The following is a 288,358-nucleotide window of genomic DNA, read 5'->3' as shown; positions in this document are numbered from 1 at the left end:
GACTAATTTGGTGGAAACAAATGCAGTTAAGGTGAGATTTGCAGGAACGGCTTAATCGCGTGTGGAGTCTTAGGTAGCTAAAACGACATGAATGGTTGATGAAGGGGTTGTAGTTCACATCTGAACACTGAGATAAAGGATCCCCAGGGCTGGTATGCAGGCCCAAGGCACGTGCTTATCAGCAGGGAGATGGAACCAGGTGGGCAGAGTCATGAACACAGAGGAAAGTCTAGCTAAAACTCAGAGGCCCAGCTTCCTTTGCTGCACTTAATGGACTGTTTCAGCAAGAGAGAGATAATCCCAGACCCACATCATACAACATCTACAGTGTTTGTATGGAAAGTTAAGTGTATATTTAAGTAGGATATTGTATATTCGAACTGTATACACTTTATTGTTAGGGTTCCTTTAAACATTTTCATTTCTCAATTAACCTTTTGGTCTAGTTCCCAGAAAAAGGTCTCTTGTAGGCACTGAATGACAGTCATTTGAAACAGGAGGACATAGCTGGTCATTGTACTCATTCTGCTCTGAGCTGAGGTCCACAGCAGGCCTGAGTGGAGGCCAAGAATAGGGCCCTTGGCCACGTGGGCTTTGGAGGAAAGGGGAAAAGAATATAGGAATAGGGGTGCTATTTTCCTATCCAATGACACTAAGCAGGAGAGCAGTCAGAACAAAGTTGTTTGTAGAAAGACTGCAGCAGCTGGTGGGGAAGACAGAAGAAGTGCTTGGCACACACAGATGGGACAGATGACCATAAATGTACAGACATGGTGAGCCCACTACCCAAAGGAGAAACCCGTCACAAGGATCCAGCCAGGACTAAGCCATCGAGTGCCTTCTTTGTGAATATAGAGATCAAAAGAAGCCATGTAGAGAAAAGCTGAGATTTGTTGGATCAGGATGGTGGCATAGAGCAAGAAGAGAGTGTCTTACTGTACATGATCTGACAAGGTGATTTCACAATAGCTCCCGTTTTTGCATCTTTTTGATCTTTCTTCATTCTTTACTTTTTTTTTTTAAGATTTAAAAAAAAAATCTAAAAAAGAAAAAAAATCTGGCATGCACATGCTTTGGGAATCACAGAGGGAGTGAATCTTCCAGGAGACTCTCCGCCGAGAGTGTACACTGACCAGGGGTTCTGTCCTATGACCCATGATATCATGACTTAAACTGAAACCAAGAGCTGGACTCTTAACCAACTGAGCCGCCCAGGTGTCCCATCTTTCTTCCTTCTTTAAAGAGCAACTGGTATGGAATCTCTTTTCAGTAAGTAATATCCCTTATAGCATGGTGTTCAAAGGGCTCCTGGATGGCAGGGTTGGTTAAGCATGAGACTCTTGATTTTGGCTCAGGTCGTGATCTCAGAATCAAGAGATCGAGGCCCATGTGAGGCTCGTGCTCAGTGCCAAGTCTGCTGGAGATTCTCTCCTTCTCCCTCTGTTCCTCCCCTCACGCATGCACATTCTCTCTTTCTAAATAAAATCTTAAAAAAAAAAAAAAAAGAATGGTGCTCAAATCAGGCTCTTTAGATTTAAAGTGCCCTTTAAATTGCAAGTCTGGTTTTTGGACTTAATGTATCTTTCAACCCTTACATCCTGGACATTGGGATTGGGAGGCAAAGCTCTTTTCCTTCACTTTGGTGGTACTTTGATGGGGAAGGTAGCTTTCCAGGATAGAGCCTCACTGGAGAGAGTCCAAGCTCTTCTCCAGAGCACAGGCTGGGGTGAGGCTACTCAGCCGCAGCTCCTAAGCAAACTGCCTATGGGATCTTGCTGACAGGGTTTCACACATAGTGGGAGCAGGAAGGAGCTAAAATTCAGGAAGATGGATTCAGGGACAAGATTCCAACTGGGGAAAGAAGCAGAGCCTGGTCACCACCCTGGAACTCGGGCCATGCTGGGGCACAAGTGAGGGTGACAAGCTTCTCTGGTGCCTTGCTGGTGGGAGACTAGGTCTGGGTGAGCACACATGAGAGCAGGGACCTTGGCCAGAGTTTGAGCCCAGAGGTTACACTGCATCCAGCAGCACCCTGGTCAGGCTCTGCCCAGGAAGATATGTCCCAAAGCCATCAGCAGTCCGTTCCTCCAACTGGCTTGCTTACAGAAGTGGTAGCAAATCTCACAGAATAGAAACACAAGTCTAGAGAGAGAGAGAGAGAGAGATAAACAAGCAAGGAGGAAGCAGTGTAAAATTGCCAACAGAAATGCTTTTTTGCCCACTTCACTGGCTTAGAGTTTATTCGTTTGTAACCCAAAAGTCAGGAGCATTTTGACATATAAATGAATCTTGAACAGTTCCCATGCGTTGCTTCTTAGCAATTGTTAATGAGATTCCTGCTCTGCAGGAATTATGTAAAATGTAGGGCTTCTCCTTTGCAATGTTTGTTTCAGTCTGAGACTCTAGGGATCTGCCAGGGCACAAATGCAGGAATTGCCTTCCTAATAGGTGATCTCAGGGCAGCATTTCTGTCTGCCCTCCTTAGCTGTGCTTGGCAAGAATTTATATGGCTTTTTCCACATTTCCCTCCCCAGAATGAGGTTCCATAGATCTGGTCATTCAAATGAATAAGCATCTCCGCTTTCTGTGAACTATCTCTCCCCAAACCAAGAAGTTTTATGATAAGAGGGATTAAACAAGGAGAGGGAAGGGTCAGATTTCTTAATGTGAGTTTATTTTGACCTGGTTTGGGTGAAATACCAAAAACATCTAGAGGAAATGATGAAGACTATTTGCTTTATCTGATATTTGGATTTTTTTTTTTTTTAACTTATTTGAGAGAGAGAAAGAGAGAACAGAGGGAGAGGGAGAAGCAGATTCCCTGCTGATCAAGGAGCCAGAAGCGGGGCACGATCCCAGGATCCCAGGACCATGACCTGAGTTGAAAGCAGACACTTAAATGACTGAGCCACCCAGACGCCCCTCTTTATCTGATTTTTATAGGCTTATTTTTAGAAGGGAACATTTCTTCTGTAACTCTATACATAATTCTTTGAAAGCAGATGAGAAATCCAAGAGTATAAAAGACATGTTTTAACCAATTCTTTTTCTATGGCTTGAGGAACCAAAAGGAAAACTGGGACCTAGCATCCCAGAACCATAATCCTGGAATGGAATTTGAACTCAGTGGCCTTTCTAAACTGGAGATTCTCTGTTGTATGGACAGATGGCCTGCCATCAAGTTGGACTCTATTCTAGAACAGCATTCTGTAGGAGGTGACCTGCCTTTGGGTCTGTGACTTCTGCATCCGTGTCTCCAAGCACCAGATAAGCATAACTACCTGCTCACCAGAAACCCTGCCTGAATGTACCACAGGCTTCTCAAGCCCTGCAGGCAGAACTCACTGTGACCCCACATTTGTACTCTTGACTCTCTCCTCCACACCACGCATCGCATTCGGTCACCAAGTGCCATCGATGTGGAGCAGTTTCTTTCTTTCTTTCTTTTTTAAAAGATTATTTATTTATTTATTTGACAGACAGAGATCACAAGTAGGCAGAGAGGCAGGCAGAGAGAGAGAGGGGGAAGCCGCCTCCCTGCAGAGCAGAGAGCCCGATGCGGAAATCGATCCCAGGACCCTGAGATCGTGACCTGAGCCAAAGGCAGAGGCGTAACCCATTGAGCCACCCAGGCGCCCCAAGCTGTTTATTTCTTTACATTTCCAGCCTCAAAACAAGAGAAGAACCATTTTGTGAGGAAGGCATTGAAGGGAAAGGGTTGTATTCTCTGAATCTGGTCTGGACTTGCCCTTCAGTTTGTTGGTACGTAGTCTCATCTCTCATCTTCTCATCTCCAACCCACCCTCATCACCTCTTCAAGTAAATACCCCATTTGTCTTGTCTTGGGCTCTCCGTCTTCTTATTTCATTATATTTGGACTGGGTCCTTCCCTACAGAAAATCTCCACAGATGGGCACGCTGATAATCCTCTTTGCTTTGGTTTGCTGCATAACATCATCCCCCATCTCATATCCTCATGAGCACACTTCCCCACCCCTGTCCCTAGTTAGGGTCATGTCAAGGCACCTGGCCCCAGGGATCTGTTTCACAGATTGTCACTTCTCCCTTTCCTTTTCTCTCAGATCATCACTGCAAGTTCACTGGTGCACACTGGGTGTTCTCAGTAAAAGTTGAGGAATAAAAAAATGAATGAGCAAATATGTGAATGGAAGATAAGCCAAGGAGAAAAATTTCAATTTTAGATAACAATCCATTCTTCAATCCAGCCTTGCGTTCAGGTGATTGCTTTTGCCTACAATAACCAGAAAGTCGTTGTTTGCAGACAATAAAAACCTTACTTTAAAAAAATTTTAAGTTATGTTTGTGGAGGACATGGGGAAGCTGTAGGCTCTCAAACATTCATCCACTTATCTACAGACTAACCGGGAAGGCTTCGAGGTTATTCCACAGGTAGAGTCCACATGTGCTTAAAGGTTTATCGGTAACTAAGGAGCTGGGAGTATTCAGCTCATCCCAGTCTCTCAAGAAGGCCAAAGAAAAGTGTGATTCTTAGGATAGCAGAATCCTGGCCTCAAACCCCACCCTAACACCAGCTCACCTGCTGATGGGAAGCTAGAAAATAAAGGAGGGAGACAACTGTTTGGCATTTTCCTACCTTGCTTTGCTTCTGATCCTTCCTGGTACTGCTTCTTTCCCCCTTACCCTTTTCATATCTAGAATTATGAATGCTGCTCTGAGACACTGGGCTTGGTCATAGGTGTCTATGTTAAACTACACTTATTTTCTTATGGCTCGAGACTATTATGGTGGGGAAGCTATCAAACAGGTCTTAAGGACATGGGCCCAGGTGTGAACTGTGTTGAAGTTGCAAGGCTGCCGCTCTTTATCTGATTGACCTTGGGCTGTTTATTTAAAATGGAGATACCGGGGTGCCTGGGTGGCTCAGTGGTTTGGGCCGCTGCCTTCGGCTCAGGTCATGATCTCGGGGTCCTGGGATCGAGTCCTGCATCGGGCTCTCTGCTCGGCGGGGAGCCTGCTTCCCTCTCACTCTCTCTGCCTGCCTCTCTGCCTACTTATGATCTCTCTCTGTCAGATAAATAAATAAAATCTTTAAAATGGAGATACCTCCGGCTCCTCATCTGCTCCTTAGCTGTTGTAAACTTCGTGCCAGACACTAAGTCTCAGAATTGTCATTGAAAAAAGATGATAATAATATTGAAACCGCAGGGTTGTTGAATGCAGACCATGAAATTCTGTGTGCAAAGTGCTAAGTACCTGGTTTGTATTAAGAGCTCAATGAATAATAGTCATTTTTATTATTCTTTTATGCCAGGAATATGGGAAACAGCTGCTCAGTCTCTAAAAAAATCTAAATTTGCTTGAAAACAGGTTTTTGAACCTTTGACCTAAAAAGCTACAATGCCTCTTCCTTCACTATGTCCAGGGGACTGTAAGCTCCCTGACATGTGCCTTATATATGCTTAAGTCACAGATGACTGTAATGCCACCTGCCACAGGGTTGCCCGAATCCAATGAGATTTTGCCAAAGTAAATGGTAAATGCGTTGAAGTATAGAATGTCAGTGAGTCTGTGTCCATTTCTCTAGAGACAGTGTATACTTCACAAACACTTGGTATCACATAAATGAGCATCCTTGGGTCATTTAAAATTGTGTCTGTCATATTATATCTTAATAAGCCGTCCTGGGGCACCTGGGTGGCTCAGTGTGTTAAAGCCTCTGCCTTTGGCTCAGGTCATGATCCCGGGGTCCTGGGATTGAGCCCCACATCGGGCTCTCTGCTCCGCGGGGAGCCTGCTTCCTCCTCTCTCTCTGCCTGCCTCTCTGCCTAGTTGTGATTTCTCTCTGTCAAATAAAAAACAAAACAAAACTAATTTAATAAGCCGTCCTTTAAATGCCTAACTCTGCTTTAGATACCATAATAGAAAACAGTGAATATGATCTCAACATGGATTTTAGCAAACTTCTTTTGGGAAAAGTCTTAGGTGGTGGAATCACCAACATTTCCCCTGTCCCAAATACCTTCACTGAGTTGCAGTTATGGTGTATTGCTTGATAATGGCTTTGTTTTGTTTTGCTTTGTTTTGTTTTGTGAGTGTGTGTGTGTGTTTAAAGAGATAGTCATGTTCCCCAGTGATACCCACATGAAGTTCCAGATTTGAGGCCAGTGAAGACTCAGCCGTTGACCACGAGCAGGACTTTCCAGTTGTCATGTCTTTATTTACGTGGCAGGAAGCCCAGAGCCAGATTTGGTTCAATTATGGCAACCATTACAAAGCCATTACACTAACCTTATGGAGAATCTCTTTCTCTCTCCTTGATTATCTATTTCTCTTTGAGTAATTTTCTTAGATATGTCTTTGTTTTGATCTTCCTCAGTGTATTCAAAGAGGCCAAGCATACGCGTTAAAATAATTTAACCAAGGGACTTCCTCTGAGCAGCTTGGGGTCTACCCTACTGCACGGCACCGTGGCCCTGGGAAGGCACTGGACACTGGGGTTGTCACTCTGCAATGCATTCAGCCTTTCTTAGGATCAAAACTCACTCTGCTTCCAGGGCCCAATTCCCTACCATGTCAAGTCTCATTTTGTGAGGTGGAACCACTTTGAGACCAACTTCTCACTTTGGACCAGTCCCTGGGAAATAAGGTCATTAACGTGACAAGGTTCTATATTAAATGCTCTATTACAAACAACCTGCAACAGGGACACCTGGGTGGCTCATTCGGTTGACCATAGGCCTTCGGCTCAAGGTCATGATCCCAAGGTCTTCTGACTGAGTCCTGCAGTGAGCTCCCCGCTCAGCGGGGAGCCTGCTTCCCCCTCTGCCTGCCGCCCCCCTGCTTGTGCACTCACGCGCTCTCTCTCTGGCAAATAAATAAATAAAATCTTAAAAAAAAAAAAGAAAAACCACACACACAGGCACAACCTGCAACAAGCAGAGCAAAAAAAAAAAAAAAGTCCGAAGTAATGAGTTAGTTATGATACCATCTCTTCCTTTATTCCTAATAATCTCAACAAATTGCTAAATCCTTAGAAACCCTCACTATAGTTGCCAACCCAGGACAGAAAAGGGAAAACTTGCAGTTGGGAAAACGTGTCCCCAGTTGAAGGCTAATGTAAAACAGAATTTTAAAGCTCCTATCATTTCAACAGTCCTAAACTAATAAAGAGTTCTAACTTGCAATCGTGTATCCCTCTAGGGGGCTGCAGGTTTCAGACGCTATTCTTATGCAGAATTAAGTCTCCTCCTGATATTCTCCCTGCTCCCCTCTTCAGGTATGTGTTACCTGGGAGCCTGGAGGCACATTAACTGTCCCCAAACAGATGGGGTTTGCCTTTATGTGTTCCTCTCCACTTGGGCAGGAAAAGAACAGCTGCACAGAGCAATTTTGTATAAAAGATTTCCTAAACACAGCCACAGCCTTTCGTCTGCTTTTCAGCAGGGAGCTAGAACCTGGAAGCAGCAGCCTTCTAGCCCATTAAGGACTAAAGAGCTTCTATGAGAGTCCTTATCTAGTTGGTGGCACAGATAGGCTAATTAGCAATCATTACCATCTGGAACACTTTACACCATCCATTTCCTAGTTGGCTTTCAGGAGCCTCCTGTATGAAGGGGGGGGGGGGGGGCAGGCTGACTATTGTAATGTTCATTGCCCCAAACTTCAGCATCTCAGTGAAATACAAATGCTTATTTCTTATTCAAGTCACAAGTCCCTGTGGAGTGGGATCTGGGGGTGTGTGATGGGCCTGGGGTGGTGGGATCCCCAGACTCCTTCCAATCTTCTACCTGCTTCTAGGTCCTTGATGTCCTCTCCATATGGTTGGAGACTGGGCACCAAAAGAAAGCATGAAAGACTGTGAGGGAAGCTTTTTCGGGTCAAGCTTATAGGGGCACTCTTTCTTCTGTCCAAGTTCTTGGTCGTGTGGCACATCCAAGTGCAGGTGAGGCTGAGATGGGCAGTCTGGCTCACTGCCCGGGAGGGAAAGGAACTGGGGCTCGGGAATCACACAGTAATCTCTCACTTACATTTTGTTGCCCCTAATTTTCCGTCTTTGTGATATTAGCATTTTGGGGGGAATAGATTATTTGCATGGGATTTACCCCAGTAAGTAGCAATATGCTCAGATTGGAGCTTGGATTCTATGTTATCCATGTTTCCAAAGTCTCCTGCGATCTTCATCATCAGTCACCGCTTGTGACCCACCTAACGTTTTATTTGTTTTTCTAAATCAGTTTGCAACCAGACTCCAAGTGTCTTCATCAGAGGAACCTCTCCCTTGCCTCTAGGGGCCAAGGAGGTAAGGCAACAGGATGTTGGGGGTAGATGGAAGAGAAAGTGAATGGTGGAGGATGCTAGGAACAGAGAGAGCTTGTACCTTGTGTTGTCCAGGAGTTGAGCTGCCGACTGCCGCCAAGAAGGACTACAGCGCAAGGATTCTAAGTGTCTACTTGCTTAAGAATCACAGATACCCAGATTCTTAGGTAAAATGCCCTTGTTTGTAAATGTTGGCCACTAACTGAACTATCTTTAAACCTCAGGGCAGACCACACAAAATGTACCCAAGGGCCCGACTCAGCTGGTAGGCTGCCATTGTGTTTTAACTTTTCGGCCTTTGTGAGTAAGGGTAGGGTTTCAGAAGAAGTCAGAGCGGTGGATCCCAACCCTTTCCCAGAGGACGGCGAAGGGTGCCTTCTGCTTGTTCAAAGGCCTGGTATTAGGAGCTTAAGGGCATTGGTCTCTGCTAAGGTCCTTAAGACTCAGAATGCTGCGTGTTGATCATCCTTGGTAGTACTTTGCAAATTTTACTAATACCAGATGTATGTGAAAAAGTCAAATTCTTTACGGACAAGAGGAGATGGTGGATCAAAATTTGACCCCAGAGAACCGATATGTGTGTATATGTGAGGGGCGCGTTAGTGTGTGTTTGTGTGGTATATGTGTGTGTGAGCACGTGGTATGTGTGCTGTGGGTGTGTATTGGGGGTATGTGGTGTGTGTGTGGTATGGTGTGTGTGTGTGCCAGCACGTGTGTGTGGTGGGTGTGTTGTAATATGTATGGAGGTATATGGTGTGGGCACTATGGTATATGTGTGTTGCATGCGAGTGGCGTGTGTGTGTTGTGTTCTGTGTGTGGTGTGATGTATGTGTATTGTGTATGTATGGTGTAGTGTATGTGTATGCATTGTGTATTTGTGTGTTGTGTATGTGGTGTATGCGTGTGTGTATGTGTGAGTGTATATGGCATGTGTGGTGCGGTGTGTGTATTTGTGGTACGTGTGTGTCCGTGCTCACGTATCAATGGAAGTTGGTCTGTACTTAAAGTGGCACACCCTTAGACAAATTAGAACACTTGGTAGGAATATTTTTAGTGTGGTTTTTTTTTAAGTCCTTTTTAAGGGATGGTGAAGGATGGAAGGGGAGGAGGTTGGGGAAAGAAAGGAGCATGGTCAACAATACCGAGAAAACTATGACTGAGGAAGTCACTTGGGAGGCCACGAAAAGATGAATAGGAGAAGGAACGAATTGGGAAGGGCAGACATCCAGCGTGAGAAATTCCCAGCAGTGATCCTGGCAGGCCTGCGACAAAAGCAGTTCCCACTGCTCTAGGCAGCAAAGCCAAACCCCAACATCCTTCTTTAGGGAAAAATTAAGTCAGGAATCCCACACGGAGCAGAGGTTGGAGCAGATAACTTTAATGATCCCTGCACACTGAGAGTCCAGGACCACCAGGGTAGAATTTGCAAAGAGACTTACAGCATAAATCAAGTCCCAATTTAAAAGGACATAGGGACGCCTGGCTGGCCCAGTCAGTGAAGCCTGCAACCCTTGATCTTGGGGTCCTGAGTTCAAGCCCCACGTTGAGGGGGGGTAGATTGTACTTAAAATTGGAAGAATATTTCAAAAGTACATAGAAAAATATTAGAACAGATACGCAGACCCTTAAGAGGAAGGATGTGAATTAAAAGAGGGATACCAGGCAGGAATTCATAGGAATTTGAGATTAAGGAACCCCAAATGCTGTAACATCATAAAAGGAAAAGAAAAAAAGTGTGTATGTATGTGTGTGTTGTGCACATATGTGAGGGAGGCAGATTGCTTCTAGAAGCCCATGCTATATATAACAAGACTTCACTGTAGGTCTGACCTTTGTGCACTTTGTAGTCATATCTCTCTCTTCTTGCTCAGGAACCACATCTGTTATCCCCATATATTGTCCAGAGCTCGGGTTTCTAGCCTCGGACACTGAATATGCATTCAGGAACAGGTGCAATATGATTTGAACAACTTTGCTTCAAGTTATTTTGTTTTTATTCTCCCTAGCACTTTCTTTAAACATCATTTATCCTAAATAGAAATTTTACACGTATATACCATCGAGAGGTTTTATTCTATAAATTTCTTCCCCACAATATACACCTGCGATGTTAGGAACCTTTCCTTTTCTTCCTTCCTTAATTAACATACAGCATTGTATTCGTTTCAGGTGTAAAATATAATGAAACTCCCTTCCTGAGAGACTTGTATGCCCTTAATAAAACTCTGTGTACTGGGGACGCCTGTGTGGCTTAGTCGGCTAAGTGTTGGACTCTTGATTTTGGCTCAGGTCATGATCTCAGGGTTGTGAGCTGAAGCCCTGCATGGGACTCTGGGCTGGTCATGGAGGCTGCTTAAGATTCTCTCTTTCCCAGGGCGCCTGGGTGGCTCAGTGGTTTAAAGCCTCTGCCTTCAGCTCAGGTCATGATCCCAGGGTCTTGGGATCGAGCCCCACATCGGGCTCTCTGTTTCGCGGGAAGCCTGCTTTCTCCTCTCTCTCTGCCTGCTTGTGATCTCTGTCTGTCAAATAAATAAAATTAAAAAAAAAAAAGATTCTCTCTCTCCCTCTGCCCTTCTCCACTGGCTCATGTTCACACATGCACTTTCATGCTCTCTCTAAAAAAAAAATTTAAACAAAACAAACTGTATTTTGTAACTATATGCTTTACAGAGTAAACTTTTGAGAAAGTGTTTTCAATTAATTGAAACTTATTTTTTAATAATGCTTAATTTTTTTTTTAAAGATTTTATTTATTTATTTGACAGAGAGAGAGAGAGCACAAGCAGGCAGAGAGGTAGGCTGAGAGAGAGGAAGAAGCAGGCTCCCCGCGGAGCAGAGAGCCGGATGTGGGGCTCGATCCCAGGATCCTGAGATCATGACCTGAGCTGAAGGCAGAGGCTTTATCCACTGAGCCACCCAGGTGCCCCAATAATGCTTAATTTTTAAAATATATTATGAAACAACATAGGCCTGGCCCATAGTAACGTGAACCATCAATAATTAAAATGTAAGTCATTGGTGGTGGTTATTTAGTTAATATGATTTTAATTAACTAAATTTTCTTTTCTGTAAAGAGCTATTTGAAATTCCTCTATATTTGTGGAGTCCTTGGAAATCCCTTAAGTTTCATTAGATAATGATGCAGATTTCTGGTAAATAGAGAAGAACCTGACAATTCAGAGATATTTGCCCTAAAACCCTCTGCAGGTGAATTTGATTAATTTGATTAATTTGATTTGTTTGAGACTGAATCCTAGTGACTTTTCCTTTTTTTTTTTTTCCCAGAAGTTCTATTGTTTTATTCAAGGTGCTAGATGAAACCCAAAAAATGAAAGATAAACCAAAAATTGAGGTAAATCTTATATGCCAAACTTGGTTAAGGCAAGTGGCCTCTTCTGAAAGAAACAGACGAATACAAAATGCCAAAGAATTGAGCTGAAACAGCATTCACTCCCTTGGGCCCATTAACTCAATTGACAAGAACTGTGAACGCTTGGCCCAGAGGGCGGGTTTCTGCCTATGGCTCCGAACGTTCCAAGGGGACCATGAAAACAACCCGGGCAGGGACTCTCCTGAAACCCCCGCTGGCCCCAACACATCTGTATTTCTTTTTAGTTGCCTTTTAGGATCAAGACGCCAAAAGAGAAAGCCAGGAACTGCATCTTCTCCCAGATCAAACCACTCTCAAAAACCACAAGAAAAGAACAGTAGAGCCCTATCAAAAAGAGTGAGGGGGGGACAAAAACAAGAGTGAGTGCAACAAAGGGAACCACCATACAAAGGACTGGCAAAACCCCCACTGAAAACACCCACGCTGACCAGACTCCGCCATGTTTTCTCCAGAGCAGGCACTGCCTGCGCTCACCTCGGCCCCCCGTCGTATTTCCAACCCACATGGGGAAGCAGGAGCACAGACGGATAAAAGGACGAGGGAGTCATCCCCATGGATTAGGGAGTTGAGGCAAGTTTGGTGAATTGACTTGGGGTCAGGAGAAAACACACCTCTGTGACATTTCCCACTTCACAGGAAATTCCTCCTATGTAAGAATTCTCCCTAAAATCTAACACTGGGAAAAAAATGTAGAGTACTTGCCAAGAATGAGAAGACCTGAGATTTTATCATTTTTCTTCCCTAAGGTATTTGATTCAGGAATGCCCGAACTGCACTTGGTGTTGGTTTCTGGCTTATGTTTAACTGGTGGGTGCGTCCAGCAAGGAATGTCTGCTAATCGTGTTTAGCCCGATATAATCTGGCAGCTTCAAATGTTGACACTATTTTGGAGCTATGAACTCCAAATAAATAAGTAAATACAGATTTCATATACATTGCAGCAGTTTTTACAATAACTGTTTTCACTATTGCTTAAATTAATATTCAATAACATAATGGCATCATAATGGCCGTGTAGGGTGCTTATTAGCTGAATTTAGCAAAATGTTGATAGATCCATAATGTCAGTCTATGTATATTTTTGAGATTGTTTGAAAACCGGATATAGTTGACCCTTGAACAACACAGGTTTGAACTGTGTGGGTCCACTTATACATGGATTTTTTTTTCGATAAATACATTATAGTACTATAAATGCATTTTTTAGATGCTTAGGATTTTCTTAATAACATTTTCTTTTCTCCAGCTTACTTCATCATAAGAATACAGTAGATAATACATACAACATGCAAAATAGGTGTTAATCAACTGTTTGTGTTCTCAGTAAGGCTTCCGGTCGACAGTAGGTTATTAGTAGTTAAGTTTGGGGGGGGGGGATCAGAAAGGACTCGTGGATTTTCTACTGCGTGAGGGGTCCGAGTCTCTAACCCCCATGCTGTGCAAGGGTCAACTGTAATTTAGAATTGGGGCTAAACAGTGCTTCTTGGTGTTATAGGCATTTCCAAAGCTCTTGCAAATGGACCTCGCTTTGTGGTTCTAGGACAGCCTGGTCACTCATTCACTTTTAACCAAGTCACCCAATTTTAGCCTGGAAATGTTCTGATCTTGAGCAGGGTTTTTGCTGGGAGGGAGAAGACATACCAGTGCCTGGCAGGCCAACCCTGTCCAGGGTTGTGGGTGTCCTGGACAGCTCTCTCTCAGTCTGCTGAGGCGGAAAATATATGGCTAAGGTACAAGGAAGATGCAGGGGGCATCAAAGAAATTTTGCCTGAGATCCCGTTTATTCATTCACTCATCTGTTCCCTTATTCCTTCATTCATGATGTGTTCACTGATGTCTTTTGTATGTCCATCTTCTTCTCAGAGCTGAAGGCACAAATCTGAAGAGTAAGGGGGAGAAAAAGATATAGAAAGGAAGAGGAGGAGGAAGAAAAAGTGGAGAGTAATAGGAATAAGGATGAAAGGACAGCAGAGAAATAATATTGAGCACTTATTACATGCTAAGTACTATGCTGAGTGCACTATCTACTGACTTCTGGAGACATTATCTCATTGAATCTTCCCAACTTCTTGAAGCAAATGTTACTTATTCTCACTTTTGAGATGAAAACACCAAGGTTCACTCAAGGTAAGAGATAACCCCAGGTGAAATGACTAGTACGTGGCTGACTTTGTTCTAGAACCCAAGATACTCTGATTCGAGAGGCAACAGAGTCTTACAGTAAAGAGCATGGAGGTCTCTGGAAACAAAGGCCAGAGTTGGGATTCTGGATCTGCCCGTCACTGGCTTTGTGACTTAGGGAAAGTTAATCTGCTTCTGCCCCATTCTCCTCTAGGGTTCTGATGAAGACTAAATGCATTAGCATAGGTAACATGCTCAGCTTAACACTTGGCACAAACACGCCCTACAAAGTGTTTTTATTATCCCAGAGCCCATGCTCCTAACTATCCCTTTCCTTCCTTACAGAGTTTGGAGTCTAGCAGAGAATCAAGATAGATAAAAGGACCATTCTTTTTACAGTGTGTTAAGAGATCAGACAGGAGAAATGCAGGGTGCTGATGGAACATGCTGGTGGTTTTGAATCTGGACTTGGAGTTTCAGGGAATGCTTCTTAGAACAAGTGGCATCGACTTGGAAAGACCTGAAGGGGGAGGAGGCATGAACCAGTTGAGGGTTTCAGAGAGTTGGGACCTGTGCTTAGGGAAGGCTAATCGTTTCAGAGAAACAGAAGTCAAAAAAATTAATTCAGGGAAATATTGCAAATCTTTAATACATTTTCCTGACCATTGAAGCAGGAAATAGCACACTCGACAAATACAGTATAAATAATATTTATACAAATTTGCTAATTATTGAATCTGGAATTAGTCTTTCAAATATCAAGAATTTTAAAAGTACTTTTCATAACTGGTGGTTGATCTCAGACACCATTAATATCTTGTATACCGGCAGACACAGAAATATCAACTGTCTCATTCTTTTCCTGTTGCCTACTCATCCTTTTGTGTCCTTCCCTGTCTCTGTCCTCTCTTCTCCGCCTCCCCCACCCAACGTTCCTCCAGTGACAGTATTCAATGTTAAGTTTAAGTGCTTCCTATAAACCTCTTTGTCATCTCACTATGTCCAGCAGTCTCAGTGATGTCCCGCTGGGGAGGAAAGACAGCTTAAGTAGCAGAAAACAAGAAGAAAGAAGGCACCTTCAGGAAACCATGTAACTGTTTTGTTTTCCTCTAGCATGTTCTGATGCTTGTAAGACTTAGCACTGCCGTCTGCTCACATGAGGGAGGCTGCTCGTTGCCCTCATTATTTTTTCTTACCTTCTATAAAAACGTCTCGATAATCAAAATGTAGTGTTCTCATCCAAAACAAAATTAATAATAATATGATTTCAATCAAGAGTATGATGAGCTCCAGCGTGATCCTCGATGTAAGGAAGCAGGCATGTGAGCCCTGTTGTTTCTTTACCTCTCAGCAAGACAGGGCATTGTACTTAATCACTTAATTCAGTTACGCAATCCACACAAACGCAGAGGGAAAAAGGTACTGCTTTTGCTAGCACTGGCAATAAATTTCCAGCTGCTTTAAGAAGAAAAGCATAGCATCCCCTTCCCTGCAGTGGAGAAAGCAAATGTTAAACATACGCATGATAAAATTTCAACCCCAACAAAGATATTAACATTTCACTGTTTTTTCAGTTAAAAAAAAAAAAAAAGGACATGTGCTTTTAAAACATCCCTCAAGGAAAGAGCATTCCTTACGAATGCTGCCTTTTTGTCAAGTTTTATTTTGCCAGTTCACAGGTGCTCCTGCTTCACTCTTTGTGGCCAAGGCGGCAAAGCCAGAGGTGTAGTGTCATATTCACGGGGGCGGTCCTGCTGCCTGTGAGGCCTTCCACGTGTGCTGCTGGAGGTCCTCAGAGTCATTGTTTCTAACTCTCTGTAACTGCAAAGAAAGCAAGCTTTCTTTGCAAAGTGTCCAGGCAGGATCCTTGTATCTTTTTCTTGACCTTTCGATGCTTTTGCTCATTAGAAAACAGACTCCTCTGAATCCCCTTTCTTTTACTGGAAACTAATAATACACTTATAAAATCACACGATACATTTGTGAGCTGTATTTATAAGCTGTATGTGCCCTCTCAGACCAATTTTTTTTCCCATAAGAAAACTTAGAAATGTCTTATAATATAAATATGAAAATGCTCCAAGCCATAATATATCATTTTAACCATATTGTCACTTGTAAGGCAAATTATGTTCTTGGCATTTCTATCCTATGAATTTATATAAGTGCAGGCAGTAAGGACAAAACCAGGATAACTGAGGAGGGTACATAATTGGCTGATCCTTCTCTGCTCTGAACGTCTATAGAACTGCTGTCCCCGCACTTCATGGGTGGCATGTCACAGCCAATCCACAGGAGCCCTGAAAGCCACAGATGGCCCAGTGCGAGAAACTCTGCTGCAGGATGTGTGTTTGGGAGCAAACAATCAGTGTCACTGAGATACCCATTATTATAGGGGCACCTTGGGCATCTGCCTTCAGTTCAGGTCATGATCCTGGGGTCTAGGGATTGAACCCCACTTCTGGCTCCCTGCTCAGCGGGGAGCCCGCCTCTCCCTCTGCCCTTCCCCCTGCTCATGTTTTTTCTCTCTCTCAAATAAATAAATGATATCTTTCTAAAAAGGGATACCCATTATTGTATTTTGCAATCCACAGTGCTGCCCTTGTAGAGTATGCTGATCCTACACACAATGGCCTTCAATTTTCTGTTCATGATGCCTACTTTGCAGCTTCGAAGCTTCCTCTTGAACTACTGTAATGTCAACATCACTACTTTGTACTATTTTCAGCCTGACTTTTAAGAGTCTTTTTGAATTGAGATTCCTAATCTATTGTAGACTTCTCAGAGAAGGGCTGGTGTGCTGAGGATTTGTGGTTTTTGATTGTTCACAATTTTTGATGTTCACAAGCTTTTTTCCTTTTTTTCCTGATTCTCAAAGGTGATCTGGATAGTTGAGGTTTTCAGATAAATGAGGGATTTTCTGTACAAGGCTATAGTGTTTGAAATCAAAACTTTGTGCCTGAGAATAAGGAATTCTGAATGTGAAGATATGTTTCCTATTAAAATAATCTGGCTGTCTATATTTTAGGCATACCAAGGTTAAAATTAATTCTAATTCTTCTTTGACATGAATTTGACGAAAATCAAATGCTCTTACTATGAAAACATATCCCATATATAGTTTTCTTTTCACTTGATGCCAAGTGATTATTAACTTATTTCTCAAATCTTTTACAGATCTCATGTTACAAGAATATGGCTATGGAAATATACAGCTCTTTATTTTTCAATACATATGAACCTGATTTTAGCTAAAAGCAAAGCACATATTTCAAGCAAATGAACAAAACATTGAAGCATGTGAACAAAAGAACACTTAAATTATCACAGTTATTCAATCAGTTTGTGATTATGGCAAAACATTTCCAGTATAAAACATTTGTTGAACACATGCTTGGCAGTCTTCCAAAATAGTTTCATGGACAAATCAAGAGGGCAAGAACTCAAAGTGTTTTTCTCATTTTTAATACTAACTTTCTGCTAAGGCTACAACATAGAAATAATACAGTCATAAAAATATCAAGTACTAATTAGCTATTTGTCATTTGGTCTTTTTTTTTTTTAAGATTTTATTTATTTGACGAGAGAGATCACAAGTAGGCAGGTGTTGGGGGGGCAGGAAGCAGGCTTCCTGCTGAGCAGAGAGCCCAATGTGGGACTCGATCGCAGGACCCCAAGATCATGACCTGAGCTGAAGGCAGAGGCCTTAACTCACTGAGCCACCCAGGTGCCCTGTCATTTGGTCTATTACATTTAATGCAAATTTTCAAACTTTTATTAGAAACACCCAAAATCAAAATCTGCTGAAAATATTTCTGGGCAAACTGGTACAGGAATGTCTCTGAGACATATACCCACTCTACACTGAAGGTGATTTCTTCATTAAATCTCTGGATGTTACTTTCTGGCTAATTGGGTACAATTGAAACCAAATGAAGAACTAAATCAATTAGTCAGATAGTGCTTTTCTGAAATAAAGCCAATCTTCTTACCCTCCCCCCCATTTCAATTATTATATATTCTCCTGGAGAAAAAAAACAAGCAATACAAGTTGTCTTCTATGGATTAAAATTTTGATAAAATCCCTATTACAAAATAATCAGCTAACTTTAACGTATGAAGAAAGTAAACTTTGTTCCTAGTGAGTAATTAATGAATTTTTAGTTTGCTTCCAGGATTTATTATTCTAAAGAAAAAAGTAGTACATTCTTACAGTAGTGAACATTCTTATTGCAAATCTAACTATTTATGTTATGGAAATGCTGAAAAAATTCCTTTTATGTGTTGAAAACCATTGGACATACCCAAGCAATGGAAAATGGAACTGACAGAATTGACCATTTTAAGCAATTAGTTTTATTTGCTATTATATTTAAGCAACTATTTTATTTTTATTATAAAGTCATATATATGATTTTAAGCAACTATTGCATGGATCTGGGTTACCTCTTCCAGAGTAGAAAACATATATTTTTACTACAAGAAACAGAGCATATAATGTTTCAGATTTCCTTCTGAAAGCACATTTTTGTTTATACAGATAAAGTTTTCCCCTCATGTATGGTATTATATTGATCTTGGAGAGAAGAAAAAAGATGCATTTCCTCTGGCATGGTTCAGCCGAATAATGATGGCTTTGACTGTGTTTGTCTCCTAAGAAAGGACAGTCTTTTTTTTTTATTTTATTTATTTATTTGACAGACAGAGATCACAAGTAGGCAGAGAGGCAGGCAGAGGGAGAGAAGGTGAAGCAGGCTCCCCCCTGAGCAGAGAGCCTGACGTGGGGCATGATCCCAGGACCCTGGGATCAGGACCTGAGACAAAGGCAGTGTCTTTAACCCACTGAGCCACCCAGGAGCCCTGAGAAAGGACATTCTTATATTTTAAGGAATTATGCTTGAAGCAGTAATGTTATTGTCAGATAGAACTTTACCAGTAATCTCACAAAGAAAGGTTATTGGTGGCGGGGGTCTTCTTATTAGGTAAAATAATCAAACATTTGGATTGCTTGCTTTTACTTGCTTTAAAAATCGTCAACAAAAATGTGGAGAAAACATTTCTAAGATCATCGAGTGGTTTTAAAGACTAGAATGAAGGCTTTATGCTAAAGGAGTAAGTAGACACAATTACGCTGATTTGTTTTAAGAAGCTCCAAAGGGGAAAGGAAGAGATTACTCTGAGAATGATGTACAGAAGCCAAGAATCATTTAGAGCTTCCAGAAAATGGGGACAAAATCAATAGGCAAAGGAGTCTTTGTTTATAATGAAATTTAAAATTCAGAAGTAAAAGTCAGTAAGTCTCTAAAGTTCCCTGAAGAATTGCTCAGTGACTGAGTGAGTGAGAGAGAGAACTTTGGGGAGACAGGGGAGGAAGGAGGGGGGAAGATCATGTGATAAATATCTGCCAGTTTCAACGAAAGAGGAAGCCATGAGTAATTCTTTCAAGTAAGTAGACTTTATCATGAGAGACATTCATGAATTTTATATCAGGATTTTTCAAGGTTTCTCCCCTTTCTTCAAGTCAGCTGGGTATTGACTAATGATCAATGGATATCCATGGCTTTCAGTTTAGCGTAGCTCTCTCTTATTACACAAGAGACTTGCACAGAAATGTAATCATATTGATCATCCCTTTTTTTTAAAAAAAAGATTTTATTTATTTATTTGACAGAGAGATTGAAATTAGGCAGAGCAGCAGGCAGAGGGAGAGAGAGAAGCAGGCTACCCACCGAGCAGGGAGCCCAGTGCAGGCTGGATCCCAGGACCCTAGGATCATGACCTGAGCGGACCGGACGGCAGATGCTCAATGACTGAGCCACCCAGGTGCTCCTATCAATCATCACTTTTAAGCTCATTACTGGATGGTAGGATTAAGACAGACTTTGAAAATCACCCAGAGCTTCCATTTCTCGAAATGGCCAGCTAGATGACTTAGATCAACCCTCCTGGGGAAAACAATGGAAATGAAGGTAGTTTTCATGATTGGGATGTTACACACAAGACCTCTGGGATTCTGGCTATGCTCTCTCTCTTTTTTTTTTTTTTTTTGGTTTTTTTTTTTTCCATTTTATTTTTTTTTTTCCATTTTATTTATTTTTTCAGCGTAACAGTATTCATTCTTTTTGCACAACACCCAGTGCTCCATGCAAAACGTGCCCTCCCCATTACCCACCACCTGTTCCCCCAACCTCCCACCCCTGACCCTTCAAAACCCTCAGGTTGTTTTTCAGAGTCCATAGTCTCTTATGGTTCGCCTCCCTTCCAAATTTTTTTTTTTTTAATAAACATATAATGTATTTTTATCCCCAGGGGTACAGGTCTGTGAATCACCAGGTTTACACACTTCACAGCACTCACGATAGCACTTACCCTCCCCAATGTCCATAGTCCCCTCCCCCTCTCCCAATCCCACCTCCCCCCAGCAACCCCCAGTTTGTTTTGTGAGATTAAGAGTCATTTATGGTTTGTCTCCCTCCCAATCCCATCTTGTTTCATTTATTCTTCTCCTATTCACCTAACCCCCCATGTTGCTTCTCCATGTCCTCATATCAGGGAGATCATATGATAGTTGTCTTTCTCCGATTGACTTATTTCACTAAGCATGATACGCTCTAGTTCCATCCACGTCGTCGCAAATGGCAAGATTTCATTTCTTTTGATGGCTGCATAGTATTCCATTGTGTATATATACCACCTCTTCTTTATCCATTCATCTGTTGATGGACATCTAGGTTCTTTCCATAGTTTGGCTATTGTAGACATTGCTGCTATAAACATTCGGGTACACGTGCCCCTTCGGATCACTATGTTTGTATCTTTAGGGTAAATACCCAGTAGTGCAATTGCTGGGTCATAGGGTAGTTCTATTTTCAACCTTTTGAGGAACCTCCATGCTGTTTTCCAGAGTGGTTGCACCAGCTTGCATTCCCACCAACAGTGGAGGAGGGTTCCCCTTTCTCCACATCCTCGCCAGCATCTGTCATTTCCTGACTTGTTAATTTTAGCCATTCTGACTGGTGTGAGGTGATATCTCATTGTGGTTTTGATTTGTATTTCCCTGATGCCGAGTGACGTGGAGCACTTTTTCATGTGTCTGTTGGCCATCTGGATGTCTTCTTTGCAGAAATGTCTGTTCATGTCCTCTGCCCATTTCTTGATTGGATTGTTTGTTCTTTGGGTGTTGAGTTTGCTAAGTTCCTTATAGATTTTGGACACTAGCCCTTTATCTGATATGTCGTTTGCAAATATCTTCTCCCATTCTGTCAGTTGTCTTTTGGTTTTGTTAACTGTTTCCTTTGCTGTGCAAAAGCTTTTGATCTTGATGAAATCCCAATAGTTCATTTTTGCCCTTGCTTCCCTTGCCTTTGCCGTTGTTCCTAGGAAGATGTTGCTACGGCTGAGGTCGAAGAGGTTGCTGCCTGCATTCTCCTCAAGGATTTTGATGGATTTCTTTCTCACATTGAGGTCCTTCATCCATTTGGAGAATGCTCTCTCTCTTGATCTCAAGTTTCCTAGGTAATAATGCTATCTCTTAATTTGGGTGATATTTATTTGTTTTTGGTCTGTTCTGTATATAAGTTATATGCCACAATAAAAGTACTTTTAAAATTCCCTAATTCAGCTTTCAACCTTCAGGCAGGTAGATTTTGCACAATGAAAATACATTTTCTTTCTCCATGAATAGAAATACTGTTTCCTTTACGATCCAAACAAGACTTTCTCAAATCCTACTTTCTAGGAGTCATCTTATATGACACATTGAAAGCTACAGGACCAAAGCCAAAAATATTGAAAATATTTCCAAAGAAATTTTTGCCTAGAGCATTAAAGTTTATGAGGTGGCCAATTAGAATCGATTAGAATAGAATAGTCTCTAATGTTTCTACTACAACTATTTTGTTCTAGCAAAGAATTCTTATTCTTCTCATACAAATGTTCTAAAGTTTGTATTAGGAAGTCCTACTTTCTGAAATTTCCCATAAATCAAAAAGGAATGATGTGGGTTTTAAAAATTGCAATCAAAAGTTCAATTCTTTGCATTTACCCACAAGATATGTAAAGTAGAATTTTTTTTAATTTTTATTTTTATAAAGGTTTTATTTATTTATTTTAGGGAGAGAGCGACAGCACTGTGGGAGGGGCAGAAGGAGAGGGAGAGAGAGAATCTCAAGCAGACTCCAGGCTGAACATGGAGCCCAATGTGGGGCTCTATCCCAGAACACTAAGATCATGACCTGAGCTGACACCAAGAGTTGGTTGCTCAACCAACTGTGTCACCAGGTGGCCCTAAAGTGAGAACTCCCTTTTTTCTTTTTAAGATTTATTTCTCTATTTTAGATATAGAGAGAGAGGGAGAGCTGTGGGAGGAGGAGAGGGAGAGGGACAAGTAGACTGTGTTGAGCACAGAGCCCAATGTGGGGTTCAATCTCAGGACCCTGAGATCATGACCTGAGCCAAAATCAAGCGGACATTTTTTTTTAAAGATTTTATTTATTTATCTGACAGACAGAGATCCCAAGTAGGCAGAGAGGCAGGCAGAGAGAGAGGAGGAAGCAGGCGCCCTGCTGAGCAGAGAGCCCGATGCGGGGCTTGATCCCAGGATGCTGAGATCATGACCTCAGCCGAAGGCAGAGGCTTTAACCCACTGAGCCACCCAGGCGCCCCTTAAGCGGACATTTAACCAACTGTGCCACCCAGACACCCCTAAAGTAGGAACTCTTAACCTCATTGTGGAATATTATTGTTATCAGAATAATTTCATCAACCATAGCCAAATTTTACTGAACACTTACTATGTGAGATAATATGTTAAGTATTCATGAACATTATCTCATTCAATATCTATTCAAATCCTCTGAGACAAGTAGTGTAATTCATTCCATTTTTTAGACTAGAAAACTAAGAACCATCAAATTTAAGTATCTTGTCCAATATAAGAGAGCTATTAAGTAGTAGAGCTAAGATTTTTTTTTTTTAAGATTTTATTTATTTGACAGAGCAAGACACAGCAAGAGAGGGAACACAAGCAGGGGAATGGGAGAGAAGCAGACTTCCCGCTGAGCAGGGAGCCCGATGTGGGGCTCAATCCCAGGATACTGGGACCATGACCTGAGGCAAAGGCAGACACTTAACAACTAAGCCACCCAGGTACCCCGAGCTAAGATTTAATATCAGATTATAATCACTGTTCTATGCCCTACAGAAGTTGTAAGGAAATTGATATAGAATCATTAGAGAATATATTAGATAGATCCTTAATAAATATTTTTGAGGTTTGTTTTTCCCCAAAAGATAAAGTTGGTGAATAAATTGAAGTCTGATGAGCGATTTTCACTTTCCTGCTTTTCTTATATCACTGCATTCTCTGAGTCCCTATTTTTCTTGAAGACTTGGTTATTCCTATCATTTTCCTTCCCATGGTTTTGATATTATCTGATTGAACAGCCTTTCCTGGAATAAAATTAATATTTCATCTCCAAGTGAAATTGGAAATGACCACTTTAAAGAAATGAGAAGTAGATTATAGTAAAGTTGTCTGATAACTCTATCTTCCTAGCTGCTATGGGATATCATGTCATATTTGATTCCAGCCAGACTAAGTTGTTCAGTCTCTGTCTAGTCTTTAATTCAGCAGTACATAAGCCTGAATTTAGTCAACAGTAGTTTATGTGGAGAATATGTGGTAGTGATACTGGCCTATAAAAATTAACCAATAGAGGAGATAAAGTCAACTTTGGTTAAGCTGAAGTTTTGAGATTATTTACAAAGTTTATTTTGTTTATTCTGGGGTTGACAGGATTCATTTAAATTGCTCAATGTGATTAATTAAGTGGAGAAGGGGTTTAATGCCTTTATATCTTTAAGGTCAAGCATGGCCCGAATCTCTGCAGGTGATACTGTTTTGGCCAGGGTGTATGTGTGTGATGGTAGTGGGTGGGGACTGGGGATTGTTCCAGATGCTTCCGTTTAGCCTTGATGACCATAATAGCTCTTAATCCACAAGTTAAGGAATAAATGTAAGGTTCTTACCATCTATCAAATATGTGTTATCATTACCAACTAATATTTATCGAATACCAAAATTTCAATTAAATTATTAGGGTCTGGGGAAATTGCCACTGGCTATATCTATGGACTAACCTACTATAGACTAACTTACTTGTTACCTGACTCCCTTAAACTCACTTTAACAAAGACCATGGTGAATCTCAGGGTCAGCTCAGACCCTGTGTCCAACAGTCTTTGAAATATTTGGCATTCTTCTTGCAACATGTGTCGTTACTTGAGTAAATAACCACATGTCTTTCTTGGGGAAAAGCTAGGAGATGTTTCATATGCTTGTATTATTGCAAGGTCTTTTCTCCTGGAGCCCCAAGCTCTCTTTAGTCAATGAACTGTGGGTATAAACCTGGCTCAGGTCTGGAAACTAGGGGAGCCATCATGACTTCCAGTTTGGTGTCTGCTTTCAGTCTCTTGATCAGACATCTGTGGTTTCTTTGAATTGTACAGATTAAGGCATAATCTTGTTTCATTTTATCTATCACACCCCAAAGGGTGTCGTGTTCTATTAAATCACCTCCACAACTCTGTATATGTCACAACCTTGTTGTTTATGATAATGGCACCCACTCTCTTCTGACACTGAAGCAGCCCCACCCAGCCTCTTTTATGTCAAGATTCTATCATCCCTGTTGCTATCTGGGAGTGCAGTTCTGCACCAGCACTTTCTGTCATCACCCTTGCATAGAGAAGACCACCACCTCCGACCTTCTTTGTGATGCTCATCCCTTATCCCTTTGGTGTATAGAATGTCCTCTGGGCCCTCCCTTGGGGCATAGCCATATATGGGGGGTTTTTCAGTCCTTTCATAGCAGTTCTCTTTAGAATGTCCATTTCTCAATGCCTTTTGGTCCCTTCTTCCATAGTCTGCTGCGACAGATTTCCAGTTCACTTAATGTGGGTACGTCTTTCACCCTAGCAGCAAATCTCCAAATAAACTCCCTTACTTTATGTTCTTTATCTAACTAACTTTATGTTCTACCTCTCATCAAGTCCCCGCGGGACACAGAGCCACTCAAATTCTCTTGGTTCCAAAGGTCTTTGTTAGCAACACGCTGAGGTTCCAAAGGTCTTTGTTAGCAACACGCTGCGGCTTCTTTCGAGTACAATTATTTTCCTCTCTTAGCAGGTGCAACACTTCCCCAGGGAGGTGGTATGGTAATTAACTCTGTTTAGGTCACTGGTGTCCAGGGAGGAAAATGGGTTTAGGCACGGCAGCGTTTTCTGTCTTGCAGGGCGGACGGAGGCCTCTGTATCCTCTTCGGATGAAAGGGAGGGCACTCGTCTTTATCAGAGAAGAGACAGGATAAGGATTCGATCTGCTCTGGAGGTCTGATAGTTTTCTAATTAGGGCCTCAAACTAATCCTCCGTTTTTTTCTGTGCTCCAACTTCAGGACATGAGAATTTCTTTATATGCTTCCAAGGAGTCCTGATGGCTTTCACACTTAGTTTAATTGATGACTAATCACTGTGGTGGGTAGAATAATGTGCCTCCTAAGGTGTCCATGTTCTAATCCCTGGATCCTGTTGAAAAAAGACTTTAGAGATGTTGAGATATTGAGGATTTTGAAATGAGAGATTAGCCTGGATTATCCAGGCTGGTCCCATGTAATCCCATGAGTCCCATAAGAGGGACGGAGGGAGGCAGAGTCAGAGAAGGAAATTGGATGACGAGAGCAGAGGTTGGAGTGGTACTATTTATAGGTCAGTTAAAATGTGCAAGTCAAATCAATGTATAGTGTGAGTCCACTGTGTATATGGAAACGAGATCAGAGAAAAACACATTTTTTTAATTTTTAATTTTATTTTTTTAAAGATTTTATTTATTCATTTGACACAGAGAGAGATAGAGATCACAAGTAGGCTGAGAGGCAGACAGAGAGAGAGGAGGAAGCAGGCTCCCTGCTGAGCAGAGAGCCCAACACAGGGCTCGATCCCAGGACCCTGAGATCATAACCCGAGCTGAAGGCAGAGGCTTAACCTACTGAGCCACCCAGGTGCCTGAAAAACACATTTTTTAAAAAGCTGTTGACTCTGGATACTGAGACTATGGGTAACTTCATTTTTTTATAGCATTTTTTAGTGATTTCCAAATTTTCTGTAATAAACATGCATTTTTTTTTTAAAAAAGCATTTTTTCTGACTATAGAAGCAATACATGACCATTGTGGAGAAATTGGAAAATGCAAATAAGTATATGGAAAAAAGTAAAGATCATATCTCCGCCCCATCACCTAGAGAATATAACTGTTAACATTTGGGTATTTTTTTTTCCATTTTTTCTGAGCACTCAAATATGAATGTGTGTGCGACTTGACACTTGACAATACTGGCTGTTTAGTCAAGTATCCTGCTTGTTTTCTTTTTCTTTATTTTTTCCTTCCTTTCTTCCTTCCTTCCTTCCTTCCTTCCCTCCTTCTCCTCCTCCCTCTTCTCCTCCTCTTCCTCCTCTTCTCCTTCCTCCTCCTCCTCCTCCTTCTTCTTCCTCTTCCTCTTCTTCTTCTTGCTTAACATTATATGGTAAGGTTTTTCCTTATCCTCAATTTTAAAATACCATTTGTAATGAAGGCAGGATGTTACCATGCATTTCCCTACTAGACAGTAATATTATTTCCAGTTTTTTGATATTGCCAATAATGATGTGATGAATAAAGTTGTATGTAAAGATTTAGCTGCATATCAGATTTTTTCCCAAGAAGTGCGACTGGGTTACTTTGATAATGAGAAAAAAAATACGTTACACTAAAATGTATTAAATTCATGATCAAGTGAAAAGTATCTGGAAATTATTAGGTACTGACCAAAGGTTTTTGGAAGTAAGCCATCTTTCCCTATACCAGACATCTTAGGCTAGGACTCAGCCTGTCTGTGTTTCATGAAGGAAGCCAACAGATGGCTGGTACAGGTGGCTGTCAAAGCCATCTTCCTTTTGCTAGGAGCAGACGGGTGGTGGGCTGAGAAAGTCTTTCCTGGTGGCATTGAATAGTAATACATGCAATGGTTAGTTCTAACATTGATAGATACCCAGGGGAATACTGCTTTTTCCCTTCTGTTAGAGGAGGTATTCTGCTTTCCCTAGAGGGGTAGATTGGCACAGGAGATAAAGCATCCTTGATGTAACCTCAAAATGGAGCAGCAGCCAATAGGGTGAGTGAGGCTGAGTTGTTCCAGTCACTGGGCTGACCCTAAAGGAAATGATCAGGGGTCACACACACCCGAGGGCTTATAATCCCTACCTCAGCACACTGGATAAACTACCCATGAGAAGAATTTCTTTCAGACTATGATTGATGCTGTGCTTTCATTCACACCATTTTCTAAATTATACGGAGAAAATTATTGGCTGGGACTGAGAGAGAACATTACTGTGGGAAATAGTTAGCCAAGAGGTAGAAACTGTCTAAAACCTCTCCCTGGAAATACCTTGACATTTATCTCAAATTTACTTCATCCTCTGTGTATAGATATACTTCACATTTGGGAAAAGAGTTCAAACAGCAGGCAGAAAAACGCTAAAAAAGAAATAGTGACGGATTTTTATTCGGAATACAAAAAAAAATCCAAACCATTGTAAGGAATGGTTTAGAAAGATTTCAGATTAGCTTTAGACTTTCTCTGCAATAAGAAAGAAAGCTACAGAAAAGTGTTTTCGCTAGTGAAGGGGGGAAATAAGATAATTTCTTAAAACCTCTGAAATAAGACAGGAACAAATTTCTGTGCCTAAGTATTTTCTGTAAATGAATTTGTATTTGGGTGATTTTCTTTAATAAGCAGTAGCAAAAAACTGTACACAGGCATAACTTGTTTTATTGCACCTCACTTTGGAGCATTTTTACAAATGGAGGGTTTGTGGCGACTCTGAACAAGTCTATTGGTGCCATTTTCCCAACGGCCTTCGCGTACTCTGTATCTCTGTCTGACATTTTGGTAATTCCCATAGTATTTCAAAGTTTTTCACCATTATTATATTTGTTATGGTGATCTGTGATCTGTGACATTTGATGTTTCCATTTTAATTGCGTTTGGGGTACCACAAACCGTACCCACAGAAGATGGTGAACACAATCAGTAAACAATGTGTGTTTATTCCCCAAACATTCCCCTTCTCTCCCACTCCTCAGGCCTCTCTATCCCCTGAAACACAACAATATTGAAATTAGGTCAATGAATATTGAAATTAGGTCAATAACCTTACAACAGCCTTTAAGTGTTCAAAAGAAAGGAAGAGTCACATGTCTGGCTTTAAATCAAAACCTAGGAACGATTAGGTTTAGTAAAGGCATGTCAAAAGACAAGACATGCTGCGAGCGGGACCTCTTGCACCAAACAGACAAGTTGTGAATGCAGAGGAAAAGGTCTTGAAGGAAATTTGAAGTGTTACTCTAGTGAACACACAAACAAATGATAAGAACGTGAAACAGTCTTATTGCTGATAATGGAGAAAGTTTTAGTAGTCTAGATTAGAAGATCAGACCAGCCACAACATTCCATTAAGCCAAAGCCTAATCCAGAGCAAGGCTCTAACGCTCTTTAATTCTGTGAAGGTTGAAGGAGATGAGGAAGCTGCAGGAGAAAAGTTTGAAGCCAGCAGAGGTTGGTTCGGGAGATTTAAGGAAAGAAACCATTTATATTACTTAAAAGTGCATGGTGAAGCATCAAGTGCTGATGGCGAAGCTGTAGCAAGTGACCCAGAAGCTCTAGTTAAGGTCATTGCTGAAGGTGACTCCACCAGACAATAGATTTTCATTGTAGGTGAAATCACCTTCTATTGGAGGAAGATGCCATTAAGGACATTCATGGCTGGAGAGGAGAAGTCAGTGCCTGACTTTGAAGTTTCAAAAGACTGACTGACTCATTTGTTAGAGGGTAAGGAAGCTGGTGATTTTAAGTTGAAGCCAATGCTCATTTACCATTCTGAAAATCCTAGGGCCCATAGGAATCATGTTAAACTACTCTGCCTGTACTCTGTAAAGGGAGTGATAAGGTCTGGATAATAGCATATCTGTTTATGACATAGTTTACTAAATATTTTAAGGCCCCTATTGAAACCTGCCACTCACTGACAATGCACCTGGTCACCCAAGAGCTCTAATGGAGATGTCCAACAAGATTAATGTTGTTTTCATTCCTGTTAACAAAATATCCATTCTGTGGTCCATGGATCAAAGAGTCATTTTGACTTTTGAGTTTTATTATTTAAGCAATACATTTCATAAGGCCATAGCTGCTCTAGATTGTGATTGCTCTGATGGATCTGGGGAAAGTCCATTAAAAACCTTCTGGAAAGGGTTCACCACTCTAGATAACATTAAGAACACACATAATTCATGGGAAGAGGTCAAAATATCAACATTAACAGGAGTCTGGAAAAAGTTGATTCCAACCTTCATGGATGACTTTGAGGGATTCAAGATTTCCGTGAAGGAAGTAACTGCAGACGTGGAAACAGCAAGAGAACTAGAATTGAAGTAAATCCTGAAGACATGACTGAATTGCTGCAAGTTCATAACATTTTCATGGATGAGGAGTTGCTTCTTACGGACGAATAAAGAAAGTGGTTTCTTGAGCTGGAATCTATTACTGATGAAGATGCTGTGAAGATTGCTGAAATGACAACAAAGAATGTAGAACATTACATCATTTTTAAGACATAATGTTATTGCACACTTAATAGACTATAGTATAGTATAAATGTAACTTTTATATGCACTGGGAAACCAAAAATTCATTTGACTTGCTTTTTTGTAATACTGCTTTATTGCAGTGATCCGGAACTGAACCCACAATATCGCCAAGGTACGCCTATAAAATAAGTGTTTCTTGTTGATACAAACTTCTTTTTTCTACAGAACCAGCAACACTAAACTTTAGCACTAGACCACGTTATCAATTACAATAACAGTCATGATAGATCTTGTAAAGAATGGCTTTTCCTTGAGGATAGTGACACATATGCCAAGTCTTTGCAGTTTTTCTCTGCACAGCTAAATTAAGAGACTCTACCATCAATCATGTTGAATTTGTTGAAATGCTTTTTATGTCGAGTTGGTACATCACTAGTCTATTATAGTTACTGTCAGGCTTCTCATTTTTTTTTTAAAAGAACCAGATGTTCCCAGAAGAAAGCAGAGTAACATTTGATGTGAAAGGAATGAGTTTATTAGGTTGGTTGTGATAAATATAACACATTTGAAAGATACAAAACTTGGTAGAGGGAGAAGGCTAAAAAATATCTTCAGAAGGAGGAAAATGAGTTATAAAGAATGAACACCAAAAAAGAAGGAAAACTGTTTGCATTAATATTCTGTGGAGGAATATTATTTAGTCTTAAAAAGGAAGGAAATCCTAAAACTTGGATGAACCTTGAAGACATTATACTAAGTGAAGTAAGCCAGTCATGAAAAGACAAATATGGTATGATTCCCCTTATTTGAGGAACCTAGAGCTACTACATGCATAGAAACAGAACAGAGAATGGTAGTGCCAGGAGCTGAGTTGCAAAAGAGAATGGGTATTTTTATCTTACGGGTACAGAGTTTCAGTTTTGCAAGATGAAAGAGTTCTAGGGATTGGTTGTACAATAGTGTGAATGTATTTAACACTACAGGACTGTACATCCAGAAATGGTTAAGATGGTGAATTTTAGGTTACGTGTATTTTACCACAATTAAAAGTTTTCAACTAGTCTATCGATACTAATTATAATATTGTAATTTTTACAGGAAATCATAAACTGTTCATTCATGTCTATTTGATTTTCAAAAAATAATGCTGTGAGTTTGCCTTTTATTGTCTGTGTTCTTGAACTGAGAAAACTAAATAAAAGAAATCTTAATTGACGTAACGTCACAGACTTAAAGTCACAGTCACACCAAGTAGTGTCAGAACTGGGACACCTGCTTCTAAACACAGAGCTCGGTTACATAGCTGTGTGTATGTTCTATTCACTTATGTGCATGTCATGCATATCTATCCGTTGTTACCACAGTGAATCATTCAATTCCCTCCAAAGAATATTTATTGATCACATAATGAACTTTAGAATTATAGTTCTTTTTCTGTATCTCTTAAACTCATTTCCCCCCTCAAAATGCTTGTAAATTATTATCTCTATTTTCTTAAGAATGTATGAAGCAATTAGTCAAAAATTCTATCCCCTTCATTTATTGGTTGAGGAAGTAGAGTGGTCAGTGACATGCCTAAAGTCAAATGAGGTAGAAGATAGCCAGAAACTAAGAGCAGTTTAGGTGTCCCGACCCTGGCCTGGGTTCTGGGCACTATGTCTTAAAAATTTGGGTGGTTAAGGCAGCAAATGTCATGTACAGTCAACATTTTTTCCCTCACAGAGTCCAAATAACTTATGATCATCTGTATCTTGGCTTTGAGTGTGAGTGGGTGTTGGAGTGAAGCCACCGGAAGTCTAGAACACTGAACCTTCACTTCTGCTTTCTTTACAACCGGAGTCTGTATTGTGACTGTGGACCTCTCATATCTGGCCCATCATGGGGCTGAAATGAGCATAGTTCAATACTTGTGCATGGGCGGAGTCTAAAATTTCACTCCTGGGGCCCTTGTCCTGCCACTCCATACCTGATACCCTTTTGAGCATCTATCGTGGGCCAGGCAGTGTGCTAAGTGCTTTATATGCATCTCCTTACTTAATGCTTTATGACGTTATTGTCATCATCCCCATTAAATAGGCTGAAATTCACTTGCCCAATTTGAGAAGTTGGGACTCGACAAAGCCAGGATCCAAACCCACGTAGTTTGACTCCTGAGTCCTGACACTCCCCCATTATGCCACTTAAGTTTCTACCTGGAAGCCATGTGATCCTCACATTTTATTAATCTCTAAATAATAAGAATGCTGCTTTTCCTTCTGGGACACACCTTTCTCTCCAGCTTTCAAGATAGTTTTCTCCTTCTGCATCAATCATTACTGGATAATGTTTAACCCAAGAGGCAGAGCCCAATGACAGTTCTCATTTTTTAAGAAACCTCATGGACTTGGGACTGTATTTCCCTTGTGTAAACTGGTATTGGATCTCGGGCTCCTCAAGGCTCTCTACGAGCTCCCCACGCTGTGCTGACTCCACAGAGCAGTGCGTGATAAATCGCTTGCTCTTTCGGCTTCTGTGCTTTAAGAACGCAGTCATCCGTCTACCTCCCACAATTTCTGTGTCATTGTCAATGATATCTGATAATGTTTGTAATCTGGTAAGGTGAAAGAACCTCCCAGGTGTCAGGATACTTATTGTGACACAGCTTTGTAAGTTCCTTATTGCATTCTCAAACACACTGGCACATAGACAACTGAATACAACACAGTCTGACTTCACTCGATTTTTGATAATGTTAGCAAACTTGTTTTTAAAAGATTTTATTTATGTGAGAGAGAGAGAGAGACATACAGAGCACAAGCAGAGAGAGGGGCAGAGGGAGTGGAGAGCCCAACTTGGGGCTCAATCCCAGGACCCTGGGATTCGGTTCATGTCCTGAACCGAAGGTAGATGCTTAACCAACTGAACAAGCCAGGCACCCTAAGTAATGTATCTTGATCTTACATACATCAAGCTTTTCATTAGCTGGCCCAGAGTTTCTAGCCACAATTTACATTTTCATTGTGAAGGCTATCATTTCAGGAAGGTAATATTTTGTTTAATGTAAGACACCCAGCATTGATTAGCATGTCAAGTGACCGTGAAAGTTCAGAACACGAAAACTGGAATTTCTACCAAGACACTTGCTTCTAAATCTGTATCTCTGATACACACACACACCCCTCTGGAAAGCCAGTAATTGACTGCATTTTAATTTATATACATCAATACAAAAGTCCCATTTACACAAAAATCACTAGACTTAACAATAGGAGGATCAGAACTGTAACTTGTCGATTTGTTAGTAGTTCTACCGATTTTAGTTTGTGTGGTTTGCTGAGGTTACTCTACTTTGTCATCAAAAGTTATGTAAAAAAAGATAATGGTTATACAATGTAGGCTGGACATTGGAAAGCCAAGTTGGAAGATGAAATACTTCTTTTCTAATGGGAGGTCCAGATATATAGAGAAAATATCTATTAGTGAGTGTCAAGAGTGGAGACAGAGACGCTGATACAGCAGAGTTGTTTAGTTTGTGAGACACAGCCCCTTTTGCTCTGAGAATTATTGAAGTTTTTTTTACTGCCTTTGAAATTCAAATTCACAGAGCCTTCTGCTCAGCCCTGCTCTGACTAGCTCCTTTGAACTTAAGTGTCTTTTCTTGGCTTGCTATCAAGTCCTCTCAGACAAGATCTTCTGGAATCAAGTCCCTTTCTCTAAGAAGGAGGGGGTTTCATCACTTTTCCAGCTTGGGTCTGGGAATGGAGAGGGGTATAAATCTTGAGCTGGGTCTTTTAAGTCCCAACTATGTCGATGCTGTAGCAACTTTCCGTTTTACACCATCAGGGCCACTGGCATATCCACTGTTCCACTCTTCGTGATCCAGGGGCTGAGGGTTGTCTCTAAGTGCAGACAGGAATCTCTCTTGTTGGATCACACCTTGCTTGATGCCTTCTCAGGACAGGAGGAGTGGGTGGTCACTCAGATGCTGACAGACAGTGGGCTCCGGGTAGCCCAAGCAATTCCCAGGGCTTGCTTAAGGGAAGCTGAACTAAGTATTGACCTTGAGTCTGCTCTTCTGTCAGCATCTGACACCCATTTCTCCCTGTATAAAATCCTCTTTAGGCTGGGTAGTCTGGCTCTATCCTTTTTCAAACTATTGTTTATATTTATACATGCCATGCTCTGCTCCTTAGAGTATTTGTTTTTAATTCTTAAAATGTATTCCCACCCTGTAAACACAGAAACAGATGTATTCTTTTGGTTTTTACCTACCAAAGCTTATCAGGGTTAGAACCCAGTTGGCTAACCCCGCCCCCTTTCAAGGCCGCCCCGCCCCCCAGATGCCCCACCCCCCCGCCCCGTAGCCACGTGGGGCCCAGGCATTGTGGGAGATCTTACACCATCTCTACTGCGCAGACTCAGAGGCGGCTGACGCTTGGCTAGTCTGGTACACGTGGCGTCTGCTTCTCTGTCCTCCTCCACACCTCAGTATGTTCACTCCCGACAGCGCTTTGAAGACGTCTGCCCCAAGTTTCTCCTCTCTGTGTGCTTGAGAAGAAGGAACAGGCCAAGAGAACGCAAAACTGCCCAACCCTGCGGGGCTGAATATTCCTTCAAGAGTCCAAAGAAGCTGTCCCCGGGGACTGGCGAAGGGCTGGCCGTGGCGTGGTCCTTGCTGTCGCGCACCCCAGCCGTTCGGTGTGATTCCTGAGACTTGGGACCCCGGTGAGTAGGAGGCCTAGTCCGGGGGTTGGGGGGTTTCCCTCCACGCAGGCCTGGTGAGATGCCCGCAGTGTTTCCCGCCCGTGCGTACCGTTCCGGCCAAATACCACTGAGGGCCTCCCAAGGCCCGGGCCTCATGCGGAGATCCCAGCTGGGTGGCGGCTGGAGGTGTGAGGGCCAGGCCGGGCCCCAGGTAGCGGGGACTTCAGGGAAGGCTAGGACTCCGGGACTGAAACCAGGGCAGAGGCTGGGGTGTCTGGGGAGAGCATCTTAAATTTCCAGTGCAAGTGAGACTTTGCTGACCAGAAGAAGGGAATGGGGAGCCTGCTGTCCTTTATCCCAGGTGTCAGAACCCTTTCTCTTACCGTTTAGGACGGTGCTTCTCAGATTTTGGTCCCAAGATTTCTTCACACGGTTAACATTACTGAAGACCAAAGAGCTTCTGTTCCTGTGGGTTTTGTCTGTTGGTATTTATTGTCAGAAATAAAAACTGGGAAAATTTAAATTTCAGTTTATTTAAGAGTCAGTAATGAACATGTTAAAATGTTTATGAAAAATAACGTTACAAAACAAAGAATGGCACTATTTTACATTTTTTGCTCATCTCTTTAATATATTCTGTCTCCTTCAACATTCAGTCTGTTATGATATCCATGCCATGTAGTCTCTGGAAAACTTCACTATACACTCCAGAGAGAATGGACTCTTTTTTCTCAGAGAGAAAAAGATAAATTACATCTTGGTAGTATGAATAGCATCCTGGTATTGGTTTTACAGCCTGCCTGAAAGGGTCTTGGGAACTCTAGGGTTCCCACTTTGAGAACCTCTGGATTAGGAAATTGGGAAGTGCCATGTGACCTCCACAGTGAAACAGATCCTGGTGCTTGAATTTGGCTGCTGTGAGCTGGCAAATCATCTTTTTGATGATATTGTTATAGGAAAACTAATTGCATCAAAATTGTGTTTTCTTTGAGAGGCATGTCCCTAAATTTTTATCCAGTGCAAGCATTTAGCATAGGATGAGAAGCTTTGGTTTCATAATGCTCTGATAAGGGAAGAGTCATTTATTCCCACACAAATTCCTGTTTTCTTATCTGTTCTTTTTATTTGGGGCATTATTAGAGATTCTATGAAGTGAAATTCTGGTTTCCCTCAGTCTCTTTAACTGCTCTTTTTCAATGTTTCCTTTGTGGGTCCCTCCTCTGCCTAAATGTGCAGAGGGGAGTGGAAAAGAGGGAATTCTATCCATACTTATATAAATGGGCTGAGCACATTCTCAAAGTACAAACAGGCATCTTTCCTGGTGCATGATGGACAGCTTTCTGGTGCAATGAGGAACACTGATAAGTCTTCTCAGTACAGGAGATTGCAGTGTCCTGAGCCCTATCTCTTTATGCTGTTTCCCTAGGTGATTTCATCTAATTTCATGGCTTTCTGTGTTTTTATTGTCAGAGCACATTATCTGCCATTGCTTCTAATTTGAGTTCCTGGCTCAAAATTTAGTTGTCTGTATGATGTCTTTATTTTTTGCCTTTTTTTTTAAAAGATTTTATTTATTTATTTGAGAGAGAGAAAATGAGAGAGAGCTTGAGTGGGGGGCAGGCAGAGGGAGAAATAGACTCCCCACCAAGCAGGGAGTCTGATATGGGGCTTGATCCCAGGACCATGACCTTAACCGACAGAGCCACCCAGGCGCCCCTCCACTTTTATGTCTTGAGGACAGCTCACACTTAACAAAGTGAAACTGTTCTTCCAGTTTTTCCCCTTGATGCATGCACTCAGCTTGCTCATTCTTCAGACCACTCCCCCCAAAATTGACATCATATTCTTCTAATTTACTTAAAATGTAAATCTGGAAGTCAGTCTTGAGATCTACTCATTTGGGCTTTTTTTTTTTTTTTTTTTTTAAGGTTTTATCCATTTATTTTAGAGAGAGCAACATGAGCAGGGGAAGGGGCAGAGTGACAGGCAGAAACAGATGACACCCACCCCCCCGACACTGAGCAGGGAGCCCAACATGGAGCTAGATCCCAGGACCCTGAGATGGTGACCTGAGCTGAAGACAGACACTTAACTAACCAACTGAGCCACCCAGGTGCCTCTCATTTGAACTTCTTATATTTCAATCTATCACCTAGTCTTATTCATTTTAATTCTAATTTGTATCTCTAATACATTAGCTTTTTTACTGCTACTACCCTGGTCCACGTTTATCATCATTTTTTGCCTGGACTGCCCAACAGCATCCTTCTTACTTATTCTCCTTATATCTACATATACCATTGCCCCTTCTTCACTCTGTCTCCAAACCTTACAAAATCAGAAGTATGAGTACATTTGGTTCCCTGTCAACAGTTTTTATGTGGCTTCTCAGTGTTTTTAGGATAAAGATAAAAGTTCTTAACAAGGTATCCAGGATACCATGTGATTTGCCATGACTACCTCTCCAGCCTCTTCTCCTACCCTTCTTTCTATCATTCTTTATACTTCACTCATAGGAGGTTTTATTCATTCAGTGGCCAACATTTATCACTGAGCAAATAATTTGTGCCAGATACTGTTCAGGCACTGAGGATACAACTGTGAACAAGGTCAGGGATCCTATTCTCATGGAAATTATATTCTAGAGTAGGAAATTAGGCTATAAACACCCATACCAATAAATAACAAAGATAATTTCAGAGGGTAAAAGTTCTACAATGAAACAAAACAACGTGATAGAAAGAAAGTGATGACAAGCTACTTTGAACTGAGTGGTCAGGGTAGACCTCTCCGTGAAGCTGAGCTCATAATGACAAGAAGAAGCCAGGTCAGCCATGTGAGTATATGGGAACAGGACATTCCAAGTGGTGGTGACAACAAAGATAAAAGCTCTGAGGGAGAAACAAATTTGTTTATGAAATAGACCTGTGTGGCTAGTTCATGGTGAGCTAGCATATTAGTTTTCTATTACTACTGCAACAGATTATCATAGTGGTTTGAAAAATACAAATTTACCAGTTTACAGTCCTGGAAGTCAGAAGTCTGAATGAGTCTCACTAGGCTAAAATCAAGATGTCCGTAGGACTGCATTCCTTTCTGGAAGTTCTAAGGGAGTATATATTTCCTTGCCTTTTCCAGCTTCTAAAGGTTGCTGACACTGCTTGGCTCATGGCCCTTACTCTCTACCCTCAAAACAATGTGGGTTGAGTCTTACATTATGTCATGTTGATGACCTTGTTTCTGTCATCACATCTCATTCTCTTGACTCTTCTGCCTCCCTGTTCTTCTTTTAAGGATGCTTCAGATTACATTGGATCACCTAGAGAATCCAGGATAACTTTCCATTTTAAGGTCAGTTGATGAACAGCCTTAATTTCATCTGCAACCTCAATCCCCCTTAGTTTATAAAGTAATGTATTCACAAGTCCCAGGGATTGGGTGTGGGTGTCTTGGGGAGGGAGACATTCTACCTACCACAGGAAGAAGAGTGTGGAAGATGAGGACAAAAGGTGAGTTTGGACCAGATTATGAAAGACCTGTAGGCTAGGTTAAGGAGTTTAGATTTTGTTCCAAGAAAGGGAAACCCCATGGAAGGTTCAAGCAGAACAGTGGAGTGATCCAAATTGCATTTTAAAAGGAACAACTGTTTGTCATGTGGAATTGGGTTTAAAGTGAGAAAGAATGCCAGTAGAGAGACTAGTTAAGGAATATATAAACTTGTCTGTGCTTGGTTAGTTGGATTAAGGTGATAGTAATAAATGTGGAGAGAATTGAATGATTATAGGGTATGTTTTGGAGATTAAAAACTTGCAAATATATTTATATGGAGGTAAAGGAAAGAGAATAATGAGGGATGAGGCTCCCACTAAGATGGGGAAGGCTAGAAGATCAGCAGATTTGAGGAGATGGAGATCAGTTTTTTTTCCATGTTAACTGAGAGAGCTACATTTGGTATTCAAGTGGAGATGTCAAGAAGGCAGTTATATATAAGAGTCTGAATCTCAGTGGAAAATCAGGTCTAGCAGTACGTATTTGAGAGTTAACACCTAAGTGGGATTAAGGCCATGTGACTGGGTGATATCTTTTAAAGATACAAATACAGTAAAGGTCCTAGGATCAGACCCTAGGGCTCCAATATTAAGGGTCAAACAAAAGAAGAGCCAGCAAAGAAAACTGAGAAGGCGAGCCAAGAGATTGTTTTCAGTTTTTTCATGAGGCAAGGGGGATGATTAAGAGTTTGAATGCCAGTGAGAGATGAAGGAGGTGAAAGAGAAGTGCCTGTTGGATTTACAATATGGTGGTTATTGCTGACCTTAAGAACAGTTTGAGTGGAGTGGTAGAGATGTTAAAGAGAGAAACAGAGGTGAGGAAGTAGAGGTGGCTATTGTTGACAGTTCATCTATATTCTAAAATGTGTTATGTGCCATCCCAGTTTGAACCCTTTGTACACTTTCTTTCCTCTGCGTGGTTATCTCTTTTCCTCTTTACCACACCACTGCTCCTTGTTAAGTTCATCCACATACTCGAACCTCACCACTCATATCCCTTCTTCAAAGAGGGCTTTCCTGATGATCCCAGTCTGTCTGCTTGGAAGGCAATCTTCTTTCATAGTACAACTCACATCTTAAAATTTTATAGTTATGGGTCCACCTCCCCATACACACTTGCACACACACATTGTACACATGTCAGCCAGTTAAATTCCTAAAGATGGGACAATTTCATTTTTGCTCATTATTGTATTCCTAGTATGTAGCCCAGTGTCTAGCACATTGTAGTTTGTCAATATTCAGCTCATTTATTCAACTCATTCATTGAGTCAGTGAATAAATTAATGTTATATTTTAAACCTTGGATGAATGATGTGGGCTTATGTTTTATTTTTCGCAGTTCATTTTTTACCTGTGATAGATACTTGGTAGCCACTCATGAAATCATACAATGACCTATCAGGAGCACTTTGATTAAGAGTTAATGGACATTTTGACCTGAAAAATAATTCAGCTCATCTTTTGCAACAGATTCTTGATGAAGAGCTTCATAAGTCATTTTAGCTTTGACATTAAGAGCTACATGGTATTCCCAAAGGCTAGCATTCCCAGGGGCTAACAAAAAAAAAAACAAAAAAAGACCACTTAAACCCTCTGGGCCTTAATGTTTTTATCTGTAAATTAGAGGTCATTGTCCTTATTTTGCCCACCAAACAAAATATGTGAAAACACTGAAAATTCTAAAGCCCTGTGAAAATCTAAAGTATCGTTACCCTTATGATTTCTTTTTAGTACAACTCCTGTTACCGAAATGGAAAGATGAAAATACACTTACTTACTTTCCTTCCTTTTAAACTTGGTATCCTCTGAAAGGGACTTAGAGTCAGAGTAGGTGGCATTAAACGTTTTATTACTTATTCAGGAGCCAGGTTCTTTAGTATTTTTCTTTGGATCCTGTTTGTACTGTAATGCATTATCTGTTCCCTTTACTCATTTACTTCTCATGGGAAGAAAACAAGTCATTTTTGGACTTGGAATCTGTAGGCATAAAATGTACCCTTCTTGCTATTCAGAAATAGAGACTCTAAAAACATGAAACTTGAGGTGCTTCAAGGTGCTGTTTGATTTGATGTGAAGAATTTGTAAAAGACCAGTATTTCACCTAACAAAAGTCTGGAAATAGGAAAATGCTTTTGTGCTACAAGCAGTTTTTCTAATTTGTCTACATAATATGTAAATATAGAATAATTTTCACAAACCATACAGAAGAATCCATTTTATTACTTTACAGCTGTCCATTTCTAAATGTCTGTGTATATTAATACCATATTTAGTGCAGTTGATTAGGGTTCTAAGGATAAAAATATATAGACCTTGGTGTAAGTTTCAGCTTCGGTGCTTGTAAGCATGTGATTGTGTGCAATTTATTAAACCCTTTGAATATCAGTTTCTGCATCTTTATTTTTTTTCTTCATCTTTAAATAGGAAGTTTTTCATAGCATGTTGTGAGAATGAAATGAAATAATATTGAGAAAATAATTTAGCTCATAGTAAGTGGTCAGTAAAGATCTATGTTATCATTATAAATATTATATATCATAACATTTATAGTGTATTAATATAATTATATTACTCATAATTGTATTGATTAATATACATGTATTATATTTTAGTGTTAATAATATAATTAATATAATATTCACATATTGGTATATATTTTTAGTATCTTCCTATTACAGATTGAGTTGTATGCCTCCTCCCCAATTCATATGTTAAACTCCTAACACTCCTCAGAAAGTGACCTTATTTGGAGATAACGGTCTTCACAGAGATAATCAAGTTAAAATGAGGTCACTAGGGTGGGCCCTATCCAGTATGACTGGTGTCTTTATAAAAAGGGGATATTTGAAAAATGATATGCACACAGGGAACAAACCATGTGAAGATGAAGGCAGAGAGCAGGGTAATGATTCTACAAGCCAAGGAATGACAAGATTGCTAGCAAACCGCCAGAAGCTAGGCGTGAGGTAAGAACAGATGCTCCCTCACAGCCCTCAGAAGGAACTAGCCCTTCCAGGAACCTTAATCTAGGACTTCTGGGCTCCAGAACCAAACAAAAATAAATTTCTGTTGTTTAAGCCAGTTTGTGGGTACTTTGTTATAGCAGACCTAGCAGACTAATACACTTGTCCACTAGGAAGTGAGTGAGGGTAGTCAGATTTTAGGGGGCCACAACATAGGCAGGGCCACCAAGAGCATTTTCCCTATACTTTCTCTCATTGTCCACTGCTGAAATCATACTTATCATTCCAGGTCTAATCCCAGAACCACTTCTTCCATAGAGACTTTCTTAGTCTTCTGGTCAGAGCAATTGCTTCTCCTTTGGTGCTCCTAACAGAGAAAGGCAAGCATTATTTCCCTAGCTCATCCTCTTCCTCTGTAATTCATTCCTCAAGATCGTGTCATGTAAGAATTACCCCTATATGCTACCCAGTCCTTAAGCACCTGCCCTCAGCTGGGGTTGTGATCCTAGGATGGGATCCTGGGACCCTGGGCTCCTGGAATGGAGCCCCTCATTGGGCTCCCTGCTCAGCAGGAAGCCTGCTTCTCTCTCTCTTACTCCTCCTGCTTGTGTTTCCTTTCTTGCTGTCTCTGTCTCTGTCAAATAAATAAAATCTTAAAAAAAAAAAAAAAAGAATTACCTGTATATTATAGTTGATTTTTCACCCCTGTCCCAACCCATTCAACTCTAAGAGTTTTCAGAGCAAGGAATGTATATCATTGCTTTGGGGTGTATCAGCGCCATCTCTTCTCAGCTAGCCGGGAGGAGAGTGCTTACATGGAACGGATAGCGGATGCTCAGTAAATATTTCAGGAACTGAACTGATTTTCTCTTCACTGTTTCCTCTTTTTCAGTGCACTGTCAGAGAACTTTTCACAGAGGGAGGAACTAAAGTTAACTGGGTAGGTAAGTACCTAAAATATGCTTTTTTGTTGTTGTGGTTTATGGAAAGGGAACTCACAGCCAAAAAGCAGCTGGGGGATATCAGGAAATTTTGGGCGCAGAGCCAAGCAAACTAGGTTTTCTCAGTTGAAGTGAAGGATGGGGTTGGATTGACGGCCTTGAGAACAAACGGTTCAGGGCTGGAAATCTGAGACTGGTCAGGTTGGGAAACCTGGCTGTCACTGGGAGAAGGAAGGTATGATTAAAGTACTAAAACACATTAGGGCTGGGGTTGTTTGGGTGTAGGGGAGGAGAAGAGGGAAATGGCAGGGGTCACTTTTTGTCCAGCTGCTAGTCAGGAAGGAGGGCCTGGACGACGCAAAAATCACAACATGTGATAAATACAGATGAATGTATCCGAACAATAATACAGAATATTTGAAACTGGAGTGATTCAGGAAAATGTGTCGTGCATGGTTGCTATTGTTACAGAAATGATAATGGAAGTATGCCTGAGGTGAGGGTCTTCCTTTTTTCTAGTTTCTGTTGTTTTTTCCCCCTGGCCTATCTTGAGTATTGAACTGACATACATTTTCATTATGTTTTTGTCTGAAGAGCAGGTGAATTGATTAAATTATTGGTTCTCTATAGTCCTGGCTGGATTTTTTCCCCACTATTTTAAATTTCGCCCCTTTGTTCTAGGATATCGTAAGACAATTTAAATTCCTTTTTCTTATTTCCCAAGATCAAGAGAATTTCTACTTCGCTTGGGGATATCCTATATCTGTCTTAATGGCTTAAGGAGTTTTGCCTCCCTCTTCCATTGTTCCCATAATATCTAAATGAATAGGATTGACAAAGACATTTTCTCATTGGACACTGCCTTCTAGCATGAGAATGTTTGTATCACTAATCCCTCGAGTTTAAGGGAATTTCAATATATTGTTATTTATAGGTTATGTTAGTTTTCAGGGCTAGAGAATGCAGGTGATAAGAGGCATAAAGAAGTGTAAGATACTGTCTTTGTAATTGGGCCATTTTTTTTTTTCAAAGTTAACTGTAAAATAGAGTACTATAACCATGAATTATATAATAGTGTAACTGTCTCTAATGTAATCTGTCTTCAAATATATAGATTACAGTCATCTTACATTTTACAAAATTTCTGCTGTGGCTTATTTACTGCCTTTTACATTGTTCTATATGGGGATGTACTGGGAATGGGCTTGTGTTTCCACCAAGTACTCCCAAAATTCTGTCTTTGAGCAGCACTCTTCAATATCCCAGGAGCCAGCTTGTGTGCTCTATTGAGAAGAGGTGAGCTTTTGGCAAATAAAATGATACACGTGCTCATCATAGTGAAAGAAATAAGCCGATAAACCTGTAACTATTTTTAAACTAATGAGTTTTTGCCTATATTTGTAACGGATCCAGAAAATTTTTCCCCCTGTTTTTTTTTTTTAAGTAAATGAACACTTAGGGAACCATCTGTGAAACACTGGAAAGAACTGTGTATTTAACTCAATGTACTTATTATTCTTAACTTCCCTTTGACCCTTGGTCTGAAGACTGTCTTACGTGGATTTTAAAAACATGTCCAAAGATATTTTAAAAACTGCCATATGGGGCACCTGGGTGGCTCAGTGGGTTGAAGCCTCTGCCTTCAGCTCAGGTCATGATCTCTGGGTCCTGGGATCGAGCCCCGCATCCGGCTCTCTGCTCCGCAGGGATCCTGCTTCCTCCTCTCTCTCTGCCTGCCTCTCTGCCTAGTTGTGATTTCTCTCTGTCAAATAAATAAAATATATAAAAAAAAAAATAAAAACTGCCATATGCTTAGGTTGATTTATATGCTTAAAACATGACATTTGGCTATGGGGGAAAAAAAGGCAGCCTGTATTGTGAACTATAACATGAATAACTGAAGTGCTAGAAGAGTTAAATAGAGAGGTGGCAGAGTATTGTAAATAGCCACGCCTGGGTTTAAATCCCAGCTCTGCCCCTTACTTACTAGCTGTGTGACTTTGGATAGATAATTTAATCCCTCTCTGCTTCAGTTTCTTCTTTAATGAAACTGGGAATGCATTATAGGTTTTTATAAGATTAAATTAGTTAATATTTATGAAGTAATGAAAATAATGCCTAGCTCATAGTAGGTGTAAAATAAGTGTTAAGTAAAATTCTTCGCATAAATAGCAATGAAAATATTTTTGATGGAAATTCAGCTATACATTCCTTTGGATAAGAATAAATACTGCATTATCATATGGGGCTTTTTTATGAAAAACTCAACTTGTTTTTGGGCCTGGTCAGTTGGAGATGATGAAAATAACTAAACCCATTTGGTCAGAAAAGCTTTTTACATTCCCCAAGTCAGGTGAGGCAAGGGCAGAGTGCTGTAGGCCCTTTTTGCCTGAGAAGCTTCTGAGTATCACTAGGAAAACAAATGAGGGCGGCGGAGAACCTTTCACTTTGGCTTTTGTGACTCAAAGTAAATCCAGGCATCAAGCGGTACTTCTGAAGTTACATGCTGTTGTTGGTATGTGTGTATAGGTGGTAGGGAGATGGATTAGCAAAAACAACTATTTCTGAAAAATAGCAGACACATACCATGTGCACTTTGCTGCTTCCGAAAACAATATATGATGGGGGTCTCTCCATAGTAGTCGTGTAGAGGTATTCCTCCTTCCTGTTTGAAGCTTCATAGTTTTCTGTGTTTCTCACCCAATCTGTTATCTATGAACAACTGCATATATCTTTTCATACTTTTGCCAGTGTATCTATGATTAGATTGTTAGATGTCAAATTGCTGGATTAGGAGATAAATGCATATGTTGTTTTGCTAGAAATTGCCTAATTCTCCTCCATTAGTGTATCATTTTGAATTCCTATCAACGGTATATGAATGCCTGCTTTCTCAAGGTCTCATCAACAGATTTCAGATGTTTTTATTGTTGCCAATCTATTAGGTGAGAAATATATGACTATAGTTTAATTTTCATTAAACTATATTATTAAACTACTTATTAATTTTTAATTAAACTACTTATTATTAGTAAGGTTGAGTATCTTCTTAGGGTATTAAGAACTATTTGCATTTTGGGGCACCTGGGTGGCTCAGTAGGTTAAAGCCTCTGCCTTCGGCTCAGGTCATGATCCCAGGGTCCTGGGATCCAGCCCCACATCTGGCTCTCTGCTCAGCGGGGAGCCTGCTTCCTCCTCTCTCTCTGCCTGCCTCTCTGCCTACTTGTGATCTCTGTCTGTCAAATAAATAAATAAAATCTTAAAAAAAAAAAGAACTATTTGCATTTTGTTCTGTGATTTATCTGTTAATATCTTCAGTTCATTTTTCAGTAAAGTATTGACTTATTTCTTCTCTATGTTTAAAAACTATATTCAGGGGGTGCCTGGGTGGCTCAGTGGGTTAAAGCCTCTGCCTTCGGCTCAGGTCATGATCTCAGGGTCCTGGGATCGAGCCCCTCATAGGACTCTCTGATCGGCGGGGAGCCTGCTTCCCTTCCTCTCTCTCTGCCTGCCTCTCTGCCTACTGGTGATCTCTATCTGTCAAATAAATAAATAAAATCTTTAAAAAAAAAAAAACTATATTCAGAACATTATCTCTTCTTCTGTGATAGAAATGGCAAATATTTTTTCTCAGTTTGTCTTTTGTCCTTTTACTTTACTCATGTTGCCTTTCCTATATATAAAATAATTTTTTAAAGGTTTTATGGAATAAAATTTATCAGTGTTTTTTCTTATTCTTTCTGAATTTTGAGTTATAGTTAGGGAAGTTTTTACCATTATTAAATTATAGAAGAATTCATCATGGTTTTTCAAGTATAGTTGATCCTTGAATAAGGTAGGGGTTAGAGGTAACATCCAACTCACCCATATAGTGGAAAATCTGTAAATAATATTTGACTTCCCCAAAATTCAACCACTCATAGCCTACTGTTGACTAGAATCCTTACCAATAACATTGATTGTATTCTGTATTCTTATAATGAAGTAAGCCAGAGAAAAGAAAATGTTATATAGGAAATCAAAAGGAAGAGATAATATTTATGTATACAGTACCATAGTGTATTTATTGAAAAAAATCTGTGTATAAGTGGACTCACACAGTTCAAATCCATGTTGTTGAAGGGTCAACTGTACTTGTGTGGTTTAATATTTTACATTTAATCTCTGATCCTTTTGGAGTTTATCTTACACTATGAACTGAGCTCTGTGCTTTGGGCTACCTGGGGATTGACAAGCATAGATTGGATGGGGATTTGGGGGTAATGAAATGCAGTGTTGTATATGATACTGTTTCTGCATCAAAGTCTATTATTAGAAGAAGAATAGCTCAAAACAGCTCTTAAGGAGAATTGAATAAATGAATACCATGAGTCTGTATAGTAAGATAGTATAGTAAAGAAATCAGTTCTCTCCAAATGAACTTACTGATGTACTTGAGGGCACAAAAGATATTCTTAAAAGAGAATGAGATAAATTCTGACAAAGTGTTTATAGAATAAAATGATACAAAAGAGTTTTATTTCATGGGATAGTCAAGAAAAGAATCCCAAGTGAAATGACACTAGAGCTGAATTTTAAAGGATGAGTTGAAACTCAACAAAGTGAAGATAAAAGAGAGTATTACTAGCAGAGAGTGTTTTGTGGCTTGAAAGTATTTGCTGTGTTGTTGAAAAAGTGGAAGAGTTCCCTTGACTTAGTCATCCACCACATAGGAGGAAGGGATGAAAGAGAGAACTCAGTGATCCTGCTAGATCAGAGGTCAGGAAATATTAACCCAAAGGGACAGATTGTAATTATTTTAGGCTTGCAGACCATATGTTCTCTATCACTGCTATTAAGTTCTCCTGTTGTAGCATGAAAGCTGCCATAGTAAACAAATGAGCCTGGCTGTATTCTAATAGAATTTTATTTACCAAAAGCAGGTGGCAGTCCAGATTTGGCCCATGTGGCATGGTTTGCCACCCCTGAAATGAAAGATTGGGATTGGAGGGCAAGTGAGGATGGGGAGTGTTGGAAGCACAGCAAAGTCTGGGGAAAAAGTCACAGCAACATCATCATGTCTTTGTGTTAGCATTCTCAGAGAGCTAAAACTTCCAGTGTGGCTGCTACCACTATGTAATTTTACAGAAATATAATTTAAATTTTAGATTGAAATCCCCTTAACCTTGTATACTGAAAAAACATGAATTGTGGGAGCCAGAAAAAATGACAATCTCATCTTGCCTTGCCCAAGTTGGGGCTGTGAAAGATAAATCTTCCCAAAGTTTGGATAATCTTAATCCAGTTATAAGCATGTACCACCCTGTGTCAGAACTCTCTCAAAGTGGGGAATTTGACATAGAAAATCAGCTTCTTAGTACAGTAATTAACCAGAGGTGTCATTTTGATGCTTAAACTTACAGAAAGCTTAAAAGTTGTTTATGTAAAAGTCTGATGAATTAGATCTGAGAGCAAAAGGGAAAACATCTTGATGAATTGAACGGGGTGCCTACATTGGGTCTGAAGGTGGATTAGGTGTTTTCTAAGAATTTCTCAAACTCGCAGATTCTACAAACATAGGCAGCTTAGTAGCAAAGTCTATGAGAATGTTTGTTTTTGGCCAACTGTTAAATAATGGAGAAGTTCAGTTGTGTAAATGCATCTCCATTTTGGTAACAGTGCAAATAATTATTAATTATGTGTTCTAAATAATCCATCAGTCTGAGTACATATCTTACTAAGTCACAAATGTGATGACTATTAAAAAATTCTTATAATGTTAAAAACAAAAAAATGGACTATAGATCTATGAAGGAAAAAAAATCTAAGCATTATCATGATGAAAGTGGGAACTTTCACCAAGGTGCCAGTGATGTTTCCATAATTATTGATTTAACTAAGTGTGTGAGTCAGTCATTATAGAATTACATTTTAATTTTTAGAATTTAAAGGGAGAGTGAAGTTAGTTACTGAGCAGTTAGTAAACTAAACTAACTAAATCAGTTAGTGAGAATGTTAGCCAGGAGCAAATTACATTTCATCAAGATGAAAGTTTCATGTTACTACTAAGTGAAATTCTCCAGTGTATCTCTGTATATTATGACATATGCTTTTTGAGGTAGAGATAACCTGGCTATTCACATGATTTCTTTCTTTTTGTTTCTTTGTCAGCAAAGAAGCCTGCATGGAATGTGTTTTCCCATTTTTTCCAATTACTGCTCACACTGCTTCCGGTGCTCTTGTTTTTCTCTCTTCATTTTCTACAAATAAGGCTCTTCCATGCAATAACATATATTTAAGCTCCTTGGTAATCAGTGGTCTGTGACATGGATAAAGGCCTTCCAAGTGATCTCTTGCTTAAACCACCCATTATTTTTAAAAGTTTGGATTTCATCTCCTGGGCTTCCACCTAGAGACTTATGATGATGAGGGTAGGATTGGTGGAGGCGAGATGCAAGTAAAGGATTAGAAAGTGATTGTGGATTAAATATACACCATGTCCCAAGCATGAAACTCTTTTCAAATATGATTTTATTTCAGGAGGTCACAATATTGAGGAAACCAGAGGAATCATATTAACATGTGTCTGATAAAACCATACAGATTGGTTTTTTTCCTCTTGTTTTTAACACATTGGCCAGGACATCCTGTAGGATGTTGAATGTGTGTTTTATATTTCATTCAAAAAATTTACTAATGAGTTTATAAATATAATAAGTAATCATTTTGTACCATTGCCCAGGTCTTCCTCTCCATTCTTTTCCACTCTTCACACTCCCACCACAACCATATAATTAACAAAATTGTGCATATTTAAGAATTTCTTTGTATTACTTCAAAGGTAGCACGTGCAAAGTGTTGAGATGAGCTGGACAAGTAAGCAGTGTCAAAGTCATAGGGTAAAGGGAATGTGTCATGCCAGTGAACTTGGTAATAGAAATCAAGGGATGGGCCTTTCTCAGTACAGTGCCATGATCTGACTTGTGTTCACATACATGTTTTTCTGGCAGCAATGTTGGAGATGGATTTTTGGGAGCCAAGGCTTGTGGCCAAGTAGCATGGTGTGAAGAGACTTGTAATATCCACCTAAGGAATGGTGAGGACTGCACTGGCAGAAGGGATGGAGACAAAGAGATTTGAGAATGATTCAGCTACTCTTGTGTGTGGGGTAGAGGAAGGGGCAAGAGTCATCAACACCACTTAGAGTCCTACCTTGCATGACTAGGTGGATAAGAGTTCCTTTGAGCCAAAGAACACTTCTTAATTTATGAAACAAAACGATATTTTCAGCTTTCAAAATTGGACATAGAGATTACTCTTGTATAAAGCAGAACTGTCCAAAATAAATATAATGTAGACCACAAGTGTGGGCCACATATATAATTTTAACTTTTCTGGAAGTAACATTAAGTAAAAGGAAATAGGTTAAATTAATTTTAATAATATGTTCTATTTAACCCAATATATTCAAACTATTATAGTTTAAACTTATAACTAACATAAACATTCTTAAAGAGCATTTTACATTTTATTTTTATGGAAAGTTTTCAAAATGTTTTGTGTGTTTTACACTTATAGCATATTGCAGTTCACCCTAGTCATCAAATGCTCAGTAGCCACAGGTGGCAAGTAGCTACCATATTGGACAACGTACCTGCCCAGCATCCTAGTCTGCTTAGATTAAAGCTTTATTTTCCATAAAAGAATCACACAGCTCCTAGAAATTGACTAGTTAAGATCAATGAAAAGCTCAGAAGGAAGCCAATAGATTATCAAGAGATAGGACATCTGTTTTGGGTTCTAATACTACAAATTGTGTGGTTTTGATAAGTCACTATTTTTACACCCACATGAATCTGAGGTCAGGACTCTTTACAGTTTGCTTTTAGTATCTGTAAGTCAGTGAGTTGACTTCTTTGTGCAACAGCAGCATTTATAGTAGTAATAGCAGGGGTGATGATAATGGCAAGCCTTCTGTTGTGTGCCAGGCAATGTTTTAAATACTTACACACAACGACAAATCTAATTATCGTTAACAACCCTATTCATTAGATTGCATTATCATGTTCATTTCACAGATGGAGAAACTGAAGTACAGGGAAGTTATCTAAGAGGATAACATAGTTGGTAGATTGCAATTCTGGGTTTAAAATGTGGTTCTTGGGGCACCTGGGTGGCTCAGTGGGTTAAGCCTCTGCCTTTGGCTCAGGTCATGATCTCAGGGTCCTGGGATTGAGCCCTGCATCAGGCTCTCTGCTCAGTAGGGAGGCTGCTTCCCCCTCTCTCTTTGCCTGCCTCTCTGCCTACTTGTGATCTCTGTCTGTCAAATAAATAAACAAAATCTTAAAATAAATAAATAAAATAAAATGTGGTTCTCAGGGTACATAATTGTTTTCCTTTAAAAAAGTCATTTTCTTTCAAATATCACAAACATAAATCTTTTTCAAACTCATAAAAATAATTTCAAAGGCACAACGAGTATGTTTTGGGCCAGCTTGATTATTAGCACAAACAACGTGGTATATGCATACTGATTCTGAAAAATACAAAGATTAGGAGTGCCACCCCTCCAAGTTGAAAATTGGCATATAGCATTTGAACTCCCCAAAACTTAACTAGCACTAGCCTACTGTTGACTGGAAACCGTACCAGTAACATAAACAGTCATTTACCACATATTTTTGTATGTTATTTGTGTTATGTACTGTATTCTTACAATAAAGTAAGCTCAAGGTGCGCCTGGGTGGCTCAGTGGGTTAGCCTCTGCCTTCGGCTCAGGTCATGATCCAAGGGTCCTGGGATCGAGCCCCACATCGGGCTCTCTGCTCCGTGGGGATCCTACTTCCTCCTCTCTCTGCCTGCCTGCCTCTCTGTCTTCCTGTGATCTTTGTCTAAATCTAAAAAAATAAAAAATTGCTAAAATACATAAAACTTTAAAAAATAAATAAAAAATAAAAAATAAAAAATAAAAAATTGCTAAAATACATAAAACTTTAAAAAATAAATAAAAATTAAAAAATAAAAAATAAACATCACTTACTTTAGTCATACCTCAAGCATTCCAAGATAGATTATCGTGTTTGAGAAATACTGTTTTCTTGCTTTTTGCCAAAGAAGGGTGGAGCAGATGGGATTTGTGGTGGGAAAATGATTTTTAAAGGATTTATAGGGGCACCTGGGTGGCTCAGTTGGTTAAGCATCTGTCTTGGGCTCAGGGCTCAGGTCATGATTCCAGGGTCCTGAGATCGAGCCCCGCATATGGCTCTCTGCTCAGCGGGGCGCCTGCCCTTCCCCCCCCCCCCACCCGTGCCTGCCTCTCTGCCCACTTGTGATTTCTGTCAAATAAATAAATAAAATCTTTAAAAAATAATAATAAAGTAAGCTCGAGGCAAAAAAATGTTATTAGGAAAAACAATCATAAGGAAGAGAAAATATATTTACAGAACTGTGCTGTAAAAAAAATCTGTGTGTAAGTGGACCACACTTTTCAAGGGTCAACTATATTCATCTTTAAAAACCACTTTTAATTGTAAAGGAAACAGGTAATTACTGCCTTTTCCTTGTAGTACCCCTTAAGCCAAGCTACTTTGACATTATAGAAAACAACAAAGGGCCAATAGCCAGAGATCTGAAATTGGATACTTTTCAATAATAAGAGTTAACTGTCCTAAGAGTAAAAACAAAATTAACAAAGAAAAATGGACCAGTTCCCCCTTTCTCTATATGAGAGTGAGGCACCGGTGGTGGTTTGCTTATAAAATGTTTAACAACTGTCTCTCTGGAAAAAAAAAATGTGTGTGTTTTATACATAAGGTTATTATAGAACTTATATGTAGGATGTGTACCACACAATTTATAAATAATAATAAATACACTAAAACCGTACTGGAAAGTTCATATAGCCAATTGATTTTCATAAAGTACTTTGATTTTTTTTTTTTTTTTTTTTTTGCTGAACCCTTCTATCTGTTGCTAACCTGTAGTAGCACTTGATGAATGAGTATAGTTTTGACATGAATGTTCCTTGATATTTGCATTTACATTAAGCAGAAAGACAGCAGTGAAACAATCAAGTCGTATGTCAGGATTACTCTTTTTTTGTTTTTTTAAAGATTTTATTTATTATTTATTTGGCAGAGAGAATGTGAGAGAGGGAACACAAGCAGGAGGAACAGGAGAGGAAGAAACAGGCTTCCTGCCAAGCTGGGAGCCTGATTCGGGGCTCAGTCTCAGGACCCTGGGATCATGACTTGAGCTGAAGGCAGATGCTTAATGACTGAGCCACCCAGGCGCCCCAGGACCACTATTTTGTAGATGATATGAGTCACTTCTTTGCTGAATCAGAAAATAGTTTTTGAATAATGGAATAATAGTTTTTTGTTATTTACAGTGTAATGGCTGCAGGTACAATATACTTGTAGGTTTAATCTGTATGGTGAACAATTTCTACTTCACTTTTTAAATTCTAGACAATAAACAGAACAATCAAGCCCTCATTTGTAGTAAATTGCTGATTTTCTTGGTGTAAATATCCCACCATGGCCAATTTCAGACTACCGACATGAGTGCAGAGTGCACAGTTGGAAGAGATTGACAGGAGCATACCATTAGGTGGTACTTCTGCTATATATAGAACAGATGTAAATAGCCTCCAAGGCATAACAAATAGTAAAATGTAATTAAATAATTAGTGTCTCTTACCTTTGTTTTAAATATAAATTATTTAATTGTAAGGTTATATAATTAATTTTTAATAACAGCTGTGTCTAACAACTGGCTCATTTAAAAATTTAATAACCAACTTTTATGAGCCAGCACAAATCAGCTCCAGCACATGACTGGCACAGTATGGGGACTTTAGATGCTGACTTAGAAAGGAGCATGTGGAAGAAATCACATCTTCCAACCTGGGTACACAAGAGATTTAAAACCACCGTGAGAGTGTATAGCTTGGAAAGATGATAGGGGATAGGAGCTATAGAAGCATAAATAAGTATAGCCCATTTAGCAAACTCACCAAAAAAAGTCCTTGCCACTCTTTACCAGAATCTTCATGTTAATAACCAGTTAGGATCCATGCAGAGGGGGATATTTAGGTTAGATTTTTATGGAGACATCAGAAGCATTTGTTGAGAATGACTAAACCCATTCTTTGTGATAAGATCTCTGTATAATTTCGAACATATAAAAGTAACTCTAAAGGAAGGAGGATTTGTTTTTATACAGGTGTCTCTTTCTTCCTTGCTTTTGAATTGATGACAGTAATTTATCTGTCATGTTTGAATGGCCTTGCTGGCCCAGCCACCTCATCTGCTACATGGCCCAAATTGCTGCCATAACTCCAAATTTGCTTTGTCCTGAGATGTCTGTTTCTTGCTTTGAAGTCCTGGGTACAGGACTGGGTACAGAATTAAGCCATTTCTTATGCATTTTCCCAAAGCCCACTCTGAGTTGTGAGACTTGTCTTGTCTGCCCTAGGAGTGACTGTGCGAGTCTGCAGTTCTCTGAACCTTTCCTGAAGGTGCTCCATGTGGACAGTGTCACTGTGGCTGGGGTTTCATTGGGTAACAAGCATTCTTCTACATCACATCTGGGTTTTCTCATTGTCTGGCTTTAAAGTGTTTTGGGGGAAAGTCCCTTCTTAACTAGAGTCTTCTGAAAGCAGATCCTCCATTACTGGGATGTTTCCTGCGCAAGAGCAATAAACATACCTTTTGAACCATGCCTGCGTCCATAGCACATAAAGTACAAATACCTGATATCATGTTACTTCTGATATGTGGGGTTTATTAGGTCAAAAAAATGTCGAGAGTGAATCAGACCCTGGAGATAGCCAACCCATTTATAATATTTTTGGGATTGGGATCAAGTAATGCTTTATGATGTTTGCAATATTTTGGGAAAAAAAAAAAAAGACGTTATCAATCTCTTCCCTCTCAGTATTTTCATTTCTTGACTGGTTTATCATTGTAATATTTCTTTTCATCAAGCGTCTTTCTCAACCCGGTGATTAGTTAGATTGTCCTTTACTGGGCTTTCATCCAGCTCTACTATGTTTTTCTCAGTTGGTGTCATATTTCTGCAATAGAACATTAGCTCTTTTGGCCCTGGACTTTATTCTCACTTAGCCCCCATAGACCCAGTTTATAAGCATGAATGTATTTATTCATAAAATGTCAAGACCAATCATATACAAAATTATAAGGCAGAAAACTCCTAGCTTCAATCCCTCACCTTATAATACACCCCTAAATTACATGCTGCTTAAGACAAGAATTTTATCTAGTTTATTTTCATGCAGTGTGTTTTGAATACCGTCACAAGCCAGATTTACAGAAGGTGTACCTTTGTTCATCTTTGAACTCAGCTCTGTTATGCTGCTTCAGAAACACTCAGTATCTTGATTTAAATAAGTCTTTTTTAGGAAATCACTAAATTCCTGACTTAAGCTCAATCAAATTTCCAGCTTCCCATTATGATTTTTCTTTTCTGTGGTGGGTTTTGTCTTCTGCTTGGTATCCTGAGATTGTGTCTGGGTACAGGAGACATTTGTAACACCGTGGGGCTAGTGCTGTCCTCCAGACTTTTCTTGCCTGCTTTACTCTTCGGTGGTGGAAGGCCGGGAGGGGTGGTTGTTCACGTTGTCCCCACTCCTGGTGGAGCTCTATTTCACTCATTAGGCATAGGCAGTGTTTCTTGGGATCTCCAGCATTTCTTCCTGCTCTTTAGGACCATACCTCAGACCTTTCTGGCTCTGGGGACCTCCTGTGGTCTGGCTAGGCCTACTGTTTGACTCCCTAGCTTGGGCTATCAACCCTGAGGCCCTGTGTCACAAAGTCATTTTCATCTTAGCTGTAGTAATTCCCCTGTGAGTTTGCCATTCATTTCTTACTGGGGGGACATTGGACATTGCTGGTCCTCTTTAGGTCTTCTGTGACAGTTTCTGTGTGGGAGCAATGCTGCCCTTCTCTTTATATCACTGTCTGCAGCCTTACGTGTCATGGTTTAAAAATTCCACATTCGATCTTCCAATCTTCTTAGTTTTGTTATTCATGGGAAGTTTTAAAGTTTAGGAACCTTAAGTGCTGAGGTTGAGTCATGAAAAGCCTAGTTTTCTTGACTAGTGTATCTGGAATGTCCTTCAAGGGCCCATCTTGAAAGTGAAAATCTGAACTTAAAGCTGTAGCTGTTTCTCTTTTCCAATGATGACAACCATCAGTTTCTACATCCGCAATAATAAAATTGTAAGTATAGGACTGTTACCTTACTGAAACTTCCTCTAAAAAGTAGGAGGCCTCAAAATTCACAGGAGAACAGTGCCAGTGATCCTCAAGTAGAGAATAGGTTGCTGTGTGCCTTATGTCCCTGAAGTTACGCAATGGAGCTCTGTTAAAATGTCTTTGAAGACAGGAGTGTAAGGCTAAATGAGACACTGGTAATAGTAATAAAACTTGTGTTGAAGGGAAAGGCCGATTCTGATCTCTGCTCTGTCACTTGTTAGCCATGAAACCATATTGCACTACTTTTTGAAGTTATTTATTTATTTAGTTAGTTTAGTTAGTAGAGAGCTGAGAGAGAGAGACAGAGGGAGAGACAGAGAGAGAAACAGTGAATACATGAGCACATGGGAGGGAGTGAGAGAGAGGGTGGGTAGGAGCAGATGGGGAGGGAGGTGAGGGGGAAAGAATCTCAAGCAGACTCTGTGCCGAGCTCCAGCTGCTGTGTGGCTTGATTTCACCACCCTGAGATCCCTACCGTAGCCAAAACCAAGAGCTGGATCTTAACCGACTGAGCCACCCAGGTGCCCGTGCTGTACTTCCTTTTGTCTGTTTATGATCCTTCTTTGGAGAATTTCACACTAAAGCAGTTGTACTCTTGGTGAACAGGAAGAATGTTATATTGGGAAATACAAAATCAAATCAATACTCTAGTTTTATAGTTGGGTAGATAAATTGAGTGGTTTTTCCCTCTGATAACTGCGGCCAAATGGTGATACCCAGGAATGCCTCAGCACCTATTGCATTGCTCTTCACCAGAGGGACCTGGAAGAGCAAACTAGCCAAGAAGAGGGAAGTGGCTAGTTTGGCCTGTCTCTGCAGAGGGGAAGAGTTCCAAATAAGAATGGGGAAGCTGCAGGGGCATAAAATCATAAAAGAAGCAGACTCTAAGTGACTGCGATTATCTCAAGTAAATTTCTACTCTCCAGATTACCTTTAGAATTATATTTCATTTGGATCAGATTTGTGATCTGTAGAGAACAGGATTTCATCTGATTTAGGAAATATACCCCTTTCCCACCATTAGCAGTTGAAGTGAATTCAGACCAAAGGGATTCTGAATTCTTGGAAGCACTGTTAAGGGTATACTAATTCTTTCTCAAGTATCTCGTCATCTTCAGCCTCTTTTCAGTCACTTCGAGAGGATTTTTTAAAAACAGCCAAGTATCAAGTGGCCATTTATTTCTACATATGATGGTGACAAGGACAGACAATCAAGTTATGAGGTTCAAACTGTGGTTCATTCTTTCTCTATGGAAAGGAAGAGAACTGTTACTTGTTTTTAGGAAACAGACTGTCATGATTCTTCGAACCCAGCATTCATTGCAAATCCTCAGAGCTGTTTGTAAATGTAAGGTCATTTATTTCCACCAACCAAGCACCGCTCAGAATGAAGGAAGTGGGATGAAATAGGGAAATAATATAAAACACTGCAATCACTGCTATTTACTAGAACCTGCTCTGATAAAATGTTAAGTATTTCCTCCTCACATTGAAAGCTCAGATATGTTGAATTGCTTGCCCTCCCCCGCCCCCCAAGTTCACAGTGGTGTAGTTGCTAAGTTCCCGGACCCTGGTGTCAGATTACCTGGGTTGAATTCCACCTGTATCTCTTTCTGGATGTTTGACCTGAGTGAATTCTCTCTGTGCTCCCATTTCCCATCTCCAGAGTGGAGAGAATGATATTGACAATAGCTCCTCATGCAGCTCTTATGGGGATTAAGGGAGTCAGGTGTGTAAAACACAAATCTGATCCCAGAGAGATTAAGTAAAGGCTCATAGTCCTATGGCACTAAATGAAAGAAACAGAGTTTACAGCCATATGTGTGCCAGCTATTATTTTTATTAGTAGCAGTATTCTGTGGTTGTGAGATATAAGAACCCAACTCATACTAGCTTAAGCACCAAAAGAAGTGGTAGTACTTGCTTCAGACATGCCTCAGAATAGAGGGTCTGATGATGCTGTTAGGAAGATCCCCAGCATCTCTGCTTCTCCTTGGCTTCAAGATAGATCACACAAGTTTTGCGGTAGCAGGATGGCTGTTTGCAGCTGCAGGGGTTGCAGTATCCTTACAGAGAAAGAAAAAAATTCTTATTGTGAAGATCTAGCAGAGTTCCCAGGAAAGTGGTCCAGCTTTGGTCAAATACCCATTCGGGCACCCAGGCCCAAGTCTGACCAAGCATTGAGGTAGAGGGTGCTCGGTATACTCAATCCAGACCACATGGCCTAAGGATAGCTCCTGTGTAGAGATACTTGGGGTGATACTCTAAAGAAAGGGATCAGGTAGAAATATAAATCAGTATTAATGTATGGTCTCATGGCTATCAGGTGACAGAGCAGAGATCAGAACTGGCCTCTCCCTCAACACAGGTTTTATTACAACTATTTTTTCTTTTAGCCTTATACTCCTATTTTTTAGACCATTCTGACATGGCTGCATTGCACAATCCAGGGGCAGAAGTTACACAGCATCCTGTTCTCTAGTTTTGAGGCTCACTGGCACTGTACTCTTATGACTTTCCAGTCCTCCCACTTTTTTTGAGAAAGGCACAGCCAGGTAGCAGACCTATAGTTTCATTTTACATTTGCAGGTGTAAAAACTGAGGATTAAGTGGAAGAAGGCTCCTTATTCATTACATAGTTGTCTAAGCCTACCTTGTCCCAGAATCTATACTAAGTGTGCTAGCTGTCTTCTGAGAAAGCAACCAGAAGTGACTGATCTGGAGTGCCAGTGTTGTGAGTCAAGACTTCCTCTTGAGGGGCTTGCCAGTATTCTGGTCTGTGATGCTGAGGCATTCAGGCTTTCTATGACTTTTTTTGAGCTGGATAATACTGAATAATAACTAGGTACATCAATGACTGATGTTTTAACCGACAAACAAACATGAGTTTCCTACAGTTGGCCAACTCAGTTTCAGTGCATGGCTCTGTTAACACAGTCATGACCCTTTCCATAGAAATTTTTATAGTCCTTGGAATGTATTGAATTATCTTCTTTGGTTGACTGATAATGGTGGCTAGAATTTATTGGATTTCCCTGAAACCTCAAATAGGTATTGCTAAAAAAATAGAAGGTAGAATAGCAGTTTCTTGAAAGCATAGCATAATAAAAGGAATATATGTGTATTGAGTGTTATGTACAGAGCAGTTTTATAAGTTTTCCTTTCTAAATCCTGACCAACAACTGTGTATGGTAGGTATTACCATCTCATTTTACAGACAAGAAAAATTGGATCTCAAAGAGATTAAATAAAGGCTCATAGTCCTATACCACTAAATGGAAGAAACAGAGTTTATTCATATCTCTTTCCTACTTCAAACACTGCCTTTCTTCCACCCTTACCATTTCAACCACCATTTCACAAACTTACTTTAAAATTATACTTTCAATTATACATCTCCAGACCCAGGTGACTCAGGTCAGGTCATTTAAGCCTTTTTTTTTCCTTTCCTTTCCATTTTTTTTTTTTTAAGATTTTATTTATTTGGCAGAAAGAGAGAGTACAATTAGAGTGGCAGGCAGAGGGAGAGGGAGTGGGAGAAGCAGGGAGCCCAATGTGGAGCTCAGTCCCAGGACCCTGAGATTATGACCCTAACTGAAGGCAGCTGCTCAACTGACTGAGCCATCCAGGCGTCCCATGGTCATTTAAGTCTTACTGAATGATGTCATCTGAGCCATATTTGAGAACTAATGAGCCAATATGGATTTGAACCCTCCTATTCTCATCACAAAAATCAAAGGTCCATATGATTTGTGAACTTCAGGAAGTAAATTAGGGCCACATCTAGGCAAAACTGCAAGGTGGGCAAGTATGTTCTTTTTCTGGGCATCACTTCTTTACTTCACTCTCTGTAAGACCTCCCCCCTTCCCAGCTCTTGGATATGTTTACCTCCATGACTTGACCATGCCTCTTGGCTTGTGATTTCATGCCAGATATGCCTCCCTGAGGCTTCACCAAACCTTGCTATAGTAGACGTTGATTATTTGTTGGTGTCTCAGAATCCATTCCTGCTACCTAATTGCACCCAAATGACAATTTTAGGGACTGTCCTCCAACATGGTGTGTGATCTTGGGTCCTGGCTTGCCATTACAGAAGGCAAGGGCATTGCTAAAGGCCGCATCAACCAGACCGTTTCTTTCTTTTTTTTTAAAAAAAAGATTTTATTTATTTATTTGACAGACAGAGATCACAAGCAGGCAGAGAGGCAGGCAGAGAGAGAGAGGAGGAAGCAGGCTATCCGCAGAGCAGAGAGCCCGATGCGGGGCTCGATCCCAGAACCCTGGGATCATGACCTGAGCCGAAGGCAGAGGCTTTAACCCACTGAGCCACCCAGGCGCCTCCAGACTGTTTCTTTTAATACCCAGGGACTGTCTAATGGACGATAAGCATGCAACCTAAGCACAGAGAATCTGATACAATGTTCTGATATTCTGTATCCTGAGAAGAATGAAGCAAGGATGGGAAGAAAGACACCCTGGCAAGACTGTATTCTGGCAAGATTGTGTTCTCATTTCTGTCCCAGACCTTGTTCTGCAGCTTTGACCTTCCATCACATGATAGTCTCACGATCTTTCTAAAACATTGTTCCTTGTTTCAGAATCAGAAATGTTTTTGTGGTTTGCAGCCCAAGTCCTCTTGTAATAAACCTTTTTCCTTGGTAGCCTTGCATGCCATATTGGTTCCCTAGCACCTCACTGTCCTGCTCACCCCTTCCTCTACTCAGTGGAAACCTGATGTGCTTATTTCATCACTTTCCAAGTCAGGCTGTCTCCACTGCCTGGGGTGACTGTAAATAAACCAGGTAACTGATCTGTAATAATGAGCTAGTTTCAGAGAGAGGAGATTGATTGGGTCCTTTTCTCAGCTTCCTTTCTGAGGCATGAAGCTAAACAACTTCTTAGTAGCTATTTAAAATCCATCTTGGGTTTTTTCTTAGAGCTCTGTTTGGGGCTTAGCATCTGGTCATTCACAACAGGCTTTCTTCTTTCCCAGGCTCTCCTGTACGTTCTTTTCCAAACGGGGTTGTGAAGTGCAGGAGATATAGGTCAGAAGTGCTGAGTGCAGACCAGGGTGTACAGAGCCCAGAGGGGCCATCCAAAAACACAAGAGGATCCCAGTACTGCCTTGTTTGAAACCTATAGTGGATTTCCCATTTGAACTCAAGGATAAAATTTAAACTCCTCACATGGCATTTGGATTCTTCACACCCCCCCACCCCGCAAGGGCCTGGCCTCTGTCTCTGGCTTCATCTCTAGCTCTCCTTCCTTTATAGCTTATTGTCCAACAAAGCTAAACTAAAGGTGGGTCCCTGCCTGTGTCACATTTGAATTTGAATTCAAATTTTTGTACCTTTGATCTGTATTTTCTCTATAACTTTCAGTCTCTTATCTCTTTCTGGAATACCCTTCTCATCACCCCAACTGCCCATACCTGAGCTGGCCAATTGTTATTTATCTTTTTTTTTTTTTTTCAAAGATTTATTTATTTGACAGATAGAGATTACAAGTAGGCAGAGAGGCAGGCAGAGAGAGAGAGGAGGAAGCAGGCTCCCAGCTAAGCAGAGAGCCCGATGCGGGGCTCGATCCCAGGACCCTGGTCATGACCTGAGCTGAAGGCAGAGGCTTTAACCTGCTGAGCCACCCAAGTGCCCCATTATTTATCTTTTAAGACTCATCTCTAGCATTACCTTCTCTGAGAGGTTCTTTGATGACTTCCTACTCCAACAGTTACTCCTACCTCTTGCAGAGACTGTGCTTTCAAATTCGTATTTCTTTTTACATTCCTGGTGTTTAGCATTGTAGATACTAATGATGATTGTACCTTCTCAGGATGGATGGATGGATGAGTGAATAAATAAAACTCCTTGTATAATTTTAGAGTGTAGAAAATATTCCATAATGCAAGTCTCTTTAGATCAAAGCTTCATGTCTGTGGTTGATCTGGCTTCTTCCCCCCACTCTGCCTGGGTGTGTTGGTTGTGATTTATTTCCAGTCAATAATGATTCAGTTTATTTGTAGAAGTCCGTTAAGTCACTTGAGTGACTCAGTTACGTCCCTTACATAAATAACTTGTAGTCTCAACCTGGCTGACAGTTTCTTGTGGTGACATAGTCTGTTAGTTACCCCAATTACCAAGTTGATCATAGAGCACAGAATAATTACTGAAGAATATAGGACCTAATACATCTTTAAAAATAGGCGGTAAGAAAGCAATAGGAAAATCAGAGTAGTCTAAAAATGCTGTGTCATAATAAGTGCATTCAGAAAATAAATTTGTATAATTTAATTAGTGCCAATAAGTTTTGAGAATAATTTCAGGATAGTAATTCAGGAATAATCAGCTGACCCCATGATGGAGGGTTTAAACATTACCTTTCTAAATACTTTTAAAATACCTGTTTCATTAAAGTATTTCCTCTTCATATAAATGAAATTTTGCATTTACTCCCCTTAATTTGACCCAAACTTTCGAGGGAATATTGGGGAAGCTGGAATGCATGTAAGGAGTTCTGATAGAACACCTGTTCCCCCAGGTGGGAGAGAACTGTGCCTTCATTTCCTGCAAGATAGGACCAGTGACCATGTAACTTCAAGCCCTCTGGCTCAGGGACCTGCGGTCAGCACAACAAAGACTCTTGCAGCTGCAGCTGTTTTCCTGTTCTGCTCTTAAGTGATTATTCTAGCAGTAGTTTTGCCAGATAAGCAGCCAAGGCCACAAGAGGCACTTTTCTTTTGTCCCTGTTGAGGTTTTGCATAAATGCTGTTTTCTTGCCTCTCCTTGTAGGACTGAATATGTTGGGATATCATCATACTTCATAATACTGCAGTGTCGCTGACACCAGGGGTCAGAGTTTGTGAGGCTCTTCTAGGTGCATCATTATGAGAGCTGAGTCTGACTCTTCTTTCAGTAAAGGTTATGAAATGCCTTTGGAATTCCTAAAATCAGATTGTTTACTTTTGAGCATTGAATTCAAATGATGCTTTTAGAAGGGCTAAGGTAGAGGATGGGTGACAGCGGATAGTAAAGAAAAGAGAAGGAAACCAACATCTCTTGAGCATCTAAGATTGCTTAACACTATGACTGATGTTTTAAAGATGCTCTCTCATTTTGTCTTCCCATCACCTGTCAGAGGAGACTCTCCATGCTTCAATTAGGAAATAGAAATGGAGAGAAATTAAGGTAACACACAGAGTAAGTAGCAAATTGGTAATTCAGATTTAACTCTGACCCTTTTTGGTCTACTACTCGGCCTCCTCGGTTTCATTGGCAAGTGCCAATGAAGTCTTTTGTGCATGCAGGGTTCACAAATGGTAGTATTCTCTAATGACTTATATATGGCCATCAACCGACACACTTACAAGGCCGAATGAAATACTGAGTTAACCTCCAACATATTCTGAGAGAAATTAATGAACTGTTCTTATGTATAAATTGTGAACTACCTTACTGTTGTATGTGGAAAATATGTGTAATTCTCTCTTCATTTATTACTATTTTCATCGTTATTCTTATATGCTAGTGATATGTATTCTCCAGAATGCTAAATAGGTTTATAGGAAGCTGCCAAAAGAAAAATGAGTCCGATGACCCGTTTTATTACAATATAAAGGAGAAGTATATTTTGAACCTCTGCAAAACTTTTACGAAAGAGAAATATAAGGGCACCTGTGTGGCTCAGTTGGTTAAGGGCCCGACTCTTGATTTAGGCTCAGGTCGTGATCTCAGGGTCATGGGATCAAGTCCCAAGTTGGGCTCCACACTCAGCAGCAAGTCTTCTAAAATTCTGTCACTCTCCCTCTGCCCCTACCCTGCTCAAGTACATGTACACTCTTGGATATTCTGTCTCTCAAATAAATAAATCTTTAAAAGAAAAAAGAAATACAATGCTTAAGAGCTTGGATGTGGGGATCCAGACAGACTCCCTGAGTTTGAATCCTCATTTTGCCATGTCCTAGCCAGGATGACTTTGGACCAGTTAATGCAGTCAGTTTCTTCAACTGTAAAGTGAAGATACTATCAGTAATACTTATCTCAAAAGTTGCTGTGAACATTCCATGAATTGAGGTTCTGACGCCTAGAATAGAGCCAGGCACATGGCAAGTACTCAATAAATAAATGTTTTATTTCATCTGTATGTGAAGAAACAGGTCTGCAGTTCAGCGATTTGCTTGGGTCCTGCCTTCTGTTGGCAGAGTTGGTGCTGACACCCAGGTGTCCTGTTCTTGGTCCAGTGCTGGGTGCTGCGGTGATATACAGAGCAGTATACATAGGAAACTAGAATTTTCCCTTTATGATTCCAGTGCTATTTCTGTGCTCTGAACGTACACTGTCCACTCTAGGAGCTGTTTATCAACCCAGTTCCCAGATGGAGTATCTTTCCCAGGGTCTCTGGTTACTCTGCTGCTGAGCCAGCTGTCATAGTCTTGTGCTGTGAACCCCTAGGCAAGTGGTTCCCAGAATGCCAAAAATGTTAGCAGACTCTACCAGCTCCACAATCCCATATCTATAATTCCCAAATCCCCAAGGCTCTCTAATCAGAAAGCTTTTTCATGAATCACATGACTATAAAACTTGTTCAGACCTGAGCTTATGTAGTGATAAATCACCAGAACTGACAGGAGGCTATTTATCGTTTGTATTTCTCCCTCCTGGTGTGTGTATTTTTTACACTTTATTGCAGGCATACCAGCGTTTTTGCTTATAGGATACTACCCCAGATCTCAGTGGGGACACCTATCAGAGTCTTGGCAGGAAGAAATGGGGCACTTGGCACAGGTAAATGAGGAGAGCTTAGTAAAGGGATGGTCTGTAAGGCTGTGGGTGGGTTAAGGGCGAACAGGGATGGTGCAGGAGGGACAAAGGAGGGATTACTTGGTGCACCAGGAGCTGTGCCAGGAGCTGTGAATACTCCTAGCTTGAAAGGCTAGGTAGAGAAAGCATTACTGGACTCCAGAGAGAGCAGTGCAAGAGGGGGCTGCCATCAGGAGCTAAGGCCTTAGCAGGTGGAAGGAGTCAGCTGGTAGCAAATTGACAGACAAGTCTGGGAAATATATACCCAAACTGGCTTTTCCCCTTCCCTGTAGATGTCCTACTGGCACCTTTCTTTGGTGGCACCCTACCTGACCCCAGAGGCAAGGGAGCTCAGGGATGCAGACCAGAAGGTGAGCCACTGGGGCCCCACGCATTAGAGAGGGTAGCAAGGGGATCTGGAGGGCAAAAGGAAAATGTCCTGTACGGTGTACTGTAATACCCAATATGCACTCTACCATCTTTCTGAAGTCCCAAAACTCAAGAATGCTTAGAGTTGTATATTGTTAAGTCAACAGCATATGCCTACATTGAAAAAGTATTAATACATACGTGTGGAACATTTTTTTCTTTAGTTTGCAGTTACTATTTACAGTGTTGTACAGACTTATGAATCATTTATAATAATTCCTTGGCTGCCCTGAATGATTGGAATTACTGAATGAAAGAGTGCTATCTCCTTCATTCATTGATTTATATGTTCATTGATTCTCCAGATAATCTTTGTTGATTGTCTACTCTGCAAAATACTCTGGGCTCTGGAGTATAAAGACAAAAATATGACACTAGCTCTTCTAGTAGCTTGCAATTTAGAAAAAGACACTGCTTTGTTGGAAAGTAATAATACACTTCTGGCTTAGCAGATAGTTTCATCGCAAAGCTGCCTTGTTGTTGGAGGCTCTGTTTTGAGAAGGGTTTCTTAACCGCATGTGAGTGCAGTGGAAAAAACCTCTATGATCTATCAGTTGCGTGTGCAATGGGCACAGTAGAAGAGTGTGTACATGGTGCACAGTTTTGGCTGACTGTGCTTTAACTGCGTGTCAGAGTGAGATGGTTCTGATAATAAACAAGGGGAGGGTTTGGGATTAGGAACACCTGAGAAGGCTTCATGGAGCGAGGGGAGCATAGAGGGTTTTTAAGGATTTCTAGACAGGAAAATGACAGGTAGGAGCAAGGGTAAAGGAAGAGGGCAAGACAGCCTGATGTGAGAGGGCCGCCCAGTCTCAGTAGTAAAAAAGTAATAGGTGATCAAAGTAGATTAATGAGCACCTATTCTAAGGAATTGGGACTTTATTTTGTAGCAAGTGCATTACAACAGAGCTTTTGAGAAGGGGAAGAACTATGTTTTAGGGGAATCATTCTCTGAATCAGCTCTTTGAAGAGGGGGGGGATTTAAGAAGAAGGTGGTTGAAAGTCATCTGTTTCAAAGAAGGATGGCTGTCAGCTAGACAAGAGGTGGTGATGTGAGAACAAAGACCACAGCATGGGCAATAGAAGGAGCAGTTGGTGGACGTTTTGAGAAAGAGATGACAGATGTGGTGTAAGAGATCATAGGGAGAAGGCATAGTGACGCCAGGACATCGAAAATGTGAATGTCTAAGAGAGGGGGCCTGGCTACTGAAGCTGGCATGAGGGAACACCTTTGGACATCTTGAGGCAGTTATGGCTAAAAATATTCACAAGGAGATGCCCTGCACATATTTAAAATTCTGAATCTATAGCTCAGGAAAAAAAAATAAATGCTAACGAGACAAATTCCATTTTCAGAAAAAGTTTCACTACTGTAATTCCTTATGGTAACTCCAAAATGTAAAAAGCTGTAAAAATTACATGTTTAAAAAGTTCAGTGTCAAAACTTATTTGGTGACAGACCTGATCTGAATAAATGTGGGCTATGAATAGGCTTTATTTATCCCGTTTAGAATCAATTCTTTATGCTTGGGAAATAGTTTGAATAAAGGGTCCTGTCCCAAACTACTGGAAGGAGAGTGTTCTATATTAAATTGCACCTGCACCAAATTACTTTTAAAAATTAAAAAAAAATTATAAATTTTGAACCATATCTGCCCCAAAGTTTATTTTTATTTATTTATTTTAAAAGATTTTATTTATTTTAGAGAGAGCATGAGTGGGAGAGGAGAGAATCTCAAGTAGACTCCCCACTGGGCATGGAGCCCAATGTGGGCCTCTGTCTCGTAATCCCCAAGATCGGGACCTGAACCTGAGCCAAAAACCAAGAGTTGGATGCGACTGTGCCATTCAGGCACCCTGGACCCAAAATTTTAGATGAGGTATTATGGACATATATCAGTAATTATATTATGAATTTATTTAACATTTTAAGAAAGTATTATCTTTGTTTTGATGCATTTAGTATAAAACATAGTAGGTAAACAGATACGACTTTGTATCTGAAATTTTTGAAGAGTGAAGAATTCCTTTTTCATACACTGATGTTTGATACATTTTTTTAATTCACAAAATTGAGATACTAATATACCTACCTCAGAGAGTTTAAAGAGCTAATGAGCAGGATCCAGCACTTAAAGGGTATTTTAATAAATGTTAGTCATTCTTATTCCAACCCCTTCAATCAACAAAATATTTCCTAAGAAGCATTTTGTGTATATATATTTTCTTTCCCAACCTTTGAAAGTGTAGTGAAAGCAAATGTCTCTCTTCTTGAAAATGTGAAGGAAGTAGCCAAAAGGACCAGCATTTCTTGAGAACCTAACATATATATGGTGCTTTTAGCCCCAGGAGTAGAATATTGTTTTCCCCATTTCACAGATGCAGAAACAGACTCTGAAATGTTAAATAGCATGACCTAGGTCACTCCTCAGTATGGGGTAAACTAACTTCTCTTTCTCCCTTCACCTAGCTCCCAGGCGAGTGTGAGAGACAACAGGTAAAACACCCTGTCTGCCCCTGAAAGATGAACTCATTGTGGGCCTCCATAGCATATGTCTGTTCCCTTTTCATATGGTTAAAAGAATGTTGTTTTTCCATTTGTGCTGTTAATTTTATTTACCTAAAGACATATGTCAGATCCCAAATCATTGAAAATCATTTCTGCTTATGCCCGCTTTTACCTGCCTCCCTGTAACACATTTTTTCGCTAAATAAAGACCTCTGGAAAAAACATGCATTGGGCCCAGAATAATCAAGTCTAATTTTCAGACAAGCTGAAAGCAATATCTTATTATGATCAGGACTGGGAGGAGGAAAGGGATGTGGGGTGAGGTAAGAGTCTGGTTGCTGTGGTGGCATTGAGGGTGAGGGAGGGAGGTGTTCTGCTTGCTGTAAGAGGGAGTTACCTGCTCAAAAGGAAATCAAGTTTATTGTAACTTGACCAAGCACACAGCAACACAGTAATCTGGTTCTTCAATTTTTGATGTGGATGCTTTAAATGAGAGTGTCGCATTTTCTTCCTTTCTTCCCCAGACCACACGTTGTAGACCGGGCCCCTCTCCTTCTCAGCCCAGGCTGCCAGGGCAAGGTTTCTTTCTCTTGCTTATTGCTGCCGGGCAGGAAATGTTCCCAGCTATGGGATAAGCCTCCCCCATTTGGTGGTGGGGCGGGGGGGGGGGGGGGGGGGGGGGGGGGGGGAGGGATGAGAAAAGGAAAAGGAAAGGAAAAAGAAACAAAGCAAGAAAAACTGCTAGAGCAGCTAGCCTGAGCCCTGAAGGATCACAGCGGGTGTCCAGTTTCCTAGAAACAGGGATCCCCGCACTCCCTGGTCCCCGATTATCACTCCTCCCCCTACCCCCCCTCCCCGCCGTGTTCTCCCGGATCCCACCCCCACCCCCAGCGGGACTTGTGGGCGTGTCTTTAAGTCCTTGCTAATAGGGCTGTCCAGAGGGCGGGGCGGCTTCCCAGGGCGCCCCTGACAGCCGCCAGAGCAAGCCCCTTGGAGCTGGACGGGCCACACGCCCCGCTGGTGACCGAGTCCCCGTGCGCTGGTCCATGCTGGTTTCCGCCTTTGTTCTCGGGCCGGAGTGGGGACATGCGCCGCTGAGGATGGAAGTGGAGGACTCGGGCGGCGTGGTGCTGACTGCCTACCATTCGTACACTCGCTCCCAGCCACCCAGCTCAGAACCCCGCTGCGTGCCCAGGGCCACCGCCAGCCACCCTGGCAGCAGGTACCCAGAGCGACTCCAAAGGGAGCAGAGGTTTCCCGGGCTTGGGCTTTCATCTCCCCGCTGTGTTTTCTGCCAAGGCATAAGAGCACCTTCACTTGATTGTTGTTCCAAGTTTTAGTGGACTGGATGAGTGGGTCTACTGCTCTTTGTATTGTCCTTGATTGCAAGTGGGAAGTGCACGAAGTCTCTGCCGACAGTGGCTAAAGTCCTTGGCTAGCAGAGGTTAGCTGTGTTCTTGATAGAGCTTGAGGATAAATAGGCATATGCCTCATTTCTGCCAGGTTCACCCATTGACATATTGGAGAATTAAAAAAAAAATCACTGGAAATGGGACTAGCAGAAAAGAAAAAAAAAATTAAAATATATTATCCTAAATCCTCAAATACTATTAAAAGTTTTTTAGTAACTGCATGCCATCTGAGTTAAAGCATAACTGGAAAGATTCTCTAAAAAGTAAATCTGAGTAGACTTTTAAAAACAATTTTATTTCTAGATTTTAAAAACCATTCAGCTGCATATATACTTTGGTATCATTATTTTATTATTGCTAATGTTGACTCAATGCTGTAAATACTATTTTAGTTTATTTCTTTTGAGTCAAAAGACGTTATAAACATCTCATTATGTGTATTTTAGATTTAATATAGCATGGATCTGTGTTAAATTACTCTGTATCAGTGTTCATCTGTTTGATGCAAGATCAAGGCCAATGTGACTTCCATTAACTAAACAAAAATGTAAGACTCTTAGGAAATTTCCCTGGGCAGACAATGATAAATGAGATGGTTTGATATCTGACTCATATTTAGGGGAAGTTTTGCTTATTTAAACGTGGCTCTTTATCTACTATGGATCCACTGAGGAATTTTTTTTTTTTTCTTTTAACAAGTGGGAAGTTTTGAGTGTTGATGTGCTTTTTTGTATCAAGTTTATTTTCTTTTTTTTTTCCCCTCATACTTTTATCTTTAGTTGTGTGATAATGATAACTTCTGTCTCCTCATCTAATTGATTTGTGAGGCTTTCAACAGATTGTGATTTTATTTCAAGGAATATCCTTTTGGCTAGTATCCATGAGAAGAACAAACCACATTGGCATGAGATCTATGTTAGGCTTGGCTAACAAAGACAATATTGTTTCTTCCAAAAAGAGCAGGTTGAGTGAAATCTTATTTTTATGTAAAGACAATGAGAAAGTAACATTTTTCTTCCAGCTTTAGTAGCACATTGCTTTAAAGTCTACTTGAAGATACAAACTTGCATTTGTCTTTAGGGTGCTTTCTTTTCTAAACTTAATCACTGACTATAATTACTCAGATTATGAGGAACTAAATAGATATGAGTTCTTGAGAAGCAGGGGCCTGGTTTGTGCATTTTTAGACGGTTCTGGTCTAGCTGTCCTGTCTCTAACTCCCAGCAGCTGTCTAGGAGTAATAGCTAGATTGTGCCATTTGGGCCTTCCGAAACTACATCCGTTTCCAAAGCAAACTGGAGGAGCAGTTCCATTAACTCAGCATGTGGTCTTGTGGAATGATAATGCATGAGAGCAAAAGAGCTATGTGTCATAGTTAGTGTTTTATCATATGGCTGCCAATCAGATTTATGCTGCTCCAAGTTTGCATTTTTGGTGACCACTCACCCTCTCTATAGGAACCTTTGTACCACTCAACTGTCTGATGCAGGAGATAGTTGACCCCATCCCCTGTAACTAAATCATGAGAGAATAGCTTAATTCCTTGGTTCCCAGTAACAACAATCAAAAAGAGGTTCCTGTATTTACAAGGAGCCGGAGGACACCATCAATCATGAGTCTGATAACAGAAATAATCAGGACCGAGTTATTAACCTTTGACTCCCTAACTACTGATCAATACTTCCTTTCAAGCCAAGGAGCAAGATTGTATTGTTCTACTTATGAAGAAAGCACTCTCTCTTTCAAGAATACCCTTTCCTTTAATTGCTTACATATGTGTAACATATTTGTGGAGGAGTGACCAGTATGGCACTAGGAAACATGGACTATTGTATCATTGTTCATTAGCTCTGAGTAGCAAAGGTTCAGTTCAAAGCAAACCATCTCCTTATTTTTCAAGCCTCTACTCCATCTGACTTTATGGACTTTTGGGTTTTGGGGGGCCTATTTTTTCCCACTAAAATATAATCTCTGTCTCTATCTCTCTCTTCAGTTTTCTCTTTTGTTCACTGTTGGAATCTCAAGTGCCTAGAGCAGTGTCTAGCACATTGTGGTAGCTCAGTAAATGCTTGTTGAATAAATTAATGAATTCCTACCAAGTTTAAAAATGGTCAAAATAAAATGGCAGGATTTTTATTTTATTTTTTTTAATTTTTATTTGTTTATTTACAGCATAACAGTGTTCATTGTTTTGGCATCACACCCAGTGCTCCATGCAGTACGTGCCCTCCCTATTACCCACCACCTGGTTCCTCAACCTCCCACCCCACCCCCACCCCCCTGCCGCCCCTTCATAACCCTCTGGTTGTTTTTCAGAGTCCATAGTCTCTCATGGTTCATCTCCCCTTCCAGTTTCCCTCAACTCCCTCTCCTCTCCATCTCCCCATGTCCTCCATGTTATTTGTTATGCTCCACAAATAAGTGAGACCATATGATACTTGACTCTCTCTGCTTGACTTATTTCGCTCAGCATAATTTCTTCCAGTCCCGTCCATGTTGCTACAAAAGTTGGGTATTCGTCCTTTCTGATGGAGGCATAATACTCCATTGTGTATATGGATCACATCTTCCTTATCCATTCATCCGTTGAAGGGCATCTTGGTTCTTTCCACAGTTTGGCGACCGTAGCCATTGCTGCAATAAACATTGGGGTACAAATGGCCCTTCTTTTCACTACATCTGTATCTTTGGGGTAAATACCCAGCAGTGCAATTGCAGGGTCATAGGGAAGCTCTATTTTTAATTTCTTCAGGAATCTCCACACTGTTCTCCAAAGTGGCTGCACTAACTTGCATTCCCACCAACAGTGTAAGAGGGTTCCAAAATGGCAGGATTTTTAACAGCAGAAGTCAATCTATTTTTACCTACTATGTGCCAGCCACATTAGGTATTAGGGATACAAAGGTAAATAAGACAAAGCCCCTGCCGTGAGAATGTGGCCCTTTACCTTTCAGACAAATAGGACTTTTTGAGAAGGCTTGGAATAAGTAGCAACATTTTGAAAGCAAGAGTCTTTAGATATCATTCTGGACTACCAGCTTCTCATTAAAATAAATAATAATAGAATAAAGGATCCAGGGGTGCCTGGGTGGCTCAATAGGTTAAAGCCTCTGCCTTCAGCTCAGGTCATGATCCCAGGATCCTGAGATGGAGCCCCGCATCGGGCTCTCTGCTCAGCAGGGAGCCTGCTTCCCCCTCTCTCTCTGCCTGCCTCTCTGCCTACTTGTGATCTCTGTCTGCCAAATAAATAAATAAAATCTTTAAAAAAAAAAAAAAGAATAAAGGATCCAGCAATTCAGGGCTCTGCTGCTGCCTGCCAGCACTGGCTGAAGCAGAGTCATGGTTGCTCCATTACATGCCTCCCCTCTAACTCTTCAGCATTGATGCTGGGTTGGCCACTGTGGTTTTTTTAGGGATTGACATTTTATTGTATTAAAATAAGTAGCCAGTATAAAGTGTACTTGCCAGTTACTCAGGCTTGGGTCAGGCTCCCAGACCCCACACATCACCTCCACCATTTATTACCACGTCATCTTGGGCAGCTTGCTTCAGGTGCTTAGAATAGTGTCCAATAGCTTTGAAACATACAGTAATTGTTAGATGTATTATTACTGTTATTACTTTTAATCACAGTTGTTGATATAAAGAGGAGAGTAAAACGTTTTTGGTATTTTGGTACCTACCCCCAAAATGTATTCATGGAGGAAAAAAAAAAGTGGAGAACTAAGTATTTGTTGGGAGGAGAGAAGGTAATTCCTTATTTCACAAACTTCTATCTTTACATTCTATTTGTAAGGGATAAAAGAGAATGAAGGATTGTAAACTTTTAGTTCTGTTAAGTGGTTGGGACTATCTTTATAATCATGTGATTTTTTTTTTTTTTTTAAAGAGGCTGAGCTTCTAAACTCGTAATCAGAATCCAGAGTGAAAATATTGACATACATACAAAATAATTTTACTTATAGAATGAAAGATAGCTGAAGAGAAAGCAAGGTGTCTTGTTTTTCAAAGATTTTCTAAGCTATAGATAAATATATATATAATATTTCTTGGTGCGTGTATAGAATTAAAGGGCCATGAGAATTTCTGATATTTAGTTCGTTTTACCATAAACTTCCCAAGAGAGAACAACAATAGAAGAGGAAGAGAACCAGCTCTTCCTCAAAAACAAATAAAGAGGCTTACCAAGGTTATCCTAGGAATTCTAATTCTTTAGCAAAGTTAAAACTTTTGTAAAGGGGTTATTGTTTTATAATACTTTAACTATTCATAGTAATGGGAATGATTTGATTACAGTGGAATTAATGATTAGAAAATACTTTATTTTGTGGAAAAAACTAAATCTAGCAACTCTTAGTGTCATACTTTTCCTGGATGGAAATTGAAAAGACATTTATTTCAAGGTGCCAGCTCTCCTTCAATTAAGTGCTTATATAAGTTTATGTGAGCTTCTAGCCATATACATAGGTACACTAACATATGGGGCAGATACTTTTTTTAAAAAATACTTTTTCGGGGCACCTGGGTGGCTCAGTAGGTTAAAGCCTCTGCCTTCAGCTCAGGTCATGATCCCAGGATCCTGAGATCGAGCCCCGCATCAGGCTCTCTGCTCAGCAGGGAGCCTGCTTCCTCCTCTCTCTGCCTGCCTCTCTGCCTACTTGTGATCTCTATCTGTCAAATAAAATAAATCTTTAAAAAAAAATACTTTTTCTAGAGGATTCAGAAATAGTTATGGAAATAGAATTTTTATGAGAGGATAAGATATTTATGGGTCATTTTTTATTTTATTTTATTTTATTTTATTTTATTTTATTTATTTGACAGAGAGAAATCACAACTAGGCAGAGAGGCAGGCAGAGAGAGAGGAGGAAGCAGGCTCCCCGCGGAGCAAAGAGCCCGATGTGGGGCTCGATCTCAGGACCCTGGGATCATGACCTGAGCTGAAGGCGAGGCTTTAACCCACTGAGCCACCCAGGTGCCCCTTTATGGGTCATTTTTAATGTTACGGTTAAAACTAGAGTTTGTGTCTTCGGTTTCTATTTACAGTGGGGCCCCTACTGTAGGGGCCTCCAATGTGGAGCTGTTGGAAAACATCTGGCACATTTCCTTTGATCATGTCATTTGGCTAAACATTTGGCCAGTTGTTCTGTCCATTTTTAACCTGCTCAGTTCTTCCTGATCGCTAATCCTTAATGTATCCACAAAAATTCAGAGAACTAGAGTGTTGCAAAATCACATTCATGAGCATAAAAGTAATATTTTCTTAACTTTTTATTTTGAGATAATATTAGGCTTCTGGAAAACTTGCAAAAGTAGTTCAGAATGTTTCCAGTAACCTTCACCCAGTTTCTTCTAATGTTAACACTGTGCATAACCCTTAGTTCCATTATCGAAACTGAGAAATTAGCACTATATAGTCTTTATAACCTGATTTCATCAGTTTTTCTGATAGCATTAGAATTTTTCTGTTATAGAATTAAATTTGGGATCCCACATTGTATTTAGTTTTGCCTCCCAAACCTTCAGTCCCTGGCAGTCTGTCCTTATCTCTTATAGCAATTTTAGAGTTTTGTAGGAAGTTCTTCAGTTTGGGTTGGTGAGATGTCTTCTCATGATTAGACTGAAATTATGCATTGTGGGTAAGACTTCCACAGAATGATATTGGGTTGTTCTCAAGTGCATCGTAATAGGGGGTAGTGATCTATCTCATTAATGTTGGTGTTGGCTCTGATCACCTGCTTAAAATGGTGCCTCTTGGGTTTCTGTACTGGTAAACTATATTTTCCTCTATGTGATTAGTAAGCGTCTTGGGGTAGAGGTTTTCTGATTATGAAATATCTCCTGTTTTCCTCTCTAACTTCCTCCTCTGATTTTTTTTTCCTCAATTCTTCTACATTGATGTATTTTCCCTTCTATAAAGCCCACATTCACTATTCTCTCTGACTTTATCTCCTTCACCTTTAAAAAAAAAATCAACCAGATATAAAAAATGGTTCGGTTTTTTCTGGTCCAAGTTCATGAAACCTATTCCCTAATTTTATGGTAGTCTTCGGAGAAATATAGAAGGCTACTAAATTAAATTCTGTGTTAAGAGAGATTAGATGTTAAATCCCACTTTGCTTAGAGGTTATTATTGGGCTATCTTATTTTCTTAGAACTGTGTTTATACTTAATGGAAACATTTTTCCCTTACCAGTGTTCCTGAGATAGTACCTGAACATATGCAGATATATCATAACTAAAGTAAATATTTAATTTACCTGTAAACAAAATTTCTTCTCATTCTGTCCTTAAAACCAAACTATTTCATTTCTAAAATAATTCCTACTCTCTTTTTCTCAATCTGTGGTCTCTAGATATCAGTTCCAGCGAAGAATAATAGCAGGGTGTTATGGAGTAGAGCAAAGGAAGGCAATAAAATGTCCTCAGAAGAAAATTTTGGAAGTAAAGTTTATCCATTTAAGTGATAGATTTTGTTTTAAGCCTCTTTGGATGAAAATATAAGGTCAGCCATACCCTTAACTAGGGCAGTAAGGCTCCTTTTCTTAATGACTGTCATCAGACAGTATGGTGTTTTAAGTTTGCTTGCCTTCATAGTAAATAGCCTACATTGGTATATTGTTTTATTTCTTCTATAACTTAAATAATATTTATTGTTGTTATATTCCCCTTTGTTTTCAGGCAGCCTTGAAAACCTTTAGCAGTACTTTTGTTCTTTCTAATGTTGTTGTTTTTAACATGCTTTATAATTTACTTTTCATTAGATAATCAAGGTTGTTAGAACTGTGCAAAGAAAAGCTCATCGAAGGACTAAGTTGTATAATCTAACAAAAGATTTTGATAGCACTTATTTCAGTTTCTTTGAGTATATATTGGTTTGCTTGTCTGGATTCAGTGTCTTACTGTGTTCTAGTACTTGGGTTAGTGAGTTTGGATACTGTGTCATTTTTCATCACATGAAATTTCACGTGTTCATTTCTTTGTGATTACTAGAGGATGCACTTCAGAACAAACCATAGCATATCTAAAAGCTTCAAGTTGCTCTTTTCTAAAATGGGAACTAAAAGATTGTTTAACTATATATTCATCTTAAGTATGTGGAGTTTACGACACATTCTTTTAGTATCAACTATGTTATGTCACTCTTTAATAAATGAGTATTATAGATAAAACTATCTGTTTGACAGGTATTAAGCGTCCAAGGGTGGGAGAACATACACTTTCACTTACAGAACCAGCTGCTTTGTCTCATGTTACCTTCAAAAGTAATTAAATCTATGCATTCCATTTCTGATCCTTAGATTATTAGAAGATGACTTCATACAGGCACACAATATGAAGGACAGGAAGCCAAAGAGAAAGTAGTATGTAGAATTTTAAAAATTATCAAGCACTTGAGACTTATTTCTACTATTTTAGTAATTCTAAATTGTGGTGCTGATTATCTTATTTATGAGAGATAAATCTTTAGATCTGTGTTAAATTTCGTGATTAGCAAGAAAGTTTACTTTTGTATATCTGTAATATATAGAGAAAAGAATCCTTTTGACGTTTCCTGTTCAGTGTTCATTTATTTATGAAATCTATTTAGAAAACACTGGCCAATGCATTTGTCTTTATACAAAGGTCCATCAGTGTATTTATATTTTTAGATCAGTAGAGATATCTTGACAGGTGCTTAGAAAAAATTGTCGAACATAGAAAAATAACATTATAGCTAATAATAGGACACTCGATTTCTTCTCTTGATACTTTTCCCTACCTTCATTATCATATCTAAACATTCATACAAGTAACTAAAATTAGCACATTGGCATTGGCACCAAACTCTCATTTGTGTCTGGAGATGAAGGACCAAACAAAGGAGAATAAATAGAGAAGTAAGGACAAAACTTCTGTCCTGAAAATTTCCTTGACAATAGTAGCCATAGAGTTTTCACCTGTCAAAACATAAAGGTCATTGTCCTATGATGTCATTTCTTTTTTTTAAAGGGCTATTTTTATTGATAACTACTTAGCTTAACATACATTATCATTTAATCTTTAAAACAGTCCTGTTTCATAGGAAGAAATTAAGGCATAGAGAAGCAGCCCATGGTTACACAGTGAGGTAATGATAGAGCCAGGATTCCCATCCAACCCTTCCAGTACTGGTGTTTTTAACCTGTTGTTTAAATCTTGAAGCATTATTTATTATGGATTTAGTGTTTTTCTGTCTCAGTTTGGTCGTAGGTTAATTGAGAGCAGGAACAGTATTGCTGTTGTATTCCCCCTTAGCAAACTAGCAACTTTCACATAATAGATATTACAAATACTCAGTTTTGATTTAGTCTTTCCTTTTGAAATCATTTTAATTCTGTTCCAGTGGAATAAGTATTAGGTGCATTAAATATGAGTGGATATAAATAGCTTGAAAAGTTTTGTCATCAGTTGAAGCAAGTACAATGTTAGGAATTTTTTTCTTTTAATTTAAAAGCTACATTCTTGCCCCTCATGCAATCTTAGGTAACAGTATTTTAAAGTAGACAACTGTGCTAAGAAGTCATTCAATTTGACCAATAAAGTGAGATCTAAGCAATTAGTACAAGAAAACTTTCTGTGGTTTTTAGGGGGGGGAGTTAAAAGTGGGGAAGGGCAATTGTTAATCCTTTTATAATTTGATGTTCTTAGTAACTAGCTCTTCTAATTTTTCATTTTAATTTTATTAATAGCTTTAAGATTTCTATAGTTAATGGTATTTTTTACTTCATTCCTTGCAGCGTGACTCACAACATAAAAGTTCTTTTTTCTTTTTTCTCCCTCAGGGAGAGTGCCAATAATTTTTTAAATTAAATTATTCTCTTAATTTTAGTATAATTAACAGATGGTGTTATAGTAGTTTCAGGTGTAGAATATAGTGATTCAACACTTCCATACATCACTGGTTCTAATCATGATAAGTGCACTCCTTAGTCCCCATCACCTATGTCACCCATCCCTTTACCCCCTCTCCCCTCTGATAACCATTCCTCTCGTTTGTCTCTCTATAGTTATGGTCTGTTTCTCTCTCTCTCTCTCTCTTTTTTTTTTTTTTTTTTGCTTTGGTTTTTTTTTTGTTAAATTCCACATATGAGCGAAAATATGGTATTTTTCTTTTTCTGACTTATTTTGCTTAGCATTATACTCTATAGCTCCATCCATGTCATTGCAAATGGCAAGATCTCATTCTTTTTTATGGCTGAATAATATTCCATTATTATTTCGTTCATCCCATCTATCCATGAATACTTGGGCTGCTTCCATAATTTGGCTATTGTAAATAATGCTGCTATAAACATAGGGGTGCATGTATCTCTTCAAATCAGTGTTTTTGTATTTTGGGGGTAAATACCCTGTAGGGTGATTATTAGATGGTAGGGTTGTAGTATTTTTTCAGGGAGTGCAGAGGGAGAGAAAGAATCCCAAGCAGGCTCCATGCTCAGTTCCAAGTCCGACACAGAACTCAGTCTCACAACCCCAAGATCATGACCTGAGCTGAAATCAAGAGTTGGAGGAAGCTTAACCCACCGAGCCACCAAGGTGCCCTGGTAGTTGTATTTTTAACTTTTTGAGGAACTTCGAATGCTGTTTTCCTCACTGGCTGCAATAGTTTGCCTTCCCACCAGAGGCTTCCTTTTTCTCCACATCTTTGCCAACACTTGTTTCTTGTATTTTTTATTTTAGTCCTTCTGACAGGTGTGAGGTGATATCTCATTGTAGTTTTGATTTGCATTTCTTTGATGATGAGTGATGTTGAGCATCTTTTCATGTGTCTGTTGGCCATTTGGATGTCTTCTTGTAGAAATGTCTGTTCATGTCTTCTGCCCATTTTTAAATTAGATTATTTGTATTTTGGGTGTTGAGTTATATAAGTTCTTTTCATATTCTGGTTATTAACTGTTTATCACATATGTCATTTGCAAATATCTTCTATTCAGTAGGTTGCCTTTTAGTTTTGTTGATTGTTTTCTGTGCAGAGGCTTTTTATTTTGATGTAGTCCCAATAGTTTATTTTTGCTTTTATTTCTCTTATCTCAGGAGACATATCCAGAAAAATGTTGCTATGGCTGATGTCAGAGAAATTACTGTCTGTATGGTTTCCTGTTTCACATTTAGATCTTTAATCCATTTGAGTTTATTTTTGTGTATGGCTTAAGAAAGTGACCCAGTTTCATTCTTTTGCATGTAACTGACTAGTTTTCCCAACACCATTTGGAGAAGAGACTCTTTCCCCATTGTATTCTACTTTGTCAAAGATTAATTGATCATGCAATTGTAGGTTTATATCTGGGTTTTCTGTCCTAGTTGACCTATGTGTCTGTTTTTGTGACAGTACCATACTGTTTTGATTACTACAGTTTTGTAAAATAAAGAGTGCTTCCAACTTTGCTTTTCTTTTTCAGGATTGCTTTGGCTGTTTGAGGTCCTTCATGGTTCCATATAAATTGTAGGTTTTTTTGTTATAGTTCTGTGAAAAATGCTACAATGTAAGAATTCTTAATGCAAGTTGAGAAACATCACTCCATGAGACTTAATGGATCTTTCCTATTTTGTCTTCCAGTAGTCAGTCAGTTTTTGTCTTATCCTGATTTGAAGTCAAGCTGGATACCAATCCAGGTCCTGGACCATACTTTTGTGAAGATTGGTTTTGTTCTAAATCTTTCTAAACATTTTAGATACTATAAGATAGGTTGTGACAATCTAGACCTTGTGACAATCTAGACCCCTGAGCCATGCCTAGTCTTAATAGCCCTGATCCATCAATGACCTTGGAGCAATGGATAATAGTTACCAAAATTAAGCTGCAAGGATTCATATGTGGAAAATTAATCCAGGGCCCATTGTAGTCTGGACTTGAATCAAAATGGCCTCCAGCTCTGTGCACTTGTGTTTATTTTACAAGGTATTCGTTTTGATAAACTTCAGTTCTTGGGACAGTATGGAGAATGGATGGTCATTTTAGTTATATATAAACAGTGTGGTCCAGACTTCTCTGCTAACTGCTGGGTCTTTAGGAGTCTCTTCTAACAATTCTTAACCAGCCAGGGAGTTCACAGTGTGTTACAAATAGGAATGATGCATCATGAAAATCTACTCATGGGGCGCCTGGGTGGCTCAGTGGGTTAAAGCCTCTGCCTTCAGCTCAGGTCATGATCCCAGGGTCCTGGGATAGAGCCCCGCATCAGGCTCTCTGCTCAGCGGGGAGCCTGCTTCCTCTCTCTCTGCCTACTTGTGATCTCTGTCGAATAAATAAATAAAATCTTAAAAAAAAAAAAGTAAGGATTGCAAGGGACAATCTCTGTGGTACAACAGGTACGCAAAGTATAGAAGTGTCTCGCCGAGAGGCTCATAAGGAATAACCAACTTTTTGAGCCAGACTCGGAATTCATTGTACTGACCCCTGGACACCCACTCAGGTCCACAACATGGTCTGATGTGTTCTGGGAGCAGTCAGACTGATGGCAAGGAAATCATGGCAGAGGGGAAATTGGCTCTCTCACTGGGAGACATTAAGGGTATAGAAGTATAGAAAAGGTGGCAACGATTATGAGAATGGCATTTCCTTAGCTTCCTTTCAAACATGATTACAGCTACCCCTACGTTATCTTGCTAAAGTTAACGTGGAGAGTCTTAAAAACACACTTGTTGCGGCTTTTCATTGGAATCTTAAAGAAAAACATTTGCTGACCTCAATAGAGTAAGCAATTAAATGGGAAAAGAGCTGACTGTAAGTTTCCGCAGATTTTGTTTTGAAAAACAGAGGATGCCTGGCCCCTGTGATTTTTAACATACCACAACTTAACTTCTCTCCCTCCTCATTTATAAAGCTCAGTGACTACCAGGTCAACTTGGCAACTGTTTTTGTTAAGTCTAAATTGTGCTTAGTTGCAGAAAACTCCACTCTAGAAGACCCCCATCTCTTCTGGTTGCTGGAAGCATGTAATTGGAAAAAGCAGGCCATCCTCTGCCTATTTAAAGCTGTGTCATCCTTTGTGGGGCAGTGAGTCAACACCAGCTAAAACAACATGAGTCAGGCACTGCTTAGAAGAAGCCCAAATGAAGCTGATTTCTATTATGCCAATCTTAAACAAACATGAGACGTATCCAGACTCTAAAATAGTTCTTCTTGTGGGAGTTGAAAAAGATTAGCACCAATTTTCTTTAGAGCCCATGGAAGGACTTTTTTATATGTCTTAAGAAGGAACTCTCTTCAGTTAACCAAATTTAACCTGGTTTATTCTCCATTCTGTTTCTCCCATTCTCCTTCTCCAACATGTTCATACCCAATTCAGATCATTCTTGTTGTTTTAATCTGGTTTCAGAACAACTGAATTAAAATTCATATAGTTACAACTGTAATTTTGAAACTGTTTGCTTATTCCTGTTCCAGGATCCTCCAATCTTCTCATTTCTCTGGAGTTTAAAAGATTGCTTTAAGGAGACTGTGACTGAGGTAGAGAAATAATTTAGAAGGCAAATGCCGTTGTTCAAGTAAAAATGATAAGGGATTGTGAGAATACAGAGGAAAGGGAGCGATGGATTCTTGGGGGAAAACAAGCAATGGAGTTGGTATGATTTGATGATTAAAATTACTTGGGTTTCTGTTCGGGAGTATTATTAATTGAAATTGAGAATTCTGGCAGATGATCAGATTGTAGATGGGGAGATAGTCTAGCAGGTGAAACTTTGAGCTAAGTGTATATGTACAGCTGGTAGTAAGCTCTACAAACTGGCAGCTTGGGAGGGAGATCAAGGCTGAAAATTCTAAGCTATTTATTCATGGGAGACTTCCGCATTCAGGAGAGTTAAAACCAGGACTGTATGCAATCTGGGAGGAGAGAATAGAGTATCTGTAGAAATTGTAGTGGAACAAAGACAGAAATCTGGGGAGCAGTGCCAAATAGGGAAGGGCAGAACACTGGGAGACTAAGAGACTAGGAGCATTCTGGAACCCAAAGCATTAGGTTCCGAATGAGCAGACAACGTATCAGGAGTAGCTAGATGACCAATAGTGTCCAGACTGAGAATCACCCCCTGGGTCTGGAGGGTGGATAACAGTGAAGATCTTGGCTAGAGTGGGATTTATGAGGATATAAAAGTGGAGGCCAGTTTGTTGCAGGTTGAAGGGTAAGTGTGAGATGAGGAAATAGAAGCAGCAAATAGAACCTGTTATAAAAACTTAGCTTATGGGAGGGTGCAGAGAGGAAAAATGCAGACTGAAGGGGGGAGCTTATAAAAACTTTCCCAAAAAAGCTGAAGATTCAGTCAAAGTCAAGAAAGAAACCTAGATTTCTTTTTTTAATTAAAATTTAATTAATTAGCATGTAATATATTATTGGTTTTAGAGGTAGCATTCAGTGATTTATCAGTCTTATATAATACCCAGTGTTCATTGTATCACATGCCCTCCTTGATGCCCATCACCTAGTTACCCATCTTCCTAGCCTTTTCCCCTGAGGCAACCCTCAGTGTGTTTCCTGGGATTAAGAGTCTCTCATGGTTTGTCTCCCTTTCTGATTTCATCTTGTTTTATTTTTTTCCTCTCTTACTCTAATGCGATGAAGCCTAGATTTCTGAAATGTAAGACTTAAACACATTTGGTCCTACTTAAAATCCTTTGATAATAACATGTTTGCATACAGGATAAAACTTTATCCCTAGCCCCACGGCAGTATATAAGCATTGTTAGTACAAGAACCTTCTCTGTTTTCTTTATTGCGGAATCCTTAACTACTTTCCCCATCAAAGGGCCTGGCATTCAGTGGAGTTTTAACAAATGGTTGCTGAGTGCAGGTAGTGGAGGCTGAAATGTGGACATGTGACTGCTCTTGGGTTGAGGAGCTACCAGGGAAGTCTTCTAAAATCTGAGCATCACTTCTTTTGTGAAGTCTCAAACCAAGTTGGTCTTGTCCATATTTGCCCCTTTTCTACCTCATCACACACTTCTAGTATTGCACTTAACCCACTACTTAGTAGCAGTACTTCTGTTTGTTGATGCCAAGGGCCATGTCTTGTTCATCTCAGTTCCTGGACTAATACAGTCAAGGTACTGTGTGTATGCTTATTGAGTAAATGAACAATTCATTCATTAAATAGTAATAATCTCAAGTATATGGTGATATTTTCAGAATTTGCTATTTTGAATTAGAAAAATATTAGAAGTAGTAGAAATCTTGGGTTGGTATTCTGTTAGGGAATAGACTATTCTAACCATACATGCCACCTGCCTTCTCAGAATCCACTAAATTAACATAAACTTTTGTTAATATGCTATGAAGTAAAGAATAATAAATACAAATCAAAACTGGTGATGGTTTAAATGAGTAGTGTACCTTGACACATCAAACCTTGAAAAAGATAATGAATAGAAGGTAAATATACCCTCCATTGTTTTAAAGATTAAATTTTGCTTAAGGGTTATTTCATTCATTAAAACATGAAAAATTTAAAGTCCAATTTTCATAATAAAAGCAAAGTTGAACAAACATCTATTGAGCCTCTGTGTGCCATATATTGGGTTTGGGGACTAGAACAAATGGTTAATAGTCAGTCCTTCAATGAGACTAGATCAACTGGTTAACAGGTTATTTCAGCTGCCTCTGAAGTGCAGAGGCCGTTGCTTTAGGGTAGAAACGCTGCTCTTCCTCTGTACCCCTAGCATTAGCAGTGGCCCAGTGTGGACACTCAGTATTTGAATGATGAGAAGAATGAAGAAAATTGTTTGTGGTGCTCTGGGCGAGCAGAGAAGTTGTAACTGCCACTTGGGGTTAGGTTGGTGAGAGTTAGATAGAGGGGTTAAGGAAAGCTTCTGGAGGAGTTGATGACTAAATTAAGTCTCCAAGAAGGAGCACAAATTTCCAGTTATAAAAAGTCACAGGGGTAAAAAGTCCAGCATAGGAAATGTAGTCAATAATACTGTCACGTTTTCTCATGTCAGATGGTGACTATACTTAGGGTGGTGTGCATTTCATAATGTATAGAATTGATGAATCACTGTGTTGTATACCTGGAACTGATACAACACTGTATGTCAATTAAACTTCAACAACAACAACAACAATAAAGAGAATGTGCACAAGTCTTGAGGAGGAATGAGAGCGGGAAGTGTCTTTGGCAGAAGAGCAGGTGGAAGGAAGAGGTGTAATAGTGTGCAACCAGGTGCTGGTGTCTCCGAAGCTGGCTTAAAGTGAGACTAGCCAGGGAAGCAGGGGCCACTGCATGTGCACTTGGGGTGAACCAGTGAGGCTCAGGCCAAACTTAGTTCACACCTTTCCTTCTTCATTTGGGTAACCAGGGGGTTCCATTGATGAGCTGACCTCCGGGGAATCTTCAAACACTTAAATTCTTTTCTTTCTCTCTCTCTCTCATTAAGTTGGAAATGAAGGTAATTAGGTAATTCTAGATTTTTAACCAAAACATTGGCTTTAGACCTGTACTGATTGTATAATAATATGTATCTCTGTCTCTTTTAATTTTGCTTGTTTAGTTGATCTCTGTAAGCATGGATTGTTGTCCAGTATTAGTGGCCTCAGTTACTGTGAGTAGAGTTTGGTTTATTTCAACCAAGCTACCCAAGCCAGGGTATCAGAATATCAATAAAATGTTTGACTTTCAGCCTTTCTTTGAAAAATGGGGCCTGTCTAGTAAGGAGAGCTGATTTTTCAGATGATCATAAATTAAGAGGAATGTACTTTATTGTATTTTTTGTTCAAGTTTAAAGAGAGCATTCATTAATAATTTACTTTTTGGTAAGAAATTTTATCGATATTATATATACTAGATTTAATATTTCTGATTATATTGGTACAAAATTAGAATGGATTTAATACAACTTGAATAAAGTAGAGACTTCCAGGCGGTGTGTAATCATGTTTTTGTATATTTTCTGTGTTTTTTTAATCCAACAAACACACACTTTAAAGGAAAAAATCTGTTTTACCTGTTTCCTCATTTCCTGCTTTTGAGTTTTTTTTGTTGGAAGACTAAGGCCCAGACTGAGATATCTGATGACTTATTGCAAGAATGTATTTTAAAGGAAATGGTCTTAGAGGCTGGACAAGAATTTTCTCTCCATCAACAATGCCCCTGCTTTCTTTCTCTTCCTACCTCACCCTTCTATCTATTACTGTGGAGAGAAAATTATGTAATGACAGTGATCCTAAAAATCTCCAAGGTTTCTGAAGACATACCTCCAAATTTATAAAATTCTTTAATAGCCTCTTAAAAAATGAGGTATATTCAAATACAGAAAAATGCAGTTAAGTATTCAGTTAGATGACTTTTGAGCCTCATAACTACCATACAAAAGAAGATAATAGAATGTTTCCATCACCCCCCAAACTCTCCATGCCCCTTTTTCAATTAACCCTCTCCCTGCCAGTTTCTGACTTCTATCACCATAGATTAGTATTGCCTATTCTTAGAAGTTACATAAGCAGAATACTACAGTATATATTATTTTGTGTCTGCCTTCCTTTGATTAAAGTAATGGGATTTAAACACATCATTCTATTACAGTCCAAAAGTGGTAATAACATATATAGAAGTTTCGGTAGTTCTGTTTTATTATTTTATATGATTGTCTTCCAGCTAGCCTCCAGGTACGGTTGTTGCATATAAGAGGTACGAGAGCAGGTTTAGGTTAAAACCCATCGCAGTATCAGAATCTAAAGACTCATCTCTCTGTGGCGGATCCAGGCAAAATTAGGGTATAAGCAGATTTATCTTTGGTGCCTGCTCACTTTGCTTTGTTGTACTGAAGCCTTCCTTTTTCCTTTTAGTGCCCCCAGGTAGAAGTCAGATGATTCAGTCAAGTGACAGTTTGCTTAACACTTCTGGTGTTTTACCTTTTCAGAGCATATGTAGAATTTTAAAGAATGGTGAACTTCCAGGTCTCATTCAGGGAACAGAGGGGGGTTCTTTAGGGAAGAAGTCACACAGCACAGTGCACATCATTTAGGCCAGAGACTGGCAAAGTTTTTCTACAGAAGGCCAGTATTTTGGGTTTTGCTGACCATTTGGTCTCTGTTGCAACCCTTTTGTTGTTAGCATGCAAGAGGCAGTAAATAAATCAATAGATGTGACTGTGCTATAATAAAACTTTGTTAACAAAAACAGGCAGTGGGCTGAATGTGGCAGTGGACCATTGTACTTAGGCCCCTGATGTAAACAGCTTCTTGTTTTGTGTATTTGTGAGGTTTGTGTATCAAGCCCATCATAGCAAAATACAGAGAATTAGTTCTCCAGAATATATAAAGTTGAATGGAATAAGAGGTTGCACCTGTTACAGTCTCTCATTTTTCAGCGAATACACTGAATCTCAGAATAATAACTTTTCAAGGTCACAAAGAGCCTAGACAATTCAGAACTTTCACTTCTTTAACTAGTGTTCTTTGCCCTATTCAGTTTATAAGTCACATTACCTCAAATGTACTGTTGGATTGACTTTTTGGGGAAACTATCTTAGCTCACATATTTTAAAGGAATAAAAGAGTCACAAGTAAAAATTCAGGTGGTAGCATTCTGAAATTTGAATTAAGAGTTGGTTGAGAAAGAATGAGACTTACACAGATAGCAAACATACTAATGAAAAAAAGGCTAGTATGTTAAACACTGTATCCAAATAATGGTTTTAACAATACCAATGTGTAAAAGAAATAAATAAAAAAACTTAACTGAGGGGCTCCTGGGTGGCTCAGTGAGTTAAGCCTCTGCGTTCGGCTCAGGTCATGATCTCGGGTTCCTGGGATTGAACCCCACATCGGGCTCTCTGCTCAGAGAGGAACTTGCTTCCCCCTCCTCTGCCTGCATTTTTGCCTACTTATGATCTGTCAAGTAAATAAATAAAATCTTAAAAAAACAACAACAACAAAACTTAACTGAGAAAATAGAGACCCCCTAGATCTTCTTTTATTTAGTTCTTTCATGGCTTTATCTTTCTCTTTCAATTTCTTTTAAAGCTAACATTCATTGAATGTCTTCTCTTGAAGGCACTGTGAAGGATCAAAGCTAAATAAGACAGAGTTCTCATGCCTGAGGGGCTTAAAAGGGAGCTCAAGGCAGTTGGGACCCATGTCTCATTAAGCTTTGCAGCCTGTGGAGAGAACACAGGACTTGCTTCATAGAAAAAAATGGTGTTTGGATTAGGCATGTGGATATATATTATGTGACGTAGGTATATCAGTGTATGGATGAGGGTGTGGGGCAAAGAGGTGGTGTAGGAAGGAGCCAATAATTCTGCTTGAATACATTGAGGGATTGGTAAGGGCAGTCGTAGTAGATGCTATACACATATTTCCAGGATTTTACTTGTGAGTTGGGGTTGGCTCATCGAATTAGTTGTTGAAAAGATCCCAATTGTTTCACCCAAAACAACGAAAAAAAGTAAAAATACCTCACTTTGGGAGGCTGTCTTCAACTCTTTAGAGATACCATATAATTTGTTGAAGTAAAGCATTAATTTTGAAAGAATCAGACTTAAACATAAACTTTATTCTTTTGGAATTCTCAAGGAATTTATATCATTGCCCCCCCCCCCCCGTCAAATAACTGATAGAAACTAGTTTACACATTGGAAGTAGTTGGCTTAACAATAATCATAAACATATGCCAGAATCCTAACTGTTCAGCCAAAGTCCTAGTCTTCAGACTTCACATTTAGCAGAGCTGTAGACAGCTCTTACCCTCCGTTAACTTGCCTTGCCATTGGATGACACAGCTGGGTATTGTGGATGATAAGAGTTTTAGTAGTATATGTGCAGGGGGGATGCAGGGCAGGTGGAGGGAGAAGATTCAACTCAACCGTAATGAAAACCCAACCCCCGCAGGCATTTTGGTAATTCCATGAAGGCAAGAATGTTACTAAGAACAGATTTTGGAGGTCATTTCTCAAACTTGGTCAGCTGCAGTTAAGCCCATGGCTGCTGGTGCAGTGGAATGTACCCCTAATTGTTTTGGGAAAGTGATAAAGAGATTCAGTTACAGGTTTTCTGCCTTCATGGAATGGTGCTACCCCTAGAATAGAATTCGTCACATACCCAAGCATGACTGGACCTGAAATTCAACAAGTAGTCAATTAAATGATCCATCAGTATCTAATTTGGGGAACTATTTTCTATCCAAGCTGTCTTTTTTTTTTTTTTCCTATTGTTAGGAGGAATTCACTTAAAGCGAAATTATGAATAGTATTTTCAAAATTATTTGATGAACTAGTGAAGCGAGATAACTTTTCACAATCTGAACATGTATAGCATATAGTGTCTTTTAATTTGGAATTACTTTTATTACTCACAGATATTTATTTATTTATTCGATTATTAGAGAGAGAGAGAGAGAGAGAGAAAGAGCACATGAGAGAGCATGAAGGGGTGATGCAGAGGGAGAGGGATAAGCAGACCGGACAAGGGACTCAATCCCAGGACCCTGGATCATGACCTGAGTCGAAGGCAGATGCTTAACCAACTGAACCAGCCAGGTACCCCTACTCAAAGATACTTAAATGAAAGAAAAAAATGATATATTTTGTTTTCTTGCTACATCTAGCTTGGGGACTTGAGTTGTATTTTTAAAAATAATATTTTTATCATGTAGTTTTTAGCTTTTTCAACTCCTAGAACTCTTTGAGAATCTGAAGCACCTGGGTGGCTCAGTCTGTTAAGCACCTGCCTTCAGCTTGGGTCATGATCTTGGAGTCCTGGGATTGAGCCCCACATCGGGAGCCTGCTTCTCCCTCTCCCTCTACTGATCCCCCTGCTTTTGTTCTTTCTCTTTGTCAAATAAATAAATAAAATCTTAAAAAAAAAAAAAGAACTCTTTGAGAACCTAATGAAAGATTTATATCCTTGTGAAAAGCACACATAAGTATGTTATACGGATTTGCATGCATTTTTATGTAATCATGAAGCACAGGTTAAGAAGATTTTGGTCAAATTGTATTTAAAATTTTCTTTTTTTCCCTCACCTTTGCATTTATAGCTTTCATGACCATTTTTATATCCCAAGAGAGCTGGGTTTCCTTAGTACCTAGAGATTAGCTTTGACCAAGTGGAAGACAAATTCACTGTAAAAACAAACCTGGCCAATCTAGGGACTGACTAGAATGCCTGCCATGCGAGAGGCTGCTATTTGTTTCTGTCTCCCTATAATCAGAATACATCTGGGTGGCATTGGCATGATGGGCAGTGTTTATGGCTCAGGCATTTGGGCTAATGTGAGAAAGCTGACTGGGCAGAGCCTTGAGTGCCTGGGTTTATGCTTTAATACCTGTATGAATAGGATATTTCTGTTCTCAGGAGTGAAAAATGTTGGCATCAACATTATGAGCTCATGGCACAAGAAGGTGTGCTGAGTTTTAGCCACTTCTCAAGGAAGAGGTAGAGGAAATGGAGGCCTCTCAGTATTTCATACATGAGGAAATTACACGAATTATTGTCTAAGAGGAAGACAAAATAACCCTTTTGGCCCTCGCACCCACTGTCCAAGACCCTTTTCCTTATTGGGAGTTTGCTAGGGCTTTTCTCAGATCCCTGTGCAGGTATGTGATCTGCCCATGAGACTACCAGTCCCTAGTCTAGTGTGCCAAGAGAGTGAGAAATGTTTGTTTATGCAAATGAAGCATTTCTGAGATGAGGGATAAAGCTTTTAGTGCCTCTTTAGCCAATATAATCATAACAACATGAGGCAAAAGTGTTTGAGCTAAAAGTCAATCAGAGCAAACAACTGATCTGATCTGTTTCCACATTATCTATTCAGGAGGCTGCATTACACTGAAAATAGAGATTAAAGAAAGGTTTCCTGAAGTCTGAGTAGTAAATTATTAGTGAGTCTTTCCTGGAAAGTTAGAGATAACTGCGCTCTCCTACAGGCATTCCTTGGTAGCATTACCTGACAGATTTCTGGACAGCACAGATATTCCTCCTTACTGGAGTTTTATTTGCAGACTTGATTCTATACATCTTGTTCATCAAGTAGTTTATAGGACATTTGAGATCCCAGGGGTCCTTAGGAAATGCCTAACCTTACTTTTCCAGTGAGGAAACTAAGATGGTAAGTAACTTAAGCCTCCAATATTCCATTATTTCTATAATGTTATTTTATGGGAAAGATTCATTACATTGTCTCATATTGTCCTCTTGTCATTCCTTCCCACATACCATGTGGCATCGTAACATAACGTTCCTCTGTCCACAGACTATTAAATGTTGTGTGTGAAACCAAACATGAGTTTTTGTGGGAATGCTCGGCACCCATAGATTTAGCAGTGCACCCCTTCTCGGATGTTGGGATAGAAGCCATATTCAGAGTAGTGGGATCACCCTGCCCTTTGAAAAGGAGTATTTTAATGCTGGAAGATGTAATTATTTTGTACTGGCAGTTTATTCTTGAGTAACAGTTGATATGTACATAGCTTCAAAGATACACCCTCGTATACATTTAAAGTTCAGGGATGACCTCAGGGAGGAAAAAGTATATCTTCAAAATGTCATTTTAATTTTTTTTAAAATAATTCACGTTTTCAGTTTTATTGAGACATAATTGACATACTGCACTGTACAAGTTTAAGGTGTGTAGAGCATGATGATTTGACTTACATATATTGTGAAATAATTGTCACAAGTTTAGTTCATATCCATCATCTCATATAGATGAAAAAGAAAACAAAAAACAGTATTTTTCAAAAACGCCTTTCGATAAACTTTAGCCCAGTTCTCTTCTGGGTCCTTCTTCTGTCTACTGGACTTTTCTGGTTGGAGAAGGCAACTTAAACTCATCATGCCCTTGAAAGTGCCCTGTCCTCTCTCATCTCTGGGTCTGTATACACGATAATAAATGCTGATGTTTATTTAGTACTTCCTTTAAAGTTGACACAGGTCCAGGTGCTTTTATGTGTATTAAAGCCACAAGGATTTTACTCCTAGGACGTAGGTACTGTTTTGCTTCTCGTTTTACAGATTGGGAAATGACACAGAGGGTGAGTTGCCCAAGCCAATTGTAGTGGCCTCACTCCAAAATCTTTGCTGCTGCTGCTGCTATTTTTTTTTTTTTTTTGAAAATTGTGGAAAATATACATAACAGAGCCTGTGCTTCTTAATGCAACACTCTGTTCCCTTTTTACACATCCTGCTTCCCTTGCCTGAAGAGCCTTCTCCCATTCTTCTTTTCCTGGTTAAGACTTACCCTCCTTGGTTACAGATTACACTGTCTAGAAAGCCTGCCCTAGTACGTTTAACTTTCCTCTTCCATCTGGGGCCAGTTTATCTCCTTAGGCCCACTGCAGCCCTTGATTTATTATTCCTGAAATAATTATGATATTGCTCTGTAGCTGCTCCCTGCCCCCATGCTGGACTGCAATCTCCCTGAGAGCTGGAGCCGTTATCCTTATGATGTCAGTACCCAGCAACATGGCTTGTACATGTTCATGGAATGGAGGGAAGGGGACAATATATGAATTTTCTTCTCCAAAACTGGGAGACAAAATAATTGACTCAGTTAGACTTGATCACAGAAGACAGTTTCTTATAAAATAAATAGAAAATGAAACCCTGAAGAAACACAGGGAAATGATAATCAAGGTCAGGTTCCACATAGTTAGTTGCTTATATTTTCACTTTTTGTTTAAAAAAAAAACAAAAACACATATACCAAAATACAAAAACACAACAACCCCAGGCTTTGAATTGTGAATGAGAAAGGAAATGTTTTTGTTTTTCACACTGTAAAACTAAAATTTCCATGACCTCATTGTGAGGCAGTGCCTCTTCTTGGAGATAATTTGTCTCCTTTAAAATGCAGCACCTAACTTAGGGCGCAGTAGCTTGGGATGATTTCAGAGCATATCATAGATACACACATACTCTACAGGGGTGTCTGGAGAATCCACTGGTTCTCTGTGGGGATGGTCCACTCTAGATGGCACTGCCAGCTAATAAGAGCAGCAACATTAAAGACTAATTACAAAATACTGGAGGGCTGTCTCTCTGAAATTTTGTTTATCGTGCTTTTTGCTGTTTAGTTTTCTTTCCTGATTTTAGTTTGATTTTCCTTTCCTTGAAATTGTTCAGGGTTATGAAGTTAATTGTCAATTGCTAGGACAAGAAGTCAGTTTTCTGATTACAAGAAATAGCAAAGTCCTTCCATTTTGAAGACATGTTTCCAAATTTAAAAAAATATCAGGGATCTGGCAAATCCAACTTCTTAAAATAGTATTTAATTTGAAAGGAAGGAGGGCTTCATTTTTAGAACAGACCAATTTGATTATATTTTAGCTATTAGATAGATTAATTTTCAGGGTGGTCATTCTTTATTGTAAGCATTTAATTGACATTAAATCATATTAAAAATTTAATTTTAGCTCCCTTTACAAATTGGCTAAAGCCCATTCACCCTTGGTAGACTAATAAGATTTCTACTCAGCCATGCTTTTTATTAATCCTCATTACTACTCTTGGAGGGAAACATGAAGAGCCAAATGGAATTCTTTCTCCTACTGAGTTCAACAAACACTGTTTCTGGAACTGTTTCAAAAGATTATGAGAGTTATCCTAAATTACTGGGTCTTTATGATGAGACTGACGCGCTACCTCCTGCGCTAACGAGACACCTATTACTGGGTCTTTAGACCCAAATTCAAACCAAGAAGCAGGACAGATCTTCCTACCTATTCTGATTGTATCACTGGCATTACATGTGAGTAAAGGGCTGGTGCTTAACTTTCAGATTTCCTTCTGAGCTTTCTCTTGATCCTCTTCCTCCAGCTTGCACTTTTACAACCCCTTTTTTGGTCTACATCCAAGACCGTTTGTGTCTTTGGTTAACACAGGCCTCATGCAGTGTAACAAAGGTTCCAGGCTCAGCAAAACCAATTGCTAAATCTACTCCAACCGCTGTACAAAGAGGACCATGTCTAAGCAGAAAGGACTGCTATGAAATGGGCTCTGGAAGCTTCTCATAGGGCATGAGGTCCATTCTTAGCCTGGGATTGCTGTGTGGTGACACGCAGGCTTTGCCTCCTCTCAGCTGAAGAGCACAGACAGGTAACAAGAAAGTCGCTTGTTGCTCTCAACACTCCTTTATCATCTCTGGTCGCAGTTGAGGAATTCAGAGTTTAGGCTCCTAAGAAATTGTAGTTAGTAGTGTCGCACCAAGTATTACAGGGTTATTTTTTTCCTTGTTATGGGCTCTTGATCTTTCCACTTGCTTTTGTCTTCAGCCCACTGACTGATGACTTTATTTTTTCCTGTTGTTGCTATAAATACTATACATGAGAGTAAAGATGAGGTATAAATAGAGCCTCAGACCTTTCCTAATAAATCAGTAACTTTAGTGTCTTACAGAAATGTCATACTATTAGTTAAGTGATTCTGAGTCTAGGCTATAATTTGAGAAGAGGCAGAGAAATAAGGATGTGCCTAGTGGGCAGTAGTACCAGTGAGCTTATTTAGTACCTTTTTTTTTTTTTTTTTTTTTTTTTTTAGGAATGACTCTTTGAAGGAGACAGTTTACTATTTCTGTTTATTTTCAGTACAATACTAAAATTATAAAAATAAGATAAAAAATTAAGTTGACATGAGAATGACTGCTCGTGTCTAATTAAAAGTAAATTCCTTCAAAGTAGCCTTTTAAAAATGTATTAGGTATTCCTGTGTTATCTAATGTGAAGTGACAGTAAGAACAAGTATTGTATTTTCAGTGAGACAAAATTGAGATCAACTGTATATGCATTTTTTCCTGTCCCCTACCTGTATGTATGATTCATGGGGATAACATGAATCTTATGATTTACTTATCTTATGATTTACTCATATAGTGAAGTTTCAGCTTATTCTACAACTGCAGACCCAGGGAAGAACATAATCTGTTTACAGAGTAAGAGGTTTGATATGAAATTGACTTTTAAAAATGATTCTTAATAAAATAGATATTTTACATTAAATGAAAAGGCAATATTTGGAGGAATGGAATTGAATGAGTTGATTCATCTTATTTTTGTTACTGTTTTTGTGTTCTGATGGTCTTCTCAGAGGTGTGGCTACTGCATTTTTCTCACTCTGTTGTCAAGTTTCATCTTGAAACCTTGCACTCAAGCATACTGATTTCTGTCTTAGTAAATACTGTCATAAAACAAAAAGGTTGATAAGAGAGCCTTAATCTCAGGAAACAAACTGAGGGTTGCTGCAGGGGAGAGAGGTGGGAGGGATGGGATAGCTGGGTGATGGACATTGGGGATGAGCTATGGGGGTATGTGATACTGGGTCTGTGCTATGGGGAGTGTTGTGAATTATGTAAGACTGATGATCACAGACCCGTACCCCTGAAACAAATAATACATTATATGTTAATTAAAAAAAGATTAATTAAAAAATTAAAAAAGATTGCTGAAATCTTAGGCAGTCTAATTGTGTAGGGATGACACAAAGAAGATTAAGATTTTCATGATTAAGGGGCGCCTGGGTGGCTCAGTGGATTAAGCCGCTGCCTTCGGCTCAGGTCATGATCTCAGGGTCCTGGGATCGAGCCCCGCATCGGGCGCTCTGCTCAGCAGGGAGCCTGCTTCCTCCTCTCTCTCTTCCTGCCTCTCTGCCTACTTGTGATCTCTCTCTCTCTGTCAAATAAATAAAATCTTTAAAAAAAAAAAAAAGATTTTCATGATTAAGATTTGGTCATATTTGGTCTAAATCAGCAAATTGTGCTTAAGTATCACATCAGTGGCTCTAAAATATATGACACAATTGATTCTCTGTTTGCAATGATCTCATCTTTGTCTTGATGTCTACTTATCTCAAATGAGTCTATTTTCATGAAGGAAAAAGTTAACATAATTAGGAAGAAATGACTGTTTAAAACATTATTATAGAATAAGATATATAATTTGTCTTTGGCCATGTGACTCTGAAACTGTAATTACTTTCCGTACATTTTTAATGAGCTCTCCTTCTTTCTATTAAATGTGATCTTCAGGCCTTATTATCATTTCTTCCAAAATGGTACCACACATCCAGACAGCTTTTATAGAGGACCCTTTAATGACATGTCCTTATCAGAGTAAGATTAAAGCTGTTTTTGGATAACTGAGACCATTTGGTGGAGCTAAATCATGGTAGAAGTTACATTATAGGGAAATTAAAGATGAATACATTTCTGTGTTGGGTATCACAGTCAGAGTAATCTTAAATACCAAGATCTGAAGAATCTGTGCTGGCCAAGAGAAAACGTCATCAGAACTTTCACATCACTGAGCCAGATACAGTGGGCAGTTGTTTCCCTCATACTAATTCACACTGGCATGGAGTACCTTTCCAGAACTAGTGATGTCTGTACCCTCCACCATCTATAACTCTGTGCACTGAGATAAAAGTAAAGAAATGGAATCCAGTGCTTCAGAGCAAGGGCAGCAATTTCCTCCCTTCCTTCTGCAGATCGGTTTCCTAAGGATCTTCGTAAGCAATAGGGTAAATGAAGGCTGGAGGCCAGAAGTCTGTACCTCTGAGTGGATAGAAGAATCTGATCCAAGGGGAAGGAGGTCAGGGAGTTTGTGTAAGGGGACCAAAAGTAGGTAATTTTTCAGAAAAATAGTAAAGTAATATGGAGAAAGTTTAGGCCCACTAAGGCAACTGCTGAGTCAGGAGCATTATAGGAAGCATAAAGTGAGAGTGAGATTGAATAATAGCTTATTTCCAAAAAGTGACAGTGGAATCTTTAAGGATAGAAATGTCATTAGGGTGGTTATTATAGACTAGAAAGTATTGGAAGAGAGGCAGTGATTTTGCAGAAAGACAGGGAAATGAAGTGTTTGAAGGAAGAGGCAGAGAAATAGAAAGTGGTACCTTTGGGCTCACAATGGTAAGAACAATGGGTTTTAGGATAAGAAAGTGAAAGAATCAGAGTTATTAAAGCCATTTGCAGTACTTATCAGCTTTTGTGCAGATATTGAACCTAGGAAGACTGAAAGACTATTTATTTATGTATTTATTTGTTTATTTAATTAATTATTTTTAAAAAGTAGGCCCCACACCCAGCATGGAACTCAATACAGGTCTTGAACTCAGGACCCTGAGATCAAGACCTAAGCTGAGATCAAGAGTCAGATGCCCAACCGACTGAGCCACTCAGGCACCCCTAAAAGACTATTTAAAATTCATGGACAGGGTGTGCCTGGGTCGCTCAGTTGGTTAAGCATCTTCCTTTGGTTCAGGTCATGATCCCAAGGTCCTGAGATCAAGCTCTGCATCAGGCTCCCTGCACAGCAGGGTGTCTTTGCTTCTCCCACTCCTTTTGCCCCTACCCCTGTTCATGCTCTCTCGTTCTCTCTCTCTTAAATAAAACCTTGAAAATTCATGTAGGGATGTATCAGATCCTGTAAAATGTTTAGAAAATGTTAATAGAACTCTCCCTTTTATGAGCATATATGGTAAACTAGCATTACAGAGAGAACTTCATGTAGCTTTAGGTTCATAGAAAGTTCCTTATTATGTATATGTTCAAATGGGGAAGGAGGTTGTTTGTTTTATATTAGTTTTGCCTTTAGAAGTTTATCTGCAGTCCTAGTGAATTTTGTAGGTAGGAAAAACTAAGAGTAAGATTCTTGCTAAACAGAAAGCTTGGGGATGGGACCATGCAACAAGAAAAAAATGTACAAGTAAATAAGAGTAAATGCTGGATAGCCACTGGTTGTTGTTGGTATAGACTAGTGGCTTCTGAAATTGCTATAAAGAATGACATGAAAAATAATATAATAAAGAGATTGGATCTGAATTTTATGCAGTTTGACTTGTGCCATTTACTTTGGTTGTGCATGACTAATATTATTTATTTTATTGTCCAAATGGGACACTTTTGAAAGCAAAAGGAGATGCTGTACAGTCAAGCCTGGACAACAGGTTTAAACTGAGATTTTGTGAGCAAACCAGTACATATGGTCACCCTAAGCCTGAGTCCAAATAATATAAAATGTATCCCATGTTTTCCCTGGATAGCATTTGAACAATTTCTTCGTATCAATATACACCAAAAATATTAGTTAAATTTGTATATGTCTCAAGTATTGTGGTTCATATATTGGTCACAAAAGAATTGGGGCATTTTGGCCATATGTCACTGCTAATTTCATTTTCAGCCTCACCAATATTGAAATAATCAACTCTGGTAGGTCTGAAAGAAGCGAATTAGTGGTGAATGGCAGGAACCAGAGTTCCTGGATTGGAATCCTGGCTCTTCTACTGACTGCGGGACCTTGGGCAAGGTTTCTGTCTAGCCTTGCACTGGCTCAGTTTCCTCACTAAAGGTAATTATAGCATATATTTTATAGACTTAGTGTGAGGGTTACAAATACCAGTATAAGTCAAGACCTGAGAACATCAACTGCCACATAATAAGATGTGTGAAAGAATTAACAACTTCTCTTTTTCCTCCACCTCCTCCCTTCATGAGCACCATCCATGTTTTGCAGTCTTTGAATCATCATTTCCTGCCCTCTCTCCCTTTCTCTTCTTCCTGCTCTACCTTAAAAAAAAAAACAAAAAACGAGTAGTGTTCATTTGCAAGTGAGGAAATCATTCTTATACAATCATACTTAAAATACATTAGTAACATTACAGCATATTTTTCTCTTCTAGGCTACCCTCTTAGAAAAATATGTGGTGCTCCTGGGTGGCTCAGTTAGTTGAGCAGCTCCCTACAGTTTGGGTCATGATCCCAGGATTACAATCTAGCCCTACATTGGGCTCCCTGCTCAATAGGGAGCCTGCTTCTCCCTCTTCCTCTGCTGCTCCCCCTGCTTGTGTTCCCTCTCTCTCTGTCAAATAAATAAATAGAATCTTTTAAAAAAAACATCAAAATGTAATAAATGAAAGAGAACACCATTTTTTACTATTTATTCAGGATTCATAGTAATCTGACCAAGCATACATTGTGGTTAACTACAGAAATATCCCACTGAACTATGGGGTGCCTGGGTGGCTCATTGGGTTAAAGCCTCTGCCTTCGGCTCAGGTCATGATCCCAGCGTCTTGGGATGGGGCCCCATATTGGGCTCTCTGCTCAGTGGGAAGCCTGCTTCCCTTCCTCTCTCCCTGCCTGCCTCTCTGTCTACTTGTGATCTCTGTCAAATAAATAAAATCTTAAAAAAAAAAGAAGAAGAAATATCCCATTGAACTAGACACCAGACTTCTAAGAAATTCAGGTTTCTCAAATTAGAAGAAGAGGCATCTGAGCAACCATTATGATTGTCACAATAATTTGATGAAAATGTTCTAAAATTGGATTATAGTTATGGTTGTACACTTTTTAAAATTTACTAAAAACATTAAGTTGTACATTCAAAATGGGTGAATTTTATGATGTACAAATTATACCACGATAAAGTTAACATCATAATTATAAATGTGAATGTAAATATAAATATATGTTTATATATATTATATATATATATATATATATATATATATATATATATTATAATACCTTCTGGGGACACAGGCCCAATGCCTGAATCCCATATAATGACATCATAGCCACAGGGTCATCTTATCCTCCTTATCTTATTTGGGGTATTTTGGCCTTGACTGTGTGACACTGAAGTTTACTTGGGCCTGTCGTAATTATTCCTTTTGTTTAAAGAGATGTTACTGAAAAGAGCTTTCCACCCATATTTTTTGTTTCTCTTTGGTTTATTTTCTGGTACAGTGGAAATATCCCATTGTAACTTTAACTTTTATTTCCTCTTTTTCCTTTTTTAATTGAAAAATTGTTGACAAACAGTATGTATTGGTTTCAGGTGTATGATCTAGTGATTTGATATTTATATACATGAGAAATGTTCACCATGATAAGTCTAGGTTACGAACTGTCACCATACAAAGTTGTTACAGTATTATTGACTATATTCCGGATGCTGTATATTAATTTCCTGTCTTATTAATTTTATGACTGTAAATTTATACCTCTTAATCCCCTTCACGTATTTCATTCATCCCCCCCATCCCTTTCCCCTCTGGCAACCACTAGATTATTCTATCTGTGAGTCTATTTGTTTCTGTTTGTTTTTTGTTTGTTTCTTTTTAGAGCTTCCAAATATAAGAGAAAACATATGGTATTTGTTTTCCTCTGATTTATTTTACTTAGCATCCATCATATTCTCTAGGTCCATCATTTTGTCACAAATGTGTTTAAAACCCAAGATGAGTAATGAAGATAACTCTTAGCATCAAAATATCCTTTCTGACCCTTTACAGAGAATATGGCCTGTTTAATAGTTGTCAGAAATGGAAAATAGCAGTATTTTTTGGAAGATTGAAACTGATTAGTGGAATGAGCCATTCTGTAAGAAGGTAAAGTTTGGGAAACAGGAGGAAGCCCTGTTATGTATTCTGTTGAAATACATGGGGAAAGATGGGGTGCAGACCAGGATTGAAAGACGAGGAAACAAATGGAGTAAAACCTAAAGAAGTAAAACGTCTCTAGAGAGATGGGTCAGAGGCAGACATAGTGAGGGCAGAAACCTGGCCAGCGTTACATATTGGGAAGAGTGTATCTGAATTAGAAATTATAGGGATATATTGATGATTATTATACAGCTTGGATTTATAGCTATCATGATGTTACCAGGGGAAAGAAAATTTGTATAGATTTAGTAAAGGAACGTTTAAGTGATCGCTGATGTTCTACCTATTTATCCCATTGAATTAAAAAAATTAAGCAATGGCAAGAGTATAAATAATTTTCCCAATTTTGTTATCTCTCTCTTGCATTATGTCTCCTTCTATCATTCCAAAGTTAATGGGACCTGTGACTTCAGAGACACAGGTACAGACTAAATTGCCAGTGTTTTATAGCAATTTTAGTAAATTAGTTAAAAACTGATGTTAAGGGTTTTTCCAGAGTTCAGTAGAGAAGAGCATTGAACACAGAGTTGTTCATCCCACATAAGCAGGACTAGATCTTAAGCTCTTATACTGCACTGCCCCAGAAGAAAATTGATGAGTTCTGCCCCTTAGATTACCTTTCATTTGAGGGTGTTTCCCCCAGATTAGGCCTCAGTAGTTCAATACCTGAGCTAGAAATTTTTGATTTTGAGGACCTTTCCCCAAGTGCTGTTGAGTCCTTTCTTTGTGCTATGTTAACTAGCTATTTCCATGTTTTGGGGAGGAGGAGCTGGGAAACAACCTGAAGCTTGAGGAATTCCTTTTTTTTTTTTTTAACATATGTCACTGCATTGTATGTTTGCTAGGAATATTATTTAGAAGATTCAAAGTAAGACGTTCCTGTGGCAAACATACTGTAATTGTATCAGATGAGAAATGGTAATGGGGGGTGCTTAAAATCCATGTATCTTAAGTATGATTGTGCTGTTCTCCTTTGGTATAGGGCATAGAGATGGCTCTAGAGTCTGTTTCTTGCTTGCTTTTTAATATTACTCCAGAAAGCAGGAAGGGAAAGAAGGGGAAATATAAATTATCCAGTTTTCCTCTTAGTCGGTTGGTCTAGTGAAAGATTCAAACGAAAACAGACCTGAAAATGAAATTTTATGGAATTTGTGACTTTTGTTCATTCTGTATCTGTCCACTTATTATCTTAGATAAAAGAGAGTTGTGGTTTTTAATCAGGGAAGATAAAAGGCAAAATAGGAACTGAAGATTTATTTGTGGGTAAGAGTCAGGTAGGGGCATAAGACTGCTTTAAATTTGTTCTAAAATATTTCTTTATTAAATTTTTTTTTTTAAAATCATACTCATTTCACATGTGACACTGTATAATGTAAGTTTGAATGAAATGCTACTTAAAAATCAATTAAAATGTAATACTTAATAAGCATGGAGTAGACTTTTTCTTTTCAGTACTTACTCTCTTTTCTTCTAATCTTCATTTTACCACTGATGCCTTATATTTAATTTTAAAAGAGGTAAATTCAGATATCCTTACAGATGTGGGTTTAGTTCTTACTTTAATCCTTTTAGACACAATTAATTAAGTTTCAGAAAGTTTTATTAAAGACTTGGTTGGCAAGTTTGGAAAAAATTAGATTTTTCAAAAAGAAAAGCTTAGAAATGAATAAGGCAATTCTAGTTCTCATTTGGAATATTAAAATATACATATATACATATATATAATATGTATGTATTTGTATATTTAGAGCTTGAGCTCTGCAACAAATTTAAAAATTTTAAATAAGCCAGAGATGTTCCTGGAACATCAGTCTTAAATGAGTGAAGAAACTAAAATCTATAACTCATCTATGATAGGAAATAAATATGGAAATTGTAAGAGCAAAAATGAAAAGTAGAAAATAGCTAATATTTGAACATGTTCACAGATTCTTAGTTATCTGACCTTGAAAAGAAATGAAAGATAATACAGAGAGACTAGGCTTTCGTATTCAAGGGCAGAGTTCCTCTGCTAAATAGTAACCAGACTAAATTTCATGCAGAAGTTGCTGCTACCCACTGATTTTAAAGGCAGAATGTCCTGCAATTAAAATTTTGGTCACAGGTGGTTGACTGGTTTTTCAAAGGAGATTAATTAAGATTGTAATCAGAACCTTGTTTGGTTCAACAAGAAGTCTGTGCTAATTGTTGGCTCTCTTCTAGGAGGGAGACATCAAAATATAATCAGGAATGTTAGGGGTTTCAGAGGAACTCGGGATCCAAAGACTTGCAGGGGGAGTTCACAGAAAGAATTTAGTATGCTAGAAAATGATGTGAATAGGGGCGCCTGGGTGGCTCAGTGGGTTAAGCCGCTGCCTTCGGCTCAGGTCATGATCTCAGGGTCCTGGGATCGAGTCCCACATCGGGCTCTCTGCTCGACAGGGGGCCTGCTTCCCTCTCTCTCTCTCTGCCTGCCTCTCTGTCTACTTGTGATCTCTCTCTGTCAAATAAATAAATAAAATCTTTAAAAAAAAAAAAAAAGAAAGAAAGAAAATGATGTGAATATTCTCTGAAATGGAATCATATCATAAATATGCATGCCCCTATAAGTTTGATCAAAGAAAATGCTTTGGAGAACTATAATGTATAGGTGAGTTTTTCTCCCTTTACATATGTTGGGCAACTTTAAATGTTGGATAGCAGTAAATTTGCAAATGTGACTATTTTCATCCTCCAAGTAAAATTTTTTAAGTTTTTTATACTGTGTGAGAGCAAAAATAGTAAAATTCATAAGAAGAACTATCAGAGGAAGATCTTATCCTAAAAATAAAGACTGTAATCTCCATCCCACCAAGAAATTCTTAGGTCCAAGTCAGAAACAAACTCACAATTCAGCAAGCACATAGTAAAATTATAAAGTATAATGAACATACAGTAAAATATTAAAAGTTAAATACACAACTTCTATGGAATTATTTTAGAAAAGAATTTTAAAAACCAGTAAAAAAAGTTTATATTTTATTAACATTCCTATTGTTTTAAAAAACACAATCAAAATACTTGGTTACTGTGTGTTCCTCAGCAGTGTGAAAGATGCCTAATTAGAAAAGGTAATTACTTTGATAAACAATTATTAGAGTTAATTTCAGATTTATTATTGTCCAAAACTTACCTAAATTTACTTTAAGTTACTGAAGTAGAACTTTATCTTTAAAACTGTTCTCCCCATTACTATTTGCTTTATGTTCTAATCTTTAATTTACATGAAGGGATTTGTTACAGTTACTCTGGGTCAGTGATTGAGTGCCTTCAAAAGATACAACACTAAAATGGGCCTTATTCTTCCTTGGATTCATTTCACATTACTGATTTTACCTGGCAATTCAAATGTATAGGTACTATATACCTTAGAATATAGGAATGAGTTCATGTGATTATACTTATGTTTCTGTCTATAACAACCTTTATTTTTCTCAAGTTAGACTGCAAACATTTTATTTGCTAAAATTTTTAAATTTAGATTTAATTAACATATAATGTATATTGGTTTCAGATATAGAAATCAGTGATTCATCAGTCTTACATAATACAGAATGCTCATTATATCACATGCCTTCCTCAATGTTTAACATCCATTTACCCTGTCTTCCCACCACCCCCTCCAGCAACCCTCAGTTTGTTTCCTATGATTAAGAATCTCTTATGGTTTGTCTCCCTCTCTGATTTTGTCTCCTTTTATTTTTTCCTCTCATCCACTATGACTCTCTGCCTTGTTTCTTAAATAACGTATGTGTGAGATCATGATAATTATCTTTCTCTGACTGACTTATTTTGCTTACCCTCTGGTTCTATCCATGTTGTTGCAGATGGCAAGATTCCTTCTTTTTTTGATGGCTGTGTAGTATTACACTGTGTGTGTGTGTGTGTGTGTGTGTGTGTATACATACATACACACATACATACTGCATCTTCTTTATCCATTCATTTGTCATTGGACATCTAGACTCTTCCATAGTTTGACTATTGTGGCCATTGATGTTAATAAACATTGGGGTACAGGTGTTCCTTCAGAGCACTACATTTGTATCTTTGGGGTAAATATCCAGTAGTGCAATTTCTGGATGGTAGTGTAGCTCTATTTTCAACTTTTTGAGAAACCTCCCTAATGTTTTCCAGAATGGCTGTACCAGCTTGCATTCTCACCAGCAGTGTAAGAGGGTTCCCCCTTCTCCACATCCTCACCAACATTTGTTTCCTAAGTTGTTAGTTTTTAACCATTGTAACTGGTGTGAAGTGGTATCTCGTTGTGGTTTTGATTTGTATTTCCCTGATGCCAGGTGATGTGGAGCATTTTTTCACGTGTCTGTTGGTCATTTGGATGTCTTCTTTGGAAAAATGTCTGTTGATGTCTTCTATTTCTTGACTGGATTATTTGTTCTTTGGGTGCTGAGTTTTATAAGTTCTTTATAGATTTTGGATACTAGCCGTTTATCTGATAAGACATTTGAAAATATCTTCTCCCATTCTCTGGGCTGCCTTTTGGTTTTGTTGACTGTTTCCTTTGCTGTGCAAAAGCTTTTTATCTCGATGAAGTTCCAGTTGCCTTTGTTTCCCTTGTCTTTGGAGACACGTCTAGCAGGAAGTTGCTGCGGTGGAGGTCACAGAGGTTGTTGCCTATGTTCTCCTCTAGGATTTTGATGGATTCCTGTCTCACATTTAGGTCTTTCATCCATGTTGAGTCTGTTTTTGTGTATAGTGTAAGGAAATGGTCCGGTTTCATTCTTCTGCATGTGACTGTCCGGTTTTCTTAACAGCATTTATTAAAGAGACTGTCTTTTTCCATAGGATGTTCTTTCCTGCTTTGTGGAAGATTAGCTGACCATAGAGTTGAAGGTCTATTTCTGGGTTCTCTATTGTGTTCCACTGGCCTGTGTGTCTGTTTTTATGCCAGTACTATACTGTCTTGATGATTACCGCTTTGTAATAGAATTTGAAGTCCAGAAATGTGATGCCACTGTTTTTGGTTTTCTTTTTCAACATTCCTTTGGCCACTCAGGGTCTTTTCTGGTTCCATACAAATTTTAGGATTATTATTTGATCCAGCTCTGTGAAAATAAATTGATGGTATTTTGATAGGGATTGCATTAAATGTGTAGATTGCTCTAGATAACATAGACACATTTTAACAGTATTTGTTCTTCCAACCTATGAACATGGAGCATTTCTTTTTGTCTTCCTCAATTCCTTTCATGAGTGTTCTATAGTTTTCTGAGTACAGATCCTTTGCCTCCTTGGTTAAGTTTATTTCTAGGTATCTTATGATTTTGGGTGCAATTGTAAATGGGGTTGACTCCTTAATTTCTCTTTCTTCTGTCTCATTATTGGTATATAGAAATGCAGCTGATTTCTGTGCATTGATTTTATATCCTGTCACTTTGGCGAATTCCTGTATGAGTTCTAGCAATTTTGGGGTGGAGTTTTTTGGGTTTTCTACATAGAGTATCATATTGTCTAGATTGCAGACTTTAAGTTGCATGTACATTATATACAAAAGATTATATACACATCACTTTCCTTCATACACTGTACAAAAATAGCCAAAACTAATATATGGTATCAGAGTTCAGGATAGTGGTGTCCCTGGGGGTTGTTGTGGAAGGAATATGGGGCCATGGTTAAGTTATAGTGTCTCATTAGGACTCAGCTTCCTTTTCTGTAGAAGGGTGTTTGATAATGTTTATAGAGTTCTTGGTACATTATGTGTTGTAGAGTGAGGAATTAATAAGCCACAGGTATTATCAATAGCTAATGGTCTCTTGGCAGTCCCATAAGGTTCTGAAATTCAAAATGTCCATTTTGACTTTGTCATCTTCCTTTACTTTTATCTACCCATTTCCTGGTAATGTAGGAATCATCCTCCTTTCCCCCAGCCCCCCATCCATCACAAGGTCCATTGATTAGATTTCCAGATTGTATCAGTTTCTTACATCCCCAAGGCATGTTCAAGCCATCAGTCTTTCTCACTTGTTTTATTTCAGATGACTCCCAGATGCTCACTCTGCCTCCAGAAAACTCTTTATAATACAGAAAGAATGATTTTTCTTTTTTTTTTTTTTTCAGAATGGTTTTTCTAAAATGAAATTCAGTCAGGCCGCATATGCACCCTCCTTGAAATTCCACAATGGTTTCCCATTCCTCTGAAGATAAACTACCCACTGCTTAATATTTAAACTATCTTGTAAGACCCTACATGGCCCGATTTGCTGCTCCTTCTCTCTCTAGTTTCAACTTTTGCTATTCCCCCTTTATACTGCAAAAGGGTTTACATTCTTTGGGTTTCTTTTCAACATGCTACACCATCTTTTTTCAGTTCATGCATGTTATTAGAAGTAATAACATTTCTAAGAGTAATATTTATTTCAGAATGGTATATTTGTTAGAAACAACCCTCTTCTCTGCCTCTCCCTGCCTACCTTACTCTTATGGGCTAAATTGTGTTCCCCCAAAATTCATGTGTTCAGTGTCTAAGACCAGTATCTCAGAATGTGACTAAATCTGGAGAGAGGGCTTTTAAAGAGGTAATTGAGTTAAAATGGGATTGTTACAGTGGACCCTTACCCAATCTGACTGATTTTAGAAGAAGAGGAAACTAGGATGCATCCTGAGGTAAGCCCACCTGAATACATAGTGAGAAGATGGCCATCTTCAAGCCAAGGACAGAGGCCTTGGGAGAAACAAGCCTGTTGACACCTTGATATTAGACTTCCAGCCTCTGGAACCGTGAGAAAATAAATTTCTATGAGGAAGCCACCCTGCATGTAGAACATTGATACAGCAGTCTTAGCAGGGTAATATAGCTACAGTACATTCACTCCCATTCTTTAAGACTGAGCTTAGAAGTCCCTTTATCTCAGACACTGCCTGGGTTAGACTGACTTTCATAAGGCACATCATATCAGAGATGCATTGGTACCTATGGTGGGTCAGGCCCTGGTCACAGTGCTGTATCTTTTGCCAGCCATTTAATTGTTTTGTTTTGGTTTTGGTGTTTTTTTGTTTTTTTTTTTTAAGATTTTACTTATTTGTTTAAGAGAGAGAATGAGAGCAGGAGAGAGTGCATGCAGAGGAGAAGAACAGAGAGAGAGGGGGAGAAGAAGGCTCCACGTGGAGATGGAAGCCTGATGTGGGGCTGGATCCCAGGACCCTGGGATTGTGTCCTGAGCAGAAGGCAGACGCTTAACTGACTGAGCCACCCAGGTGCCCCCATCCATTTAATTCTTACAACTACTTTAAGAGGGAGGTAGGTTTATCATCTACATTTACTGATCAGAAAACTGGGAAAAGAGGAGTTGCCAGCCATACGCTCATCTGCAAATGATCCTATGTCTTTTCCTCAGTTCTTGTTAAGATAGAATATATTCTCAACACAGGTATCAGAGTTTGACTCCAGTTTACCCTTATGTACCTTATTGTAGCATTCATCTAATATTCTTGCAAACACATGTTTCATTTTCTTTTCTACTAATCTCCAAGCCCCAGGAACACAAACTCTGCCTGGGCTTTTCTCCTGCCATTCTCTTGGCCAGTGTCCAGCACAGTGTGTGGCTTACTAATATTTGTGGGATGCTCCCAGCTTCATTGCTGAGGAAAGTTAGCTGCCAGAGAAATTGTGCTTGGCCTGCAGATGGGGAAAGAAAAGAGCAACAATGCTCTCAGGAGAGAGGGTGAAGGGGCAGAAGTGTGGCTGAGGGGGCTCAAATGAGTATGACATCTCATAGCTTCTCCCTCTTCTTTCCCCATAGTGCTTGCAGTTCTGGTTATTGGGATCAGGGAAGGGAATTATGAAAACAGACATTTATCAAGAAATATTACATATCCAGTCTATATTCCTACATCTAGTTGGCCCTCCTTTGGCTATTTTGTTCTTTCAAAACTTAAGAAAGTTTTCTTCAGAAACTTAGGATGTGGGTGATAAAATATAATTCCACACAATTTAATTTGGAAATTCCATGGGCAGAGTCCACATAAACATAAAAGACTGAATGATTTCATTGCAGTAATGGGCAGATAGCTCCATTATTGAGTTACTTGTTGTTAGAGAAAAAGAAAAAGTAAGTTGGCCTGTTTTCTAGGATTTCACAGGCACTTCCTCTAATTCAGGGTCCATTAACATTGGCAAATGGGCCCATATCCAGATTCTGGGACCCCAGTAAGAGCTGAGTCAGGCTAGTTCAAAATAAAAATTTTATTTATTTATTTATTTATTTATTTATTTTTAAAGATTCTATTAATTTATTTGATAGACAGAGATCACAAGTAGGCAGAGAGGCAGGCGGGGGGGGGGGGAGGGGGGAGAACAGACTCCCTGCCAAGCATAGAGCCCTATGCGGGGCTCGATCCCAGGACCCTGAGATCATGACCAGAGCCGAAGGCAGAGGCTTTAACCCACTGAGCTACCCAGGCGCCCCCAAAATAAAAATTTTAAACTCAAAGAGGGTGGTGGTGGTTTTTGTTTTGTTTTGTTTTGTTTTTGGTGTATTTTTATTAAGGAATTAGTGTGTGCCAGATATCTGGGATATGAAGATAAGATAGTCTTTGCCCTCAAAGGGTTTTCTGTCTAGTGAAAGAGGCAGTCATGAGAGCAAATTAATGAAGGAGATGGGCTAGGATAGAATATATTCAGGACTTGGGGGCATAAAGGAAGCAGCAGCCATTACTACTTGGGGGAAATAGAAGAGTTTTATAGGGGCAGTGGCCTTAAAAGCTGACTTGAGAAAAACCCTTGAAACAAATATTGTTCCACTTACAGATAAAACTAATTATTCCACACAATTCTTTTTGGCACACAACAAAACTTTTCTAAGAAAAGGATCATTATATAGGGTGTCTGGGTGGCTCAGTCGGTTAAGCATCTGCCTTTGGTTAAGGTCATGATCCTAGGGTCATTATCAAAAGATCAAAGGATCATTATCAAAAGTGCCTTTCAAAAAATTGATACAGCCATAAACCAAGTATACCTGTTTTCCAACACTTGAGTTTATTTTTAATTTATCCTGTGTGACTTGGTTCATTAGCTTCATTTATAAAATTTACTTTGATTCAGTAACTCATTTCAATATATACTGAACATTTACTTTGTGCCATGTGGTGTCCAGGCTCTGGCATACACAGATAAATGTCTTGCCTTCCAGTTCACAGTCTCATAGGGAGATGATATGTAAGTAAATCATTTAGATTACAGGTATAATGGCATTCAGAATTAAGTGTTGAGGGAACCTGGTAAGATAGCTTGGAGGTAGTAAAATTTTGGTAGGATTTTGAAAGATAAATAAAATTTGGAATTTTAAAAAGAAACTGAAAACAAAAAAGAACCTGAGTATTAACTTTTAAATTCAGTGTTTATGGAGGATTGTCTATATAACTATATCAAATATAATTAAAAAGTGTGTGGACTGACTTATACTTACATGTACATTGCATTTATATTTATATTGTATTTATAAAGACTCTGCAAGAAAAGCATAGTTTATTAATATTATCTGTTTTATCTTAGTTTTTTTAATATCCAGATTGATAAAATAATAGTTTAGGAAACAAGTAAGATTTTTAAAAATGTCCTGAAGGGGTGGGTAACATTTCTGCTCAAAGCCTTTTTTTAGAAGGATTTATTTGTTTATTTTTGTGGGGGAAGGACATAGGGAGAGGCAAACTTAAGCAGACTCTGAGATGATCTGAGAGTTAGACAAGTGGCTCTGTCTCACAACCCTGAGATTATGACCTGTGCTGAAACCAAGAGTTGGACACCTAATGAACTGGACTGTCCAGGCGACCCTGCTCAAAGCATTTTTGTATGCCCCTACATATATTTTTGTATGCTACAGTGAATTTTGGTAGGACCTGGTGAGGGCACAGAATATTTTCTGTTCTTCCCTTTGGAAATTTAGGGATAGAAAGTCATGATGGAGGTTCATACTTATGCCTATTAAAAAAAAAAAAGACATTTAATTTAGGTGAAATGCAGAGTCAGTCTGTTTTAGGCAAAGAGAAAGCTTAACAGTATCTACTTACCATGTGTGCTTGTGGGGAAAAAAAAAAAAGACTGTCTTTTCATTTCCCATAAAATAGATAACTTCCTGTACTATCCATGATTATAGATGCAATACAGGAATTGAAATACCAGTTTAACTTACATATAAAGTTAGTAGCTTCCTAGGAAAGAGCATTTATATTTTACTAGTATCTCACACCCATCTTTACTCAAAGATCAGTCCTTTTGTTATTTTCCTAGCATGCATTATTAGTATTTCTATATTCAGACTCACACAAAGTTGAAATAATGATCTTTAGTAAATTTATAGCTTATATTCATTCACCACCCAGCAAATATGTATTGTCAGAACCTCTTCTCAGTACTGAGAGTACTGTATACTCTCACAGTAGTATACAGAACACAACAGACAATTTCTGCTCTTATGAAGCTTACATTCTGGGGATAGAAAATAAGTGAAATAAGTTACTTCTTAGTATGTAGTGTATTGTGACAAATGAGTGCAATAGAGAGAAATAAAGGAGGGACAAAAGTGTAGAGGGCTCAAGAGGCCTGGATGAAGCGTTGTTGCAATTTAAAATGGGGGTGGGAGGTAGAGAGATTTACTAAGAAAAAGAATTTGAATTTAGATCTGAAGAAGGCCTAATCTGCTGGAGGGAGCAGCAAGGGCAAAGGCCCTAGGGTGTCTTTTTTTCCCAAGAAAGTGCAAGAAGGCCAGTGTTACTGGAGTGGAGATAACAAGGTAGCATGGAGCGGGAGATGATTTGGGAGAGGTAATGACAGGTCAGATAACAAAACCATTTTAAGGACTTTGACTTATAATCCTCTGGTCTAGATATTAATTTGTTTATCAGACTGTACTGAACATGTATTTTATATCAGGGATTATATAAAACAGTGGGGATACAATAGGTTTGTAATACTGCACACGTAATACTTTCCAGCAGTTCATGATATAGCGGAGTTCCCTTAATAACATAAATAAGAACATTATTGAGCATTTATGTGCCAGCCATAACCCTAAAGTCTAATGTATATTAACTCCTTTAACATTCAAAGCAGTACTACAATGGCTGGGGAAACTGAGGCACGCTCAGGTCAAGTGACTTGCCCAAGTTTACATGACTGGTCAGTCATCAGCAGAACTAGGTTTCAAAGCCAGGGAGTCTCACCCCAGAGTTCAGCTCTTGACCATGATAAAAGCTTGTCTTCCGAAAGAAATAGACCGCCTCTTACAAAGATGCTCGTCTGAGGTGGGACAGCCATGCCGGGCAGTGTGAGGTGTGGCCCTTCAGAGTCAGACAGATCTGAGGTGAAACTCTGACCTTCCTTCCTATTTACTCAGGCAATTTACATAACTGCTTTTACCCTTAGTCCTTCTAATCCTTACAAACAGGCGGAATAACACAAAACATTGTCAAGATTTAATTAGATGAAATGGGAACCCTATAAAATGGTGTTTAGCCCAGTCCTGGGAACTAAATAAATATTTGGTTTTTTCCCCCTTCCCTTTACATGAGTCACATAGCATCACCTAGTGATTACATATTCCTTGCAGGTCTTCTATTCAAAGAGAATACTTGACCAAGGATGATTTTTCTTGTCTTACGAATGGGTTTAGAGGACAGGTTCTGTAAATAGATGTAGCATCTTTTTCTCATTCCAAAATGTAGAGGTTAGTAAGTTTTGCTTTTAGAGCTGAATTGATCTATTTTTCCTCCGGGCAGTAGAAGCCAGGCATCTGTGCCAGGCAGAGCTCTGTCCTGCTTACCTTTGAGCATTCCACCTTCCCACATGCTGTTACTGTGCTCTCTGCAAAAGTACTTGCAGCCTTGGGAGTGTGTTACTGTATTACTGCAAATCTTTTCATCCCAGCAAGTTGACCTGCTGGCTGAAAAGCTCACAGAATGTATTGTTGTTTCCTCATGCTATAATTTTCCTGATTCAGCATAGTGTACCTATAGAGACCAAAAAACAAAAACAAAAAAAAATCATTCCCAGAAGTAGACGACTTGTAAAAATGTAAATTCCTACAATGTGAAAGCAGAGGTAGTAAATGAGGCACTGCGGGATTACTCATCTCTTTGTACAGTATCAGAGGCTAGCTGCCTAATTCTTTACCTCAGACATTGTCAGAAGCCTAGCTCTGTAATTCTGGCAAACTATTTGACTGCTATATGCCTCATATAATATCAGAAGCCATGCTGTGCAATCTTGGGCCGATTACTTAACCTTTCTGTGTCTCATACAGATTCAGAAGAAGGCTCACTGTACAATTCTGGGAAAATTACTTAATTTCTCTGTGTCTCCATTTCCTCTTCTGTAAAATGATGGCAGTAATAGTACAACCTCATAGGGTGGTATATATATCTAATTACATAGGATGAAATTAGATAGTACCCGTGAAGCACTTACACACTAATCAGCACCTAGTAAACATCTTGATGTACATGTTTCCCTCTGCAAGTTTAGACTACAGTTTGGCTTTCTAATAGAAGAAACATAAACACTTGAGAAAAATAAAAACGATTTCATTTGTTAAGGCCACTGATGATCGAAATTAAAAACATAATGTTAGGTAAGACAGATAACTCATTTGACTTGTAAATGGAGAATGGTGCTTGAATACAGTATTCTTCCCTTGTTGAATGTTATTGATATTATAATACATTATAAAATATAAATAATAAAGGCTTTACTCATAGGCTGCATCATTTGTTTCCTGGAGAAGAATTACCAAAGGCTGTTGTTTACAACTAAAGCCTACCTAAGAGCTATGGAAAATGGGCAATAAAATCAAGCTTTCGTGGAAATACAGCATAAAAGCAACAATCATCCTGCGACTTAATGCCCCCAGTATGTAGTTGAGTTAATAATCGTTGGCACATAACTGCTAATAGTCAAAGCTGGCTGTTCACAGCTTACTGTAAACAGAACTATTTGCTGTCCTGGATTCAGAGCACATTTCCTCTGACAGTCATTTTGCTTCTTTTGTTCCCAGTAATCATTTTGGGACCATTTGTGTTGTCAAGGAAGCTATAATTTCACTTCCCATCTTTTTTTATTCCAAACAAAAAAGAGGTGAGTTGCAATCTTGACATGTATTAAAATGTATTTTAAAGCTTGCTTGTAATTAAGGGTATTAGCTAATAATAATTGTGTATTGATTATGCAAGTACTATTTCTTTAGTAATATACATTTACCTTTCATTTCCTCACCTGCTGTATCTGTTACTGTGAAGTATCTTTTGGGTTTTTTACCCTTACTGACATAAGGACTGAATTGAAGATAAAAATCTGTCAGCATTTACCAGCTGAAAGAAGCTGAAGTTATAATACTGGTGATACTGGTTTTCTTTTGCTCATGAATAAATCACTGCCATATGGAAAGTGCAATAAAATCGTGAGCTGATATTCAAAATGTCATTATTAATAGAAGAACCATGACAAGACAGAAAATACATAAGCAGTAAGTTTTGAGCAATAGCTAATATTTCCTTTGATCTCGTTGTCTCAGACATTAAACTTGAAGTGTGTTGAGAAATGGCACTAGAATTATTCTTTTATTTCAGTCAAAGTTTGATGAGCAACCAAAATTATACAAATTTCATCTTCTAATTGAGGCCTTGTTTAATTAAACCTTGTTTAATACCATACTTGATACCTCTCTCTCCTGCTTCCTCTTTCTATCCTCCTTAACCCTATTTCTCATTTTCATGACATTATTATCTTCTCAACTACTACATAATTTACTTATTTCTTGTCTGTATTATTTTTTTCTGTATTACTAGAATTAAGCTCTAGGAGGGTGAAGGTCTTTATCTTGTTCTCTGATGAATTTCAGGAATCAGGTCTGAGAATCATACCTGGCATATAGTACTCAAATATTTGTTTGATGAATGAAAATTGTGACTAAGCCTTCCATTTGCATCGAGGGAAGTCATTTTTACTGTATGTTAAAAGGGACCATGTTATACATACGCTATATTGGAAGACTCATGGAAATTATTTTCATTAAGATTTCCATGCTTCCTCTTAGTGTACTTGGTAAAAAAAAATCTTATGGAAGCAATAATAAAATTCTGCTTAAAATGATCTTTAATGGTTTCCCGTTGTTTAAGGATAGGTACTGAACTGAAATCCTTTCCATGGCCAGGAGGGCAGTGTATCTGGCCATATCCACCTTTCTAGCCTCCAGTGCTCCGTCCATTTCTTCAAGTTGTTCAGATGCTTCACACACTTCCTCTTACTGCATTTGTCCTGTCTGTAGTGTTCTTCTGGACATCAGCCTCATCACCCTGTGCACAGAGTTGAATCCTACTCATCTGTCCAGTTGCAGCTCAAGAAGCTTTTCCTCAGAGATGCATTCACTCATGACATTTATCACCATTTTGTAATTGCAGCCATAGGATTTATCTCCCTTTCAGACCACAGTCTTGACAAGGGCCAAGAATGTCTGTTTTTACTTCACATTGTATCTGTTATCTCCAGTATAGAGCCTGATACCTGGTACATTCTTAAGGACATTTAATGAATGAAGGAATCCTTTGTTCTGTGTCAGTACTAGACCAATCAGAATGAAGAATGCCTTTGCTCACAGATTCTTTTCAGGCCTGGGATGAGTTTACTCTCCCTCATTTCCTCCTTAGCTTTTCTCTCTGCCTCCCTGTCATCCTTGCCTCCACTGTGGAAAGCTGACTGAAAAATTGCCTTAGTAATCAGTTCTCCTGCTATTATTTCCACTTAATAGAAATAGCGCAAGGAAATACAGATATCAAATAATTCGGTGTTTCTGTAGAAAGACACTTTATAAATCAAGGCTTGTGTTGTTCTGTGTTTATGGGTCCTACATAGTCTCATTGGATAAGACAAGTGCTCTGATAATAAGACAAAAACCTCTGTGATATGTTAGTTACCTACAAAGATGAAATCTGTTGTTGAGCTACTACAGTCTGGATTGTTGCCACTAAAGGAAGATTTCTTATTTGCCTAAAGACAAATAGTGATGTATAAAAAATAGTTGGAATGGTGACTGGTTTTACATTGATGTTCAACAGGATCGATACCATTAGTCTCTCAGTATTTTTCTTTTTTCTTTTGTTAAATTTTATTTATTTATTTATTTATTTATTTATGTTAGTCACCATACAGTACATAATTAGTTTTTGATGTAGTGTTCTGTGATTCATTGTTTGTGTATAACACCCAGCACTCCATGAAATATGTGCCATCCTTAATACCCATCACCAGACTAACCCATCCCCCAACCCCCCTCCCCTCTAAAACCTAAAACCTTCAGTTTGTTTCCTGGAGTCCATAGTCTCTCATGGTTTGTCTCACCCTCTGATTTCCCCATCTTCATTTTTCCCTTCGTTCTTTTAATGTCCTACATGCTATTCCTTACGTCCCACAAATAAAGTATTTTTCTTCTTATAATACTGTGAATGAACATTTATGGACTTAATCCATTTTGTTTTACTGTTTGTTGAAAGTTCTGTGAAATGAGGTATTTCTTTTTTTATTTTGCAGGGACCCCATCATTCACACTGCATGGTGTGTGTGTATTGAGGAGTGGTTAATGGGGAGTCACTTAGTTAAGTGTGACTAACTGTTGGTCAGGATCTGAATCTCAGCATGGCTTTATATTTTCCTCTGTTTTTTGGATATGCGGAAGCTTTCCTGACTGAGATTGTGGAGGATAAGGTAAAGAGAAAATAAAGCTATTCTTAGTTAGAAAGTCAAATTTGGTCTTGGTTTATATACATGTGATGTAAAATAAGCCCATTACAAAATTTAATAGGAGAAAATTAAATTTAGTTTCATACATATGGGGAATCCATATAGACATGAGATTCCCACTATCATTTTTTTTTTAAGACTCTATTTATTTACTGCAGAGCTCTCTCCCAGAACCCTGGGATCATGATCTGAGCTGAAGGGAGACCCTTAACCAACTGAGCCACCTACTATGAATTTTTTTTGGTGAACAGTGATGCTTGATCATTTCAGTAAATTTTTCATTAATTGAAAAAGAAAAATTGAATAAACCTTGAGAAGGCAGTTAATCTGTGATCCGAGGATAATAAATATAAATTTTAAGATAGCCATCTGCCTGTGAAAAATACTTTTATTTATATACCACAAATTTGGGTATTCAGGTAGATCTCCAGAATATACCTGAAGAAGAGTCTGCTATATAATCTACTATATAATCACCCATTGTTCTATCAGCTGAAAAGGAAAGGAAAACAAGTAAAGCTAATATTATTATTAGTCATAAAGAGAATATGACTCAGTGTGGTAGTTATGTTTACAACTGTGCTAAGGGAAAATTGAAAGTAATGGTGAGACTTCCACTGTACATTCAGATATGATAAAGTACCATTAATCTTTTCCATCAGATTGTTCCTAATCATCACAGGAATAGCTCAAGACAATAAACAATGTCTTAAGAGAAGCCTGAATGCTGCGAGTTCACAGGAAGACATCTCCTCCCTTCTATAATCAAGGGGTCCTTGGCTGGGACTAAGCTGGCCCTCACATTATTGCAATAGCCTGTCCATCTTCAGGAGCTTATAGACTCTGTCTTCTGGGGTTGCAGTCTGTTCTCTAACTGATTAGGTATGAATTGTATGCAAACGCAGTGCACAGGCTAAAACCCTTAGATCCTGTTTTCAAGCTTGCCTTGGAGTTCAGATCAATCCTAACTCCTTGTAAGGTCACTCTGCAGCCTCTATCACCAGTTTTTTTTTGTATTATCAACAGGGCTAATTAAAGAATTCACTTTAATAGGATCCCTCTGCCTAATTAGTTCAAGTCTGCAAACAGTGGTTTGACTGCCTACATGTTATAACTGGATGTAGGTGCTAAAAAATGGTAGCATTAGACAGTGTAGGCACTTGCTGTGTATCACCCATTTTATTGCATTATCTTAGCCAGTTGCAATATATTTAACGAGGAAGACCTGTTCTATTGAGTTTAAATGAAATGAGCAGTGCCAATGTAAGTCTTCATCTCCAACAGAGGACTTACAGTAACATAAGCATAAATACAACTCAACAGTAATATTGCTGTAGACTTTATTAGCAGTCAGATACAAGTTGTCACCAGCTACTACTAGATTTGATATCTCTTGTTTTATGGAGGATTTCTGTATTTATGAACAATGTTGGTCTGCTGGTTTTAGTTCTAATGTCTTGTATGGATTTCATATCAAGATAATTCTGATTTCTTATAATGAACTGGGAGGAGTTCCCTACGCCTCCCGTTTTCTGTGCAGGTTTGATATTTTTTCATTTTTATATGATAGAATACTGTGAGGCCATCTAGGCCTGGGGTTCTCTTTGTGGCAGGTTCTAAATTATGAATTCACTTTCTTTGATAAATGTGGTAGATTCCATTTCTTCTGCTGTCAGTTTAGTAGTTTATATCTCTCAGGGGATTTGTCATTTTCATGTAAGCTTTTGGATTTCTTGGCATATGGTTGTTTATATATTCCATTACTATCTGTTTGCTATCTGTAGGATTTTTAGGGACCATCCTCTTTTTCCTTCATAATACTAGTAATTAATCTTCCCTTTTTTCTTGATCAGTTTGCCAAAAATTGTTCAGTTTTATTCATCTTTTCCAAAACCCAGGTTTTAAAAAACTTATTTTCTCTATTTTTTATCTGCTTACGCTTTCTTTCATTAATTTATATTCTTAATTTTTTCTTTACTTTGCTTTATTTGGGGCTTAATTTTTTCTTCTCTTACTAGGTTCCTAAGATGGAAGCTTAGATCATGGATTATTGACTTCTCTTCTTTTTTAATATAAGCATTTAATGCTATAATATTCCCTCTAAGGATTGCCTTAGCAACATCCACAAATACTGATTTGTGTAGTTTTGTGTGACGATGTTGTAGTTTTCCTATTTTTCATTTACAAATATTTTATAATTTCCCTTAGGATTTCTTCTTCGATCTCTGGGTTACTTAAACATAATATTGTTTGATTCCCAGTATTTTGGCATATTCTAGATCTCTTTCACCAATTTCTAAATAAAGTCCATTATGGTCAAGGAACATACTTTTTGAGTTAAGTCCTTTAAGATTTATTGGCACTTGGGGGCACCTGGGTGGCTCAGTGGGTTAAAGCCTCTGCCTTCAGCTCAGGTCATGATCTCAGGGTCCTGGGGTCGAGCCCCTCTTCGGGCTCTCTGCTTGTCAGGGAGCCTGCTTTCTCCTCTCTCTCTGCCTGCCTCTCTGCCTACTTGTGATCTTTGTCTGTCAAATAAATAAATAAAATCTTTAAAAAAAAAAAAAAGGTTTATTGGCACTTGTTTTATGGCCAAGCATATGATTTATCTTGGTGATGTGCACTGTGAACCTTTTATTTTATTTTTTTAAAAGATTTTATTTATTTATTTGAGAGAGAGAGAGCATGAGAGGGGAGTTCAGATGGAGAAGCAGACTCCCATGGAGCTGGGATCCTGATGTGGGACTCGATCCCAGGACTTGGGATCATGACCTTAGCCAAAGGCAGTCACCTAACCAACTGAGCCCCCCAGGCACCCCATGCACTGTGAATTTAAAAAGAATATGTATTCTGCTCTTTTGGATGGGAGTATTCTAGAAATATCCGTTAAGTTAATATAGTTGATCCTGTTGTTTAACTTTGCTATATTTTCCCCATTTTTCTGTTTACTTGTTCTGATACTGAGAGAGAAGTGTTGACATCTCTAGCTATAGAGATGTCTGTTTTTGTCTGTTTTTCCTTTTAGTTCTTAGAATTTTGACTTTAAATATTTTGAAGTCTTATAATTTAGTGCACACATATTTAGAATTAGGTTGTTAGGTTCTCTTTATGAAATCAACTTTTTATCATTAAGAAATAATGCTTTGCCCCTGGTCATATCCCTTGTTCTAAAGTTGTGGCTGCTATAGAGTCGTGCTATTCAGAACTCCTTTCCAAAAAGTAGTATACTTAGCCCATGACTTTAGCTGCCATCCTTGTGGGTGTTCTCCCCAGGATGGTGCCAGTTTATGGCCGAGCACAACATGATACTGGAGCTGGGCTCTTTTTGTCCAGCTCCAGATCTTCTACTGGGCAGTATCTGCTGGGGACTGCCCATCAGCCTGCCCGAGACTCTTGCACCTGCACTGCAGCCTGAGGCCCTTGCAACCCAAATCTTCTTTCCCCTCCTCTCCTTTCACTGGTGTCAGATAGCATTCATTCCTGAAGGTCTGTCCTTGTCCAGTCCTGCTCTCTCTTACCTTGTCTTGCACAAGTGTTTCCCCAAATAAATCTACTGAACCTCTAATTTAGTCTTGACATCTGCCTCCCCTCGGACACAAACTGCCACAGAAATCTGCTTTGTCTGAGTTGATATGTCCATCCAAGCTTTCTTATGATTAATGTTTGCATGGTAAACAGTCCATCCTTTTACTCTGTGTCTTTATAACTAGTGTGTTTCTTTTTTTTTCTTCTTCTTTTTTAAATTTTATTTTTTAAATAGATAAAGACTTATTTATTTATTTACTAGAGAAAGAGAGAGAGAGAGTGTGTACATTAGCAGGGGAAGGGTCAGAAGAAGAGAAGCAGACTCCCTGTTGAGCGTGGCACCCTATCCCTGATATCATGACCTGAGCCGAAATCAAGAGTCAGAGGCTCAAGTGACTGAGTTACCCAGGTGCCCCTAATTAGTGTGTTTCTTATAAGCAGCCTATGTAGTTGGGTTTAATATACAGTCTTGCTAAATGTTTTCTATTTATCACATCTTTCTCCTCCTTCCTAGCCTTCTTTTAGATTACTTAAGTATATTTTTTATTATTCCATTTATCTCCAGTCTTGTCTTATAGTTGTTTATCCATTATTTTTAGTGGTCACTCTAGAGTTTACAGTATGCCACTTAAGCTTATCACTTTTCACCTTCAAATAATATATCACTTTATGTGTAATGTAAGAACCTTATGACTTTATTCTTTCATTTTCTCTTTCCCATCTTTTGTGATATTGTTGTCACGAATGTTAGTACATACATCAAAGCTTATCATGATACACTGGTACTTTTTTTGTTTTTAAACAGTTAATTTTATTTTGAAGAAATAAAAAAACAAGGACATACTTTAATTTTTCATGTGCTCAAAATTTTACAAGTGTCCACACTTTTAATTCTTTTGTGTAGGTCCAGGTTTCCATCTGGTATTATTTTCTTTTTTGAAAAACTTGAGAAACTTACATTTCTTGTAGTGCAGATCTGCTGGTCATGAACTGTTTGTACTTTTGTTTGTCTAAGATAGTATTTATTTAGTCTTTGTTTTTGAAGGATTTTTCACTGGATATAGAATTTTAGGATGACCTCTTTTTTTTTTCAATACTTTAAAGATATTCAACTACTCTTTTCTTGTGTTGTTTTAATGAGAAGTTTGCAGTCATTCTTACTGTTCTTCTGTATATTATGTCTGATATTTCCACTCTGCTGCTTTTGATGTTTCCCTTCATCTCTGGATTTTACCAATTGCGTCATGATATTTGCCTGGCTGTGGTTTTCTTTGTATTATCTTTGTTGGGCTCATTGAGTTTTTTGGACTTCTAGTTTGTAGTTTTCATCAAATTTGGAAAAATTTCAGCCATTATTTCTATATGTCATTTTTATCCTCTGGCCCCTATCCTGGGATTCCACTATGATATCATCCCACAAATCACTGAGGCTGTTCATTTTTTATAGCCTTTGTCCCTCTGTGTATTTGGCTATTGTCTATCTTGTCTTCAAAGATACTAGTCTTTCTGCAGTTAATGTCCTGATAATCTCATCTAGTATATTTTCATTTCAGATAATTTTTCATTTCTATAAATTCTCATTTTTAAATTTTCTATTTGTTTCCTCATTTATTTCCTTTGAATTCTTTGGTATGTTGAGCATATTTATAATTGTCCTTCTATGCTGATTCCTTGACTATGTCATTTGGAATCTGTTTCTGAATCTCATTTTTCTCCTTCTTTGCATGAGTAGTATTTCTTTTTAATTGAATGCTAGATTTGTGATTTGTTTCTATTCAATGTAAATTTTGTTGTCTTTCTCTTGAAAGGTTTGCTTGGGCAGGTGTATAGTAACCTTTACTGTAGAGTGGACTTAGCCATACTACTAAACTGATACTTCAAAGTTATCTTACTACTAAAGACCCTTCTAGGGCTGGGACCTGAAGCCCCAAGTGTTCAACAGACTTTCTAGTCTGGCTATTAAAAGCTCAGGTGTCTCCTAGCTCTTTGCAATACCTGTGAATCATTTAACTTAAAGATCCTCGTTTGTCTTTTGTCTAGCATTATGAAGTTAACCCTGTTTATGTGTGACTTACATTTAACAACAAACTCAAGGAGACCCTTATATGGATTTCTTGAGCCTGCATAACTTCTTCCTTTTTGGTATTTGTCCTAGAAAATTTTATCTCCCTTAACCTCTGTGAACTCTGTTCTGTGTCCCCTGAACTCAACAAGACCCCAGTATTCTTGAGTTTCCTCTCACTGCATTTTCAGTCTGGAATGTGCATCCAAGATGAAAGCTAGGCTAACCGTAGGATTCATCTCACTTGTTGCCTTTCTCCCAGGGATCACATCTTTACTTTCTTCTAATATTTATAAGCAGTTTTTCACATATTTTATCCAGTTTTCCAGTTGAATGGCAGGAAGGCTACTCCATTCCCAGTTAATCCAGCATGACCAGAAACAGAAATTTTAGTTTTTATGAATATTCTGGATGTTTTCTTTTACATATAAGGTAGCCTTTGAGAACAACTCCATTGTTGAACAAGAAGAAATTTTTTGGGAGGGAGAGAAGAGACTCCAAGGTCATTTGCTGTGCCCTGGACTGGCACAGGCTGAGATTGGACATAGGATCATGTTTGAGCATTTCAGAAAGAAGTGGGTATGGGAACTGGAAGATAAGAGGTAGCATTAGCCCCTCTTCTTTCCAGGTACTCTTTCCCCAGTTACACGTCAAGGATAACCTGTACATTCAAACTATCCCAAGAGAGGAGTGTCCTGGCTAGAAAATTCTGTATCTCTTGTTTATGGATGGAATCGTCTTTCTCCTTTGGATATCCATGGCAATTTAAGTATTTCTTTTATCTTTTTCTTTTGCATCAGTGTTATTTATTGAAGACTTGAAAAGCCACATGCTCTGTTAAGGATTTTTACTCAAAATTCGTTTATTTTTCACCATTGTCCTAGGAGGCAGGCACTAATATGACCTCTGTATTATCATGAATAAGACAAAGCGTAGAAGGATTAACTGCCCAACCTCATACATTGTGCAAGTGGCAAAGCCAGTTAGACCTATGTCCTTCTTCACTTCATGCCCTGCACTGTTGATATTAAGCTATATTTCCCTTTTAGTACACACTACGTTTGTACTATAGTTACTTATGTACCTATCTTACCAGTTCATGAATTGATTGAGAATAGGAACCCTGTGCTTACACATGTTATGTCTTCAGAGCCCATGACTGGACCAAGTTGAGAGGGAGAAAAAGAGGAACAACGATCATCTTCTTTATCTCTCATTTTGGAAAAGAAACAGTCCTAACCTCTTAGAATTAACTTGCCATCAAAATATTTCCTTATCAATAAGATTCAATAAGATTGATTTTTCAATGTAACTTTGTTTTACTTATTTTATTCCCCATTAATCATAGTTGCTAGAATCAGCTCACAGGAAATCAGCTGTCTTATAAAACAACAGATGGCAAAAAGGAAACATTCATTATTATTCTCTTGTGCAGTGTACATACCTAGTAATGGCAGATTTTGAAATACTGTGTTCTATGTTATTTGCTCCCTTTAGTCATGCTTATTCATTATTGTCCCTTAAAGATTGATTTTTATGTTTTCTGTAGCATGAGGTAAATGTTTATTGAAATAAGATATATACTTGAGACTATATAATAATAGAAATAGCATAGCAGAACCCTGTAATCAGTAACTTGAAGTTATCTTCTTTTTGTTTGCTAACCAAATAACACAGTGCTATCTTGATTACGTCTGTCAGTAACCGGGGCAATAAAGCTGTTCTCCAGGAGAGAGCTAGTGGTGCATCAGCATCCCCAGGGGAGGATGGCAGAGCCTCCAGGTGGGTGTTTCCAAGGGTTCTTCTTACATCACATGACTGTTGGATGGCAGTTTCAAACATTTGTTCCCCTCCCCCAGGGTCAAATGTACATGTTCCAGGAGGCATTTAAGCCACATCTGATAACCCTCGTAGTTGAACTTACAAGCTCCCTGTGGACTGGTGTTTGTCAGGGCAGAGGTACATGTAAGGTGAGAAAGCCTTGCTGCTGAAGCTGTCAAAAAAACCTATTTCAAGAGTACTTTAATATCTGTAATTACTCAATTAAAAATGCCTCTAGCCCTGGGGAAGCTGTGTCAGAGAGGAGTAGGTTTGTGGCAAACACCATGCCACCATGTCTGAAACTCTGAGCTCAGAAAAGCAGTGCAGATACTTGTTAAAGGCAGGAAATTCTGTTTTTATATGACCACCACTCTCTGTTTTTCAGAGATTCTTTCTTGTTAGCCAAAAGCGACACAACTTTCAGGCTCAGCGAGTCTGAAATGCTTCTTCCTATTGCAGAACTAAAACGACTTCATCCAGAGTGAGAAGCTTCATATCTTTATTTTCCTTTTCTAACACTTCCAAAAAGATCTCTAGTTAGCTCTTATTCTGTCTATAAAGTGGGAGCCAAGAGAGAGGGCAGAGAGTACAGGACGAGAGACATAGAAGGTCGTATTTCTCAAGCAAAGCAAGAGAATTCCTTAGAAGTAAGAGGGAATTATGTTTCACATGATCTTTTAAGATGCAAGATCTTTTCTCTCTTAATAATTTAATAAAATGGACAAGTATCCACTAAAGTCACTTTCTTCTTTACACATGATAAATTAATGAGCAGCCCTCAAAGAATTGATTTTTAATCTCTGGTAGCATGACCTGGCCTGAACTGGATTGAGGCAGTGATGTGAAGGCTCTAAACTAAATCTGTTGTTTCAGATCCCTGAGACTCTCCTGTCTCCCAGCATGTTGTTATGTCATATTAAACATTAGTAGCTGGATCATAAGAAACACAAGGGACCACAGGTTTTTATCCTCCTTGTCTGGGTAATGCTCTTAAAAAAAAAAAAAAAATCAATGAGTCCGTATCAAATCCCACTGCCACCACACTAGAACTTGAAGGGCAGCAGAGGAAAAGAGTTCCTTTTTTTTTTTTTTTAAAGATTTTTAAAATTTATTTGATAGAGATCATAAATAGGCAGAGAGAGAGGAAGGGAAGCAGGCTCCCTGCTGAGCAGAGAGCCTGAGGTGGGGCTCCATCCCAGGACCCTAGGATCATTACCTGAGCTGAAGGCAGAGGCTTTATTTAGCCCACTGAGCCACCCAGGCGCGCCAAGAGTTCCCATTTTTAACAAAGAGGCCTGAGGAAGGATTTTAGGTAGATTCTAAACTAAGCTAAACTCTTCCACTGAATTAAGTCATACCAATTATTGTACCTCATATCCATGTTGTAAGAAACTTTTGTCTTAACCATCTTAATAATATATTTGAACAGGGTGATCTCATAAAACATATAGCCATATTTATGTTAAATGTTCTTCAGGCTCCAACTTTTCTTAAAATTCTATTATATTGCATTTTTCCTGGAATGTTTTTCTATAGAAAAAAGTTGTGGTTCATTCATTAATTCAATAAGTGTTACAGGTTTATGTGTGTAGAACATTTTGCTTGATTTTTCTAAAATTATGCATTTATTTCTTTACTTAATTGACAAGTACTTATTGTATATTAATAAATGATCAGTGCTATTCTTGTTCCTGGGAATATTGTTAAGTATTCATTACCAGTGGGGAAATCAGACAACAGGCAAGTGAACAAATGTATACATAATATAATTTTGGAGAGATAAGAGGGGATGTATTAGCTCTTTGTATCCATCTACTAATGACAGATACTGTGTAACAGCTGCTGGGAAATTGGATGCCAGTATGCAGTGACTACATGATCTTTTACATAAGGCAAAATACAGGGTTTTTTACAATTATCTTATGCATTTTTCACAGTAGACATGTAAACTACATGTTATTATTCCCATTTATGCAGACAAAGAAAATGAGGCCCAGAGAGATGGGGTGAATTTCTTATGTGAGGCCCTAAGAGATTGGGTGAATTTTTTTTTACTTAAAGCTACCAAATCCCAAAGGTTTTTTGAATCAAGCCTTTGCCTTCTGACCATAAAGTGCTCTGCATTACTACTTGGTACCTGTTGGATTAATTATCTACAAATTCTTTTGTTCCTACATTTCAGGTTAAAATTCTTTCAGGAGTAGAAGTACTTACTAAATCATGATACATAGAGTGTTTGCTTTTGACTTTGAAAATACTTTTATGGAAGTCTTATATCTGTTTAGTGGGGAAAAGAAGGAAAAGGGAAAACTCTAAAACTTGCCCTTATGCACTGCACGAGTTTTCATAAATCTCAGCCTTCTTGAGGCTGATTACACTTTGCGGTCTTCCTTAGGAAATGGGTGAAAATTGGAGCTGGGACACAAACAGGAAGGCTGGGAGGCAAATCTGTCCCACAGGCACTACCTCTTTAAATAGCTACCGTGCAGTGCAGTGGGAATTAGTTCTCCTCCTGCAACAAACTCCAGTGCCCTTTGTTTTTTACTGCTGGGCTGGAGGCAACCAGTGCTGTCCTGTCTCAGAGGAGGGAGGCAGTGCTCAGAGGGTATGGGGTGGTGGATATGGGCCGGAGGATGGCCTCCCCACATCTAGGCCATGAGGACACATGGTTGCACAGATGTTTTGTACTTCTCCCTTAAGAATATCATCCGTGAGACTTTTAACCTCCTAAAAGGTAAGGTTGAGAGCACTTTCTAGATCAATCACTTGGGTATAAGCTTCTTTCCTCAGACTGATTCTTTCATATAAGAGAGGAAAGAAGAGAGTAGATGGTTGCTATAGCTTTTTTAAAAATCCATTTTTAATTGAATGAGTAAGTGGAGCTTATGGTTTTATTACTAAGTAATAGGTACATAATGTTAAGTGATAGTAAACTGTTGATTTTTTTTAACCTTCCAAAGATTTTTGTTACAGGGTGGATGAAAGTTTCTAAAGCTCAAATATAGAAGGAGAAGGGTAGATAAGCCCTGTTACTAATTTGGGAAGACTAGTTAAAATAATAGATGCATACAAATGAATGGCTTAGAGGTCTTTTGAGTCAAGTTCCTGCTTTTGATTCCAGTTCCTAACTCGAATCCAGGGGTGTCTGGGGGTGGCTCCGTCAGTAGAGCGTCTTACTCTTGGTTTCAGCTCAGGTCAGGATCTCAGGGTCGTGAGACAGAGCCCTATGTGTGGCTCTATGCTTAGTGCAGAGTCTCCTTGGGATTCTTGTTCCCTCTGCCTCTGCCCCTCCGCCTGCTGCCCTGTGTGTGTTTTCTCTCTCAAATAAATCTTTAAAACAACAACAACAACAACAAAAAACTCTAATCCAGTCTTTCCAGTTCATTATCTAATTTTGGAAATGTCTACTGAGGTAGACTCCATTACTCAAGTAGGCGCTTCCACTCTTCAGCGGAATTAATGTATTTCCTTGGTCAGGCTACCAAGCCTTTCCTCTGGTTTTCCATGTTAGGACAAAGGGTGCCAACTAGAAGCAGCTGGGTTTTTGCCCTGCTTCTAGAAGAGACAGGTGGTTGGGGAGGGAGTGCCCATTGCATACCTGCCCTACAGAAAGTACTGTGCCTGGGATTTTTGGGTGCTGCTTTTGTCCATTCCTTCTCATCTTTTCCTGGCCTCCACCTTCTCCTCCCTTATGCACCTTCTTTAAGAAATCAGTACCTGTGTTACGGAATACTCTCAAAGCCAGCCTTAGTCTGATTAATAGCAAGCAGAAGGCCTATTTCAAGAGACACAAAAGCAGCCCTTCCCAGAAAGGTTTCCACAGTATCTGTTAACCTCCTTTCATGTTTAATTTTTAGAGCACTGTTATCCATACAACCCCCTTTTCAGTGATTCCTTATATGTCTGGTCTTTCTTTCTTTTTTTTCTCTTGTTTTTGTCCTTTGTGTTGTCTTTCACAGGAAGGGGAAGTATTAGGATGAGTGCTTTTGTTGTTTATTTGAATTTCATTTCCTTTAAATTAGAATCATCTGCTTCAGAGTGTTGGGGTTCTCTTTAGTTAAGTAGCATCATCTTTATATTTTTGCCAATGTGTTTATATTTCTTTGGTGTTTTTAAATTGTTTTACTAATGTCTTTTGTAATCAAAGGTAGAGTCTCCTTTAGCCCTGTTGAGCCTTCTTTTTAGATTAGAGTTTGTTAAGGAAGCTCATTTAGAGAAATACTGCTTTTCTTGTATGGTATGATTTGGGAGAGGTAAGGCCTTTCTTTTCTTTTTAGTTTTACCTTTAGATTTCAGAGTGTGGTAAGCAAAACCAAAGTCTATGATAGGCGATACATTTCCAGCATAATGTCTAGGATATGCTTGATGTGCTTGTTTGTGAAAATAATTTTATACTAGTGTGCTTTGATGAGTATTACTAATAGGGCTTTGAATCTTGTAAGTAAAAAGGATTTACATTATTTTTAGAAATCATTCTCAAATTCTACAGTTTTGTTTTGATAGCCCCCCATAGTTGTGCATGTAATTACTGCCCCCTGCCAACCCCCTTTGTACACATCCTATCTCTTACAAATTTTGTAAGGCACTTGTTAAACTGTAAACTAAGGGATTAATTGAATAGTAACTGTGCTAATCAAAAGCAAGTTTAACAAGATAAAACTGGTGCTTAGATTGGAAAATATAAAAAAGAACTTAATTTTTTTTTTAAATATTTTATTTATTTGGCAGAGAGAAATCACAACTAGGCAGAGAGGCAGGCAGAGAGAGAGGAGGAAGCAGGCTCCCTGCGGAGCAGAGAGCCCGACGTGGGGCTCTATCCCAGGACCCTGGGATCATGACCTGAGCTGAAGGCAGAGGCTTTAACCCACTGAGCCACCCAGGCGCCCCAAAAGAACTTAATTTTTATGGTCCTAAAGCTGAAGGAAAAAAAAAAAACAGAATAATGTTTATCTTACTTAAGCAAGCTGAATCTTTATAGAGAAGGAGTTCTGAAGACAATGGGCATTATAATGCAAGGCTCTATTAGCCAAGGTTCCAGCAGAAATTTTAGAAAAGTAAAATCACTTATGAGATGAACTTCAAGGAAATCAGTGCCCCTCTGTAATAAGTAGAATGACAAGGTAAAGTAACAGATTTACTGGAAAGCCTCCTACTGACCTGAGTTGAGCAGAGTGCAGGAATGTGTTTGGTGTTTTGAATCAGTCTTGCTGACGTAAACACAGACTCTGCCTGGAAACTTTCCAAAAGTGGAGAGGGTGAAGGCAGTTCAGACAAGATGTGCAGTGGTATTATAGTAAAGACATGGGGAAGCAATGCACCACCATCTTGGGAGACAGAATGTAACAGCCTTTCGGCTATCTCTGAAAGTGTAGTGTGACCTGGTGATAAGACCATTCGCTGAGAGAAGACTGCACTGAGAACAATCACCCCCAAGTGCTTATCTAAACAGAAGGGGGGGGGAGATGAGAAAAAAGGAATTGTTTCTTAGTGATATAGAAGCCTGTGGATTATTTAAGGGGACAAAAACTATTGAGAGGAGTGTTTGGACAATGTCAGTGCTGATGAGATGGACATTCATTGCCAGGGCCCTTTAGTGATGAATAAATGATAGGTTTACAAAGCTCAAGAACCAAGCAAACTCTTTGTAAGTGAGCAGAGTAAACAGGTCTTGTCTCTGTCAGGTATGAAGCTTACTGTACATAATACTCCATATGTCAGATGGGTTTGATTAAATGAACATGAAGACTTAAACTTTCCAAATTTCTCATGTGGATATGCATAGTAGTAAAATTGGAGTCTGAAATGAAGATATTTCCTGCCCAGCTGCGCATCACCCTAAAGGAGACTTGACCAAGAATCCAACCTGGTTGAATCCAAACAGAAATCACTATTTGGGACATGAAGCATCTATTATTTTGTTTCAAAAGGGGCACCTGGGTGGCTCAGTGGGTTAAGCCTCTGCCTTCGGCTCAGGTCGTGATCCCAGGGTCCTGGGATTGAGCCCCACGTCGGACTCTCTGCTTGGCGGGGAGCCTGCTTCCTCCTCTCTCTCTGCCTGTGATCTCTCTCTTTCTGTCAAATAAATAAATAAAAGACAGAAAGACACCATATTTCAGTTATTTGTGTATTAAGGTGGTATGTAACTATCTGAAACTTCTGGCATAAGTAAGTGCTAAAGGGTATGTTTTTTTCCTGTCCCATAACTTACAGAGCTCATTCCAAATGCCTCCATAAACTTCAAAAGCAATGCTGGAGATACGGAGGCAGTAACCCCACACAGTGCTGCCTGTCCTCGCAGGAGCGTATGGGACAGCCTTCCATGCCAGGGCAGGGCGTCCAGAGGAACTATGTGACTATTCCAGACAGGATGCTTTGAAGCAATGTCATTAAAATGGAGGCTAACACAGTTCACCTACTTGAAAAGATTTCTTTTTAAATAATAGCATATTATATCATAATTGTTTTTCATTCTTTGCCAACCTTGAATTACTCAGTAGGTACGAATCTTCTAGTGTATTTTAGTTAAAATAATGACAGGATTTATCACTTGATCCATCGCCAGCTGCTGCAGCTGCTCCTCCTTCCCTCCTTTTTCTAACAAAACAAAACACCCAAAGTGCAGTCTCTTTTTGAGTTAGGGAAGTCAATGGATAGATATCCCTTACTACTAAAAGGTTGCAGTTCCTTCAAAACTGCTTTCTAATCTATGAAATAGAAGAAATCAGAAGCCAATATTAGACAAGCTCATTTGGAGCTTTTTCACGAAGTCTAATTTCCAAAGTCCCAGAAATGCCTGAGCTATCAAAACGTCTGCTGCTAGCAATCTTTAGATTCTGGTGGTAATGATGAGTAGAACTACAGAATGGGGGCAGGCATTTTATGAATACTGTTATCCTCTATCATCACAAAAACTTCATGCAGGAGTGGATATCCACAGTTTACAGTTAAGGGGACTGAGGTACTGTGAGGCCAAGTGTCTTGCCCACATTTTATATAGCTGATGAGCGTCAGGGCAAGAATGTGAATCAAAATTTGTTTGACTTTGAGGCCTGGGCATTTTCTCCCTCACAATGCTGAGGGAATGACAAAATTTGTTATTTGTGTTTTCCCGTTTGGAAGTAATAGGAAAACTGAGATTTTGGTGAAAGTTGCTGTAGGACTTTGAACAATCAAGGAAGGCTGTTTCTCCCTATTAATAGGACCCCCATATTCTCTGTTCTCTGACTTCTAACTTCCTTTTCTGACCTATTGTCTTGAAGGAGAAGGTGATATCTGTTATTCTTCCACAGTAATAAAGTTTGGTGCGTGTGCATGCATGTGTGCACGCGCGTGTGTGTAGGGGATACTTTTGAGAGATAAGAAGGGAAAGGATCACATTAACCCCTATAAACTGCAAAAAAATGAGAAGGAATGTATTACAGGTAATTATTGTGTGTTCTTAAGCCCTAAGTGGACTTAATGAGCATTTTCAGTAATCTGTTTACAATTCTATCTGTTTACTGAAGATTTGGCTTTTTGGCAGTTACTTGACCACTTCAGATTGTAAACTGATTCATCTGTCAAAGTCCAGCTCAAATTCCAGCTTCAAACTCCTTCTTCCTTCTCCCCGTCTCACCACTTCTTCACACTGACATCTCCAAATTCCTAAAGCCTATGTATTTATATGCTATACTTAAGACTATGTATTTATATTCCTGAAGACTAGTATTTATATACTCCCATACTCAGCAAGGTGAGTTTTCTTTTTAAAAGCATTGTCTTGTCTTTGGCTAGCTTGTGGGCGCCCACTAGACACTGATTGCTTCCTTTAATTTGGTAACATCCCTCCTCCCGTGTAACTAATGGAGAGCTTGTCTTTAGTATTATTTGATTCATTGGTTATATTATCCTCTCATTGATTCTATTTTTGTATTGTGATTCTAAACAGATTGTTCTTCCCAAGACAGTTCTTGAAATGTTTGATGATAGTAATCATGCTTCCTTGGAGCCTTCTAAATTTCTCCAGTGCTTTCAACATTTATACAAGTGGCGTAGCCTCTTGACTTTCTGTCTTCATCCATCCTGCTCTGAAATCAGTCCTGGCTGTCAGCATCCCCCCTTAGTGATACCCAGAACTGAATTCCAATTCTTCTGTGTTTAGGATAATCATCTCCTCTTTCTGTGTGATATACTTTTATGCTGCTTAATCTTCCACTTAGTTTTCTTGGCATCCATTTCGGGCTCTTAGCTTATACTGACCTTGAGTTTGGCCAAAATCTCTTCATCTTTTTCATAGGAACTTTATTCTTGCCAGGGAGCAGTCATCCTAAACATGGGAAGCTGAAGTCCTGAACTTTATCCCCATTCCTATTAAGCTTCATCCTGCTAGTTTCAGTACCTTAGGCCTCCCAGTGGAGAATTTCTTGAGTTGGATTATTATCCAAAATAGTCTGTTAGACTAAGTAAGGAAAATGATCTTCTGAGAAAAAAAGTTCCTAAGCTTTAAAAGAAAGAATCTAATCTTCCCAAAGAATATCTCAACTCATTTTACCTTGTTGAGAAAACTTTGTACAGCCTACTAGTTAAAGCCCCAAAGTGTTCTCCTGTGGCATCTGAAGAGTTGTCACAACTATGCCTTCTATGGTAGCACTAGCCAAACCAGACTCCTTGTCCGTCCCACCCTGTTCTCTGCACCTGCCTGGCTTGTGATTTTGTTCACCAGAGCCTAGAATGCACATCCTTCCTGTTCCATCTCTGCCAGTCAGAATCCTGCACATCCTTCTCCTTGAGGTCTTTCTTGAACCTTAATAGAGTGTAATTTCTCCTTCTTTCCAGTTCCCAAATAATGTACTAAATTCTACTTTATGAGTGACGTATGATACCGTGATTGAGAGGCGAGGCTCTGGGAATGGATACGCTATGTGCAAATCTAGACTGTACTCCTTAGTAATGCAATAATCGTCAGCTAGTGAATTTTTCTTTTAAACCTCAGTTGTTCCATCTGATTATGAGGCTCGAACTAGTTAGTATGTGTAAAGTACTTAGAATGGAACCTGGCATATAGTAACTGCTAATTTTGCTGGTGAAGCTCAGAATAATTTATGGACATGATTTTTTGAATCCTCAAAACATGGCTATCAGAGGAAACATTTATAGATTTATGGAGGCAGAATATTAGAGAGGAGCATTTTCCTAAGGAGGCATTGTAAGGTGGTCTCCAACCAGAGGCCAGACTCACAGCTATTTTCACTTACAGTCAAATATTAGTCAACATTTTTTTTTAAAGATTTTATTTATTTATTTAACAGACAGAAATCACAAGTAGGCAGAGAGGCAGGCAGAGAGAGAGGGGGAAGCATGCTCCCTGCTGAGCAGAGAGCCCGATGCAGGGCTTGATCCCAGGACCCTGAGCCACCCAGGTGCCCCAAATATTAGTCAACATTTTTATAAGCACTGTGCATATTTACTTGTATCAAGTAGTGCAGATAACCTGGAGAAATATGGCCTTCATGTTATGAAGTGTGTTTATTAACATTGCAATTAAAATAATTAATTACTCAAAGCTTAATTTTAATTTGTGTGCCCACGGGTTCATGCTAATTTACATTTTGCTTTGTACAGCGTGACAAAGGAATTATAAAGCATTTTTTTTTCCTTTTATAAAGTATAATCTTTATTCCTTAGGGAAAAAAAAAACCATCATGATTGAGCACCATCAGAAGCTCATGCATTTAACTTTGGGCATTTATCACGAGGATTAGCAGTCTGTAGCCTGATAACTCACTCTGACCTCAGTATTTATTGAAGGTCTACCAAGAATCTTGTGTTGGGCTAGGTAATGTTGAGATGTTGAGATGTTAAGAAGTAGAAGATGAAGTTTCTGTTCTAAGGTATTATTTGGAGATGAAACAGTAAAGAAAGTAATAATATGAGGCAAATTCTAGTTCTTGTACTCAGTGAACTACTAAGTTAGCAGTGTAGAAAACTGGGTAGTATAAGAGCCTCAATAGGGTAGTTCTTAATTGCTACCAACCTATTTCAGTCTTCTTTCCAAACTGTCCCTTCAAGAACCTCTAAAAACTAAATAATACAAACCTTGAGGACATCATTAATTAACTAACAATAATATATTTGTACAAAGTATTTCTTCTTTGAAAATTTGCTCTAGATATACCTGATGATGAGGTATTATTGTAATAGCTAACAGATTGCCTTAATTAGTTCTGACAATAACTTTATGTTATTATCCCATCTTTTTGAGACAAAGGAAAGTGGGGTCTCAGAGTGGACACATAAGTTACTACCTCCGTAAGAGGTAAATCTATGATTCAGTTCACATCAGCCCAACTGAAAAGCCCTCTTTCTTAACTACTATACTCTCTTGTCCTCCTTGATCCCTATTCACCAGCCTACTTAAGGGACCCACGATTAAATTATGGATGAACTTCAGCAAATATAATTGGAATGGGGGTTAGAGATGTGTTAAAAAAGGTAAAAAAGGTTGTAAAGAAACATTTATACCAGCTAATGGACTTGGAACAGTCTACCAAATGGTTGGGTTAGCTCATTCACTGATTGTTAACAAGAGAATAGCAATATATAATTTATATAATTTTTGTTTTAGTAACCTTTGCAAGTGTATGTAAAGGGTATTAAAAAGTCAGGGAGCCAAATATTGAGAGATAAGTTTGGTGTGGCCTAGATATATCATAGATTTGTATAGTGGATATACAATTAAATAAAAAAAGATGGACTTGAGGGATGTGTCTAAGGTAGATTTAGCCAGATTTGTGGACCTGTCCAATATGGTGTGTAAAAAGGGGGAGAAGTGAAAAATGGCAGGGTTGTTGTGATGCCGTTCCTGAGGCTGGGGAAAAGGAGTGATTACAGTTGGGAGGGGCTGAGTTTTGGACATGATGAGTCAAACATACAAAGATGATTTGACATCCTGAAGAGTGTGAGCTCAAGAGTGATCTGGTCAAAGATTAGAGAATCCTCAGCCAATAAGTGAAGCCACAGCAATGGATAAGTTCCTGGGCAGGAGCTCAGTGCCACAAGTAGACAGGACAAAACCCAGGATAGTCACCAATATTGAAGGTGTGACTCTCCTTAGTGGTGTGTTTTACTCTCACGGCTACCCTGTGGACTCTTTGGAGTAGGTATTCCTAAGCCTCTCTCAACATGACTCTAAGCTGTTCTCTATGTTGACTTCCTTTGACAGGGGCTAAGCCATTAGCAATTGCTTGTTACCAGGATCACTCCCAGAGGATTGATCAACTTCAAACTTGGGAAATAGTTTGCTTTTTGTAAATTGACTAAGGATTAGTATAGAGATAATGTATAACTCACTCACAAATCAATTGTAAGCTGTCTCATCATTTCTTTAGGATCTTTTTTTTTTTCATAAAATTTGCATATTATATTTCTCATTTTAAAATAAATTAGTGCAGTGATGAATGCACATGAAATGACTGACAATTTCTTAAATGGCTCCAGGTTTCTTGTGAAATGTCTTAAAAACTTGACTGGTGGTTTCCTAAGTACTAAAAATGTGTGAGTGCTTTGATTCTATTGTGGTATGCTCTTCTAGTAGTGAGAAGGAACTTCTCTAAAAACTGTCCATATTGCCTATTCATAGACAGCTGTTTAGCAGTGAGCATGGCATGAGAAGTAACAACACTGGGGGTAGCCTGGGGGAAAACACCCAAGCTACAGGGCAAAGAGTTTTGAATCTTTAAGTCCTACTACCTACATTTGAATCCTACATCTTACATTACATACCCATTACAGCTATGGGTCCTCAGATGAGTGACTAACTCTCCTTAAGCCCATATATATATATTTTTTAATCTGTAAAAAGAAATTGTAATAGCACCGATAATATTTTTCATAGAATTTTTGAGGATGTTCAACAGGTATTTTACCCAAAGTTGGGCACTAGGGAGTGCTTTGTATAATTACTGAGTATTAATGCACATTGACTAGGGTTATTTTCTCTCTTTTATTCTGTTTTAAATATCATTGTAAGTGCTGCATTCTCTGGATATGTTTTTATTGGACTTTCCTGAATGTAATACAGTTTCTTGCTAGATGATACTATGAATAATAGATTCTCTGATACTAGGGGATATGGGACTATCACAACAGTTCATTCTTCTAATGCATTTAGAAGACTATGCTTTTTTAGAGTTCCCTCCCTTTCTCTTACAGAATCACCACTTCACACCTGTCAGTAAAGCACTGGCCTAACTCTCCAGCTTAAGCAGGGGTCAGAACATCTGAATTCGTCTGCTGATAGTATGTTCATTTCCTTTTCTCTAGCGCAGTTCTCAAGGAATATTTGCCTGAGTTTTACAGTAGAAGTTTTTTTATTTAATGTTCCTGACATACAGTCACGCAGACATAAGAGCTCAGGTCTTTTTGTAGGCCATTATCAAAATCAGACTTAGTTTGGGCCCAGGTATTATTGAAGGGTGGTGCACTGCTTAGTGCATGTAAAAATAACATCATGTTATCAGGGAAATTCCCCCAAATTGCATATTAAGATAGATATTGAAGCTCTGCAGTTAAGCAGAGGGTAGTATCTACCTCTTTGGGCTGCTGATCAGGGTTGTGGAACTTGCGTAATAGAAAATGAATACTAGGGACAACTGGGTGGTTCAGTCAGTTAAGCATCTTGCTTTGGCTTAGGACATGATCGCAGGGTCCTGGGATCGAGCCCTCACCAGACTCCCTGTTCAGTGGGAAGTCTGCTTCTTCCTCTCCCTCTTCCCCTATCCCTCCACTCATGCTCTCTCTCTTGCTTTCTCTCCTCTCACATAAATAAATATAATCTTAAAAAAAAAAAGAAAAGAAACCAAAAAAAGAAAATGAATCATAGTCCTGTCAAGCTAGACGTTTTCAGGAGTTGCACATGTTTCACATGTTTCCTTGGGTAGAACCAGAGGCAAGAGGCTTTACCATTGCAACTACTTGCAATGGTAGTTTCAAAACTGTATGTATACAGTTTCTATATACACAGTTTCACAAACTGTATAGGAACTCGGTGTTTATTTTCTGGGATCTCTATGTTGTTTTCATCAGAAATCTACAAAGTTTCAGTATATAACTCCCAGGGTACAGATGTACTGTGATACCCTAAACAGCCATTTATGAACAGTATCTGCCCTCATTCTAGGACAAAGGTCACATTCAGTTGTTCACCAGTCCTTGTGGAGAGCAGAAATATTTGCCTCATCTTTTATAGCATTTTAAACACCTTCATTATTGGGAAAATGGGTTCGTTAATGGTGAAAATGCATTTGTCAAGACTTGGTACAGACCCTGACAATTCTTTATTGCTTCAAAATTACTCTGGCCAATGTGCATCTTTCTAACAAATCTCTGGCAAAAATTCAGTCATCTTGCTATGATAGTAAATCGAAGAGAACCCAAAATGTCACTGACAGGAACCCAGGAGTCCCTGGTTTATATAAGAGGTCCTTATGAACAGGAATTGTTTGGGAAACTAGAAGAAATAAGAGGCTGCAGCAAGATGTTGGAAAGGAGAGACAAGAAGAAGGGGCAGGACCCTCCTGTGAGCAGTGGAGCTGTTGGCATATTCACACGTGTGAAAAGGGATTGACGTTGCCTTCTACCTCTCAGGCATGGGCCCAGGTGCTTCCAGGCAGGCCCTGCTTTTTGAGTCTGGGCTGGACCTAGGAAGCTGTTCCCCCTGTAAATCAGAGCTCAGATAAGATCCCAGGTCAAGGCCAGATGACCAGCCAGCATCTGCTTCTCCAGTGTTTGCAGAAGTCAGACCATAGGGCTGCTGCTTCTGGATAGAATTTGACTTTAACTGAATATTCACATATAACATTTAAGCAATGGATGCTGAGGAAAATCAATCAGTCTTGTAATGCACATGAATTTCACAGTCACAGAATATAATTTTCTTCATTTCTGGCCACAAAATTTATATTCTAACTCTAATTCCCCATTTCTGGCAGATAGCAGAAAAAGTTAATCTAGTCACAGCCACAGCCAGTCTGTTCCATTCAATTTAGCACTTTCTAAGTTGCTTCTGGTTAAGATTCAGGAATATTTAGGATCTTTCTCTCCACCCCTCTCCTTCCTCTCTTTATTGAATGTTGCTTTTTAAGGAGTACTGCTCTAGAGACAGTCAGGGGACCTTTATTCTGGATTAGCACCTTCTCCTTTCCCTGACTTCTCAGAGCTCCAAACTGATACCTAGAACCTGCTGGGATTGGCTGAGGAGCCTCTGGGATGCTTGCGTGGTTCTGTGGGCGTGGGTGTGTCTCCTGGCTCCCTGTGGTCAACTACTCACTTTGCAGCCCCTGCTATCAGTACCTTTGTCTCCAGCCAGATGGGGCATCAATCAAACTCCTCTTATTGTCAGCTAAATTCAACACCCCTAGGCAAGGCAGGCAACTCCTGCCCTCTGCCTTAGCCCACCAAGCCATCCCTGCTCATTCTTCCTGCCCTTGTCACGTGGAATGTCTCTGCATCTATCTCCCTTAATAAAGAAGGGAGGCAGGAAGCAAACAAGCATCTTACCAGATCCTCCCAAACTTCTGGGGGAAAATCTGTGATTATCCCAAATCCCACCCTAATAGATAGGGGCTTTGTTCTGGGGGTGGGATACAGAATGCATGTTCTCTAATTGCCTATAATGCTCTTTTTCCTCTCCGAATTTTTCCCTTCTTCCCAGGGTAGTAAACATGTGCGCACATACACACACACACACACTCGCGGGCACAAAAAACTTGTTCTGCCAGTTCATATCTCTTTTCAAAACAACTTTTGTCTTTCATTTGAACTAGAGCCAAGAATTTGGAATCTTTGTTTGCTTTTTTTTTCCCTCCATTTTTCCTGACAGTTCCCCCTCAGGCCAATGGTGAACTGACTGTGTGGGCTTAGGGAAGGGGGTGGAAATAGTGAAGAGGGGCAGAACCAGTCATCATTCTATCATATCCTGGCAAAGGTCGCTCTGATCTGACTCATCAGGCAGGGTCCACATTGTAGTCTCACTTCCTTGCAATACCAGGCATTTTTGGCTAACCTCCACACCTGGGAACGACTGCTGTACAGTCCCTACTGTTGTTAACGAGGAAAAAGGCACATCCCTTGGGGTGGTGAGAAGGCACTCTTTTTTAGGGTAAAAGATAGGGGTTTTTAACATGCTGAAAATCCACATACGGATGTTGCTTTTTCCATTTCTTAATGTTTTCCTAAGAGCCTTGATTGGAGCTCTAATGAAGAATCTAGTATCTGTATACATGTATATATTCACACACACACACACACACACACGCACACAGAGTTATAATTGGAATTCTCTATGAGAACTCTGGTTGTGTTTTCTTAGGAACTATCTAGTCATCGTGCTTACCGTTTCTAGTTTTCCTTGGGTCTGCTTTCTTCCCCAAATCTTGGAAATCTACCAGATTTCCAAGTGGTACTGCGTCTAAATTCAAAAGGATTTCAGGCAGAGTGCTTCTGAAACCAGAGTGAAGGCTGGTGTTTTTGTCTGCCCCTGTCCCCAACCTGCCAGTCCTGTTTCTCCAAGCTCTGTAGAGGCCACTATATTCTTAACTTCCTGAGCTGGTCTTTTAATGGCTTCCCAGCACTTCCTTTATGCTTCTGCCTCAGGCATTTAGCTTGTTTTTTCTTTTATCTTTAAAGCTGCCCCTGCTTACAGAGCCCCTTGAGGCTCTTTTCTCTCTAAAGATTGCCTACAGAATCAACACATACTCATTGCAGTCTTTTGCTCTGTAGTCCCCTTAGGGAAGGCCAGACTCAGTTTTAAGGGTATTTACTTTTAACCATAGGAAATAGTGAATAGTTAAATTGGTCAGATGTTCCTCTGTGGGATAGCTCCTGTGCCTTCCAGTATACTCTCCCTTCCTTCTTTACTCTGGGGGTCATTTAGAACATCCCCCCACCTCCACCTTGCCCTCTAGGTCCCAGTTGGGTATGGCCAGTGGGAGGCATAGCTCCCTGTGCCTTCCAGTATACTCTCCTTTCCTTCTTTGCTCTGTGGGTCATTTAGAACATCCCCCCACCTCCACCTTGCCCTCTAGGTCCCTATTGGGTATGGCCAGTGGGAGGCACAGCAGGGTGTCAGAAGGCAGGACAGGAGTGAGTCTTCTCACTCCCTGGGCAATGTGTGTGTACTTCTACCAAAGATACCCAAGAACACAGATCTTTAGATGTCCTACTATTCCTGTTTCAGCTCCAAAGTTTTTTAGTTCTGGTAACTTCTCCCTTCTTCTCCCCCTTTTTTTCTGGGGCTGGTGATGGCTCCTTTTCCCAGTTGCTAGCCTTAGGGGCCTTAATTATTTTGCTGCTAGCATCCCCTAATATTGCTCACATCTTACTAAAATCTCAATTACTCTGTTTGAATTTATTATCAACTTCCTCCCAGGACCTTGATCAAATCCATGCAGTTACAGATGTTAGAACATAGGTTCTGGGTGCCTTGCTACTTGAGGTATGTCTAAATTGTGAATCAGCTATATTTGTAACCCCTGGAACTTTGTTAGAAATGCAGACTCTTAGGTTCTGCCCCAGACTTCCAGTGTCAGAAGCATTTTAACAAGATTCTCAGGTGATTTCTCTGCACCTTAAAGATTGAGAAGCCCTGCTCTAGAGATAAGTTTCCTCCCAAGAGAATAAGTGACCAGGAGCCCTGTTGAGTTTAAGCTTGCTACTTAAAATGTCATCTCTTTCATTTCTGGGAAAGCCCATAACTCCTCTTTCTTCTCTTGCCCTGCTTTCAACCTTCACTCTATCCTGCATCCCAGAGCAAAGCTCACATCCCTGTACCCCTCTTCTTATTGTTCACTCATTCTAAGCTCCAGGTGTGTACTGTCATAAGTATTAAGAATACAAAGAATAAGGCAACACATGCCTGCCGTCAACTGGAGTATTAAAGGAATGAAGGCATTTTCATAGTCACTGTCAAGATAGCAGGAGGTACATGCTATAGCAGAGATAGGGACAAAATGAGGTGGAAACAAAGGGCAAAGTTATCATAATTAAATATGAATATGCTTAGTGAATATAAGGAAGCCCCTCTGTAAAATCCTGTGAAAGCACTGTGTTTTCTGATTCTAGTCACATTTGATGATCTTGAGTAAAGATACCTGATTGTAATCCCCTGTCCTCAAACTTCATCCTCATGTCACATTTGACAAATAGCAGTGTCTCTCCCAGGAACAGCCAGTAATCTGTGCAGTTACAGCCGTTCATGTTGAGGCAGCTGCAGAGCCCCAAATGCTTCCAGGCAGCCAGAGCCCCAAAGCTGTTAAGGAGCTGATTTTTTTTCGGGAAGGAAATTCATGAAGGAAAAAAACCCAACTGATTACCTCATAAGCTGTCCTTGGAGTTAATTTCAGTGTTTGTTAAAGAATCTAAATCCCCTTTTCAAAAGGGTTCTCACAGGATTTGCTAATTAGGCCAGCATCTTTTGTCACCTGTAAGCAACACTCTGCATAATTCAAGTAAATGAATTAACATACATTCCAAATTACCCAAGCAAAGCGGGGGGGGGGCAATTTTTATACCATTATGAATTTTTTTTAAGCGAGATATTGGCTTAGGCCTGTGAATATTGACCTAACCATTCATTCATTCATTCATTCATTCATTCATTCATTCCAGAGGACAAAGCTGTTTCTCAAAACATTCTCTTAGAGCCACAGTTTTGCCACCTGTTCCTGGCATTAGAACTGAGTGATAGAGAAAAGATGCCTTCATCATTCTGGATTCTTGAATTTCAACGCCTTCTTCTTTGGCCCAAATGATGCCTTAGGCTACCACATGTTGCTCCCTTCTTCCTCTGCTGTTAAGCAGCTAACATTTGAGTTGACTTCTGTCACTACTTACAATTGATTATGACTCTATTATTCTTATATTCCTGGCTTGTCATAGTCCTTTACCATATGGGAAATAACTGAACCAACCAGTACCTTCTGAGAATTATAGAGAAATGGACAGAGTTGAAAAACTAAGGGGCATTATCCTGCTCTTGGTCTATAAATGAACTTCCATGTTAATGTGAGCATTAGATAATATGGAAATCTTCAGGTTTTGCTTGGTTTTTCTATTGCTAGTACTCACCAGTACTAGGTTATGGAATCAATTTAGTAGGCTGCTATCACCATTTGAAAAAATAGAATAGAAAAGGAAATATATCAGAGTACATCACACATAATGAGACTTGGACGAAGTTTATGTTTGTTGCATATATAATGTATGTGTGTGTTGGATAGACAGAGATGTACTTCTGATATGGGTCGTGGTTAAAACTTTTTTGAAAAATACTCCCCTAGAAGATAACACAATGTTTAAAATAAGGAGAAGTCTTATTGGAGGTTGGTGGTGGGGAGAAATCAGGAGTAAGATGCTTGTCTTCAAATGGAGCGGAGAAAATCAGTTGAACAAAATAGCATTTTGAGGTCAAGTGACCAGGATAATGATTTCTAGAGTTGCTAATTTATACCAGTTTAACTGCACTGTTAGCCTCTATTGGTCACATACTTACATTATTATATGCCTATTTTATATATATGTGTGTGTGTGTGTGTGTATACATGTATATATATATACATTTATTATAAATTTTCTGACTTTTTAACCATTTCATTTTCTTTCCTCCACCTTTCTCTAGTTTTTAGTAAAGATTTTTTCTGAAAAACTACCCTGATCAGATATTCTTAAAAAAAAAATTAAGAAAATTTCCTAACTATGCCAGCATCTGAAAAGGAGTAAGTATGTACCCAAGTCAGGGCAGTTGGCTACACTGAAGGTAAAATGTGAGAACTCAGAGGAAAGCAACCCTCAGAAATAGAAAGTTGGAACTCAGTTTACCCAGCCAGCCTCACTTCTCATCCCAGTATCCCCACTGTTGTCCCTCTTCTACCCTCCTATCACTTGCCCACCAGAATGCCTTCTTAGGATGACTGATCAGTGTTCTCTTAATTCTTCAAGAACATTTTTCCATTGTTCCTGCTATTTATAGGTGAATCCCTGAAAAATAATGTAAGATTGTACTATTTTAAGTAAGGTCTAAAGGATTAGAACACATTCTCCCCATAGCAAGAACTGTGATTGAAAACTATTAAAATTGAGCCAGTCACGGGGAAAAAAAAATCCTTATAATAGCACATTTTCTTCTTAGAGCTCAGTTTGTTCTCATAAATTTTTTATTCTCCAAGTTTTTTCCTTTGGCCTTAAAATAGCAAAATATGATGTTGGACTATAGTATTCCACTATGATCATTTATTCAGGTTTGAATTTTATATTGAAAATGCATTTTGAGAATACAGGGGAAAAAATCAGCTAAAATAAAAATCAACTTGAGTGATGAAGTTCTTTAAGTTATGTTGTTATTTACCTTTCTTTGATACTAAATGTATGTTATTGGCTCTCACTTTTCAGGAATGAGATTAACAATGATGGTGATTAATCATGTAGTTACTAGTTTCCTTTTAGGGATGCAGTGTACAGTTGGGGAAATTGTTTTCTAGTAGATTAGTGATTCCCAACAGTGGGGGTTTTTAAAAAACAGTGGTATCTGGGCCCCAGTTGATCTGGAACATAGCCCAAGCATTAAATTTTAAAAAAAGTTGTAATATGTAGTCAAAGAGAAGGTACCTTAACTATTACTCTGGTGTCTCAGCTTCCCATAGGTGTTCCAATGTTAGGTGTTTTTTGTTTTACTACTCAAAAACACAGTTACAGAATTTTGATTCTTTATGAAAGGTGTTAGGCACAGCTCTCAAAGACTTCTGTTTTTCCAGTACAAAGGCACAAGAGGGTTTTTGTTTTTGTTTTTTGTTTTTTTAAGATTTTGTTTATTTATGACAGAGAGATAGCAAAAGAGGGAACACAAGCATGGGAGAACTGGAGAAGGAGAAGTAGGCTCCCCACTGAGCAGGGAGCCCAATATGGGGCTCAATATCAGGATGCTGGGATATTGACCTGAGCCAAAGGCAGATGCTAAACGGCTGAGCTACTTAGGCACCCCACAAGAGATTTTTTAAGGTAATAGTTTAATCCTTCTTTTCTAACAATCTGCAGCAGTTTTCCGTCACTGCATAACCCATCTGTCATTTCCCCTTCATAACTAACTTGAGTAGTTCTGCTACTTTCAGCATTCTGGTTCCTTCTGCCTTTTGTCTAGTCAGGAACTGTAGCCCAGCTATCGTTTCTCCAGGCCAGCTGCTGATCCGAGTTGCTTGCTGATTTTCCTCCTATAGCTTTTGACTATGTTCATTAATTTGGTCATTCATCAAATACTCTCCGAGTGCCAGACTTTGTGTCAGGGCTTGGGATGCAATGAGGACTTAGACACTGTATTTTCCCACAAAGAGGAATTTCTTTTCTTTGGCCGTTTCTCTCTTATACCAAGAGATAAGTGCTAAAATAGAGTATCCACAACTGTATTTGGGAGGAGAGTGTAAATGGCTCCTAACTGTCAGCAAAAGCCTCATAGAGGTAATGGCATTTGAATTGAGTCTTAAAGGATAAATATGTTACTTGACCTGGCAGCAAAGGGGAAAAGGGACATTCCTGTCAAAGAAAACAGCCTTGCAAAAAATGCCACAGTCCATGGCTTGTTCAAGCATAAGTGGGAAGGTCTGTGTTGGTGAGGAATTGCAGGGGATGAAGCTGAAAAAACAGACTGAGAGAGAGGCTGTCTGACCTTTTTATGACATGCTTACTCATTTGCTCCTGGACCTTTGCGCAGTAGGAAGCCAGTAGAAAGGGAACGCCATGAACAAGTCCACACTTTGAAAAGGTTCATTTCATAGTATCTTGGAGGATGGACTGAAGAGCAAGGAAGCAATAAGCAAGGAAAGTGCATTATGAGACTGAACTATGGTACGGGGACCATTGACAAGACTTGAAAAGGACTTAAAGTAATTATAGGGAAAGCATGAGCCTTGTGAAAAATCTGGAAGATCACAGAAAAATATTAAGAGAAAAATGCAGATAATCTATAATTCTTTCATGAGAGATAATTGCCTTTAGTGATTTGTTCCACTTCTCCCTGCACATTTTATATGGTTAAGATAATTTTAGATCTCGATTTTTCATTTAACACTATGAAAAGCATTTCTTGTTATAATAAAGACACTCTATTAGCATAATTTCAATGGCTACAGAGTCACATTTGTAGGGATGAACAATAAAAAACCAAATCATTTCCTTTCAGTTGTTTCCAAATTTTCATAAGTAATTTTATATTTAACATTTTTATGCATTCAGTTACCTAAAATATTCATTTTAGGTAACTCATTTAGGTAATTCATTCAAAATCTGTAATATTCATTTCCTTCTTTTTTTTTCCTTTAAGATTAACTTATTTGAGAGAGAGAGACAGAGAGAGTGTGGGGGAGGGGTGCAAAGGAAGAGGGAAAGAGAAACTCAAGCTGACTCCACCTGAGCTGGGAGCCTTAAGTGGGTGGGGCTCAATCTCACCACACTGAGATCAGACCTGAGCTGAAACCAAGAGTTGGACGCTTTAACCCCACTGCACCACCCTAAAACTATTATTTTTTATAGTCTTATAACTTAAGTAGGATTGATGTGTTAAATCGCACTGATCATTAAGACTTTATTGCTGCTGTATTGAATTTCAGAAAAAGTATAAAACATGGAGCTTTAGATTTTAGAAATATTCAAGATACAGGATAATTTGGTTGGCTTTGGTGAACAACTGCTTTGGGAGAGTAAAAAATGATGAACTGGCCCAAAATGATCCCAGTTTTCTAATTTGGCAGACTTGGTAAAGTATATCACCACCAGCCAAGAAAAATGAGAACATAGAAGGAACAGACTTTGCAGGGAAGATAATGAGCTCTCTTTGGAGCTAGCTGCATTTGAGGGACTGCACTGGTAGATAATCCAAGTAGTACACAGTGGGCAACTGAAAATGTGGTGTGAAATTCAACAAAAGGGGTGGAAAACTCATACTCTCGATTTGTGAGAAGTTTGGCAAGTAAATGTTGGTCAAAGTCATAGAAGAGGAAGAGATAAATCAGTAAGAATAGAGGGGTGTAGAGGGGTGAAACTCAGGGGAACATTGCTGCTTTGAAGAGCCAGACACAAGAAAAGCCAGGGAAATAGATGAAGATTGTTTGGGGAAACCAGGAGTTAGCATTGTTACAGAAGCCAGGAGTGGAGATTTTCCAGAAAAGAAAAAATTGTTGATAGCCCTTGTTGTCAACTCTATCAGACACATTGCCCTTGACCATCCCTAGGTGATATTTATAGATAATATACCAATACGTATAATTTAAAAATCAATATAATAGCCCAACTGTAATATAAAGAGAAAAATGGAACTGCATTTTATATAATATTTTGATATGTCAACATTGGGATGCTACTAAAGGAGATGACACAAGGAAGGAGTCAAATGGTTACTCTGATACACAGAAGTACCATGGATAGGGATACTGCACGTGGAGACCAGTCTACCTGCGCTGGATTGCTGCACACGACATGAATTTCTAGAATGGTGGATATTCAAACAAAGTGCAGGTTTTCATCAACTGACACTGTAATTGTGTTGCTGGAAAATTCAGTATATAAAAAAGACTTTCACTGAATTAGACGCTAGGTTTCAACAACTATAAACAGGTCTTTCAGCTGTGGTTAATATCCAGCAGGGTATTTGAAAGTCATGTATGACACGGGACCATTCTTTCTTGGTATAGGACTATCTCCTTCGTTGTAGGACTCCTAGCATTCTTGGCGCTGCTGATTAAATACCAGCAAGAGCTCCAGTCATTGCAGTTATCAAAAAACTCTCCCACAGCATTCCAGAACACTCCCTATGGAGTGACACAGTTCAGGAGAGAAGCATAGGTTCACAGTGTCAAATTGCCCTCCTTCATCTTTAGTGTTCTTTAGTCTTTACAGTGCTGGCTAAACAAGAGGTGGAGGGGAAATAACCTATTGGTGTGGTAATCATGATCTCTGTAAAATTGTGTGGTTCTCCTTCCCTAATCAAATGGTAGACTTTTTCCACTGTTCATACATAAATTGCTGCAATCCCTTCCTTCCTTTCTCAACTATAGGTTGTTAGATTAATTCATTAGACACATAGTGTTGTAGTTCTCCTTAGAAATGGTTCTCACCTAGCCAGTTTCCAGCCTACTTACACACAAAATCTGTTCCTTAAAGCTGCTTCCGGGCTGATGCTTATAATTACCTGGTTCAAACTTGTATTTTAAACATTAAGCAGAACATAATGAGGACCTTGAAAAAAATGCCTCAATTATTCTGGGTGATTTTTGTGTCATTCATATTGATCATTTTGGGTACAAAAGCTTTCTACATGTCTTCCAGAAAGACCATTTAATTTTAAGTCGTATGACCCTTGGACAAGTCACTTAACATCTAGGGCTTCCCTTTTTCATAGTTAAAATACTTATAAGAAGTGATAAATGTGAAACCCTAAAATACCATCAAGTACATGGCCCATACTTGTTATGGGACACAATTTTAATATAGAAAAGACCATGACATGTGAGAGTAGGTGAGGCTTTTTAATGCTCAAAGCAATGATGAACAAGGGGAGTTGCTTCTTTAGTGGTTCTTTGAACTTCAAGTGTTCAGACCATGGATGCTACTCTTATATATATACACCTCTGTTTCATTTCATGCTTATTTTTCCTTCTTCTTTCTGTATTCCCATGCCCAAAGGAAATGAGCGAATTTGGGGTGGGTAGAAACAGTGTGGAAGAAAAGTGAAATGTAGGCTTTTGGAGATTATGTGTTGAGTGGAAGAGAATAAAGAATTGCAGTCAGTTTTCTGGGAACTGTTTAAATGCCTTTCCCTACTCTCCTTCCTTCCCCCACTTCAGTTCCAAGGGAAGCCATACTGTGAATTGTAACACACAGCATGTGTTTCTTGGCAGTGACATTTAAAAGGTGGTAGGTTACCCTCTTGTTTGCTTTCCTTGGTAAAGGATGTATATTTCATTCTAATATGCTGAGGATTTGATCTAGACTCATCTAGATCCATGAAGGTTAAGGGTAATTAAGAAGGACATCAGAAAATATAATTCACAACATAAATGGAAAATTTTACACCCAGACTCATTCATCGTTGTGAGAATGTCCTGGATTAGTTGCTGAAGCCTCTATTATGTCATTCGTACAATGATTGGAGAGAGAGGTTATATTTTGTGAATTCTATACAATCATGAAATTAGTTGTATTAATTCTTTATTCATTTTCAGTTAGGAAAAAACAAAAATATTAGGTAACAAATACTGTTAAGCTATTTTTCCACTTAAAGTCAAACAATATTTCTCTTTAAGAGAATGTGTACAGTGTGCAATCCTAAACTCGAGATGTTACAAAATAGATATATGGAAAACTAATTGTTCTTAAAATAGTTGCCAAGTTTATTCTTGATTTTCCCAGCCTATCTCACTTCACACACTGAGTATTCCTCTCCTAGCCCCTCTGCTTTTCCCCGTAAACTCAGTTTCATAATAGAGTGGCAGGTTTTGTTCAAATTCATTTTTTTCTTCATAATGTGGTAAGTAAATCCCAGTGGCTTTTGCTTAATTTTTTTGCCTGACTTCAGACATTTTAGAGAAATTGCCATTTTTGAAAATTGGTTCATTGACCTTTGGCATGTAATAGGAACTTTGGGTAACAGTCCTGTGAACTGCAGAGGAGTCTTGGAATTAACCAGTCCTGCCTGGAGGAGCTTGACCCTCCATTGGCTGATGATATTGTGCTGCTGTTGGGTCCCTTACAAGACATAGCTATACTCCAGTAATTTCGTTGAGGAATACATTATCTTCCTTAAGTTGTGATATCAAAAATTCACTCTGGTTTTCAATTTTTCTTGTACATTCCTTAGATTCACTAATGGGTCTAATTTATTAGACCTTTATTTCAAATCTTGTTTTTTGTTCATTCAGTAGAATTTGAACCTCTCTATATATGTAAAAATACAGACATTTAAAAATCACATGACCATTTTAACTTTTCAATTACACTTTTTCATAAATGCACAGAAGTAGATCAAGCATGTTTTAAACAGGTCTTCTGAAGAAATCAACTGATAGCATTGAAATCTTATTCTCACAGACTGCTATCAGTATATTTTCCTGCATATTTATTTTATTAAAGACTATCTAAATCAAAGAGTGGAGTTCAGAGCACTTTTCTCCCTGGATGAATGGACCTGAGGTCAAGGATTCAGACTCAGAGTATGAAAAAAAAACAGCAGGAAGTTTAACTGAGCTTCCCATTCTTCCCAAGGTCCAGCAAGGAGAGTCAGGTCTTACAGTTTCTCAGAGCTCCAGGAGGACACAGCCTGTCCTCCCAGTGGGGAAATGTGGAGTGTGTTGTTCTAATAGCCACAGCTCCTTAGGAAATGGTCTGTTCTCTTAATCTGGGGAAGACAGAGGATTTTTCTTACCATGTCCTAGGCGGGCGCACAGCAGCAACATGTGCCCCGAACACATTCATTTTTTCTGGCTCAGGAATCAGCAAACTTTCTTTAAAAGGCCAGATGTAAATGTTTTCAGCTTTGTGATCCCTGAGATCTCTTTAGTAACTATTCAGCTCTGCCACTGAAGCTGCAAGTGACCATAGAGTATACTCAAACAAGTGGGAGTGGCTATATGTCAGTAAAGCTGTTTTTTTTTAAAAAGGCAGCTGCAGACTGGATTGTCTACATGTAGTTCACTGATCTCTGTTCTTGGTCACGTCCCACCTTCTTGGGATAGCTGGGTATAGCCCAACCCTTAAGGTGAGAGGAGATGTTTAGGATGACCAGATATTTATAGGTTGGGGCTCCCTAAGCACTTGTGGGATCCAGACTACCACCTGAAACATCCTAAGGAAAGTTTTAAAACATACAGCCATTTTTTGGATGTGATTATCTCCAAAGAAGACATACAAATGGCTAACAGACACATGAAAAAATGTTCCTCATCATTAGCCATCAGGGAGATTCAAATCAAAACCACATTGAGATACCACCTTACACCAGTTAGAATGGCCAAAATTAACAATACAGTAATCAACAAGTGTTGGAGAGGATGTGGAGAAAGGGGAACCCTGTGACAGTGTTGGTGGGAATGCAAGTTGGTGCAACCACTTTGGAAAACAGTGTGGAGATTCCTTAAGAAATTAAAAATAGAGCTACCTTATGACCCTGCAATTGCACTACTGGGTATTTACCCCAAAGATACAGATGTAGTGAAAAGAAGGGCCATCTGTACCCCAGTGTTCATAGCAGCAATAGCCACAGTCGCCAAACTGTGGAAAGAACCAAGATACCCTTCAACAGACGAATGGATAAAGAAGATATGGTCCATATATACAATAGAGTAGTAGTATGCCTCCATCAGAAAGGAAGAATAACCAACTTTTGCATCAAGATGGACGGGACTGAAAGAGATTATACTGAGTGAAATAAGTCAAGCAGAGAGAGTCAATTATCATATGGTTTCACTTACTTACGGAGCATAAGGAATAACATGGAGGACATTGAGAGATGGAAAGGGAAAGTGAGTTGGGGGAAATTGGAGGGGGAGACAAACCGTGGACTCTGAGAAACAAACTGAGGGTTTTGGAGGGGAGGGTATTGGGGGGATGTGTGAGCCTGGTGGTGGGTATTATGGAAGGCACATACTGCATGGAGCACTGGGTGTGGTGCATAAACAATGAATCTCGGAACACTGAAAAATAATAAAATTAAATTAAAAAAAAAAACATATAGCCAAGAGACAGTTATACCCTTATGTTTCACCTGTAACGTTGGAGTTTAAATTCAAATTATAGCAGGTGGCAAAGCCAGGCTATCATACCTAAGGCCTATAGGCATTTTCTGTGTTTGGAGACAGCCTGGTAAATGGATGGATAGAAGTACTTAACAAAATGTATAGCAGCATGCAAGGGCAGTATCCCAGATATTTAATAACTCTTAGAACGGTCCAGGTACAAGAGCAACAGACCCTAGGAATACATAGCCAGCAAGCTCTGCTGGCATGCATTCCCCAGAAAGAAGTTCTTGATAAATGGTAGCACAGTACACACATGTGCACACCCAGAGAGCTCTGCATAGGTAAAAATACCCACATATGTATATTCATTTTTTCAAAGAATGTAGATACCACATGGGCTTACCTTTCTCCATTACAAATCTTCTTCATCCCTCTCTGTATACCTGACTGAGAAGAACAGGACTTCTGCTAAGCTTGAACCCATGCTTTCCTGCCCCTTGGCTGCCTTGTTCAGTCCCCACTGGCCCCTTCCTTATAGGTCAGTCTTTTTTTTTTTTTTTTTTTTTTTAAGATTTTATTTATTTATTTGACAGACAGAGATCACAAGTAGGCAGAGAGGCAGGCAGAGAGAGTGAGAGGGAAGCAGGCTCCCCACCGAGCAGAGAGCCCGACGCGGGACTCGATCCCAGGACCCTGAGATCATGACCTGAGCCGAAGGCAGCAGCTTAAACCACTGAGCCACCCAGGCGCCCCTAGGTCAGTCTTTTTTCTCCTAAAAGCTTCTTGGCCCGCTGCCTTCAAAGATGCTTCTCCCCTAAATCAATAACTGCTCATTTGAATACAACTTTTTTTTTTTACATATTAATCATTTTCTTCAGGAAAGATAGGGAGTCATGCTGGCTAAGAAATTCAGTGGTAACCATTTCCCTATACTTTTTTTTTTAAAAGATTTTATTTATTTGAGAGAGAGTGAGTGTGAGAGAGAGAGAAAGACTGCATGAGCAGAGGGAGAGGGAGAAACAGACTCCCTGCTGAGCCAGGAGCCCCATGTGGGGCTCAATCCCTGGACCCTGAGATCAAGACCTGAGCTGAAAGCAGATGCTTAACCTGAGCTACCCAGGTGCTCTTTCACTGCATTTTTTTTTTTATATTTTATTTATTTATTTGACAGAGAGAGAGATCACAAGTAGGCAGAGAAGCAGGCAGAGAGAGAGGGAGAAACAAGCTCCCCACTGAGCAGAGAGCCCGATGCGGGGCTCGATTCCAGGACCCTGAGATCATGACCTGAGCCGAAGGCAGAGGCTTAAACCACTGAGCCACCCAGGCGCCCTCTTTCACTGCATTTTTTTAAAGTCAATCTGTTTTTCTCTCTTTTTTTTCTTTTCTAAATTCTATTAAGTTCAGCTTTATTGTTGCTTTTCAAAAATACCTCATTGTTGGGGCGCCTGGGTGGCTCAGTGGGTTAAGCTGCTGCCTTCCGCTCAGGTCATGATCTCAGGGTCCTGGGATCGAGTCCCGCATCGGGCTCTCTGCTCAGCAGGGAGCCTGCTTCCCTCTCTCTCTCTCTCTCTCTCTGCCTGCCTCTCTATCTACTTGTGATCTCTCTCTGTCAAATAAATAAATAAAATCTTTAAAAAAAAATACCTCATTGTAATATCCTATAGGTCTTATAAAGAATGAGATTGGCAGGTTAACCTGTTTAAGATAGTCCCATCAGGCCTTTGTGAATGAAAGGAGGAAAGTTCCATGTCATTCTGAATCTTCCTATTTGTATTTCTTTCTCTTTTTCATGTATATATACACATGAAATCTGTGATTTTACTTTTTATTCAAACTTAATTTAAAAGTTTAAATTTAACAAATAACAAATGGGAAATGAGGACAGACATTAGTCAGGGAGGTTGCTGGCAGAGAGCTCTGGAAACTGATAATGGCAATAAAATAAGGTTTATCTAGGCAGCCTTCAGAGCTCAGCAGAGGGGCCAAATTTATATGCCTATGTCCAGTAAATATTTATTGAACGTAAATAGATTTTTGGGGCCTTATGGGTCTCTGCCTATTTGTCTGTTAGGGTTCAGGTGTTATATAAGGTTAAGTTTCTGTGTAAGGTATATCCGCTTCAGAATCTGTCCTGTTTTTGGAAGACAGCTCCATCCCCTCCCCTTTTGGCATCAATATGCCCCACCTGAAGCAAGACTTTAGAAATGGAAAAAACCTATATCACTCCGATGCTTCTTGGCATTTGTTCTCTGTCACTTTGAGACTGGAGAAGAAAAGATGGCTGTCAAGTCCTAGATCCCTGTCCTCCCGATGCTCTCAGAGCCAAGGCTTCAGAGTGTTGTCTGAGGCCAGAATCATCCTGACAGTTGTCTCTGGAACAATACATACAACTTAAGAACTCTGGATTTCCATGAAATTTTATGTGATATTTCTCCCCCTCTCCACTTCCCCAGTCTTCTGTTTCCTTTTCTCTTCCATAATAGCATAGCTCTGTTATCTTCTGAGAGCTGGCACTGCCTGGAACTGATTTCTACAGTTTGGAGGTCTGTGAGAGAGGGGAAATTAGAGAACAGTGATTAACTTCAGATAATGGTTTATAAAAACAAGATTTTTTTTTCTGAAACCTGAGTTTAAAGGAAAAGCATTAAACTTGGAAGGAAGAAGAAATATTTATTTTGTTTAACAAAATTCAGAATTTTCTAGAGCACATAAAAGAAATTATAAAATGATTAAACCTATAAAATAATTTTCTTTTTAAAAAAAAATTTATTTACTTGACAGAGAGAGAGAGTTCACAAGTAGGCAGAGAGGCAGACAGAGAGAGGGAGGGAAGCAGGCTCCCTGCCGAACAAAGATCCCAATGCAGGGCTCTATCCCAGGACCCTGAGATCATGACCCAAGCGGAAGGCAGTGGCTTAACCCACTGAGCCACCCAGGCACCCCTAAAATAATTTTCTGAAACATGTTTCTTTAATACAACTTTGATTTAAAAAGGAATTTTCCTATATACCTACTATCCATCCATCTTTATATATTTAATATGTACTTGGGTAAAGCAGGCATCATATGAGGACCTATGATACGCTGGAGGATGTCAAAATAAATCTAATGTGATTTCTACTTTCATTTTAGAAACTAGGTGAGTCATAGCTTCAGGTCAATGTAGTACACTATGGTAAGTGGCATACGTTGGTAGATAATTTTCATCTGGTAAGATCAGGGATGGTATCTTAGAGAAAGTGTTACTTTTTGGTTTATACAACATCGCATTTTTCTCTCAACAATGTGTACAGTTTTCTTTGGTAAAGTGTTCAAATCATTAGCTCATTATAAAAATTCAGTTATTTTATTATTACTAAATTTTGAAAGTTCTTGAATATGTTGGGTACAAGTATCTAATCAGGTATGTGATTTGCAAATATTTTCTTATAAAAATAGCTTATCTTTTCATTCTTTTACTGGTGTCTTTGAAGAACAGATTTTAAGTCTGGGTTATATAGGTTTTATTTTACGGACCATGCTGTTTGTGTCTTGCTTTTGAAATTTTACATAAACTCAAGGTCACAAAGGTTTTCTCATATTTTTTGAATTTTTTTTAAAAGATTTTATTTTTCTGACAGAGACAGAGAACACAAGCAGGGGAAGAGGCAGAGGGAGAAGCAGACTCCCCACTGAGCAGGGAGCCCAATGCGGGACTCCTCCCAGAACCCTGGGATCCTGACCTGAGCCAAAGGCAGACACTTAATGGACTGAGCCACCCAGGCGCCCGGTGTATGACCCATTTTTAATTATTTTTTTCTTAAGACTTTATTTATTTGAAAGAGATAGAAAGCACAAGTAGGCAGAGCAGCCAGGCAGAGGGAGAGGGAGAAGCAGGCTCTCCACTGAGCAGGGAGCCCCACGTAGGACTCAATCCCGAGCCGAAGGCAGACGCCCAACTGACTGAGCCACCCAGGTGCCCTATATGACCCATTTTGATCTGATTTTTATATATAGTCCGAGATATGGATGGAAATTCTTTTTATTTCTTTTTTTAAAAATGGATCTTCATTTGTTTCAGCACTGCTTATTGAAAAGATTCTTCTTTCCTTCACTGAGTTGCCTTTGCACCTTTGTTGAAAACCTGTTGGCAATATTTGTGTGAATATAGTTTGGGGCTCTCTTCTCTTCCTTTGGATCTTAGTGTGTTTGATCATAATATTATATGGCTTTCCCTTGTAGCTTTATGATAAGTCTTGAATTTAGGTACTATGTGTGTTCTGATTTTCATTTGTGTGTGTGTGTGTGTTTTTCCCATAGTTGTTGGTTGGTCTGTGTTTTTTGTATTTCCATATCAACTGTAGAAATCATGCCAGTTTCTACAAAAAAAGCCTGTTGGGACTTTGACTGGGATTGTATTGAATCAATAGATCAATTCGGGGAGAATAAATATCTTAAAGTATTGAATCTTTCAATCCATGTACAGCTTACATTTCTCCATTTATTTAAATCTTCTTTATTTTATTTTATTTTTTTTTTTTTAAGATTTTATTTATTTATTTGACAGAGAGAGATCACAAGTAGACAGAGAGGCAGGCAGAGAGAGAGAGACAGGGAAGCAGGCTCGCTGAGAGCCTGCTTTCCTGTCTCTCTCTCTCTGCCTGCCTCTCTTGTCTACTTGTGATCTGGGTGGCTCAGTGGGTTGGGCCGCTGCCTTTGGCTCAGGTCATGATCTCAGGGTCCTGGGATCGAGTCCCGCGTCGGGCTCTCTTCTTAAATCTTCTTTAATCTCTCTCAGCAATGTTTGTAGTTTTCAGTGTATAGATCTTCCCCATCTTTTGGTCAGATTTAGCATCTTAAGTAGTTTACATTTTTAATGCTTTGGAAATGGTATTGTTGATTCTAATTACTCATTGTTAGTATGTGGAAATGCAGGGTTTTTTTGTATTATATGTTATATATTGTATAAAATACTGTATATTGATCTTTATCTTGTTATTTGCTGAACTAATTTATTAATTTTAGTATGTTTTTTCTGTATTCTGAAGGATTTCCTACCTAGACTATCATGATACCTACATTACAAATACTTTTAGTTTTTTCCTTCCAATCTGGATGCTTTTTCTCTTTTTTTCTTGTTTGTGCTGGTTAGAATCTCCATCACAATCTTGATTAAAAGTGGTGAGAGCAGTCATCCAGGTTTATTCTTGATCTTAGGGGGAAAGCATTTAGTCTTTTACCATTAAATATGGTATATTAATTTTTCCTAGATACCCTTTACAAGCTGAGGTAGTTCTATTCCTAATATGAAAGTTTTTGTTTGTTGTTGGTTTGTGGGTTTTTTTTCTTTCTTCTTTTTTCATTATAGGAATGGATGCTGGATTTTGTCAAATGGTTTTCCTGTATCTCTTTCAATAATCATGGTTTCAGTGTTTACTCTGTTAATAATTAAATGATAATTAAGTTTGATGAATTAAATGAACTAACAATTTTCAAATGTTAAATCATCCTTGCTCTCCCAGGATGAATCCCAGTTGGTCATGATGTATTATCTTTTTTTTTTTTTTTAAAGATTTTATTTATTTATTTGACGGAGAGAGAGAGAGATCACAAGTAGGCAGAGAGGCAGGCACAGGGAGAGGGGGAAGCAGGCTCCCTGCTGAGCAGAGAGCCCGATGTGGGCCTGGATCCCAGGACCCTGAGATCATGACCTGAACCGAAGGCAGAGGCTTAACCCGCTGAGCCACCCAGGCGCCCTTGTATTATCCTTTTTATATATTCTTGGATTTGATATGGTAAAGTTTTATTAAGAATATTTACATTTATGCACATGGAGGGCTTTGGCTTGTGGTTTTCTTTTCTTGTAGTATTTGTCTTATTTTGGTATTTGGGTAATGCTGGTCTTATGGAATGAGTTTGTAAATGTTTCCTCCTATTTAATTTTCTGGAAGAATTTGTGTGGAGTTGGTATTATTTCTTTCAGTGTTTGGTGGAATTCTGTGGTAAAGCCATATGAACCTGGAGTTGTCCTTGTGGGAAGTTGTTTTACTACAAGTTCAATTTGCTTAACACATATAGGACTACTCAGATTGTCTGTGTCTTCTTCTTTTTTTTTTTTTTTTAAGATTTTATTTATTTATTTGACAGAGATCACAAGTAGGTAGAGAGGCAGGCAGAAAGAGAAAGGAGGGAAGCCGACTCCCTGCTGAACAGAGAGCCCGATGTGGGGCTTGATCCCAGGACTCTGGGATCATGACCTGAGCCGAAGGCAGAGGCTTTAACCCACTGAGCCACCCAGGTGCCCCTCTCTGTGTCTTCTTGAGTGAGCTTTGGTAGTTTGTGTCTTATAAGAAATTTGTTTGTTTGTTTTTTGATAACTGAGTTGTTGAACTTACTGGCATAAAGATGTGTATAATATTTCCATTTTATCCTTTTAATATCTGTAAAGTTTGTAATGATGTCACCTTTTTCATCTTGTATGTGTTGCTAGTTTGTGTCTTCTTCCCTTTTTCCCTAGTATATCTGGATAGAGGTCTATTAATTTTATTGATCTTTACTACAACAAGCATTTGGTTTCATTGATTTACACTATTATTTTTCCTATTTTGTTATTTCCTGTTTTCTGCTTACTTTGGTTTTTGTTTTGTTTTGTTTTTTAAGATTTTATTTATTTATTTGACAGAGAGAGATACAGCAAGAGTGGGAACACAAGTAGGAGGGGTGGGAGAAGGAAAAACAGGCTTCCTGCTGTGGGGGCAGCCAGATGCTGGCTGGATCCCAGGACCCCTGGATCATGACCTGAGCCAAAGATAGACACTTAAGGACTGAGCCACCCAGGCGCCCCTTACTTTGGGTTTAATTTACTCTTTTTCTGATTTTCTTAAAATGAAAACTGAAGTCATTGGATAGCTTTCTTCTTTTCTAATATGACTGTTTCATGCTATAAATTTTCCTCCAGCAAATAACTTTAGCTGTATCCCGTAACTTTTTTCCTAACGTTGTATTTTTAATACTCTCATAGTTTATAATTTCATCTTGTTTTCTTTTTTGACCCATTGGTTATTTGGAAATGTGTTCTTTAGTTTTGTGAAGATTTTCTACATGTATTCTTGCTATAGATTTCTAATTTAATTAATTTGTAGTGAAAGAATGTGTTTCTATGACTTCATTATTTCTGATTTATTGATACTGGTTGTATGGACCAAATATAATCTATATGGGTAAAGAATATATATTCTGCTATTGGTGATAGAGTGTTCTGTAATTTTCAATTAAGTAAGTTGTGTTTTATATACTTACTGATTTACTCTGTACTTGTTCTACACATTGTTGAAAGAGCATTTTTGAAATCTCTTACTGTAATTTTAATTTTTGTCCTCTCTCTGTTGGTCCATCAGTTTTTGCTTTATATGTTTTGATGCTCTGTTATTTGGTACATAAAAGTTTAAGTTGTTATTTCTTCTTGATTGACCTTTTTGCTATTATAAAATGATTTTTATTAATCTCTAGTAATATTTTTTGCTCTGTAATCAACTTTCTCTGTTACTAATATAGCCATCTAGTTTTCATTTTACTTTTTTAGCATGACATATTTTAAATCCTTTTACTTTTAACCTGTTTGTGTCTTCATATTTCAGGTGTATTTCTTGTCAACAGTGCTTTTAAATGTCTTGATTTTAACCAAATCTGACAATCTTTGTCTTTTTTTTTTTTTAAGATTTTATTCATTTATTTGACAGACAGAGATCACAAGTAGGCAGAGATGCAGGTAGAGAGAGAGAGAGAGAGAGAGAGAGAGACGGGGAAGCAGGCTCCCCGCTGGGCAGAGAGCCCGATGTGGGGCTCGATCCCAGGACCCCAGGACCATGATCTGAGCCGAAGGCAGAGGCTTTAACCAACTGAGCCACCCAGGCGCCCCACAGTCTTTGTCTTTTAATTGAAAGTTTGAACTATGTTCACTTTAATGTAATATGGTTGGGTGTAAATGCACTATTTTTATATTGTGTGCAATGGTCTTATCCTTTTTTCTTCGTTTTGGGGGCTGCTTTTGGATATATTGGGTATTTTTATTTAATATATCTTTTGTGTTGTTTTAGTGTTTGCTTTAAGCTACATATCTTAATCTTTATTTTCTTATGTCTACCTTCAATTAATAAGTATTACTTGATAATATATTATAGATTAATTTTAATATTATTAATATGAAATAGTATATTATTTCTGTTTTAAACAATCAACTAGCCTTTAAGGAGACTTAACTAATAAGGTAAAGTCTTTTATATTTACCTGTGTAACTACCACTTCTTATGCTCTTCTTTTCTTTGTACAGATCAATGTTTTGCTAGATATTTTCCTTCCATTTGAAGGATTTCCTTGAACATTTCAAGGATTTCCTTGAACATTTCAAGAACATTTCTTGAAAGAAAGTTCTGTTGCTCATGAATCTTATGATTTTTATTATGCCTGAGAAAACTTGATTTCTCTTTAATTTTTGAAAGATATCTTCACTGCGTATACAATTGTAGGTTGATAGTTTTTCCTTCAAGTATTTAAAAGATGTTGCTCTGCTTTCTTTAGATCATATTGTTTTTGACATAAAATGTGATATTCTTTTATTTGTTCCTCTCTACATGCTGTTTTTGTATTTTACTCTGATTTTAAGAATTTTTTTCTTTATCACTGATTTAAACAATTTGATTATGGTGTGCCACCATAGTTTTCTGTGTGTTTTAGAATCAGGGACTTTAGAAAGTTTTCATCAAATTTGGACATTCTGTTTGGGTCTTTTCAAAATCTTCCCTGTGTTCACTCAACATATCCGTTTTCCCCTAGCTTCTTGAACATGTAGGATAAAGTTGTAGTAACTGATTTAGTGTGCTTGTCTATTAATTCTATCATCTGTGTCATTTCTACGTCTGTTTGTATTGATTGAGTTTTCTCCTCTTGGCCATAGCCTCCTGCTTCTTTGCTAGCCTGATAATTTTTTTTTAATTTTAATTAATGCTGTGAATTTTATCTTGTTGGGGCCAGATATTTTTATATTTTTGTAAATATTTTTGATTTTTTTTTCCTGACACTTGAAAACTGTTTGATCCTATGGTGTCTTGCTTTTAAAATTTGTTGGGTGTGACGAGAGTAGCATTTAGTCTATTGAAGAGTTATCCCTGTGGTAGAGGTAAAATGCTTCTGAGTACTCTATCCAAAGTCCTGTAAACCATGAGCTTTTTCATTCTGTCTGCTGAGAACACAAACTATTCCTGACCCTCTGTGATTACTGGGGATCCTATTCTCTGGTGACTTCTAGCCTGGGGTAGTTTCCATATATGAAAACTGAAGATGTGAGTAGAATTCTCTGGACAGTACCAGGTACTGTGAGCTCCATGGATTCCTTGACTTCAGCTCCATTTCCTAAACTCTGAGAGACCAGCAGTTCAGCTGGGTTTCCTGTTACGGAACCATTGCCTGATTGCTCTCTCTAAGCTATAACCTGGGGTTGTTATAGGACTCTTTTTGTTTGTTTTCTATGTTTGTGATCACTGTTTTTAGTCTCCCGTTGCTTAGTAATCTTGAGAATCTTTTAATTGTGTGTGTGTGTGTGTGTGTTGTTCTTTCAGGCAAGAGGTAAATCTGGTTCCTGCTACTTCATCTTGGTTGGAAGCAATACACTAATTAGACTACCTGACATCTTCCTGTTGGTCACAGAGGCTGTGTTTATTATTTCTCACTCCTTTTTAGCTGTGCACCTCTGTTTATGCTATTTCTATTGATGTCTCTTCAAGTTCACTGATTTTTTTTTCCAGTATCAAATCTACTGTTAATTCCACCTAGTGAATGTTTTATTTCACATGTTGTGTTTTTATGTATAGAAACTTCATTGTTTGTATCTTCTGTTTCTTTCTGCATTATGTTCATGTCTTAAGTCCTCAAGTATTTTGAGTATTTTCATTATAACTCTTTTGACCTTTTTTCCTGCCAATTTCATTGTCCCTGTGTCTTTATTATGGCCAATTTTATTTTGGTTATGAGTCATTTTTTTCTTCCTTTTTCATATCTCTATTAATTTTATTTGGCTAGGTGAACTTGAAAATTTTAGGTGTGGCTTATTAGATTTTGTTGTATTTCTTTAAAGATTGCACAGATTTATTTTGGCAAGTCATTGTTTGTGGATTTGAGGGAAAGCCAGTGCATTCTAGTGTCTAGTCTACCTCTCACTAGGGTAGTTTTAATCCTACTAGTAAGACACGAGACTTCTAAGGTTTCTACTGTATGTCCTGTGTATTCTACCATGTCTCTTTACTCTGGCTAATGTGAAGTATTATACTTTGTCATGGGTGAAAGCAAAAGTCCACCCGATATATTTCTAATATATACATCACTGTACATGCAGACATTGCTAGCTTTGTTTGAAGTCTGGAAATTTTTTGTATTAAAACTTGCTGGTTCTTTTCCCAGGACTTAATTTGTACCTACTGTTGTGAAGGTTCAACTTCTGTAGCCCTGGTAGGTATTTAACCAAAGAGTCAAGGGGACCCCTGTGCCAGTTCCTGGAGCAGTTTCACTTCATAGATCCAGCCATTCTGGTACTCTGACAAGAAAATTCTAGCTGACTCAGCCTTCCTGAGTTTTGATGTCTGCTCTTTTACCTCTGTGAGACCGCTGCTGGGTTATCTTCAGGATCTCCTTCTCTGTGAAATTGCCTCCAAGTAGATAGGCATATCCACTGGGAGTCTCATTGCATTTGTTTGCTTTCTCCTGGCATCACAGTCCTTCATAGCCTGTTTTTAAAGTTTAAAAACAATTGCTTCCTTTCTTTGCCCAGTTTCCTAGTTGTTTACAGTAGGAGGGTAATTCTGAACCCTCTTGGTCTTTCATGGTTGGAAATGGAAGCTCACTTTATGATTTTTTTTTTAAAGATTTTATTTATTTATCTGTCAGAGAAAGAGAGAGAAAGCACAAGTAAGGGAAACAGCAGGCAGAGGGAGAAACAGGCTCCCCACTGAGTAAGGAGCCCGACGTGGGACTTGATCCCAGGACTCTGGGATCATGATCTGAGGCAAAGGTAAACACTTAACCGACTGAGTCAAACCAGGACACCTGGTTTATTTATATTTAATATATAAATAAATTACATATATATATGTAATTATGTTATTATAAATAAATTTAATATATAAATATATTACAGTATATTTATATACTGTAAATATACAGTATTTGTTTGGGTTTTATTTGTCCTTTAGAAATCTCAATGAGTGTTAGGCTTTGTGGTTTATTGTTCTATTTACAATATTTGGTACCTTTTTTTTTTCTGAAGATTTTATTTATTCATTTGAGAGAGATACAGAGACAGAGAAGGAGAGAGAGCACAAGCAGGGGGAGAGGCAGAGGGAGAGGGAGAAACAGACTCCCTGCTGAGCTGGGAGCCGAACATGGGGCTTGTTCCCAGGGTCTGGAGATCATGACCTGAGTTGAAAGCAGGTGCTTAACCATCTGAGCCACCCAGGCGCCCTGGTACCTTTTTTTAAAGATTTTATTTATTTGAGAGATCAAGAAAGCAAGAGAAGGCGTGAGCAGAGGGAGGGGCAAAGAAAGAGGAAGAAGCAGATTCCCTGCTGAGCATGAAGCCCAGCCTGGGGGTTAATCCCAAGACCCTGGTATCATAACCTGAGCCAAAGGCAGATGCTTAACTGACTGAGCTACCCAGGCACCCTTAGGGTATTTGGCACCTTGAACCTCATACCTAGTACTGGTAGGTACTCAATAAACATTTGTTAAGTTATTCATCATCATCATCATTATCATTATCATATTGCAGTCATTGTAATCAGCAGTACATTTTTATTCCTTTTACACGTGTTTCCTATTTCACTTTCACCTCTAAATCACTCTCAGATTAAATTCTTGGATACTTTGCAAAAGCCTTGTATTCTTTTTTCTGCTGCCAAGCCAAAATTTTGGCTAATTGGTAAGAAGGTTGAAGCCGAATAGAGAAAATATTCTAGTTTAATGGTCTTTATCTTGTGTGAATTCTAAAGCATTCACATACAAATTACTTTTATGTCTTTCATAGAATTACCAATAAGTGCATTGATAAAAGTATGCTCAGAATTCCATTAGCCCAGGTTAAGAGGAATGCAGAATGGGTTTGAGAAGTTCTTTGCTTAGGGAGAGTCCACCTAAGGTGGATCTTAAGTCAGGAGGGGAGGAAAGACTCCAAGCTTTGGGAAAGTGTGGCAAGAGCCATTTAGCCTTTAATCTGTAGGATGTGTTGTTGAGGATACCATTGTCCTGAAATCTCATTGCAATATCTAGGTAGAGATGACCAGCAGGCCCTCGGATGAGTCTGAAAGAGTAGTTAGGAATGGAGTTAAGGACTGGGAAGGTATTAAAATATAGATAAATGCTAAACTCTGACACTGGAAAAGTTTTTTTGAAGGGGAGGGGTCTATATAGATACATAGAGTACGAAGAACTTTGAGAGAGATACTAATATTTAAGAATTGGTGGTTAAAGAGGATTCAGAAAATAGGCAAAGAAGTACTGGTTGGAGACGTTTAATGAGAATCAGGATAGAATGGCCTTGCTAGAAGACAGATTTGTGTTTCTCACAAATAGGTGCTTTACAAATGAGTGACACCAGAATTACTGAGGATAGGCATGGGGGTGGTGTTTGTAAAAATACACATACTCAGGTCTTTCCCCAAACCTGAATTGAAAATTTTTGAGTAGGGCCCAGTTACATGCATTTTATAAAGTTCTCTGAGAAATTTTTCACAATGTAAAATTATCAGCCGCTTGACCAACATTTCAAGAAGGAAGAATCATCAACTCAATCAAATATAATAGAAAGTACTAGTCTAATTACACTGTAAAAGTCCCATGGTATTTGGCCACTTGAAGAATAGTCCCGGATCCTGAATCTTCTTGCTGCTACAACTATGAGAGTTGTGTTTTTCCAAGTTTCTTCAAAACTTATTAATTTGTTAAATTAATAAATGTTCATTGAATGAGTGAGTAAAACATCTTAAAATGAAAGACTTTTAATGCCTTTAGTAACTATTTTGGTAGATTAGAGAGAAGGAAATGTTTGAGGGAAGAAGGAAGACGGACAGGTACCATCTTTGAACTGGCTGATTATATGCTTTTTGAATTTGTTGATTATCATGTGGCTATTCCTCAGAAGTGGAAATGGTCCTAGCCTCCATTCCTTTGCAAAGTCTATACTGTTCATTCAGTAAACATTTTCTAAGAGTTTGCTCTGCAGTGGTCCTTTAATACATGTCTGTTAAGTACATCCAGATACACTTTCAAGTACAACAGAGCATATGTATCCCTGCTTATTATGTTTGGAAGTGCAGAGGTATAGGAGAGGCTTGGGAAGCTTTCACTTACCATTGTCCTGGAGGTTTAACACTACAGTTCTATTTTTTTTCTATTATAATGCATTTTTTATGCCTTCCTTTGAGAAAAACATAGTGCTTTTTTTTTCTGTCGCAGATAATAACACCAATAAAAACTTTTGTGAAAGAACATATTTCTCAAAGGGTTACTCATTAGCCATTACTAATATTCACAATCTTTCCCATAATTATTAACTTTTTCCTTAATGAATTAATATATATCCACATTTATCAAAAACTTAAGAAAGCTGTTCTGCTGCTGCTGTTGTTAAAGATGTGATTTTAACATTTTGGCTGGAGAGTGGCATTTTCCTAGAATAATTCTGTAAGGGACATAAGTGGGAAACTGAGTCATTTAGTAAAATTCAAGGTCAGTAAATATAGTTCTACAAGTTATTTATTGAATAAGAACACCAAGGGGTCAGGTGGGGCAGAGATTCAGCTTTGACCCATTAGGCAAGCCATATTTTTTCAGAGAGGATAGACTTTTTTGGATTCATATAAGAGTTCTATATATGCTAACAGAAACCCTGGTAGAATTTTATTTTATAATCTACTGAAGTAGAGATAGTCTGTTAAGCAGAATCTGCTACTTTTTGCTTTAAAGAAGGAGCTTTTGCATGGAAAATGAAAGCAAAAATGAAAACTCTTGCCCATTTATGAAAAACCAAGAAGAGTCAGCTTCTTTTTTAAATAAACAAAAGCAAACACAATAAAATGTAAGACCTAAGTCCTTTGTGTCATTTGTATCTCTTCTTTATACAAGCTCACCAGTTTTGTGCACAAGAGTCTATTCAGGGAATTACTGATTATCATAATTAATCCCAGCCATTGGTAAAGAAAGAAGATAATGTTATTGGAAAGGAGTGGATAGAAGCCTTAGAAGAGGGAGAACTTCCTGGTTAGGTTATTCTTAGAAAGAAAAAGCTTCCTCTAAGATGACAGAAAAGAAATCACTCTATTTCTCATGGTATAAACTATTGATCAGGGATTTATAGTTGTCTGTCTGCTGTCAGAGATTAGGTACTGAAGTACTAAAGCTATTCATCTCGAATGCTATAGTTTCAGAGGCAATGGCAAAAAGAGCCCCCACCACATGAGGTGTCAACCACTATGAAATTAGTTATTTGATTCTCTTTTGTGGAACTTAAAGCTCCTGTTTTTCTAAAGTTCACGTTTTAACATGGGCATTCAAGTTACTGTTCAGTGCCTTTCCCTGTCGTTCTGTGAACAGGACTTTGAGGACCTTAATTCTGACAGTTGTTTTTATGGCATTTTTAGAGTATGCAAAGTGCGCTGACTGCAGGCTCTTAATGGTTTGCTAAAGGAATTTATCTTCTGATGAACAATGTTATGATTAAATTGGAGAGGGTGAGGTAGAGAACCAATTGAAGTTACCTTTAACCAGATGTCGATGATGATGATTAACAATAACATTAATAAAAATGTGAATTTAGAATTTATTATTTTATTTTAACCTGGCTGTTATACTTGGGAAATGTCTCTACATGCCACAAAGAAAATTGAGCAAATGGAATTCAGCTTCTACTTCTTTGAATGGTTTTAAATAAAAGATGTGAATTATTGACACTATTTCAAGAAATGCTAATACATCATGATATACCAGCCAATGGATAAATTAAAAATGTGATTTATTTTTAACAGTGCTAATATATTAATTGTAGATGAAATGTATCACAGTTGTATTTAAATGTATGGTATATGTATTTTATAGCCAACGTATATGGTCTGTTACAATTGCCAGTTTTATTAACTGGCAGAATTTCAGGTTTTTAGAAAATTTTGTATTAAAAAATTTTTTTCTTATGGGGCACTTTTACAGATAGCTCTCTTTGTTGTTTAATGAAAATTTTGACTAGTGATAGACTTTTCAACATATGATAAAAATAGGATCCATTTGATTATCTTGTGTATTTTAAGAAATCCATTAAGGGAAAAAGAGAATAGTCTAATGTAAAAGTATGAAGCTTTTGGGTTAGGTTTTTTGTTTTTTGTTTTTTGTTTTTTTTTGGGGGGGGTGAGTGAGTAAAGAATATAAAATATAAATGAATTAGGAGACTGGTGACCAGGGAAAATAAATATGGAATTAGATATAAGAAGATTAAATTTAAATTATTTCAATAATTAGCATTGTATGTTCTACGTGCTCTTGGATGAGTTACTCAATTTCTCTGAGCTTCATTTTTCTCATCTGTAAAATGTGATTTATTTGGGCATTGCTCAAATTTCCTCTCAGCTCCCCAATTCTAGGATCCTCTGTTTCATTGGAAACACTAGTTATGGGTTTCCAATTTAAAGCTGTTTGTATGGAAGTTAGGAGCAACCATCTTAAGGTTATCCAATGAAAACAAATGGAACATAAAGTTGTTATTGCTCAAGGGACCCTATAGAACTAAAACCATCATGTAATAAGTCTGAGTGTGGAAAATGTATTATGAAAAAAGAGAATCGGGGATAATTACTCATCCAAATGGCCAATTCATTCCTGCCAGACTTTAATAAATTGAGTTTATATTCACCTTGGATTTTTACTGAATAGTTTGAAATGAGCTGATACTATTGCCCCGTGAGGAAAAAGGCCAGATGAAAACCTTAATAGGATGGACCACACAGCTAGCTCTTTAAAACCCATGTACATGAGAATAACCATGCACATGAGAATAACCATGCACATGAGAATGACTGGGTGGGACTCCAAGCAGAGCTACTGCCTGATTATACCTTTGATCTTGTTTGTGATTCTGTCTATTGTAGAATTTTTGGAGCTGGAGAAGAACAATAGACAAAAGAATTATAAAATAGTACAAGGATGCCCTAGAATAGCATTTTCATGTTTTGTGGCTGACCATTTAATGACTAGGTAATAACAACAATAAATAGACACCAGAGATGTGGAGGGAAAGAGGTTACATGGTTGCATTCTAGCAACTGTCACAGCACCAGAGAGGCATACTTTCAGATGACACCAGATTGGGTACTCATCTGGTCAGTTGCTTTGAAAGTCATGCATAGTAGTATTGGCTACAGCAGGCCCTTCGGAACCACAGAACAAAAATACACACTGAAATTTGGTAATAATTGATTACTAATCAATAGAGAGAATGTGTGACTTAATTTTGATCTAAGAAGACAATCTTCAAGAAATTTATGTAGATTTCTTGGAGAAGAGTAGTTTTAGAAGCACAAAATACATAAATCACCAAGACTCTTCTAATGACATACATCACTGAAGAGATGAAGTGTAGAATACTGTTAAAGAGTAAGGGAAAGCTGCTTTTTGCTTGCATTCAGTTTTATAGATTCCACCCCTCCCCGATAGCTCCTAATTGAATAAAAAATATGAGCCTCTAAGCAATGATTAGGTGTCACCAAACTAGTTTTCCACTAATAATTTAACTTATCTTTGAGGATAATGTGATTAGTCACTTACAGGATTGAGCTTCACCAAAATCAATCTACATCAAAGTCATAAACTGTGTATTTGTTCAAAATGTTCACACTTGGTGATTCCCTTTGCCTTAAAAACAGACATTTTAGCTGTCTCCTATTTAGAGGATTATTAGTCAAATGGGTAAGACTGTTTCCCTTCTATGACCATTATACTTTGCTTAAGACAGCCAATAGCCTTTCATAGGAGTGTCTTTCTCTCCATGGCCCTTTTTGAAAATTTGATTCTTTTTTTTTTTTTTTTATTCCTAAAACTTACTTCAAATTCCAAAGTTGTTTTTTTTTTTTCTAAGATTTTTTTTTCTTAAGAGCAGTTTTAGGTTCAAAGCAAAATTGAGGGGAAGATCCAGAGACTTCCCATATACCACCTGTAGCACACATGCACAGCCTCCCCTATTATTAACATCCTTTACCAGAGTGGTACATTTGTTACACTGATGACTTTACACTGACCCATTGTAATCAACTGAAAGTCCATAGTTTACAATAGAGATCATTGTTGGAATTGTGCACTCTGTGGGCTTGGACAAATGTGTAATGACCTGTATCCATCATTAAAGTATCATACAGAATATTTTCATTGCCATAAATACTCTCTGTGCTCCATGTGTTTCATCCCTCCCAATGACCCTTCAAACCTTGGCAACCACTGGTCTTTTTACTATCTCCATAAATTTGCCTTTTCTAGAGTATCATATTGTTGGAATCATATGGTATGTAGATTTTTCAGATTGTTTTCTTTCACTTAGGAATATACATTGAAGGTTCCTCTCTGTATTTTCATGATTTGATAGCTCATTTCTTTTTAGCATTTAATAATACTCCATTATTTGGCTGTACCCTGTTTATCCATTCACCTGCTAAGGGACATCTTTGTTCCTTCTGAATTTTAGCAATTATGGGTAAAGCTGCCATAAATATCCATGTGCAGGTTTTGGTGTAAACGTAAGTTTCCACCTACTTTGGGTAAATACTGAGGAGCGTGATTGCTGTATTGTATGGTTAAGAGTATGTGTAGTTTTATAAGAAACTGCCAAACTATCTTCCAAACCAACTATACTTTTTGGCCTTCTCACCAGCAATGAATGAAAATTCTTCTTTCTCCCTATCCTCACCAGTATTTGGTGTTGTCAGTGTCAAAGCATTTTTAATTATCAAAATTTTAGAAAGTAATTATAATTATTTTCTAATATAGTTTTATTATTGATGAACAACTAATATAACAAAATTTATTCTTTTAAAATATATAATTCAGTATGGTGGGCAGCACAGCATAATAAAAAATTTTTAAAATAAAATATACAGTTCAAAAATATAAAGTATACAGTTCAGTGATTCCAGTACAGCCCCCAAAATTGTGATACCGTCACGACTAATTCCAGAGCATATTCATCTTGCCAGAAAGAAACTCCATATCTATTAGAAATCACTATTTCCCCCTTCCCTCAACCAATGTAGGGGAAATTTAAGAAACATTATATTTTCATTTTGTCATGAATGTTTACATATATCCAAATAAGTGATGTATTCTAATTATGTGGTTTAGTGGCCTTTTCTTGGTAAAGCAGTAGACAGAACATGGCATAAATTACTTTCAAAGTCAAGCATATGGAGCTCACTTTATTTTATAGCTACAGATACAGAAAAACATGCTGTCCTCCCTCTACCCTCAAAAAGAGATTCTGTCATTCTTTCTTGCAGAAGAGCTTGTTGTACCATTTGAACCTGCTCCTTTGTAAATTCCTGGGGTTCAGTGTTTAACGGTTGGAAGTTGTTATTTTCAGGTTGCAATTTATCCCGTTTCTAGACCCCTGCTTGTACTCAGAGGTGATATATACATGCATAAGAGTTTAATTGCTGATAGGAACCTCAGTTAGCTGAAAAATTTCCAGCTTTCAAAACCATTTCAAATATTCCCTGAGGAGTAACTGAGATTTGTTTGCTGTTTTGAGCCTCCACCTAATCTACAAACACATTTTTCTGTATTTTTTTCCTGCCAGCAGAGAGGTTCAGGCAGACCTGTTTACCTTTTGATGGAATAGTTTCATTAGCTTTCTCCTTGTTCCCCAAAGAGGAGTGAGGCAGGCCAAGAGAGGAACAGAAAACCAGGATGGTAGGAGAATGAAGGATGCCAGATAATACTGAAGGACAGAGTCACTGAGCCTGAGAAACTTGCTCTGTGTTCTTGCTTCTATTACTCTGAAACTATAGCTTCCATTTATCACCATTGCCTTTCAAGTGCTTTTTGCAAGACATCCAAGTTGAGCTTGTTTATAAGCATGTTAGAATCCAAAGATTGCTGAGAAACCAGAGCATAAAAACAAGGGATTTGTCTTCTTACTTTATCTAAATGGTCTCCTGAGGGAGCTAAGAGAGCAAACAACTGCGTTATGGGGACCATGCGTAGGGTCTGTCCCACAGGCCGAACAATTTCACTTGCAAGAGCTTTGATGCAAAGGCTTATTTGAGGTCAGGATCTAAGATGATTTCTCTAGATGACTATGCTGTGCTGCCATTGGCATCATTCAAAGAGAGTGACAATGGAAAATTCAATCCTTTTTTCAAAAAGAGGAAGGGGAAATTTTTGATTTTGGCATATTCTTTCTAATACTCTTGGAATATATTTGATTTGAGAACAATGTGAATATATTCCCGTATATTTAGACAGGGATATCTTCAGTGGGAATGAAGTTTAACTCTATAGTGTACTGACCAAGGCCATAACAAGACATGGGATTAGGCACATAATTTGGTAGCTCCTTAAACTGAAGATCATTACATTAGACACACCATCTTTTAGTAAGCCTATGTATTCGTTTTTGTTTTTGTTTTAAGATTTTATGTATTTATTTGACAGAGCGAGACACAGTGAGAGAGGGAACACAAGTATACTGGAGGAGTGGGAAAGGGAGAAGCAGTCTCACCATGGAGCAGGGAACCTGATGTGGGTCTCGATCCCAGGATCCTGGGATCGTGACCTGAGCTGAAGGCAGATGCTTAATGACTGAGCCACCCAGGCACACAAGACTGTTTATTCTTACTTGACTAATTCCCTTAAATGGAGTGGAGTGGAGAAGGCATCTAATCTTACCCTATTCCAAATGAATTAATGAAGTATTCTTTCCAGTTAACATCCTTTGGGAGTCCTTCGGGCTGCAAGTAACAATAACAACAACAAAGGGTAGATTTGTTTTTTAAAATTAGGAGCTTATCCTCACATTTCTAGAAGTTCAGAGATAGGCAGCATCTGAAATTATTTCTGAGATGCAGTAATGGCAAGGCCGATTTCCGCACTTTTCTTGGCTTTTCTCTCATCATTGCAAGATGCCTACTGAGACATCAGTCATCTTGTCTACATTTCAAGAAGGGAGAATGAGGAAGAAAAAGTGATAGCTTTTATTTCAGTAAAACAAAAGATCTCTCTGAAACCATGATGTGACTTTGGCCAGAACTGTGTAAGATGGCCTTTTGTGGCCTAAGGAAATAAGGCTTGAGCATGGGGTTGGGTCAGAGAAAAATGATGACAAAGGCAGTTTTATTTATCTCATTATATTTCTTGTGATTTTTTAGTGTCCTGATGACATTTTAGCACCCACTATAGCCTTACTGTAAGTTTAGTTACAAGTGTGCTAAAAAATTAAATTATAGCAGTCAGTTATTAACACATGGGCTTACTATGTGCTGTGCATTTCACATATATTAACTCAATCCTTATAATAGCCCCAGGATATGTATATGACTGATATTCCGTTTTTACAGATTAGGCAGTGGAGGAACAGAGGTTCAGTAGCGTGCTCTGAAGGTCGTAGATCCAGAAAGTGCCAGAGCCCACATTGAAACCTGGGCCAGCTGGCTTCACAGTTTTTCTTAAAATAACCACATTATATTTCTTCTATGGTATAAAGACATATATAGCCATACACAGATACAGTAATACCTAAGGGGGCTTTTGAAATTAAAAAAGATTTTTGTAGGGAAAGCATTTGGACAGGATTGAAAGGTTTGAATTTATATTCTGGCAAATATTTCTGAGTTTCTGCTACTGGCCAGATACTGTGTAAATGAGACAGACATGGTTCCTCTATATTCTACTGGGGAAAATCAATCCCCAAAAATGAAGTAAGTGAGTAGATGAAGTGTAAGTTGTTGATGGATGGGAAGAAGGAAATGCAGAAAGCTGAGATGATGGATAACTGGAAGAATGCTAATTTAGGATGGCTAGAAAAGATCCCCTGAGAAAGTGACATTTACCTTGGGAGCTGAATGATGAGAAGCATCTTGGCATGGAAATAGTAGGAGAATGTTCCAGACAGAAAAACCAGTAAAGGAAAATTTCCTGAGGGAAGAAACAGCTTGGCTTTTTAGAGAAACTGAGAAAAGATTAGCATGCCTAGCGCTAACACTGGAGAGAATGATATAAGGAGTGACTGCAGAAGCAGTTTGAGGACAGAATGTGCTGGGCCATGAAATCCTAGAAGAGCATTTGCATTTTATTGTAATTGCAGTGGGAAGTTATGTGTCTCCATTTTGCTGTCAGTAACTGTTTTCCTCATTATATAATGAGACATGAATTCTTGTTTTGGCTGCTTTATGGAGTTAATGTAAGGATCAAATGATGTAATGTGTATGGTAGTAAATTGATATATATGAAATTCTTTACAAGAGACAGTAAGGGCCCATAAAATATTTCTTAGTAAAAGTTATGTCTTTTAATATACTTAGAAAAATTGGACTTGGGTTAGACAGAGCTAGCAGTTCATTAGCAAATACGATGTTAAAAGAAATCTGATATGTTTACAATGTTCTGTGGGAGTTCTACTTCCACTTAGGCATAGACTACTATAATGGTGGCTGACTCTCTTTCCCACTGTAACAACTAGAGAACAAAGGATAAATGTAAACATGATATGTTTTAAAAACTGGTGGAGAGCTATGGACACACCACCTAAAGGAGATAAATCTCAGGGAGGGCACAGCTCCTCCTAGGTGACAGAACCCAGTTGTCATTTCTCTCCGTGGGCATATTTTCTCCCCGAGTCTTTACACCTGATGATCATACTGCTTGGGTGGAGGGCCTCTGCTGGGGCAAGAAGATAGCAGTTTAGCTGTTAATGGCTGTCTGTACTGGCAGAGCAGATTGGAATCTTTTGAAGCCCCAAATGTAGGACCTCCACACCTCATAATCATCTCCCTTGAGATTTTTTTCTGAGAGCCCTATAATACAGGAGGCTGGGGGTTAGACTCTAAATCAGAGAGAGTTCTTAGTCCCATGGTGTTTTAGTTAAACCCTCCTTGGTGGTGGGGTGGGAGGGCTGTAAACACACAGGACATTTAAAACATTTAGAACTAGAGGTAACCTAAAACTGATTAAAGTTGCAGTATAACCCAGATCCAGGTCAACTCCTAATTGGAGCGAAGTGATCTGTTTCTTATTCTGATTACTAGACAGAAGAAAAGGGAAATTGCTATTAACTCCAGTTTTCTAGAGTTCCTTTAAAAACAATGTCTGCACACAACAAAAATTATGGGATTAGTAAAAGAAAGGGAAAAATGTGTCCCATAAACAATTGACTGGTATTTGATCAATATAAAAGGCATACTGATGGCACAGACTTTGACATTAAGAGATAAGAACCTTTAAATAATGATAATCGTTAACGGGATCAAAGGAAAAGTTGTATAAAATGGATAAAAGATGAATAATGTTAACAGAGAAATAGAATCTCTAAAAAGATAATTTGACATATATCTTATGAAAAGAACATAATACCAGATTTGAAGCATTCCTTGGATGAACTTAACAGTAGACTAGATGCATAGAAGAAAAGAAAAGTGAACTTGAAGACAGGGTAGTAGAAATTCAACTGAAAAACAGAGAGTGAGGGGAAAAGCAAAGCAGACCATGAGGGACATTTGGGACAATATCAAATGGCTGACATCCATGTTATTGGAGTTCAAAAGAAGACGAGAGAGAGTGGGACCAAAAAAAAAAAAAAGAAGAAAAATGGGTAATTGTTCAAAATTGATGAAAGACATTGACCCACAGATTTTAAGAAACTCAGTAAATCTCAAGCAGAATAAAAACAAAACCACAGTGTAGACATTTCATAATTAAACATAATTAAACATAAAAACATAAGAGAAAGAAAACATTTATGAAAAGCATCTACAAAAGACATTTAGAAGTATCTCAATAAAAATTATAATGAACTTCTGATCAGATTAAAGAGTTCAGAAGCCAATGGGATGACATCTATAAAAGGTCTTAAAAAACAGTAAAAACTGTAGCCTAGAATTCTTTGCCCAGTAAACAAATTCACCAAATTGAAAAGGAATTAAGGATGTATTCAGAAAGAAAGCTAAAGGAGTTTGTTGGCAGCAGATACACAGTACAACAAATGCTAAGGAAAAGAAAAAGAGGAAATACCAAATGAAGTTCTCAGAGCTGATTGCAAATGATCTGTTATGGGTACAGGGGCATGTGGGAAGAAATAAAAGAACACCATAAAGGATAAATATAAAAGACTACTTTAATTTTTAAAAAGATTATTGACTTTTTAAGTCAGTTGACAGGTAAAGAGAGAATTATAATTGCTACTTTAAGGTATTTATGTTGTTCTCAAATTGTAAAATACTAATTCAGGGTAGACTCTAAGAAGTTTTAGATCTCCAGTAATCATTACTGCATAATATAAGTTATTTCTAGAAAGATAGTGGAGGGGTAAATGGAATAATAAAATCTTTTTTTAATGCCACTTTGGATTTATGGAAATTATCATACACTTAAAAACTAATTTGAAACCTAATGGTGTTTTCCCAACAAAAGTTACTGTGTAATACAGTTGCATTCTGTTTTCATGTGCTGTTTTCCTGGTATTGTTTTGGAATTAAAAAATACAAATAGTTTAAGAAAATTAAGCTCTATTTATCCTAATATGGTGAGGTATGAAACTACAGATTAAATCTCATCTAAGTGTTGGATGACTCTGAGGATCACAGTTATGTAATATTTTAAGAGTGGAAGGTCATGACCCTTACTCTGCCCTGGGATGAAGGGGGAAATATTTGGATCCCTAACTAAAGAAGTGAGAACTCTTCCAAATGTGCTTTTCCCAAAAATACTGTCTGACTTCTTTGCCAAAAAAAATAGTTGATCACTGCATTTATAGAATTCTTTGGGTGGATTATCTCAAAATGAACCAGTGTGTCACTCAGATGCTCATGATCTATATTTTGCCTCTGTTTTCCTTGCCCCAGGAAAATGTTATTATGATACCTTCTCTGAGAGTCCACCAATGTAACATTTGCATGAGTAAGGAACTGTGTGCTGTAACTAAAATTAACATTATTGGCCCTAAATATGCTCCTCCTGTTCTAAAATTCACTTATTATTTCTCCAATTTCCCATTTCCTCAAACTTTTTCAGTGCTTGGGTATATATCTGCATGTTTGTTTAATTTCTTAGCTAAATTATGCTATTCCATATGGTTATTGAGGTTGTTTTTCTGTATTGGCATGGAAAAGATATCTCTGACATGTTTTTGAGTGGGGGGAAACAAAACAGTTTATAGAAATGTATTGATGTGATACAGATGGAAGAGAAGATCTTCAATTTACACTTTATAAATTGTATATTATTTAAACTTTCATGCTTAGAATACTGCATTATAATTTTTAAAAGCTTGGTCCATGTATACTATTAATACTGTAAATTTTTCCAAGTCAAGGGTATTCATTTTTGAAAGAAAATAAACCTAAAAAACATCTAAAACTAGAGAAAGTTTTGGACATCTACGTATTTTTTTCTAAATATGATATATGAAGGCTGTTGTGAGCAATGGCAACTGATTACAGCATACAAGTAGATGTTTCTGTGCTAGAGTTCTACAGAGTTGTTAGTGGCTTTCAGTATTGGTCTTATTGCAAAAGGGAGAAGTCTTAAGAGCCTAAAAATAATAAAGGAAGCAGTAAGCATCATGATACCTTTGTCAATTTCATGTGTACTACAACCATTAGAATCTGTCTTCTCAAACTGTAAAGAATTCAGTGGAAAACTCTTACCACCTAAGTTTGAAGCACAGCTGCCTAAAATTATTTTTATCACATAGCACAGCGTAAGAAAATAAAAGTAGATAGTTCATACTTTCCTGAAATGCTTTGAGTTTTATAAATTAATTAGCTAACTCATGGTCAATTGATGTTCAAACCTGGCATTACTTAGCAGTATAGTAGTGTTAGGATCAGTGATAAAATTCCAGAAATTTATGCTAAAAGCAATTTATAAATGTAGGATTCCTGGAGGTGTAGAAATATGAACATACGGATTTTTCTTACTCCCCTCTCTCTCTGTTTGCTCATTCAAGTGAGTGTTCTTTGCATATGCTGTAGGGTGTGGCCAAATTCCATAGCAGTCCACTGCTGCTCTGTATATAAAAATGAAACTTCCCTAAATGAGTCATAGTGCCACGGATAGATACTAATATGCCCTTGCTTTGGTTGCCTCTTTCCATCTGGGAGTTCTTGTTTGGGGTGTAACAGCTCAGACTGCACATTAGTTAAGAGGTAGTCTCAGCCTTTTGGTTCAACTTTGCCTGAAACCAAGGATAAGAAGGCATACTTGGAGTTCTTTGAAAGAAGTTGCACATCACTCCAAATTAGAAGATTAAAAAGAAAAAAAAATAACGTAAGAGCAAGAACAGATGATCATACCACATAATGCAGCTCAGTTATTCATGGTTGGAGACTGAAGTGTTCTTGTTAATCAAACATTGTTCCTAGGAAATATGATATTTGTCAATCATATGTCTTGGAAATCAAATGTATTTTGACTTTTTTCCAGTTTTATTGAGATATTTGACATATAACATTGGGTTAAATTTAAGATGCATGCATGCTGATTTGATACATGTATATATTGCAAAATGATTACCATAACAATAAGATCCTTTAACACATCACCACCTCACATAAAAATAATTTTATTTTTATGCAAATCTTAAAAATTCCTCAGAATTTCACCATTTTGGCATGTATGTCCTCCATTGTGTCTCTTGTGTTTTTTTTTTTTAAAGATTTTATTATTTATTTGATAGAGATCACAAATAGGCAGAGAGGCAGGCAGAGAGAGAGGAGGAGGCAGGCTCCCTGCTGAGCAGAGAGCAGGATGTGGGTCTTGATCCCAGGACCTTGGGATCATGACCTGAGCTGAAGGCAGAGGCTTTAACCCACTGAGCCACCCAGGCGCCGTGTCTCTTGTTTTTTAAACTGACATTTGTTGGATAATTTTATGTTCTAAAGGCATACACATGCAAATTTGTTTAGTGATTGAAGCAACTCTCTGAGAAAGTGCCCCATGAAGCTGCCCCATGCTCTTCTCAGCTGTGTGTCTTCAAGATTGACATTGGGCCTGTTGTGACCCTCATAGATAACAGGAGCCTGCCCTGCTGTTCTCAGTGGTTGGACCCCACGCTTCATGGTGATACAGTTCTCCATGAACTAACTATGGGTCTTTGTGTGACAGGTCATTATCTTCTTCCTCACCCTAATGTAGGGTAATTCTATTTAATGTCACAAATTATTTCCTCGCACTGTCTCATTATTTCAGCAGCCAACTTTTAAAAAAGATTTGTTTGTTTGTTTAAAGTAGGCTCCATGCCTGGTGCGGAGCCCAGTGTAGGGCTCGAACTTATGATCCTGAGATCAAGAGTCAGCTACTCAACTGACTGAGCCACCTAGGCTCCCAATTTTTTGTCAGTATTTAAAATTTTGATAAATAAAATATTAAAAATTCTGGTAAAATACATTTAAGATAAAATTTACCATCTTAACCACTTTTAAACATATGGCTCAGTGGTATCAAGACACTCACATTGTTGTAAACATCTCTACTACCTCTTTCCAGAACTCTTTTTCTCTTGTAAAACTGAAACTCTATACTCATTAAACAAAATCTTCTCATTCTCTCATCCCCACTGAAACCTGAGTTTCAGGTATCCATCATAGTGATTTGACATTTATATATTTATAATATTTTTTAAAAATGCTCATGATGACAAGTATAGTCACTGTATGGCTCCATACATTATTACAGTTTATTGACTATATTCCCCATGCTGCAATTTTCATCCCTAAGACTTATAATTGGAATTTTGTACCTCTTAATCCCCTTCACCTATTTCACCCATGGCTCTACTCCCCTCCCCTCTGGAAACCACCAGTTTGTTCTCTGTATTTATGAGTCAGTTTTTTGTTAGTTGTTCATTTGTTTTTGTTTTTAGATTCCACATATAAGTGAAATCATATGACATCTGTCTTTCTCTGACTTATTTCACTTAGAATAATGCACTCTAGGTCCATTCATGTTGTTGAAAAGTCAAGAGTTTTTTTTAACTCTGAGTAATACTTCATATTTGTGTGTGTGTGTGTGTGTGTGTATGTTTATCACATTCTTTATCCATTCATCTCTCAGTGGACACAGGTTTCTTCCATATCTTGGCTGTTATAAATAATGCTGCAATAAATATAGGGGTGCACATATCTTTTCAAATTAGTGTTTTAATTTTCTTCAGGTAAATACACAGAAGTGGAATTACTGGATTGAATGGTATTCTCATTTGTAAATTTTTGAAGAACCTCCATACTCTTTTTCTGTAGTGGCTGCACTAATGTACATTCTCACCAACAGAACACAGGGGTTCCCTTTTCTCCACATTTTTGCCAACCCTTGATATTTCTTGTCTTTTTTATACTAACCATTCTGACAGGTGTGAGGTGATATCTTATTGTAGTTTTGATTTACATTTCCCTAATGAATAATCATGTTGAGAATCCGTTTATGTGTCTTTGACTACTTTATATATCTTTGGAAAAGTATCTGTTTAGGTCCTCTGCCCATTTTTATTTAGACTTTTTTTTTTGATGTTGAGTTTTATGAATTTTTTGTATATTTTGGATATTAACTACTTGTGTAACCACACCCCAGCAGACTCTAAGCCAAAGGTGTATGATGGTCTGGCGAGATTGAAGAAATTTCTCAGAGACAGGGATCAAGGCATAGATTTATTGGGGGAACTTACACAGAGGACGTCTAGAAACAGTCAACTGGACAAAGCATCTATTTCTGGAATCTATGTGCCATAAGCTTTTATAGTATAGCTATTAGCCTGCTACTATCTGTAGCCCTACCCTTCCTTGCACAGCCAGCGTTCGAAGGAGATCAAGTCCTACCATTCAGACATTCTTTGTTATAATGGTGTTGCTCTGGGTTGACACCCCTGGAGCGCCCCCAGCCTTGAACACTGAACAATATATTCTACCCATTCTGTTTGATGGGAATATAGAAGGGGGACAAGATCTAAAAATAGTGATTAACAGGGACATTTGGGTCATGCTTGCATAAATCACCCTTCCAGTATGTACCTTACACTCCTTACCAGATGTACCATCTTCAATAAGTTGCCTATTTGTTGTGTTGTTTCCTTCCTTCCTCCACTGTCCAGAGTTTTTTAGCCTGATGGAGTGCTAGTTGTTTATTTTTGTTTTTGTTGCCCTTGCCTGAGGAACCATATCCCAAAAAATACTACTTAGACTGATGTCCAAGAGGATACTGCCTATGTTTTCTTTTAGGAGTTTTATGGTATCAGGTCTTACATTTATGTCTTTATTCCATTTTGAATTTATTTTTGTGTCTTGGTATAGGAAGGTGGTTCACTTTTGGGGGGGAGTTTAAGATTTTATTTATTTATTTGACAGAGAGCGAGAGACAGCACGAGCAGCAGAGGCAGAGGGAGAAGCAGGCTGCCCCCGAGCAGGGAGCCCAATGTGGGACTTGATTTCAGGATGCCAGGATCATGACCTGAGCTGAAGGCAGGCACTTAACTGACTGGGCCACCCAAGTGTCCCAGAGTGGTTCACTTTTATTTTTTTGCATGTAGTTGTCCAGTTTTCTCAACACCATTTAATGAAGTGACTGCCTTTTCCCCATTGTATGTTCTTAACTCCTTTGTTATAGATTAATTGACTGTATAAGTGTGGGCTTATTTCTGGGTTCTCTAGTCTGTTCCATTGATCTATGTGCCTTGTGGCAGTATTATACTATTTTAATTACTGTAGCTTTGTAATATAGTTTAAAATCTGTGATTGTGATACCTACAACTTATCTTTCTCAGATTGCTTTGTCTCTTCAGATTCTTTTGTAGTTCCATAAAAATTTTAGGATTATTTGTTTTACTTTTGTGAAAAATACTATTATTATTTTGATAGGGATTGCATTGAGTTTGTAGATTGTATGTAATTAACAATATTAATTCTTCCAGTCCATGAGCATGGTGTATATTTCCATTTACTTGGGTTGTCTTCAACTTCTCCCACCAGTATCTTATAGTTTTCAAAGTACAGGTCTTTCACTTCCTTTGTTAAATTTATATCTAGGTCTTTTATTCTTTTTGATAATGTTGTAAATAAGATTATTTTCTTAATTTCTCTTTCTGCTAATTCATTATTAGTGTATAGAAACACTATAGGGCACCTTAGTGGCTCAGTTAAGCATCTGTCTTCAGTTCAGGTCATGATCTCAGGGTTCTGGGATCAAGCCCAACATCAGACTCCCAGTTCAGCACGGAGTCTGCTTCTCCCTCTCCTTTGACCTATCTCTCCCCACTTGTGTGCACGTTTTCTCTCTCTGAAATAAATAACAAAATCTTTAAAAAAAGGAAACTCCACAGATTTCAGTGTATTAATTTTGTATCTTGCAGTTTTATTGAATTCATGGATTGAATCTAATGGTTTTTGGTGGCATTTTTAGGGTTTTCTATATAGTATCATGTCATCTGAAATACTGATGGTTTTACTTCTTCCTTACATATTTGGAAGCCTCACATCTTTTTCTTATCTGATTGTTGTCACTAGGACTTCTAGAACTATATTGGATAAAAACGTGGGAGTAGACATCTTTGTTCCTTATCTTAGAGGAAAAGTTTTTGGTCTTTCACCATTGAGTATTATGTTAGCTGTGACTGTCACATGTGGCCTTTATTATGTTGAGATATGTTCCCTCTGTAATCACTTTATTAAGAGGTTTTATCATGAATGGATACTGAATTTTGTTATATGTTTTTTTTCTGCATCTTTTGAGATGATCATATGGTTAATATCCTTTCTTTTGTGATTATTATATGTCATGTTGATTGATTTGCAGATATTGAGCCATTCTTGCATCCCTGGGATAGTGATATTGAATGATCCTTTTAAAGTATTATTGAATTCAGTTTGTTAATTGAGGATTTTTGTAGCTGTGTTCATCAGAGATATTGGCTTGAACTATATGTTTTGGCTAATACAAGTAATTTCATACCTTATGAATGTGTGAAAATTATAAAATGTATTTTCATGGGGATTCCTGCATAGCCACAAAGTCATTATGAATTATAGAGAATAAAATAGAAGGGCCACCACTGAATGCAGATTATTCTCTCAAACCCCTCTCTGTCACACTTAACTTCATTTCTCAACTGATTTTAAACCTATATTTTATTTTGTGATTTATAACATTAAAGACTGATTTTTATTAACAACAGATATTCTTTCTGCAGAAAATCTGTTCCTCGCTGCCGAAGAATTAACAGGATGCTCTCCAACGAGTCCCTACATTCTCCTGCATTTAGCCGCTCCAACTCACAAGCCTCCATAGACAGCACCTCCATGGAAGAGTTTTTGCGGGAAATAGAAAGCATTAAAGAGAATAGCATGGGAGGACAGGAAGAGCAGATACCAGCTGAAGTCAAGCCTGTGGATGGTAAGGTGCTGGACATTTTGTCCCATGTGTTTACTGTCTTTCTTTGTATGCTCTCTTATTCTGTTTGCAGGTAGACATCATTCCAGTAGTAGTTTAACAAATGAAATCTGTAGAATTTGTCGTATCAGCTCCTAGCTCTCACTGATTTATATCTACTAGACTGGCTCATGGTGGCTTCTATACACGGTGACATGATCTAAGGAGGGCTGTCAAAATCCAAATTGATTCCTTACATATCTACTTAGGGATGCTGTGCCTATCACTGTTAATGGACTTAAAGGTTGTTTGCAGTTTGGGCTATTATGTATAACGCTGCTGTGAATAATTTTGTGAAAGTCTGGAGATACGTTTTTATTTCTCTTGAAATGTATTTTTTTCATAGAATATGTTTAACTACAGAAGAAACTGCCAACTTTTTTCCAAAGCAATTGTATCATTTTGTACTCCCTCCACCACTATCTGACAGACAAATCTATTCTTTTACATACTTGCAATATTTGATATTAGACTTGTTAATGTGAATGATTCTAGTGGATGTGTGGAAGTGACTGTAGCTTAACTGTCCATTCATATAAATTGCTTTGTGAAATCTTTTTACTATTTTTATTTTTTATTATTATTCATTAAATTTATTTATTTTAGAGAGAGTGAGTGTGAGTTGGGGGGAGCAGCCGAGGGAGGGGGAGAGAATCAATCTCAAGCAGACTCTCTGCTGAGCACAGAGCCTGACGCAGGGCTGGATCTCAGGCTCCTGAGGTCATGACCTGAGCCAAAATCAAGAGTTGTACACGTAACCAACTGAGCCACTCAGGTGCTCCTTGACTATTTTTTTTTTTTAATTTTCTTTTTATTATGGACCTGTGTGAATTTTTTATATATTCTAAATACAACTCTTTAGTCAAGTTAATGTACTGCAGATATTTTCTCATGATCTGTGGCTTGTGTATTCATATCCTCAATGGGGTCTTTTAATTGGTTATTTCTCTTCTCTCATTTTTCAATTGTTTACAACTGGTATATAGAAATACAGTTGATTTTTGTCCCATATTTCATTACCTTTCTAAATTCATTGTCTAGTATTTGTCTACTATATTTCTTAGGATTTTCTGCATAAACAAAGAAATCGCTGTGAATAGAGGCAATTGTGCTTTTTCATTCTGATTTTTGTGCTTTTATTTCTTTATCTTGCCTTACTGTGCTGGTAGGGTCTCCAGTACAAGCTGAATAGAAGTGGGTGGCAGCTCATAGCCAAACCATATTTGCTTCTGTCTGGGATTTTTGTGTTTAAGTTGCTTGTTTTTTTCTTCTTAATATGGAAACCTAGACCATTGACTTTACACTTTTATCTTTTGGAATATGAACAGTTCCTGAAGCACTACATCCCACGAATTCTAATATGTCATATTTTCATTATCATTCAGTTTTTAAATGTTTTAATATTTTGTTTTAAGATTTACAAATGCTTTTGCAGATATATCATTTGTTACTAGTTTCTAAATTAATTGTGTTATGATTAGGTAACAGTTTGTAAGCTTCAACTTTTGCCATTTATTTAGACTTATTTTATGGCTCAGCATATGGTCTGTGTTGGCCAAAGTTCCATGTACACTTAAAAAGAACATGTTCTATCATTGCTGGGTAGTGTGGTGGTCTGTAAATGCCCACTAGGTTTAGGTGGTTGGTACATTTGATCAAATCTATTATACTGTTACTAATTTTTGCCTAATTTTTCTATCAATTATTGAGAGAAAGTTATTAACATCTCCAACTTGGATTGTGTGTCTACTTTTCCCTCTGATTCTGTCATTTTTTTGCCTCATGTTTTAAAACTGTTACTAGGTAGCATATACATTTATGATTACTATTCCTGTTTGTTAAATTGGCCCATTTGAACTCACCCGCCCTAATATATTTCTAATAATACTTCTTGTCTTAAAGTCCCCTTTGTCTAACAATATAGTTACCCCAGCTTTCTCCTCCTCCTTCTCCGCCTCCGCCTCTGCCTCCTCCGCCTCCTCTTCCTCCTCCTCCTCCTCCTCCTCTCTTCTCCTTCTCCTTTTTTTTTTTTTTTAAGATTTTATTTATTTATTTGACAGAGAGAGAACACAAGTAGATAGAGAGGCAGGCACTCGATCCCAGGACCCCAAGATCATGACCTGAGCCGAAGGCAGCGGCTTAACCCACTGAGCCACCCAGGCGCCCCTTCCTCTTCTTCTCCTTCTCCTTCTTCTTCTTTCTTCTTCTCCTTCTCCTTCTCCTTCTCCTTCTCCTTCTCCTTCTCCTTCTCCTTCTCCTTCTCCTTCTCCTTCTCCTTCTCCTTCTTCTTCTTCTTCTTCTTCTTCTTCTTCTTCTTCTTCTTCCTTCTTCCTTCTTCTTCCTTCTTCTTCCTTCTTCTTCCTCTTCTTCCTCTTCTTCCTCATCTTCCTCCTCTTCCTCTTCCTCCTCCTCCTCCTCTCCCCCCTCTTTTCTTCTCCTTTCTTCTCCTTTTCTAGATTTTATTTAGTTGAGGGGGAGAGCAACAGTGGAGGGGGGTGGCAGAGGGAGAGGGAGAAGCAGACTTCCTGCTGAGCCGGGAACCTGACACAGCTGGATCCCAGGACCCCAGTATCAAGACTTGAATTGAAGGCAGATGCTTATTAACCCACTGAACCACCTAGGTGACCCTCACTCTGGCTTTCTTAAGGTCACTGTGTGTGTGCGTGGTATATCATTTTCCATCCTTTTACTCTGTCTTTGTCTCTTTTTCATTTTTTTTATAGTTTCTTTATATGCATCTTAACTGTACTGCTTTGTTTTTGTTTCTGTTTTTAGTTACTGCTCAGGTATTATAATATTTACCTCTAATTTACCATAATCTACTTAGAGTAAATATTGCACTTCTTCATATAAAATGAGAGGATTTTACAGCAGTATAATTTCATTTCCCTTCCTGTACAGTACTTTATACTGTTGTCAAATATATAACATCTACACATGTTGTATCGCCATCAATACAACATTATTTATATGGAATTATATATTTTTTATTGTGAAATAATTTAAAACTTCAAAAAATTACAAATATAATTTAAATAACTTTTTAAAATTTGGAACAATTTGATCATTTGTCAGTAACTTGCCAAACCTTGTTATTCCCAGTTACCTTAGGTCTTTACATATTTATATATGTGTTGTGTGTGTGTGTGTGTGTGTATGTGATACACATATATATTATATATTTTAGTTTTATGTAATATATATTTGTATACACACATTTTTGTCTAGTTATTCTATCAGTTACTGAAAGGAAGTTATTAAAATCTTCCTCTCTGATGGCTTGGCCTGTGGATTTGTCTCTTTGTGTATGTAGCCATCTTTTATATAATGACAATATTAACTATTAAAATCAGGAAATTATTTTTGATACATTGCTGTTATCCAGTCCCCAGACTGCACTTAAATGTTCTATATTATCTTTTACAATAAAAGAATCCAGTTCAGAATTGCTTGTTGCACTTAATTGTCATGTTTCTTTTGTTTCTTTACAGTATAGAATAGTTTATCTTAGTTTTTCTTTGATTTTATAACCTTGACACTTTTGAAGATTACAGGCTGTTTTGTGTAATGTTCCTTTCCTGGGATTTGTCTCAATGTTTCTTTTTTCTTTTCTTTTTTTTTTTTTAAGATTTTATTTATTTATTTGACAGAGATCACAAGTACGCAGAAAGGCAGGCAGAGAGGGAGAGGAGGAAGCAGGCTCACCACTGAGCAGAGAGCCCGGTGTGGGGCTCAATCCCAGGACCCTGAGATCATGACCTAAGCTGAAGGCAGAGGCTTTAACCCACTGAGCCACCCAGGCGCCCCTGTCTCAATGTTTCTTGATGATTCAGATTCAGATTCTGCGTCTTCGGCAGGTTATGATGCTGTGTTCTTCTCATTGCACCCTATCACATGGTTTTGATTTTCCCATTAATGATGGTGTCCACTTGAATCACTTCAGGTGGTGATATACAAGATTTCTCCATGTAAAGGTACTCCTTTCATCTTTGTGGTCAATACATATTTTAGTGGGAAGCCCTTTGAAACTCTGTAAATAGCCCATTCTATATCAAGCTATCAAATTATTTCTTTATATCAGAACAGGCTCCTGGTTTATTTAGTGGGTTGTGAGTTATCTTTTATTATCAGTTATTTTATTATTATTTATTATCATCATTTATTTTATTATCATTTATTTAAAAGTTATATATTTTTTTAATTTTTTAATTTTTTAAATTTTTTTATTTTTTTGTATTTCTTTTTTTTTTCCATTTTATTTATTTTTTCAGCATAACAGTATTCATTCTTTTTGCACAACACCCAGTGCTCCATGCAAAACGTGCCCTCCCCATTACCCACCACCTGTTCCCCCAACCTCCCACCCCTGACCCTTCAAAACCCTCAGGTTGCCCCAACCTCCCACCCCTGACCCTTCAAAACCCTCAGGTTGTTTTTCAGAGTCCATAGTCTCTTATGGTTCGCCTCCCCTCCCCAGTGTCCATAGCCCGCTCCCCCTCTCCCAATCCCACCTCCCCCCAGCAACCCCCAGTTTGTTTTGTGAGATTAAGAGTCATTTATGGTTTATCTCCCTCCCAATCCCATCTTGTTTCATTTATTCTTCTCCTATCCCCCTACCCCCCCATGTTGCTTCTCCATGTCCTCATATCAGGGAGATCATATGATAGTTGTCTTTCTCTGATTGACTTATTTCACTAAGCATGATACGCTCTAGTTCCATCCACGTCGTTGCAAATGGCAAGATTTCATTTCTTTTGATGGCTGCATAGTATTCCATTGTGTATATATACCACATCTTCTTTATCCATTCATCTGTTGATGGACATCTAGGTTCTTTCCATAGTCTGGCTATTGTAGACATTGCTGCTATAAACATTCGGGTACACGTGCCCCTTCGGATCACTATGTTTGTATCTTTAGGGTAAATACCCAGTAGTGCAATTGCTGGGTCATAGGGTAGTTCTATTTTCACGTTTTGAGGAAACTCCATGCTGTTTTCCAGAGTGGTTGCATCAGCTTGCATTCCCACCAACAGTGGAGGAGGGTTCCCCTTTCTCCACATCCTCGCCAGCATCTGTCATTTCCTGACTTGTTAATTTTAGCCATTCTGACTGGTGTGAGGTGATATCTCATTGTGGTTTTGATTTGTATTTCCCTGATGCCGAGTGACGTGGAGCACTTTTTCATGTGTCTGTTGGCCATCTGGATGTCCTCTTTGCAGAAATGTCTGTTCATGTCCTCTGCCCATTTCTTGATTGGATTGTTTGTTCTTTGGGTGTTGAGTTTGCTAAGTTCCTTATAGATTTTGGATACTAGCCCTTTATCTGATGTGTCGTTTGCAAATATCTTCTCCCATTCTGTCAGTTGTCTTTTGGTTTTGTTAACTGTTTCCTTTGCTGTGCAAAAGCTTTTGATCTTGATGAAATCCCAATAGTTCATTTTTGCCCTTGCTTCCCTTGCCTTTGCCGTTGTTCCTAGGAAGATGTTGCTGTGGCTGAGGTCGAAGAGGTTGCTGCCTGCATTCTCCTCAAGGATTTGGATGGATTCCTTTCTCACATTGAGGTCCTTCATCCATTTGGAGTCTATTTTCGTGTGTGGTGTAAGGAAGTGGTCCAATTTCATTTTTCTGCATGTGGCTGTCCAATTTTCCCAGCACCATTTATTGAAGAGGCTGTCTTTTTTCCATTGGACATTCTTTCCTGCTTTGTCGAAGATTAGTTGACCATAGAGTTGAGGGTCGATTTCTGGGCTCTCTATTCTGTTCCACTGATCTATGTGTCTGTTTTTGTGCCAGTACCATGCTGTCTTGATGATGACAGCTTTGTAATAGAGCTTGAAGTCCGGAATTGTGATGCCACCAACTTTGGCTTTGTTCTTCAATATTCCTTTGGCTATTCGAGGTCTTTTCTGGTTCCATATAAATTTTAGGATTATTTGTTTCATTTCTTTGAAAAAAATGGATGGTATTTTGATAGGGATTGCATTAAATGTGTAGATTGCTTTAAGTAGCATAGACATTTTCACAATATTTATTCTTCCAGTCCAGGAGCATGGAACATTTTTCCATTTTTTTGTGTCTTCCTCAATTTCTTTCATGAGTACTTTATAATTTTCTGTGTATAGATTCTTGGTCTCTTTGGTTAGGTTTATTCCTAGGTATCTTATAGTTTTGGGTACAATTGTAAATGGGATTGACTCCCTAATTTCTCTTTCTTCAGTCTTGTTGTTGGTGTACAGAAATGCAACTGATTTCTGTGCATTGATTTTATATCCTGACACTTTACTGAATTCCTGTACAAGTTCTAGCAGTTTTGGAGTGGAGTCTTTTGGGTTTTCCACATACAGTATCATATCATCTGCGAAGAGTGATAGTTTGACTTCTTCTTTACCAATTTGGATGCCTTTAATTTCTTTTTGTTGTCTGATTGCAGAGGCTAGGACTTCTAATACTATGTTGAATAGCAGTGGTGATAATGGACATCCCTGCCGTGTTCCTGACCTCACCACGATCAAGTGGGATTTATTCCAGGGCTGCAGGGTTGGTTCAATATCCGCAAATCAATCAATGTGATAGAACACATTAATAAAAGAACAAGAACCATATGATACTCTCAATAGATGCTGAAAAAGCATTTGACAAAGTACAGCATCCCTTCCTGATCAAAACTCTTCAAAGTGTAGGGATAGAGGGCACATACCTCAATATTATCAAAGCCATCTATGAAAAACCCACCGCAAATATCATTCTCAATGGAGAAAAACTGAAAGCTTTTCCGTTAAGGTCAAAAGTTATATTTTATTATCATTTATTTTGATGCTGAAAGTGTTCCATATTTGACTGGGAAACAGCTAGGGAATATATATGTATATGTGTGCCTATATATAGGTGTACATATGCATATATGTGTGCATACTCACACATGTACACATACATACTTGTACAACAGTGTATACTTGTATATACAATATAATGTATATATACATACATAAACATTTACATCTATATTTCTAAAACTAAAGATGTTAAAATACATGAGTTCATATTTATACCTTCAGTTCTAATCTAATACTGCTAGGTTAATTCTACTCTTCCCTCTCCATATTTGTGACTCCTTTCTTTTTTGGGAGGGGGAGGGGGAGGGGAGCTGGAGTTACAGAGTTTATAGGGTAGATAAGTATAGTACACTTGATTCAAGAGTGACAGTGGGCCACTGACAGAATAAGAGTGGCAATGGCCCTATTTATATTCAAGTGCACTCATGGATATTTTTTATCTAATGCATTATAATTCTTTATTATTAATATGTATTTTGATGTCTAAATGTCCCATCTTTGACCAGCTGCAATCCTTTAAGCTGGATTTCATGTTATTTTGATATGACTCTTCCTTCTTTAAGCAGTTCTTTACTTTTTGTCACAATAAGAGTTTCCAAGCTCGTCTCATACTTTCCCTGACCAGCTCTGGAATCAGTCTTTTCCCCGAGGAGTCCTGAATTCTTTTAGTAACAACAGGAATTTAAAAATAAAAATCCAGGCTTTCTGTGTACCCAACTGCTAATGGTCTATTCTTTCTTCTAATTCTGTGCTGTCAAATGTAATAGCCATTAGCACAACACATCACTATTTAATATAAATGTATCTTATTTACAATAATACAGTTATCTTAATTACAATAATACAAATGTATCTTAATTACAATAATACAGTTAAAAGTCAGTTTCTTAATCATACTTGCCACATTTCAAGTGTTTGGTATCCAAATGGGTCTAGTGACATAATGGGCAGTATGTACATAGAAGATTTCCATCATCACAGGAAATTTTTAAAAATTTTTATTTCTTCAAATATATTAACATATAATGTATTATTTATTTCAGGAGTACAGGCCTGTGATTCATTAGTCTTACACAATTCACAGTGCTCATTATACCACATACCCTCTGCAGTGTCCATCACCCAGCCACTCCATCCCTCCTACCCTCCTCCATTCCAGCAATCTTCAGTTTCTTTCCTGAGATTTTAAAGTCTCTTATGGTTTGTCTGACTCTATGGTTTCATCTTGTTTCATTATTTCCTCTCTTCCCTTATGATCCTCTGCCTTGTCTCTTAAATTCTACATATCAGTGAGATCATATGATAATTGTCTTTCCATAATTGACTTATTTTGTTAGCATAATACCCTCTAGTTCCATCCATGCCATTGCAAATGGCAAGATTTCATTTTTTTAATGGCTGCACGATATTCCATTGTTTATGTATGCTACATTTTTATCCATTTGTCTGTTGATGGACATCTAGGTTCTTTCCATAGTTTGGCTATTGTGGGCATTGCTGCTGTACACATTGGGGTGTAGGTACCCCTCCAGATCACTACATTTATATCTTTGGGGTAAATACCCAGTAGTGCAATTGCTGAGTCATAGGTTTTGAGGAACCGCCATACTGTTTTCCAGAGGGGCTGCACCAGGTTGCGTTCCCACCAACAATGTAGGGAGGGCTCCCCTTTCTCTGTGTCCTCACCAACATCTCTCGTTCCTGACTTGTTAATTTAAGCCATTCTCACTGGTATCTCATTGTGGTTTTGATTTGTATTTGCCTGATGCCGAGTGATGTTGAGCACTTTTTCATGTGTCTGTTACCGTTCGGATGTCTTCTTTGGAGAGATGTCTATTCATGTCTTCTGCCCATTTCTTGATTGTGCTATTTGTTCCTTGGATGCTGAGTTTGATAAGTTCTTTACAGATCTTAGATACTAGCCCTTTATCTGATAAATCATTTGCATATATCTTCTCCCATTCTGTGGGTTGTCTTTTGGTTTTGTTGACTGTTTCTTTCTTTTGCTGTGCAGAAGTTTTTTTTTTATCTTGATGAAGTCCCAGTAGTTCATTTTTGCCCTTGCTTCCCTTGTCTTTGATAATATGTCTAGGAAAAAGTTGCTGTGGCTGAGGTCGAAGAGTTATTTGCCTGTGTTCTCCTCAAGGATTTTGATGGATTCCTGTTTCACATTTATGAAAGACAAAATGTCTTTCTTTTTTTCCTTTTTTAAAGATTTTATTTATTATTTTTTTGTCAGAGAGAGAGCACGCACAGGCAGGCAAAGTGGCAGTCAGAGGCAGAGAGAGAAACAGGCCCCCACTGAGCAAGGAGCCTGATGCGGGACTCGATCCCAGGACCCTGGGATCATGACCTGAGCTGAAGGCAGTGAGCGGCTCAACCGACAGAGCCACCCAGGCATCCCTACAAAATGTCTTTCATCCATTTTGAGTCTATTTTTGTGTATGATGTAAGGAAATTGTCCAGTTTCATTGTTCTTCATGTGGCTGTCCAATTTTCCCAAAACCATTTGTTGAAGAGGCTGTCTTTTTTCCATTGGACATTGTTTCCTGCTTTGTTGAAAATTAGTTAACCATAGAGTTGAGGGTCCATTTCTGGGCTCTTTATTCTGTTCCATTGATCTGTGTGTCTGTTTCTGTGCCAGTATCATACTGTCTTGATGATTACAGCTTTGTAATAGAGCTTAAAGTCTGGCATTGTGATGCCACCAGCTGTGTGTGTGTGTGTGTGTGTGTGTGTGTGTGTGTGTTTTGTCCAACATTCCTCTGGCTATTTGGGGTCTTTTCTGGTTCCATACAAATTTTAGGATTATTTTTGCTATTTCTGTGAAAAAAGTTGAAGATAATTTGATAGGGATTCATTAAATGTGTAGATTGTTCTAGGTAGCATAGACATTTTAACAATATTTGTTCTTCCAATCCATTAGGATGGAATGTTTTTCCATTTCTTTGTGTCTTTCTCAATTTCTTTCATGAGTATTCATTTTATAGTTTTCTGAATACATAGACTTTGCCTCTTTGTTTAGATTTATTCCTAGGTATCTTATGATTTTGGGTGCAGTTTTAAATGGGATCGACTGCTTCATTTCTCTTTCTGCTGTCTTTTTGTTGTTGTATAGAAATGCAACTGATTTCTGTGCATTGATTTTATATCCTGTTGTGACTCCTTTCTTAGAAGAAAACTGGCTTCTGCTATCTTAAACACATATACTTACTTGATCAATCTCTCCATATATTATCAAGTTCCTCTATTTTTCATGCTTGCCCTGCTCATCCCACTTGGGCTCCAATATCCCAGTCCACCCTGCTTCTCTGCATAAACACATGCCTTGCTGTGTCTAAGTAATATCTTTATGCTTTAAGACTTAATTTCAGGGAAAGAGGAAGTAGCTGTATATCTTTTAAAGAAACCAGTATCTGCATTTTTAACTTTTCACTATTTTTTAAATATCTGGTATCCATTTGATATATTTTCCATTTAGCCTGAAGCGCTTCCTGTAGTATATACTACAGAGCAAGTTGGCAGCAATAAACTTCTTAGTTTTTTTTCATGTGAGAATGACTATTTTACCTTTGTTCTTAAAGAGTATTTTTGCTAGACATGAAATTATTGGTTAACAGGTTTTTATTTTCATTTTGGATATTCTAAATGTCATCTGTGTTCTGACCTCTGCTGTTTCTAATAAGGAGTCCGTGCCTGCATATTGTTGTTCCCCTGATGTAATCTGTTGTCTTTGACTGCTTTCAAATTTTCTCTCTTTGGTTTTCAGCAGGTTGTCCTTAAGGTACTTAAGTGCAGTTTCTTTTGTATGTGACCTACTTGGTGTTAGTTAAGCTAGGTGGTTTTTCAACAAAGTTTGGAAACTTTTGGACATTATTTCTTCAAATAATTTTTTCTGTACCCCTGGCTTTCTTCTCTGAAAGTCAAACTTGAAACATTCCCAATAGGTAACTTGGATTCTGTTTTAAATATTTTAAAATACTTTTCTCTCTATCTTTCAGATTGGATAATTTATATTGTTGTAATCTTCAAGTTTACCAACTCTTTCTTTTATAGTTTTTAATACACTGTTAAGCCCTTCCAGCAAGATTTTTACTTAATTTATTTTAATTTTAATTCTATAATTTATGTGTTCTTTTAGTTTCTTTTTTATATTTTTCATTTCTTTGCTGAAATTCTCTGTTCACTCATGAGAATCTTTCCCTTAAAGTCCTTGTCCAGCATCAGAGTCATCAGAGGTACTTTCTAATGATGATATTTTCTCAGGCCAAATTAGTCCATTTTGGGGGGACTCTCTGATAATTTAATATTATAACATTATTGATATGTTTTAGAGACTGTATCCCACTATCTTTCTCTAAAGGGAGTTAATTTCAGTTTTACAATTCACTTGATTATACACCATCTTTTCTGCTCTATGCAGCCTGGATCATTTATTTTAGCCTTTTGGCTGCTATTTTTCAGTAGGATGCCTGGAGTTTCATATACACCTTCTTGGTTTAATGTTTAGTCAAGGATTTGATGAGAGTTTATGCACAGATTTTGGAGCTCTCTCTGGTGAGGCTCCCTCCTAACAGGAATATGCCCCTCACTTTCCAGATATCCTAATGATCCTGTACTCCATCCTGCGAATCTTGAAATAAGTAAGACTATGGTTTTCTGTCTGTGTACTACATACTCTGCATAGTGCAGTGATTGGAAAATAACCTCAATTGAAAAGTTGTGTAAATGTAAATCTCACACAGTAAGTACATTTTGTGTCAAAATTTAATTATTTTTCAGTTCCTGCTTGTACTTGATTCTTCTACATTCCCTCAAATAGTTATTTTATATACTTAGTTCAGAGTTCATAATTGTTTTACACAGAATTGTTATTTCTATACATGCTACTCTACCTTTACTGGAAGATTTTATTCCTTTTTTTGATATCTTTCTCTAACAAAGCTACAGACCTGGTGGATTTTCAGTACAGAATGATATGTATGATAACTACACTCATTTCCAAAAGTTGTTTTTCATTCATTTTATGACTTAGAATAATTATATAGTTTGACTGAGAATTATTTAATTTACAAATATTTGTATCTAATCTGTATAGGCATTGTATGTTGGTGTCAGAGTTATAAAGACAGAAATGTTTCCTGCTCTAATGGAGTTAATAATCTTGGAGGAAAGAAAATAACTAATGGAATCATATAACTAGATGTATGTTGGGGAAAAATTATTTGAAGGAAAAACACAAATAGCAGGATTCGGTTGGGTAAAAGTAGGACCTAACCTTGACTGAAGGGTTCAGGAAAAAAAAAAAAAAGACTTCATTGAGGAAGAAATTAATAAACTGAGATCTGGAAGATTGAATGACCAGTAATTAGGGGACCAAATAGAAGGATTGGCATGTCCAAAGGTATTGGAACAAAATACAGCATGGAACTTTTGAGGAACCAAATGTAAACCAGCACTGCTAGAGAGAGGAGGATGAAGAGAGCATAGTACAAGTTTGGAAAGGAAAGTCAGTGGCTTTGGGTCTTGTGGGCCATGTAAGGGTTTTATGCTTAACACCAAGAGCAAGGAACAACTGTGGCATTATTTTAGAAAAGGGCTTATACTTGCATTTGGAAAAGTCTAATATTTTTTTTGAATTTTTAAAAAATATTTTATTTATTTATTTGACAGAGCAAGAGAGATCACAAGTAGGCAGAGAGGCAGGCAGAGGGGTGGGAGGAAGCAGGCTCCCTGCTGAGCAGAGAACTTGATGCAGGGCTCCATCCCAGGATCCTGAGATCATGACCTGAGCCAAAGGCAGAGGTTTAACCCACTGAGCCACCCAGGTGCCCAGGTCTAATTTAGTTACAGTATGGAGAATGGATTAGAAGGGGAGTCCAGAATGGGAGAAACAGAAGGGAGGCTCTGCAGGAGTTCAGGTAAGACATGATAGTAATAGCTTGGACCAGGGTCAGAGCAGAAGAGATAAATAAAGTGGAAAATTTTTGAGAAGTAATGAGGAATTAATATCAAAAAGTCTTGGTGATATATTGGTTTTGATATGTAAAGGAGGGAGATGTCAATAATGTTTCCTAAGTTTCTTTGCCAAACTGGATAGTTGAATGGTGGGTTTCATTTACTGAAATGTAAAATACTGAAAAAGGCCTAGAGTTGGAATGAAGAATATGTGTTCAGGTTTGAACATGTTGAGTTTGATACATGATTGATGGAGTCAAGTAGATAGTTGGATGAGTAGGTAGTTGGATATATGGAGCTGAAATTCAAAGGAGTGTTCTGTGTGGAAGTTATGTTTTGCCAACTGGAGTGATGAACACAGGGTATCAGTTTCCATAATATAGCAATGCTACAGGAATAACACTTATCTCTACTCTGAGATATTTCTTTCCTATGGAGAATATATATTCTACAGATTTCTTTAGTCTGAGTGAAAGGATTTAGACCATTCTCACCCCTAGTATTTGTTAACATCTATTACTCCTTCCTTCTACTCTTTGATTACTATTTACAGAGGTGGAGGGAGGAAAAATTCCAATTTTTAAAACTTTAATATTAAACTGTTTTTGTAAATTTTGTCTTAAAAATGAAAATCTTATCTATGGCTTAAGTGAAGGAAGATTTCGAAGTCAGAGCTCTCTAATTTAAAAGGTTTATTATTTTAGATTAAGGCTAGTAAGCTTATGCTTACCTTTGCATTTTCTGTTAAAGGGATAGCTTATAAAGGAAATGAGTAATAGAAACAAGATAGCAAAGAAAAGATTGCCTAGCTAAGAAATTGAACCTGTAAAGTACATTTAGGAGGCTTTGTTCATATACCAGTGATGAAATAATGTAAGCAGAGTCCAAGAGTCTTAGATTGATGACTTGACAGGCTATTTATAAATCAGTCTAATCTGCACTTTAAATAAGCCACATTCAGGTAATGCCTGTTTAGCACATTTCCAGGAATGTTTTTCTAGTGAATTTTCCATTACATGATGTTGTTATTCTGAATTTTTACAATTATTTCTGCGCATCTAATTTACAATAGCAACTAACTCTCATTATGATGAATTTCAGGTTTTTTAGTTTCCTTCTGAAAAAAAGGAAAGATTATCTAATGTTCAGACTTTTGGAGAAAAGTAAGAGAATGAGTATCTATTGAATTCATCCTCTGTTCCAGAGTCTTTGCCATCTCTCATGAATAAATTGATAAAACAATCCTCATAGTCACCTGATACATCTTATTATTACCTCAGTTTTGCTAACAGGACAAAAACCTAGAGATACCTAAAAATCTTCCAAAGCCATTCACCTAGTAAATGGTTGCATTGGGATTTAAACCAGAATTTGAGTGATTAAAAAACCCTTTCCTGTACCACTACACCACTCTTTTTCCATTACAGTTTTAGTTTAAATATTCATATTTTATCATTGTTTGAGATTGGAAGTCCAAATATGGCTTATATTTAACACTCTGGTAAAGAAAATTACCTTACTAAATGGCCAATTAACCTTACTCTCCTAGAAAATACTAAAAAAATTGACTTATTTAAAAAATATTGTATGCGGCGCTGGGTAGCTCAGTCAGTTAAGCGTCTGACTCTTGATTTTGGCTCAGGTTGTGAACTCAGGGTCATGGCATCAAGCCCTGTGTCAGGCTCTGAGTTCGAGTGGAACCTGCTTCTCTCTCTCTCTCCTCCATCTGCCCCTCCTCCCACTTGCACACACGTGCATTGCTGTCTCTCAAATAAATAAATGCTTTAAAAATATACAGATTTTTAATTCATTCCTATAGACCTTTCCCAGAATTATGCTGGAAAAAAGGATGGTTTCTTTTTTTTAAAATTGAGATATAACTGACATATGAATACTAGTTTCAGGTGTACAACATAATGATATGATATTTGTATACATTGCAAAGTGATCACCACAACAAGTCTAGTTTGCATCTTTCACTATAGTTAGATTTTTTTCTTGTGATGACACTCTTTAAGATCTACTCTCTTAGCAACTTTCTAATATTACAATATAGTATTATTATTATTATCATCATGCCGTATAGTATATCCCCATGACTTATTAACAGCAATCTTATACCTTTGCTCCCTTCACCTATTTCACCTACCTCCTACCTCTGACAACCACCAGTCAGTTCTCTGTATCTATGAGCTTGTGAGGTTTTTGTTTGTTTTTTGTTTGTTTGTTTTTGTTTTCTTTTAGGATTTCACATAGAAGTGAGATCATACAATTTGTCTTTGTCTGATTTATTTCACTTAACATGCCCTCAGGGTCCAAGATGGCCTTTATATAGTGTTTATTGACACTTTCTAATACATTGATATGAACAGGCCTGTAGATACACATGTTGTCTAATCAAATGCAGACTGTTCTAACCTTTTCTTGGTAATGTTATTTTTCAGAAGGAGAACTTGAAGCAGAGTGGTTGCAAGACGTGGGGTTATCAACCCTGATCTCGGGTAATGAAGAGGAGGATGGCAAAGCCTTGCTCTCTACACTGACTCGAACCCAAGCAGCTGCTGTGAAAAAAAGATATAATACTTACACTCAAACCATGAGAAAAAAGAACAAGCAGTCTGTTCGGGATGTCAGAGACATCTTTGGAGTCAGTGAATCTCCTGTAAGTAATGAACACAGCTCAGAATTTTGGCTTGATTACGGGTGAGAGGGAGAACATGAAGAAGATCTTAGAAAAAGTTGATCATCCTGTCTCTTTTAGAGAAAACTAAAGCAGACAGCAGATTGCAAAATTTTACAAATTTGAAACTTAAGCGGTCATTCCTTATCCCCCCTATAGCAGTCTCCCTCAACACTAAATTTATTCCTTTCTTTGTTGAGTTGAGAATAACTTATTTGATAATGGAACAAATCTTTGTGCCTAGGATTCACAGAGACTTTACTTAATAAATCTAGCACTGGGTGGAAATTCCGTGAACAGACAAAGGACTCCTAGGGAAGTGGGTCCAAAGTATTCTAAGCAAGTGGTAAAAAGTGAAAGATACAGCATTAATTAAGTGGGCAAGAGAATGATTCAGAAACATAAGGAAAGCATCACATGTTTTCTGAGAAACAGCTGGTTGAAATTCCAGCTCACTTAGCAATTCTGTGGCCACAATCTTACTTCTGACGCTCTTAGTCATGTTCTCCTATTGCTCTATTTTACTACTAGCTCTACTCATTTATTCCTTCATTCATTGCATCATTGAAATCAATAATTGCATCAGTGATGCAACCAGTATTACTGGGTATATTCAGTGTGCAAGATCCTATATCCTACATTAGGTTCTATGCAGATAGAATTCTTGGAGTTTTGGGGATATATAGGAAAAAAAAAAAAGAAACTTGATATTCTGCTATAGTTACAGATAGTTGCCTGGGACAAGTTAGTTAATAACTCTGATCTATATTTCGTTACTATTTAATTTGTTATCAATAATGACATAAATTAAAACTTCAAGAATATTGGGTAGCAGGCTTGCTTGAAGGCAGCCTCCAATTTGAGTTATTTTAGGTTATCTAAAAGTCATATATTCTCCTATATACATGAATCAGCCTGGGTAGTTGTCAGAGTAGCTCATATTTCCAAGTTGGTCTTTGTGTTTTTGCTGATAATGCCCTAGAACAGCACTGTCCTTTAGAGCTTTCTAGTGATGGGAATGATTTCTATGCTTTCCAAAAGGACAGCTAGTGTGTGTCCAATATGTAGCTAGTGTGAATAAGGAACTGAAATTTTAATTTTATTTAATCTTAATTGATTTAAATCTAAATTGCCACATATGGCTTGTAGCTAATGTACTGAGCAGTTCAGTTCTAGAATTTTCCACTATACAAAATGATATATACCTGAGGTAGCGCATTTTTCATTCTGTGCTGTTTCAATTTTCATCCTAGTTGAAACCTGTATCTTTGTGGAAGGCAAGATTTCTATATCTGTATTTGAGTAAAAGTGACACCCACAACTTGAAGTAAGGGCTTCAGCCATGGGAGTCTTGGCCAAGATACCTATCAAAGAAAAGGTTTACCCTGCTGGTGTAAATTCCCTGGGTCATTTTATGTTTATCTCCCAGATCGTTTCAAGAGATTCCTAAGAACTTGGTCTGTATGCTTCCTTTCTCATTTCTGTTTCTAGTTATTTCAGACTAAGATTTTTTCTTCTAACCTAGCAAACTGCAAAATAGGAGAGTATCTGCAGTTTCTCCGAATCCTGCAGGTACTCAAGAAGTTGCATACAATGCTTCTTTATGTTTTCTAAAGCTTTGGACTTCTTGTCACAAAGAAACAGTGTTCTTCCCTCTTTTACCTAGACCCTCAAGGAAAATATAAAGTGGGCACTTACTCACTTGGGCTTTAAGTGTAAAAATAAATGAAGGGTGTCTTACTTTTCCATAATATGCAGGTTTAGGAAACTGGGTTTAACTCTAGCAAAGGCAGAGAGAGGGCCACATTTATGGTGGGCAAGGGGAATGGCCCTGGGTACTCTCTCTCCTGCACATCTTCCTCTTCTCCCTTCTACTCTTTCTGCTGAGGCCCCATTCCAGAGTGAACAGAGAATGGGTGTGCAGCAGGGAGAGTGGTTGTAGGTGAAGGGAGTAGAGGTCTTGCACTATACCGAGAAGGGTAGCGTCTGGAAGTCAGTGAAAGCCTGGCATTGTATATGCAAGTTCAGAATTCAGATTGTTCTTCAACAAAAATGGAAAAACCCACATAAAGCTAGCCTTTAAGAAAATATGATAGGGCTTTCTAGGGAAGATGGCAAAAAAAGTAGGGGACCCTCATTTCATCTGGTCCCAGGAATTCAGTCAGATACCTATCAAATCATTCTGAAACCCTCTGAATTCAACCTGAGATATAAGAAGAGAATTGCTGAAATCCTACAAATAGAAAAGCGAACATTTTTTGCAAGGTAGGAGGTGCAGAGACGTGATTCTGAGGGTATATATCATAAGATAAACCGTGGTGGGGAAGGAGCCTCTATAAGCCAGCTACTGGAAACTGATAAAGCTGCAGAGTTCAAAATCAGAACTTTTAGAAGTCTTCTCCAGTGAGGGACATCCCTGTCTGGAAAGTGCTCATGTGGTAAAGCAGGGCAGAATCTTAGGTTGGACAGCGTGGTCTCGGGATCCCCAGGATCACAGACAGAGTGGGGGTGCCTGAGTGTGGCAGAGTTCCCAAACGTTGGAGCCAGGAAGCCAGCTATATTCAGTGAGCCTGGAATGGGCTCTCAGCTAGGTGTTGCCATAAACCAGGAACCATGGCACAGTCCTGCAACTGCTCTCTAAGCAGAGGCCCAATAAGCGATAACCACTCCAACATGCTACTTCTCCCCGCCCCCCACTCCCCCTGCCCCTCCCCCCGCCCCTGAGAGAAACAGCAGGGGTTGTCTCAGGATCAGACAACCACTCCCCTAGTAGGGGCCCAGTGAGCCAGGGGACCATGATGAGAACCCCCCCCAGGAGGATTTGTGTGGGTGTGCATTGCAAGAATCTGCAGAGTTTAGCACACACAGAAGGGATTAACTGCTTTTCCCTGAGGGTGCACTGAAGAGTGGGGACACTGATTGTTCAGCAGATCAAGACACTGCCATTTTTACTTTTTTGTTCATCCTCTAAAGCGGTGTGAAAAGCCTTCAGAGAACAAAAGCCACAGAGAGCAACCTGAAATAGCTTACACTGAGGCTGGCTGCCTGGCAAGGGTGGTACAGTTCTACCCAGGCAAAGACACCTGAGAATCCATGTAACAGATTCTCAGAATCTCAGAATCCTCCCCAGAAGTCCAGCAGGACCATCAGGCAAATACCAAGTTTATGGATCACACAGAACTGAAAAACTCTTGTGATAAGGGAAAATAGTATCAGAATTTATATAGTATATAATAGTATATAGAATTTCTCATAAATCTTTTGAATTTCATTTTAAAATTTTCTGGTTTTTTTTTTTTCTTTTTCACCTAGTTTCTTACTTCATCAACTCTTTGTTTTTAAGGGTTTTTTTTATTTTAATTTTTACATTTACATTTTACAGATATATTCTTCATTTTGGGCTTCGTTTTACTGTATTCCGTTATATTTTCTTATATGTATAAGTTTTTCTTTCTTTACAACTTTGGGATTTAGTGTCTTCTAACAAATAGACCAAAATACACCCAGGATCAAGTGGATTACTCTTTTCTCTCCACCTGTAAGATTATATTCTCTGCCCCCCTTTTCCTCTTCTTGTTTGCTTGCTGATCTCTCCAGATTTGTCTATTGTATATTTTACTGGGGTTGTGGTTGATATTTTTTATTTTGCTCTCTTGTTCATCTATTTTTCTCTGGACAAAACAACTAGAAGGTGAAATTCACAACAAAAGGAAGAACCAGAGGTAATACTCTCTGCCCCAAATCAAGTCGGTACGGATATAAGAAAATGTCAGAACCAGAATTCAGAATACCGATAAAGTTACTAGCTGGGCTTGAAAAAAGCATTAAAGACACTAGAGAATCTCTTAGTGCAGAAATAAAATCTAATCAGACCGAAATTAAAAATGCTTTAACTAAGATGTAGTCTAAAATGAATATTTTAACAGCTAGGGGAACTGAGGCAGAAGAGAGAGTCAGTGACATAGAAGACAAAATGATAGAAAAGAAGGAAGCTGAGGAAAAGGAAAAAAATAAACTAATGGACCATGAGGGGTGAAATTAGTGATACCATAAACCAAAACAATATTAGAATTATTGAAGTTGTAGAAGAAGAACGTGGGGGTACAGAAGATATCTTTGAGCAAATCATGGCTGAGAACTTCCCTAATTTGGGAAAGGAAATGGGCATTCAAGTCCAGAAAGCACAGAGAATCCCCCCCTCAGAATCAATATAAGTAGTCAACTCTGACATTTAATAGTGAAGCTTGCAAATTTCAGAGGTAAAGAGGAAATCCTGAAAGCAGCTTGAGATAAGAGGTCCTTAATGTAAGGGTAGGAACATTAGACTGGCAGCAGACCTATCCACAGGGACCAGGCAGGCTAGAAAGGCCTGGCATGATACATGCAGGGTACTAAATTTAAAAAAAAAAATAAAAAACAAAAAACCAAAAACATGCAACCAAGATTACTTTATCCAGCAAGGCTGTCATTCAGAATGGAAGGAGAGATAAAGAGCTTCTAGGACAAACAGAAACTAAAAAGGGGCACCTGGACGGCTCAGTCAGCTAAGCATCTACCTATGGCTAAGGTCATGATCCCAGAGTTCTGGGATTGAGCCCTGCATTGGGCTCCCTCCTCAGTAGGGAGTCTGCCTCTCCCTCCTCCTCTGCCTGCTACTCCCCTACTTATGCACATGCTCCCTCTTTCTGTGTCAAATAATTAATTAATTAAAACAAAAAACAAAAAAACAAAAGCCAAGAACTAAAAGAATTTGTGACCACTAAACCAGCCCTGCAAACAATATTAAAGGGGGTCCTGTAAGTGAAGAGAGAGTACAAAAGTAACATAGACCAAAAGAACCAGACAGTCTATGGAAACAGGGACTTTACAGATAATACAATGGCACTAAATCCATATCTTTCAGTAGTTACTCTAAATATAAATGGGCTAAATGCTCCAATGAAAACCTTTGAAAGGATATCAGATTGGATGAAAAAAGCAAGAGCCATCAATATGCTGTCTACAAGAGATTCATTTTAGACCCAAAGACACCTGCAGATTGAAAATGAGGGAGTGGAGAACCATTTATCATTCTAATGGACATCAAAAGAATGTTGGGGGCTGCCTGGGTGGCTCAGTCGGTTTAAGCGACTTCCTTCGCTTCGGTTTAAGCGGTTGCCTTCGTCTGAGTCGCTTAACCCATGATCCCAGGGGCCTAGGATTAGGCCCTGTGTCCAGCTCTCTGCTCAGTGGGGAGCCGGCTTCTCCTTGTCCTTCTGCCTGCTTGTTTTCTCTCTCTCTCTCTTTCTCCCTGGAAGAAATGGATATATTCCTAGAATCATATAAACTACCAAAACTGGAACAGGAAGAAATAGAAAACCTGTGACAAATGCTGGTCTTCAAGCTATATTGCAAGCCTTTAATCATCAAGCTAGTATGGTACTGGCACAAAAACAGACACATAGATCTATGTAACAGAATAGAGAACCCAGAAATGGACCCTCAAATGTATGGTCGACTAATCTTTGACAAAGCATGAATGAATGTCCAAAGGGAAAAAGAGAGCCTCTTCAACAAATGGTATTGGGAAAATTGGACAGCCACATGAGAAATAATGAAACTGGACCATTTTCTTACACCATACACAAAGATAAAATGGATGAAAGACCTAAATGTGAGACAGGGATCCATCAAAATCCTAGAGGAGAACACAGACAACTACCTCTGTGACCTCAGCCACAGCAACTTTTTGCTAGACACATCTCCAAAGGCAAGGGAAACAAAAGCAAAAATGAACGATTGGGACTTCATTAAGATTAAAACTTCTTCACAGCAAAGTAATCAGCTGACAAAACTAAAAGGCAACTAACTTATGGAATGGGAGAAGATATTTGCAAATGACATATCAGATAAAGGGCTAGTATCCAAGATCTATAAAGAACTTAACAAACTCAATACCCAAAAACAGATAATCCAGTCAAGAAATGGGCAGAAGACATGACACATGTTTCTCCAAAGAAGATATCCAAATGGCCAACAGACATGAAAAAATGTTCCACATCACTCGGTGTCAGGGAAATACAAATCAAAACCACAGTGAATACCACTTCACACCAGTCAGAATAGCTAAAATTAATAAGTCAGGAAACAAATGTTGGAGAGGATGTGGAAGAAGGAGAACCCTCCTACACTGTTGGGGGGAATGCTAGCTGGTGCAGCCACTCTGGAAAACAGTGTGGATGTTCCTCAGAAAGTTGAAAATAGACCTACCCTATGCACTACTTAGTATTTACCCCAAAGATATAAATGTAGTGATCCAATGGGGCACCTATACCCCAATGTTTATAGAAGCTTTGTCCACAATAGCTAAACTGTGTAGAGAGCCTAGATGCCAATTGACAGATGAATGGATAAAGAAGATGTGGTATATATGTACAATGGAATATTACTCAGCCATCAGACAGAATGAATACTTATCATTTACATCAGCGTGGATGGAACTGGAGAGTATTATGCCGAGCAAAGTAAGTCAGTCAGAAAAAGATATTTATTGTATAATTTCACTTGTATGTGGAATATAAAAGACAGTGTAGAAGATCATAGGGGAAGTGTGGGAAAACTGAATGAGAAGTCATCAGAAAGGGAGAAAAGCCATGAGACTCTCTTAATTGAAGGAAACAAACTGAGGGTTGGTGGAGGGGACGTGGACAGGGGGATGGGGCAACTGGGTGATGGGCTTTAAGGAGGGTCGTGATGTGATATGCAACTGATGAACTACTTAACTCTACATCTGAAATTAATGATATATTATGTGTTGGTTAATTGAATTTAATTTTTAAAAAATACGATATATGGACCATATATCAGGCCTGCTAAACATCTTCACAGATTTTCTTCCTAAAAAATTCAGCATCTGTTTCTGCAAGTGGACCTGGAAGTTTCTTAGAAACATACCTAAACTTTTTAAGTTTCCTATCTGAATGTGACAGCATAAATACCAATTCCTCTCTCCCTCCTTCTTTTGCCCAAAGTACCTGTCTGTCCCTTTCTGTCTCTTTATTTGCTTCTGTCCTCCTTCACTTCCTCCTTCCTTCTGTGTGTGTGTGTATTTGTGTGTGTTTCTCTGTCCCCCTGTACTCCATCCACCCCTACTCTTTCTTTCTTTATCCTCATTTATGTACAATAATAGAACAGTCACCTAAAGTTTCCATTTCACTTTCTTAATGAAGATTTAACATCTTGAGTTTCATGAGATAAGTTTACATTAATCTTAGAAATATGAATCTGATCCACTGTACTTACCTAGTGAAGATATAAATTCAGTAACTTAAAAGAGAATTAGATTATGCTAGTCTTTTCTTAATTTTTTGCACATTGAATCCCATGCTTGGAATAACCTCCAAAATTTTGGAGATAATTGCCCATTGTCTTCTCTTGTGCACTGTTGACTGTGGAGAAGCACGGTATCTCTACTGACTTCATTCCTTTATATACCAGTGTGGAAGCCTTTTGAGCTTATGTTTATTGTTGGAACCTTGCATTTTTTCCAGTTTTACCTTTTCACAACCTACATCGTAGTCCCTGCTAGAGATATTCCATATGAAAGCTCTTTCAATATGAGCACTCAAGTCATTTTTTGGTTCTATGTATTGTCTTCTAACATTTAAAACCAGTACTTATTCCTTCCTTTTTCTCCCTTATCTCCTTCTGGAACTCCTGTTGGATGACTGTTGCATTGTTTGAATTGAACCTCTGTGTCTCTTAAATGTTCTCTTGTTTTCCAAGCTTTATTTGTGTGTATGCTTGTTCTACATTCTTTCCTATCTCTTCAACTTTTTTTTTTAATAACAATAATTTGATCATGGTTGTATTGATACTCTAGCCTTTAGTTAATTTTAAGAAATTTCTTTAAAGGTTTCATTTATTTATATGAGAGAGAGAGTGAGCACAAGCAGGGAGGAGAAGGAGAAGGAGATTCCCCACCCAGGAGGGAGCTCGATGTGGCACTTGATCCCAGGACCCTGGGATCATGACCTGAGCCAAAGATAGAGGCTTAACTGATTGAGCCACCCAGTTGCCCTAATTTTAAGAAATTTAACAGTCATATTGTTAATTTCCTGTAGCCTCTTCTTTCCCCTGAGTTTCTCTGTGTCTTAGTGATCTGCTCTTTTTTGCACTCTAAGGTACTAAATTAAATCTTAAATTCCACGGTGGTCTTCGTTTCCTTGAATTACTGTTTTCTTCAGGGTCCTCTATTTATTTTTGCCATCATTACATTACTATTGTTCAGTTGATTTTGATCTTTGGGTGTTGATTCTTATTTATTTATTTATTTATTTATTTTTTTTTTCCATTTTGATTCTTATTTATTAATGGAGGACTAGGTTGAGTCATTGATTGATTGATTGATTGATGAGTATAGATAAAGACTATATATTTCCTGTGTAATCATGTACACTTATTTTGTCTCCAATACTCTCATAGTGGATGCAGTCTGGGCCTGTGTGAGTGGTCAAGTGTGTCAGTCAGCTGTCACACTTCACTTTAAGACAAACAAATACGGTATCAATTCCAAAGTATGATAATCTTAAAGAACTGTAATTTATTGTTTTTCAGGCAAACTTAACTTCCCTTTTAATACTTCTATCTATATTCTTTTAGAAGGCTCCAGTGAAGGTCAATTTTATTGTTGTCCAGGACCACTACACCAGGACCACATCCCTCCTCCTCCCCAAGGCAGGTGCTCATTTTGTTACCAAGAGGATGCTTGTTGTGTTTTATTCTGGAATCCCATTTAGCTGCTGCCTGCTGTTCAGTGCTAGAGGAAGGGATGGTTTCCTGGCCTCTTTGTTCAGAAAAACATTCTTAGGTTATTTTGGCCATTGTCTTCTGAATTGGGGATGCCTTACTGTTTTGTTTTGTTTTTTTCCTTAATGACTTTATTTATTTATTTGACAGAGAGATTACAAGTAGGCAGAGAGGCAGGCAGAGTGAGAAGGGGAAGCAGGCTTCCCTCTGAGCAGAGAGCCCAACGTGGGGCTCAATCCCAGGACCCTGAGATCATGACCTGAACTGAAGGCAGAGGCTTAACCCACTGAGCCACCCAGGCACCCCCTTACTGTTTTTTTTTTAATTCTCATGTTGGTTATGTGCTTTTTCTAGATCAGCATTTATCTTCTACATATTTTTCTTTGTAGTCTTTTTCGGGCTGAAGTTTTTCCTCTGCCCTTATCAAACCATTCTTGCTTGCTTTGTATCTTCCAGGAATATCCAACAATTTCTGTTCTGTTAATGGAAATGTTTAGTGGTTTCTAGATCTACTCTCTGAAAAAGGTATCTCTTTGACACTTTGAGTCAGATTTGTGGAGAGAGGGGAAAGTGGTATGTGCATTTTGCTATCTTGATCCAATTTTCCTATGCTGTTTCTTCAGTAATATTTGTTCTTCAAAAAATGTGTTTTTCCTTATTATTGCAAAAATAATCTTTACTGGAAACTTAGAAAATATGGACAAGCAAGATAAATGACTGCTTCTATAGCCCCAAATAAATTTTTATGATTTAATTAAATATCCAATAAATATAATTTTTAGTGGAATCCTAGCCATAAAAGAATATTTAACCCTTGTGTTAGTAGAACTATTATACACTAAATTGCAAATCCTAAATCAGCCTCTGGCTACATAATACAGTCTACAGTACTGTATACAGTACTGAATATAGCAGAATTTCAGTGCCCAAATACATGTTTCTAATATATAGATGTGAATCAAATGTTCCTTTCAGTAACACATTTAATTGAGCAAATCAGTCTATCTAATTTATTTCCAACTTCATAATTGATAAAGAACTAGTCAAAGGTGGGACCAGCATAACTGACTGCATAAATATAGTCATGCACCCTGAATTAATTTTCAGTTAATTAATTTGAGAGAGAATGCATGTGCTCACACTAGTGGGAGAGAGAGAGAGAATTTTTTTTAATTAGTTCCATAGGTAAAATTTAGTCATTCATCAGTCGCATGTAATACCCAGTGCTCATTACATCAAGTGCCCTCCTCAATGCCCCTCACCCAATTATCCCTTCTCCCTGCAACTCCCCACCCTTCCCTCTCTTGTCCAGCTTCCTGAGAAAGAGAATCTTAAGCAGGCTCCAAGCCCACTGCAGAATCCAACGTGGGGCTCCGAATGACCCGGAGATGATGACCTGAGCCAAAATCAAGAGCCGGATGCTCAGCTGACTGAGCTACGCAGGAGCCCCTCATTCACTTTCATTTAAGAAACATGATTGTATTACCTATATACACATTTCACTGCATGTAACAGAAAACCTAAGAAATCATGAGTTATACAAATACAGATTTTTTTTTTTCTCTCTCTCTTTAGGAAGAAAGTGAAGGTAGGTGTTCTGTGCTTCCATCTTCTGTCTTTCTATTTTGTCATTCATATGCAGCCTTCATCCTTTTACTTGTAAGTTTGTTGGGCCACTCCTAGCACTATATTCATATTCCTGGCCGTTCCTGGAACTTGTACCAACTTACTCTATCTTTCTGACCTTAATCTCCTAGAAATCTTACTCTGTAGAATCCCAGTTACCTTTCATTGCCCAGAAATGTATGTGATCATCCTTAGCTACAACAGAGTCTAAGAATTCGACATTTTTTTGTTTGTTTGTTTTTTGTTTGTTTTAGTTGGACACAAATGTCCCTGAGGGGGAGAAAATCAGGATTCTTTTAAGGAAGACTGGTGATTGGGTTTGGGGTGAACAATTAACAGTATTCTCCACAGAGACCAATGTCTATCATCATGCCCTGAATGTAGTGGGCTCTCAGTATTGACGGATGAATGGCTACATGCAGTGATGGGTGCACAGCAATCAGATCTGTGGATCTCTCCACAAATCTGCATCAATATACACATATATGCAGAACACATACTTGAATGTGCAATTACCCTGTGAAGAAGATGCCTGAATAAACCTGCACTTTCATTTTTCTCAATGGCCACATGATTTTGGTTGTATCCCAGCTCCTCTTGTGTATGTGACCTTGTATGAAGAAGGGATATCAGCCATTCCTCACAGAAATTGTCAGCCGGTAAGGTAAAGCAAGGGGACTTAAGAGTAAGGAGGCTGGGAAAAGTAATTTTTTTTTTTTTTAAAGATTTTATTTATTTATTTGACAGACAGAGATCACAAGTAGGCAGAGAGGCAGGCAGAGAGAGAGAGGAGGAAGCAGGCTGTCCGCCGAGCAGAGAGCCCGATGCGGGGCTCGATCCCAGAACCCCGGGATCATGACCTGAGCCGAAGGCAGAGGCTTTAACCCACTGAGCCACCCAGGTGCCCCGAAAAGTAATTATTTTAAGGGAGTCAGGAAAACTTGAGCAAAATGCCTACTCGCCTTATAAGGCTTATAATTATTTGTTTGATAGCCACCACTTCAGAAGTGATTTCTCAACAATGAAGTGTTTCATAAATATTTTGGAAAATATCTGAAACCTTTATCCCCATTCAACCAATAAGTGTGCTCTTTTAAAAAACAAAAACGTGTAGGAAAAAAGAAAGAAGGAAACAGAGACTCTTAAACTCAAGAATGAAAAATTAGTTAAATCCACAAATAACTACATGGCCTGTCTGCTTTTACAACAACAAAACCATGGCTGCAGTTCCAGCCCCAGCCAGAAGTCAAGATGTCGGGGAAGTCATCAGCTAAATTTTGTTCTTTTTGCTGAACACATAATAGAGAGTTTTATTCTACTCTCCAGGTATCTTTCAGTATTGATTTAATTCTTAATATAAGAAATATTTTGACATTTTATATAAATAGTTTATGAGGGTCAGCATGCTAGCATTTTAAATGTGTAACAATAAGTGGAGAAAAGTACACTGTCTAGTGCAGGAGGTAAACACATTTCAATAGAGCCCACCTTGTCTCTTTTAGTTCAGAGGTTCAAAGAGTACTAATCTGAGTTCATAACTGCCAATGACATGATCTCAGTAGAAGGGTTTTTTGTGTGAGAAGAATCCCATGCCATGATCTATACCACTTAATATAAGGCCTGCGTCCTCTTACTCAAGTGCTGCACCCGGACCAGAGGCATAGAAGGACATGAGTTTACTGACATCTGCCTCTACTTGGACTCATGACAGCAGGAAATTTATGGTGAGAGACTTTCCCTTGTTACAACTCATATGTTACCTTCTCTTGAGCTCTACTTTTTTTCCTTCCTACCAGAGGAAGAGAGATACTTTAGATGTTCTAAGAATAACCCTTGTACCATTCTTGATCTGATGAATAATGATGATGATCTTTAGTTTCTATATAGTTTATTTTCATCTTACATGTATTTTATGTGGGATATTCTATCTGGATCTTTAAAAGATTGTCCTAATTCAAGCTAGTCGTTGGTTCCTTCCAAATTCTTCTTAAGGGTTTGGATGTGTCTAGTTTGTCTTCCGGCTGCTCTTCTGTTGCCTGAGGGTTTTGTCAAGTTCTGTGAGCAATCCTATTTTGCAGATTTTGTCACTAGTTTTTTTTTTCTTTTTTCCTAATTTCATTATTTTCTCATAAGATTATTTATTCCATTTAGTTAGAAGTCTACTTTTTCTGCTGTGTTGGCAGTAAGTGTTCTTGGTTTTAGATTGTTCCTGCATTGTAGGGAGTCTTAGATACCTTACTTCCGACCAGGACGATTGATCCAGGCTGTGATTCCTCTCTCCCGTTTACTTTTCCAGACCAGCCAGAGGAGGGACACAAGAGTAGATACTAGTGTTTTCAAATAGTGGATTTCTATCAGTCTTTATCCTGGCTGTCTCTGTATACTATTTTGTTCATCTCTTCTTCATCCTGTGGATGAGGGAGGAATTCCCACCCTAGGGTTACAGGGGTATCTTGACACTCAGCAACAGACAAGATCAACAGCAATTTAGTATCACATGTTCTCACAACTTGGGGGATGTGGACACCACACAGAGCCATGTGTGGGGTGCACTTGGGAACAGAGTGAATAACCAGAGGTGGTAGGAGACAGGCTTTGTAGTATCAAGAGAGTGAGAGGTACCCCATGGTTCCCATGGGAGGATGTGATTCACTTGTTTGAATAATTTCACCTGCTAACAGGGAACTGAAACGCATTACTCAGGGATAAGCAGGAATTGTGTCTGGGTCCCCCAGATAAGGAACATTGTCTGTCTAGGAGACATTTTATGAGGGACCAGAGTAGGAGGGGAGCTTCTAGTTAGACCACTTGTGGTCCTTGCGCTTTTACCAGATGTCAAGGCAGCGCTGAAGAGTGAGCTTTACTCTTGAAGTCTTATATGCCACACCCAGCACGTCCACCCTGGCCATGGATTCTCACGATTAGTCTAGGCTTCTTTTGTTTCTTTTCCCTTTTATCACTATTCCATATATTTCAATTCCTTGAAGGTCTTATCACCTTTTAAAAGTGAATAAAGGGGCAAATGTGGTGCCAAACACGTGAAGAAATTTTGCAGTGAGATGGAAGAGGACATTAAAGTTTTGTTCCAGCCCTATCCCTGAACTACTGACAGGTTTCTGGAATGAGAAAGCGAGTACTGTTCTTTCTCCTAGGAAGATGGTGAGGGCTAACATAGTAGAGTAAATACAGAGAATAGAACAAATACTAATTTGCATAATCATATATATTACAAAATGTTACATCTTCTTAGCAGATTGCATCTTTTATCCTTTGAGCAAATCTAGCAAAAAATATCTGTGGATACTAAATTTTCATATCTAAAAAGCTTAAATCCTAAACTAGGAGTATCAAAGTGCTAGGCCCTATATTAATTTTTTCAGAAATTTGTAAATATTAATCTGTTTGCTTTTTCATGTAGTGTTAATGTTGAGAAATCTGATGTCTCTCTAAGTCTTACTCCTTTATTTTTTATATTTTTATATTTCTGGAAGCCTTTTACTTTTATCTTTAGTGTTGGAGACCAAAACTGTCATCAGGATATAACATCTTTTTTTTAATTTATTTTTTATTTTTATTTTTTAAAAAGATTTATTTATTTGAGAAAGAAAGAGAGCTTATGTCCATGTCTTTGGTGGGGAGTTGTGGGAGGGGCAAAGGCAAAGAGAAACCCAAGCAGACTCCTGGCTGAGCGAGGAGCCCCACGCAGGGCTCAAGTCTCATAACCCTGAGATCACAACCTGAGCAGAAATCAAGAGTTGGATGCTCAACTGACTGTACCATCCAGGTGCCCCTGACATTTTTTTTTTAAATCACAATCAGCACTTAGCTTTTTGTTGGTGAAAAATGTTCCTTTTCTTTCAGTTCTGGCCATTCTCTTTCCATTATTTCTTTAGTTAATTTATTTTTCCATTTTCCTATCCTTCCTTTCATTGCCTGTGTGTTAAACTCACATAGTTCTTAAATTGTATGTTATATTTCCTTGTCTTTTTTCCTATTTGTTCTCTTTGCTAGTAGATTTTGTCTATATCAGTTTGTAGATTCCTAATGTCATTTTTGCCAGAGTGGTTATAATTTAGCCTCTACTGATTTTTTAATTCAGTAGTCATACTATTAATTGATAGGAACTCCTTTTTCAATGACTTCCCCTTTATTATGATAGTTCGTCCTGATTTATGGTTGTAATATCTTTTCAAATCTCTCTGAAATTAACTTATTTTAAGCCTTTTCCCTTCCCTCAAATCTTTTTCCCAGAATGTTTATCACTGTACTTTTTTAGAATGTTGATTTTTTTTTTGCCATGAGTAACTTATTCATTACACTAATTTTCTCCAATGTCTAATGGTCCTTGGTGATTGATATATATTTAATGGGCTAGACCAACCCATTAGTGACTTAGGATGTGTCATTGCTGTGTGATTTCTCTACCATGATATAGATATTTTCCCAAAGGATTCTTTATTAAATGAGAGGGTTGATTTTGGGTACTGCGTAAGTCAGTAAAATATGGGAATGAATGCAAGTTAAACTCTACATATGGATGAGTATCCATGCTCATGTGCACATGTGCACACGCACGTGTGCATGTGTGCGTGCACACGCACACACACACACCCCAAAGGGAGAGGGGTGAATGACTTCATTTCTTACTATCCAAGACAAAAACTGATGTTTCCTTTTATTCTCCCTTCCGTGACTTTCGTGAAGGTCCAGAGTTACCTGATACTGAGAGGTGTTTTGGTCTCAATCCTGGACAACTTTCCAAGGCAGGTGGTTCACTTCGGCCAGTGATTTTCTTGGGCCCACATGTAGCTACTGCCTGCTGTTCAGTGTAAAGGGAGCCTTCGGGAGATCTGTCTAGTCCCTCCACTGAGGAAACACTTCATGATAAATTACTGTGGCCACTGAGCTAAGGCTCCTTCCTCCCCTTTGTAATTTTCACACTGAGCTCACTTGGTTGTATGTTTGCTGTTTGTAGATTTATCCTTTCTTTGCCAGCAGTGTTGAATTATGCTGTTCTTAGGGTAAGTTCTATACAATTATGAAATACATTGTTTACATTTTATTTCCCAGGAATTTCTAACAATGTCTCATCTGTTATTAAGACACCTTCTTGGTTTCCAGTGCCACTTGGAGCTATTCTTATAACAGTACACACCTTTCTCTAATTCTGAGTGATTGGAAGTGGTGTCCTCTCAGTTCTCTGTCCTGACCTGGTTTCTTGTACTGCCTCTTTAGCATTGCTTCTACTTAGAAACAGATGTCTGTTTTTCTTACTATAATGCATACATATTGGGGGAAAGTTAGAAAATATGGAAAAGCAAGATGAAAAACAACAGTTTCTGAAGTCTCATGTAGCAGTGTTTGATTTCATTAATATCCAGTATGTTTAATTTGGCAAAATGTTGCTTCAATCATGGAATATAATAATTGCGTTTTATTTTGGGGAATGCCATTAGATCACAAATGCTGCTAAAAATCTTAGAGCATTTGCGCAAGACCTAAAATGCCATCTATCACAATCATAATAATCTCTAGATAACACTTGATGCATAACAAAAACCAGAGCTTTTACAATGTTCAGTGAATAGAAATGAAATATTTTGTTTAGTATTATGTGTTTTTGAGTTAGTCAACCTAATGTATTTCTAGTTCCTTGATTGAAATAACTTGACTACTCTTGCTGATTTGTAAATCATTAAAAAAATTATAAAGTTGGTTTTAAAGTGGCATAGGTTAATCAGTAAGCTTCATGACTTAGATGATTAGAGATTTATTATCCTTAAAGTCTGAGGCTGGTGTGGCTGATTTCCTAGCATGAATCTACCAAGTTTTTCATCTTTCCATTCTGCTCCACTTGGCCTATGGGCTAATATTTAGTGCTTATCAAGTATATCTGGGCATCACAGATACTGGGTCCTTGTGAAGAAGAAGCAGCATCAGCTAGTGGATTCTATCCACTTTAACAAGAAAACATTAGCCTTCCTGGATGCTCTACCAAGTAGGATTTTGCTTATATCTCATTGGTCAGAGCCATCACATGATCACACTTTAGTCTTTTTAGTTTAGACATAGCATCTTTGGAGCAAATCATGATATTCCTAAGTTAAGAAAAGTGGATTTTGGCAGGTAATTAACAGTGTTTGCTTTTGAGAGCAACTTATGCTTCATCACCACGTGACTATACATTTGTAGAGTCTTATATAATGTGTAATTGAATGAACAATCATGTTGGGGCAGATATGCCTGGTTGAAAATGACTTTCATTCTTTCATTAGCCAGGTGATACCTGTGACAACCATACTGCTCAGTTGGATGGAACCCCGAAGGAAAAAGAACTGCCAGGAATTATCAAAACAAGTGGGTCCTTGGTAAGTTACAGTAGGATAGCTGGGGGTAGGGATGAATGAAGAAGTCATTTTTTCCAAGACAGTCAGGCAAAACTTCAGAACAATGTACCATGATTAAGATGGCTGACAGCTACAGCTCTCAACATACCTATCCACCTTTACTCATTTTGCAGGAAAACATTAAGCAGTAAATAAAGCCAAGTTTAATAGTTAAATCCACAAATAATTGCATACTCTATAAAAATAGATAGATACCCAGAAAACCAATGATTGTAGGCCTTTTTGGGGGCAGATTTATCTCCTTTACATTTTTCTTTTATTTTAAAAAATTCTCAGAAGAATTCATTCCATCAAGTCATAGGTCCATCTCCTGGAGGGGAAACATGTGTCCTCAGGTTTCTACTATTTGTGCAGTACAAGGTGAAGATCAAGCACCTTTCTTCTGACCATACATGTAACCTCAGGTGTCCAGTGTCTCCCTCCCTCTCCCATCTCCCTGCTTGCCCCATCCCCACTTCTCCTCCCAGGTGATCCAGAAGAAGGAACAGCCAGACAAGCCTGAGGAGAAGGATGGAGCTTACATCTATTTCCAAACAGGAAAGGGGACCGCATTTATGGTTTAGCCCAGAGCATTTTCTCACAGGTTTCTATGTGCACTCCTACTTTAACCTATCTTTTCTCTCTTTGGTGGAAGTTATATAGTCTCTTTTCTTTTTTATTTTTCTGTCCTCATATTCCCTCTCCTAACTTCCTCCCAGATAACAAAAGGCAGAATGGTGAATTGCAGTAGGTTCTCTCCTCCTTGCTGAGATGGTGTTGGGGAGAGTCTTTGTTTGAATGTTCATATAGTGAATCCAAGTATGGTTACTCACACTTTGGGTTGTCTTTTCTCATTTTGGACATGATAGTTGTCTATTCAAAAATTTTCTCCATTTACATTTTCTCTCTCTCTCTCTCTTTTTTTAAAGATTTTATTTATTTGACAGGCAGAGATCACAAGTAGGCAGAGAAGCAGGCAGAGAGAGAGGGGGAAGCAGACTCCCCCGCTGAGCAGAGAGCCCAATGCAGGGCTTGATCCCAGGACCCTGACATCATGACCTGAGCTGAAGGCAGAGGCCTTAACCCACTGAGCCACCCCGATGCCCCTCCATTTACATTCTTCATTAGTGCTCTTTTGATGGGGCAGCCGTTGAATTATAGAAGAATTTATGTTATTCCTAGAATATCTCTCTCTCCAGTCACCACTCATGTGAATGTTGCTGGGAATCTTTTTTCCTATTTTTAAGTTATGTTTTGTTCACTGTATTAGGTTTTAGGAAAGAGAGTTTTGATCATCTGATTTACTTTCCCATTTAATCCCAGAATATAACCCTTATTGTTTACAGAAATAATATAAAATTTCTTTTGATATTGAAAATTATTCCCGGTTTGTTTCCTGCCAGTACTTAACCTTTAGGTTCCCTTAATTTAAGCACATTGATCCTTTACCTCTAAAAACAAATCAGCTTTCTCTTTCAAGAATATACTTTGAGCTTTCCAGTGTTTGGTTTTTTTCTCGTCTTCTAAAATGGGAAAAAGATTCAAATAGACACTTCACCAAAAAAGATGGCAAATAAAGTCGTGAAAGGTGCTCAGTAGCACTAGTGATTATGGAAATGCAATAAAGCCACAGTGAGATATTCCCACATAACCTGTGGAATGACTGAAATTAAAAAGACTGACCATTTCAGCTGCTGCTGAGGGCGCAGAGCAGAGACCCTCAGTCTCTTGCACTGCTGGTGGGAATGTAAAGCAGGCCATCCACTTCAGAAAAAGGTGTGACAGCTTCTTAAAATGTTACACATATACCTACTGCAAACCCAGCTGTTCTACTCATACATAATATATGTTCATACAAAGACTTACTCAAATGTTTCTAGTACAGTAGTCCAAAACTGGGAATAGTTTTTATCTATAGATGAATGGATGAACAAATTCTGGCATATCCGTACAACAGAATATTACTCAGTAATAAAATGCAATGAACTATTGATATGTACAACATGGATGGATCTCAGAGTGGTTATGTGTTGTGAAAGAAGCCAGATCAAAAAGATCCAATTTATGTAGAATTATGGAAAATGTAACTAACCTATAGTGAGTGAAGGAAGATTGTGATTCCCTGGTGACTTGGGGATGGATGAGGAGAGGAAGGAAGGAGAGGTTAACAAAGGGCTATAAGAACATCTTTGTGGTGCCGATTTTGTTCATTGTCTTGACTGTAGTGATGGTTTCACAGGCCTACATTTTTGTCAGCATCGAACTGTATACTTTACTCTTTAAATGTCTGTAGTTAATTGTATGTCATAGCTCAGTAAACCTTTAAAAAAGAGTCCATATTACATCTTATTATTTTATTACTACCTGAAGTATTTATTTTGAAATAACCTACTTAAAATAGTTTATCTATGTATTATATACAGTTGACCCTTGACTCTCATCACAAATGCCACTGAATTTGGGCATTTACAAAAGTCCTACGATCCAGTCTAACATCATAACAAACCTCTAAAAATCACTTCTTGGACAGATAAAATGTGCAGTCCACATAAATGAATTAGTCATTTGAGGCGTTAGTCTATGCAGAAAGCGAAGTAGTTGATCTAGTTTATTTCCAGTGTCTTCAGTGAAAATCAAATGCCTGTATGCTATTCTTTCATAATTCACTGCAGCACACAATCATAGCATCTGTTAAAAACAATGTTAGTTATAAATGAAACAAGATGGGATTGGGAGGGAGACAAACCATAAATGACTCTTAATCTCACAAAACAAACTGGGGGTTGCTGGGGATAGGTGGGGTTGGGAGAGGGGGAGGGGGTTATGGACATTGGGGAGGGTGTGTGCTATCGTGAGTGCTGTGAAGTGTGTAAACCTGGCGATTCACAGACCTGTACCCCTGGGGATAAAAATACATTATATGTTTATAAAAAAAAAAAAATTGGAAGGGGAGGCGAACCATAAGAGACTATGGACTCTGAAAAACAACCTGAGGGTTTTGAAGGGTCAGGGGTGGGAGGTTGGGGGAACAGGTGGTGGGTAATAAGGAGGGCACGTTTTCCATGGAGCACTGGGTGTTGTGCAAAAACAATGAATACTGTTACGCTGAAAAAATAAATTAAAAAAAAAAATTTAAAAAAAAACAATGTCAGTTACATCTGTGTTTGCTTCATGGAAAACTAAATCTAAGGAACTTTGATTTAAACAAGTAGGAGTTTGTTTTAATCACAAAACAAGTTCTGATGGTGGTGTGTAGACCGTCACTAGTACATCTGCAGTACAGTGCAGTGACAGGCTTAGCATGAACTTCTGCTTTTTGCCTTTTATGCTGCCACCGTAGCATTTAATCCTTACTCTTGCAAGATGGTTAGCAAACTCTGGATACCATGTTAATTTTCCCGATAGGAATGTGTGTCAACTGACTGACAGTTACTGTTGGAAAACCTTAGCTGTCCTGGAAAACTTTTATGATAGAATTTCTCCTAATGTTTAGTGACTGACTATTGCACTCTTACATTATTTGTTTTTTTCTTATTTTAGTTGCCTGAATCTCATTCCTTCATAAATGAGGGGTTTTTTTTTGTTTCCCTGCTAATTTTTGAACTTTTGAATTTTTAATTTATTTTGAATTTATTCCTGGAATTCTGAATTTTCTTGAGGATCTGCCCTTTATTTCATTCATTTTGGTCTCTACTTGGCTAGTTCTTTTCACCTGAGAACTGTTTTGTGTTTTTTGTTTTTTTTTCCTCCTCTAGTTTCTGGACACAGTCTTCTGTTATGTCTTAAGTCATTTTTTCTTCCCCATTTTCTGTGTCCCCACCCTTCTAGAACACATATTAGATAGAATTGTGGGAGGGCAGAGGTGAAGAGAAAGAGAGAAGGAATTTTAAGCAGGCTCCACATCCAGTGTGGACCCTGATGCAGGGCTCCATCTCACGACTCTGAGATCATGACCTGAGCCAAAATCAAGAGTCAGATGCTTAACCGACTGAGCCATCCAGGCATCCTTGAATTTCAGTATCTTTTTTTTTTTTTAAGATTTTATTTATTTATTTGACAGAGAGAGAGAGAGAGACAGTGATAAAGGGAACACAGGCAGGGAGAGTGGGAGAGGGAAAAGCAGGCTTCCCACCGAGCAGGGAGCCCTATATGGGCTCCATCCCGGGACCCTGGGATCATGATCTGAGCTGAAGGCAGACGCTTAATGACTGAGCCTTCCAGGCACCCCTAAATTTCAGTATCTCCTAAACTTCCTCTCATGTTAGTCTGTTTGCTCTGTCTCTTCATCCTTCATCTTTATTTCCCAGATTAGTAGGTCTTTTTCTTGGTCATGAATGTAGTTTTTTTTTTAGCTTGTCTCATTCTTTTTCTAAATTTCAATAAACAAATTCTTATTTCTCAAGAACTTTTTCCCCAGTGCAGCCGTGGGTTCTTGGTTCATAGCAGCAATGGCCCCTTAAATCACACTGAAGAGAAGAATTAAATTTTTTTAAGGAATTAAATTATTTTTATGGCTTTTTTTTTTTAAGATTTTTTATTTATTTATTTGACAGAGAGAGAGATCACAAGTAGGCAGAGAGGCAGGCAGAGAGAGAGGAGGAAGCAGGCTCCCTGCGGAGCAGAGAGCCCGATGCGGGGCTCGATCCCAGGACCCTGAGATCATGACCTGAGCCGAAGGCAGCGGCTTAATCCACTGAGCCACCCAGGCGCCCCTTTTTATGGCTTTTTTAATGAGGTATAATTTATAAACATTAAGTGCATGTATTTTAGGTGTGTAATTCAATTAATTCCAACATATGTTTTTACCCATACAACCAAGCCCATCAAAACAGAACATTTCCATCACAGCAGAAATCTCTCTGAACCCCTTGCCAGCCAGTCGTTATCCTGCTCCTACCCAGGCAAGCCCTGTGGTGATTTCTAACACGTTAGGATGGTTTTCATCCTCATATAAGTAGAACTATAAATACAGAATGCACTTCTGTATCTGGCTTTTTTCACTCAGGATAACTTTTTTTGATACATCCGTTTGCTGCATATGATGGAAGTTTAGTTCTTTTATTATTACTAGTATTCCATTGCATAAATATACTACTACTGGTATATCTGTTCACCTCATGATGGATGTTTGGATTGCTTCCAGTTTTGAGCAGTTATGCCTAATGCCACCATGGAGATTCATTTCATGTAAAGGATGTATATTGTCATTTCTCTTGAGTAAAGATGTAATGTAATTCAGATTATTGGCAAACAGGCCACCCAACAGGTCATCACCCATAGCTCATAAACTCAGCAAGGAATACTTTAGTAGGTAAATAAAAAATAACTAAATTCCAAAAGTATCTACAGCGAGAAACAAACACAAAAACTAATTTTTGTGCATGTATACCAGGTAGAGGATGTTGTCAACTAAAGCTTGATCCTCAAGGATGAGCTCATACATAAAAATAACAGACTACCATGTAAATTTTTTTTTCAATATTTTCAAGTATCAGCTAAGATATAAATATTTAGGTTTTTTTCCCATTTATTTTTCAAATATAAACATCTTGTGTGGAAAAATGTCAGTTTTTGGAATGTGTAATAGTAAGTGACGCAAACATTGAAGCGTCTGCCTGAGTGTGAGAACCATCTGGTCAGGGAAGTGCACATCTCCTGTTGAGTGGCAGCACATGTTTCCAGTTTTAGGTTTTGCCTCCACTGCAGAGAGAGCTTCTGACCAGGAGTCTGGATCCAGGGTGTTTTTCCCTGTCCAGCTCCCTGGTACCTCCCTCATTCTGCTGTCCATTGAGAATGCTGTCACAGAGCGGGGGTATGATCCACCAGATACTTGATCCAAGGAAGCATAGGGTAGAAAGTGTTCTACAAGACAGAGGATACCAGCACACTCTCAGATGGCCCCTAAAGTTCTCTGTAGAATCATAGCACTGACTTTATTAATTTTTAATTGATGAGAAAATTGCTGTATATTTCCTTTGCACTTGAGTAGATCAGTTTCTCCAAAGGCTAAAATTAGTGATTGTGTGTTCTTCTAAGCGGGATGTACTTAACTTTGAAGTGTGTAGAGGAGACAGGTAGGTCAGTACACATTATCCGCAGATACCAAAGCAATGACAGGAATGAAGAATCTCATTTATTGCTTCCAGGCAAAACTGATTTCATTTCAATCTGCCCTCCATGTCTTTTGTTAGGCCTCCTGATTTCCTTCTTAGGCCTGTATACTCATCCTAGGATCCTATACCCTAAGGCAGTTAGTTCATTTTATTTAGACACATTTTGGGAGATTTTCCTGCATTATATTCAGGGGTTGTCTGTATATTTAAGGGGCTGGTCTACTTAGCTTCTATTTTGCGAACAATTTAAACTATTTACCTGGGATCCTTTTGTACTCTTTGTACAATTCTGTTATTTGTTTTTCTCTTCCCTCTCTAGAAATGTTCCTTTATGCAACTCTTAGGTAGAGGTTTTTATTTTACCAAACCGATTCTATCTCTTTTCATCTAGAAATTTCTGAGTTGGTCTGCTATGGAATTCTTTGATGGTTTCTAGTGCTATCAAAAGCGTCCTCCCTAAAAAAAACATATATATGTATGTTTTCTGCCGTTTTTAGTGAAGGGGGTCAGAGGGGAGCATCTTGACTACTAGTCCACCATCTTATACTAGTTCTCATGTTTTATTTGTCCTTTTAAGGAAAGGGTTCTTAGGCACCTGAGTGACTCAGTTGGTTAAGTGGCTGACTCTTGATCTCAGCTCAGGTCATGTCTCAGGATCGCAAAATCAAGCCCAGATTCAGGCTCCACGCTGGGTGTGTAGCCTGCTTGAGATTCGTTCTTTCCCTCCCCCACTACCCTCCCACCCACTCTGGTGCACGTGTTCTCTCTCTTTCTCTCTCTCAAAAAATCTTCTCCATTTTATAAAGTAATGCCTACTATCCATAAGAAATATAGAAAATGTGGTCAAGCAAGGAATGAAAGGTTTTCTGTTTTGTTCTGTTTTTAGAGAAGGAGAGAGAAAGAAGTGGCAAGGGGGAGCAGAGGGAGAGGGAGAGAGAGAATTATCAGGCTCCATGCCCCTGAAGAGCCTGACACAGGGCTCAATCTCACAACCCTGAGATCATGACCTGAGCTGAAATCAAGAGTCAGATGCTTAACCAACTGAGCCACTTAAGGGCCTCAAGTGACAGTTTTTTAAAAAAACAAAACACTGTATTTTCGTAAGTATTCAATATATTCTATTTTATAAGTTTCCTTCAGTAAATAAAAGAATATTTACGTCTTAAATTTTAGTGAAACCATTGTCCACTATAGCAAAAATCTCTTATTTCTAACTTTATAAATGACGAACATAACCTGGTACTGTTGCTACTGAATTCTAGTCCCTGCAAAAGATAATTATAGTGTGTGTTTCAAAACTAAGATTAGACAAGTTTGGCCGTATGTAATGGAAGGGTTGAAGTTGTTTTGGTTCACGTGGAGGTTTGGTGGTCCAAGTCTGACAGAACATTCCAGGATGCCTTAGCACAAACCAGGTAGGCTTGATCGTCCACCTCTGCTGCCCATTGCCTTGGCCATCATCCTTATTCTGACAAGATACCTTGCAACTCTAGGCTGTCATCTGCAGCACTGTCACAAGTGTATGTGAGATGACCCTCTTCCTTTTGGTCAGGAAAGCCTTATCTGTTCTGGAAGCACTCTTGCTAAATTACACTTACCTCTCACTGATCACGCTAGTCACATGATCACTCCCAGCTGCAAAGCAGCCTAGAAATGAAGTCCTTTGGTTTAACTCCCTGGAACGAAACCAAGACATTGTTAAGGAAAAAGGAGTTTGTGGCAGGCAATTGCAGTGTTGGCTACAGGGCCCAGTGACTGTCCAGTGTCTGTGGAAGGGCCTGCCATTTAGGAACTCACAGTGATGTTCCCTGAAGGACTGGATGCAGCTGTCCCTGCCCAGGAAGTCACAACTTCATACAGTGTCACACACATCTAAATAGATACACATAGTGTAATACACAGGTTAGAAGTGTTTGCCTGAATAAAAATGCTACTTTTATTTCTTCATTTAGCCAGATGGTGCTTCTCTGAACAATACCACCCTGTCAGATGGGTCCCAAGATGAAGAAGGGAGTTTTGCAGTTCCTAAGAGTGGCTCTGTGGTAAGTCGTCACCTGCCAAAACAATCGCACAGCATATTTACAAGTTCAAGGCAAGAAGAAGCAATTTCTTCAAAACAGATAAGGAAAACTTGAACTGAGATTGTGAATAAACCACAGCTGCCAGGAGACCCACCAACATTTTAACAGTTAGGAAGTAGGAGACTCAAAACCGAGGAATGACTAGATCTCAGTTTAAAAGAGGACTCTGTAAATTGATACCACTGTGGCCAGAAACTAGAGGATGTTCTTTGTGTGTATCAAGCCCGGAGGAATCTGGTACCTTTAGGCCTCTTGACTGAGTTCACACCAGTAATCTGCCTAATTCTGCCATTTAACCGAGAAGTCTTTATCCCTGCAGGATAAATTAAAACACCCTCATCCTGATACTGAAGGCACTATTGCCTTAGAGCTCAGGACTTACTTGTATACATCCTCCACTCCAAACACATTCACTCGCTTGGCCTTGAGTGACAGAACTTCACTTCTTTTGATCAGAAAGCCTCATGATGTCCCTCTCCCTCCTAGAACCACTGTACATCCCCACTTGGTGTCTCTGTGCAGGTGCTCTGGCAGAGACCCTGTTCAATGAGGTAGTGGTTACTGGATGGCAAGTTGATGACAGGCAAGAGCACCTCAGTCAGGCAGGAGGAGGAGGCATGTTCACGTGAGCCTCTGAGCAGTAGTTTCTCATCTTTCCACCAGTTGGAGACAAAAGATGGTTGATGTTCACATGCATAGCACACTCTCAGTAGATCCCCATTGTTCAGAGAGAACGCCATGAGCCCCAGGTGAAGAGTTTTCCTATTGTGTTTTTAGATTTTTGATTTTGAGGTTGCTTTGTTACACAGTGATCATATAAGAAGCACAAAAGAACATGAGTGATAATGAGTAACTTATTAGTAGCCCTACAGGTTATGGCACAGATAGGCTAGGGCTTGCCCCCACTGTCTGACCGACCAGCTCTGAATCTGGCTGCTATTTTCCTATTTAAGATTGTCCATTGGAACGCAAATGAGTAAGGATGTCTCTCTTAGAGATATTTTCCAGTGCACGCTACTTACTAATGGATGAACACAAAGTAAGTCCCTCACAAACTCTGATAGGTACTGAAGTGAGGAGTTACCTATAAGAGACCTCTCAGAGTTGTGCTGTGGTCCAACATGACTGGGGGCGCCTGCTCCAAGGCTTTTGCACAGGATCATGAATATTGTGTCTCAGCTGCTGGTACTGTGTGCCCAGGGCACCATCCCTATACATTTGCCTCAACTCTGCCTACATGCTGCCCTGTATGTGCCCATCTCCGAGAACTACGACCTTTTTCTTGTAAATAGTTATAGAATATTTCTACTCCCCTCTTTTCTTGTAACTACTTCCTTAGTACAGAAACAAATCATCTTCCTTTATTACTGAAGTAGCCCCCTACGTGATTTCCCTGACTTTAGCATACACCCCTTAAATTCATCCTTCTCACAGTGGCAAGTCATTGATCTAAACATGCAAGCCTTGTTTCAATGCCTGCTGCAGTTCCCCCATGTCGTCTAGTTGACGTAAAAACCCTTAACACAGTCTGATGCACTCTCTCTCTAGCTGACTTCTCTGCCCCCGGCATTTTATATGAGCCAACGAAGGATGGCATTTGGTTCCATGCACACACCAAGTAACACTTGGAGCAGAATGGTTGCATAATTGAGTTGCTGAGGAGGATTTGGGGTTGGCCTTGTTTGCTAGGCTTTTGTTGATCCATTCATTCATTCACCAAGTCTTATTAGGTATGTATTGTCTGCAGATAGAGGATTCTTGAAAGTTCGAGAGTGTAAGAGAAAGACTGTAATCTTATGTAGCAGTTATAGATAGTGTCTCTTCGAGTATGTTAGTCATTCATGTTTTGTTTTTCTGAAAACTGATTGAATCATGATTGTGATATAAATAAAAATTTCAGCGGTATTAAGACTCCAAAAAAATCTCATTAGTACCAGTCTCCAGTGTGACTTCCTTTGGATTGCTTGTTACTCAGAATATCTTTACTTAGAAATATTCAACAAATTAGTTAGTTGCTAGAGTAGCCAGCCCACAGATAAGAACTTAACCCTTACTGTATCTGTACTGAAAATCATTCTAGAACGTCGTACCATGAGGAAAATACATTTTGACTTCCCTGGTTCTTGGTTATAAGGAGCCACTGACACCCCAGTTAGGTTCTGAAGTTTCTTCTAGATGGTAGGATTTCCAATAATTCAGTGATGTGTTAACAAGGGCTTCAAGGGCTCTGGCCATGACTCTTGTGAAGTAAATCTCACCTGGCAGTATAAATTCCCAGGGACATTTTATTGTCATCTTCAAGACTTCAGAGGGTCCCCAGAACTTGCCCTTTGGAGTTTGTGTTGTGGAATGGTTTAAAGTAGGCAACCTAACTTTAGTAAAAGGATAACTGTGGCTTGAACAATACTGTTTTGGGGGATTTTTTCCCCCATCTTTCATCTTTTCTATACATTTAAAGGGTCAATTTTGTGATAATTGTAATATATATATTGTAATTGTAATATATATATATGGGGTCTGTCTTAATTACTATGGCTCTGTGGTTTGTTTTTGAAATCTGTTGGGATGTGTTCACCCTCATTGTTCTGGATCAAAATTTTCTTTCTTCTTAGGTATTTTTACTTCCAGATGAACTTAGGATAATGCTATAACCACCCATTAAATTAGTCTTATTAGGACCTCATTAAGAACTTCATTGAATTGAAAGATTAATGTTAGGAATAGAATTTACATCTTAAAATATCGACTCCTCCCACTGAGAAATAATAACTGTGTTTTTCCATTTATTTATGTCTTCTGTACTTCAATAAAAGTTCATAATATTCTTTCTTTCATTTTTTCCATATACATTTTTCATTGTTTAATTACTTAGGAACTTAATAGTTTTCGTTGATATCTTAAAATGGTAGGGTTTTTTTCATCTTCTAGTTTGTTTTTACAGAGATGTAAGGAAAGTATTTTTTTTATATTTGTACAATTATAGCTTCCTTTCCAAAAATTCTTTTTACTTCTAAGAACTTTTCATTTGATTTTAAATTTGTGCAGATAATCACCTGAAATAGTGAAATTTTTCATTACTCCTTCTTTAAAATAATCCTTTTACTTCTTTTTGCTGTCTTATTGAACTGACCATAATCACTTGTTACATTAAATAATAATTATGGGAATCTTTTGATAAGTTCTTGATTTTTTTCATGAATTCTCCCAAGTTTCATTATTAAGTAGAATATTAGTTCTAGGTTTCTGAGCTTGTAATTGTTTTTGTTAGGAATGGAGGTTGAATTATATAAAGCAATTGTTCACCATCTATTAAAATAAATATATTTTTCTTTGTTAAGCAGTTACCTTAGGAAATTCTGTTGATAGGTCTTTCTAATAATGAATTATAAATTTGTTGCTAAATAAACCCAGCTTGTGTTATATTATTCTTTTATTACATTATGGAATATCAGTTTCTACTGTTTTAGCATTTTAACAACTGTTCTATTAGTAGGATTCTAATAGTGGTATTTAGCCTATATATAATTTCTTTTTGTTGTTACAGTTATACTAATCTTGGTATGAATATGTTAAGAACTCTGAATGCTTTTTCAGTGTTTTAGAGCCATATATTAAAATTTGGTGTAAATATATAATCTATAAAATCCATTATGTTTAAGCTTGTATTGTAATTATTTTTCATTTTATTTTATTTTTTTTTCAGTGTTCCAAAATTCATTGTTTATGCACCATACCCAGTGCTCCATGCGATACGTGCCCTCCATAATACCCACCACCAGGCTCACCCAATCCCGCACTCCCCTCCAAAACCCTCAGTTTGTTCCTCAGGGTCCACAGTCTCTCATGGTTTGTCTCCCTCTCTGATTTCCCCCATCTCACTTCTCCTCTCCATCTCCCCATGTCCTCCATGTTATTCCTTATGCTCCACAAGTAAGTGAAACCATATGATAATTGACTCTCTCTGCTTGACTTATTTGACTCAGCATAATCTCCTTGTATTGTAATTTGGTAGTGAAACCTCCAAGACCTGGCATCAGTGTAGACATAGTGTTTTGATTATTTTTTCAGTGGATATGGTTTTGGCATTATATTCCTTTCCATCCCAAATGGTGTGAGTTTTGGTAACCTATATTTATTGTAGCAAAACATTCAGTTTATTTAGCATTTTCAGTATATGTTGTTTGTGTATACACACATGTATACAAATATACACACACACTTATTTAGTTGTATAATTTTAAATTTTCTGTGAGGTAGCTATTTCACCTTTTTATGTTCCTAATATTTATGTCTTTTATCCCAATTAGAACTGTAAATAGTTGCCTGTATCAGCAGTATTTTTTAGGAAGTCACCTAAAAATAATTGCATAATTGATTAATTATGAGCCTACTTTTCCTATTGTATTAATATATTTAATCCTTATTAATTTTTCATTCCTTCTTGGTTCTACATGTATAATTTTTTCTAGTCTCTTGGATTATAAACATATTTACTTTTAATCTTATTTACATTTAAAGTTAAGAGTTAATCTCTGAATAATAGTTTAACTTTTATCGTGGATTTTTGGAATTTACTGTTTTTATTTTATAACATTTAGCTTTTAATTTCACATGTGATTTAATTTTTAATCCAAGATATTATTAAAATGCCTTTAAATTCACAATTGGATAGATTTTGTAATTGTTACTATGTTTTATTTCAAACTTGATGGCATTATTTGTCAGTGAATATCACTTATTTATCTCTGGGGTATTGGGTATTTACCCAAAGGGGGAAAATACTAATTCAGAAAGTTATGTGCACTCCTATGTTTGCAGAATTTTTTACAATAGCCAAGTTATGGAGGCAGCCCAAGTGTGCATTAATAAATGAATGGATAAAGATGTGGTATACATGGATGCCGTGGAATATTACTCAGCCATAAAAAGGAATGAGATATTGTCATTTGCAACAGCATGGGTGGACCTATAGGGTGTAATGCTAAGTAAAGTAAGTGAGACAGAGAAAGACAAACACCATATGATTTCACTCATATGTGGAATTGTAGAAACAAATCAAATGAACAAAATAAAAAAGAGACAAAAACCAGACTCTTAAGTACAGAGAAGAAAGTAACGTTGCAAAGGGGTGGTTGGGTGGGAGGATGGGTGAAAGAGTTAAAGGGGATGAGGAGTAAACTTATCTCGATAAAGACTGAAAACTCTATAGAAATGCTGAATTGTTATATTGGACACCTGAAACTAATAGAGCACTATGTTAATTATACTTCAATTTAAAAAATAAACATTTGTCTCTGGAGAATTTGGCAAGATGTAGATACCAGTTCCAATCTCAGGGACATAAGGGGAAGAAGGGGAAAACTTATTATCTATTAATTCAAGGCAGCTTTTATACATAGAGTTATAACACACCAACTCAAACCTTGAGGGAAAAAAAGCAGCAGCCAGCCAGTCAGGAAGGTCAGAAACATCTTTTGAGTTAGTGAATTTCTCCTATAAGTAATGAACGTGAAAAATGTTAGGTACAGTGTTTCTTGCGAAGGAAATATTGTACAGTCAAAGTCTAATTTTGAGAGAACTCAAACAGGTAGTGCCAACTTTCTATAGATTGGAATTCAAAATAATCATACCTCATATATTCTACTCTCTAGTCCTAGTGCTGCATGATTTGGGCGGCAGACCAAGCTTCACTGGCTGAAAAACCTTGCCTTTCCTCACCAGTTGAAGCCCCAGCCTCTTATGGTTAGGCACTTAGGGAAATGGTAGGACCTGTTATGGACAAGCAAAGGAAGTGTGTTTTAAATGGGAATGGCATTAATATTTCAAATATATTCAAATAACTAGTAAAAATTTTAAATGATGCTATTGTTAATATGTTTAATGGGTGAGTGGATATTTTAACACTATAAATACCAAGCACCTAGCCTTTTTAGTCAACCTACTTAAGAATTCAAAGTCCATTTATTGTCAGTTTCTCCTCCTTTTCATTTTTATCACGTCATTCCCCTACTCTAACACATGAATGTTCCTTTGTTTTGTTCTGTTTGGTTTTAACCCTTAGGAGTGTCTCGACTTCTCTGTGTGGCTTTCCAAGCCTTCCATAATTTGAGCTGACCATCTCGACCATTTTATTTCTCATATTTTTCTAATACCTTGCCTCAACTCCTGGCAAACCAGTCTCTCCACAATTCCGTGTAGCGGAAATGTTTCAGATATTTCCATACCTGAAATTATACCTTCATTTTGGGCCTGAATGCTTTTGCCAGCCGCTTCTGCATCTGTACAGTCCTCTGCATCATGCTTGGAGGTCCAGATCAGCTTCACCCACCTCTGGGTAAAACCCTTTCAGGCCGCACCTCTTTCTTCTCCATTGCCCTCCAATAAATACATAGCTGTGTTGTAGAAATTAGCTCTGAACAGTGGGTTGATTGTTTTTTAGTAATGTTCCATAAATGTTACTCTTCTCCTCATTATAAATAATAACTCATGAACAGGGATCACCATTAAATTTCTGCCTCCCCCAAGATAGCCTCCCGAATAATTTACATCACAAAGGGCAGGCACGCCTTCAGTCCAGTAGAGCTGGCTAGAGACTTAATAAATCAACTCAGCAGTTGGGCACTTCTCCACTTCACAGGTTAAGAAACTGACATTTAGTAGGTTTAAGCATCCCAAATAATCAATTTCAGCCTTTAAATAAATGTCTCTCAGTTTTCAAGAGTGGTGTCTCCCATAGGTGAGTTATTTCAAAATTTGAGAAAGCATTTCTCTTTTAGAAAACTTCAGAAGACCACTGAAAAGTGGTTCTATCATTTTAAGGATATTAGTGTACAGGTAATCTTTATTCTGTAGTTTTGTTTTTAGTGCTACCAAAAATCTGATGGACAATGAATTATATGACTTTAGACCTTTTTATGTCTTTTCATTTTTTTTAAAAGATTTTGTTTATTTATTTGACAGAGAGAGATGGCTAGAGTGGGAACACAAGGAGGGAGGGGTGGAAGAGGGAAAAGCAGGCTTCCTGCCTAGCAGGGAGCCTGATGCAAGGCTCTGTCCCAGGACCCTGGGATCATGACCTGAGCTGAAGGAAGACGCTTAATGACTGAGCCACCCAGGGGCCCCTCTTCTCATTCGTCTACCAATTATAGTAATTGGGAATCTATGTTTTAATAATTGGCCATGTATTGACATGATTTTTACACAATTACGTGTGTCATCTCTTTTGAGATAAAATAGGAAAAAGAAAACACAAACCTCAGAATTCAAGACACCCTTGTGTAATTTGTAGCACATGATAAAGAATCTTTCGTGAAACAGGTGTTCAGTTATGGCTAAATAAATATGAGAGTAAAAGAAACAACATCAGGCTCTGGGGAAAAGAAATGAACAGACTTTATATTGAATAGTACATAAAAGATTGCTGATTGAATAGCAAATTTCCATCATCACACACATTCATAGATACTAACTACCACATTAAAATTTATATTGGCAGAAATGGTAGAATTTGTGTATAAGTTTGTTTTTTTTTGGTTTTGGCTTTTTGTTTTTGGTTTTTACTAATACCCATCCAAACTTGAGCAGTTGACTTGCTTCACAGGGCTTTACAAAGATATGCAACTTCTGGGGCATCTGGGTGGCTCAAGTTGGTTAACCATCTGCCTTTGGTCCTGCATCAGGCTTCCTGCTCAGCAGGGTGTCTATTCCTCCCTCTCCCTATGTGCCACTTCCCTCCATTCTCCTCACCCCCACCCTCCCTACCATACACTCCATCTCTCCAAAATAAATAAAATCCTTAAAAAAGAAAAGGTACTCAACTTCTGACAATATTGCAGGAGAAGACAATGCTTTGGCAGGATCTTAGTAAAGAAAGTAGCAAATTAGAAACTGAACTAGAAAATTTACTTAAGGTTTCGGTAATTATTATCACTCTCACATTATTACACTCATTTTTTCATGGAGGAATTGATATGTTGAGTATTAATAGTAGCCAGCCCTCATATTGTGCTCAGTGTGTATCAGATATTGTTTGAAATGATTACAGAACAAGTCATTTAAAATTCATAATACCTCTTTGAATATGTTCTATTATCATCATCATTTTATAGATTAGGAGATTAAGCAATAGAGAAGTCTCTCGAGTAAGTGGGAGAGCCTGGATTAGAATGCCAGCAATCTGGCCTCAGGGGCCTTTCCATTAACCATCTAGCCACATCATCACCTGAAATTTAAGATCAGTATGCATGACTACCGCATCAAGAATAAAAAATACTGTCATTGTCAAACTGTGTGACATCAAGCATTGTAATTTTTACATCTTAGGAAGGGTATAAGCAGCAAATTCTCAAGAGCTAAGAAGACAGTTATTCTCATCTTGACAGAATTCTCTGTTGAGAAAACCGTGTTAGCTCTACAGGTTTGGACTGAGCACAGAAACAGGAAATCAGGTGCAGGCCATGTATGGAATCGAGAATTGTTTTGTGTGAGAAGAATTTGGGTAAACTGCAGAGCATAAATGTGATGGGACTGTTGGGGAGCATGTGTTTGTATACTAAAATGTCTTGCGTTCATCTTCCCTTGTTTCACAGTCTGTACTCGAGAATCTTCCAGCTCTACCAGTTCTCTCCAATGGATCTCCAGACCCTGCACAGGCAGTTCAGAATGCAGGGAGTGGTGAGTGGCACATCCTTTTATATCAGACTGAAGCTGTGTCTTCTCGCTTTTACTCTGGCACTCAGTACAGTTAGCCGTGACTTTGTCAAGGCAAAATGTGTGGGATTTTTTTTTTCTATTTTGATTCTGTCACTCCAGCACTCACTCCTTGCCAGCTCCAAACACCCCATTCTGTCACACCAGAAAAATTAATTGAGCCAAATTGGAAGCAGAATCTTTTTCTCTTTCACTACCATCACATCATTTAGAAATTACTCACTTGGGTAATGTCTTTGATTTGAGGTCTCTTTCACAAGGAATCTGGATCTGCTTAGTAGTTGCGAGTGGGCCAGGAAGTAGGACACTTCTAAAAATCTCTACTTATGCTCGTGTCTACAGCACCAGAGCAACTCTCGCATAGCAACTCTAAATACATAAAGGCTAGAGGGTTGTCTTTTAACTGGACCTCTTCCACTTGAGTATTGTACTTTTGATTAGTGTTTCTGTTTAAAATTTTAAAATCTGTTGATTTGCAAATTTCTCCATTTAACTTTTAATGTGAGATTAATTAGGTCTTCTATTATTTCTTTTCATTGTCGTTCTTTAGTCACTGTCTATAGAAGAGGGTAAAAGACATGAGTTCTCTTTTTATAATCAGTTTTTTTTTTCACTGCATATGAACAGTTTTTCCAGGCAATGAAAAAAGATGGCAAGCCAAATCTTAGTTAGGAATCAGAGTTTAGGATTACTCAGATGATTTCTGGATTCACTTGTTTTTGGCCAAGGAATTTATTGTCTTAATTTCAAACTACCTCATAGACAATGTGGGACATTTCTTGTTACGCATTTGGCTCTTTTTTAATAAACAGCATAGAAAGTCAGGTAACCACATCAAATTACAAGAATTTGGGTTAATTTACATGAACAAACCTAGCAGTGAAAGTCCAAATTGAATTTTAACACATCCTAAGAACCAAACCTCCCATAGTTTGGGAGAAACAACAGGAGAAGTAAATTTAGGCAGGAATTCTAGTAGGGTCTTTGCCCGTTCTCCCGCTGCCTTAAGCTTCTGCTTCCCCAGGAGCAACAACATTGGGTTTAGATGGACTTAACTGTAATATCATAACATACAGAAGAAATGCCTCATTTGTGGGCTTTCCTCTAGTGATCTTCAGTGCCTTTCATGAGATATGAGAATCTAAGATTAAAAACATCAGAAGAAATAGAAAGTTTGTTTGGATAATGATTATAGAAATTTTTTCATATGGAAGTCTGAAGACCCCACATTATTATTTAACTGAACTCCTCTAGGTGAGTCTGATTCTGTTCCTTGGTTGTAAAGGTTCTGATGTGCCTGTAGGTTAACTTAGAAATATTTTGTGCTTATTTTACAGTACATGATATTGATTGATTAAATGACATATAAAAATTGTACATCCTTTTTTTTTAAGATGATGATTATCAGAAAAAAAACATTCCACCAGAAACTGAAGAGCTGTCCTTTGAAGTATCTTATTCAGAAATGGTTACAGAGGCTCCAAAAAGAAGTAAATTCAAGAAATCAGATTTTAAGAAAGAGGACTATGCTTTAACTGTATGTAAAACCTTTCACGGTTATTCCAATAACTTCCTATGGTTTTTCCATGGACAAACTAGGATATTTTTTTTTTCTTTTTTAAGTGTGTGTGTGTGTGTGTGTGTGTGTGTGTGTGTGTGTGTAGGGAGAGGGCAGGCATCAGTGTTATGCAGTACCCAGCCTGCCTGACCATACCTGGCAGTACTGGGTTGCAAAAGAGTTGTGAGGATGATGCTTGAATACTGTTTTACAGAGGAAATAGGATTTCCTGGTTGTGTGATTTCATGCAGCTTCTATCCTTACTTATAGGTTAATGCAGATTCTAACTATATACTTAGTTGTGTCTCTAGAAACCATGTATCAGAGGGGCTTACTGCAAAAAGTCAGTCATCATAACAAGAAGTGAGCACTTGCAGAACAGGCACTTAAAATCCATCAAAAATATTCTCAAGAATTTATAATATTATCATGAAATAGACAAGTGCAGCTATATACTTCATTATCCTGAAAGCCTCAGAGTATGTATCTACGTAACTATATCTATATCCAGGATATTATATCCTGAAAGCCCACTACAAGAACTATGTGACATTGATCTGTTGGCTACTCAGTAAATGCGTTTGTGAAGAGTTCGTGATGTAGAGTCCTGAATATTCTGTGCTGATCAGAGCTAGAGGCATGATGAGGAGCAGGGCACAGAGAGTTTAAGGGCTGAAGCATTGAGTCCTATAAAAACTGGCAGAGTCTTTACCTAGGTAGCCTGGACCATTCCCAGACAACAACCCCATGATGAGGGAGGAGCAAGAGGGCAGGGCAGGACCTGTAAGACTCACTGAGTGTCTTCTACCAGCTGCACTAGGTATCTTCATTGCAATCACCCTGTGACTGCTCCCATTTTACAGCTAAAAAAACTGAGGCTCAAAGAAGGTAAGTTATACATCCAAAGCCCCACAGTGAGTAGGAGGCTGAAATAGGATTTATTTGTTTTTTATTTTTTTAAAGATTTTATTTATTTATTTGACAGAGAGAAAGAGAGATCACAAATAGGCAAAGAGGCAGGCAGAGAGAGAGGGGGAAGCAGGCTCCCTGCTGAGCAGAGAGCCCGATGTGGGGCTTGATTCCAGGACCCTGGGATCATGACCTGAACTGAAGGCAGAGGCTTAACCCACTGAGCCACCCAGGCGCCCCTGAAATAGGAGTTAAACCTACATATGTCAAACTCTAAAACTCCTTCCAGTCCTTAAGCAAACCTCTATGTTGGAGGGCACAGGGTTGTTTTGGGGCATAAGATGGAATCCAGTGGGATTCTGGTTTCAGGGGCTCGGATGAGGATGCTGGCCCCCAGGTCCTTCAACCAGGCTGTCCCCTCCTGAGATTTGGGTCACCTGGGGTGCAGGTCAGTCTCCTGTGAAGAACTTTGTGTGAGATTTAGCAAGTGGTAATTATTTAATGAATGATTGCAGTTTTTGCCTTGGTTGTTGTTGCTATATATTACTGTTATGTGGGGCCTTGGTCTCAGAAAGAAGGGAAAACAACTAAGTTTTTTTATAGAACAAGTTATGCCCCAAACCACATTCTACATTTTTTTTTTCACTTTTAAAATACTTGAGGTTCCAAGGAACAGTTGTTGACTAAATGAACAAATGAATGAGTGAGTGGATGGTTAAAAACCTCAAGAAAGTTCTAACCTGAGGGACCCCTTATAGAGAATATACAAAGCTTTATAACTGAAATAACTGAGATTTTTGTACTTTAGCAAATTTTTTTTTCCATACCAGGTTTTTTGAGAGCCATGCTAACTTGTGGATATTATATAAGAACAATTTCTTTCTTAAAAGGTCTTCCTTAGGGGTGCCTGGGTGGCTCAGATGGTTAAGCTTCTGTCTTCGGCTCAGGTCATGATCTCCAGGTCCTCAGATGCAGCACCATGTCAGGCTCCTTGTTCAACAGGAAGCCTGCTTCTTCCTTTCCCTCTGCCTGCTGCTCCCCCTGCTTGTTCTCTCTCTTTCTCTCTCTCTCAAATGAATAAATAAAACCTTTAAAAAATAAAAGTGATCTTACTTATTATAGTCTTCACAGTATTTCTGGATTGTTGAAGAGTTTTTTGTTGTTGTTGTTACCATTTTACTGTATTTTTGTTTCCTATTGTGGAAATGGAGAATATAGCAATTTCATTGTCTCAAAATGATAGTGAGATTATTTGGTACCTTCTGTATTTTTTTTTTTTAGAAATATTTAGGCTTTAAATATCTGAATTTGAAGTTTATGGTAGAATAAGTACTGTCTCAGCAGACTTGTGCATCACATTCAGTGGGGAGATTAGTTAGTCTTTTGGAGGGTGCAGAGAGAATATGTCATATCTGATTAAAGGACTGATGGTCCCCTAACCTGAAAGGATACATCAGAAGCTCTTCTGGGAGTACTTAGCTGTTGGGATCTGTGTGAACCCTGTCATACGTGCCCCTGGTCAGTACATTCCATGTGGTGCCTAGGACATCGGTGGACAACACAGAAGGTTTCTTGGAAGAAAGATGTTTTCATGGTTGTGATGACGATGTTATAGTACACCTCAGACCACTGTTTTGATTGTAATTTAGCATAAGATTGTTCTGCAAATGTTCTTAAAATCATTCACAATCTTTCTATGACACAGCTTGCTTCTCGGAGATTTTTGTACAAGTAGCATGTTTTGCTATACAGATTTAGAATGTCTAGGTGGCATTTGAACGAGGGGATAATAATTTTCCTTTGCCATAAGAAATAAATATCTTCCATATGTATTTTAGAAATTTATTCTCCAGAAAACCAGATTTGGCCTAACCGAAGCAGGAGATCTGTCTGCTGAAGATATGAAGAAAATCCGCCATCTCGCTCTAATTGAACTGACTGCCTTTTTTGATGCCTTTGGAATCCAACTGAAAAGAAACAAAACAGAGAAAGTAAAAGGACGAGGTAGTTAAGACAGGTTTCTTCTGATTTTAACACTTTGACACCCTGGAATAAGAATAGTACTTTGCTGATTCCTTTTCCTTTCTTTCTTGCCCATTATACAATGAAGACAATGGTATTTTTGGCGTTCCACTTACAGTCCTATTGGACAATGACCGAAAGAAAGACCCTGGAGTGAAGGTTCCCCTGGTGTTACAAAAAGTAAGTAGGATGTAAATGACTGGGGAAATGATAGAGCCTCCTGTTTGCAGTTTGGAGTTATAAACCTGCTAATGAATTTTCTTGTATGTTTAAAGATACTAACACCCCCTTAGGACTCAGGCCCTTAGTGATTTTCAGATTTCTTCATGCATCCCCAAAGCATCCCACAGCACTTGGAACCAGTTTGCTTTGCTTCAGACTTTTGGAGCCCTTTGCAGTGTCTGACCATAAAGCATCAGATGATGGACACAGATGCTCTGTCATAATTTTTTCCGGTATTTTCTAAAGGTTACTTGGGTGTATTATATGTCTCTGTATTTGAATATTCTTTGCAGAATACAAGATGACCATTAATCATCAGCTGTACATTTATTGATTAAATGTTTGCTGAGCTATATCACAGTTTGGGTGTTTTCAAACATGTATGTATAATCATTTAAATGAATTTGCCAAACAAAGCTTAATAAAGCCTAAAATCCACTTTTCTGGTGGTTTTTCAGGTATGACTTATGATAGGATATATTTAGGTGGAAGGGAGTTTTAAGAAATTATATTACCTTAACTTTCATCTGCCAGTATCTCTGTGACCATCATTGCTCAATAGCTGATTTGATTTTAAGTCATGATTTTTATAGCCAACAATTTACACTGGATTACTCAAGTATGTTATGTCAAGTATGTTATTCAATAATGACATCCAGTGGCACATTTAAAATCCCAAGCCCTAAACACAAATCTTGTTGCATTTTAAATTGAGTTTTTCAGTAATGTAGAAAAATATTGACTGAGGAAACAAACTTACTTTATTCACAGTGACAATGCCATGCCTCTTTACTGTGTACTCTTTAAACTTTGCTGCCAGGGCCTCAGACCAAGTGGCTTCTCAAGTCAGGTGATGGCTTCTGATAGAGGCAGAGGACGACAATAAGAGAGCCAGAGGGTGCTGGCAACGTGCCAGCATGCATGGGGGCACCTGAGGGTGTCTCCCCTGAGCAGATGCCATCCATAGGCTAACATGGGTAGCCAGCACTGAGCAGCGTGAGGAGGTTGTGTTATCATCTCCCTTCTACTCCTGAGGCCACTGAGGCAGAGGAGGGTGAGATACCTCACCCTTGAACATACACCCAGCCAGGAGAAAGGGCAAAAGGAAGCACAGCCTATGTCCACGGCCAAAGTCCATGGTGACACGTACATTTTCTTTCCTTCTTTGAATTAGAACTAGAATGATGACCTCTCTCCTCTATGTAAAGGACAGAGTCTGAAGACAATGCATAAAAATCTAAGACTGAGGAGATTCAACACATGAATTTATATTATTATGTAACTTAGCAAGTGGAAGGTGCCCAGTAAATGCTAGTTCAACCAAATCTGGATTTATATCATCTTAGCAACTCAATACATGTTAGCTGTTATTACTCCTCATGTCAAGTATTCCCCATTGAAGACAGCTTAAGGTATTACTCTTCCACTCCTATGGGAGAACATTTTTTTATGGACATACTTCCTTGGCCTAAATACCCATTTCTCACCCACCTGTAAGAAGTACCTTCATTCAGGCACCACCATTTATTTATTTATTTATTTATTTATTAGATTTTATTTATTTATTTGACAGAGATCACAAGTTGGCAGAGAGGCAGGCAGAGGGAGAGAGAGGGGGAAGCAGGCTCCCTACTGAGCAGAGAGCCCGATGCGGGGCTCAATCCCAGGACCCTGAGATCATGACCTGCGCCGAAGGCAGAGGCTATAATCCACTGAGCCACCCAGGCGCCCCAAGGCACCACCATTTCTTAATAGGAAAAGAGCATAATCTCACAAAATAAACTGAGGGTGGTTGGGAGGAGGGAGTAGGGAGAGGGAGGTGGGGTTATGGACATTGGGGAGGGTATGTGCTGTGGTGAGTGCTGCGAAGTGTGTAAACCTGGTGGTTCACAGGCCTGTACCCCTGGGACTAATAAGACATTATATGTTTATTAAAAATTTTAAAAATTATTTAAAAAAAAAAGGAAAAGGGCAGAGACTCTGGATGATCCTCCTCTGAGGTGTAAACATGGGCAACTCACATACCCTTCCCATGCCTTGGTCTTCTCAGCAGTTGGATGGGGATGTGGTTATTGCCTGCCTGGTAGAATTAGTGCGAGGATTAAATGAGTTAATAGATGACAAATAGTTAATTAAATAGTTAATAGATGCTGAGAAAGGGGCATCTGACACAGTAAGTGCACAATAAATGTTAGGTTATATTGTTATTATGTTTACAGCATCATCATCCTCATCACTATCACCATGGGAACTTGGGAGAGGTATAAACCTTTACAGTTTCTGCCTTTTTGGTCATATTTCTAGAATTCCTATTGTCTCTCAGCTAATAATAGTAAATTTGGAAACTTTTTTTATTGGTCCATCTGCAGAAAGAGTTATATAGTAATCAAATCTTAAATTGTCCAAGCACAAGCTTGAGTAATCAAATCTTAAATTGGCCAAGCACAAGCTTGAGAGACAGGGCCATTACCTTTGAGGTTGATCCCAGGAAAGTGACAAGACAATTCTGTCTCTGTTGTATTTGTAAATTGGAAACTACTGTTGACCTTAGAGGCGGTTGTGAACATTTTACAAGGCATTCAAATACCAGGCATGTATATATGCATGGTAATTTATTTATTGTTATCACCATCTTGTTATTTTAGATGTTTATTATTGTATGGAGGTATTCATTTTTATAATATATATCATTGCTTTTTAGTTTTTTGAGAAAGTTGAAGAATCAGGCCTGGAATCTGAAGGAATTTTTCGACTTTCAGGATGCACTGCCAAAGTTAAGGTACCGAACATTTTTTTCGTTCTTGTGGGAGACCAAACTAGTGAGACCCAGTTCATACAGGCCCCAGGTGTTAAGTCCTTTGTTGTCATTGCTGTTGGTAGGACCACTTGACCCTGTATAGTGTTCCTGGATACCTGTGATTAAATATTCCATGATCCTGAGTTGTGTATCCTTTTATTTTTTAGAACAACAACAATAAAAAAACCAGTAACAGAGAAACAACACGTCAATTTACCATGAAAAACTGTTGCTTACCTTTAGTTTGGAAAAGTTAAAATGTCCCATCACTATTTTCAAGGTTAAACACTTTAGTTGCTGTGTTCTTCTTGGTCGTGGAATTTACAAAGTCAATATTACATAAACCCTATTTCCATTATCAGTTGCTTTACTTATTTATTTTTTATGTACTTTTTTTTTTTTAAGTGTTGGAGAGGGACAGAAAGAGAGAGAGAGAAAGAATCTCAAGCAGGCTCCACGCCCAGCATGGAGCCTGATACAGGGCTCAATCTCATGACCCTGAGATCATGACCTGAGCTGAAATCAAGAGTCAGACACTTAACTCACTGAGCCACTGAGGCAACCCCCATGATCAGTTGCTTTAAACTTAGAAACATTCTTTGGCCGTCTTTTTAATGAAAGTCTTTGTAAGAATACGTAGGAATGGTTGTCACCACTAGAATAATCACTCAGAAGTTCTAAAACCTAGTTTTATTAACGGTAATGTTAATTTCTACATTTTAAAACCACCTGTGTAATGTGATTCCTTTTGCTTTGCTTTCTTCCTTCCATGTAGTGGCAAACTGCACAGCTGTATAAAGGAAAGAATCACTAAAAAGGAAAACCTTTCTCATAAGTTTCCAGTAAGATATCCCCTTTGTTTACTTGGGGGTATCACCGTGAATAGTTCCGCTCTGCCCTTGAATCACTCCCTGGCTGGAAGACATGAAAATCTGAGCAGTTTTAAATAATCAGTCCTTGAGAAAAAAAAAAAGTCTCAGGATGAGGGAAAAATTAACTCGGTTGCAGTGCATAGAGGTGGAAGAGCATCTCTTCATTAATTCATTTTGGTACATGTTTAGGGAAATTCTATTTGTATCAGATATCTCAGAGTTTTTATTTAGAAGTGTGATGCGATGCTTTTGTAAGTAGAAACTGAGCATAAATAGGCTGTGTCTATTGGGAACTCCAGAAGGCAGATTCTGAGATGGAATCAGGAGTAGAAGAGGCATAGTGCTTCTGAAGGGTGCAAGGGAGGAAGCCAGGCTGAGCAGGCTGGGCCTCAGACCAGGTGCAGGGCTGACACTGGTCTTCCCTGCCCTTCGGAGTAGCTCCTCAGCAGGCAGAGGGACCAGCTTCCACACCGCACAGTCACTGCTCCGGCTTCCTGTGAAGGAGGGGATGAGGCCGATGAGCAGGTGCTAACGGCTGGCAGAGCCAGTTGTCAGGAGTCACCTGCATTATTTTATGCAGTTAATTGATTTTGTAAGGGAAGTCCAAGCAGTGTGCCACTTTGCCAGTGGCAGTAGGGGTCGGGGCATTTGAAGAGTTGTCACTTCCCTGGGAATGGAGATTGCTAGATGCTAGCAAAAGGTCATTTGAAAGGCAAGAAAATTCCTAATGGATCCTCAAGGTTTATTCTTTCTAAATTGAATCTGCTTTTTGTCTTAGATTCTAAGAGTTATGGTTGTCATATGTACCCTGAATCCGAGGATGAGAGTCAGAGGACCAAAGTGAAGTTTAGAGAAACAAATTTGCTAGACACAATTAGACTTCATTTCTCTAAATCTCCCTCCATAACTGAGAAGTGGTATTTACACAGATTCTTCCCGGCTTGTGTGTGTGTGTGTGTGTGTGTGTGTGTGTGTGTGTAAAATATTATGGAGGTGATTTAAACTCTCTTTTTCAAATAATCAAAAGGAGACAACATTACACAACCATTGTATGCACAAAGTTTAACACCATAGCAGAAGTTATTTTTCTTTAGCTAATCTTTGCCTGAAAAATGCTTACCAAAGGCTAATAATTCCTTCAGAGTGTTCTTATACGCACATGCATTCCTGAACCATATTTAAGGAAAAGTCCCTTTTCTTCCCTAATCGGTTTTATGTAGTTTCAGCCTATTTATTCTGTCTCTTACTACTCTGAGAATGTAATCCAGATGTTTGCATGGTTTGAGCTCCAGGAAAACCAATGTGAAAGAAATCTGGGCCAGCACACAGAAACAGGGGAATATCATAGTTAGAAAGATATTGTAAATTGATCTATTAAAGGGGTCTTTATTTCTCTTCTTTGTTCAAACTTTAAACTATTTGTGTAAATTCTTCTGTTAGACTAGTTTTTCTAGGGATGTGCTTATGGAAAGATAGTTTTAAAAGCTCTGTTATAATTATCCTCAAATTGTGCCAAATAGATGACACTAACTCTAATGTATCATTGTGAGCAGTCTTGTGCTTTCAAGGCCTAGTGAGACTAAAAGGGGCGCAGGCCTGGGGGGAAGCTGCTAGCTTTGGCCACACAGGGGACACAACAGTGGAGCCTATTCCTGTATTTGAGGCCACGGATCATTTGGGACCAATTTAATGCCTTGGTGTTTCCAATGATTTTCTTTTCCAAAAATGACAGTAATTTGAGCTGATCACTGGGGAATACATTTTATGGAAGAAGGCAGGCTGTTTGACATGCGAGAGTGGTTTTTTTTGTTTTTGTTTTTGTTTTTGACTTGTTTCAGTTATCCTGAGGCTGCTCTAAATGTTTCATAATTATGTTACTTGGTCTACTGATTTCCCTTCCTGACCTGGTTTTTGAAGCTGAAGGTGGGTCATTTGCATTTTTATAAAACGACCTCCGAAATGGAAGCAGGTTGTATATTTTGCTCAGAGCAGATTGAAGGACGTGGCATCTGACCCTGACCTAGTGTCCTCATTAACACTGGACAGAAAACATGACTTCTTTAACCTCTAAATGCTTCCTTTCCTGTCTTTGGCGAGCTAAATTCAACACCTGGTTTATGATTTCATGTTTAGGACCACCATGGAAATGTCAGCTCTGTTCCTATGGCCCTCAGTCTTTTCTGGTCAAAAGGAAGAGAGGACATTCTTTTTTTTTTTTTTTTTTTAAGATTTTATTTTATTTATTTGATAGAGAGATAACAAGCAGGCAGAGCAGCAGGCAGAGGGAGAGGGGAAGCAGGCTCCCTGCTGAGCAGAGAGCCCGATGTGGGGCTTGATCCCAGGACCCTGAGATCATGACCTGAGCTGAAGGCAGAGGCTTAACCCACTGAGCCACCCAGGCGCCCCAAGAGAGGACATTCTTTCTCTCAGTATTGTTTTATTCTGTCCATCCAGTCAAGCTGAAGAGATACTGTTACCCAAATAACCACATATGCATGGGTTTCCCATACTAATAATACTAAAGGTTATTACCAACCGAGAGGAGGGGATGTTATGAGCAGCCAGCATTTACTGAGCGCTTCCGTTGGGGTGGGCCCTCCCCTCCGCACTGAACTTTACATTGTATTATCTGATTGAATCTCTGTGAAGTCGTTTTATTTATGTATTTGTTTGTTTCTTTATAGAAATTGTATATTCTTATTTGACTGAGAAAGAGAATACAAGTAGGGTGAGGAGCAGAGGGAGAAGCAGACTCCCCACTGAGCAGGGAGCCCCATGCGGGGCTCGATCCTAGGGCTCTGGGATCAAGACCTGAACCCAAGGCAGATGCTTAAGAACTGAGCAACCTAGGCGCCCCTGAAGTCATTTTAACATCCCTATTACACTGTGAGAAACTGAGGCATAGGCCTTAACACTAGTCAGTTGTGGAGTTGGGATAAAAACCTAAAGAATCTAGTCATAGAGCCCACTCTTGATGCTGGAGCCATGTTGCTTGGTAAGCAACAGGGAACCACTGGCAAGTTAGAATGGTGGTCATGGTGTGTTTCAGACAGCTTCCTACAGCAGAGGGTTGTGGGAGATGAATCTGAGTTATTCTGCTCTCAGTGGTGCTTCCTGCCTCCTTGAAAACAGTTTCACCCTTGCTTTGTAGCACCAGGCAACGGATGGAAGACATTTGCTGTTTTCCCTCTACTTCCTGTTAACAACACTTCCATCTGCCCATGACTCCAACTAGTAGTCAGAGTCATTTTGGACGGATCTGTTACCCTCTAAATAATCCATCACTGATTTGTGAGAATTTTCTCTCAGGCATTCCATCAGTGCCACCTCTCCTTTCTGTCTTATAGCTGCTTATCCAGGTTAGTCCTCAATTTCCCAGAAATGGTACCATGGCCCAGTAACTAGTCTCCTTGCGTCTAGTCTGTTCCCTAATCGGCACCAAGCTTTATTCTCCAAATCACTTTCCCATCTGGCTGTCAGAAAAGATAAATCTCACCTTGTTCTCCTGCTTTGATGTGTTCCATGTTGCCTCGTGGCCCATGGAATGAAGTTCAGTAGCATGAGGGCTGGCTCTGGTCTGTGCCCCAGCAACACTGAACCTATCAGAGTTCCCCAGACCCAGTGGGTCTCCTTGCATGTGTACCACTGGTAGAGCACTTTCTGCTGTCTTGAGTACCCTTCTATTTCCTCTTCCCCTGACAAATTCCTCACAGACTCAAGACTTGGCCTGAGCCAAGTTGGATTCTCCTCTTTCCTGGCTGCACAGCATCTGATATGTGACCTGAGTTAGCATCAGGAATTCATAAGATGGTCCCATTCACAGAACTGCAAGATGCCTAAAGGCAAAGAATGGATACCATGTATCCTTCTCTTACCAGAGCCCAGTCTGTGCTCTACTTCTTTTATTCTAGGGAGCACTTTGTATGTATGCTTTAGATATATGCTTTAGTGCTTTACAGAGTGTATTTATCAGCAAAGGATTTGCTTGATTTGCCCTCTTACTCCTATTAGATTGAGAGCTTCTCAAGGACAAGAAGAAAATCTCCTTTTGCTGTCATTAGTAAGGGCAAGAGGGTAGCTTGGAATCCTGTCTGTTTCTATAAGGGACATGTATTGGCAGGTTGTCTCCCATGTCCCAGGTTTGGGGCGCCATGACAGCATTAATGTCTGGGCTGGTTAATGAGCTGCAGTGTGGTAGGGAAAGGTCAGACGTGCAGACTGACTTTGGCTCTGTGTGACTCAAGGCTGGAAGGCCATAAACACCCTGAGGGTTTTCAGAGTTCTCTTTTTGGAGTAGTTAGGTGTCAGTTGGGGAGCTGCTACAACTAACTGCTATTAATAGGTAAACTGTATGCAGTTCAAGGGGATGGTAGAAAATGAGTTTGAAAAAGAAACATGGAGAACGGGGGCATTGATAATCAGATGAATCGATAATGTGAACTGTATAACCTGACTAAAACTTACGGAGGCTTAGTGATTTTTTTAAAGTATTTACGCAGTGTTCCAAACCTTATGAAGGATTGGGCAAGCATGCAGACATGTGAAAGACATGTGTACCTCTTGGCATAACACTTTGCTGTATCTGCTCCAGGAAGATGTCATTGGTCTTCATGTTGCCATGACGTCAGAATTCCTTTACTGGCAGTTTTCATTCTGTATGAGAACTAGTTGAGAGGCATACATTCTTGATCTAATTTAGAAGATGACAGGATGGCAGAGGGAAGGCATCATGGAAAAAAAAAAAGAAGTGGAGGCTTTTGTCAAATCAGTACATTTATCCTGTGGGGATATAAGTGGTATTCAGCCAAAAACCACAGAAACAAAACTATGATGAGTAAAGAATTTTATAGTTCTGTAGAATTAGCAGATTATTTCATGATTAACATTATTCTGAAAAGATTGTAGAAAAAAATCATTCAAAAAGAGCCATTTCAGTTCTTTAATTATGTTGAAAAAGTTAGGCTTGGTAGATATTGACTTTTCAATCTATTTACAAAAATAATTTACGTAATGACAGTTTTTAAAAGGGAAAGGGGGATCAGGTGGTAAAAACACTTTGAATATTGACTGTTTTTCTTGATTTCAGCAATACCGTGAAGAACTGGATGCCAAGTTTAATGCTGATAAGTTTAAATGGGACAGAATGTGCCATAGAGAAGCTGCAGTAATGTTGAAGGCGTTTTTCAGAGAACTACCCACCTCTCTCTTCCCTGTGGAATATATACCTGCCTTCATCACTCTCATAGAAAGTAGGTGGAAGAAGTTAAGTGTGAATGGGCTAAGATATAAGGTTAATAAAGTAACAGAGAGCAAAAGAAAGGTGCATAATCAAATATGATCATAAATGTACAGATTTCCTCTTTCCTGGCAGTTGTTGTTGAAATACTGAGTTTGATGGTAAACAGTCCTCTCTTTTCCTTAAGTCTGGTAGATACAAGTTAGCAGGTTTTATGACCATTAAAAGAGTGGTTTGCCAAAAGACCAGACTCTTGAGATTTGAATTCTTGTTCAACCATCTATTAGCCATGTAATGAACCTTTCTGAGCTTCATTGCTGCACCTATAAATTACAGATTAACAATTGCTTGTCAGGGTTGTTGTGGTTATTGAATGAAGACATCTAGAATAATACCTGGTGTGTAATAGTCCTTCCAAAAATAGGTCTCTTCCTTCATTAAATCCAAGGTCCTGGGTTTGATGATGTGTAAAACACAATTCAGCACAGAAGGTGTTTTGTCTCTGAAAACTACAAAGTCACATAGACTAGGCCTTAAGTGAGGAACTTGGATAAAAGCATGGAAACTGGAAAGTGTGTGTTGTATTTGGCAATGAGAGGATAATTTGGCATGCTTTTAGCCTGAGGGTTGAATATTGTGGAGATGTGACAAGAGAGAATTTAGAAAAGCAGAATGGGTTTACATGAAGGGGGCTTTGACTACTAGCCAGAGGAATTCAGGGGTCACAAAGCTGTTAAATAAATGGCAATTCTGCGTGGACAAAAAAGGCCCATGGACAAACTGAAAGGACACACCCCTTATAAAAAGGTTGGCCACTGCTCTGCTCTAAAAAATGGTTACCATGTGGGAATGAGAGCCAAAATCCACACTTTAATAGGGAAACTGTTAATTTGAAAATATCAGCTACAAATTCGAATTTGAAAACACTCTGTGAGCCTAACAAATGATATCTATATCTGCCAGTTTACAGCTTCCTGCAGGTTGACCAGAACTATAAAATCCTTAAAACCACAGTGAAAGAAAATAATAGGTCCTAAGTTTTATGACAAAATTTGACCTAAAAAATAGTAGGTTCTACCATGAGAGACTATGGACTCTGAAAAACAACCAGAGGGTTATGAAGGGGCGGCGGGGGGGTGGGTGGGGGGTTGGAGGTTGAGGAACAAGGTGGTGGGTAATAGGGAGGGCACGTACTGCATGGAGCACTGGGTGTGATGCCAAAACAATGAACACTGTTATGCTGTAAATAAACAAATAAAAATAAATAAATTAAAAAAAAATAGTAGGTTCTAAATCTTTAAACATTTTAACTAAATCAGATTCATAATATATCCTTTGTGCCTTCAGAAAAGAGAATACCATAGGCATGGCAGTTTCTCCTAAGCTTTAATTCACAGGCCATCTGTGACTAGGATCTCTTTACTTTATAAGATGTAGTATTTTGTCTTAGGAGAGAGACTCTTACAAAGAGAGAAGAGCTAGTTCACTTCATTCTTTTTTTATTTCAGATATTGTGTTTTGTCAGTTCTAGAATTTCCAGTTGGTGCGTTTTTTAAATTGAAATATAATTAATATACAGTGTTATATTAGTTTTAGGTGTATAGTATAATGATTCAATAATTTGATAATTTTTCAGCACTCATCATGATAAGTGTACTTTTTAAAAAATATTTTTACTAACATATAATGTATTATTTGCCCCAGGGGTACAGATCTGTGAGTCATCAGGCTAACACATTTCACAGCACTCACCATAGCACATGCCTTCCCCAGTGTCCATAACCCAACCACCCTCTCCCTACCCCCTACCCCCAGCAATCCTCAGTTTGTTTGTGAGATTAAGATCTCTTACGGTTTGTCTCCATCCTGATCCCATCTTGTTTCATTTTTTTTCCTTACCTATCCCCAAAATCTCCCACCCTGCTTCTCAAATTCCTCATATCAGAGCGATCATATGATAATTGTCTTTCTCTGCTTGACCTATTTCACTCAGCATAATACCCTCTAGTTCCATCCACATCATTGCAAAATGGCAAGATTTCATTTCTTTTGATGGCTGCGTAGTATTCCATTATACATATATACCACATCTTCTTTATCCATTCATCTGTTGATGGACATCTAGGTTCTTTCCATAGCTTAGCTATTGTGGATATTGCTGCTCTCAACATTCGGGTGCATGTGCCCCATCAGATCACTACATTTGTGTCTTTAGGGTAAATACCCAGTAGTGCGATTGCTGGGTCCTTTATCTTTTTCACCCATCCCCTCTCCACCTCCCCTCTGGCAGCCACCAGTTTGTTCTCTATATATTTAAGAGTCTGTTTATTTTGTCTCTCTCTCTTTCTCTTTTTGTTTTTTTGGTTGTTCATTTGTTTTGTTTCTTAAATTGCACATGAGCAAAAAAAAATCATATGGTATTTTTCTTTCTCTAACTGACTTATTTCACTTAGAATTATACCTTCTAGATCCATCCGTGTTTTTGCAAATGGTAAGATTTTGGGTTTTTTTATGGCTAAGTAATATTCCATTATATATATGCATGTGTGTGTGTACATTGTGTGTATATATACACACACATACACACCCCACATCTGCTTAATTTTTTTCACTATATTTTCTTTATCCATTCATCTGTTGGTAGATACTGGGGTTGCTTCCATATCTTGGCTATGGTAAACAATGCTGCAGTAAACATAGGGGTGCACATATCTTTTTGAATTAGTGTTTTTGTTTTCTTTTGATAAATGCCCAGTAGTGGAATTACTAGATCATATGGTTGTTATGCTTTTAACTTTCTGAGGAACTTCCATAGGGTTTTCCACAGTGGCTGTGCCAATTTGCATTCCCACCAACTGTGCATAAGTGTTCCTTTTTCTCCACATCCACAGCAACACTTGTTACTTCTTGTGTTTTTTATTTTAGTTATTCTGACAAGTGTAAAGTAACATCTCATTTACATTTTTTTATGTGTCTGTTGGCCGTCTCTATTTTCTTAGGAAAAATGTCTGTTCAGGTCCTACCCCCATTTTTAAAATCAGATTACTTGGGGTTTTTTGGTGTTAAGTTTATACATTTTGAATATTAACCCCTTATCAGATAAATCATTTATAAATATCTTCTCCCATTCAGTAGGTTGCCTTTTTGTTTTGTTGATGATTTCCTTCACTGTGCAGAAGCCTTTTATTTTGGGGTAGTCCCAATAGTTTAATTTTGCTTTTGTTTCCCTCGCCTGAGGATATTATCTAGAAAAATCTTCCTATGGCTGATGTCAAAGAGATTACTGCTTATGTTTTCTTCTAGAAGTTTTATGGTTTTAGATCACACAATTAGGTCTTTAATCTGTTTTGAGTTCTTTTTTTTTTTTTTTTTAAAGATTTTATTTTATTTATTTGACAGAGATACAGTGAGCAAGAGAACACAAGCAGGGGTAGTAGGAGAGGGCGAAACCGGCCCCCTGTTGAGCAGGGAGCCCAATGCGGTGCTTGATCTCAGGACTCTGGGATCATGGCCTGACCCAAAGGCAGATGCTTAACCAACTGAGCCACCCAGGTGCCCCTTTTTTTTGTATTTTGAATTCATTTTTGCATATAAGACCATGGTCTAGTTCCATAGTAACATTCTTTTGCATGTGGCTGCCGGTTTTCTCAACACCATTTGTTGAAGAGATTGTCTTTTCCCCACTGAATATTCTTGTCTCCCTTACCATATTCTTACCTCCTTTTTAAGGGTTTTCTGTTTATTTGCTGAGATAGCCTATCTTTTCATCCATTATAAGCATATTTTTCTTCACATCATTGAACATAATTATGATAGATGTTTCAAAATCCTTGTCTGCTAGTGCCAGCATCTGGGTCTCCTCTGGGTTGCTTTCTGTTGATTGTCTTTTCCCTTGAGAATGCATTTACATTATCACATAAATTTAAACTATATCCTGAACGTTGTAAATACTGTGTTTTAGAGACTCTGCATTCTATAATATTTCTCCAAAGAGGTTGGAGTTTTGTTTTGGTTTTTGTTGCTTGTTTGTTTGTATTTGAGCCAACAATTTACTTGAATGTAAATTGAACTCAAATTGTAATGGTCTTCTGGACTGTTAGTTCAATTATGTATCCTTACCTGTGCTACTCCACACATGCTTTGTTCATGAGTCAACCAAGATTTTATACCAGAATCAGGGCCACCTCCTGTTATTTCCCAGTGTCTGTGGTCATCTTGAATCCTGTCTTTTGGTTGTTCAGGCAGAAGGACTGGAATTTCAGCTAACTCCTACAATACCAGCTATGGCCTGACCATAGACTAAAATCCGGAGTAGTGGGAAACTCCCTGTGCCATTCCCTAATTCCAAATATCCAGTCCTCTAAATCTGCCTGCTTTTATGAATTCTTCACTGCCTTAGATAGTTGTTTTTTGTATTTGTTCAGAGTTTACAGTTATCTTCAGGGGTCTTAGGAAGGAGCTTATTCAGCCATACCAGAAGCAGGACTTCCTCCCTTCAATTTATAAGTTCAAAAAGGGTAGTATTTTCTATATAGTTTGCTCTCCTGGGTAATGGAGAAGTATTCGTTTTCCTTTGATCTGTGGTATATACACTAAATAATTCATCAAAACAAATTGGTGCCACAGATTTTTTTTTCTGTTTGCGCTTTTGTGGTATTATGAAATTTTGCCAGGTTGAGTCCAATGCCAGTCCTATTCAGAGAATCCTATTTTAAAAAGTCATACAGATAAACTAGGTTTCCTTAATATCATTGTTCCGTGTCTGACTGTAGCCAGTACACTTCATTGAAGGCAGGAAATCTGGAAAATATCTTGAAAAGGTTCACAGAGGAATCCACATTTTTTTGTAAGACTTTGAAAGTGAAAAATACCATGTTGCAGTGATTGATTTGATACCAGCCAACCCCACAGGAAGCCCAGAGTTCTGGGCTGCTCCCAGCAGGGAAAATGGCCTTTTTGCTACCTAGAGTAAGCCCTAGTTATAATGAGATTTTCTGAAGGAAAGAATTATGGGTACGTGTGTTTAAACTGCTAATCTTTATGGTTTAAAATGGGGTTTGGAGAATGTAGTCTTTTAGTGTAATCACATTCTCTTTCCAAACTTGGCCCAAAAATTGTCCATAAAATTAAACGACTAAGTCAAGCTTTAGATACTTTTGTGAAAAGTTTAATACTTTTCTGGGAAAATAATGACCTCAAGGAAAAAAGATACTAACTAGGATGCAGTAATGAATTAACTACAAAACTATTAGCTACAGAGTGGTATAGGTATAGGTTTCCTAAATAAAATGAAAATGGATTATTTGCCAGTTTAGATTTTCAGTCTTAAAAGTAACTTCATAATTTCTTTGAAATTGATGAAAATACAGAGGCTGCATCTGCATCTGTTGTTCCCTCTGCCAAAGGTTGGCTGCATTGGAAGATTATAGACAGCCTGCAGTTTGTGTATTCAAATAATGCCTTATCTGTCCCTCAGTGGTTTGTACTGAGAAATGTTCCTGATAATTCCTGTTAATCAAGTAAACTCATGTCAGTGTACATTAGCCATTTTCAAAAACATCCTGACCCTGTGTCACTTTTGTTTGCAAATTTGACATAAATTTCTAAAAATCCACATGGGGATTATACCAAGACAATATGATACAGTCCTATAAATAATCCCCCAGCTGATTCATTGTTACATAGTTATGCACATTTGTCATGTACTCCTAACTAGGATGCACACAATCTCCTATAACCTAGTAGCTTGTCTCAAGAGTGTTTCCACTGCTGTAAAGCTAAGGAACTTTACAGGCAGGTGACTGCCTTTCATCCATTGGATATAAATAGATATTCATGCGGTTGAGAACTCCCCAGGGATGCTAGAATGCTTCCCCCCAGGAACTCCCCACCAAGAGACCATTGTGAGGAGAATACAGAGGGACAAAGCAAAGCCTGGAATGCTCTGATATATTCTACATTTTCAGCACAGCTGGTTGTGGATTATCCAGTTGTGGATGGAATCCCTAAAATTCTTTCCCTAAAACAGGAAGAATCAGTGTTTAATACACAGCTATAAATGCCAGCCCTCTGGCGCCATCTTCTGTCATTTTATCAAGGAATAAAATACTCAAGAATCTCTAAAGATCCAACAATAGTCACTTTCCTTAAATGTCCATTTATGATCTAGAATAAATGTCTTTAATCACAATAAAAAGAGCATACACATATAGAGGCAACTATGTTATAGGCACTGATGTAAACACTCTCCATATACTAACTCACTTAGTCTTTGCAATAACTCGGGGAGATAGGTAGATGTGACTACTCCTGTTTTACAGATGGCAAAATGGTAGCAATGAGGGGTTAAATAGGGTGCACAAGGTCACTCAGTGACCAAAGTAGTTGCAGGATTTGAACCTGGTTCTAGAATCTATGCTCCTAGTAATTATACTTTGCTGCCTTGTTATGTAGAAACAAGATTTATTTTCTGTTGACTTGAGCTTTTTTAAGCCTTCTGTTTATGGCATATAAGTAAAGCAGGGCCTGTGGAAGTACTTTGAAAAGGGAGATGTTATACAGATCTAGAATTATTTTGAGGATCTCATTGGCCACCTGCCTCTACAGTGACATTATGGGATGTAAAAGAGGAGTTGATCGACTGAGGCTCTTGTCCAAGTTAACAAATTTACATTATGGGGCACAAAACCGGAGTCTTCACTACTGAAAGCTGTCAAAAGCCCTCCTGTGCCACCAGATGTTAGCAAGAAATGTTGTCAGAATGCATCAGTGTTGTTCAAAATGTGTGGTTATTTCTATTTTCTTGTTAGGAGGGCATCACATCAAAGTACAGTTTCAAGCTTTACATCTCATGATCATGGCACTGCCTGATGCCAACAGGGACACAGCCCAGGTATGTTATATCAACCTCATGGTCTATCATTGGCCCTTCTTAGTCAAAGATAATGGCTCAGATGGAAAAATAAAGACCAAGATGACAACTTACTAAGCCAGCTAAGCTTGCTGCCAGCCTGTATTGCCTTTCCACATTCTTACTGCTATTCTCCCAAGGAAGACAAGAAAGAACATAAATCCTGGAATCTTCTCTGAACATTTAGTTTAATTCATTCAATCTATAAAGAGATACTGAGTATCTGTCTAGTGCCAGACACTGGCCTAGGGTTAGCAAGAGGAGAAGCAAAGATGGGAGACAAATGGGATAATGTCAGAGGCCATTATGTAAGCTGCAGAATGTAAAGCTCTATAATTTTAGGTCCTCAGCTACTCCAGTCTGGTGACAAAAGATCCAAAGAGTATGCTTAAGGAGGAAATTTGAAGTCACTGATTTAAATGAAGTTTCTAAAATGTTGGTGTCTTACAGCTTATAAAGATAATTCAATGAAACCATCCTAGAATCTTGGTATTTTAGAAATCACCTGATATGATCTTCTCATTTTATAGGTTAGGAAAATTAGACTCAGAAAAATGATTTTTCCATTAACATATAATATAACATTCGGTAGAACCATATTCCTTGGTTCTCCCAAATATTTTGTGCCTTATTTCAGATTTATGTCCTTGCTGTATGTTGGCAAAAATCAAGTTTCCCTTCTTATTTTGATAATGATTCTGTATGCAATAGGAAATTTGTTGTAAGTACAACAGGTGTTTGGAATCTTTGAAATGAAATTGAGTTAAGATGAGTTGGAAAGAGCCCATAATTTTGAGGCCAGTAAACATAATGCTGAAAACAAAGATGATTCTTTGTGCTGCTTCTCATCAGACATTTCAATTTGGTGAGAGCCTTTCCTCCTACATAATAAAATAAGTGTGTCAATTATATGTCAATTATATCCTCAAGGATGGGGATTGGATGTGACATAAGAATGTCTATTTCTAGTATAATTCAGTAATATTTCAAAAGCTGGAAATTTATTAGCTTGTTTTGGGGGTATTTGTAAACAGTGTTCTTTTATATATAAAGAAAAAAAAGGATGCATCTGCTGTCAGATATTTGGCTCAGAATGTCATCTATCCTCTCATATATCCAAGGATGCAGTAAGAACAGGTAATCTAACACTTTTCTAACAGAAGATCCTCAAAAACGTCATGGGACTGGTGGAGATGCACATGCACACACACACACACACACACACACACACACACACACACACTTTTCCCCCCATTCTACATTGTGACTGGATCTAGGATTGAAGCTGATGTGCTATAGAGATCAAGAGCTCTGGCTCAAGAATCAGGTTTCCTCAGTTCAAATCCTGGCTTTGCCACTTAATTAATTGACATTGGGCAGAGAGAGCTACCTGAATCTTTTCCATTAGCTTCCTCATCTGTCAAACAGTGTTAATAATAGTACCTACTTCACAGGGTTTGTAATGATAATAAAGTCAGTGATATATATGAAGTATTAAGAATGCTTGGCTTCCTAATAAACTCTCACATAAATGTTGACTATTATTACTATTATATGCCAACCATTTTTTCATTAAAAATACTATAGCAGAATTTAAACTTGAGAAACTAAAGAGAATTTTTTGGTATCTTTTTATTTTAAGATTTCAGCCCTCTTGGTGAATTTCAGAAGGTTCTCATAAGCATCTATACTTTGGTGGCTCAGCCAAACTTTAAGCTTTGTCAAATCTCTCTCTCTCTCTCTCTTTTTTAAATGCCAAGAACAGCTGCATGTAAGCATTTCCGTTTGGTCTGCTGAATATTCCAAAATTGAAAAGCAGTAGAAAAATGATACCCAGAAAATAAAATTTTTCAATTTTTCAGTTGAGTTTACATTTGGACCGAGAAATGAGATACTCATGTTTTTGGGGATTTTTTTTTTTTTGATGGGTTTTTCCTTTCCCAAGGAAACAGTAGATAGTTTTCAATGGTAATGCTTTAAATTAAGGATTTTTTTAGGATTCCTTTTCTTCCTTTGCAACAAAACTTCACTTCATATTTATTTGAAATGCAGTGTTTCCTCTTTCTAGTTTACTACATAATTTTAATATTTGTCAGCCTTGTTTTGGATAAAAGAAAATAAAAATGCAAACTATCATTTATAAAATCTCTAATATAATAAACTCCATAAAAATGGAAGTACTTTTATGAAATAGGGAATTCAATAAACTATTCATTCACATTTCTTATTAATACTTTTAAGGAATAAAAGGGGCAACATTATGTATTTAACCATTCTTTAGTTCTGACAGTTTTCCAGGGGCACCATGAATGGGTATAGAAATGAATGATAGCAATCAGTGATGCCTTTTGATAATTTACAGTAGTGTGACACAGTGCTGTTTCTTGTTAGGCCCTCATGACATTCTTCAATAAAGTGATTGCCTACGAATCAAAAAACCGAATGAGTATATGGAATATTTCTACTATAATGGCACCAAACCTTTTCTTCAGTCGAAGCAAGCATTCTGATTATGAAGAATTACAGTTAGCAAACACTGCAGCGCACATCATCCGCCTAATGCTTAAATACCAGAAAATTCTGTGGAAGGTGAGTAACAGTGTGATGACTGTGCTGTTTTCCTTGGAAGCCTACCTACACCCAGGAAACATAAAGGCTACATGCCCTTAGTCACGGGGAGGAAATGTGAGAAGATAATCAATCCCAAGTTGCTTGTGGCATCTTTGTACATTCTTTATGGCTGCTCCTAAGCATGTTTTCCCTTTTAAACAAGAATCCTTACCATTTTCTCTAATCTTTACAAGGACAAATGCCACAGTCCCTGGTTCCAAGATACTGAGTGTCCAGAAGGAGTCTAACAGGGAGATTTAACTCAGATACTTTCCTTTTGATTCAAGCAATGTTTCTTCTCCAGGTTCCATCTTTCTTAATCATGCAAGTCAGAAGAATGAATGAAACTACCATGTTGTTAAAGAAGCAGCTCCCAAGTGTCAAAAAGCTGCTGAGGAGGAAGACGATAGAGCGAGAGGTAATGACAATGGACTAAGAATGCAAATGTTGTTATTACCCAGGTTTTTATTTCTCAAAGTGTCACACGAAGTAGCTTGTAATTTAGAACCAAAAAATTTATATTCTCACCCTTGTGACTATAAATATTTTGGAAATGATATTCATAACAGAGTACCAAGGTCTTGCCATTTTGTTGAATTATGTGCTTCTGGTTGAAGTTTTTGAAATATCTCTATCATGACAGTTATTTAAAATTCTGTTAAGTATTTAATTAAGTCTAAGATGGTTCTCACAAAGATAGACGTCAACCTTTTAGTTCCTGCAAATTAGATTTAGGGCAATCCAGTATATCTAATAAATAAAGAATTCTCTATTGATTAGATAAAAAAATAATTTTTAGTCTTCGAGTTGTTTAGCATAATTTCATTGCATTCCAAAGAATTTTTGCTTATGTATAGTTTGTATGGAGGTGAAAAGGGAACAGGTTTTAGAAGAATTATCTTTATTGCTTTAATTTAATTTGAGGAAGATCATGAGTGTCAGAACATTCAACATTGAGGAGGATGTAGAGAAATTTGCTTTTCTCTTAAAGGAATTTCCACCTAATGTGGGAGAGAAATTTGTACAAGAACCATGAATATGCATTATGTGTTAGACCAGTTGTATGGACCATGTGGCAGAACCATGCAGAAGAGAAAGAATGAGCTCCATTGCGGGGAATTGTGGACACCTTCTGAAAGAAGTGTGATGTTTGAGCTACATCATGAAGGACAGATGGTATTTTGAAGGGAGAAGGGAGGAAAAAGTTAATCCAGGGAAAGGAATAGTAAATGGCAAAGCAGTGAAGTGGGAGTATTGCTTATTGATCTATCATAATCATGATGAATGGCTGTATTCCTTTATTGATTACAGGCAAAGTGACTTCAGAATAAGTAGAATCAACATTTAAATTTGGAAAAAAGTTTGCTTTGAGAAAAAAATTCCATTTTTAAAAAAGCTTTGCTGATATTTTCCTCATATCATATGGTTCACTTATTTAAAGTGTCAAATTCAGTGGTTTTTAGTATATTCCCAGATGTTTGCAATCATCAGTGCAGTCAAGTTTAGAACATTCTCATCACCTGAAAAAACACCATCCTCTTGGCTATCATCCCCCGAAATACACCTCCACCATTTCCTTCTACCAGTCCTAAGCAACAATTTATCAACTTTCTGTCTCTATAGAATTTCCTGTTTTGGACTTTTAATGAATTAAATCATATACTCTATGACCTTCTGTGACTGGTTTATTTCATTTTCATTATATTTTCATGGTTCATCCAGGTCGTAGTATGTATCAGTACTTATTTTTTATGTCCAAGTAACATTCCCTTATATGGATTTCCACATATTTTTTATCCATTCATTTATTGATAGACATTTGGGTTGATTGTATCTTTTACTTGTTATGAATAATGCTGCTATAAACTTTTATATTTATATGTAGAGACATGTTTTAATTCTCTTGGGTGTATGGTGGGTAATAAAGCAACTCTATGTTGAATCATCTGAAGAACTGCTAGACTGTTCAAAGCAGCTGTCCCATTTTTACATTTTAAGCAGTAGTGTGTGAGGATTCAGATTTTTCCATATCCTCACCAAAACTTGTTATAATCAGAAACTAATTTTATCCATCCTTTTAGTATAAAGTGATATTTTATTGTGGTTTTGACCTGCATTTCCCTGAGAACTAATGATGGTGAGCATCTTTTCATGAGCCTCTTAGCTATTTGTGTATCTTCACTGGAGAAATGTCTATTCAAATTCCTGCCAATTTTTGATTGGGTTGTCTTTTTACTGTTAAGTTGTAGGAGTTCTTCATACATTCTAGATACAAGTCCCTTATCAGATGTATGATTAGAAATATTTTTTCCCCTTCTGTGGGTTGTCTTCTCAATTTCTTGATGTGTCCTAGATACACAAAGGTTTTTAATTATGATGTATAGTTTATGTATTTCTTTTGTTGTCATGTATAAGAATCCTTTGTCAAGTCTTAGATAATGAGAATTTGAACCCTATGTGTTCTACGAATTTTAGTGTTAGCTCTTATATTTATGCCTTTGTTCCATTTCGAGTTATTTTTAGTATATGATATGTGGTAGGAGTATACAAGTTCATACTTTTGCATGTGGCTATCTAGTATCTCAGCATCATTTGGTGAAAAAACTACTCTTTCCTCAGTGAATGGTCTTGGCACTGTTGTTGAAAATTGACCATAAATGTGTGTTGTTTTTTACCCCTAGACTCTTAATTCTGTTCTGTTAATTGGTCCTTATGCTAGTAACACACTGTTTGATTACTGAGCTTTTTTTTAAGTTTTGAAATTAAAAAATGAGAGTCTTTCAACTTTTTTTTTTCTGAATAACTTTGATTATTTAGGCTTCCCTAATTTCCATATGAATTTTGGGGCCAGTTTCCCATTTTGGGGGGAAAAAAACAGTAGTTGGAATTTTGATAGGGATTACATTGAATATGTGGATCAATTTAGGAAGGATTGCCATCTTAATATTATTACATTTCCTAGTCTAGGAAAATGAATTATCATTCCATTTATGTAGGTTTTTTATAACTTGTAATTTCTTTTAACACTGTTTTATAGTTTTTAGTATGTAAGTCTTATACTTCCTGGACTAACATTTATTCCTAAATAATACTCGTGTTGATATTGTGGTATTATGGCAAGTGGAATTGTTTTCTTAATTTCATTTTTGGATCACTAATTGTGTATGGAAATCAACTGATATTTCTGTATTGATCTTGTATTCTGCAGTTTTACTGAACTCATTTACTGACACTAATAGTTTGATTTTATTTGTGTTAATTCTTTAGGATTTCTATATATAATGTCATGCTGTCAGTGAATGGAGATAATTTTCCTTCTTCTTTTCCAGTCTGGGTGCCTTTTACTTCTTTTCTTCTTGGCTAGAACTCTGGTAAAATATTAAATAAGAAGACAAGACCAGAGATCCTGTTTTGTTTCTGATCTTAAGGGGAAATCTCAATCTTTCATCATTAACTATGATGTTAAATCTGGGTTTTTCACAGATTACCTTTATTTGTTTGAGAAAATTTCATTTTTTTTCTTACTTTTTAAAATTCAATTTGTGTAAACTGGAAAAAAATAGTTTACCCATTTCTCCCCACTGTACCCCATTCCCCACCACAACAACCACTAGTCTGTTCTCTGTGTCTGCAAGCTGGGATGTGTATATGTGTGTGTGTGTGTGCACATATATATATTGAAATATATATTCCAAACATAGGAGAGATCATACTGTATTTGTCTTTCTCTCTCTGACTTATTTCACTTGGCATTATGACCCCAAAATCTTGCCATTTTCGATAGCATGGATGGATGGACCTCAAGAAAACATGTTCTATTCTTGATTTTTGGGGTGCTTTTATGATGGAAAGCTATTCAACTTTGTCAAAAGTTTTTTCTTTCTCTATTAAGAGGATCACTTTTTTTTTACCCTTTCATTCTATTAATATTATGTATTAACACTGATTGGTTTTCATATATCGAAATAACCCTGCATTCTTGGGATAAATCCTACTTGACCAAGGTATACAGTCCTTTTAATATGCTTCTAGATAGGTTGCTTGTATTTTGTTGAGGATTTTTACATTAACATTCATAAGAGATATTGGTCTCTAGTTTTTGTTTCTTGTTATATCTTGTCTGGCTTTGGTATTGAAAATACTGGCCTTGGGGCACCTGGGTGGCTCAGTTGGTTAAAGCCTCTGCCTTCAGCTCAGGTCATGATCCCAGGGTTCTGGGATTGAGCCCCGCATCAGGCTCTCTGCTCAGCAGGGAGCCTGCTTCCTCCTCTCTCTCTGCCTGCCTCTCTGCCTACTTGTGATCTCTATCTGTCAAATAAATAAATAAAATCTAAAAAAAAAAAAAAAAAAGAAAATGCTGGCCTTATAAAATGAGCTAGGAAGTGTTCATTCCTCTTCTATTTTTTAGACGAGTTTAAGAATAATTGGTGTTAATTCTTTAAATTTGCAGAATTCACCAACAAAAATGTCTGGCTCTAGACTTTTCTTTGTGGGAATTTTTTAAAATACTAGATTCAGTCTTCTTGTTTATTATAACTCTATTCATACTTGCTGTTTCTTCTCCAGCCAGTGTTGATAGTTTGTGTGTTTCTAGAATTTTGTCTTTTTCATCTTGATTATCTAATTTTTCGTGTACAAATTGTTCATGGTTTGCTCTTATAATTATTTTTATTTCTGTAAAGATTGGTAGTAATGTCACCACTTACATTCTGGATTTATAATTTGAATCTTCATTCCTTTTTCACAGTCAGTTTAGCCTAAATGTTGTCAATTTTGTTGATATTTTGGTAGGCCAACTTTTGTTTCATTGACTCTTTTGTTTTTCTAATCTTAGTCCTTAGTAAAATTCTAATCTTTATTATTTATTTTGTTAAGCTTGTTTTGAGTTTAGTTGGCCTTTTTCTTTAGTTTCTTATGTAGAAGTTTAGATTATTGACTTGAGTTCATTCTTTTTTTAATGTAAACCTTTTCATTTGTGAATTTTCCTCTGAGATCTACTTTTGCCCTATCCCATAAGTTTTGGTATGTTGTTTTCCATTTTCATGCATCCATCTCAAAGCACTTTTAAATTTTCCTTTAATGCATTCGTTATTTAAGAGTATGTTTCAATTTCCACACATTTGTGAATTTCCCAGATTCACTTTTATTGCTGATTTCTCATTTAATTCCACTGTGAGTGGCCAATATACTTCATATTATTTTGATATTTTAAATTTTTCTTAAAGATTTATTAATTTTTACAGAGAAGAGAGGAGGGGCAGAGGGAAAGCGTCTCAAGCAGAGTCCCCACTGAGTAGGAAGTCCGCTCTCACAACCCTGAGATCATGACCTCAGCCAAAATCAAAGAGTTAGATGCTCAACTGAGTCACCCAGATACCCCAATATTATTTTGATACTTTTAAATTAATTCAGACTCATTTTGTGACCTAACATATAGTTTATCCTGAAAAATGTTCTGTGTGTACTTAATGCAAATGGACTCTGCTGTTGTTAGTGTTCTGTAGATGTTTATTATGTCTAGATGAAGATTTGTTTTCTCTCTGATCTTCTGCCTGGTTCTTCTGTTACCGAAAGTGAGGTACTGAAATATTGAAATCTCTAGCTTTTGCAAGACTGTCTGTTTCTCCATTCTTTTTTTTGGCTGTATGTCTTATGCGGTATGATTTTTTTTCCCACAATTTCTCCATTACTGCTTTCATTTGTGTAGAGTATTTTCTAGTATACCACTTTTCATTATTTTACTATATATTTTTGTTGAAAGAAACCATTGTTTCTTTTATTACACATTTTTTTAATTATCTCCTTATGGTTGCCCTGAGGACTTAATGTATTGCAATCTAGTTCATACTAGTTTCACCTGTAAAAGCTCTACTTATAGACCCCCCCATATCTCCTGCTTTATGCAGTTATTGCCACAAATTGCATCTTTTTTTTGAAGATTTTATTTATTTATTTGACAGAGCAAGACAATGAGAGAGGGAACACAAGCAAGGGGAGTAGGATAGGGAGAAGAGGGCTTCTCACTGAGCAGGGAACCTGATGTAGGGCTCCATCCCAGGACCCTGGGGTCATGACCTGAGCTGAAGGCAGATGCTTAACCAGTTGAGCCACCCAGGTGCTCCGCCACAAATTGCATCCTTATAAATTATGTGCCTGTCAACATAGATTTATAATTATTGACTTATGCACTATCTTTTAAGTTAGGCAGGAAAAAAGGTAGAGTTACAAAAAATACATAATGCTGCCTTTTGTATTTACCTATGTAGTTATATTTACTGGTGTTATTTCTCCATGTAGATTGAAGTTATTGTCTTCATTTCAGCCTAAAGAACCCTCTTTAGGGGCGCCTGGGTGGCTCAGTGGGTTAAAGCCTCTGCCTTCGGCTCAGGTCATGATCCCAGGGTTCTGGGATCAAGCCCCACATCAGGCTCTCTGCTCAGCAGGGAGCCTGCTTCCTCCTCTCTCTCTGCCTGCCTCTCTGCCTACTTGTGATCTCTGTCTGTCAAATAAATAAATAAATAAATCTTTAAAAAAAAAAAAGTACCCTCTTTAACATTTCTTACAGGGAAATTTTCCTAGGAGTGCTTTTATTTATTTTAGAATGTCTTAATTTATTCATTTTTTTATTTTGTTTTTCATTAATAATCGTGAATTTAACTCTGTAATTCAGCTGCACCTAGAGGGGATAAGGAAACTATGGAACCCAAAGAACTCCAAGAGCACAAAGATAAGCTGTTTTAAGCAGATGAGGATAAGGGGGTGTTCTTCTGAGCTACAAAAGGAATGTTAATGGTTAAGAGAAAACCTAAGTCAAATTTATTAGATTTGTCTGTAGTCAGCAGTGGTGATCTTTTTGCTGGTCTTGCCATTCTTGGACCCAAAGTGCCCTGTGACTTCCCCAATTTTCACGCCCTCTTTCACCTTGCCAAAGACTACATGCTTGCCATCCAACCACTCAGTCTTGGCAGTGCAGATGAAAAACTGGGAAGCATTTGTGCTGGATCCAGCATTTGCCATGGACAAGATACCAGGCCCCATGTGCTTTAGGATGAAATTTTCATCATGAAATTTCTCCCCATAGACTTGATAACAGTGTAATTATGGCATGGGAAATCACTGCCCTGGCTCATAAATCCCAAAATAATCTGTGAAAGCAGGAACTTTTATAACCTAATCTTTTCTCCCCAGTGCTCAGAGCATGAATGTTTTCTGCTGTCTTTGAAACTGTGTCTGTAAGCAGCTCAAAGGAAATATAGCTGAAGGGCTCACTTCTCAACAGCAATATTGAAGAATATGGGGGTTCACCATGACTGGTGGCACAGGTGATTCTAGCATAGTGGCATCTGAAGGCATCTTCTTAATTTTTTTAAAGATTGTTTTCCCAGATAGAATTTTGCTTGACAAGTGTTTTTTTGGGGTTTTGGGTTTTTTTTTTCCCCCCAGCACTTTGACTATGTCATCCCATTGTCTTCTGGCTTTCATAGTTTCAGCTGGGGAATTCGCTGTTAGTCTTATTGAAAAATCTCTCATGCATGCTGAGTTGCTTTTCTCTTGATGCTTTTGACAATTTGATTATGATGTATCTTGCTGTGGATCTCTTTCAGTTTATCCTGTTTGGGTTTGTTGAGCTTTTTGAATAGGTAGATCAGTGTTTTCAGCAAATTTGGAGAGTTTTCAGCCATTATTACTTCAAATATTCTCTCTGTCCCTTTCTCTTCTCTTCTGGGACTCTTAATTATGTATGTGTTGGTGCATTTCATATTGGATATTGTTCTATAATTCCCCTTAGGTTTTTTAAGTTTTGTTCTTAAAGTTTTGTGTTGTTTTTTTTTTAAGGTTTTGTTCATTTTTCTTCATTATTTTTTCTTCCTATTCTTCAGACTGGATAATCTCAATCAATTTATCTTCAAATTTCCTGATTTTTTTCTTCTGCACCTTAAATCTACTGTTGAGCCCTTCTAATGGATTTTTCATTTCAGTTGAACTGTTCAGTCCAGAATTTCCATTTGATTCCTTTTTATAATTTCTGTCTCTTTTTTGATATTCCCAATTTGGTGAGATCTTATTCTTACGGTTTTCTTTAGTTCTTTAAACATGTTTTCCATTAATTCTTTGAACATATTTAAAATATCTTATTTGAGGGCTTTTTCTAGTACGTTTAATGTCTAGGTTTCCTTCAGGAGTTTCTTTTGAAATTATTGAAACTACTTTTGCCTTGTGTATGGGCCATATTCTCTTGACTTTTTTTTGCCTGTTCCATAATTTAGTTGTTGTTGAATAGACATTTTATTTTTTTATTTTGTAAGAGTTTATGTATTCATTTGACAGAGAGTGAGAGAGCACAAGTAGGGGGAGTGGCAGAGGGAGAGGGAGGATCAGGCTCCTCACTGAGCGGGGTTTCCTATGTGGGGCTCTATCCCAAAACCCTGGGATCATGACCTGAGCCAAAGGCAGATACTTAACTGAGTCACATAGGTGCCCTAAAGAATGGACATTTTAAATATTATAATGTGGCAACTTTGGAAATAAGATTCTTCCCCCTTCTCCAGGGTTGGTGGGTGCTTGTTTTAGCTATTGTTTATTTGTTTAATTACTTTTCTGCTGAGCTAATTTTATAAAGTTTGAATTGTTTTGTGTGGCTACTAAAGTCTCTGCTCCGTGAGCTTAGTGGTTAGCTAATAATGTTTGCACAGAGATTTTCTTAAACGCCTTGTACCAAAATACTCCCAGTCTTTGCAGATGAACTCTGTATGTTTGTTTGGGTGTATCTTCAGCATTCAACCAGGCAGTTTATGACTCTGCCTGAGCTTTCACTTCCTGCCTGGACAGAGCCAGAAGGTCAGCCAGCTTAAGATGACAGCTTCAGTCATTTTCAGGTCTTTTTTGAACACATGCATAGCCACATTCATATGGCCTTCTAGATTCTCAGGAATACGTGGAGCTTTTCAAAGCACTTAATCCCCAAAGCATCTTAGTTTCCAGCTTTGCCTCTCAAGCTTTTTAGTTAGTCTGTTGTTTTCTTCAACTCTTACCCACTGCATCAGGCAGCCATAACTAAAACATTTGCCTGTAAATGTTTTCACCATTACCACTTTAGCGCTGGTCAGGTTCCAAGTTAGTCAAGATAGAGGCAAGCCTTCTGAACCATATTCTAGGGAGCCACCAACTAGGTCAGAACAAAGAATTAGAATTCTTTGTGAATGAGTCATTCTGCTCCCTCCTGTACCTGTTACCAGGAATGCAGGCTGTTATTTTCAAGCTTGGCACTGAGCTAGGCACCAGAGATGGGAAAAGTGTAAGTTTAAAGACTGATTTATTTTAGAGAGGTGGGGGTGGAGTATGAGTGAGGCAAGGGGCAGAGGGGGAGAGAGAATCCTCACATAGACTTCCTCCTGAGCATGAAGCCTGACACAGGGCCTGATGCCAGGACCCCGAGATCATGACCTGAGCTGAAATCAAGAATTGGATGCTTAACTGACTGAGCCACCCACGTACCCTCTTTTTCTTACTTAAACAGTCCCCTGGTCGCATCCTTCAGGCTAGTAGCCTCAGTGATTTAAAACCTTTCTCTGTGCCTCAATTTTCTTACATTATAAATAGGAGAGAAAAGTAAGGATACCTAATTCATGGGGCTCTCATTAGCATTAACTCACTTACCATGTGTAAAAACACTTCGTGAGTTGTATAATGCTATATGAATGTCAGCTATTTTTATTTTTTGGTTGTAGCATTAGAGATATGAAAAAGGTAGAATTTCAAGTTTATAAGTACCATGGAAGCATATACTTAAAGAAACAGTCTTTCTTTAGTTCTGTTGTACTAAACCATGTATTTACCTCTTAACTTTGATTAGAATAGACAGTTCATTAACAGGTTACAAAGTTCAAAAGGTACAAAACACTATAGAATAAAGGCCACCTCTGACTTCCCCTCCTGAAGACAAGTAATAATCACTGGTGATAGGGTGGATGTGCCCAAAAGCATGCAGATGTATATACTTCCAAAGAGGCATTATGCACATGCAAACAAATATGAATGTATGTTTGTTATGACTTTGTTAGATTAACATTTGTTAAGTGGAGCACAGGGCATTGGATGGTGAATCACACACAGCTCAACAACAAAACATAAGAGAAATTGAAATAGGAAAGTTTAGTATTCACAGGTTCTGGAGGAAGTACGTAGCATGCCTCAAGGAACCATATGGGTAGGTCAAGGCAGGATGTAGACATAGCTATAGAACTTGGAGCACGTTTTCTTTGTTGGTGTTCATGGGTACAGTGCTTTGGGGTTCCCAGGCTAAGGCCATATTAGTCAATTCAAACCAAAAGAGTAGGTTTTTTGTGCATTCCACAGAGGTCTTATCTAAGGGGCACACACGGGGATGACCCTGGGAGGTGAGGAGACTGTTGTTCACGAGGGTTACAGGAAAGTCCTATCAGGACTCCATAATTTTCTCATGACTGCATGGGCTTATGTCTAGGACCTGGGCTTGCATGAGAGACTACTGTCAGTTTAAGGTCACTGCAGGATGCTTGCCAAACAAAATAGATACTGAGGCAGCAACACCATGGAGTGTAGCGGACTTGAACTCTAGGCGGTGTTCTTCCCCCTTTTTTTGCATGAATGGTAGCATATATGAAATATGTCCTGTGTCTTGTTTTACTAACTTAAAAACTCATGGTGATTATTCCATATCATGATTCCATTATGAGTTTACAGAGCCGCCTTTGCTTCTTTTACATGGTATTCCATAGACATATCAAAATTTATGTGAGCAATCACATATTTTTGAGTTAGATTGTGTCTATTGCTAGTAAGATTTATGCACAGTGAACAAACTTGTATATACATTATTTCTCACTAGTAAAGTATATTTGTAAGATAAACTTACAGATGTAGCATTGTTGGCTCATTTTATACTTTAATAAATATTTCCAAAATGTTTTCCATGAAGATTTTAACAGTTTACTCTTCTAATAGCAGCATGTATTTGTTTTCCCTACATTAATCCTGAGGACTAAATGTGTTTCATTTAGGTTATAAGCCCCAAGACTTCAAAGGTACTACAAAAATCACCGTCTTCGAGGAGAATGGTAAGAAAACAAATAATTTCCTTTCCTCTCTTATTAAGTCCCTACATGGTATTCTCTGGCCATGTCTATCATACCTGTGTATAATTTTGGTCATGATCTATCCTTCAAACTTGACATTTCATGTGGCACATGAAGAAATAGTATAGGGAGAGAGTAAACTAACTGATGACTCAAAATGTATGATTAGGTATCCTGTACCTAAGTATGGATACTTTAGGAATTTATAGGGAAAATGTGATTATTATGATCTCAGGTTCAGTAATGTCAGGAAAGTGGAATTTATCTTATAGAGGTTTCTGAGGTGAGGTGGAGGGTGCTGGAAGAGGAAGGGCTGCAATAACCAAAACACTGTTTTAGGAGTTTGGTCTTGGTTCCAATAATCTGACACCCTGCACCCGCAAGATCCATTCCCTGGCGTGTTCTCCTGGTTCTCACTGGTGATAGTATGAAAGCACCATAATAACTGACCCTATTTTAAAATATTTTCTATTAGTTTCCTACCATAAACTAGGTAGCTTTAAATATTAGAAATTTATTCTCTCACAGTTCTGCAGGCTAAAAGTCTGAAATCAAGGGGTCTGCTTAGTTTGTTCTTTCTGAAGGCTGTAAGAGAAGAATCTTTTATTGATATCATTCCTAGTTTTCGGTGATGCCACCAATTCTTGATATTCCTTAGCTTGTAGACATATCACTTTAATCTCTGCCTCCATCTTTCCACACTGTGTGTGTGTCTGTGTCTCCTCTCCTTTTATAAGAACAATAGCCATATTGGATATATATCCACCCTACTCCATTATGATCTCCTCTGAGCTAATTACAGCTGCAAAGATCGTATTTCCAAATATGGTTATAGTCTCAGCTACTGGGAGTTAGGACTTCAATATATCTTTGGTGGGGGCGGAGACACAGTGCAACCCATTAACATATCCTTTTAGGGTATATATTAAGTCAATTCAACTTGAACCTTCTATATCAACCATGCCATCCTTTGAGAATGTTCCAATTTAAAATGATTACCTGAGGAGTTAGCAAGATCCCGAGATAGAAATTTATTTCTATTCATATCTAGGTAGATAATTAATTTTTAAAATATTCAAAATTGGGAAACAAAAGGAATTTTCTACTCAATCCTGACAAAACAGAAATTGCTGTTAATTAGACCATGCCATTCTTTATTTCATTTAATAAGAGCTCCAAGGTAGGTCTGCAGGCCAGTCTTGTCACATGAAAACAGATACTCAGCAGTCCATATGCTCCTCTTCAGAGTGTTATCACATACTTTGAGGGATCAAGTTTTAAGTACTCATTTGGAATTCAACTTGGACCCCCCTAATCATTGTTATTAACTAAAGATAAAGGATATTTAAAGAGCTTTATTTTCTAATTGATTCTCAAATTTTTCAGATCTTAATCTTAAAATATACTGAAATACAGAATTCTGCTGAAAGTAAGTTTATTTAGGGCACAGTTCAAGGAAATGAACTGATAGAAACATGAGATTTTTTTTCATAACCTAGTGTTATTTATCTCATTTTAAGGCAATATAGCAAGGCCTTAAGCATGTAACAAAAGTAAAATCCCAGGTTAAGTTTAGTGAATCTCCTGTTGAAAAGAAAGCAGTGTTTCATTCTGGTTAAATACTGGTCACACTCCCATGTTTTCCTAATTTGCATTGCCACTGATTTTCATATCTCTTAAGTGCAATCATTAAAGTGATATTCATCCTAGTTTGACAGATTGTACTGAATTTTTCCTCATTGGCAGTCTGACGTGCCGGAAGGAGTCATAAGGGTCCATGCTCCGCTTCTCTCTAAGGTGTCCATGGCCATTCAGCTCACTAGTCACACCAAAGCCAAAGACATACTGGCAAAATTTCAATATGAGAACAGGTGAGTATAAGTGAATATAGGTCTCTGTACAAGGAAGGTGATCTTTTTTCAGATTAAGTAACTTTCCAAGGCATTTACAAACTTGACCTTTTTGGAAAATTAGAACCTGTTTACTTTGGGGACTTTACCAATAGAGTAAATCAAAAGTAGAGAAAGAGATTAAGTAGACCATAGAATCGTTGGTAATAGAAGTGGGTTTTTTGTCTTGTTTTTTGTTTGTTTGTTTGTTTGTTTGTTTAAGAAAGTTCTACAAACGGGAATCTTAACAGACATGTTCTATCTTGGTGGTTTCATTTACCATTTATTAGAATAAAAAATATAACAAGTTAGTTTTAGAGATACCTGAAATACCATTTCAGGCTTCATTGAGCTTCAGCATGCCTAGATCAGATAAAGTTTATGTAGTTAAATGGACATCATAGCTGTTGTTTTCCTTAAAATAAACTACTAATAAATCTTGGGATCAGAATTTTATTTACAAAAAAACAAAATCCTTCTGCTTATCTCCCATAAGTCACCTTAAAGTAGCATTAATCAGGATAATTTTCTTCAGGCATGCTTATTCAAGGATAAACATTTGCCCTGAGGTTTTTAAAAGATGAGAAACATGATAGACACTAGTTTAAATCCATCCAGTAGAAAACAAGTACAGCTTGATGGTCTCTAGTAAAACTGATGGATATTATTTTTATTCTTGTTCTTGTTGTTGTTAGAGAGAGAGTGAGAGCAAGCAGGGAGGGGGTGTTGGGAAGGGCAGAGGGAGAGAATCTTAAGGAGACTCTGTGCTGAGCAGAGCCCAATGTGGGACTTGATCTCACAAGATCATGACCTGAGGTAAAATCGAGAGTTGGACATTTAACTGAGCCACCCAGGTGCCCCAAATCTGATGGAAATTCCTAAAGAGAAGCTTTCCAGTACTGATAAGAAGGGGTATGCATGTTGAGGGGGAGGGGAAAAAAAGCCAGTTGCAGAAGCTTACATACCACAAGACTCCATTCATACAACATTTTGAAGTAACAAATTTTTAGAAATGGAGGGTATGTTAGTAGTTGCTGGGAGTTGAGGAGAGGACATCATGGAAGGGAGATGGGTATGGTCATAGAAGCGCAACACAAAGATCTGACAGTATTATAGTTGCTCAGTGTCTTGACTCTGGTGGTAGATCAAAGAACCTCTCCATGTTATGTTGAACTTACTATACACACACAGAAATGAGTACAAGTGGGAAATTTGAATAGGATAGATGGATCATATCAATGTCAGTATGTTAACTGTGACATTATACTGTATTTGTATAAAATGTTACAATTTGGGGAGAAGTGGGCAGAGAGTATAAGGAATTTTTCTGTATTTTTTCTTACAACTACAAATGAACCTACCACTATCTCAAAAATATTTCAATTTAAAAAAACAAGAGGAACCAATAAAAATAATCTATGGTGTTAGAAGCCAGGATAGAGGCTTTCTGTGAGAGTGAGTTATGATGTGTGCATGCTTTGTATGTTCTCTTTCTCCTTCTCCATATACATACGTATATCTGTGTAGGTGTATATATGAGCATACATAAAAAAGAAAAGAAGAGTAGACAGGGGCCAACAGGAGTGCAGAAAACTTACTTCTCTCTGTTGCTAGAACACTGTAAGTAGTTACCACTAGGCAGTCATAGAGAGACTTGAAATGCCACTGGGGGGATGTGACCATCCAAATGATTGGTAGCCACATGCGTGATAAAATTGCTTTTGTACTCTGATGTAGACATTTTGTAGAATGAAAATTTTCTAATAAAAATAGATTAGAATCCATGACTATAGATAGATGCAAATCCTTTGTATGAACTTCAAAAGATGTTGTTCAGTCCAATTTCTTCACTACTTAGAACTGTGGCCAATTTTAGTTTAGTTGTAAACTGGCCCATTTTTGCCTTTTTCACTAGAGGCTTATTTTCTGACTAACCACTTCTTCTGTTTAAGTAAAAAAAGGGGAGAGAAGTCCCATTCCTCCCAGATCTCCTCTTATAACTAAAAACCCTCAGACATAACACAATGAGAGTTGGACACACTCTTTCTGAAAGGTAGACAGACAAGTGCTGACTGCCTAGGGACATTGGGCCTGTGAAACAATGTGGTGGTGAATTCCTGGATTTCCTTGTTGCCTCCCATATGTCCAGGCAGGGAGACATATAGGCAGGAACCTTCAGCCTGGCACAGGAACACACAGTAAAGGAGCTCCAAGAAGACCCTGTCCCTACAGCCAAAGGACTGGCGAGAAGATGGCCTAACCACACAAAAACCATTTTGGCAATACCTGCCCTACTCCAACCAAGCACCAACAGAAAAAGCACACCACTACACCTGTGTTTTCGGTGGGACCACGCAGGCAACTGATCTACATGCCCCACCCAACAGAATCAGATGGTGATCCAGTTCCCAACCACAACATTGTCAGCAGGGTCCTGCCTCTAGCTGAGTCTCCTCCCCCTAGCAGCAGTGAGACCTAACAAATCAGTGCAAGGCAGACAGTTATCCACCAGCTTTACCCCACCCTCAGTGAAGTCCAGTGAAGAGCTGAGCTTTACCCTCAACCAATAGGAACAAAGCAGCAAGAGTCAAATTTCTGTTTCCTCTCCCTAGTGGCAGCAGAGCCCAGCAGGGAGCTGATCTTACACCCCCAATCTGAGGCAGCAAAACAGTGCCAGTTGGTGTCCCACATTAACTAGGAAGGTGTTAGTGGGGCCCAGTAAAAAGCTGAACATACACATCCACCCAGACCTTATGCTAAACTTCAACAGGAGGAATGCCTGCCAAAAAAATGATGATTAAATAAGATCCAGAGTCTCATAATATCCAAAGTATCTGCAGTATGATACAGAATCACTCATTATACCTAAAACCAGGAAAATCACAATAGGGATGAGAAAAGACAATTGAGAAATGCCAGTGCTAAATTGAATCAGATGTTAGAACCATCTGACAAGGATTTTATAGCAGGCATTCCACACACATGCGCACACACACACACACGCACGCTTCATCAAGTGTTATTATCTTGAACCAAATGAAAAAATAGAAAATCTCAGCAAACAAATAGAAGTTATAAAAAAGAATGAAATGAAAATTATGGAACTGAAAGATAGAATAACTGAAATAAATTCATTGGTTGGGCTCAGTAGTAGAGTGGAGATGACAGAGAATATAATCCGTAAACTTGAGGAATATCAGTAGCATTATTTATTCTGAACAACAGGAAGAAGACAGACCCAAAAAAGTGAATAGAGCTTCAGGGATCCATGGATGGTGACAAAAGAGTTAACATTTGCATCACTGCAGTACCAAAAGTAGAGAAAACAGGAACTGAAGAGAAAGTATTTGTAAATAAATAATGACTGACAACTCTCCAAATTAGCAAAAGGTATAAAGCTATATACTCAAGAAACTAAAATTGAACCCAAACAGGACAAACCAAAGGAATCCCATCCAAAACAACATAATCAAACCTGTAAAAATTAAAGACAAAGAAAGAAACCTTGACATCATCCAGAGAGAAGCAATGCCTTTTTTATAGGGAGCACCAATTCTAATTACTGCAGATTTCCTCATTTTTCATTTGAAGCCCTGGAGGCCAGATGGAAATGGCATAGCATCTTTCCAAGTACTGAAAGAAAGGAACTGACAACCTTGAATTCTATGTCCTCCAATAAATATCTTTCAGAATGAAGGGGAAACAGGGGCGCCTGGGTGGCTCAGTGGGTTAAAGCCTCTGCCTTCGGCTCAGGTCATGATCCCAGGGTTCTGGGATCCAGCCCCGCATCGGGCTCTCTGCTCTGCGGACAGCCTGCTTCCTCCTCTCTCTCTCTGCCTGCCTCTCTGCCTACTTGTGATCTCTGTCTGTCAAATGAATAGATAAAATCTTAAAAAAAAAAAAAAAGAATGAAGGGGAAACAAAGACATTCTTAGGTGAGGCAAAACTAAAGGATTTAGTTGCTAGCAAATTTACCCATAAAAAGTAGATAAAAGAAGTTCTCTAAATAGAAATAAAATGATGATAAAGACTTGAAACATCAGAAAGAAAAGGAGAACATCAGAATGGGTAAAAAATAGTAACTGTAATAGATTATCCTACTCGTTATGCATTTCTTTCTTTTTTTTTTTTTAAAGATTTTACTCATTTATTTGATAGAGATCACAAGTAGGCAGAGCAGCAGGTGGGGGGGTGGGGAAGCAGGTTCCCTGCTGAGCAGAGAGCCCGATGCAGGGCTCGATCCCAGGACCCTGAGATCACGACCTGAACCGAAGGCAGAGGTTTAACCCACTGAGCCACCCAGGCGCCCCTCCTTATGCATTTCTTAAATCATATTTGATGGTTGAAGCAAAAATTGCACCACTGGATATGGTACTCAGTGTATGTTGAGGACAGATTTAAGACTTTACTTATTTATTTATTTTAAAAGTTTTATTTAGGGGCGCCTGGGTGGCTCAGTGGGTTAAGCCGCTGCCTTCGGCTCAGGTCATGATCTCAGGGTCCTGGGATCGAGTCCCGCATCGGGCTCTCTGCTCAGCAGGGAGCCTGCTTCCCTCTCTCTCTCTCTGCCTGCCTCTCTATCTGCTTGTGATCTCTCTCTGTCAGATGAATAAATAAAATATTTAAAAAAAAAAAAGTTTTATTTATATATGAAAGCGAGGGCAGGGGAGAGGGTAGAGACAGAGGAGAGGGAGAGTGAGAATCTCAAGTAGACTCCCTGCTCAGTGAGGAGCCAGAAGCAGGGCTTCATCCCAATACCCCAAGAACACAATGTGAGCTAAAATCAGGAGTTGGACACTCAACCTACTGAGCCACCCAGGCACCCAAGACAATATATTTTAAAAGGGTTGAGGCTCAGCATTCTTTATTGTCTGCATAGTGACTTCTCTCCAAATACTATAGTGTGTAAAGAGAGAAAAAGAATAACTTCATAGTTGTGAAATCTGACCTCAGCAGGTGACTAAGGTGAACATCAACAATGATAAAGTCACACTGATAGTATGTAGCCCTGATTTAAAAAAAAAAAAAAAAAAAAAATGATGAAGATGGCCCTTCTGTCCCTTTCCTCCCAAGAACACATAACTCCTGACAACTGCAAGAAAAACATCAGACAAATCCCAGTTTAGAAACATTGTGCAAAATACCTGATAAGTCCTCCTCAAAGACATCAAAAAACAAGGCAAGTCTGAGAAACAGAGGAGCCTGATGAGATATGACTATATATTAGTTTCCCAGTATTTCCATAACAAATTACCTCAAACTAGGTGGCTTAAAACAACAGAAATGTATTTTCTCAGTCCAGGAGGCCAGAAATCTGAAAGAAATGTGTCAGCAGGGTTGGTTCCTTCTGGAAGCTGGGAGGGAGAAACTGTCCCATCCCTCTTTCCTAGCTTCTAGTGGTTGACAATACCCCTGGCATTCTATGTTTACAGACGTATCACTTCAGCCTCTCCATCTTCACATCCTCTTTGTGTTTCTCTGTATTTTCTCCCCTTCTTAAAAGGATAATGAAATATTGTGAACAGACTATATACTCAAAATCACAAATTTAGAAGAAATGGACCAGATCCTCAAAAACCACAAGTTACCAAAAGACAACAAAGATGACATAGTTTTGTAGCCTTTAAAGGAATTGAATCTTTAAAAGTTTTCCAAAAAAGAAATCTTCAAGTCCAGATGGTTTCACTGGAGAATTCTAGCAAATGTTTAAAAAATGAACACCGATTTACCACATTCTTTTACCAGAAAGTAGAGGAATGGACACTACCTAACTCATTTTATGAAATTAGTATTGACCAGACACCAAAGACAATAAACAAACACTGAAGACTATTATCTCTCATGAACTTAGAGACAAAAGTCCTCAACAAAACATCAGCAAAGCTAATCCAGTGTAATTAAAGGAATTACAGTGACCAAGTGGGTTTCATTTCAGGTATGCAAGTTTGGCTCAATATTTAGAAATTAATGTAGAATCCACCATTGGATTGGAGAAAAATCATATAATCATGTTAATTGGTACAGAAGGAACATTTGACAAATCCAATACCCATTCATGATTAAAACCCTCAGTTAACTAGGAAAAGGGAAGAACTTCCTCAACTTGATAAAGACCATCTACAAAAATCTACAGCTAATATTATACTTAACGATGAGAGATTGAACACTAGATCAAGAACAACACTTTTATTCAAATACTATTAGAAGATTAAGCCACTGCAATAAGACAAAAACAGAAAAGAAAAGGAAGGAAGGGAAAGAAGGGAAGGGAAGGGAAGGGAGGAAGGAGAAAAGGAAAAGGAGGAAGGAAGGCAGAAGGAGAAAGAAGAATGAAAGGGAGGGAGGGAGAAAGAAAAAGGAAAAGGAGGGAGGGAGGAAGAGAGAGAAAGAGAGTGAAAGAAAGAAAAAAGAGAGTGGAGGTTACCAGGGATAAGGGATGAGGGTAGGAATGAGGACAGAGAGGGAGGTAAGTGGACTTATTACAGGGAAACAAGAGGGGTCTGGTGGCAGTGGAAATGTTCTACATCTTGACTGAATCAATGTTGACATTCTGGTTGTGGTAACGCACTAGAGCTTTCCAAGATTTTACTACTGGGGAAAACTAAGTGAAGGGTACATAGGACCTATCTGTGCAGCTTCTTAAAACTATGAGCAAATCTACAGTGATCTCAAATAAAAATGTTTAATTAAAGAAAATAGGTCACACATCTTTCTTCCTCACCAAGAGCTGAGGTCAATCTTTCTGGAAGTAACCAAACTGAAAGTCATTGCTCAGGTAGGATGAAGATCAGCCAACTCTTCTACCGCAGCATTCTAGTCTGGGGTGGAGAAATTAAACTGGACAATTATTATCTCTGACTTGCTTTCACTATAGAGCAAAAATATGCAATAAAGTCAACATTAAGCAGTTTGAAAAGCTTTAGGCAAGTTTAGAAACATAGCACAGACAGAGGAGAGAATCCCATTCAATTTTTGGCAAGAAGAGAAATGAAACCTGACTTCTTTTGAACTGAGAGTAATGTGACCAATGACAAGGCAGTATTAAACATGCAGCTGCTCCTTCACCAGCCTTGCTGTGTCTGTAACAGTCCTCTCTTAAATGAAGCTGACAGTTGTGGGTAGAACGGGCTCCAGGTTGCTGTAGGGCACAGCAGTGTCCATCTTGGTTTGAAAAAGTCCCACCCTCCCTGTGCCTTGGATGCTTGGCCATGTCAAACAAATAGAATTACTTATCCTAACTTTGATCATAATAATGATTTGTGAGTGTATTTCATTCAAGGCAGAAGGAATTGTTGCCATGATATTTAAAGCACAAATTTACCTCAGATCATGGAAGAAGGTTAAATTATATTGCTTTTTTTTTTTTCAGTCATGGTTCATCAGAATGCTTTAAGATTCAGAACCAACGGTTATATGAAATTGGAGGAAATATAGGTAAGCATTCTCTAACAGTTTTTACTCCTAAATTTTCTGATTACTCTAAAAGAAATATGATGCTATTATTATAAAAGCATATTTTATGAGTTTCTTAAATATAAATTCAACATCAGTAAGTTTCTGAATTTTTATTTTCATATGAGAACAGTTGTATGAATTTTCTAAAATATTTTCAAAATTTAAATGTGAATATTTTAATTGATACGGAGTAGACTTTGGGGTCTTTTAAGTGTGCCTCAGAGTTGGAAAGTCGCTTCCTGGAGATCCCTGCAAAACAGAGAACATCATGAAACGTTGACACTGTGACACCTTTCTTGTTTTAACTTCCCTGGTTTCATCCTCAGCCCAGGTTAATTCTTCCTATTTCCCTGAGGGGGAACAAAAGGAATCCAACAGAAATTGTCTCTGTTTGCATCTGTGTCCTGCCTTTCCCTTCGTTCAGGTCTTCTGCTTGTCCTCTGCACAGTCTGGATGAACCACGTCAGCTCACACTGATGGCCAACACCTCCACGTGTGCCTCACTTTGTGTTCCCGCCTGCCACTCGGGGCCTTGCTTCAGCCCCCTATTCTCCCCAGCACCATCAGCTTTTCCCTCCCAACTGCATCATTTCCAACTACATAAACATTTTTCGTAATATTCATCTTCACAAAACTCTCTCTCAAACCTACTTCCATTCCAGTGTTCTGCTTTACAGCAAGAACTCCTTGAATCCATTTTCTGTTCTCCAATTTCTTCCTCTTGTTCTCTCTCGAAACCACTCTAGTCAAGCATTACCCTGCAACACTTGACCAAAATTGCTCTTGTTGAGGCCACCAGAGAACTCTTACGTTGTGAAATCCAGTCATTCGTTCTGTCTTGATAACTTCTTTGAAAACACACGTTCTTCACCTGGTTTCAAGGACAACCTAAGCTTCTGGGTTTTGTCCCACTTCACTGGCAGCTCCTGAGTCTCTTTTGCCTGCTACTTCTCATCCTCTCAACCTTCAATGTGGAAAACTGTGGCGTCAGGCCTCGGAATTCTTCTACCTACACCTAACTTCCTTGGCGAGCTCAGTCCTTCTCATTACTTTAAATGCACCTGCGGACAGTTCCCTCTCAAGTTATATACAGACTTCCTCTCAGCACCAGCTTTGCAGATCCATTCACCAGGCACATTTTGCCTCTCAGCCTTTGCATTTACTTTTTCCCAGAATGCTCTGCTTTTGAGTGTTCATTTCTCACTCCCTCACCTCTCACAGGTGTTTGCCACTGCGTCACCTTCTCAAAGAGACCTTCCAGGATCTCACCTTCTCTAGGTGTGCCTTCCCAGCTTTGTTGTTCTCTCATGTTCTTATCACCACAAGACTTACTTTATATTATACTTGCTTATTTGCTGGTTGTCTGACAATTATTTGCCCTCAGGGCAATTTTTCACCATCTGATACCTCTGTGTAGCCCTAGCCCCTGGAATAGTTAGTGCCTGGCATATAATAACTTCCAAGAAATATTTGATAAATGAATTAAGCAAGGAGTCCGATATTGGTGGTTTCATTTGAGACTTTGATATACATTTCAAACACACTGTACATAAAGATTTTCAAATGTATTTGTTTCATGGAATGATCTTTTTGTTGTTATCATTTCTAGATTTCCTGTCTATGGGAGTTGCATCTGTAGTAAAGAAACAAAATGACCATTTCCAAAGTGAATTTGATTTTAATCTTTTCTAACTCTGGTCAAGTTACTGTCTGTAAAACCATTAGAGGACATGTATTATTATATAAATGACCAGTTTATACCTTAGGTTCTTGCCGTGTTTTCCTAATTTATGTGCTGAGTCTAGGCAACAATTTGCCTATAGCTGGTATGTCTGTTTTTTTTCCACAATTTTGCATGGGGCTTATTTGAAGTATTTCATAGTCGGAAAGAAACAAAGAAGGGAAGGAATAAGGCAGGCAGGCAGACTGGCTTTGCTAAAGAACCTTGAACATGTATCTACTTAACCTTTGGCTGAGAAAACAGTCTTGGCCTCATTTGAACCTTCCCAACACACACACGCACATGCACACATAGAAGTGTGCACTCTCGAAAACATTCTCTGATTTTCTCTTTCCTTTAGGGCAGCATTGCTTGGATCCAGATGCTTATATATTGGATATATATCATGTAAATCCTCAAGCAGAGTGGGTGATTAAACCCCAACCAAGTTTTTGAGATAACCCCCAAGATGGCACCTATCATGTATTATATGCCAAGAAGATTCTACATTTGGTAGGGAAAATAACAAGACTGTTTTTGACATGTTTGTTTCAATAACCCTCTTGGTGTTTCTCAGCCCAAGTGGCATCTCCCAGCATTGTCAACATGAACTGTGGAGGAGGAGGAGCCGGTTGACTGAGCTGAGGCTTTCTCCTATGGTTCCTTAATAATGGTGAAGGAAAGACGCTGTGATCGTTCCAGAGGAAAGGCCAAGCTAGTATATGGAACTCTATAATCATTTCTAGTACTTCACAACAGAAATGAACTTCGTCTTATACCGAGAGATAAAAAATACTTCTTTATGTAGCAGATGCTATGAAACACAGATGTGGAAGAGTCTTTGTTTTACTTACGTTATATATATGTTGACCTTTTTGAACAAGAATGCCAGAAGTATCAGTAATTTCTGCTCTGCAAAATAATTCAGATCTGCTTTTCAAAGGGAATCAGTTTCTAAAGTTATACATCCAATATCGATGCCCTGACTTGCTCCCACATTGGAGGAGGATGAACTTCTGTTGAAAGAACACTGTATTGTTACGTATGTTGTACTGTATTATGACTATCCGCATTCTGGTGCAAGTAAACATTTCTCTATTGTGGGTTCTTGAAAATTTATATTTTTAAAGCTTGTTCTCTTATGAGCACAGGTTCCCATAGCAAAGGTTAGTTTGACAGAGGGTGTTCTTATGGTTTCATAACCTTCTGTGTAGTTACTAGTCACAGACCGCTATCTTTTCATCATGATTATGGTGCTCAATGAAAAGCTTTCTCTGTGCCAGGCACAGATTTCCTTTCCTGATCAAACATACCATTTTTTTATATTTTACAACAGTAGATTGTCACTTCTGTAGTCCCAATTTAAAAATAGAGAATTGTCTTTATCCAACTGCTCTTCATCCAAAAGTACTGAAAAATACTGTTATATCCAGGTTTTATATGCTGTAAAAGAAAATTATTTCTGTTCATCATTCATAGATTGACCAAGCACTGTGGATTAGCCTCAGGCTTTAAAATCAGATGCGTATTTGGTAAGCTGAAAACTGTCTTAGTATGAAGATCCTGCAGAGCCATTTCTCAGACCTACAATCGGTGAGAACACACAGTTCTCCACAATCTAACGGAGAGCAAATCCGAAATGTGCTGAAGGGTCAGACAGCTCTGCATTTCTTCTTAAGACTGCAGATATAGGTCTAAGGTTAGCTAGAAATGGGAATAGAGGTGTCATTTATCCTACATGCATGCTTTGGATTAGAATCCACAGATTGATATTTCATTGAATTTATAATAATTTTAATGAGATTTAATGTCCAAATGACTCTCTTTTGTAGTTCAAACAGTAACATTATAAATACAGAAAACATTTTACCAATGCTTTCATAAAAAAGTGTTTTTACCAATGTTTCTACTTACCAATTCTCAAAACATGATATAATAATGTAAGCCTACATATAGAAGAAATCTTTTTTTGTTTTAAGTAGGCTCCACACCCTGGGTGGAGTCCAACCCGGGACTTGAACTCATGACCCTGAGATCAAGACCTGAGCCAAACAAAATCAAGTGTCGGATGCTTAACCGACTGAGCCACCTAGGTACCCCTAGAAGAAATCTTTTATATGCAGCATTATTATGCCTTGATATCTCTAAAAATGTTATTTATATTCAACATGTAGATAATTGTGTTTCTGGCCATTAGGATTTTGTTTTATTTTTATAAAAAACTCAAATATCCATTCATTTTATTTGTTTGAGAATTTTTATTTCCTGTACCTGAAAACCCATTAGAAGATAAACATGTGTCGTGTAGGTTTTTATTTATTCCTACATTTCATCACTTTTCAATGTTTCACTAATTGATGGCATGTTAGTTTACATAATGAATTTCAGGAGTCTGAAAAAATGCTTTTATTGTTTTTGAAATTCAGAACAATAGGAGTAAACATTTTATATTATACAGCTGCTAACTTCCAGAGCATAAGATGGCAGTAATTTATACCCACACACAGAAGAAATTCCTCAAATTAGCTATCTTATACTTCTGTGTATACACAAAAACAGGGACTGATTTTTCTCATCGTGTTTCCTATAGTTTCATAAGTTAAATTCTATTATAGAAGACTTTTTCAACCAAAGATTTGCAGATCTAATTTTTTATTTGAGAATTTTCCCATGTTTGGCTGAAAACATGTTAGAACCTGTAAGTTCCAATGGTTTTAAGATTTACCCCACTTATCATTACTTTGAAATAAGTGGCTGACAGATGACAGGAGACAACTGTTTCTGAATATCTTACTTTTGTGTGGTGTCAGATGTTAAAGACTTAGCTAACCCAGTAGCTTTAAATTAATCACTTGAATGTATTTAAGTATGTGTGACAACTTTCAAATAACTATGTAATATGGAAGGCCATGTCAATACCAGTATCTCTGAATATAACTTTTATTCTTAGTCATAGGATTAACTAAGTGATTAGAGAATTTCAGTAGACACACAGACTAATTTTTGTATGAGTAGAGGTTCTTTTTACTAATTTTAGTCTTAAAGAATAAACAAACCCCTACAATTACAATTTAAAAAATTCTGTCAAATAATTATTGAAACTATGTTTGCTTTATCAAAAGTTGTTTTAAAATAGTTATGGTAGTCTGTAAAAGTGAGTAGTATGTTTGCAAACGAGAGTCAGATCCTGGGCTCCTAGATTCAGTTCTCACAAGCTTCCCACCCACCTCCTCCCAAGTGCTCTTGGTGTACAGTTAGGAAAATGATATCAAGGAAGGTATTAGAGAAAGTTAACATTTTAGTGACACTTACTCAGAAAAAACCCTAGAGCTGGCTCATTGTTTTCTCCATTTTGCAAAAGAGGATTCCTTTGTTAAGCAGGGAATTAGGGGATATGATTCTTAGAGCCAGTAAGATCTTCAAATAAACTGGAGTATTAATTTCGTTACAATGTGTACACAGTATAAACTACCTCACGCGTCTTTCTTAGGAAAAAAATTAATGGACTTTAACAGTTTTTGTTACAAACTGTCCCTGAGTCATCTTATTTAAGTCACTTCAGTTGGCTTTCATTGTACATTTAATGATGTAAAGTATTTTTTAGTGCAAGCTTTAAAGCCAAAAATACTCTGTACCTGTGACCTGTGTTACACTCTGAGAGAATTCATGTCCCTTAGTCATTGTCATGTGTGTCTCACCATGTTGCAGTGCAGGTCTTCAAGTGTGGGAATTAACAGTCCTCTCTTCTTTCAGGCATTTTTTCAACTGCTTTCCCCATACTGTGCTTGACTGAAACGTAGCATGAGATTAAAATGTCCCTTCTTTCTTTCAAGCATATTTCAACTGTTTTTCACAAATGTTTTACATGCCTGAAAAGAATATATATTATGGGATTAAATAGTTCCTAGTTTCTGACAGGCATTTTCAACTGTTTTCCACCAATATGTCATTTAATAAAGAATAATATGACATGGATTAAAATGTTTCTTTCAAATATTTTAAATAGTTTTACACATACACACACCTTAATTTAAAAACAACATTTTTCCGTCATTTTCCCAAGTATTTTCTAAAACTATGTGCTCTGATTAGAAAGTTATTTAATGTCACAAGAAATCCCAATGTTGTCTTATGTTGTCTCCCATCTCAAAAGTTAGTATTGATTCTTTTGTCCCAACTTTCATTGTTAAGTATAATATGTATGTTGCATTTTATCCATAAAAATAAAGAGAAAACTGAAAGCATTGTCACAAGAATTCTTATGATAATTCAGTTAGTCTAAGGGCACCATGATGCTGGTGTAAGAGTGGGAGCTTTAAAGTCAGAAGGTTTGTGTCTGAACCCACTCTCTGTCATTGACCCACCAGGTGGTGGTCTTGTACAAAAGCCAAATAGCATGATATTAATGGACAGCTGTGGGTAAGGGATAGATTGGATAAACAATTTCCTAAATTTATTTGAGTTGATGTTTGGGACAAGTTTTAATATGTGTCTTTAAAAGAAAACTTTCTTAATAGATACAGAAAAAACATTTGACAAAATTCAATACCAGTTCATAATCTTTTTTAAAAAATTCAACATCTTACTGTGTATCTTATGCAAAAGGCCAGAAAGAAAAGACATAAAGATTAGAAAAGAAATAAAATAGTCTCTATTTGTAAATTATATGAGTATGTGGGAAAGACTAGAGTATTTTCAGCTATTGGGCCTAGTAAAATAATTTACCAAGGTCATGGTGGTATACAAGATGATTATATAAAAATTAATTGTAATTTTAAATTTTGTATTTATTTGAGAGAGAGAGAGCACAAGCAGAGGGAGTGTCAGGCAGATGGAGAGGCTGAGAAGCAGACCCTCCAATGAACAGGGAACCCAATGTGTGGCTCAGTCCCATGACCCTGGGATCATGACCTTAGCTGAAGGCAGATGCTTAACTGACTGAGCCACCCAGGCACCCAAATTAATTGTATTTTTTATATTAGCAGCAAACTGTTGGAAAGTAAATGTTTTAACTTCCGTTTTCTATAGCATCAAAAAACATAAAATACTTTTGAAAATATTTATCAAAATATATTCAAAACATGTTTGCTAAAAACTGTCTTTGGTGGAAATTAGAGAATAGCAAAATAAATGTACACATATACCATGTTTCTCCATGGGAAGAGATGAACAGAAGAGCATTGGCAAGATGTCAGTTCTCTACAAACAGACCTATAGATTTGATGCAATCCAAATAATAACACCAATAGGCTTTTTAGGTACAAATCGGCAAACTAATTATCAAATTTATATGGAAATGCAAAGAATCTGAAGTAATATTACCCCAAAAAAGAGAACAAAGTTGGATTAGAATGAGGGATTTCAAGACTGACCCTAAAGCTACAGCTGTTATGACAAGACGTTGCAGAGTGAAGGTCAACACCTACATCAATAGCACAGAAAGAGGTGCTCGCTTACATGGTCATTTGATTTTTCAACAGGTGCCAAAGGAACCCTGTTGAGAAAGGAAGCTTTCTACAGAAGGTACTAGAACAACTGGATATACATATCACAAGGCATACAAAAATTCATCCAAAAGGGATCATATTGTTAATTAGAATCTGAAACAATGACATCTTCATAAGAAAAGAGAGTTAAAAAAAAAAAAAAAGGAAAGAAAAGAGAGTAGATTTGTGATTTGAGGATAAGCAGAGCTTTCTGAGGAACAGAAAAGAGCACTTTTAAAAGAAAATTAATAAATTAAACCTCAAAAAAATTTAAAACTGCTGCTTATTCAAAGAGACCACTAAGAAGTCCAATAAGCAAACCACAGATTAGGAAAAAATACATAGGTGTAAAACATATATGAAAAGAGTGACATTCAGGATATATAAAGAATTCACTAGTGAAAAGAAAAGCACATATTTGAAAAGAGCATGAGACTTGGATGCTTATGAAAAAAAAAAACACAAATGGCAAATATACACTTTCAACATCATGTGCTATTAGGAAGATGCAAAATAAACCACAAGGAGAAACCACTATCTACCCACCAAACAATTAACATTGAGAAGACTGACCATTCTGAGTGTGGAAGAATCAGAACTCTAATAATTGCTGATCGAATATGGGATAGCCATTTTGGACAACGGCTGAGCAGTTTCTTAGACTAACCATACAACTACAGCTGCTGTCTGAGTACAGATAATAGCATAAATGAATCTGAGAAGCATTATGCTGAGTGAAAGAAGACTACATACTGTACAATTCCTTTTACATGAAATGCTAGGACAGGCAGAGCTCAACAACCATGGGGGAGAAAACCCAGAATGATGGTTGCCTCTGTGAGGATGGGGTTGGAGACTGGGTGGAAGGGGCATGGGACCTTCCTGGGGAATTGAAACATTCTATATGTGCCATCCCATGCCAGGTCCCCTGGCTGCATGGGCCTGTTAAGCACTTGATGTATGACTAGTCTGAACTGAGATGTATTCCAAGTGTAAAATACACACCAGATTTTGAAGACTGGGTAGGAAAGAATATAAAACATCTCAGTAATATTTTACTATTCAAAGTTTGATTCTAATATTTTAGATATTTAACTTAAAGTGATAAATTATAAATCTTAGCAGTTTCTTTTTACTTAATGTAACTATTAGAAAAGTATAAGCTATATAGTGTCACATTATATTTCTTTGGAATGGTACTGTTTGACATTTTGATAAGTGTTTGGGTCATACAGATGTATTTGTCAAAACTTAGTGAATGTTTACTTAAGATTTCTGCATTTCATTATATGTAAATGTTACCTCAAAAGAAAATAACCTAAAAAAAAAGAAAATCTGCTAATAACAAATATTGAACATTAGGTAATGATATGCATACTGGAGTAGTTCAGGGGAATTGTATTGGTGTCTGAAACTTCTTTTGAAATGTATAAAAATAAGACAGTTTGATGAATGAATAGAAGGATAGATAGATGGACAGATATGCCGGAGGCCAAGTATAGCAAAATATTTATGATATAAATGGTCGTGGGCATAGCAGTATTCAGTGTAATATTCTCTGTGCTTTTCATAGAATTTTGAAAAAAATGTTTTTAAATGTTTTTCTTTTTAAAAAAATTAAGATTCATTTATTTTAGAGAGAGAGCATGCATGCATGAGTAGGGGAAGGGACAGAGGGAGGAGCAAAGAGAGAGATAGAGAGTCCTTAAGCAGACCCCCTGCTGAGCAGGGGGCCTGATGTGGGGCTTGATCCCAGGGTTCTGGGATCATGACCTGAGTGGAAATCAAGAGCCAGATGCTTAACTGACTAAGCCACCTAGGTGCCCCTGAAAAAAGAATTCTTAACATAAAAACATAAAAGTAGATAAAAGAGAATCAGGAGTTTGGGCAATGCTGGAGTTCCCCTTAGATGTTTCTTTTTATCTTCCCCACAGTAAATTATACTCTCTCCAAATATCTTCAGACAGAAGTTGAGTGGGGGTGAGAAGCAGAGAGAATGGAGAGGTATGCTTTCGAAATTTTACCTGAGCTATGTCAACTAGCAAGCATGTGTATATTCTTACAGTTCGTCTATGAGCATCTAGCTAACAATAATTCATTCTGAGTGTTTGCTTTGCAGGCTTACCACATTCTTCCTCACTGTGCAGGTGTGGGCCAGTGTTGGAGTGTAGCTTGTGTCCTTAGATGACAGGGTCTTCTCTCCCATCAGTGACCCTCACTCAGTACTTCTCACTCCGTGGCACCCCAGGGCTCCAACCCAATGACATAACAGTCTGGACAGGTAAGTACCAAAATAAGAACATACCCATCATTAATGATCAGTGAATTCACCAGTCTGATAATCTATTGCCAAATAGGGTTGTGGAAGCTCCTGTGGTTTCTTAAACCTTCTAATGCTGCAACAACTTATTTTAAAGCAGTGACTTATCTATTCAAACAACAGATGTTCTAGAAGGAGTTGCAAAGTGATCCAGTTCTAACAAGCAATCCAGGGTTATTCTCTTCTCAATTATACTATCCGCTTACATAATCTCTAAACCTACAACTCTTGATTCAGCAATGCAGTAGTTCAAGAAGTATTATATAGTGATGCAGATAATAAACACAGAATATACTGAACATAAAAACATAACCCTCCATGTCAGTTAAGCAAGTTAACATCACCACATGCCATTTTGGGCATTGTTATAAGCAAAAGGTTCACAAAAAATTTCAGGATGCCTATGTGCCATTAGCAACCTCTATTTGAAGGATTGTAAGAATTTACAGATTTCAAAAGATCACTTAACAGCAACAAATAACAGTAACTTGCTTATCTTTTGGATACTGTGTAAAATTATTATGCAAAGATGTCAAAGAAGTTGCCACAGAGCAAGACAGTCTCAGGTATTTCTCTGAAGTTTAGGTCTTCCTCCACAATTCATACAGAGGGATGAGTCTGAGGAATTATCTTTGGTCTTTCTGTACCCACTAGAGCCAGCACCACATATCAATTCACTGCACCACCCATTATGTGGAGGAAAAGGTTACAAAAATCATGGTTTAAAATCATAGGTGTACATCGTAAGATCTACCTTTTACTAAAAGCAGTGCTCCCCAGCAGTACAGCTAACATGTTCTCCTACCAGGGTCCTAGAAGAGAACAGCAAGGATGCTGATTTAAAGTCAGGATTCCAGGGGCGCCTGGGTGGCTCAGTGGGTTAAAGCCTCTGCCTTCGGCTCAGGTCGTGATCTCAGGGTCCTGGGATCGAGCCCCGCATCGGGCTTTCTGCTTGGCAGGGAGCCTGCTTCCTCCTCTCTCTCTTTGCCTGCCTCTCTCCCTACTTGTGATCTCTATCTGTCAAATAAATAAATAAAATCTTTAAAAAAAAATAAATAAATAAAAAATAAAGTCAGGATTCCAGCGGCACCTCAGTGGCTCAGTGGGTTAAGAGGCTGCCTTCAGCTCAGGTTATGCTCACAGGGTCCTGACATTGAGCCCCATGTCAGAGCACCTGCCCAGTGAAGCCTGCTTTTTCCTCTCCCCCGCCCCTCCCCCTCCAGCTCATGCTCCCCCCCCCCCAACCCAGTAAATAAATAAATATCTTTAAAGGTCAGATTTCCATAGATATACAGAAAAGGTCATGTTGACCCTTTTCTTTTTTACAGTCTTTCCATCCATAGCATATGTTTAACACACAACATATGAATATACAAAGTAATATATGATCATTAGGATTTGACTTTTTCCATGAAACAGTAATCTTCCTTTCACCTCTTGACCAACCATTTAGTACATGTCCAGTTATCTTAATGTGGCTCCAGTTATCTTTATCCTGGAGATTAAGGGCATATTTACATCAAATAATAGTACATGGTAGTTTAACACATCAAATCATGGTGCTGCATCATTTTTATCCAGTTTAGCAAAAATGTCCCCATTTAAACACTCCATAGTTAGCATGTCTCAAAGTGAATTTTTAAATCTTTATGCCAAAATCTATTCTAACCATATGTTGGTTTTTTAAAACCTCAGTTTAGAGCAACTTTTTAGTTCAAGTCAAAACTCTTGATGGAAACAGATGAATGGATACAGAAGATGTGGTATATATACACAATGGAATACTATGCAGCCATCAAAAGAAATGAAATCTTGCCATTTGCGACGACGTGGATGGAACTAGAGCGTATCATGCTTAGTGAAATAAGTCAATCGGAGAAAGACAACTATCATATGATCTCCCTGATATGAGGACATGGAGAAGCAACATGGGGGGGTAGGGGGATAGGAGAAGAATACATGAAACAAGATGGGATTGGGAGGGAGACAAACCATAAATGACTCTTAATCTCACAAAACAAACTGGGGGTTGCTGGGGGGAGGTGGGATTGGGAGAGGGGGAGGGGGCTATGGACATTGGGGAGGGGAGGCGAACCATAAGAGACTATGGACTCTGAAAAACAACCTGAGGGTTTTGAAGGGTCAGGGGTGGGAGGTTGGGGGAACAGGTGGTGGGTGATGGGGAGGGCACGTTTTGCATGGAGCACTGGGTGTTGTGCAAAAAGAATGAATACTGTTACGCTGAAAAAAAATAAAAAAAAAATAAAATAAAATAAAATGATGCTAAGTTTTCCAAATAGGGAAAAAAAAAAAAAAAAAAAAAACTCTTGATGGAGTCCCTTGGATCCTTTCTTGTCATAGCCCACATCAATCCACTGGTAAACCATTGCGGGGACCAAGTTTAAAAGTATTGTCATATCCTAGTCATAAAAGAACACAGGTAGGCCCAGGTCCTTCTGGCTTGAACTTGTAAACATTTATGTTCTGTAAATTTAGCCTCTGAAAAAGTCTATCATCATCCTAGAGAACATTCAGCTTTCTGGGTATCTGTCAGTAGACAGAACAGCAGTTCTGTTCCAGTATTGGTACAGGCTGAGCTGCAGAGTGGTTGCTGTTGGGCTTCTGTTGTCGTCCTCTTGTGTTAGAACTCTTCAGTAGACAGAACTTTCTTCAGATCATCTCCTTACATGGGGATTGGGAGATGAAGGCCCTTTAAAGCTTTGTCTATAGCTGTGGTAGAAGTCAGGCACCTGGTAGCCCCACACCCAGCACCACACTGTGGGGCCTTGGGGTGACTGGGAAGAGAGGTGAGCTGGGAGCACTTCCTGGTGATCCTTCCCCTGCAACTCAAGTACCTGTGCCCTAAGCAGACATATGGCACTCCATCTGCTTTGTTGGCCTCCCCCTGGGTGGAAAGAGGCTCTGGGTCCTCCAGTGGGGATAGGAGCCCAAAGGAGGCACACACCATCTCTGCTGCTCCCTGCTAGATTCAAGTCCCAAACATGGGAACTGCACACTTCTAGAAGCGCTGCATCTGTCCCTTGCAGCTCAGAGGGCCTCCTATCTGTATCTGCCTCTTTCAAGGTGAGCAGACTAGACTGCCTCTTTTTGAGTCTCTCTCCCGCACCCTACACAAACAGAGCTTCATTCCAGATGTTTCGCTTATTTCCTTGGATGTAGCTCTTGGCGTTTGGCTCAGAAAATGGACACTGAAAACCAAAGGAATATGCTTTCCCTACTCTTTCTCTTTTTGGGGGCAACAGGTTAATCCATTTGGAAGAGTAGTGGCTTTATCCTCCCATGGTACAGTTTCTTGCCCTGTTCCAATGAAGCATGTTTTCTGTTCCATGGCTAATGAAACCATCATTCCTAGGCATCCAGTTAATCACTGGATAATCTCACTTAGATTATCAATTCCCGGTGGTTCTTGACTAGGGAGTGGATGCTGTTCTCTAATGGCCATCCCAGAATATTCTTACCCAGAGCCCAGCTACAATCTCCACTACATCAATTTGGAATCCTGTCGGCTGTGCCAGGTGATACAGGGCATTATCTGAGTTCCAAAATGCAGTTCAACAGCAAAAAGTATACAAGCAGATTGAAAAGAATGGGGAGTTGCAGGAATGCTGGGGCCTCTCATGTTTCTCTTACCTTCCTGGTGGTAAGTTACATGTTTTCTGACAGTCCAGACAGAAGTTGGCAAGGGGTAGAAAGGGCACTCTTTTAAAGGCTCATCGGAGTTTTATCAACTAACAATCACATACACAGCATTCAGATTGGATTGTCATCTTATTTATGAACTTTTATGTTGTAATGTAATGTTTATGTATTTGCATAGTTGCTTTGCAAGTTTATAACCTTTTTTATCACTACACAGCAGTCGATTTTGCTGTAGTCCTGAACTCTATGTCCTTAGAAGACAGATTGGGATCAGGCTTCTCTCTTATATTGTATTACTACAGGACAACAGACACTTTGCCATAGGGAATGATTGATTAACTGGATTCCTAAAATCTAAGATTTCTGCTCAGCAATATACCATTAAGAAAATGAAAAGGCAAACCACAGATTGGGAGTAAATATGTGTGTGTGTGCATGTGGTTTATACTACCCAGAACATGTAAAGAACTCTAACAACTCAATAATACAAAAGACACCTTTTATTTTTTTTTTAATGGGCAAGAGATTTGAACCAATACCCACCAAAGTACAGAAATGGTCACTATACATGAAAAGGTACTCATCATCAGACATCAGGAAAATGCTGATTAAACCACAATGTGAAAGTACTTCATAACTACAAGAATACCCAAAATAGATCAAATTAAAAAGAGTAACAATACCAAATGTTAGCAAGGACATCGAGTAACACATTCTCATTCATTGCTGGTGGGGATGTAAAATGGGAGGACCATTTGGGAAAACCAGCAGAATGGAATGAAGTTAATCAGACGTCTACCCTATAACCTATGAAGTTCAACTCCTCTTTACCCAAGAGAAATTAAAGCATATATCCATGCAAATATATCTACAAAATTGTTCATAGCAGTTTTATTCATGATAGACAAAGCCTGGAGAAGAGAGAAATGTGGTTAATTCACTCAACAGAGTGGGGTTCAACAATAAAAAGGAATTTTTTTTAAAGTAGGCTCCACACCCCGTGTGGAGCCCAACGCCAGGCTTGAACTTAAGACCCTGAGATCAAGACCTGAGCTGAGATCAAGAGTCATCTGCTTAATGGATGAGACATGCAGGTGCCCCCAAAAGGAATTTTAAATACATGCAAAAATATGAATTTCAAAACCATGTTGGGTGAAAGAAATCAAACATAAAACGGTCTGTACTACATGATTCCATTTATATGAAATTCAACAGCAGGAGGAAGCAGTCTATGGTGCTGGATATCTGAAAAGTGGTTGCCTCTTACAGAAGGGGCTGACTGGAAATGGGCACAAGGTAATTTTGTTGGGTCCTCCATGATCAGGCCTCATCTACCTTGTACTCTTTCTCTCCCATTACACCAGGGTACCTGTTTCAACTAGGGAACTTAGATCTTTCATGTCCCCATACCACCGACCCAACAGTCCCGATATTACAGTGAAAGCACTTTGGCAGCTGGGCTGTTTCAGGGGCTCCCACCATATATCCTACAAAGCCTAAGTACAGCTACCTTTTTAGAGCCTTCCCATTCCTTTCTATCCCACTGTACCACAATTCAGCTCTTGAATTTATAGTGTTTTAAGGTGCAACTATGCTTTTTGGTCCTAGCAATTTTAATAGAGCATTTTCTCCATTTTCATCTCAGCATGCAGTTCAAGTGCAAAGTTCGCACTTAACTGGTAAATATTTGTTGAGAAAGTTCAACATTCAATCCTAAATACCAGAAACGTTAGAGACAGCTGCAAAGACAGACCAAATGAATCATTAATATCAAAGAAGACCTATTTGTTGGGCCCTATCCTCCAAGGTCAAAGAAGCAGTCTTTGTTTTCAGGAGCTTTGACACAAATTGAACCTGACAAATGACTATCTGGCAACGCCAGTGTTAATGAAGGGGACTCCAGGGTTTGGTGAACAATAGAAGGGCCTAAGAAAATTGTAACTGAATATGACTTCTCTCATTGTTTTGCTCCTTTCATTTTGAAATGTGGGTGATTGCCACCTTCTAGAATCTTTTCCTCATCTAGGACACATTTCTTCTGCAGGAACTTATGAGAAAACAGCCAGCTTGTTTTATAATGTCAGGATAAAATGAGAATATCAGCTAAAGCTAAAACTGTGAGGAAATTGGGAGGAAAAAGTAGGGGGAAAAAATGAACAAAGATTTAGTGAAAAATACATTGGAGAATAAAAAGGGGATTCTATGAAGAGCAATTGTAATTGTGCAATTGTAATTTTTTCCTTAACTGATTAATTCCGTTAACCAGTATTTCATCAAGGACTTTCACATCTAGGTCCAGAAGTAAAGTTGGTCTATAATTGTCATAATTTTCTTACTTTGTTTTAGAGCAGGGATTATACCCGGACTCACTGAATGGGTAGAGTAGCTTTCCCACTTTTTGTCTTCAACTTTGAAACATTATGTTAAATATTTATTTATTTATTTATTTTAAAGATTTTTTTTTTTTTTAATTTATTTGACAGACAGAGATCAAAAGTAGGTGGGGGGGGAGGGGGGAAGCAGGCTCCCTGCAGAGCAGAGAGCCCCATGTGGGACTCGATCCCAGGACCCTGGGATCATGACCCGAATCAAAGGCAGAGGCTTTAACCCACTGAGCCACCCAGGCACCCCACATTATGTTAAATATTTAAAGGAGGGTTAAAGGGAGGGATGGCTAAGGGGCACGAGGAAAGCTTTGGGGGTGATATGTTCATTATCTCATCATGCAGTGGTTGCGGGGAGGTATACATATGTTAAAATGAGTTAAACTGTATACTTTAAATATGTGAAGTTTATTATATGTCAGTTATGCCTCGATAAAGCTCTAAAAAGAAAGCAAGGTCCAAGCTCTGTGCTTGCTCTGAAACATGGTGGCGGTGTACTGAATTCCCATGCCAGCTGGACCATGGGCAAAAACCATGCTCTGTCCACTGCCATTGCCTGAGAAAACACTAGAAAGGCTTACCATAGGGAAAGCATTCAGATCATTATGCTGTCAAGAAGGACAACAAATATCTCTTATGAAAAATGATAATTTCCAATGGAACAGTTTCTGGAAAGAGGCTGGATCTTTGAGTGCTCCTTCCCAGTATTTCAGAGAGTCCAAGATTCCTCAGGCTAACAACTTCAAAGCTGGTTTGAAAGGGGGGCGTGTTACTTCACACTGTTTCTCCAGTGTGTACTGCTATAGTTGCTGGAATTACAGGTGCCAGCTTATAGTGAGCACTGCCGTGACAATGGAAAGGACTTGAGGAGGCCTGTAGGTTCCTTGGACCCACAACCCATTGGGGCATGTGTAAGAAAAAAAGAGGGCTTCACTTAACCTTCTCTGGAGCTCCAGATGAATGTGTCCTCTCAGCCCATGTTCCTTTTATGAATT

At 38.3% G+C, this 288,358-nt stretch overlaps 1 protein-coding gene across 5 annotated transcripts; it reads left to right on the top strand.

Moving 5' to 3' along the window:
* Positions 1-67,610: 67,610 nt before the first annotated feature.
* ARHGAP28 (Rho GTPase activating protein 28) lies at positions 67,611-277,711 on the top strand. 5 transcript variants are annotated; one of them, XM_046026100.1, is made up of 18 exons: positions 67,611-67,844; positions 178,787-178,989; positions 194,262-194,464; positions 211,186-211,278; positions 219,362-219,451; positions 228,079-228,163; positions 229,594-229,736; positions 232,505-232,670; positions 232,777-232,868; positions 235,612-235,689; positions 241,666-241,828; positions 248,625-248,707; positions 251,117-251,314; positions 251,640-251,753; positions 262,375-262,431; positions 264,196-264,320; positions 271,708-271,772; positions 273,875-277,711. In XM_046026100.1, the coding sequence occupies exons 1-18, from the start codon at positions 67,669-67,671 to the stop codon at positions 273,967-273,969; spliced, it is 2,229 nt and encodes a 742-aa protein (XP_045882056.1). In that variant the 5' UTR covers positions 67,611-67,668; the 3' UTR covers positions 273,970-277,711. The 5 variants fall into 5 exon arrangements, with proteins under 5 accessions (XP_045882056.1, XP_045882057.1, XP_045882060.1 ...); XM_046026101.1 differs by having other exon boundaries at positions 194,262-194,479; positions 274,091-277,711; XM_046026104.1 differs by having other exon boundaries at positions 194,262-194,479; positions 274,072-277,711.
* The last annotated feature ends 10,647 nt before the right edge of the window (positions 277,712-288,358 follow it).

This window comes from Meles meles, chromosome 12 (assembly GCF_922984935.1).
Source record: "Meles meles chromosome 12, mMelMel3.1 paternal haplotype, whole genome shotgun sequence".
In the NCBI taxonomy this organism is placed as follows: domain Eukaryota; kingdom Metazoa; phylum Chordata; class Mammalia; order Carnivora; family Mustelidae; genus Meles; species Meles meles.
This window is presented reverse-complemented; position numbering and strand designations above follow the sequence as displayed.

Coding starts and splice junctions, on each gene's coding strand:
- ARHGAP28 (XM_046026104.1), top strand. CDS start 67,669: ATGCTGGTTTCCGCCTTTGTTCTCGGGCCGGAGTGGGGACATGCGCCG. Junction 211,279..219,361: donor TCAAAACAAGTGGGTCCTTG/GTAAGTTACAGT, acceptor TTCTTCATTTAG/CCAGATGGTGCTTCTCTGAA. Junction 228,164..229,593: donor AGTTCAGAATGCAGGGAGTG/GTGAGTGGCACA, acceptor TTTTTTTTTAAG/ATGATGATTATCAGAAAAAA.